The sequence below is a fragment of the Sciurus carolinensis genome, chromosome 16 (assembly GCF_902686445.1).
Source record: "Sciurus carolinensis chromosome 16, mSciCar1.2, whole genome shotgun sequence".
Taxonomy (NCBI): Eukaryota; Metazoa; Chordata; class Mammalia; order Rodentia; family Sciuridae; genus Sciurus; species Sciurus carolinensis.
In genome coordinates, this window is record NC_062228.1 from 10,975,615 (window position 1) to 11,211,028 (window position 235,414).

The following is a 235,414-nucleotide window of genomic DNA, read 5'->3' on the forward strand; positions in this document are numbered from 1 at the left end:
GACCTATGCAATTGCCCTATGTTCTTATAGGTGGCGCTGTAGAGAAGGGCAGAATCCCACCCACCCCAAAGGAGCAGGAGATTGCTCCAGTAGGGGGCGTAACCCGTGCGAGCCGTACGCAACGTCAAAGGCGGAGACAACCTTCGCCCCGCCCCTTCCATCTGGCGGCGCTCTGTGATTGGAAGGAGGAACTATCTCTTGGCCACGCCGTTGGGGTGGGGGGAAGAAGGCCTCGACCGAAGGTGACGCTGAGTCGGCTGAGGTGCGGCAAGCGAGGCCGTGCAGCACTTCGGACGCTCTCCCCACATCTTTCTGCGGTGAATGGCGGCGGGATGGAGCGCGAGGGGAGCGGCGGCAGCGGGGGCTCGGCCGGACTCTTGCAGCAGATCCTCAGCCTGAAGCTCGTGCCGCGGGTGGGCAACGGGACCCTGTGCCCCAACTCCACTTCTCTCTGCTCCTTCCCAGGTACGGCCCCGCCCCGCGCCTGCGCACTGTGCGTCCGGCCGGCGGGCTGCGACCTCCTCTCCCCGAGCGAGGTTCAGGCTCCCGCAGCCCCTTCTCCGGCCACGTCCTCGCAAGTCTTCGCACGTCCCCGGGGCCCTGTCACTCGGTGCCCGCGCGGGGACTGAGGTCGGAGGGAGCGGCCGCAGGTGGACCCGGAGACCGGAGGCCGGAGGCACTGATCTTGGCTCTGCAGTTTCGAACTCGCCCGCTTCAGAGTCGCGCCCGGCTGGTTGGCGGCGCGGAATGGCGCCTGGCCTGCTGTTGCAGGGACCTCGGCTCGGTTGTCCCGGCCTGACCGAGCAGCGGTCAGAACTCACCTCTCCTTTGTCTCTAGCCTGTAGCTCAGCCCCTTTCCAGGAGCCCGGCTGCTGATCGCTGGTACCCAGTCCAAACCCACCCCCTCCTCCAGTTTGTCTTCCTGGGAATCAGGTTCTGAAACCTGTTGCAGATTCTCCCACCCACGCTTTCTAGATCTTTGACAGTGGCTTTTTAACTCCTCTTACCCCCGCCTGAGCGTCTGCTAGTCCTGGGGGAAGGGGAGTTTCAAAGTTGTAATACAAAATAGATTTGTTAGTACTCAGAGAGGAGGAGGAATTACCTCCTTTCGGAAGATTAATAAAAACTTAGAGGAGAGGGCATAGTTACTTGTATTGAACCTTTAAAGGTCAGAAGACAGACCAGTGGCTATTGAAGGGGGAGTTGGAGGTTCTCCGACAAAGTTGACTGATATCTTGAGAGATAATCAGTGAGAGAACTGGACCTGACACAGTGCAAAGGGAAGGCGGATGGAGTTGCTGACTGCAGTCCTAAACAAAGCATCTGTGATTTCTCATCTACTGGGCAGCCACTGGCAGGCGCCATTCAGTTGACACCTGGGACTTGCTGCGTATCACCTGTCTAGCACTATTGCCTCACAGGTTGGTGAAGTAGCAAACATAATAATCTGTGTTGGGGCGAATGAAGATGTTAGTTTTTGTAATCATGTCTAAAGTGAGAATCTGGCAGCTCAAGTTGTTTCAAAAGGTATTAGAACCACAACTGACCCTGAAAACAAAAATAAACAACATTTTGGAGACCCTGTCCAAAAACTGAAATGTTCATACACTACTGTGACTAGGTTACTCTGTTTTTGTTTCCTTATTTTCTCCCCAACTTAACTTAGGAAATTTTCAAACCTTGTGAAAAATTGAAAGACTAGTATAGCAAATGCCCATATGCTTAGATTCAGTGATATATTCATACATCACTTAACTGGGGCTTGTTAAGCAGTTTTTTTTTTAAATTGAAAATCTTTTTTCCAAATTTTTTATTGGTGCATTATAGTTGTACATAATGGTGGGATTTATTGTTACATATTTGTACATGCACACAATATCACAATATAATTTGGCCATTCTCCAGTTTTTCTTTCATTAAGCAGTTTTGTGATTATCAGTGTACCTTACAAATCTAAATGGTTCAGTCTACTAGTTACTTAGGCTATATTATAATTTTATGAGACCACCATTATATATTTTGTCTGTCATTGACTGAAACATGGGGGTGCATGACTATTTTGAATTTTTCTGTAAATATATGTGCACACACATCATGTTTTAACTTTCTTTGGAGCTCTTTTAAATGAAGTTGCAGAAGTCATGGCAGTTTAGCATGTATCTTCTAAAACAAGGGCATTTTCTTTTATAGCTACAAAATTCCTGTCACTCTTAAGATATTTAACATTGATCAAATAATGTTATCTAATGTATAGGCCTTACTTAAATCTCCCCTCAATTGATCAAATGCCCCCCCCTTTTGGGGGGCATATGATCAAGGATCGCACATTGCATTTAGTTGTCATGTCTTTTTAGTCTCATTTAACTTAGTTCTTCTATTTTTATTTCAGTTTCTTGAAACTAATACTTTTGAACAATCTAAGCCAGTTGTTTTGTAGAGTGTCTACATTCTATGTTGATTTTTCCTCATGAATTGATTCAGATTAAACATTTTTGGTCAGAAGAGGTGATATTTTACACTTGCTTGTGCATCGTATCAGGTGATAATGTAAGTGTGTACCTTTATTGTTAATGGTAACTTTGATCATTTTCGAAGATGATGTCTGTCACATCTCTCCACCTAAGGATACCTTAATCCTTTCATAATTAAACATCATATGTGGGTGATACTTTGGAATGGAATGTCCTATCCAGTCTGTCTGGCTTTTAGTTCCCTTTAAGAAAAGATTGAGATAAGGGATCTGGGACAATAGTTATGTCATAGTAAAGAATCTGTTGCAGTGGAAATTGTTTTGCTCTCAGAAATGGTTCTGAAAATAATAAAGTGCAACATGTTCTTGAGTTTACCATTGCTGCTATGGATATGTGAGGGTATTGATTACAAGGGGTCATTCATTCAGCACAAATACATTTGGCCAAGTATGTATATGAAGCATAGCCCTTGACCTCAAGTTCGGTGATCAAAATGTGGTGGTAAGTGCATGTCCTCCCGGCTATGTCTCATCCTTAGCTGTTATGCTTGGTGTAATGGGTGCAAGAAGTTTGACCATGTTTGAGGTAGCAAACCCTGCTCACCATGAATGTCATTCAGTGTCCTGAATCTGGCATCCCTTCTATTTTGATCCAGAAAAATAGAAAAGGTTGCTTTGCAGTTTATGCCAGCTCATTATAGTAAAGTCATTGCTCTGAAATACTCTGTGGTTTATCTTTACCAGGAAATTTTGAATTGATTTTTTTTAACCCTCATTTCCAACTTAGGCTTTTAGATTTCTGCCTAACTCTTCTTATTCCTTCTTATTTGTTATCTTTTTTTTTTTTTTTTTTTTGATGGGGGCGGTACCAGGAATTGAACTCAGTGGCACATACGAGGCAATTGCTCTACCACTAAGCCACATCCCCATCCCTATTTTGTATTTTATCTAGAGACAGAGTCTCACTGAGTTGCTTAGCGCCTTGCCTTTGCTGAGGCTGGCTTTGCACTCTTGATCCTCCTGCCTCAGCCTTCTTACAGGCATGCCCCACTGTGCCTGGCTTTGTTGTCATTTTTAACAAATTTGAATACCAGGAAGGTAGATCTTGTGTCAGGAGTGGCATTCATCTTCTGAAGATAAGTTCACTAAATCAATGGCAAAGTGTATTTTGTGATAATAAACTGAAACCCAGCACTGTTTTGCTTTTGCTGCTGCTGGAATCAAGAATGGGTCACACCCAGAAAAAAAAAAAAAAAGGGTCACATTTGGACCTGTCATTTCTTCATTTATTCAACAAATGTTTTTTCAGTGTCTGTTGTGTGCCTGTTGTTTCCTGGGCACCATTTTTAGCCTTGGTGAACAAAACAAAGTCCCTTCCACTTAGAACTCTCATCCCAATGGGGAAAGAGAAAGAATGGAATGGAATAGCTAGTGGTGAGTGTGTGTGACAGGGGCATAGGAAGTGGCGGGCTGTGTATGTGTAAGGGGATGTGGAAAGCTTTACATCAGTGGAGCAGGAAGGCCTTGATGATGACATTGGAGCAGAGATCGGAAGGAAGCGAGGAAAACCGAAGTGTAGGCAAGGGGGCTCCAGAGTCAGAGGCTCCTTTCAGCTGGCGCTGTTCCCTTTTCTGACCTTATGTTCCAGGTCAAACAAGTAGGTGAAGTCAGCCAGTTTTTCTAAATGTGGGGTTCTGCGTAGACTAGGAGACATCCAGTGTGCCTGAGTGGAATGTGGGATAGGAAGAGAGGAGATGAGGTCAGATCCTGGAGGGCAGTCTTGGAGGACTTGAGTAGAGGAGGAAGAAGGGATGATCTGACTTGCTTTTTTGTCAGTGGGTTTTAGTATATTTCAGAGTTGTACAGCTATCACCACATTCAGTTTGAAAATATGTTCATCACCCCTATAAGAAACCTGACTCCAATAACAGTGACTGGCCTTGTGTGGAGAAAAGATGCAAGGTCACATCAGGACAAACAAGGTCTGACCAGACCTGGACCAAGAGAGGGGTGAGACAGGCCAGGGATAAGTGGGCCAGCTGGCAGTAGTGTCAGGAGAGAGGTGACAGACCACAGTGGGTGGTGGGAGTTTCAAAAGCAAGTTGTTGTTGTTAGGAAGGGAGGGGACAGACAGATCTCCTTGCAGGTAGATGGGATTTATCAAGAGATGGGTCTCCATTGGATAGTGGAGAGATGCAGGTTGCTGGGTGATGAACCTCCAGGCAGTTTGACTCCAGCATGGAGTTGGAGGGTCCAGTAGGACTCTCATCCCCAGGACCGATGTGGTGTACTTAGAACACTGACTTTAAACCAGGTGTGGTGGCTCATAATCTTCATTTGGTACTGGGTATTGAACCCAGGGACACTGTACTACTGAGCTACATCCCTAGCTCTTTAAAAAAAAAAAAAAAAAAAATGGTACTAGGAATTGAACCCAGGGGCACTTAACATCCCCAGCCCTTTTTAAATTTTTTTTATTTGGAGACATGGTCTTGCAAAATTGCTTGGGTCCTCTTAAGTTGCTAAAACTGTCTTTGAACTTGGAATTCTTCTGTCTTGGCCTTTGTGTCGCTGGGGTTGCAGGTGTACACCACCACACCTGGCAGGTTTGGCCCTCTTGCACTCTGTCCATCTCTCTTCCCCTCAGTCTGACACTTCTGCAATGTTATGACACAGCATGAATGCCCTTACCAGATGTGTCCCCCACCCCCTGTACTAGGATGTAGGGATGGAATGCAGGGGTGCTGTAGCACTGAACTGTAGCCACAGCCCTTTTTTTTTTTTTAGTTCTAGACAGACACAATACCTTTATTCATTTTATGTGGTACTGAGGATTGAACCCAGTGAGTCACACATATGAGGCAATCGCTCTACCACTGAGCCACAGTCCCAGCCCCCTTTTTTAAAATTTTGAGGTAGGGTCTCACTAAGTTGCTGAGACTGGCCTCAAATTTGCCATCCTCCTCTTCCCAAGTTGCTGGGATTATAGGCATGTACTACCACACTTGACTGTAAGATGTAGCTTCTCAGTCCTAAACTTCTCAGCTTCCAGAACCGTGAGCCAAAAAATTTCTGTTAGAGCAGTACAGAACAGACCAACATAGCTGCCAGGGTAAACAGAACTGAAGATAATGCACTTGATTTGAAGCAGTGAGCAAGGAATACTGTAAGATATGTAGACAAATATTTTTGACAGTGTATTGAGCCAGGGAGATGAAAGTGCTATATGGCAATCAATAAATAGCTATTAAATAGATGGAAAATTAAGGTGCAATAGATTAAAGGGAAATCACTTAGGTTTTAAAAAAGCTTTTTATAGATTTATATAGTTTGCCTTTGCAATTAGAGTCCTGAAATAATCCCATCCATCAAAAAAGTGCTTTTATAAACTGCACTACTCATCGAATAAAATCTTTTTTTACTACTTGAAGTGACTTAAGTGGCACTATATAAAATATGTAGACACTGAAGTAGCAGGTGGATGTGGCTCAGGGCTGTAGGGGTTCGGTATGCTTCCCCCCTCTGAAACTCAGGGAAGTGCCGACCTGCTATAACCTGTTTACAAATTGGCCTTTAAGCTTTTAGAGGAGTTGGAATGTGGGTTTTAGTGTAGTGGGTCTGCTTGGCAGGTGCCATGCTCCAGGGGAGGTGGGAATGGTGTCTTAGCTCATGCTGGTGTTAAGGACACAAATACCATAAATTGCTTAAACAGCAGACATTTGTTTTCTCAGTTCTGGAGGCTGAAAGTCTTGAGATGGGGTTGCCACCCTTGTCAGGTTCTGTTAGGCCTGCTTTCCTGGCTTGCAGGAGGCTGCCTTGTTGCTGTATCTTCACATGGCACGAGGGTCGGGGGAGGGAGAGAGAAAGAGAAAGGGAAAGAAAGAGATTAGGATCATCTCTCTTCTTAGAGATTGGAATCCCTCTTCTTACAATGTCACAATCCTATCAGATATTTATTTATTTAGTACTGGGGATTGAACCCTGGGACACTGAGCTACTATTTGTATTTCTGTATAATATTTACTTAATTTTTTAAGCTTGGGATGTGAGTATTAAATCACTTTATACTTCATATTTCATGATTTAAATGTGTTTTGTTTGTTTGTTTTTTGGTACCAGGGATTGAACCACTGAGCTACATCTCCAGCCCTATTTTTTTTTTTTTTGTATTTTATGTAGAGACAGGGTCTCACTGAGTTGTTTAGTACCTCAGGCTCCTACGCCACTGGGATTACAGGCATGTGCCACCATGCCCGGCTTTAAATGTGTTTTTAATAGAATTTGCAGAGCACTAAAATAGGCCTGTTATTTTTACAGGGTCGCCTTAAGTTGCTGAGGCTGGCAGAGATGCTGTTCCAGGGGAAATGGAAGTAGGACTTGATGGAGAAACCCTGCTGGGTTAGGCTGAGCACCTGTGGATAGCTTATGAGGATAGCTAGTGTGTTTTCTAAGGAGCCTGATACAAGTTTTTTGTTTCTGTTTTTTGGGATTTTTTTGGTACTGGGAATTGAACGCAGGGCACTTAACAACTGAGCCACATCCCCAGCCCTCTTTAAATATTTTGTTTAGAGACAATGTCTGACTGAGTTACCTAGGGCCTCACTAAGTTGCCTAAGTTGCTCCTGCCTTAACCTCCTGAGCTTTTGGGATTACAGGCATGTGTCACTGCATCCAGTTGGTGCAGTTTTTTTTTAATACGTAATTGGTAATCAACTATTTCGACGTGGGCTTCGAGTGTAGCTCACAGCTCAGTGGTAGAGTGTGTGCTTATCATTCATGAGGCCCTGGGTTCAATCCCCAGCCCCAAAAAAGGGTTGGGGGAGGGTGCCTGAATTTCAGTCATCTTAAGAGTGGATAGATGCTCTCCCTAGGAACCAGCTCTTCTAACCTGCCTTATCACTTACTTGCCATTTGTCTTCAAGACAAAACGTTTATATTTTCTGGTATTTATTTTTCAGCTTGAAGAGCTTTGGTATCCTGAAGGATGCAGTGGTGCACGCCTGTAATCCCAGTGACTTGGGAGGCTGAGGCAGAATGGTTGCAAGTTCAAAGCCAACTTCAGCCACTTAGTGAGACCCGTCACAGTACCCAAATAGTAATAATAGAACTGAGGTTGTGGCTTGGTGGTAGAGTGCTTGCCTAGAACGTGTGAGGCACTGGGTTCGATCCTAAGCACCACATAAAAAATAAATAAATGAAGGTGTAGTGTCCACCTACAACTAAAAAAAATGAAATACTAAAAAATAATAATAATGAAAAGAGCTGGATATGTGGCTCAGTGGTTAGGCATCCCTGGGTTCAGTTCCTGGTACAAAAAAATAAAGAGCTTTGCTACCCTAATAGCAGGCCATGGCTTGATATTTACTCATTGTCTTTAAGATGACTGTTGAATGAATATAATTGTATAGCTTTTCCATTTTAGAAGACTGGATAATTGAAGACGGGAAAGGGCAACAGGCATCGGCTGCATATCAGCCTATTCAGTTTTGGTATTTGGGTTTGTGCTTTGCATGGTTGAAAAATTATTTAGGTTTTTTTACGGATCTAGATGGTTTTTCAGTTTGAGGCTGGAAGTAGCTTGGCAGGGGTTGGTGAACCTTTTCTGTGAAGAGCTAGAAAGTAAATACTTGTAGGGATTGCAGGCCATGTGGTCTCTGTCCCTGTTATCCAGCTGTGTTAGTCAGCTTTTCATCACTGTGACCAAAATACCTGACAACTTAGAGGAGGAAAAGTTTATTTTAGCCGATGGTTCTAGAGCTATAGTTTGTGGCTGGCCAAGTCCTTTGCTCTGGGCCCAAGTGAGGCAGAAGTACATCATGGCTGAAGGGCCTGGCAGAGAAGCTGCTCAGCTCGGGCAGGGTCAGGAAGGGAGTGTGGGCACTGCAGGGAAGATGGACCCTTCCAGGTGCACCCCCAGTGACCACCTCCTCCAGCCACATGCCACCTTGCTATAGTTAATGCCCAGTCAGATCATTCAAGTTGGAATGGACTGATTCAGTTATAGCCCTCATAATCCTAACGTTTCACATCTGAACATTTCTACATTGATACCAGAGCTTTTGGGGGGAACCTCGTATCCAAACCATATCATCAGCTTTGCCCTTGAATGTGGAAGACTGTCATAGACAATGCTTAAATGAACAGAGGTGGGTTTAAAGAAGTTTTGATGTTTATAGTTTTTTAGTGGATTCAAATAAGTCCTTATGTACAGAAACAGGTGGTGGCCTGTGAGTGGTCATTTGCTGAACCTGCTAAAACCATCAGTATTTGGATATATGACTGATCAACCTATAGTGCAACTGAACAATTTTGAAAATGAAGTAACTGGGTACGACGAGGCCCATTTGTGGTGATTGCCTGGGAAGGTGAGTGATTCTCAGCCTGCCTTTCTTTTCCCTCACAGAGATGTGGTATGGTGTGTTCCTGTGGGCACTGGTGTCCTCCCTCTTCTTTCATGTCCCTGCTGGATTATTGGCCCTCTTCACCCTCAGACATCACAAATATGGTAGGTTCATGTCTGTAAGCATCCTGTTGATGGGCATCGTGGGACCAATTACTGCTGGAATCTTGACAAGTATGTCAGACTTAAAATACCAGTCAAAAACGTTTAATGTGATAAGTCAGTTAATATCAGGACTCATTTTAGAGACTTATCTGTGTAATAAGATAAGAATACTAAATACTAAATACTGAATACTAAAGAGGCTCTTTTAACCATAGGTCCTATTCCTTAGTGTACTGTGTTTTCTTACTCCTAAACATTCTTTGTTTGCCTAATCTTTGACTACCTGATTTGTGTTCTGGTTATTTCCTGCCCCCCTACCCCTTAGGACTTTCTCAAAAATAACTGAAGAAACATGGATATTTTATCCATCAGTTATTTTTAAACCTGCGCTTTCTTTTTGTTTTGTTCTTTGACTTTGGTTCATGTCACAGGACATAATTACAGGGACAAGAATAAGTTTAAATTATTTTTAAGCTCATACACAATAGCATATAGACATGTTTTATATAAATTGCAAACTATAAGCAAAATAAAAAATTATGATTTATGTTAATAAGCACTATGGTTTGCATTTTGGTGTTTTTTTAGGTATACATATAAACATAAATATATTCATAAAACATACAGAAACCTTTAATGATCCCACTAACTTGTCACTTTATTTTTATCCCTGTGAATTTAAACCTCAAGCTTTAAGCAGGAATTTCTATTGGTCTCTTTGACTTAAGGGTTTTTGTTTGTTTGTTGCTTTGCTTTTATTTTGTTTTGAGGCAGTGTGACCCAGTTTCTCGGTGTTGATGGCAACACCAGCTGCAGTTGTAGAGACCTCTGCTGCAGTTTCTACACTGGATTACTGGCCCAGGGACCAGTCTCAGTTTTCTTATCAGTAAAATAGGGATAATACTGCCAGGCATGGTGGCACACGCCTGGAATCCCAGTGACTGGGGAGGCTGTGGTAGGAGGATTGAAAGTTCAAAGCCAGCCTCAGCAACTTATTGAGACCATGTCATGGTACAAAAAATAATAAAAAGGGCTGGGAATGTGGCTTAATTGTTAAGTACCCCTGGGTTCAATCCCTGGTACCAAAAAATGAAAAAATAAAAATAAATAAATCCCACTTTAGGACCCAGTTCAAAGCTTCTTTCCACCCATCTCACTCTTTTGTGGAAGCCATGTTACAAAGAGGCCCAATGAGATGTGCTTTCAGAAATTAGTGATACTGAATACCAGTGGAGGTATCAAATGTTCAAGGCAACCAGCTTTTGGTTAATTATTCTTCATGTTCATATATGTTAATATGTTTTCATATCACATTTATGAAATGTGTAGATTTGTTTTTTTGTGGTGCTGGGAATCAAACCCATGACCTTGAGCAACACCTCCCACCCAAAGGTGAAAACATTTGATTGAGATACTTCATATTATCTTGAATTACTAAAAAACTGTTTCTGTCTTGTGTTCTCTAAATACCTTTAGAATAGGGACCACACCTTACAAGACAAAGAAATGTTCTGAAAATAAATACTTGAATGAGTAAACACTCTGTGACTAAGGAGAAAGTTGTTGGGAGCGTGTGAAGGGGTGCCATCTGGAAATGAGGATCTGTCCTTTACAAACTAATGAAATGTTGATTTTTCTTAGTATAATGCTGAGTCTCTATAGCAACTCAGGTGGATATCTGAGTAGAGACAGGTGTTTTTGATTTTTTGTTCTTAATTTCTAGGAAATTACAGTGACTAGTGTAGGAAAAGTTAATAGCATGAGACTAAAGCAGAACCCTTAAGTGTCTCTGCTTTTGTGCCCTTTAAGAACTTTGTGGCTTAGACTAGGTCCTTTTTTCTTCCTTTACCTCCCTACTACTCTTCCGCTTCTTGAAGGGAACCCTGAACATAACAAGGTGGAGCAGGGATTCCCTGTGGCCTGAACATTTCTTGCTCAGTCTCACTCAGAAGATTGTCATTTATTGCCAGGAATTTATTAGGTACCTCTTAAATGCTGGACATGGGGCTAATTGGCACTGGAATCAGGAGATGTTTTTGAGTTCACAGGTCATGAAGAAATTGCTGGCTTTGTGATCTTATTACTTCCAGATTATTCTACTCAGTAAATCTAGGGGACTGAGTTTTATGGAGTCCACATCTAAAATCACAGTTCAGTGATTTGCAAACCATGTAAAGAATATGTAACTAGAATAGTCTTGGAGACTGAGGCATGAGAATTACAAGTTTGAGGCCAACCTAGGCAACATAGTGAGACCTTGCCTTGAAAAAACAAACAACAATAAAACCTTGGGTGATCAGTGGAAATAGGGGAAACAAAACATTTCTATAGTAGTTAAATTTTAATGTAAAAAATTTGGAACATTCTACTTACAGTAGAATTTTAAGTGCTATATATCTTCATGATTTTGTTGACCTCATTTTTTTTTTTTTTTTCTTCAATGTACTTGAATTTTCAAACCAGGTGCAGCAATTGCTGGAGTTTACCGAGCAGCAGGGAAGGAGATGATACCATTTGAAGCCTTGACTTTGGGCACTGGACAGACATTCTGTGTAGTGGTGGTCTCCTTTTTACGGATTTTAGCTACTCTATAGCACACACCCTTATGCTGTGATATCCAACCCACATTTTCTAGAATCCTCAGAATACATGATGGAGGGTAGTGTTTTTTATTTCTTCAAGTGGAAGCAACTTGGTTCAACAGGAATGTGAAGAACATTTCAGATCTTTCTTCAGTTTGAAGCTCAGCAGTTGAAGATCTTTTTGAACTATCATTCTCAACCAAAACAAGTTTCTTGGCCTTCTTTTTTGTAGATTAAGTTTTACACACATACCTTTACCTAAGACAGGCCAGCTGTGCCTTTGGGTTGGCCTCCCTTACACTGGAATATCCCTTACTAAATTTGGTGAGAAAATACATATTTCGTGAATGTTGTATATTTCACAGAAACTGGGCAATATAGGTGTATTTCACATGAACAGTATGCTGCATTAAAATCTTAGTTAATCTAATCTTGATTAAAATTTGGCAAACTCTTCTTTCACTGTATCTTCATGACAGTAAAGCCAACTAAGTTTTGGCTGAGTATAGCTTTGATAGCAAATTTGGTGAAATATAGTAGGAAATAAATTGAAGTATAACTTAAGTAGTGGCTTTGGTTCCACTGTTAAAATAGATAACTGGTGAGAATGTGACATTTTATGTATTATTATCTTGACCTGATTTTTTAATATTTTGAGAGATGTGAGTTGGGTTTTTTTATTTGATCAAAAGAAGCTAGCTAATTGACTTTGACTTTTTTTTTTTTTTTTTTTTTTTTTTTAAGAGACAGGGTCTTGCTATGTGGGCTTGCTGGCCCCAAATGCCTGGGCTCAAGTAATCCTCCTGCCTGGGCTTCCTGAGAAGCTGGGGCTACAGGCATGCCCCATTACACCTGGCTGACACTTTAAAAAAAAAGAATTCCTATACTTATTCCTAATGCTTTTATTTTGACTAATTTTATTTAGTTTAATTAGAAATATATATACCTTTTTAAGCAGCTGAGTTGAAAATTTTAAGCAAGATTGTTTAGAATACTCTCCCGATGCTGAGACATGAATAAGATACTTAAAACATTCTGCTATAGATTTTATTAGCGACTGGGATTTATTGATGACTTCAGAAAATTATAGAAATACAGCTGAAGCTGGAGTTATTGATAATTGATTCTTTAGTCTTTTTTTTTTCTTTTGTGATGCTGGGGATTGAACCCAGGGCCTTGTGCATGCGAGGAAAGCACTCTACAAACTGAGCTATATCCCCAGCCCGATTCTTTAGTCTTGTGTGTTTACCTGGTGGTGGCTCTTCAGCCCACTTGTGCAGTATCAGCTCCCACTAAGTGCCTAAAGTTTGACTTTCAAATCTGTCCCCATTCTGCCCTTTATACTTTTATTCAAGAGAATTTATACCTTAAGGAGAATTAAATATCAGGTTTTATGAACTCAGTTTTAGCTATTTTAATTTTTATCTTGCTGTCTTTCTTTTTTATTAAAAGGCCTGAAAACTGTGACCTTCAAAAGGGAAAGGATTGCAAAAATTAAGTAACTTGATCCTTACCACCTAAACTGTTATATATAGATACAATCAATGTTGTTACCTGTTTTCAAAATAACTTCTGATAATTAACCCTGACTTTTTTTCTCTTTTTACATTTTTATTGGTGCATTATAGTTGTACATGTTGGGATTTGTTGCTACATATTTGTATGTGCACACAATATAACAATATAATTTGGCCAGTATCACTCCCCAGCACTTTCCCTCTCTCTATCCTTAACTTTGACATTTTTAAAAAAAGGAGAACTTTCATTATGAGATTAAGGCTAACAACTCATGAGGTCATATGCACATGAATCTATTCCATTTAAAACAAAATGCACTCTGGCTTCTGATTAGAAGTAGCCAGGAGGACATTTTGCCAGTGAAAGTTATAGAGAAAAATTATAAAGGAATTGCAAAATTAAATGGACATTTTCTTTTAACAAATTAGACCACTTGTCAAATTGAGTACAGCTAAATTTCCTTTCAAAATCCCCCACAAAAAACTCAAATCTAAGCTGGGCATGGTGGTACATGCCTGTAATCCCAGTGACTCAGGAGGCTGAGGCAGAAGGATCACAAGTTCAGGTCCTGTCCAGAGAACTTGGTGAGACTCTGTCTCAAAATAAGTGAAAAAGACTGGGGTGGTAGCTCAGTGGTAGAACACTCCTGGGTTCAGGCCTCAGTACTGCAAAAAAAGAAGCTCAAATCTTTCTTCCCACAAATATTTAAAAATTACAGTTTTCGGTTTAAGAAATCTGGGTATTATACCCCTTCTTATGGGAAATGGTTTTGATCATCTCTACTGAAGAATGCTTCTTTCTTGCCTAAAACATACTTTTGGATATGTCACAAACATGTGGGCCAGTAGTTGGGTCCTTCCCCCTGAAATCTCATTTTTGAGCATATTGATCCATGATTAAAATGTTAGTACTTTATTTTTTTAGAGCCAAGACAAAAATTTAGGCATTTTGAAAGCTATTTCCACCTGTTTCTTGTTTGATTATTACTCTTTAAAAACTTAAATATAAATTGTATCTTCAAATTGTTAAATGTTTCCTCCATCCCAGTATGTGAAGCATATTCTTGTGAATAAACATATAGATTGAGCTGTGTAGCTTGAAATGTTTTCAGGGAAAAACTTTTGAATGCTAAACAAAGAATGTATTCTACTTTGGTTTTCTCTTTTCCTCCCTTTTTCTTTCTCTCTTCCTTGTCACAAATACAGATTTATTTGCAGGTAGTTGCTCAGATGAAGAATGTTGGCATTTATGTTGAACATTTTACCTTATATAGTTTTTTGAGAATTTTTGCCAACAACTGACTTTCTTAGAGACACATGTAACCACCACTCCCCCAGCTGTGCTTCTACTGCCCCCACCCCTTTTTTAATGTGGGGAGGCAGCCCCCAACCATTAAAGCTGATTTCTTGATTCTTTAATAGGATTCTGGGGTAAAGGTATTTTGTGAACTTAAGTTGAAAACAAAAGTATAATGAATATTATGAGAAAGATCTTTCTCTGTGTTATTATTTTTTTTTTTTGCAGCAAGATACTAATTCTCATGAAATGTTTAAACTAACAAGAAACAGTTCTTGCAAATAATGAACTTTAAATCCATCTGTATGTCTTTTAAGTTTTCAGTGGTATGTTGACTTTTGATTCCAATGTCCTTCTGATTGCTCTGCTTTGTATAATGTTCTTACTACACTGCAGCACACACCGCCCATCCCCGAGGAACCATTTCCTGGAATGTGAAGCCCTGGTGCCATCAGTAATCAACATGCAGAACGTTTTGTGAACTTGCATTTCTTTTTGTACATTCTGTAAGGCTGGTTGTGACCAAAATCAGCATAACATTTTGTATTAGGTTATTTCACTTACTCTATGGTCAAAAGGATCAAATCTTTGTATGATAGAAAATTATTTAAATTTTATTTTTCTACTGACATTTCTAATTCAAGTGTAAATGTTTATCAATAAAGAATTACTTTAAATCCTGTGAGTTGGAACTGCATTTCTTTTTCAGTGGCTAATGAGTTTAATCTTTTGTAATAAAGTTGTGTGACTTTAGTTTTTGGTATTTTTAGTAACAGTATTTAACGTGTATGTTGAACTTTATAGTTCAACTTTTTACTAATTTATAAGAAAATTCTTGTTCAGAGGTGTGATTAAGCTGTATTTACATATGCATTTGATCCCTTAACTCCACATTGTGGGCCATGTATTACCATGTTTATTTGCATGATTCTCTGCTGAGATGGTTGAATATTGATAAAGTGTGTGAAAAATTAATAATTTCAATAGTAAGCCTACCTGAAGAGATTACTCCAGATTAGGCTAATTTAATGACCTTTGTGACATAATAAATCTCTTTCTGTTCTGCCATTTTCAGCAAGTTGGATTATCCAATTTGAGTAGTTGACCTCATAGTCATAAAATGACTGGCACAGTTGCTGACATTGTAGACATAGGTTGTCCGGCCGGGGACTGCCCATCCATTCTAACTCTTTTTTTATTGAGCTTTAACAGGCAATAGAATACAAAACCTTAAATGTATAACTTGATAACTTTTTACATATATATACTTAACATGACTACCACTCAGTTCAAGAGACAAGATGATTCCAACACCCAACAAAAGTGCAGAGCAGAGGATATGTACACAGTTTGACCAGAAGCCCCCAAGATTATGGGTATTCAGGACACAACAGGGGAGGAACTTTCAGTTTCCAAAGAACTACAGTGAGAAGCCAGGACAGTGGTATGTGGCTGTAATCTCAGTGATTTGGGCAAGTGGGGAAAGAGGGTTTTGAGTTCAAGGTTAGTGAGACCCAAGCTCACTAACAAAACTCAGTTGCAACTGCATATCCTGCAGTCAGACACGTAAGGTGTTGGAAAGGGTGTGGGGAAACTGTTTTGGAAAACAGCTTGGCAGTTCCTCAAAAGGTAAAGCTACATGACAATTCCTCTTCTAGGTGTTCCTAAGGAAATGAGCTTTGAAAATGTCATGTTAAGAGCCAGGTATGGTGGCACCTGCCTATAATCCCAGCAACTCAGGAGGCTGAGGCAGGATCACAGGTTCAAGGCCAGCTTCAGCAACTTTGTGAGGCTGTCAGTAACCTAGTGAGACCCTGTCTCAAAAAAAAAAAAAAAAAAAAAAAAAAAGTGCTTGGGATGTGGCTCAGTGGTTAAGCACCCTTGGCTGCAATCCCTGGTACCAAAAAGAGAAGGAAAGAAAAATGTCACAAAAGTCCACACATTGTATGATTCTATTACGTGGAATGTTCAGATACTGGTGGTGATCAGGCAAAACTGGGGGATGACTAATGAGTGCAGGGTTTCTTTTGGGGGTGGTAATTGCTTAAGGCTTTGAACATATATGAAAATCTTCTGAGTTGTACACTTTTTAAGCACATTTTTTTGATATCTGGATTATATCTCAATCAGGCTGGTTTTTAAAAAAGTTTGCTGGTATACAGCCACCTGTAGGTTCTCTACTCACAGCTACTTACCTACTCTATTCCCTGATTTAGATCACTCTAGGGGTGGATGACTTAGATCCAGCCTAGTCCAGAGTATCAGTGAGAAGCAACTTTCAGTTGAAAAAAACCCTCACATTTTACAGAGTGTGGAACAAATAGCACAGCAGTCATGGATGTCTCATCTGCATTTGCTTCTGATTACTGCATCCCATAATTGGATTATAATTAAAATGTTTCATGTGAAAAAGTAAAGATTATATATGGTTGTACTATAATATGGATCAACTTGAAAGATAGATCCATGTGGATGTCTGCATTCTAGAATACAGTGGGTTCTAGTTATTGACAGTAGTTACACTTATACTCTTGTCTAACACTACATTAGCAAGTACTGAACCACTGCTCTGGGGTTTTAGGCACCTATGAGCTTCTGGTCACAACGCTTTTATCAAATGATCAGTACATAACCTTGTTTTATGTGTGTTTCTGTCCAAAGACACCTTATTTAATACATCTATTTCTTGCAAATAATTATATGCAGTATTTCTTTACAATATAACAATCTCAATTACAGCATTTTGGTACAAAGTACTTTTGTGTACTGAAATTGTACTACTTTTTCATAGTCATACACATACAGTACATATACATGGTACAGAAAACAGTCTGACATACTGCACAGTTCTCACAGTAAACCCAGTACTGTGAACACATACTGTACAGTATAGTAATACAATAAAGTCCTGAAAAAGTTAAAAGATTATGCATTTAAGGTTTTAAAAAACATTAAAAGCTTACTGTTAATGGAGCTGCAGGATGTGGAGGGGCAGTACACAGTGTGTAAACCTCAACCTTGGCTTGCTCCATGAAAACCAAGGGAGAGTTTGGTGGAATTTATTCTGCAGAAGAGGAGGAGAATAGCATGTCGACATCTGGCAGTTCTACCTTAGGAGTTTGACTGTTGGCACTAGTTGAAGGGGTGGGCAGGTGTCCCTCCCCATCTGGCTTGAACAATTCCATCAGCTCTGTCTGCTTGGCTCTCTGCCTTATTTCTTTAAGTATCTCAGTATATGGGGCAAATGCAGTGGAGGCAAGGCGCTTAAATTTGAGGCTGCGATCAAGCATAGGGTCACACTCTTCCATGTCATTAAAAATTTTTTCCAAGGCAGAATTCCATTCTGATATTTTGGCTGCTGTGAGGGGGACAATTCTTGGAGTCTTGGGCTGACTCTCGTTGCCATCCTCATCATCGCTGACTCCGGTGCCTTGTTTAGCCATCTCATCCAGGTCTTCATTGGTGGGTTCTACTGCTTTCTCTGCCAAAATTTCTTCCACATCTTCTTCCTTCATATCCTCAAAGCCTTCTCCGCTTATTTGCTGCGCGATGTGCATTATGTTTCTCACACTGTTCTTTATATTTTCTGTAATACCTTCAAAACCTTCCAAATTTTCCACACAGTCTGGCCAAACTTTTTTCCAACAGTTATTGATAGAAGCTGGCTTGATGCTGTCCCAGGCTGTGCCAACATAATCAATAACGTTGTGTATAGTAACTGATCTCCAGTAATCCATCATGGTGGTTTCCTTGTTGGCCTTGAGTGTCTCCCAAGCTTTTGTATAAAGCTCCCTCGTATAATGTGCCTTGAAAGCTTTTATTATACCCTGATCGAGGGGTTGGATGAGAGATGTAGTGTTTGGAGGCATAAAAAGAACTTCTACGTTGGGATGTGCGTTTTCAATTTCTTCACGGCAGTGGACTGGGGCATTCTCCAAAATTAATAAAACCTTGAAAGCAAGGTTTCTGCCCTGGAGATAATGTTCAACTTCTGGAATGAAGCAATTGTGGAACCAATCAGACATCATCCACGCTTTTTTGTTCCACCTCCAATGGACTGGCATGTGGTTCACATTTTTCCCTTTAAGTGCTTGTGGATTTGGGGCTCTGTACACCATTAAGGGTTTGCACTTAAAGTCACCCTTGGCATTGGTGCACAATAGCAAGGTTGCATGGTCTTGGAAGGACTTAAAGCCAGGGGCTCTAGAGGCCATTTGTGTTATATAGGTTCGTTTGCCAACATCCTTATAAAACAAGCCCGTCTCATCGGCATTGAAAACCTGCTCTTTCACATAACCCTTTTCCTGTATAACACTTAGCAAGTATTTCTTAAATTCTTCCGCAGCTTCCTGATCCGCAGAACTTGCCTCTCCTGCGAGTTTAACATTTTTCACACCGTAGCGCCTTTTGAACCGCGCGAGCCAGCCGGCGCTCGCCGAGAAGGGCTTCACATTTCTCTGACCCTGGGTAACGTGACAGTAGATCTCTTTGGCTTTCAGTCTCACAACAATGCTGTCCATTATGCTTTTTTTGTCGGTCGTCATCTCAAGAATCCACAAATTAAGCCGCTTTTCCATCTTTTCCATAGCTTCGTCACGCACTATGGACGTCAACTTAGCGCTTTCTGGAGCGGCCTCACGTACAGACCGGCGAATTTCCTTTTCCTTTTTCTTGATGTACCGAATTGTTGATTCATTAACATTGAACTCACGGCCAACGGCACTGTAACTCATGCCCGAACGGAGCTTATCTAACACGCGTATTTTCTCCGTAAGGCACATCACAGCCTTCTTGCGCTTAGGAACGCGAGACAGCACTTCAGCAGTACGCTTGGGGGCCATTTTAAACAGCAAAGACCAACAAAAAGCACAAAAATGCAGGAAAAAGTGGCACCGGATAGACGGCGAAAAGGACTCTTGTTTACAGCAGGGAGAGTTGAGCCACGAAGGTGGAGCCTCTGCCTTGTTCAATCTCAGCTGGAAACTTAAACCTCCGCAGACTCCAAATGTTCATTCTGCGCATGCCCGGGAATAACCCAGAAAGCGCCCTTTATAGATTTGGGGGTTGCGGGAAAAAAATGCTTAGTGAGCAATCGAATTTGAAAATACAAAACCACAGATAATGACAGTCAACTGTATTTCCGTAGATATGTAATTTTATTTAATCACATTTACTCCATCAAGGCGGCGAGGTAGCATCGAAGACTACAAGTCCCAGCATGCACGTATTCTGGGCGGCCCGTACTCCGCAAAGGCCAGAGTGCCCGCCCAGAGGCATCGGCCGGAAGTGTCGTGTTTCGACCACGTGGCACTGTCTGCGCATGTGCAGAAGCTGCCGGGGTCGCCCTAGCTGCTGCCGCCGCCGCCGCCGCCGCCTCAGCGGCAGCTCTATGATCACTCCCTAGAGCTTTTCGGTTGGCGGCTGCTGCTGCAGTCCTGTGGGTTGCCTGGCCCCAAGAGGCAGTGACATGGAGGAATTCGACTCCGAAGACTTCTCCACCTCGGAGGAGGACGAGGACTACGTGCCGTCGGGTGAGCGATGCGACCTGAGGCGAGAGGCGGGTTGCCCCGCCCCGCGCCTCACGTGAGGCTCGCCTGGCCCTGCGGGCGTCGTCGGTGTCCGTGGGCTGCCTCGGTGTCGCGCGGTCTCGGGCGTCCCCGCCCTGGACACCCTTGTCCGCGGGCCAGGTGGGACCGAGGCGTGCGAGCCGGTGAGTTCCGTGCAGCCGCTCCGCGTGGGCCGACTTCGGCCGCCGCCCCCTCTGGGAGCGAGCGCGGGAAGCGGCACGTGAACACGGCCCTGGCGCTGGGGACGCGGTCGGTGCTCCCCGAAGGACACGCGGCTTCCGAAGTCCTCTGGACCGAGGTTGTTTTCATCCCGAGGGAATTGCTAGCTCCCTCCACGTCCAGGACAAATCTGTCCACCTTCTGTCTTCCCAAGGGATGTGGTTAGAAAGTTCACACGAGGACGCATTTTGCCACCTTGCAGTGCCTACCCGTTGCTCTCCTCTCAGAACTTTTTTTTTTTTTTTTTTTTAAGCGTCTCAAAGCGAATGGGGTCAAGATAAAATTAACCATCCAAAACTATCCCTGCCCCATCCTGCACTTTCCCCAGGCTTGTCCATCGCGTAAAAGTTGTCTGTACCCATATAATCCCTCAAGTGGTGAAAAAGCACCCTTCCATCCCCACCCCGCTCCCGTGTCCTTACTCTGTCAATCGGATCAACACGTTTTGTTGTCTTTGCGTAAAATGACCCTCTGATCTTTTGCTCGCCAATCTCACTGCTTTTTACCATCTGAGCTACCATTACCCTTCGCTAGGATTCTCCATATCTTACTAACTGGTTTCCCTGATTCCATTGTCTCCCCCAACATTAGTCTTATTCCAGCAGCCAGTTGTCAATTGAAAACTAGTTTCCACTTTAATCAAAGTTATGCATGCACATACTTAAACATAGGCAAGCATTTTAAAAAAAATTTCAGTTTTTTAGATGGACACAATATCTTTATTTATTTATTTGTTCGTTTGTTTTTAAATGTTCCTGAGGATCGAACCCAGGGCCTCACATGTGCACTCATAAGTGCTGTACCACTGAGCCACGACACCAGCCCCATAATCAAGCATTTTTTAAGAGGCTTGTTTTGAAAGCTAGCAGTTCCCATCACCCTCATCCTTATTCAGTCCTAGCCAAGAGAAACTGCTTTCCACTTTTTCAATTTGGAGTTTAAGTTTTCTTTTGACTTAACTCATCCATGGTGGGTCTCTTTTTTTTAATACTGACCTTGTTCCCCTGACCTTCAATCCCCAGCACACACACACTTTCATCTTTAAGTCCTCCACAGTTCCTCAGCCCACCATTGTTTCTGTCAGGGTTTGGTTAGACAGGTAGTATTCATTATTTACATTTTTCTAAGCCTGTGTAACATCTTGTTCACAGCTACACGGAGTGGTGTACTGTGATTACTTGCAGTGCACAAGTCTTTCCTAGAGTTAGTAATTACCTTTTTTGTTAGTTTTGTTGTTTAGCTGTCTTGTGTTCTTACCACTAATTTCACTCTGAACTTTTAGGCTTGTCTAAATCATTTCCCAAGATATCAAGATTCACTAGGTTTTCTTTTTTTATATATGTATGTATATATATTTAGTTGTTGATGGACCTTTATTTTGTTCATTTATTTATATGTGGTGCTGAGAATTGAACCCATTGCCTCACACATGCCAGGCAAGCGCTCTTCCACTGAGACACAACCCCAGCTCAGATTCATTAGGTTTTCACTTTCATCTTCTATAAGTCCATCTCTGCCCTTGCTGGTTTGGTTGCCTTCTATGACTGTGAAACCTAGGATGTCCATCATCACCTCTCTGAATGTTCTCTTTATCTCTCTTCTGTATTGGATTTCTTTTTTTTTTTTTTTTTTTCTTTTTATCTTGTGTTGTCTTTCTTGATGTTCCCCCAAAGTGAGACTAAATTCTCTAATTTCATGAGGAAGGATGCATGGCAGAAACATTTTTTAAGATCTCAAATGTCTAGGACTGGTGTTGTGAGTCAGTGGTAGAGGACTTGCCTACCACCTGTGAAGGACTGGGTTTGATCCTCAGCACCACATAGAAACATAAATAAAGATACTGTGTCCATCTACAACTAAAAAAAAATTTTTTTTTAAAAAATCTCAAATTTCTAAAAGTAACTATGCTACTGTCAGGCTTGACTGATGTAGAATTCGAGGTTGGAAATTATTTTCCACCAGAATTTTAAAAGTGTTGCTTCATTTCCTAGATTCTATGTTGCTTTTAAGAAGTCTATTTTTTTTCCCTCTGTTTTTAATTGAGGATCAAACCCTTAGCCTTGAGCATACTAGGCAAGCACTCTACCACTGAGTTACATCCAAAGTTGCCTCTTTTATTTCCTCTTTTTTTGTGGTGCTGGAGGGCAAGCATTCTGCCATTTAGCCACACTCCCAGTCTCCTAGCACCTTTTATTTTGAGATAGTCTTTGTTGCCCAGGCCTGCCGCAAGCCTCCCATGTAGTTGGGATTATGGTATATACCATCGTACTGGGCTTTTGCTCCCATTTTCTGATACATCATTGTGATATGCCTTGGTATGAGTCTGTTTTCAGTCACTGTGCTGGGCCTTCTAGGACTCCCTGCCCTTCCAGAAAATTTTTTGATGATTTCTCCTATTTTCTGTTTTATTTTTATGGAATCTTCATTTTTCATGTTAAGCCTTATGTCGGACCTACTGAACTTCTCTAATTTTTATCCTCTCCTTTTTTTCTGACCCACTGCCTTTGTTCTTCTCTTCCCGATGCTTTGGGAGTTTTCCCTTCCCCGAAACTTTGTAGTAAACAGTTCACACTACATCAATTATGGGAGCAACTCCAGTCTTCTTTTTGACAGCATTTACTTGTGTCTGCTTGCTGACCAGGGTACACAATTTATCAGGGTTGACATTTGGGCAGAAGCTCTGATTCCTCTTTAAGTGGGGATATTTGTTGAAGTTAATCCTGTGACAATGCACGCCACCATCTTTACCCTGGCTTCCTGGGTGCTTCTGGTGCTTGCTTATCTGGCCATGGTAATGGCTTACTTTGCCCCAGTTTACAGGTCTTCTTCAGTCTGAATGGCATGTCAGCTGCCGGGGCAAAAAAGCCTGAATAACTTTTTTGTTGTTGGAATATTCTTTTTTAATAGTTTTATGTTCTTGTTTCACGAGTGTAGTATTTTATCACTTTAAGGATATTAATAACACTGAAGCTTTTTGTTTTTAACTTACAGTAAAATTTACTCTTAATTTCACTGTTCTGTGATTTTTGGCAAATGTGTAGAATTGTGTAATTACTACCAGAATTAACAATTTCAAGCCTCTCAACCTCCCAAAATAGAAAAATCCCTTTGCTACTCTTAGGACAATGCTCCCTTACCCACAACCCCAGCCTCTGGCAACCAATTGCTGATCTATTTTTAGTCTGTATAGAGTTGCCTTTTTCAGAAAGTAATATAAATGGAAGCATAACTCTTACGGTTTGGATGTGAAGTGTCCCCCAAAAGCTCATGTGTGAGACAATGTAAGAAGGTTCAGAGGAGAAATGATTGGGTTATAGCCTTAACCTAATCAGTGAATTGATTCCTAACGGGGTGTGGTTGCAGGAAGTGGTTCGCTGGGGCCATGACTTTGGGGTATATATGTGTATCTGGCAAGTGAATTCTCCCTCTGCCTTCTGATCACCATGTGAACTGCTTCCCTCTGCCACACTCTTCCTCCGTGATATTCTGCCTCACCTTGAGCCCAAGGAATGGAGCCAGCCATCTGTGGAGTAAGACCTCTGAAACCATGAACCCTCAAATAAACTTTTCCTCCTTTAACATTGTTCTAGTCAGATCTTTTAGTCACAGCAATGAAAAAGCTGACTAAAAAAGCTTTATGTGCACGACTTCTCTTATTTAGCATGAAATATTTTTCGGTTCACAATGCTGTTGTGCACATCAGTAGTTTGTTTTTTCCATTGTTGAGTGGTAACCAGTGTGTGAATGTGCCACAGTTTATCCATTCCTCTGTTGAGGGACAGGGCTTGTTCTCAGTTTTGAATGTTTACTAAAAACCTGCGTGTTAAATATATATACATATATATATATGTATATATATGTATATGTGTGTGTATATATATATACATACATACATACATACATACATGGGTTTTCATTTCTCTTGGAATAAATCCCTAGGAATGGGATTGCTGGGGTTTATGGTAGTTGTACGTTTAACTTTAAAAGAAACTGCCAGACTTTTCCTTGTCATTCTCAGCAGTATGTAAGAGTTCCGATTGTTCTTCATCTCCACAGCACTTGGATTGTAAAGTTATTTTTGTTTTAATTTTAGCTAATTTTCTCATTTAATTTACATTTCCCTAATGATATTGACTGTCTTTTGAGTGCTTATTTGCTGTTATCTCTTATTTGGTCATACGTCTGTTCAAATCTTTTTAAAAAGTGTTTTTTTACTGTTCGGTTTTGGAGTTATTTGTATTCTGGATATAGTCCTTTGTTGGATATGTGTTTTAAAATATTATGTCTCAGTCTATGGTCTCTCTTTTCATTTACCTAATAGTGTTGTGTGCCACTATTTTTACTTTTTTTTTTTTTTTTTGGGGTCCTGAGGATTGAACCCAGAGCAAGCATCTCCTCAGCCCCTATTTTTACTTTTGATGAGGCCAAATTTGTCAAATTTTTTTGGAGGAGAGGATACTGCAGATTGAACCCAGGGGTGCTTTACCACTGAGCCACATCCTAGCTCCCTCGCCTTTTTTCATCTTGAGATAGGATCTCACTAAATTACTTAGGGCCTTGCTAAGTTGCTAAGGCTGGCCTCAGACTTGTGATCCTCTTGCCTCAGCCAACTGAATCTCTGGGATTACAGGCATGTGCCACCATGCCTGGACCGATTTGTCAAATTTTTTTGTGAATTGTGCTTTTGGTATCATACCTCAGAACTCTGCCTATCTCAAGATCACAAAAATGTTCTGTGCTTTTTTTCTGAAAGTTTCATAGTTTTACATTTTTTATATTACTCCTTTTCAGTCAGTTTTTGCATAAGGTATGAGTTATAGGTAATACCTAATTGACTCCCATATTTGTGACTTCTACATCAGGGTGATGGCAGTCTGATTCTTTGGAACAAGAGAGTATTCTGTGTGGCAACATATGTAATGCTTAGCTGGTTGTGGTGATTCCTGTTTGTAATCCCAGTTGACTCGGGAGGCTGAGGCAGGAGGATTACAAGTTTGAGGCCAACCTCAGCAATTTAGCAAGGCCCTAAACAACTCAGACCCTGTCTCAAAATAACAAAAAGGGCCAGGGATGTGGCACAGTGGTTAAAACCCCCCTTGGTTCAGTCCCCAGTATCAAACTGTGTATGTGTGTGTGTGTTAGTTACACTTTAAAAAAAAATTTTTTTTTTAAACATTACTTGATAACCCTTGCATAAATCACTACTATATTAGAGTTTGGGATATTTTCCTTATCCTATGATTTTTCTTTATTTATTAGTTTATTTTATTCTGTAAAGTATAACCTTCCCTCATAAACCAGAACAGGATAACTATTTCACTATTTTCTCTTAATTATAATTTTCAAAATAGTAATTTTATGTTATTGGTACCAGGAATTCGGACCAGGGGTGGTCAGTCACTGAGCCACATCCCCAGCCTATTTTCAATTTTTTTGTTTTGAGACAGGGTCTCACCAAGTTGTTAGGGCCTTGATAAGTTGCTGAGATTGGTCTCCAGCTTTCAGCCTCCCAAATTGCTGGTATTATAGGCATGCGCCTCTGAGCCTGGCTATCAGAGCAATTATTTATTTATTTATTTATTTATTTATTTATTTATTTTAGTACCAGGATTGAACCCAGGGGCGCTGAACCACTGAGCCACTGAGCCACATCCCCAGGGCAATTTTTTTTGTTTTTGTTTTTGTTTTTGTTTTTTTTAGTTGTAGATGGACACAATACTTTTATTTATTTTATGTGATTGCTGAGGATTGAACCCAATGCCTCACACGTGCGAGGCAAGCACTACATCACTAAGCCACAACCCCAGCCCCCTCAGCCCATTTTTTTTTTTTTTCCTGGTACTGGGGATCGAACTCAGGGCCTTGTGCTTGCAAGGCAAGCACTCTACCAGCTGAGCCATCTCCCCAGCCCTCAGCCCATTTTTTTAATATTTTATTTTGAAACAGGGTCTCAATGAGTTGCTTAGGGCCTCTCTAAATTGCTGAGGCTGGCTTTGAACTTGAGATTTTCCTGCCTCAGGCTCCTGAGTCACTGGGATTATAGGCGTGGGCCACCATGCCCAGCTGTTACCACAATTTAAAAATAATTTTTTTAATTTATTTTTTTAATATTTATTTTTATCTTAAAAATAAGTGATATGCTTGAAAGGGAAAAAAAAATCACCTGGGTGCTGTGGCACATACCTGTAATCCCAGCAGCTGGGGAGGTGGATCACAAGTTCAAGGCCAGCCTGAGCACCTTAACAAGACCGTCTCTCAAAATAAAATAATAAAAAGAGCTGAGGATATTGCTCAGTGGTGGAGCACTCAGTACCACAATCCCCAGTACTACAAAAAAAAAAAAAAAAAAAGGAAAATGTCAGTAGCCAGGCACAGTGGTACATGCCTTTAATCCCAGCTACTAGGGAGGCAGTCTGGGGGAATCTGAAGTTCAAGACCAGCCCCATCAATCTAGGAAGACCCTGTCTCAAAATAAAAGGAACTTAGGTGCTTCAGGACCTAGATTTAATCCCCAGTACTGCCAAAAAGAAGTGGAGGAACATCTATAAGGATATGTGGGAGAGGAGCACATGGGTTATAGATGGAATGAGTTTGAGTTGATAATTATTGAAGGTGGATAATAGGTACATGTGTCATGGGAGAAGAGATGTCTTGGGAGAAGGTTCTGAGGAGTTCCCAGAGGGGAGGGGGATCTCAGCTCGGGACCAGTGGGGTTCTTGGTATACGTCATGGAAAAGAATTTCAGCAGGAGCCATAGGAGGCATAGACAGGTTTATTTAGGAAAGTAGGTATGCATGTGTGCTGTCTGAGAGGGAGAAGCTCAAAATAGTAATTTTAACTGTGACCTGAAATGGTACAAATTATTTTTTCTGACTTAAAAAAATCATAAAGGGCTTACAGATTTTAATTGATTCACCTTTTACTCTCCTAACACTTATTCCTTTTTTGGGGGGTGGGGGGTTACTAGGGATTGAACTCAGGGGCACTCAACCACTAAGCCACATCCCCAGTCCTTTTTATTTTTTTATTTTTGGGACAGATTCTTGCTAAATTACTTAGGGCCATGCTAAATTGTGGAGGCTGGCCTAAAACTTGCTATCCTCCTGCCTCAGCCTTCCAGAGTTGCTGAGATTACAGGCATGTACCACTGCACTGAACTACTTCCTGGCTTTCTGACACAGCAAAAATGTCCTGGTTTCACCTTGTGCTTTCCTTGCTTCATACTTGAAATTAACTGCATTTTTATTCAGGAATTTCTTTTGTGGTGAATCAGATAAAAAAAATACAACTTGACACAGAACCACAGCTGGCGATGTGCTAAATCCTCCCTGGATTAAATCCCCGGTCCTCCCCCTGCAAAAAACAAACAAACAAAACAAAACAAAACCTACAGAGCAATAGTAAACTGCATGGTACTGGCATAAAAACAGGCACATAGACCACTGGTACAGAACAGAAGACACACAGACAAATCCACACAACTGCAATTAACTGATCCTTTACAAAAATGCCAAAAACATATATTGGAGAAAAGACAGCCTTTTTAACAAATGGTGCTGGGAAAACTGGTTATTCACATGTAGAAGAATGAAACTAGACCCTTATTTCTCTTTCTTTTTTTTTTTTTTTTTTTTGATAATGGAGATTAAACTCAGGGGCACTTGACCACTGAGCCACATCCCCAGCCCTATTTTGTATTTAGAAGGTCTCCATGAGTTGTTTAGCTCCTTGCCTTTGCTAAAGCTGGCTTTGAACTCAAGACCTTCCTGCCTCAGCTTTCTGAGCCACTGTTATTTCAGGCATGTGCCGCCACACCCAGCTAGACCCTTATTTCTTACCCTGCACAAAAATAAATTCAAGATGGATCAAAGACCTAGAAGTTGAACTAGAAACTATTCAACTCCTAGAAGAAAATGTAGGATCAATGCTCCAGCATATAACCATAGGGAACAACTTTCTCACTAGGACCTGTAAAACTCAGGAAATAATGCCAAGAGTTAATAAATAGATTATATCAGATCCAAAAGCTTCTGCACAGCAAATGAAATAATTAGGAATATGAAGAGAGAACCTAGAGAATCAAATTAAAAAGCTTCTGCACAGCAGATGAAACAATTAGGAATATGAAGAGAGAACCTAGAGGAAGGAATAAAATCTTTGCTACCTACTCTTCTGACAGGATTAATGTCAAGAATATATAAAGAACGCAAAAAAAACTGTATACCAAAAAATCAAATAACCCAATTAATATATGGGCAAGTGAATTAAACATACTTCTCAAAAGAAGAAATACAAATGGCCAACAAACATATGAAGAAATGTTCCTCATCATTAGCCATTAGGAAATGCAAATCAAAACTACACTGAGATTTCATCTCACACCAGCCAGAATGATAATCAGCAAGAATACAAATAATTAAGAGGTGCTGTAGAGGATGTGGGGAAAAAGTAATACTTTTATACTGTTGGTGGGACTCTAAATTAATAAAACCACTATGGAAATCAGTGTGGCGGCTCCTCAGAAGACTAGGCATGGAACCACCATATTATTCAGCTATACCACTCCTTGGTATTTATCCTGAAGAATTAAAGTTATCATACTACAGTGATACATGCATACCCATGTTTATAGCAGCACAATTCAACAGTTGTGCTGTGGAACCAGCCTAGGTGTTCATCAGTGAATGAATGCATTAAAAAAATATGGCATATACACAATGGAGTTTTATTGAGCCATAAAGAAAAATGAAATTACAGCATTTGCAGGAAAATGAATGAAACTAGAGACCATCATGTTCAGTGAAATAAGTCAAACTCAGAAGATCAAGAATCCTTTGTTTTCTCTCATATGTGGAAACTATGAGGAAAAAGGAAAAGTCAGGGTGGAGCCCATGAAAATCAAAGGAGATCAGTTGAGGAAAGGGACCAAGGGGTAGGAGCTTGGGAGGGAAGGCAAGCATTGTGGAGTGATATTGGCCTAATTATATTGTTATATAATATATAACATACATGTATATTATAAAACAAATATAACAACAAATTTATAACAACAAATTCCATCAATTGTTATGTACAACTGTAATGCACCAATAAAAAATGTGGGGAAAATAAGTAAAAATAAAATACAATTTGAACTTCTACTAGAGTGATATACATTCTGTGCCACTTCAGTGGACAGAGCTAGAAAGTATATATCCGAAAAAGGATTAGCATTTATGTAGGTATTTTAGTAGTATATCCTAGGGCTAAGTACATAAAAAACCTGTGCATTCTTCTTACTGGATGTATAGTATTTATTTGTTTCTTTCTACTGGGGTTTGAACCCAGGCTGTCCTACCACTGAACTGTTTCCCCAAGCCTTTTTATTTTTTATTTTCAGACAGGGTCTTGTCAAGTTGCTGAGACTGCTCTGGAACTTGTGATCCTCTTGACTCAGCCTCCTGAGTCACTGGGATTACAGGTATGCACCATTGTGTTTGTGTTGTTTTATTTCATTTCATTTCATTTTGTTTTGTTTTTCTTTTTTGAGGAAGGGTTCTCACTGTGCTGCTCAGACTGGTCTTGAACTCATGGACTATGACAGCCCTCCTACCTCAGCCTCCTGAGTGCTGTGCCTATAGGTGCAACACTGCACCCAGCCCTTCTGATCCTTTTTTATTACATACTGCAATGGAGTAGATAATCTATTACATATTTTGGGATATAATTCTGTGAGTGAGATTGCTGGATTGAAAGATAAATACATTTATCTATTTTTATTAGATGCTGCCAAATTCTCCTTCATAAGGTGTTTGTTAGAATTTGGCAGTACCGGGCTGGGGAGATAGCTCAGTCCGTAGAGTACTTGCCTTGCAAGCACAAGGCCCTGGGTTCGATCCCCAGCACCACACACACAAAAAAAGAATTTGGCAGTATCTAACAAAATTGCAGATCCTTGAGTTGCTGGTTACTGCATAGTCTTATTAACAGTATTTGCACAACAATAATATCTTTTTTTGGGGGGAGGGACTGGGGAGTTAATCCAGGGGCAGTCAACCACTGAGCCACATCCCCAGCCCTTTTGTGTGTTTTATTTAGAGACAGGGTCTCACTGAGTTGCTTAGGGCCTTGATAAATTGCTGAGACTGCCTTTGAACTCATGATCCTCTTGCTTCAGCCTCCCGAGCCACTGGGATTACAGGCATGTGCCACCATGCCCAGCAGTAATAATATCTCTTCACAGTATTTTGTACCGTTCTTTTTTTTCCTTGTCTTTCCAGTTCCCTCTCTCCCGTCCTGGGGATTCAACCCAGGGACTTGCAAATGTTCTATCACTGAGCTGCATCCCTGACCTTTTTATTCTTGAGACAGGGTCTCACTTAGATGCTAAGACTGGCCTCAAACTTGTGATCCTCCTGCTTCAGTCTCCCAAGTAGTTGGGATTAAAACATATACCAGCTTGTACCTAGCTTTTCTTACATAGTAAAAATGTGAACTATATACATAGAATTGAATTTAATATTCATGTATTCACCACCCAGTTTAAGAACTAGAATATTTGTTCCTTGGACACTCTTATGTACTCTTGATTTTCTTTATAGGCATATTGACTTCAAAAAGCTGAGTAGAAAGCATAATATAACTATGGAAAAGGCAGTACTCTGGAACTCTCGGTATTTAGTCATAGCATTTATGTTGGTCACTCAATACCCTTGAATTCTTAGAGTTTTTGTGCCATCACCCTTGCTTGGTATCCCCCAGTCCAGAAACTTTGAACTCCTTTTCGATAAAATCTTTAGACTTCTACTGGCAGGTGGAGGTGGTACAGGCCTATGGCTTAGAACTGTGGAGGACTAAAGTTTCTAACAGCTGCTTTACAACTTTTCCCCTGTTAGGAGGACTCACCTTCACCCCTGGTTCCAGAGGCAGCTGATGTTTTCAGTCCCTGTGCTCTTGAGGATTCTGCATTTTTTATCACTTTAGCCTTTTACTTTCTCCAGACCTGCAGGCAGATAGAAGTTGCTCTTCAGGTTTCAGAAAAATGGCTGTTGTCTTCTTGCCTATTCTTACCAGCATTGTAGGTTCTTTGAAAAATTCTTTGGCTGCCATGTGTTTATAGGGGTTTAAGGAAGCACAATTACATGTGTGTGTTCACACTGCTGGCTTAAACCTGAAGCTTGTTTCTCTCCTTGAGAAATTCTTTGACTGGTATTTGCTTGGTGTTGGGAATATCAAACTGGTTTCCCTTTTGGAATCCCTCATATTGAGGATGTGTATTTGTGTATATGTGTGTGTGAGAGAGAGAGAGAGATGCTCATTTTCTATATTTTCACATGCCTAGCTCCTTTTTAAAATCTGTACTATCTTTTCAGTTTTTTTAGTTTTTAAGAGTTTTGTTTTCTAAATTTAAAAACATCTTATTTCATGGACACTACCATTTCTCTTATTCTTTGAGGATATTAATTATAAAGGTTTAATGTCCTTCCACAGTAGGATGTATAAATGACTGTGGTGTAGTTATACAACAAAATACTGTTTAGGAATGGGAATATATAAACTACAAGTTGTGACAATAAGTTGACTCATAAGCATACTGTTGAATGAAAGACTTTAGATGAAAAAGTATATTGAGGCTTATTTTTGGTTATAGTTCAAAAAACAGGCAAAACTAACCTGTGGTGTTAAAAGTCAAGATAGTGGTTTCCTTTGGAGTAGGGGCAGTGACTGGTGACTGGAAGCAGACACAGGGACCTTCTGGGATGCTGGCCATGTTTTGTTCCTCATGCGGGGTCCTGGTTTACTATGGGTCATTTTGTTGAACTGTACATGGGATTCATGTCAGCTGTACATTGGATTCATTTCAGCTATACACTTAGTGTGTGCACTTCAAATAAAAGTTGAACCTCTGTGTAGGTTTGGTTTATTGACTGGCGTGCACAGTGTGGTCAGACTGGGCATTGAGGCAACACTTGTTCGGAATGCTGAATGTCCGTGTCTGAAGATGGAACATAGATGTGTTTGTTCTTTCTGCCATATTTAACCGAAAGTCTTTTAAGTTTCTTTGTAAACCTCATTTGTGGACAAGACAGGGTATCTTGGTTAATTTTGCACATCTAAGATGAGATGGAAACATGAGTTTCTTCTTCAAAAAGTAGTAGATTTAGAGTCTGCATTCAATTGTTCATTCACTTATTCATTGAGCAAATATTTACAAATCAAGACAAGCAGAGCCCGTGACTTCAACGAGCATACAGCCTAGCAGAAATTGTAAACCTTCAATATAAGGGGAATGAGATAGAGTGGGGAAATAAGGACTACTATGGAAACCGAGGGTAGGACAACTTAGTTGAGTCTCCAGGGCTCTGGAGGACTTCCCTAAGGAAATGATGTTTTAGGGGAAGAGTAAGGAAAAATGCTAGACTTTTTTTTTTTTTTTTTTTTTAATGAAAATATCTCATCTTGATATGAAAGTTCTTTTTCCTGTCTGTCTGACCACCCTGTTATGTAATTTCAGGTGGAGAGTATAGTGAAGATGATGTAAATGAATTAGTGAAGGAAGATGAAGTGGATGGTGAAGAGCAGACACAGAAAACGAAAGGGAAAAAGAGAAAGGCTCAGAGCATTCCGGCCAGGTGATGCTGCTCTCAAGTTCCTTAGAAATTAGGGGCTTCTCTACAGTCATCTGAATTGCTGAGATCAGTCTGATGACAGATTTCTTATTGCCAGGGTTTCTGACCCTTTTCTTTTTGAAGAAAACATTTGCTGATATTTTAGAAATAAATTCTTGGTCTCTGATAAGCTTAAAAAACTTGTTTATTTTTATTTATTTACTTGTTTTTTTGGTGTGTGTGCTATTGGGGATTGAACCCAGGGCTGTTCTACCATTGAGCTACATTCCCCAGCCCTTTTTACTATTTTATTTTGAGACATGTTCTTGCTAAGTTGCCTGGGCTGGCCTTGAACTTAAGATCCTTTCACCTTAGGCTCTTGAGTTGTTGGGATTACAGGAGTATATCACCATGTCTGGCAGAATTTTTAAGTTTTAATTAAACAAAAACCCTAATACATAAAATGTGTGCATGGCTAAAATGAAGCTATTAATGTATACCCTGTTCCTAACTTGGCATTGTGTCTTGAAGACTGCTACCAGAGATGTTCTGTCCTTGTAAAACATAGATGTATTTATCTTCTACCCTCTTTATTTTAAGAAAGAACAAGTGGTAGCACACTCTGCTTATTGTTTCTCACTGTCCTTGTTTCACAACTTAGAAGTGGTGCCATAGCAGTACATTTAAACATACACATTGTACAGACAGGCCTTACTTGTCTTGAGGATTCCCTTACTGAGGAACATTTAAATCATATCTAGCTTTTAGTTCAACAAACAAGACTGCAGTAAATGTTTTTTATACATGTCTTTGTATACATGTACACATATATCTGTAAGTCAGATTTGTAGATGTAGAATTGTTTGATCTAAGGTTATATGCAATTCAGTTTTTTTATTTTTAGCAAATTTTCTTTCATAAGCCTATACTGAATTACACTTTCATCAGAATTAGGAAAAATTTGATAGGTGATTTAACTCAGGGGCATCTTCTGTGGAAATCTTTTACCTTGTTACTGTTTTTGTCTTCCTGATCATTGAAGCAAAAAGCAGACTATAATTGATGAAAAGGAAAAAAGCAAAAAAGAATTTTAGATTTAGATGATTCACTTAAAGCCAAAGTAATATAAAAAGCAGTATGCTTCTATAAGTCTTGGGCCCAGTTCTTTTGTCTCTAATCCAGCTTTCATTTCTTCAGAAAGTAGAGCAAAACATTGATATATGTTTTTCCCTGAGAATTTCTGGAAGAAATAACACAATAGCTGGGTGCAGTGCCACAAACCTATAATCCCAGAGAGTTGGGAAGGCTGAGGCAAGGAGATTGCACATCCTAGGCCAGCCTCAGCAATTAAACGAGGCTCTAATCAATTTAGCAAGGCCCTAGGCAACTTAGTGAGAGCCTGTCTCCAAATTTTAAAAAAGGGCCACGGATGTGACTCATGACAAAGTGCCTCTTGGTTCAATCCCCAGTTCAAAAACAAAAACACTGTTTTGAACAAATTAATTCTTTGAGGTGATTTTGGGTTTTTGTTTTATTTTGTTTTTAAGTGTAAATAGCTGGTCCTGACTTAGAACACTATATATTGATTCTAAGTGATTGGGGAAAATGCTAACAGTAAGAACTCAATTCTTCTGTAAAATTTCAGTTAATCTTCCCTGTCCCCCCCCCCCCCCTTATGTTTACTAGTAGTCCCAGGCCTAAATTTTTTTTCAGGTATATAAGATTACATTTGGAATTGAGGAAGGTGTAACAAAACATTTGCTTTATCTGTCTTGTCTTGCTTTTCTTGGTGACTCTTGGTGATTAGGAAGAGAAAACAAAGTGGCCTCTTGTTAGAAGAGGAAGAAGATGCCAAGGCTGAATCTGGAGGAAGTAGCAGTGAGGAGGAAGATGAAACAGAAGAGCAGGAGAAAGGTATTGGGTCGGAGGATGCAAGGAAAAAGAAGGAGGACGAGCTCTGGGCCAGCTTCCTCAACGATGTGGGACCAAAACCAAAATTAGCCTCCAGTACACAGGCAAAGGTAAGGCTGGAGAGGAATGATATAACTGCATCTCCAGAAATAGCCTAGGGTACCCAGATGTTTTGTGGGTTATTTTTTTTTTTTTTTTTAATTTATAAACAGATTTGAATCTTAGAATAGAAAGGAGACTCTATCTTTTATAATAACTTTACTAAGTGGAAAGCAAAGCACTCTGTATTTTATGAAAATTAGCCTTTCTTAAAATGCAGATTCCTCAGAAAAACTGGGAATGGAACCACCTTATGACCCAGATATCCCACCCCTTACTGTTTTTCCAAAAGAACTAAAATTAGCATGCTGTAGCAATATAGCCACTTCAGTGTTTATAGCAGCACAATTCACAATAGCTAAATTATGAAATCAACCCAGATGTCTATCAATAGATGAATGAATTAAGAAATTATGGTACATACAAAGTAATTTTACTCAGCCTTAAAGAAGAATGAAATTATGTCATTTACTGGTTAATGTATGAAAATGGAGAACATCATGCTAAGTGAAATAAACCAGGCTCAGAAACTCAGAGATTGAATGTTTTCTTCCATATGTGAAACTAGAGTAAAATAAAGGAAAGGAGGAGGTAAGGATAGGATAACATATAGGGAAGATCAGTAGTATAGAAGAAGATCAAGAGGCAGAGTTAGAGGGACAGGAAAGGGGAGGCAGTGTAGAGTGAATTCTGAGAAAAATCATGTTATTTGCATATATAAATATACCACAGGGAATTTCCCCTTTATGTATGAGAAAAAAGGACCAATCAAAATAGATGAGCAAGCCGGATGAGGTGGCACAAGCCTGTGGTCCTAGTGGCTCAGGAGGCCGAGGCAGGAGGATCATGAGTTCAAAGCTAGCCTCAGCAAAGTGAGGTGCTAAGCAACTCAGTGAGACCCTGTCTCTAAATAAAATACAAAATAGGGGTGGGTATGTGGTCGGGTGCCCCTGAGTTTAATCCCCAGTACCCTCCCCAGACACCCCCCCCCAAAAAAAAAATAGGTGAGTACAAAGAAGTTTAGCAGAGTAGAGAAATGGGAAGCGATGCAGGGCTGGGGATGGGGGAGGATGAGAGGGAAAAGGGGAGATCATGAACAGAAATCAAATTCTATACATGTGATTTTTGTCAGAATGAATCCATCTACTATATGTAACTATAATGCTCTGTTAAACAAATATTAATAACTGTAGAAGGGTGAGATTAGAACAGAAAGTTGTCAAAAAACTAGCATAAGAACAAGCTACATGGTAGACTTATGGACAGTGTTTATTGGTGGACAGTGGGTTTATTTTTTTCAATTATAGTACATTAAAATTATGTAATGGACACAAACTTAAAACTTTAAAAATTGCTGGGCTGAGATGCCAGAGCCAATGAGAAGGCGCGATGTTGGCGGGATCTTAAGATGGACGCGGGGCAGCCGCTTCCTGACCGAAGAAAAGATGTGGAGCGGACTGCTGCCTCCTGGCCTGAATGAAAGTGATGTTGAATCGAATTCTGAAGACGAAGCCACACTGGAGAAGTCTGAACTTGACTTACAGGAATCTAAGGAGGATGAGGCTAATAGAGACACAGAAATCTCAAGTTTCCCCGCAGATGGACCAAAAACAGAAACAGAGGCCAATGTAGATGCATATGAAGAATGCCCTTCTGGAATTCCTTTAAATTTGTGGAATAAATTTCAAGAATTGTATAAAAAACATTCTGAACAGAAAACCTCAGCTTCACGATTCAGAGGGAAAAAGAAAACGCTCCAGAAAAGATAAATTGAAGAATGAAAAAGAATCTCATAGTGAACAGCCTTTAAATGAAACCCAATGGAAGGAGCTTACCCAATACTTCGGAGCCAATGATAGATTTGAACTGCCTGTTTAAAAGAAAAGGGTTGACAAGTCAGGTCTTGAAAAGCAGATAGACCAGGCTGTGGAGGAATGGGATGTGGAGAAGGCTGAAGAACTCAGCAACCAGCTTGCTACTCGAGAGCTTGGTGTAAAAATTGCCAAAGCAATCGCCTGTCACAAGTTTGTAAAAGCCAAAAAGGAGGCTGAAAACTCTCAGGCAGCCTGAAAAAAAGAAGAAACTTGCATGGGGATTTGAAGCAAAGAAGAGATGGGAAACCAAAAGCAACATGGGATATATGTAATTTGTCAGAGTTCTTCAAGATACTTGTAGACTTGTGTGCTCCATTTACTGAAAAGATTTTCCTACTTGGTTAAATATGTCAAGAAATTGATAGAAGTAGAAAAAATAAGCATAAAACTTTGGAGTTATTATCAATTCTTTTCAGCCTTTTTCTAAGGAGTTAATTCTATTGAAGTGAATGAAGTGAAGCATTTTGTTATTTGTGTAAGAAACCTAAGCATACATGCAAGAAAAGAAGTAGGATTTTATTTACTTATTTGTATAGACCTACAGTATAACATCAATTTTGCTTTTCACATGTTTGGTATAGCATAGCCTGTGAAGTCCTCGTACTTTCTTATCTGTTCTTGGCATAACTGCACTTTTTCTGGAATTATGTTTTTAAGATTAGCTTTTGTTTATAATGGATTAGTCATAATGCAAGTCATAAGTCTCAATTGATGCTGTCTTTGCAAATGACTTTAATTACCCTGATGTTATCAAAATAACTTTTTATTCTTTATTGGAGGCACTAGAGTTGATATTTTATAGTCACATTAAAAGCAATTAATTAATTTTTGCATACCTTCAGATTGGTTACAATGCAGAGGGGCCAGAATGTAATATTTGGAGGATGATTTAAATTCAACTCAGCTTAGAAATGTTTTCCTAAACATCTCTTGGCCTTGTCATTCTTTAAATTGGAAGATGGTTCTTGGAAAAGAAAGTGGTAAAATTACATTAAGCAGACAATTATAATTCAAGATAACCTAACTTTGAATTGTCTATTTTTCTTCTCTTCCCCATTTCTCCTTAAAAGATAGAATGAATGAATGAGGCTAAAGACAGGAATGGTCCCTCAGGAAGTAGTTTTCATTAGATGTGTGTTTCATAGGCCTAATGGGAAAGGGCTTCAAGAAATCCAGTGATAAGCTGGTAAGGAAGTCCATGGTTGGTGCTATGTTATAAATAGTAATAAAACTTTATTCATTTAAAATAAAAAAAAAAATTGCCCTGGCATCACATTTCAGCTGTTCCTCAAAAATAAATAAATAAATAAACCTTTTAATCAAATAAATTGCCAGTAAAGGAATCATTAACTGATTAGAGATGAAACATTAAGAATAACCATAAGCAGCATATTGAGATGACTCTTGTAGTTTTAGACTTTGATGAAACTGATTGCATTTCTTGCTTTTTTATGTAGAAAGGAGAGGAGGCTGAAAAGATGAATTCAAATAAATTGTTGGTCAAAGCAGAAGAGCTGGAGAAACCTAAAGAAACCGAAAAAGTAAAAATCACCAAGGTGTTTGATTTTGCTGGTGAAGAAGTAAGGTAAGAGAATCTTTACAGACTTTAAAAAGTATCCTTTTCTAAATGAGCAACTTTCTATGTGGTGTTAGACATTTTTTCTCATTCCATCCCATCTTAATATTTTGGAAAAGTTTATATTGCTACTTGCTCATTGCTGTGCTTTTTGACTTTGGATAAGTCATTCTCTTACTTTCCTTGACTATGAAATAGAAGCCACAGTGAGGCCTCTGAAATAAGATAAGAAATGAAAATGCTAAGAGAGAAATTTGGTTCCAGTATTGTTTCCTTACCTTAGTATTATTGTTTAAATTGGTTTATGAGGTTTGTTTACTGTACTTTAGAAAAATAGTAGAGGCTTAGTACCTTGACTAATTTAGCCTCCTGGCTGTTATAGGTTAAGAGCCACATGCCTGGAATTTTCTCTCATTTACTTAAATTTTTTATGTGAAAACAGCAAATCTTTAATTTTGAGCTAAATGAGGACAGATGAAATGCCAATAAGTAATTCTGTAGTTAGTCTCATTAATTATCCTTGACAGTAACAAATTAGGGGCTCTCTGAAAATAGACTTTTTCTTAAAATTATTATTATTATTTTACTTATTTATTATTATTTTTTTTGGTGGTGGTGCAAGAGATTAGCCACTGAGTCACATTTCCAGCCCTTATGTTTTGAGACAGGCTAAGTGCTGTCAAGGATTGCCTTGGCCCTTGAGTTGCCAAGATTACAAGCATGTGCCACTGTATCTGGGTTGAAATTATTCTTGAAAGTGATACCTGTTTTCTGACAATTACAGTCATCACTCATTATCCATGAGATTCGTTCCAGATCCTCCTGAGGATGCCAAAGACTGAAGATGCTCAAGTCTCTTATATAAAAATGGCATAGTCTTTGCATATAACCTAAGTACAACCTCCTGTATACATTAAATCATCTTCAAATTATTTATAATACCTAATACAATGTAAATGCCATGTTAGTAGTTGTTTAGGGAATAATGACAAGAAAAATATCTGTACATGTACTGATGCAGTTTTTTTCCCTCAGTGTTTTTTATCTATATTTGGTTGAGTCTACCAGATGTAGAACCCACTGATACAGAGGGCTGACTATATTTTATCCAGTGAAAGTACATTTTGGAAAATGGAATTTGGAATGAACTGTTTTACAAATAGTATGAAGCAAACTTTTTTATTGTTTTAAATTTTTTTCCTCCCATTTCCTTCTGAAAAATGTCACAGAAGTGTTACAAGAATGGTTCTATAATGCTCAGTCTCAGTGTAGTCTGATCCACCTTTGGCTAATGTTTTTGCCTCTCTTTTACTATATGGATTTGTATTTTTCTTTTTTACTTTATAGGAACCATCTGAGAATTATTTGTAGACGTTTTAGCATTTCATTCTTAGTACTTTAGCACATCTCCTAAAAACAAGGACATTCTCCTTTGTAACCTAGTGTAGCACTTACATCAGTGAATTTAACATTAGTTTACTCTCTTACGATTTAAAATGTTCATTCTGTTGCAGACCAATACTTTTGTAAAACACAATAAAAAGGAATTGCTAAAAAAAAAATTTAAGAAGATATATAAAATACAAGCCCAAATTTTTGATGATATTTAATACATAAAATTGCATTTCAATAACGTAGCCAAAATGAACCAAAGCAACCAGGTGTGTGGTAGTTCCTGCCTGCAGTCGCACTACTCAGGAGGTGAGGCAGGAGGATTGCAAGTTTCAGGCCAGCCTCAGTAATTTAGTGAGCCCGGTTTCAGAATGAAATAAAAAGGACTGGAGATGTTGCTCAGTGGTAGAGTGCTTACCTAGCACACACAAGGCATTGGGTTAAAACTCTACTACAAAAGGAAAAAAAAAAAAAACACTAAGTAAAATGGAAAGACTACAGACTGTTCATTGAAAGTGTGAGTGTACGTGATTAATACAGGCAAGAACTACTGTTGCACCTTTTATTATTCTGTATTTGAAATAAAATTTAAAAACTGAGAGTGAAATATCAGTTCTCAAACATCAGACAACATTATGAATAATGTTTAATATTTAAAGTTTCTATTGTGAGAAAAAATTCACTCTTTATAATTTATGTAATACAAGTTGGACTAATGACAGCACTATTCCTGCAGGAAATGTATATGTTAATTGTTTCTGGGCTCCTATGTTAATTGTTTCTGGGCTCCTCTCCTCTCCCCTTTTATTTTCTTCTTTACTTCTATACTTATTTTGTTTCTTACTTCTATACTGGGGGATTGAATCCAGGGCCTTGCACATGGTAGACAATTGTTGAATACTGAGCCACACATTCCAGCCTTTTTTTTTTTTTTTTTTCCCTTGGGGGGGCGGTGCTGGGGATCGAACCCAGGGCCTTGTGCTTACAAGGCAAGCACTCTACCAACTGAGCTATCTCCCCAACCCCATGCCATTTTTATTCTTTGTTTTGAGACAGGGCCTCAATAAATTTCTGAAGCTGGCTTTGAACTCCTGATCCTCCTGCCTCAGTAGTCACATGGATTACAGGCATGCAGCACTGTGCCTGGCTACTTTTTTATTTTATTGAGGCAGCTAATTTTACCCTGGCTGGCCTGGAAGTTGGGATCTTCCTGCCTTAACCTACTGAGCAGCTGGGATTACAGGTGTGCATCATTGTGTTTGGCTTTGTTTTGGTTTTCTTTTTTTTAATATATATATATTTTTATTAGTTGTTGATGAACCTTTATTTTATTTACTTATTTATATGCAGTACTGAGAATTGAACCCAGTGCCTCATACATGCTAGGCAAGCACTCTACCAGCGAACCACAACCCCAGCCTCTGGTTTTTGTTTTTTAAAAAGTATCACTCAGGGTTGGGGATGTAGCTCAGTGGTAAAGTACTGACCTAGCATGCTCGAGGTTCTAGGTTTGATCCCCACCACCACAAAATAATTACCTCTTACCCAATTCCAGTTGTCATAAAGAAACTCAGCATATTTTCTTGGGAATGGAAGTATATATTTTAAAGCCAATTCATTAAGTTCAGGAATTTTATTTTTACTTTTATGCAAAATGAAACTAGTGATAACTGTATTTTTCAAAGTTCATCTTTAATTCTTTATCAGTGGCTCTTTTTAATTATGTATTCCATCAAGTTAGAATTAAATTTAAGTTATGTTTTAGTGGGGGGAAAAAAGTCTAGAAGCATAAATTTTCTCTGCATGGATTTTTTTTTTTTTTTTTTTTTTGGTGAGGTTGGGGTACCAGGGATTGAACTCAGGGACACTTGACCAACTGAGCCACATCCCAGCCCTATTTTGTATTTTATTTAGAAACAGCCCTCACTGAATTGCTCGCTGCCTTGCTTTTTTCCTGAGGCTGGCTTTGAACTTGAGATCCTCCTGTCTCAGACTCCTGAGCCACTGGGATTACAGGTGTGCAGCACTCCACCCAGCTGCGTGGATATTCTTTTGATAGAAAATATAATTCAAAAAACATTCTATGAAACATGTCAATATGTAGACACTCATTTTTACCCTTATAATTTATTTGCTATTGAAAAGCATGATGAATTGCTTTCTTGCATAGAAGAACTAAGATAATTTAAAATGTCAAAGCTATTAGACAAATGGCTGAAACAAATTATATTAATTGGGTACCATCTGATTTTTTTCCTTTTCTTTTAAAAACACTAAGTTTACTTTGTAGTTGCTCATTCTCAACATAATTTTTCCTTTCCTAACCATTTTACTTCAGCATACAACAGTTTTCAAGTGATCAATACTAAGAGAATAATTTAAAAATTAAGTACACTACCCTTACATAATTCAGTTTTTACTACTGCACCACATATAGTGTCTTCATTTTTTGCTTTGTTTGTTTTTCTTTGGTAGCAAAATTTTTCTTGGTAATGGAACAGTGTGTTTATTTGTTCTTCCAATACAAACTCCTAATCCAGAGTTTTTTCCTCTCTTGAAATTGCAACATTAAAACATACTTTTACATACACTCCAAACCACATTTGTTGAGCTGGGCATGGTGATGCACACCTGTAATCCCAGCAGCTTGGGAGGCTGAGGCAGGAGGATCTCAAGTTCAAAGGCAGCCTGACCAACTTAGTGAGACCCTGTCTGAAACTGAAAAATAAAAAGGGCTGGTGATGTTTCCCAGTGGTTTAGTCCCTGGTACCAAAACAAACAAACCACCTCTGTTGAGAATGTGATCCTAGTTTTTTTATGCAGAATACTTTATATCACCCTCCTATTTAAATCACAGATATAATAAAGGAATTTTCATGTTAGCAGTAGCTGGCATTCTACAAGTTGTATTGAAAATAATACTTTGCTGATTTTATTAGGGTTTTTGGTATCATAAGTCTGAATACTTCAAGTATGTTGTCATTGGAAAGTTATACTTGAATCACCTTTGAAATGTATTGATTTTTCTAAGCAAACATCTTTGATACAGTTTTGTACTCATATCTAGACAATGGGTTTGTTTTTTAGTTTTAGCATACAAATGTGCTTCTTTTTCAAAAGGTAAATGTAACTATCCCTTTTTAGAAGGCCACAGTGCACTAATGTTATTACAAAAATTATATGTCTATTTCTATTGTTTTGTTTTTTTTTTAAGTGGAGTACTCCCTTTCAAAAATTCTTTTGATTTTGAACTTATTTCTTCATATTTTGTATAAATGCCTCTGAAGTTTGATAGATTCATTGCTCCATTAGCCAAAATCTCTCTGAAAAGAACTCACTATAATTTAGCACTGCATGATCAAAACCCAAATTCAATATATGAAGGATTATAGTGAAGCCAATATGATATTGATTGGTCTTCTGATATGCTACTGCTGCTGCATTAAGAAAAAGGAGTGTGATTTCTTTACAGAAACATTGAGCAAGACTTTGTTTTGTCATTAGTAAACTAGGAGTAAAAAGAATTCCAATTTTACTTTCTTAATTTAAATACTAATTTTAAACTGTAAGTTTTAAAAAATCACACTTTGTTAGTAAAATGTTTTTAAATGATTTTTTTGGGGTGGTTTCTGGGGATTGAACTCAGGCCAGTTGACTACTGAGCCGCATCCCCAGCCCTATTTTATAGTTTATTTAGAGACAGGGTCTCACTGAGTTGCTTAGCACCTCACTTTTGTTGAGGCTGGCTTTAAACTCATGATCCTCCTGCCTCAGCCTCCCAAGCTGCTGGGATTACAGGTGTGCCACACCATGCTTGGCCATAAATTCTTATATTTAACTAGATTTTTGGATTTCAGTTGACACAATAACTCTAAAATATCATATCCACTATAATATGGTTTTACTTTGGATAACTAATACACAGTGTATATTACAAGTGACTCAGTTCAGAAGTTTGATATTAACTAAATTAAATTTTGTTGAATGCAGTGACTACTGATCATGTCTTCAATATTGTGACATCAAATTGCTAAACAGGTTTCTAAGTACTCAAAATTTCTGTACCTATCTTGTCTTGTACCAGTAACAGGTGGTTTTTTGTTTTGTTTTTAATTTTTTTTCAATAAGAGGTAGTTTTGTAGTCCTTGCTTTAAGTAGCACTGTATACAATTTCATTCAGTCTTTAACCTGTTATCCCAGTGATATCCTTGCTAATTATATTTCTTATGCAGTCCAAGATTTAATCCAAGATTAAATACTGCATTTGGTCTTTTAGGAGTCAACCAGTCTGGCACGTAATCCCAGCTACTTGGGAGGCTGAAGGCCAGCTTGGGGAACATAGTGAGACCCTCCCTGTCTTAAACAGACAAAGAGTCTAGACCTTTTGTGTTGCAGAATGCCCCTCAGTTTGGAGTGCTGCAGTGTTTTCTCATGTTTAGTTTCAGATTAATTATGTTAGATAAAAACACTGCTAGCAATGCTTCTCATTTAGCAGGGAACCTAATATTGGTAGTGATAAGTTACCCAATTAAGGCAGTGTCTGTCAGAATTCTCCATTGTAATGCACCCTTTTCCTTTGTAGTTAATCATTTTGGGGGCTCATTAAATAATTATTGATGTGAATTAATGATATATTTTGCTCCCAGAAATCATACTGATGCTTTTGTGTTGTCCAGTAGTGGGTAGCAGAACACTGACAGTGTTCAAGGGTTTGGAAGTTCTATAAAAATAATATAGAAAGTGTACTAAGGTACCATTAGAAATATAGGTTTAAAAAATTTAGGGAAGTTAAGTCTGTCTTAGCTTGGATTATTTCCCTTGTGTCTTAGGGTACATAGAATACCTAAAGGAAGATTTATTTATAACATTCCACATGAAGAGTACAGAAAACTGTCAATAACTGTTGCTATGAGAAATCATTAAATTTTTGATCAAATTAAATTTTATGGGCTTGTTTATAAATTCGATGTTTATATACCACAAATGTCTTATTTCATTTTTGAAAGCCAGTGGATGGTAATTTTAAATTGGATGGTTATCATTGAGTCAGTTATTCCTACCATTTGCCAGAAGAGGTCAGTACCATGTTGCTATCAAAAAGAAAACAAGGGCCCTGTGCAGTTCCTGTAATCCCAGTGGCTCAGGAGGCAAGTTCAAAGCCAGCTTCAGTAAAAACGAGTCGCCAAGCAACTCAGTGAGCCCCTTTCTCTAAATAAAATACGAAATAGGACTGGGGATTAAATAATTATTGATGTAAATTAATGATATATTTTGCTTCCAGAAATCATATTGATGCTATTGTGTTGTCCAGTAGTGGGTAGCAGAACACTACTGACGGTGTTCAAGGGTTTGGAAGTCCTATAAAAATAATACAGAAAGTGTTACTAATGTACTATTAGAAATACAGGTTTAAAAAATTTAGGTGTCCCTGAGTGTCCCTGAATTCAATCCCACCCCCATGAAAAAAGAAAGAAAATAAGAATATGGAGGCACTTTTTTCCCATAAATTACATACTCTCACAAGCATGTGTTTATTCATATTTGAAAAGTAATGCATGCTTATTATTTTAAAAAATCATATGCTAAAGAAATATAAGACAGGGCAAGTGAAAGCCTTCTATAACTCCCAACCCCTAGAGAGAACAAAAACTGTTAATAGTTGGCAAGATTTTTTTAAAAGCTTAAATTGTTTATACTTAAGTTTAGGTGTTATAAGGAATCCTCTTGAGGGAACTTGGGAGATATGAATTTTAATTGACAACCCATATGCAGATTTGGTGTGTGGATTTGAGCATATCTTTTAATCTTTTGATGTCATTCTGCTTTTTCTTTTTTGTCTTTGTATCAAGTTAAGAGCATTACTACACCTTTAAGAAATGTGAGAAAAAGCTAGTGATGACTGGGAAGAATTTGTAAGTATAAGCATAAGGTAGTGTTAGTACAAAGCTAGTCTTTTAGTTTTTTTATAACTGGTTTAATTAAACTTTGGATTTTTGCTGTTTTGTTTTTCCCTACTTGAAAAATGTATGGTTTATTAACCTTGGGAAATGGGGAAAATAATACTTTTTTTCTTTCGCTATCAAATAACCATCTGAGCCAGTGAGCTCAGACTTTCCTAAATGATTCACCTTTTAGAAAAGACGAATCATGGAAAAATTTCTCCCCAAATAAAGACTTCAGAAAGTTCTGAGTAAATGAAAATGAAGTTAAAGTGGAATTTCTACTGAGAATATTTACATTAACTATTGCTAATAATAGGCTTTTTCCTGTCAGGGTTCCCTCTTGTGTATGAAATGGTCTATAACTTAAATATTCTAGTTGAAGTTTGTTTTGGTTTTTCTTTTTCTTTGTCTTTCTTTTTTTTTTTTTTTTTTTTGGGTGGGGGGGTGGAGCTGGGGATGGAACCCAGGTGTCATGCATGCAGGCAAGTGCTCTACCCCTGAGCCAAATCCCTAGCCCCTTGAAGATATTTTGATAGCCAAATCTATTATTGCTTATTAAAAATGGAGTTCTTCTAGGTATACTATCTGAAGAGTAATCTGGTATTAATGTCAATTATCAAAGACTTCAAGAAATATACCAGTTTATGTCACATGTTTTATAGTGAATATGGGTAAGATTTTGGCACTAAGATATAAAGAAAGGTATCTCCACAGGTTATATGTTCTTTATGCCTCCTCTCTGGCTCTCTATGTCATGTATTGTCATGACTTGATCTCATGGTTGGCTTTCATGCTGGACTATGAGTTCCTTAAGGACAGAAGCTATATCCTATATCTCTGTATGTTCAATATCTAACACAGTGCCAGGATCTAGTTGCTTTTCAAAAAAATGTGTACTTAGGTGACTGCTACAAAAAAGTCATGTCAGTCTTACAGTAAAACCAGAAAGCAACAAAACCAAAATGTGTTGCATAAATGCTGCTTTCCTTTCTCTGTAACTTGGGCCACTTGATCTTCATCTTTTCTTGCATCAGTATTCTAAAATTTTACAATGGTGTACCTTGATGTGGGTCTTTTAAATTTTGCTTTGTTAGGTGTTCTGTGGCTCTCCTCAGTACTGGGAATTAAACCCAGGGGTGCTCTATCACTGAGCCTGTATTTCCTGCTCTTATTATGTTTGATTTTGAGATAGGGTCTCACTAAGTTGCCAAGGTGTCCTGGAACTTGTATTTGTGATCCTTCTGCCTCAGCCTCCTTGAGTAGGTTGTATTATAGGTATACACCACTGAACTTGGCTTCTGTCTTTTTTTGTAGAATCTTATCCTTCACTTAAAGGAAATTTTCTTTTACTATTGATAACCTCCCAGTTTTCTCTTTTTTAAAAATTCATAATAGTGGAATTGATATAATGAGGTTAGACTAGGCCAAGCTTGGGTAACAAATGAACGGCACACCTCAGTAGCATAATGCAGTATAGTTTGTATTTATTTCTTTCTGGTAGACTCCACTGAGTTGGGTAGAACACTGCCCCCTGGAGCACATGGTGCTATAGTAAGGAAAGAATAAGTCGATTTTCACTTAATTCTCCTGTTTTCGGGATGGGCTTCAGTCCTTTCCTTTGTGAGTCTGGATCTTCTATGGTTTTTGTTTTTTCAAAGGGTAATAGGTCCTGTTGGCTTGAGAATGGAGGGCACTAGCCTGTGTTTTGAGTTGGAAAAGGGATCAGAGGCCTTGTTGCTCCTGATACAAACTTTCAAGTGGGTTCAACCTACTTCTCTCCTCCACCTTCTTTAAAATTCCTGTCATCTCAATTGAATGAGCTTTTGAGGGTGCTTTCACACAGATTGGCTTGCTTGTTTGGGACCATTCTGCATGACTGTCAGCCATCTGTTGCTAGAGTGATGCTGTGTGGCAGACCATCCCAGACTTAATGGTACACAACAGTAACCATCGTTTTCTTCCTCATGTGCCTCTGAATATGTGGTGTTTGGCCAATCTCATATTTGGCTCCAAACTCAACCATCATTTTGTGCCACTTGTATACAAGACAGTACTAAGTTCAGGAATGAGATGATTCTTAATAAGAACATTTGTCCTTGAAGGTGAATAAATAGAGACTTGTATTCCTTCAAGGTAGATTTATAGGATTTTCCTATCATTATTCTTGACCAGTCCTTTCCTGGATGAGTGATTGAACACTCATAATACAGTGACCATAATCTTGGTCACTCCTACTGATAGATTGGAATTGTAACACACTTCCTCACATGTTCCAAGCCAAGGAAGGCATTGGGTACTTCTTATCTGAAATTTTAGGCACCATAAGTATTCTTATTTGATCCTTTAGGACTCAGTTTTATTGAGGGCAGTTTTTTTCATATTTTAATCAGATAGGGTTCTTCCTCAGGCTTCATTCTCTCACTCCCAAATTAGTGCTGATATATCCTGTTTTAAGGGATTGTGTTAAATCTTTGGGTTGTTTTAGGTATAGAACAGAAAGGAGTCTTCTGCAGAACATTTCCAATTGTTTCTGTGCTATTGCTTTTCTTCTTAAAAACAAGAATTTTTCTCCCCAATATTCTATTCAGCTTTCACTGACCCTTGAGTCTGGGTGCTACTCTACACGTGAGGTTCACTATGAGGGTCTTTTTCAGCCTTCCTGTCAGTGACCACTGAGATTCATTGGTGACTCTGGAGTGTGCTTCATGCTGACAGCTGTAATGGAAGGATTTAAGGAGATAAAATTTTACATGCATTGTTGTTTCACTTGTTAACTTTAATTAGGGAAAATACCTTTATCTAGAATTGTTATAGAAAACTTTTATCTTAAAACTCAACAGCCAGAATTTATTAAAAGACCTACGGTGGATATGTTCCTAGTTTTCATTTATTTTCTTTTCTTAGATTTTGTTTCTCTCTCTTTATTCCCCTTGTAAATTTAATGTCTCTTTCCTTGGAACAGGGTGACTAAGGAAGTGGATGCTACATCTAAAGAAGCCAAATCCTTCTTCAAGCAAAATGAGAAAGAAAAACCACAGGCTAATGTCCCTTCAGCTGTGCCATCACTCCCTGCTGGGTCAGGGTGAGTACTCAAGTCTCAGTCCCAAGTGTACTTGACACTTTGGAAAAGCTGTTTTCCATGCAGGACCTGCCTTAACTGCAGCGCTCATGACTTCTTTCCTGAGACAGGGAATTATGCTGCCTTTGCTGAATTATTTACCAAGAAGGAAGAGGCAAAGGAAAATGAGACATAGCTCTCCTTTAATTCCAGCCTGAAAGAAACCCTGTTTTACAGTTTTGTGATCACAAAACTGAACATGTAAAGTTTATATTTAAAAATAATAAATTTTGAATGATAATATTAGCAGTTCATTAGAACTTTGAATGAAGATTTGAGTTGAGTATTTACTCCCATCCCTCGTAACTTCAAAGGAACACAGGTCAAGCCAGGCACAGTGCCATATACTTGTAGTCCCAGCTACTCAGGAGGCTTTGGCAGGAAGATTACTTGAATTCAGGGCAACATAGCAAGACCCCGCCTTAAAGAAAATGGTCAATCAAAGGTGACTTACACATAGTTTTCTTAACATATTGTTATGATTTTAATGTTTTCTTCCTTTGAGTTTTCCATGTAACTTGGATTGTTTTTAGCCGAAGACTAGAATTCTTGCTCTTTATAAGAAGTAAAGCGTCACAGTAGTAAGAGAATGGAAGCCTGCAGCCCCAGGGACTTCTTATAGACCGCATCCCATGCATGGTTGTGATCACCCAGCTGACTCCTACAGAAATTGTGTTCTTAATTCCCAGGTGTTTGGGGTAGAATAAGACTCTCTAAACTGGCTTCTTTGAAACTTAAGTTAGAAATTGTTACTTCTTCCTTCCCTCCATGAAAATACTTGTCTTTGGTCCAAATACTAAACTTTTATTTCTTCTATATTTAAAAATAATTGATTTTTCTATTAGATTGTGAGCCTTCTAGGGCAGGTCTTTCTCCTCTTTGCAGCCCTGACTCTAAACAACGCTGTTAGACTGACATACTCTCTTAGGATGTGTCTGCCCAGAAGCAGATTCTGAGACAAAGGTTTGCATGTGAGTCATTTATGTGAGAGATGATTCCAGGAAGTCCCAGAAAGGAGGTGAAAGGGAGAAAGCAGCTGGTTAAGGCTGAGTTCTCCAAACAGGTTGCTGCTAGTAGTGGCTGCAACTCAGCCCTACTGGGGAGCTTGGAGACTGTGAAGAAGAGTGAGAGGCCAAGAGGCTGGGATATTTACACTAGCTCTGGCCTGACATTGGCTCAGGACTGCTTCTGCATGTTCCGTGCCCTCAGTCCTCAGGCCATGAGCTGCTGCAGGTGCTTGGAGTAGGATGCTGCATGTGATTAATGTGGGGTGATGTGAGTGGCACTCCCTTCTCCACTCTGCTACATCCTCTTACGTCTGCTGTGTAATCTTTGTTACCTAAGTGTTCTGCACTGGAGCTCCCAGGTAGCAGAAATTAATGGTAGTTTCAGAGAAATTTCAGAAGGAAAAGGATTTCACTGCTTGCTGCCACAGTAGAAATGACACAAAAGCAGATGAAGGTGGCTATAGAAGAACAGAACTTTATGGAAATGTTAAGAATTCTCCAGACCTGGTCCTGTTGATGTTCTCTGAGTCAGATGCTTTCAAGCTGTGGTTTGCAGTCATTAATTAAAATATTGCTATATTTTGTTCTATAAAATTTTTTTTTAGTTATTGATGTGCTTATACTGGGTGACAAAGATAAACTGTTTTTATTGAGGGTCACGATACAAATAAAATAGGGATTTTTTTTTTATTGTAAACAAATGGGATACATGTTGTTTCTCTGTTTGTACATGGCGTAAAGGCATACCATTTGTGTAATCATAAATTTACATAGGGTAATGTTTGATTCATTCTGTTATTTTTCCCCTCCCCCCCCACCTCTCCCACCCCTCTTTTCCCTCTCTACAGTCCTTCCTTCCTCCATTCTTGTCCCCCTCCCTAACTCTAACCCTAACACTAACCCCTCCCACCCCCCTTATGTGTCATCATCCACTTATTAGCGATATCATTCGTCCTTTGGTTTTTTGAGATTGGCTTATCTCACTTAGCATGATATTCTCCAATTTCATCCATTTGCCTGCAAATGCCATAAATTTATCATTCTTTATGGCTGAGTAATATTCCATTATATATATATATATACCACAGTTTCTTTATCCATTCATCAATTGAAGGACATCTAGGTTGGTTCCACAATCTGGCTATTGTGAACTGAGCAGCCAAGAACATTGATGTGGCTGTATCTCTGTAGTATGCTGATTTTAAGTCCTTTGGGTATAGGCCAAGGAGTGGGATAGCTGGGTCAAATGGTGGTTCCATTCCAAGTTTTCTAAGGAATCTCCACACTGCTTTCCAGAGTGGCTGCACTAATTTGCAGCCCCACCAGCAATGTATGAGTGTACCTTTCTCCCCACATCCTCGCCAACACCTGTTGTTGCTTGTATTCTTGATAATCGCCATTCTAATTGGGGTGAGATGGAATCTTAGGGTGGTTTTGATTTTCATTTCTCTTATTACTAGAGATGTTGAACATTTTTCCATATGTTTGTTGATTACTTGTAGATCTTCTTCTGTGAAGTGTCTATTCATTTCCTTAGCTCATTTGTTGATTGGATTAAGAAAATAGGGATCTTTAGGCTGATGCAGTGTGTTTTTAGCTTTTTATTCATTGTGTTGTTTGAAGGGGTTCTCTTCAGGCCAGTGAGCTTTCAGGCTCCTTTTTTTTTTTTTTTTTTTTTTGCTATATTGTCACCAGAGGAGAGATTTCTAAAGAAAGGTCCAGGGAGTTCCAGGAGAGAAGGGGGACCTTGACTCAGGACCAGCTGCATTCTTGGCATATAAAACAAAGAATTTCAGCACCCATCTGCCAAAGGAACAGGGAGGTTTATTTAGGAAAACAAATACCTATTCAAGGGAGAATGGGGATAATCTCAAAAGAGATGCCTCTGGGTAAAGCAAGGAATACACATTTAAGGGAGAATGTAGGCTCTCTGGAAAAGAAGAGACAGCCTCAAACTTTGACTGCCATCCATAGTAAGGAATACATTCTACATTATGCCCTATTAAACCCATAAAAGTAGATTTGTAAAAAAGTAGAATAAAAATTTGGTGAGAGTGCTGGGGATTGAACCCAGGACCTCACACATGCTAGGCAAACCCCCTACCACTGAGCTACATCCCTGGCACCACCTCCTTTCTCTCTCTCTTTTTTTTTTAATTCTGAAACAAGGTCTTGCTGTATTGCCTAGGTTGGCCTCAAACTCTTGGACTCTAGCTACTGGTGTAGCTCAGTGGTAGAGCACTTACCTGTCATGCACAAGACCCTTGGTTTGATCCAGCACACAAAAAAACAACAAAAACTCTTGAACTCAAGCTGTCCTCCCACCTTGGCCTCCTGAATAGCTAGGACTATATAGATGTACACTGCTGTGCTTACCTTGTTGAAATTATATTTATGCTCACTACATATGATTCACTTTAATCTTCCATTTTCTATTATTGTGTTTAGTATGTGTCATTTTAAAAATGTTGTGACCCACTGAATTAATTTTGCAGTCTACTATGACCTGAATTTGGCACATGTTGCTCTAGGCTATATATAGGCTATATATATTAGCCTTCAGAAGACTTTTATGTTAGTTGCCCAGCTTGCATCTGCTATTATTAAACAGATGTTCTTGGACTTATTAAAAGTGTTGCTATGAAAATGACCTTTGAATATAACTATCAGATAAAAATAAAGACTATTTTTTTACATTGTATTTCTAGCATATTTTCAGCTAGCACAGTTTTTACTTTGGCTTCCTTGATACCTCTTCTTACAATAATCCCTATTGATGTTGTGAAATTCTACATGGAAACTATATGTCTGAGAAAGCACTCTGGTATAAGTATGAAGACAGCTAGGGGAGGGAGAAGTGGCAGCTTGACAGTAGGCTTGGATAAATTCTGAGTTGCTCACATGGAAATCTCTCGCTGTTTCTATACTCTTGCTGCCTTTCAAATATAAGAAATCTGCTGAGATGATACTGTATTAGATAGACCCAGCAAGAAACAGATGGCATCCTCAAATTCCAATACTTTGAGGAGAATTTAATAACTCACAAAGTAATGGAAAAACCACAGGATCAGGAATAGTGTGGTGTCCCTGGGACTAGTAATAATGAGACTTCATTGCTACCTACAGGCCCAAGGAGGCAAAAGGGGAACAGTCGATGGGTGGAAGACAGGGTTATGTGGAACTGGCTCGCCCCACAGGAGCTGAGATCTTCAGTTGGGCCATGGACCCTCCCAGGGAAAGGCAAGGGAACATATGTTCAGATGTCCTTTTCTTCTCTACCACCTGTCTCTTGTCAGGGTATTCATTGCCCATTGCACTTGTTAGAGGAAAAATTACTCTGAAGCTTATTAAAATAGTCAGGAAGACTTGATTGAGGACTTGATAGGTATCAAGATTAAGAGAGCTAAACTCTGATTATACAAAGATAGCAGAAAGGAGAGCCACTGGGTGGAAAAAGTACATCAAGGGTAGAGGGATTCTTGCTGAAGGCAGACATGAATTGTCAATGTAGGGGATTCTCTCTAAACTGACTTAGCAAGATTCCTCCTAAAACTGAACTCTGCAGGCCCATTAAGAACAGGCTTAATTGACAATAGGAGTGAGAGGAGTCTGGCTGTAGTTTGGTTAAGGAAGGTTGTGCATACAGGGTAGTTTCTGGGGTAGAGAGGAGAAGAGAGAGAGTCATAGAGGAAATCTGGTAATTCTAGCAAGAGCTATCCAGGGAAATATTTTTTAGTAGATGAAGGAACTGCTGACTCCTTTAGAAAGGGGGTTAAGTGAAATTTGACCAAAATCAATTTCTTTGAAAGCTGTAATGGAACATTACAGATTACAAGGTTATATCTGCCAAATGCCCGAGCAAAAGTCCTCAGAGTTGTACATGAAAAAGTCCTCAGAGTTGTACATGAAAATGGGGATACATTTAATTATGATACAGTGTGTCTTGAATTTCTGATAAATCCAGGATGACCTTCAAGGTTGGCCTGCTCATTTTTCTGAAATGCATATTGAAATGCTTTTATGATTGTATTTGTACTTGGAAAAGACACTGCCAGGAGGAGTCATTTGCTCTGGGATGTCAGAGTGAACTCATTTTGTCAGTGCAAACATTAGGATCTGCTGCAGAGCATGGGGAGGTTTTTTCAAGAAAGAATCTATAGGAGTAATCTAATATATTAAAAGAAAATAAATGCTGGGCACAGGGCACACACCCATAATCCCAGTGGCTTGGGATTCAAAGCCAGCCTCAGCAACTTAGGCCCTAAGCAACCTAGTGAGAAATAAAAAATATAAAGGACTGGGATGTAGCTCAGTGGTTAAGCATTCCTGAGTTTAATTCCTGGTACCAAAAAATAAATTAATAAGAAATTTAAATACACACACATGTATATTTCTTCACGTAGTAAAATATTTTTCCATAGACATTTTCACTTTGGGAGCTGCTTCACTTTATAGAAATTTTACAGCAGAAACACTTTGTTTATTTTCCTTTTCTCTAAACAGATTTAAGCAATACAGGAAGACCAGAACAGGAGAGTAAAACATCCTGTCCCACGTCTTTTGCGAGCAAATAAGAACAGATTCAGAAGAGCAAATGTTTGTAACTGGAAATGCATTTCCTCCACATGTTTAAAATAGCACACTGCTTAGACTATAAAAAGCCAAAGTTTATGCTTTGAGAATGGAGTAAACCCTCTTTTAATTAGAGGCTGGAATCAAACTACAAGAAGTACGTTGTCTGTGTTTGGTGGTAGAAAGCACAGTGCTTACTTGGTGTGACTCAGTTCCCATGGTCTTGTCATCCCAAGCTCGAGACCCACCTCTTCCCCTACACCTCCAGTCCTGACTACTGCTTCTTTAGCTACTTGCATTCAGCTTCTACCAGCATTTGCTGGTAACTGCCTGACCAGGTTTCAGCCCCTCATTTGCTACAGTTGCTTTCAACCCATCATTTATTACTTATCTATCCCATTAGTCTTCAAAATTATAATCACAATTGTAGGCATTGACTGAGGTTGTGGCTCAGTGGTAGAGCGCTTGCCTAGCATCCCAGAGGTCTGGGTTTGCTCCCACGCCATTCAGGGCTGCTATTTAGCTTCCTCCTTATAAATTGGGAATGACCTAGAGCAGTAAAATCTAAGGTTGAAAGACTTCATTTTCCCATGTGGTTTTCTCTTGTCTTCTTGGTCTCTTGAGCAAAGGAAAAGGACTTATTGTTGGAATTCAAACAACCTCATGAGTGGGGTCAATTTAAGCGGTGTTTATCCCAAGAGTGCAAAAAATTCTTCACAGTGCTACACTTGTGATCAAGACCCAGACTAAAGACTGAGACGATAGTAATGCCTGACCCAGTAGTCTGCCAGTATTCAGTATATTTAACCAGTTCCAGGAACCTTTCATTTATGCAACAGAGTCTTCTGTCTGAGCAGTTAGCTGATCTCTCCCACTCCCCTCAAATGAGTCAACATAAACTTTACTCGTGGCTTTAAGTTTTAAAATTTCTTGGTATATTGTCTTTTGCTACAGAATATTAACCATTTCACTTAAAGTAATAAAAATCAGACAACAATATTGGGAGGAATTCTAATGTTCAATTAGAATCTCTTGTTATGATGATCAAATAGATAACTAAATCTGTGATGATTGATTGCTTGTTTGATATGATTGATTGGTTGATTGCAGTGGTGGGAATCTAACCCAGGATGCTCGCCTCCTCCACAAGGGTTCTACTACTGAGCCACATTCTCAACCCAAGGGCCTCTTACTTGTAAAGGATTACTGTCATGTTGTTGGGAGCATGTTCAAAACTGGATCTAATTGTATTTCACACATTTTTACCAAGAGAGAAGAGGGGGCCCTAGATTATTCACAACAAATACATTTATATCAACAAGAACAATAGCAACAATAAAAAGAGCTACCTTCAGAATCTGACATCATTTCCTGGTTTGATCCTTTTGTGAGACTCCTGATCAGTTGGCTTGAGCCCATGTGTTTGGTGAATAGATCTACATGTGAGGTCATATGATGCAAGAGAATGATCATTCCCAGAGGAAATCTAACTTGCTTCAAAAGAGTAACCCTTATAAGTGAGGGCTTCTTGTTATTGTAATAATTAAGATAATTAGAGGAGCTGAGCATGGGGTGCACACCTGTAATTCCAGTGATTCAGGAGGCTGCAGCAGGAGGATTGAGAGTTCAAAGCCAGCCTCAGCAGCTTGGCAAGGCTTTAAGCAACTTAGTGAGATCCTGTCTCAAATCAGAAGGACTGGATATGTGGCTCAGTGACTAAGCACCCCTGGGTTCAGTTTCCGGTCCTTTCCCCCCACAAAAGGAGAGAGAAATAATTAGAGGAAGGTATAGAGATATTCAGCAGACATGGCCTGTGACAGTTTTTGAAATCTAGAAGTGATTTTATTTAAGAGAACAAATGATGTCTTGTCAATTTAATAATTTATGATAGGATATACTTTTTTCTTAAAAACAGCTTTATTGAGATATAATTCATGTATTATATAATTCACCCATTTAATTCATGCACATGGCATATCCATAGTGCTGTGCAACCATGATCATTTTTGACATTCCCAAAAGAAATCCCGATTCTCTTAGCAGTCACTCTTCATCCCCATTCCTGTCCCCATCCACACTCCCACCTCTCCCAGTCAACCACTGATCTACTCTCTGTGTCTAGATTTGCTTATTTGGACTTCTCGTATGAATGGAATCCTGTTGTATTTGCCCTTTTGAGTCTGGCTCTTTGACTTAGCATAATGCATTCAGGGTACATCCATCTTGTAACATTTATCTCCACTTCATTCTTTTTTATGTCTTTTTTATTCATACAGTGGAATGAATAATCTTTCATTATATGACTGTACTATGTTTAGTTTATCCTTTCACAAGTTGGTAGACATAGTGTGGTTTCTAGTTTGGGGCTGTTATGAATAAAGTTTCTGTGAACAGTCATGTACACATTTTTATGTGGTTATGTGCTTTTTACTTCTCTTGTGTGTGTAACTAGGAGTAGAATTACTAGGTTATGTGGTAACTTGGATAGCCTCTTGATTGAAGAACGAACTGTAAGGGAAAGTTCAAGAGCATGTCTTGCGGGAAGGTGCCTTTTTTTTTTTTTTTACTTTATTTAAATTTTTTTTTTTATTGTAAACAAATGGGATACATGTTGTTTCTCTGTTTGTACATGGCGTAAAGGCATACCATTTGTGTAATCATAAATTTACATAGGGTAATGTTGTTTGATTCATTCTGTTATTTTTTCCCTCCCCCCCACCCGTCCCACCCCTCTTTTCCCTCTATACAGTCCTTCCTTCCTCCATTCTTGCCCCCCTCCCTAACCCTAACTCTAACCCTAACACTAGTAAGGTGCCTTTTATACCTCAGTTTCTTGCACTGTCACATCTCTGAGCATATAGTTTTATATGTAAGCTCCAATTGTAGGAAAAAGAGACTGATGAAAAACTATGATATCCAGTAACACTGACTAGAAGAGAGAAAAAAGCAGTTTTCTCTGTAAGAGTTTATTGTAGAAGTAATAAGAGGAAAGTCTTGGTTTGTTTCCAAAATCAGCTTTAAGCTTCTTACTCTGAGATTTCCTAGTTGATGACACTTTTGGATTTTAGTTCAGTTGACTCACAACTGACCCTGTCCTGATTTTATTACTGTTTGTAAATAGATATCCTTGACCTTTTCCCTGAATTTTGAATTAAACTTTGTTATTTGTAGCGGATACAGTGCTGCCAGTAGGAGGTGTTCAGAAATGTGTGGTGATATATATATATGTATATGTATATATATATGTATATGTATATATATATATATATTTTTTTTTTTTTTAATGTCCTCGAGAAAGCCACTGGTACTTAGTGAATGGGGTTCACTAAGGATGTTAAGTGTCCCATGTTGCTTAGGATAGTTAATGTATTGAATAAATTTCCTTTCCCAAATTCCAGCAATATCCCTTTTGAAATACACTTTCAGGTGCCCCTGAAAGTGTTTACATAACCACTTTTCCTTCAGCTTCAGGGCTCTCATTCAGAACTGACAATTCATGAGCCAGATCTGTCCTACTTTGGGAGTTTTTTTTTTGGTGGGGGACTTTGTTTATTTTTTTATATGTATTGGGGATTGAACCTAGGGGTACTGTATCTCTGACTACATTCTCAGCTCTTTGTTTTTTATTTTGATACAGGTTCTCACTAAGTTGCCCAAGCTGATCACAAACTTGAGATCCTCCTGCCTTAATTTCCCAAGTCACTGGATTTTTGTTTTTATTTGGTCAGTATTTTAAAAGTTAACTTAAATGTCTGGACTTCTATCTTTTCTTGAGAAATGAGATATTCTACCACTGCCTTCCCCCTTTGCCGACTGAAAAAATGGGCCAGTATAAAATATCTTCAGTTCAGCCTTTCTCTGTCCTTACTCAGCAGTGTCATTTCTTAGTTCTTACAGGAAGCTGTTTCTCCCAAGTTTAGGGTAATGTTTCCTTTTAATGCCCATGTGAGTTTCCTTTTGGAAACAATTTGATTTCTAGGTCAGATATAGTATCTTCTCAGACTATAGTGTTGTGTTACTGAACTGGGGCTGGAGCTGAGAGGTAGAGCATTCTTAGCACGTGCAGGACCTTGGTGGTTTCAGTCTCCAGCACTAAAGAAAAAGAATTTCATCACCCTTTTTAAAAGAATAAATAACTCCTATTTGTTAACTGCTGAGTCACATTTAAGGCACAGAGTCACATTTAAGGCACAGTGCTAAGTTTTCCCTGCATTGATTCATTTAATCCACATAACACTGTTAAGAGGTAGGTAATAACTTCATGCCTATTTCACAAGTCAGTACACTGAGTCTTAGACTTAAAGGGACACTGTTAACTTGTTGGGGTTATGTAGTTGATAATTAACTGGTGCCAGGATTCTAGTCCAGATCCGTTTTGAGAACGAAGCCTGAGCTGTTACCACTGGACCATACAACTGCTTTCTTGCCCTCCTGTTTGGTCCTATTTGTTTGTTAAAAGAATCTCCTAGGTTTATAACTAATGAGGGAGTCTTTGAAGGCTAGTATGTATTTCCTTTGTAAGTCTTTTCTCCTTTAATCATGGGTTAACCAGGTTCTCTGTACTGTATTTCCATCTCATTTCTGCCTTGTGAAATTGAAGGAACTGGCACATTTCTAAGGTGAATTCCCATTGTGTTTGCATGTTGATACCTGACAACGGTCAACAATAACACTGTGGACGAGATGTGATCTGTCACCAGGGGAATAATGGACTGTTGCTTTTCCCGTATGATGGCCAACTCCTATTGATGTGTGAATCATGTGGGCAGCTTATGTGAGGGTTTTTCCAGGGGAACCAGATAAGATTCCTGGTCCAACTTGGGTTAAGATGTTCTTTTGGGAATGAGGCAAGGAGTTGATATTTAACATCTGGATCAGGAAATGAAGTTCCTGCCAGTGTGATCATCTAAGTGAGATTCCAAACACAGGAAAGCTTTTGAGACCAGAACTTTTTCATTTGTACTTACCAAGATGGGGTAATCTTTGACAATTTAGACTGGATACCTACAGCAAATACTGTAAATCTAGGAAGGGTTACTAATGGTTTTCAGGGTTGTCCAGAGTTGAACAAATTCTAGTGTTCTGAGAAAATCCTATAAGAAGATGAACTTTATTACTTTTTCTTTTGTTCTTTTTTCTTTAATATTTTTAGTTGTAGATGGACACAGTAACCTTTGTTTTGTATTTGTTTTTTTTTTTAATGTGGTGCTGGGGATCAAACCCAGTGCCTCACTAGGCAAGCACTCTACCCCTGAGCCACAACCCCCAATCCCTCCTTTGTTCTTATTCTTGAATTATAGTATGCCAACAGGTTTAAAAAAAAATGGTGTTTTTTTAAAAATTTTTATTTTTTTGTAGTTATAGATGGACAGCATGCTTTATTTTATATGTTTATTTTTATGCAGTGCTAAGGATTGAACGTGCCTCACACATGCTGGGCAAACACTCTGCCACTGAGCTACAGCCCCAGCCCCAAAAACCATGGTTTTAAGAGTGAGATTATCTGTATTATAAACTCATAAAACTATTTTTCTATATTTTCTTATACTTATGACTATGCCAGATTTCTCTTGGTGTGAAAAATGAGTCAGTTAAGTGCTTTTGGTGCTTCTCTGGTATGTAGGGGAAAGAATGGAAGAGGCACTTGGAAGTTATGACAGTCACAGTGTTTATTCAGTATGATAATAGAAATTGATTTAGGAACAAGGATGTGAAGACCCTCATTTAAGGAGAGAGTTGTGATGCTCCAGGAATGAAGAGAAAATTCTAGTTAACTTCATGTTATTTGTTGGTAGCTATTGCTAATGGGCACTAGTGGGCACTAGAGGGCGGAGTTCCCCCTTGAAAAGATAGCTCTCAGGAACCTGAAGCATCTGTGAGACTGACTGATGTATGAATATGGTATGTTTTTGTTTTCTGGTTAGGGTCAGTTCTTGGTATAAGATTTCTTTGTTCTATGCAGTTTCTAGATTTTTTATCAGAATTTGTTTTCTTTTCAACCCTACATTTGTGTTTGTTAGAAAGAGAAAGATGCTTTTTCTCTCTTTTTTTGTCCTTGAGATACAAAAGTGTTTTTCTTGCTTGTGGATTTACTTTTTAAATTACATATAAGAAAGTAAAAATGACCATACTGTCACCACTTAAATTTTTTCAGAAAAAAAGCTGTGAAAGTTCATTTCTGCCTGCTTAATTCTTTATTCCCAGCCCTAGAGGCTAATAGTTGGTAACTGCTTTATCGTTGTATGCAGATCCTTCCCTTGCCATTTTAACATATTGTATTGATACATACACTTAAGAAAAAATGGACTCGGTTTGTCTATATTGGTCTATAGTTTATATTTTTATCTAACAGGCACTCTTGGAGATCTTTCCAAGTTTAGTATAAATATCTTTTTTTTTTTTTTTTTCCTTTTTTTAACACCTACCTGGTACTCCATTTTGTGAACATACCATAATTTTGAGTAATCCTTGGTGAACATTTAGTTTTCCAAACTTTACAGTTAGGAATAATTCTGTAATAATCCTTGATCACATGTTTTTATGTTCTCATGCTGTTACTTTTGGTGTCAGTTTTAGAAGAGAGTTTGCTGGCCCATCAGATGTGTGCATTTTAAATTGTAACAGATGCTGCCAAAAGGCAATACCAGTTTGCTTGTATTACATGAGAGTGCCTATTTCCAATACCATCCTTAGCATCCATCAGGGTATTCTCCATAATCACTATATCAACCAAAACTTCATAACACGCTTATTTGAGTTATGGCTTAAAATTTCCCCTCCATTGAAAACCTCCTTTGAAAATAGACTTTTATTTCAAAAATTAAACTAATTCTACATTTTTGTGCATTTAAGTGTTTATAGAATGAATAAATTAGATTTGGGTAATATAGCTGTATCAAAGTAAATTAATTCTCAACTAAAAGTTCAGGTTTTTAAAAAAATCTGTATTTTACGAACACTGAAATTATGAACTACTTTAGGTACTGTGTAGTACTGATCCTTTAAAAATGCTTTGTGTTGAAAGTTACTATTTCCAAATTTTCTGTCAGTAAAAAATGTTCATTCTAAGCATGACAATCAGTGATTCATGTAATCTGACAAGGTTCTGATAAAGGAATCTTAAGACCATTTCATGGATGGCTATGATTATGTATGATTATACAGAAAGATTCATATTAGATAAATAATTTGGATTGGAGAATTTCTCTTATGGGAGAGACTGAGCAGCTGTGGTCTAATTATTTTGGTCAGGGATTGAAAATCAGACTGGTCTGAGATCTGTCACTTACTATATGCAGTTACTTAGTCCTGGATTCTTGCCAAAGTTGTTATTCAAGTGAACCTATGAGAAAATTCGACTGAAATAATTTGAAACTTTTAAAACTAGGCTAGTATTTCCATATCACTAAGAAAATGGCAGAGTCTAGGCAAGTCTTTATATTTATACTTAATAATCTGAATGTTTAAGCTCATTTTGAAAAATCTCAGCCTTTTGATAATTAGCCTTTGCTTGAACTTGAGTGTGGTACGGTGTCAGTGGCTTCTACTTTGAGGGTGAGCAGGAAAAGTCTGTGTTTTGCATTGACTTCTCCTTTGAGCTGAGAGTCTTTAGGTCCAGCTGCTTGAGCAATGGCATGCTGTAGGAGGTGGAAGCCAAAGGAGGAGTTTTCTCCAGTCAGATAGTGCATGACATAACTTGTTTGGATCAAAAGTAAGAACTGGTAAGATCCAAGGAGTACCATGTACAAATCGCTCTTGATCTTGGTTTCTTGTCTGGAGTGACTATCTTCAAAGGAAAGATTTGAGGAAAAGTTTCATTTAGAATGGTGTCTGCATCATTAGGCCTGCTTCCTAGCATGTTTCTGTGTTGTGCCCTGGCTTAATGAAATCCAGGTTTTTTACAACATTTCAGAAAGTCATCCCATTTTGTCCCATGTTGGGCCATTTTACTTAAGTTTCTCAGTGCTGGTATGGTGAATGAAGCCAGCTTTCCTGTTGGGGTATCTTGAGTCAGTTGTGTTTTACAGTATCATGCAGGCCTGAGCCAGGCAAAAGTTCAGCTATGTGAAGGTCTGGGATTAAGTTGTATTTCTCAGAAGCGGGTATGAATTTTCTTCTTCTAGGTGTCCTTTAAAGGAGCTGGAGTTGTAGCTCATTGGTAGAGTACATGAGCATCAGGCCCTGGGTTCAAATCACAACTCTGCAAAAAACAAAAAAAGAATCTAGATGTCCTAGTTATGTTGATTTCTTAGTTTGGACTTCCTGGCCCATTCATGTATTACAATTTTGAACTCCAAATCTGTGTGAGTTTTAAGCTCACAGTCTAATTCTCAGAAAAGGCTTTCCCAACCCCCACTACAACCTAAGCAAAGACAAGCTTTCTTGTTTGCTCCTTGAGCTGTTAGGTAAATTTTTTCCCTATTTTATCCTTTCATTGAGGATGCCTGGTTTCTGCTTTAGTTAAGATCTTAGTTCCACTTCTCTACTTTTTATAAAACCAAGGCCAATACTTATTGTGGCTAACGAAACCCAACCCCGGAAGTTATTAAAACTCTTCTCCCTTCCCCTTCACTCCCATCAGCTTATGTGCTACTACTGCGGTTTTCAGTTCCTTCTTTGAATCTAACACCTGGGGTTTTCCCTTTCTTTATTGCAAGTTTAGCTATACATTTTAAATATTTTTAGAATAGACGTTGTCTAGCATTCCTGGGTCTTTTTCTGGAAAATATTTAGATTATCTTAAATATCTCTCTTGCCTAAATTATGAGCTCTTTTACTTAAAGACAGAGATACTCTGGTTTGGGGTGTTTTTTGTTTGTTTATTCCATTTGTTTCCCAGCATCTAGTACAGAATTGTAGAGTAGTTTGTTGCATTTGATAAATTTGAAGTTAGTTAAAGGAAATATTTCTTTCTAATTGTGCACATAGGAAGGAATAGCCAGTATTTGATGACTTTTTTTTTTTTTTTTTTTTTTTTTTTTTTTTTAGTTGTAGATGGACACAATGTCTTTATTTATTTATGTGGTGCTGAAGATCAAACCCAGTGCCACGTGCATGGTGAGGCGAGCGCTCTACCACTGAGCCACAACCCCAGCCCTGCTTATCTTTCTTAAGCAATGTGAAGGGCTGCTTCTATTCAAGCCCTGGTGATTTTCGTCATTAAAATATTTTATAACTTAAATTTTTGTTGCTTTTCTTCTTTCTTTTGAGCTATATTTATATTGTCCCCTCTGTTGTTTTTCTCTGGTCTTTTTTTTTTTTTTGGTGGTTCTGGGGATCAAACCCAGGGCCCTCATGCGTGCTAGGCGAATGCCCCACCATTGAGCTACACGCCCAGCCCTAAGAATGTTTTTCTCTCTAAAACATGAATTTGCTTACTTGAAACTGCTTCATCCATATTTATCCATATTTATAACTTCTGTTTGGCCTCACTTTAATGTTTCTTTTGAAAATCTTTTCCTCTTATTGTGAACCTTTTTGTTTGTTTAGCATCTGACTCCTCTAGAAATCTTTAAGAAACCTCATAGATATCACTCTTGATGGGCAGCAGGAGGCTGAAATCAAAATCTCTGATTTCTCAGCTCCTTTGCATCTAGTTTTCAGTCATGGCCCTCAGCTTTAATATCACCTCAACCCAGGACTTTTAAGTCCAGGACTAGTGAGGTAGAGGGAACACTGAGAATCTTCCTTTGGGCTCTTGGGAGTTGCTGGCTGCCTAGGTTTGCAAATGATTTGGGTCATTGATTAGGCCTCTGAACTTGATTCTTAAATCCTCCTTGATTTTTTGAATAAACCAATACCTTTTTTTTTTTAATTAAACCTTTTATTTTGAGAGATCATTAACTAACATAGTCACAAAATAACAGAGAGATCCCTTGTACCCTTGACCTAGTTTTCCCCGAAGTTGCCATCTTATAATAGAATAATTGGGCTTTTGAGGTTGATACAGTCAAGGTACAGAATATTTCCATCTCCATTAGGATCCCTTATGTTTCAGTTTTATAGCTCCTTAATTCCCCTCCTTAATCTCTGGCAACCCCTAATCTAGAAATTTCCTTTTGGGGAGTTTTTAAATGACAGATCCTGTTCCCTTTATAGTTATAGGGCTCTTTAAATTATCTATTTCATAAAGGTGTGTTGTGGTAATTTGTGCGCTTTGTATAGGTTGTCACATTTTTGTGGGTAGAGTTCTATATAGTGTTCTCTTACTGTCCTTTTGATGTCTGTAAATGATATCCGGTTTCATTTCTGATACTAGTAATTTGTGTTCCCTCTTTTTGTCAGTCTGATAGAAGCTTGTTGGTTTTATTATGGTTTCAGAGAACTACCTCTTCATTTCATTAATTCCCCCCACCCTTTGTCTTCAGTTTCACTGACTTCTACTCCACCGTTATTATTTCCTTACTTTTTGCTTGCTTTGCATATAAAGGTTAAGCATCCCTTATCCAAAAACCTGAAATCCAAAATACTCCCAAAAGCATTGGTACTCAAAATGTTTCAAATTTTAGAGCATTTTGGATTTCAGAATTTTTAAATGGGGGATGCTCAGTTGGTGAACTCTATGCAAATATTCTAAAGTTTTTAAACAAAAAATATATTTTTTAAAAAATCTGAAACGCTTCTAGTCCCAGGCATTTTAGATCGGGACACTTGACCTATGTGTTGTTCTCCTTTCACTAGGTTCCTCAAGTGAGAGCTTAGATGTTGATTAGAGACTTCCTCTTTAACAGTATTTTGTACTGTAAATTTCCTTCTTACCCTGTTTCATCTGTGTTTCACAAATTTTGATATGTGCAATCTTATTTTATTCTACTCATTGGGTTTTTAAATTTCCCTTGAGACTTGTCTTTGGCACATGAGTTATTTAAAAGTATGTATCTTTATTTCTTAGTGTTTGGAAGTTTTTCTGTTGTCTTTCTGCTGTTGCTTTTTAGTTTGATTACATTATCATTGGGGAAACACACTCTTAAGATTTCGATTCTCTTTTGAATTTGTTTGCATTAGTCTTATGGTCCCAGGAGATGAGCTGTTTTGTATGTTTCAGTACACTTGCAAAGCCCAGTATCTCTTCTTATTTCTCCAATATCTTTTAAATAAATTCCCTTTCTGTCTAAATTAGCCATCTAAAAACTATAGTAGTCCTTTGCACTTAGTAGTATTTATTGTAGTAATTACTACTGAACTCTCAGTTGGTTTACCTGTTGGTTTCCCCACTACACTGTGAGCTTGAGGGCATAGATCTTATCTTTTCTCTGTTTGTCCAGCCTGGTATGTGGTAAATAACTTACAAGTATTTAAATGAATGAGTAAATCAATAGCTTTTATTAATGGTGATCGTGTTTAAAAAGTAATGGGTAAGGTTGAGGGTGTAGCTCAGTGACCTCTAGCATGTGCTCAGCATGCGCTTGGCCCTGTGTTTGTTACCAGCACCACACTTAGGAAAAAAAAAGTAATGGGTAAATTTGGACATGTTGATTTTTTTTTTCCTTTTCAGTTTTTAAGGTGCTCTGTTGATATTTAATTCTTAATCTTTTGCTTATGTGTATTCTCCTGTTGGTTGTAGTCTTAACAGCAGGATGGTTTGGGCTCCACAGCTTGTTACAGGAAGTAACTAAACCAGGAAACAGACTGTAATACCTTCTTATATGATTGGAATGACATTTTATTTCAGCTTAATCATGCCAGAGTTCAAGCATAGACTTGTGGAAAGTTTCTTACTCATTCCACAAGAACCCATTTTGCAATTCCTGCCATTTCCTTTATTTCAGGTTGACTTGTCCTCTCGTAGAAGTGTTGTTTTCACCACAGTGTATTTCACAATGCACATCCTTGTGGAGGGTGCAGAAGCCCTGCCATTTGCCTGGGAGCTCTGTTTCCTAGTCCGGAAACACATGGTATTCCCTCAGCTTTTCCTGCACTTAGCTGGGTTGCCTTCTGGATAACAGGAAAGTCCTTCATTTGTTTTCTCCCATTCAGCATTGGTTAAAATGTATTTAGGGGATTTTGATGTATGACATACCCCGTAGGCTGATTTGTTCAGGCTGTCACTGGTGACCACTAGTAGAGTTGCTAGGGTAGAGTAGACAGAATAGTTGTGAGGGATATTACAGGGACTTGAGCTGAACTTACTACCATTTGGCATGGTATTTCATTTATTACTAAGGTGATTTAGAGTGACTCCGTTTATTGCTTTAAGTAATTTTCTGTGACTTACTGGCTTCCTACCTAGGGAGGTGGAGGTGTAAACTGTTAACTTTTTTCAGTGGTTTCCCTGATTTTTAGTTCTGAGCATATAGAAGCTTTGTGTTTTTCCCCTAAAACTAAACTAACTAGATTGTTCTTAAACACAAGAGGCCTTTTCTCATTTTCTCTCCTACTCAGTTTCTTCTCTTTGCCATCATATCTTTTTTTTTCTTTTCTTTTCTTTTTTGGTTCCTAACCTGGTAACCTTGTTATAGATGTTCAGTGAAAATAACTGAAGAACGGGATGAGTTATTTTTTTTAAAAATCAGATTTCAAAGAGACAAGAATATAGCATCTTAATTGTAGTAAGTATTCTTTTGTCTCATTTATAAATGACAAACTATAGCAAAATATAGATACATGTGTGGACTCACATCAATATAGTGGTAGAAGAATGATGGAGAGCATTTTAATGATATTTCTCCAAGCTGCATTATTCTCTCAGTCTTTGTCTAGGTCATCATGTATCAAATAGCATCTATAAGTATCACTTGTTTGATTCCCAGAGCATTTGATTTTTTTTTTTTTTTTTTTTATGGTGCTGGTACCTAGGATTGAACCAAGCATTTGATTTTGATGAGAGGAGATAGATGAGTTATCATAGGGCCGTTAAGTGTTCAGTTCAGTGAGTTTTGACAGTTGTATATATCCATGTAGCTACCAGCCAAAGTAAGGTCTAGTATAGTGACATCACCCCAGAAAAGGATTTTCATTATGCTAGGTTAGTTTCACGTGTTCCAGAACTTCATGTTAATCAAATCATATATTGTTTAGCTTTTAGTGCCTGTTTTCTTTCACTCAACACATTTTACAGGTGCATCCATGTTGCTGTGTATATTAGTTCATTCCTTTTTATATTCTGTTGATGGGCCTATGCATTGTTTTTGAAGACATATGTTTTTATTTATTTTAAGTAAATAAATACTTAGGAATGGACTTGCTGAGTCACAGGGTAGATGAGCATTTAATGTTATCACAAACTGCTGAACAGATCTCCAATAGTATCGAACTGTTTCATTTTCCTGTCTCTGGTACCTAAGAATTCCACTTGGTGCATATCCTTGTCTGTGTATGGTGTTGTCAGGGTTTTTGTTTGTTGTTTGTTTTTTGTTTTTTAGTAAGTGTGAAAATGGTGTCTCCTGTGGTTTTAGTTTGCATTGCTCTGAAAACTAATAATGATGACATCTTTTCATGTGCTTATCTGTTCATTTATATGTAATCTTTTGCAAAATGTCTTGGTCTTACCCATTTTTATTGGGTTGTCATTCTCTTGTTGTCTTGTAGTTCTATCTATATATATTGTGGGCATGAGAGTACTTTGTCATACGTAAACGCTGTGAATTTTTGTCAGTTCCTATCTTACCTATTCTTTTATTTTATTTTTTTTGAAGTGTTTACATGAGCAAAATTTTTAATTTTGATGAAGTTTGTATCTCTTTCATGCTTGGCATATCCTAAGAAGTTTGCCTAATCTGAGGTTAAGAAGATTTTTTTTTTCTTTTTTTTTTTTTTTTTTTTCTTTTTCCTTAACTTTATGGGTTGGTTTCATATGTTTAGATTTGTAGTATATTTTTGGTTCTGGGAATTGAACCCAAGGGTGCTTTACCACTGAGCTACATCCCCAGCCCTTTTCATTTTACTCTTTTGAGACAGGGTCTGACTAAGTTGCTGAGGGTTTCGCAGCATTACTGAGGTTGGCCTTGAACTGGCAATCCTCCTGCCTCAGCCTCCCAAGTAACTTGGATTACAGGAATGTGTCACCATGCCCAGATTTAGTTTGATTATTTTAAGAATTATAAAAGCAATAACTGCCTGTTGTTTAAAAAATTTCAAACAACACAGAAAGGCATGGAAGACAAAATGATAGTTAATGGTTTGTTGTTTCTTTTTTAGACCTCCTTTGTTCAATATAGTAGTCACTAGCCCTGTGAGACTATTGAGCATTTTAAAGGAGGTTAGTCTGAACTTTGAGGTACAATAGTGTAAAGCACACTAAGGAGTGAAGAATGAATAAGAAAAAAATAATAAGCTATCAATTTTATGTCAGTTCCTTTATTGAAGCAACATTTTGGATTTATTGGGTTAAATAAAGGATTAAAAATATTTTCACTCCTATATTATTTAACATAATATTATAAATTTTTAAATCATATATATCGCTCCTGTATCCCTATTGTACAGATCTGTAGACCTTTCCTAAGCATTTAGGACTCTGTATATTGATGTCTATCTATGTGGAAGCCCCCTCCCCAATTAACAAAATCAGAGCTGTGGATGTAGTTCAGTGATAGAGCACTTGCCTAGCATATGTAGGGGCCCCCGGGTTCAATCCCCAGCACTGCTGTTGTTCCTATGGGAGGAAAGTCCTGTAAGAGAAAGCTATCAGTAAGCTTTAGCAAGAATGAATGAAATTATTTACATATACTTTGGCCAGTTTCATTGTGCTTGTGGAAGTGTTGCAGTAATTGTTATTTTCATAGCTGTGGCCTGGAAAATGTGCCTTCTTTTCACTTAGCACATGTAACTGGATAAACCCAGACCTCAAAGGAGCTTTTAGAAGGAGGGAAATTGGACAAGATAGAAGCAGCTGCTCCAAGAGAGGTGTGTCCAGCAAACTGTCATACTTCATCTTCAGGCCAGAGCTATTCAGTTCCTACACCAGGAATTAAGGCTGTGGTCTGATTGCATGCCTGGAAACTCCTTTAAATTAGCCAGATCATGAGCTTTTTTCTTTCTTACACAGTTGGTAGAGTTAATTTTCTTTTTCAGTTAGCGGTTTGTCTTTGGAACATTATAACTATAATGTTCCTTGCTGAAGCTTTTTTAATCCCCTCCCTGACACATGTTCTGGTTTATGTAGAATTCAAACAGGCATTCAAAGAGCGTGGGGGAGAGAGAGAGAGAGAGAGAGAGAGAGAGAGAGAGAGAGAGAGAGAGAGAGAGAATTCGTTCTTTTAAATGATTCTTTTATCTTATTTAATGGGTGACAGTGACATCAGAGAAAAAGTTAATACTTTCTCTTGTCAAAAGATGATGGTTAGCCAGGTACAGTGGTGCATGCCTGTAATGCCAGTAATTTGGAAGGCCGAGGCAGGAGGATCAAAAGTTCAAAGCCAACCTCAGCAACTTAGCAGGATCCTGTCTCAAAGTAAAAAATAAAAAGGACTGGGGGTGTGGCTCAATAGTTAAGTGACCCTGGGTGCAATCTGTGGTACCAGAAAAAAAAAGAAAAAGAAAAAGATGATGGTCTTATTTTTCTTCCATGAAACAAAGCTTAAAAGGAAAAATTAAATGAACTTTGCAAGTAGTTGAGAAAATAAACAGACTTCCAGACCTGAAACCCTGAATCCAGACACAAACTAGAGTACTCAGATTTTGTTGATTCTTCATGGAGAAGATATTTGATGCCCAGAGCTTCGTCTGTTTTTGTTTTTGATTTCTAGTATGGGTTGAGTCTGGAACCCATTTTGCAGGCAACCGTGCATTGCTTTCTTAGAAAACTGGAAAGTCCCACTGATTTGGATCCTTTGGCCACAGGTTGACATTTTACTGAGATTGATCAGCAGTCTTATAAATAATTGTGGGTGTGTTCCCACTGCTTAGTGTTATCATACATGAATAGATAAGAAAACCACATATACACCCAAATTTTGGTACTACTAGATTTTGTTGAGTTTTTCTTTTTGATTAATTTGGGCATGCTTAGCTCTTTTTCCAACTCTTCAGATTAAACCCTGCTAATGGTTATTATTTTGGGTCTCTTTTCTTTTACAGTAGAGGGAAGATGATCCCCTTGTAAATATTGCTGGCTTCTTAGAAGTAGGTAGAGTACATTTGTCTGTACTTTTGACTTGGGCAGACTTGCCTGATTCTTATTGTTGCTTTGCATGATTTCACCTGGTTGTAAAATCAGAATCATAATTCCTATTTCACACAACCTGTCCCCCCAATATTTGATTTTATAGAGATTATTTAGGTGTCTTGATTTGATTTGACATAAGTATTTTTTTTTTAATGTCCACAGTTTCATTTATTTAGGATATTAGTCTCAGTGGTAGAGTTTTTGCCTACCATGTGTGAGACCCTGGTTTGTATCCTTAACATCACCCCCCTGCCAAGAAAAAAGGATATTAGCTAGTGTTTGATAATTTTACAGAGAGTGAGGGAGATAATTATAAAGCTATATATTATTGTTTAAATTTGTAGCATGTCCTAGGGGACATTTACAGTGTCTAGAGATATTTGTGGTTGTCATAACCAGGGCAGGACAGGGAATGCAATTGGCCTTTTGGTTCTAAGAGTTTAAGATACTGCTAAATATCCTACAGTACAAAGGACAGCTCCCTACAACAAAGAGTTATCCCATTCGAAATGTCAGTAGTGACAGAGTTGAGAAACCTGTGTAAGCACTACAGTGAAGCCCATGAAACTATTTAGTGTGTTTTTTATCATTCTGGAATTGGCCTTTCTTGCCCTTGACACAGTATATATTCATATAGGACATGTTTGATAAATGAATAAACTAACAAAGAAAAGTAGGTCCTGTCTTAAATTTTGTAGCAGGTAGGTTCTTTTGCAAACGGATGTTGAATTTTGTTTAGTAAAATTCATGTACTGTTACAAGCCAAGTGACAATTAAAACTCTTAAGATGTATAAATAAAGTATTTACTATAATCTTTATATTAAAGGTGCACATAATAAAGCAACAAAAAATAGAAATAATTTTAAAGGAACCTTTCTCTCTCTCTCTCTTTCACACACACACACACACACACACACACACACACACACAACATATACACATTCATTGCAATTAAATTAATATTACCTGCTTAACAAATATAGGGAATATTGTTTGTCTTCATATCAGTTTTGAACAGGGGTCCCCCAATTCCAGTGCCTTTTTTTTAACAGGCCTGAACCCAAAGGTACTTTACCACTGAGCTATATCCCTGGTCCTTTTTTCAAATTATTTTTTTAATTTTGATACTGTGTCTCGCTAAGTTGCTAAATATGGCCTAGAACTTGGGATGTTCCTGCCTTAGCCTCGAAAGCATCTGATGTTACAGGCATGCACCACCACACCAATTCTAATACCTAATAGCCAGTTTTTGCCACATGGAAAGATTACCAGATTTTATGATTTTTTCAGGAGATATGTAGATTTGGACTTTATGTGAATTTGTATAAATTTTTTTCTGTTTTTTATAAGTGGGTCCAATGAAAACAGGCCACTTTAGAAACTTGGCCACTCTAGAAACTTGATCTGCTTCCTTAGCCTTGTCTCAAGGCTCTGAGTGATAGAGAATAGACTGGCCTTGATACCATTCTTTTTTAATGGACTTTGTAGATCTGGTAGGCACGTTTGTAGTATTGCTTTTTCTGTTTCATCAGAAGAAACAAGTCTGGGGACATGTGTCTCTAGCAATAGTCTGTGTTTAGATCATTGGAGAATAAGTAGGTTACCTGCTGCAAAGCCTTGACCCTAGCTGAATCTAGAGCAGAAGTTCATGTCTAATTAGAATTCTACAAAGCAGTATGTGCCTTGTGCTACTGTTATTATTCCACAAATTTTTAAAAAATATTCTCCTATGCCTAATGAAATCAGTCTAATTTTACCTTTAAAAACTATACTGAGGCACTGGATACAGTGGTGCAGGCTTGTAAGCCCAGTTGCTTGGGAGGTTGAGGCAAGAGGATCCCAAATTCAAGGCCAGCCTGGGCAACTTTAGCAAGACCCTATCTAAAAATAAAAAGGACTCGAGGATATGACTCAGTGGTCGATCACCCCTGGGTTCAATCTCTAGTACAAGGAAAACAGAGCGAAACAATAATCCCTTGATGTCAAATATTAATTCAGTATTCGTATTTCCTTAATGTATCATAAATTGATGTGGTTTTCCCCAACAAGTTCACTTTAGAAAGATGTAAATAAGGCCCACGAGTTACATATGACCAATAAACCTTTTAAGTCTCAGTTTACCATCCTCATGCTGCATCTTTCTCTTAACATTTTTTTTTTTAAACAGCATTTTTAAGGGATAATTTATTACACCCCTAAAATTCATCTAACATAAACCTGTAATAGCTTAATGACTTTTAGTAAATTTTAAAAATGTGTATCCTTCACACATAAATCAGTTTTAGAATATTTCCGTTCCCTGTAAAGTTCTTTCTTACCTACTTACAGTCAGTTTCTACTCTTATTTTTAGCACCAGACCACACTGATCTGCTTTCTGTCTCTATAGATTTGCCTTTTCTGGAAATTTCATTTAAGTGGAATCATACTATATTGTCTTTGAATGTTAGCTTCTTTTACTTTAATGTTTTTGAGTTCATCCATAGTATAGTACATATCAATACTCCATTCCTTTTTATAACATTCCTTTAGGCTGCAGACCTCCCTGGAGGTTGGGAGCCATGGTGGGCTCCCGTGGTCCATGGGTTTCCATGGGATGCGGCCAGGCTTCGTACTGCTGCTGCCATGGCCATGGGCAGAGTCGGCCAGGCAGGCTGGCATTAGACTAAAAAGATGTCCCTGTATGATGACCTTGGAATGGAGACCAGTGACTCAAAAACAGAAGGCTGGTCCAAAAATTTCAAACTTCTACAGTCTCAACTTCAGGTAAAGAAAGCAGCTCTCACTCAAGCAAAGAGCCAAAGGACAAAACAAAGTACAGTCTTTGCTCCAGTCATTTATCTAAAGCCAGGTGGCTCCTGAGAGAACTGGCAAATTGTGGACACACCATCACATGTAGCAGCTGGCCTGAAGGACCCTGTTCCTAGTGGGTTTTCTGCAGGAGAAGTTCTAATTCCCTTAGCTGATGAATATGATCCTATGTTTCCTAATGATTATGAGAAATTAGTGAAGCACCAAAGAGAGGAATGACGGAGGCAGCAGGAGCTGGAAAGACAGAAGGAAATAGAAGAAAGGGAAAAGAGACCTAAAGATAGACATGAAGCTCATGGGTTTTCAAGGCGACCATATCCAGATTCTGATGAGAATGAAGATTATGAGTGAGAGAGAAGGAAAAGAAGTATGGAAGGAGGTGCCGTTGCCCCACCCACTTCTCTTATAGAGAAAGACAAAGAGCTACCCTGAGATTTTCCTTATGAAGAGGACTCAAGACCTCGATCACAGTCTTCCAAAGCTGCTATCCCTCCCCCAGTGTATGAGGAACAGGATAGACTGAAATCTCCAACCAGGCCTAGCAACTCTTTCCTTGCTAACATGGGTGGCACAGTAGCACATGAGAACATGCAGAAGTGTGGCTTCCAGGAAGGCCAGGGTCTGGGAAGCAGGAGCAGGGACTGAGCACTATATTGTCAGTGGAGAAGACCAGCAAGTGAGGCGGCAGGATCATTATAGGTGATACCATGGAGAAGAGTGAGTTTCAGGATGCATCTGAGAAGTCACATTCAAATCCATTAACTGAAATACTTAAGTGTCCTACTAAAGTGCTTCTACTAAGGAACATGGTTGGTGCAGGAGAGGTAGATGAAGACTTGAAATCTGAAACCAAGGAAGAATGTGAAAAATATGGCAAAGTTGGAAAATGTGTAATACTTGAAATTCCTGGTGCCCCGATGATAAAGCAATATGAATATTTTTAGAATTTGAGAGAATTTAATTAGCAGTTAAAACTGTTGTTGATCTGAATTGGAGGTGTTTTGGTGGAAGGGTGTAAAAGAATGTTTCTACAGTTTGAACAAATTCAGGGTCTTGGATTTGGTGGAACAAGTTTGATTTCAAGAATTAACATCATCTCTAATGGTCCTTAAATGCGCTGCAGACTGAGCAAAGACTGAAAAAGGCAATGGCCTCTATGGCCGTTGAATACTGAAACTATTGAAAAGACTTCTAAGATATATGTTGATTGATTTCTTTTTTTATTTTGTGATTTTTTAAAAATATAGTATAAAAATCCTTTAAAAAAATTCCATTATATTGATATACCATATTTTATTTATTCGTTGATAGATAGTCATTGGTGTTATTTCTACTTTTGGCTGTTGTGAATGATGCTGCTGTGAACATCTGTGTACAGATTTTTTTATGGATATGTTTTTACTTCTTCAGGTTTGATAACAAGGAATGGAATTACTGGGCATATGGTAAATTTGTGTTTTTTAAAATTTGCCAGTTGTTTTTCAGAGTGACCTCACCATTTTACATATAGACCAGCAGTGCATGAGGGTTCCCATTTGTCTACTTTCTCACCAGCATCTTGTAGGGTCAGTCCTTTTGGTCTAGCAGGTTTGTAGGGGTACCTCTTTATATTTAACTTACGTTTCTCTAATGACTACTGATGTTGAGCATCTTTCCATGCCTTTTTTTTTTAAATTTATTTTAAGCTATTGACGGACCTTTATTTTATTCATTTATTTATATGTGGTGCTGAGAGTTGAACCCAGTGCCTCACATATGCTAGGCAAGCGCTCTACCACCGAGCTACAACCCCAGCCCTTCCATGCCTTTTCTAGCCATGTATATCTCTCCTTTGATGGGCTATAGGTTTTATACCTTCTGATCAAGTTAGGATTTCCCACCTTACTTTCCAGCTATTCTGACAGCCAGATTCAGTACTGTCTCCTTAAGTCATGAAGAAGCAGCTTTCAGCTTGAGTCCAGCCCCTGTGTACCACAGGAATTCATTCAGATCTCACAAAGTCAGTTCCCATCTCCCTAGAGCTGACCCCACTCGTCTTTCTGCCTACCTTTGGTTGCTCTCTGGTGCTTTCAAATAAGCCTGAGTTTTCTGTGTGTTAGCCAGAGTTTATAATTGTAATCTGTCTCGAGAGGATTCGTCAAAATTACCATGTTGTTCATTTAATAATACTTTTCTCTTATTCTACCATCATGGATATGTATTTAACCTTGCTATCCATCTTCAGATACTGCATCTAAGTTATCATTACTTTCTGATTTGTAGACTCTTTTTAAAGGCTTAGAGTAATTCCATGTATTAATACACTAAATATTTAAGGTGATATGGAAAAATAACTAGCCAGTCACCATGGCCAGGTAATCCACAACAGATCATAGCCACAAGTAAGTAACTTGGTTTCCTTCTCAGCACCCATCTATTTAAAACTCTCATGACCTATTCAGGAGACTGAGTCAAAAGGATTGAAAAGTTCAAGGACAGCCTGGGCAACTTAGTGAGACCCTGTCTCAAATTAAAATAAAATAAAACAAAAGACCTGGGGCTAGGGATATAGCTCAGTTGATAGAGTGCCTGTGTCGCATTCATAAGGCCCTGGGTTCAATCCCCAGCACCACACAAAAAAAAAAGGCCTGGAGACATGAAGTAAGTAAATAACCATACTCACCAATATCCACCAAAGCAATATAATAGGTGACCAGTATTTAGTAGGGTTAAAAAAATGAACAATTAACATATATTTATAAATGCTTAGATTCATGGTTCTCAAACTACTTTGTCTTGGGACTCTTTTGCATCCTTGAGAACTATTAAGAACTCCAGAGAGCTTTTGATACCTGTTGATATTACTGTATTAGAAATTAAAACTGAGAAACTTAAAACATTAACATATTTTCAAGTAACAGTAGTAAACTCACTACATGTTAACATAAATAGCATAATTTTGTGAAAAAATTAGTATATTTTCTAAAATGAAAAAGAAATTTGGTGAGAAGAGTGGCATTATCTTAGATTTTTAGAAATCTCATTGATATCTATCTTAATAGACTGTGCAGAACCAACAGCTGTATGATGTTTTAGAAGATAGCCAACACTCATAGCCACTTCACCTGGTCCCCTTGCTGTCAGCGATACTGTCATCAATCACAGGACTCTGGAAAACACTCCTGTATACTTGTGAGAGAATGTGAAAGAGAAGGGTAAATATTGTCTTAGTGTTGTCATGAAAATTGTTTTAACCTTTTCAACTCCCTGAAAAAAATCTCAGGTCTCTCAGGGATCCCTGAACCACACTTAGAGTACTGCAGGTTTAGTATATTTTTTGAAGAGTTCTCAAACAATTAAGCATAATACTTGTTTCAGGGGAAGGAGAATTTGGTAACTGAAAGAAAGGAGTGGACTGGTGTCTTATTTTCAAATACCTTTTAGAGCACTGGGTTCAATCCCCAGCACTGCAAAATAAATAAATGTGTGTGTGTATATGTGTGTGTGTGTGTGTGTGTGTGTGTATACACACGTATATTTAAATTTATATATTTTTGGTGGGGAAAAGAACATTGGAGTAACTTCTCCCATTTAAATTAGGTTTCCACTATCATTAACTCTCACTACCCTGTTTGCTTTCTTTTTTTTTTTTAGTTGTAAATAGACACAATACCTTTATTTCATTTATTTGTTTTTATGAGGTGCCGAGGATCGAACCCAATACCTCTTGGATGCTAGGCAAGCGTTCTGCCACTGAGCCCCCCGTTTGCTTTTATAGCACACAAAAGTTTTTTTTTCTTAGTTTGTAATTGCGTGGTTTTGTGTGTGTGTGTGTGTGTTTGTATTTCTTTCACTTCCTTTCTTCCCTCCTAGACTGTTAACTCTGTAGGGGCATAAGTCAAATCTATTTGTTCACTATTCTTAATTCAGGACTTAGTTCGTAATGGTTGGTTATAGTGGTTGAATGAGTAAGGATCTGTGGGAACTTGTACCAATTTCCCATTTGTTAATGCCCAGCGCAGTAGTTCTGGACAGTTGCCAGAAAAGATTGCTTGCCCAAACACCTTTTTTCATGGGTAAATGGTTCTGGCATTTGTTCGAGTTCCTTATAGGTTGTGTACTCGATGAGCAGTCAATGGTAATAAACAGTTTAGGAGGTCAGGTGTCACAAGAAGGAACCACAAAGTGGTTCTCTTATACTGACTTTCATACATGAGGTCTTTTTGCTATTTAAAAAATTTCCTGTTCATTCTTTGGTTCGTTGTATTTTTCTCTGGATAAACAAAATAAGCATTTTTCCCCCAGAAGACCTCACTGGTTTTGTTAAACCTGACTCCAGTGCCAGAATAAAGAGCATTGTACCAAACACTTCCTTGTGCCTGAATGAAGTTGGCCAAATGTGATTCTTTCAGTATTTCCAGTTCACACACCAATGGATCACAGAAGGCCAGTGGCTTCATTTCAGAGGAGATAATTTGCTTGCAAACTCAAAGCCATCCATTGCACCAAGATCTGCCCCTGCCATTGTTTGTTTGTTTGTTTGTTTGTTTTAATCTCAGCTGGAGCTCTTGCTGCAGCCATTAAATTCATTCAGAAGCTTCCTGCCTTTGCCTCACCATTTCCCTATAGAATTTTTGTTTAAAAAAAGAATTAGCACTTGTTTTATACAAAACAGGCAGAGGTTTTGTCTGGTAAGTAGGACAATTGCATAGTAAAGTAATACTTTTCTTTACACAAGTTTGCTTGTAAGTAAAGGAATGAAGAGAGAGTGTCTTTAAGATTGACTTTATTATTGTTCTGCATGTTTTCTTAAGCTATCGTGAGTGTATTTTCCAAACCCCAAATCAGCCTACCTTTTCTGACAGCATCTTTTTTATTTGGAAACTTATTTATCAGAAGGGTTTTATAGTAACTTTAGAAGTAAGTCAAATATACATCCACAAGAATGGGATCCTGATTAGAATAAGATATATTTCATGCTTGTATGATTATATCAAAATGGATTCTACTGTCAGGTATAACTAAAAAGAACCAATTTAAAAAATAATAAAATAAAAAAGAAACTGCCATAATGACTTCCAAAGTATCATGTACCATTTGGCCTTGTTATGGAAAATGAGAACTCCTCTTGTTCCACATTCCTGCTAACATTTGGTGTTGTCAGTGTTTTGGATTTTAGCTATTATAATAGCTTTATAGTAGTATCTCATTGTTTGATTTGCAGTTCTCTAATGAATATAATGGTGAATATCTTTATGTGCTTTTTTATCATTCATGTATCTTTTTTGGTGAAGTGTTGAGTTTTATGACTTACTTGTATAAATATTTTTTCCTGATCTGTGGCTTGCATTTCTCTCAACAGTATCTTTTGTAGAGTAGAAAATTTTAGTTTGAATAAAGTCTAAATGTTACCAAAAAACAAAAGTAAGTCAAATACAGTTATATATTTAGGAAGAAAACAGTTGGGTATATCTAGGAAAATCCAGGTTACTTTTCCTGAAAGACAGGAATTTGACTCTTCAAAAGAGGAATATGCTGCATTTTAAATTCCATTCTCCTAGTTTTTCACCGTAGTGTAGGTTCAGTACTCCTAGCCCTGCAGTCTGGTCCTTCCTCTGTACCCAGAATAGAATATTGCACCAGAGTCTGTAGGCCAACGTTGGTCTATTTGGAGATTAACTTTTTAGTATAAAGGGTTCTTTTTTTAGTATAAAGTGTTCTTTTGTCTGGTTCTTTTGCCTGTAGGACAGACAAGTACAAACTTGAGGTGACAGTACTGACCCAGAACTGTCCCATTCTAACCTCACCTAATTTGATTCATCCTACAGTGGAGGAACTAGCTGTTTTTGATGGTAGTGAAAGCACCTGGGAAGCCACTAACTTCATTGAAATTTTGGGTTTTCTGCATCTCCTACAAATATTTCCTACAGATCTGGGAATTATGGTCAAGATTGGCTCATTTGCTTGTTTTTCTTAGGCCATGCTTCCAGCACACTGCGAAATAGGACAAGGAAGAGAGCAAAGAAAAAACAAAAGTTCTGAGAACAAATACAAGGAAACCAGGGGAACCAAAGAGGAAACAGACCTTAAAAAATTCCAAAAGAAACCAGACAAGTAGAGAACATGTTCGTGTGTTCGGTTATTTTCTGCAGTGTATTTATGGAGAGTACAGGTGCCTTGGCAGTTCTATTGTGTATTGTAAAAAACAGATTTTTTAAAAAAATTCTCTTAACTTTTCAAAAGGTTATCCCTTCTTTAAGAAAAAAAAAATTTTTTTTTAATCTGACTGAACATTCTGTTTTAAAATTAGAGTATAGTTTTTTCTGGATCTCTTGTCCAAAGCAAAATCTGTGACATTGATAGCAATCTAATTCTGATTTTAGTATCTAGAACACATTAATAGTGACCTGAATCTGTGGCTTGAACCCATTATTTCACCTCTGAAAATCTGCATTACTGGGCAAGGGTCAGATATTGCTAATGTGTGCAGAGCCATGTTTATATGATGAAGCTGTAAGCCTCATCTTATAAACAGGGAATCCGGTTACCACAGCTAGGACAGTTTATGTTAAAAATATGCATGCAATAAATATTTGTTGGTTAATGAATGGATTTATAGGAAGAACACTTAGGAATGGGTGGGTATGTCCTAAAGGATAGCCAAAACGCATCTTACCATGCAAGGAATTAGATAACACTTCTAGAGAATGTGTAGACAATCACTATTTTTTCCTATTGCTCTTAAAAGATGTCTTGTGTGCATCTTCTTTTTTTCCCTGTAACATTTTTGTGGTTTGTTTAATGGCTGGTTAACTTGTCTACTGGAAATTAATGTGCTTAAATATTAAATGTGAACTGATATTTAATATAACTTGTTCTTTTAAACACTTTAAATATCTTTTTTGGGAGAGGGGGTACCAGGGATTGAACTCGGGGCACTAAAACCACTGAGCCACATCCCCAGCCCTGTTTTGTGTTTTATTTAGAGACAGGGTCTCACTGAGTTGCTTAGTGCCTTGACATTGCTGAGGCTGGCTTTGAACTCATAATCCTCCTATCTCAGCCTCCCAAGCCACTGGGATTACAGGCGTGTGCCACTGCATCCAACTAAATATTGTACAGTTAAAATATAAGTAACAGTTACTATAAAACACTGTTGTCTGGTTTTGGGGGTAATCTGGTGGTAGATTTTCAGTTTTCTTATTTTGAGCAGTTTTAGAAAAAAAGCTCTGTTCTGTTTGTCCTTATTTCATGTTCCCTTTGGAGGTTTTAGAGATGGAGGAAGAGGACTGCTATTCCTTTCCAATGTAGACAACCCATTTTAACCCTCTGGATATCACACAGTTCCTTTCAGTTAACCATAGTTATTTTTTTGATACTCAGCTTGTCACCATCTGGCTAATGGCATTGTCTTTGAGCTGACCTCTTTGTCCTTTCAGCACTGATTAAGACAGTCATAAAAGTATTAGTGCACACCTGTAGTCACAGCTACTCAGGAGGCTGAGGCAGGAGAAGTATAATTTCAAGGCCAGCCTCAGCAACTTAATGAGACCCTGTCTCAAAACTTGAAAAGGACTGGGGATATAATGCAGTGGTAAAGGACCCCTAGTTTCAATCCCCAGCATACTGGGAGAATTAAAAAGTATTCTTGCTTTCTGGCTATTGAAAATATCAGAATGGTCTCATTTATTTTTATTTAATTTTTATTTTGTTGCTGGTGATCGAACCCAAGGCCTCGCATGTGCTGAACAGTCTACCACTGAACTACATCCTTAGCCCACTCTTGATTGTTTCTTGCCGCTAGATATAAAGTCATCTCCCATCCAAGAAGTACTGGTTCCTTTTTGGTTTTTTTTTTTTTGTACCACGGATTAAACCCAGGGGTGCTTAACCACTGAGCCACATCCGCAGCCCTTTTTATATTTTATTTTGATATGGGGTCTTGCTAAGTTGCTATAGGGCCTCACTAAGTTGCTGAGACTGACTTTGAACTTGCTATCCTCCTGTCTCAACCTCCCAAGCTGCTGGGATTACAGGCATGGGCCACCATGCCCAGCAGCATCTTAATTTTGCTTTTATCATTCTCATCCTTTTCTTTATAGTGAGTTTTTTTTTTTAAAACACTTAACGGGAGTACCCCTAAATAGTCATTATGTAGGTTTGCTTGTTTTTAAACTTGAAATAATTGATATCTTACAATGTATGTTTTTCTGTGTTTTTTTTTTTTTTTTCATGTTGGGTTATTTTTAGATCCATGTTGATGCAGTTTTATTTCATTAGTATTTACTACTTTATTATATCTTTCTGAATGAATATATCACAATTTTTGTGTGCTCCTGTGTTATTTCTAGAGTTCCAACATTGGAAAAATACTACTGTGGACATGGTTGAGTGTTTCCTTGCATATATTTGTAAAGAGGTTCTCCAGGTCAAATTTTTGTGACTGCTAGTAAGAAATATAGTTTCATTATGACTGCATTATGCACACACATACTAACTACATACACAACTAAAACAAAATTTACTGAACTTAGATAGAATAAGGTAATATACAGTGCATAATGTATAATAAGGCAACCTGTCACATTGTATTCTATTCTGTTTCATTACATACTGACTGTAAAGCCAGAGGTATAGCTCAGTGGTTGAGCACTGGCCTGCCATGCTTGGGGCCCTGAGTTGAGTTCCCAGCACTATAGTACATACATACATGCATGCATACATACACACATACAGGCTATGACCCGCTAAATTGATTCAAGGCCATTGGATTACATTCAGCCATTTTAAAGAACTACTCTAAGAATGAATTTGCTGAGTCTAGAATATGTTTAAATGTTAACCTGAAGACATACTATCATTTTTGAAGTGGTTGAACCAGTCTAACAGCAGGTGAGTTCCTTTTGCACCAGTTCTTGCTGTCAGCAGACTTCACTGTCTCACGGGTGTAAAGTGGTATAACCTAAAGTTTTATATTTTGGGCTCCTAATATATAGAACCGTATGTGTATATACATGTATGTGCTAAAAATGAGTCACAGAGCTGAGATTAGGAGTTCATCAGAACAAAATAACAAAAAAAGCTGGAAGCAACTAATGTAAGAAAGACCATACGTCTACAAGAGTGAATGGGGTGCATATTTTCCCATCAGATGGCAAATTGTACCAGTTTTATTTAAATCTGAATGGACAGGATTATTTAGTAGTAACCTCAAGGCCTTGGTGCCACCTGGTAACTGGTAAGGGTTACGTGGACCCAGTTATATACAACATAATTTATCCATGCTAGTGATAATAGGTGAGTATATATAATTCTAGATGTGTAAACTAATCTTGAAAGAAAACTAGTTTATGCTTTCTTTATCTGCCAGTACCACAAAAAATTTTCAGCTCTCTTCTCCCTAGGGCTTCCCTTATTCATCTGATCCCAGGACTAGAATCACTTCCATTACTTTGACTCCAAGGAACTTACTCACTACCCAGCCATCTGATACCCGTTCAGAGCTTGAAACTTAATTAGGTGTTATATTCTCTTCTGAGACACTTTAGTTCTTCCCCCACCTTTTACCTCAGAGTCTACAAGACTGAAATTAAGCTGTATTGCAATATTAGGACCCTTGTGTTTACTTTCTGAAATGACATCCTTCCAGAAGCCATCTTTTATTTGATGTGAAGTATGTGCAGGTAAGTCACAAAACAGATATTCTACGCTTTATTGGCAAAGTAGAGATTTTGGGGGGTTTGTTTGTTGAGATGGGGTCTCTGTGTTGCCCAGGCTGGTCTCCATCTCCTGTACTTGGGGATTCTCCTGCCTTAGCCTCCCAAGTAGCAGGGACTATAGGCATGCATCCCCATGCCCAACCCTGGGAGATCAGAGTTGTAAAAGGTAGTGTAGATGATTCAGTGAGTTAGAAAACTTGTCTCTTAGCGGATCATTTTTGCTTTCTCTGGGGAGTAGCTGTTAGCAATGCAAATGTGAGTGTTGATATTACACAGTAAACAAAACATTGAAAACTATAGTTGCTACTGAAGAAACACTGGCACCCAGGGAAATCAACTTTCGTCAAATAGACAACCATATATATATACCTGTGGGGCCAGAGGTTATTACCTTTTTGTTCTGGAATTCAAACTTACTTTCAGTGGTCCTGAATGTGTCTTGAGATTTGCTTAAAGCTGTTACCCCTGGAAAAAAAGATAAGAGAATCCAATGGGAAGTCAACACTGTTGGTTAGTACCAGGTAGAGGTAGTGCCTGCTTGCAGGTTATAACTACACTAGAGTTTCAGGAAAGACTGGTTGGATGATTTGATAAATTCAAGACATGAGATTTTGGTGATGTGTCCCCCCCGAACTCCCAGTTATCTTCCCATCTCTAAGAGTCTTTTAGAAAAAATTCAGTGCATAGACTGACTAAAATCCAACAGTTAATCTACTTCACAGCATATTTGCCTCCACAGAGCTTTGCTATTTTGGAACATTGGTGTGAATTGTTCCGTTAATAAGAATGTGACTTTCTTCCTACTGGGGAAAAGAAGCTTATGTACACATTACTCTGTGTCAGCAGTTTTGGACCTTTTCATTCTCAGGGCATGTTTGCATTTTTCAAAATTATCAAGTGGGTTGTGACTATTGTTATTTATAGTATAAGTAATTAAGGAAAAGTATAGTATAAGTAATTTAAGATAAATAAAAGGTCATTTTTAATAACAATAATAAACCTATTACATGTTAACATAATAGAGCTGCATTTTTTATTAGAAAAGTAGCATGGTTTTCAGAATCTTTTAATATCTGACTTAATAGAAGATAGCTGTACTCTTAGATCTGCATCACCATTCAGTCTGTTTCGATGGTTTTGGTTGAATCATATGAAGAAAATCCAGTCTTGAACAGATATGTTATTGAATAAGGAAGGACTTTGTTTCCCCCACCCCTTTTCTTTTGCAGTACTTTTGTGGAACCCAAAACTGGAGACTGAGCTATGTCTCCAGTCCTTTTTCTTTTTTATTTTGAGATAAAGTCTTGCTAAGTTGCCAAGGCTGACCTTGAGCTTGCAATCCTCCTGCCTCAGCTGCCCCAATCCGCTGGGATTACAGGCACCGTTGTGCCAACAAGGAAGGAGTATTTTAATAACTGTTTTGATAACTTTGGATAGCCTTCTGTGATACTCCACCAAAATGTGAACAGTGGTAGTTTCTTAAAGTTTAGTTGTGATGTGAAATCTAAACCACATCAGTGAATTTTTTGTATTAATACATTAAATCCTTTGGTCCGCCTTTCACCTTGAATGATCTTTTTACCATTATCCACGAATTGTAACATCATGCATTAGTCATTTGGAACATACTTGTTTGCTGGATTATACAGATCTTCTGTTCCCTAATTTTGTTAGAGGATATCCGCAAGTCACAGTCATTAATAGCACAGCCAATCTCATCATAAGTCTTTAAGTCCTGGGAAATTGTCCAACTCACAGTCATCTATACAAATTTTCCAAAATTCTGAACCTCAAAATGTATCATACTCTCAGTTCTCCTTGAAGTGATAGACTTATTTCATTAATTTTTGAGTAATGAAAAAATGTCTGCCAGATAGCCAAGTATGAATGGCCTTAGTTATCTTCTGTTCTCTGAAGTAAAATTGTCATTCTGTTATCCAAGCAGATCCTTCAGCTTGCAGCTTGTGTACCCAAATGCTTTTCCAGGAGACCTCCAATCTTGGCAGAAGTGTTTTATGATTACTTCCGATTCTCACAAAAATAAATTGAAAAGATGTCTACTCAAAAATCAAGGTTTAATCACTTGTTTTATGTAGAAATATGTTATTTTATTAGAAATAAAATATATTATAGGCCTGAGGCCCACAGCACAGCAGTAGAGTACTCACCTAACATGTGAGGCCCTAAGTTCGATCCCCAGCAGCACCACACACACAATTTACATTACAAATGTATAAAGTATTTATTTTACTTAATACTAACCTTTCTTTTTTTTATGAAAATAAAGGTTTTATTTTAGAATGATTTTTATATTGAGTAATCTTAATAGGTGGTATCAGAAAAATTTCTGAAAATGATATGGAGAGTTCCCATATACTTTCACTCAGCTTCCCCTAATGTTAGTGTCTACCATAACCATGGTACATTCATCAAAATAGAGATTTAAAGCCGAGCTGATGACACACATCTGTAATCCCAGGAACTCAGGAGGCTGAGGCAGGAGGATCAAAAACTTAGTCAGCCTCAGCAACTCTGGCTTTGCTGGGTTCTGGGAATGTGACTCATTGGTGAAGTGCCCCTGAGTTCAATTCACAGTACAAAAAAAAAAAAAAAAGAAAGAAGAAAAAAGTAGAGATTAAGATTAGGACAGTACTGTTAACCAAACTCCATACTATTCGAATTTCCTCATTTTTTCTCAAGTGGCCTTTTGCTGTTCCAGGAACCGGTCCAGAAAACCCCATGGCTTATATGCAGAACATATTTATTTATTCAGTAGGCACTAGGGATTGAATCCAGGGCCCTGTACCACTGAGCTACATCCCCAGTCCTTTTTCTTCTTTAGTTTGAGATAGGATCTTGCTAAGTTGCCCAGGCTAGCCTTGAACTTGAGATCTTCCCATCTCTGCCTCTTGAATCCTGGGATAACAGGCCTGGCCCTGGCTTTTATTCTATTTTTTCAGCAAGTTTCAAGAGAGAATAATGGGGGCTGGGGTAGTGGCTCAGTGGTAGAGCACTTGCCTAGCATGCTTGAGGCACTGGGTTCAATTCTCAGCACTGCACATAATAAAATAAAGGTCCATTGACAACTAAAAAACAAAATATTTAAAAAAAGAGAGAATGGATCTTTTCTCTTGCTGCCTCTCTCCTGCTCACTTTCTTTCTTTCTCCTCCTCGCTTTTCACACTCTCTCTTGTGCGCACCCTTTTTCTTTTCCTCTCATTTCTCTCTTACCCTGCAGGGCGACACTCTGTTAGCTTAATAAACTCCCTTATGTGAAGAAAAAAAAGAGAGAGAGAGAGAGAGAATGGTTTAATGAATGCTTACCATGGCTACTTAATATGCATTATCTCTAATCCTAAAAAGAAGAGTTTTATCCACATTTTACACTTATGTTTAGACAGGTTTGTTAATTTGCCCAATTAAAAGAGACAGAGAAACCAGATTCACAGCATTTGCTTAACTCCAAACCTGAGCTCTTTCTGCTGCATCATGTTGCTTTTCCAAGGAGATGGAAGCAAAGACATGAGTACAGATGGCAGATAGGTTTCCTGACACCTGATCACATTGATCATGGCCATCACCTTGGAAGAGGAGGGACTACTGACATATTGCAAGATATTGGATGTCCCCCCGCCTATAGACCATCCTTTTAGCTTTGACTTTTTACTCTTTCTGTTTTCTAAGTGAGGGGCTTTTATTCCGTGTGGACTTCAAGTGTTCTTTTGAGAAATTACCTGAAGACCATGGTTCACATTTACCTTTTCTAATGTATTTGAGTATTCCCCCAGTGAAAACCTCTTAGTTCATCAAAGTAAGCAAGCTTATTTTTCTGGTAACTTTTTTTTTTTTTTTTTTTTTTTAATATTTCTTAATTGTCAATGGCTCTTTTTTATTTTATTTATTTATATGTGGTGCTGAGAATCAAACCCAGGGCCACACACAAGCCAGGCAAGTGCTCTTCTACTGAGCCACAACTCCAGTCCTCTGGTAACCTTTTAAGTTACCTGAAGAAAAATATTTTTTGTTATTATATTGATAATAAGGGAAGCATACTCATTTCATTGGAGACATAATTGCTTTAGTTAAGATGCATTCAAGTGGGTTATGATAATTTGGTGTAAATTCTTCTAACATAAAAAGTAATTACAACAGAAAGCATAAACATTCTACTTCAATTACAGATATTCTCTTCTGTTTCTAGAAAGAGAAATAGAATAAAAATTCAGTGAAATAATAAAAAGTTTTTATAAAACAAAAAACTCTTGAGTTATTTCTCTGAACATCATGGCCCCATTTTCCTCTTCTCTCCTTTCTTTCCTTCTGTTTTCTTTTTAATGTCCCCAACCCTATTTAAACTTTCATTTGAGACAGGATCTTGATAACTTGCCCAGGCTGACCTTAAATTTACAATCCTCCTGCTTTAGCCTCTTGAGTAACTGGGATTACAGCTGTGCACCACCATCCGTGGTTCCATTTATTTATTTTTCGTATTTCACCTGTACTCTTATTAATCTCCCTATATTATTTTAAAACAAGTTTCAGATACATAATTTTGCCTATAAATATTTCCAGTACTTTTTTTTTGGGGGGGGGGTTACTGGGGAGTGAACCCAAGGGTGCGGAGTCATATCCCTAGCCCTTTTTATTTTGAGACCAGAGTCTCACTAAGCTACTTAGGTCCTCAGCCTCCTGAGCCACTGGAATTACCTGCTCATGCCATGACACCCAACTTACATAACTTTAAAAAGTGTTTGCCCATAAATATTACAGTATGTATCTCTTTTAAAATATAATCATCGTTATCATTCTTGGAAAAAATTAACAGTGTTTCATAATTTTAGCAATTATTCAGTCACTGTTCAATTATCCAGTTTGTCTCATGTATTTGATTATTTAGTTTTGTTTGTTTTGGTATTGGAAATTGAACCCCAGGGGCACTCTATCACTGGACTATATCCCCATCCCTTTTTAATTTTTTAAATTTTGAGGCAGGGTCTAAACAGGTTGTCCTAAAGAGTTTCCCACATTCTTGATTTTACTAGTCACAGCCTCATGGTAAAGTTTAATATGTTCCTCTTCCTTTGTTTTTCCTGTAAATTAGCAGTTGGATCTAAGGACTTGATTAGATTCCAATTACATGTATATATGTATAATTTTTTTTTTATCAAAGCTGTTTTTGTTTTTTTGCAGTGCTTGGGGATTTCACCCAGGTCCTTCAGCATGCTGAGCAAGTGCTGTATGATAGAACTACACCCCAACCTTTTTTACTTTTGGTACTAGGGGTGGAACCCAGGGCTGCCAGGGCTGCTCTACCCACTGTACTATATCCTCAGTTCTTTTTTAAAATTATTATTATTTTAATTTGAGACAAGTTCTTGCTAGGTCACTGAGACTAACCTCCATCTTTTGTTCCTCCTGCCTCAGCCTCCCAAGTCACTGGAATTATAGTTATGTGCCACCATTCCCAGCACCCCGCCCTTTTTAAATTTTATTTGGAACAGGGTTCCCAAAGTTGCCCGTCCTGGCTTCCAGCTTGGGATCTCCTGCCTCAGCATCCCATCTTGAGTAGCTAGAATGACCAATACTGTATCTTTATATTAAAGATATAGAGTGATATTCTGTTGGGAGACACAAATGTCTGATTTCCTCTTTGTGTATGATGTCGGTAGCTACTAGATCCATTCATGATTACAAATGGTGGTGGTCTGATTATAATCATTGCTTCCTTAATTTTTAGTTCCGTACTTCAGTATATAAATCTCTTCCTCTTTTGTGTAGTTTCCAGTTCAAAGAGGAAAGATAAGTTCTTTTATTTACCTGTTTCTGAAATCATTTGGTTCACTAACATCCTCCAGTTTTAACTAATTAATATTTTTATTATAAATTCATGAATTTAAACATTTTGATATTATTTCAGTCCATTATAGTCATTATCTATATTGATTCTCAGATCGTTTTATCTTTGGCCAGTAAATAGTTCTTCAAATAAGTTCACAAGTCCTTTTGACACAGACCCTAGTAGTTTTTGATAGCTTCCATGTTATCAGGTACGATAGACTATTCCAAGCACATTTTGTACATTTTTCTGCCTCAGAGCTGGTATTAGTCATCTATCCCTGGAGCCCTGGTTCCTTTTAGCAGGAAATGGTTTAAAGATAGTCGGAATGAGGGTGCTTGTTGTTACTGAGTTGGTCGTTTTTTCCAGAGCTTTTCAGTACATAGGAGCAAAAAATTACATTTTGCTGTACTGTTACTTCCTTAATTCTAAAAGAATACAGTTACTTCCAAATCAAGCTTAGACCTCCCAGCTTATAATATAGTTTCTTCCTTTGTAAGCCAAGGACAACAGGAATGTTGGAATTTCACATAGATGCCTATTTACTTCATGATACACATCTTTCAGAATGACATTGTCAACACCATCACCCGTTGGGATTAGTACAAGTGGCTTAAGTTGGGGTGTTTTGTTTTTGTAGTTCTTTTTGTCCTTAGGGTATGTTTCACTAGAAATGTTTAGTTATGAATACTGTGTTCCAAAGTCGCTTTGCATAGTTTGTCTTTTTTTTTTTTTTTAAGCAGTGGCAATGTTAGATGCATATTAATTTTTTTATTTTTAGTGATTGCTTTTGTTCTGTTTAAATTTTTCTTGTGTCTATCTACACTTTCATAGGTTTACAGTAGTATAGCATATATAGCTTTCTCCACCTTGCTTATTTCTTCTTAATATATGGTAGATGTCACTTGATAATAGTACTTTAGAAAGTTCTTTTTTCCTAGGTACTGAGATTGGAACCCAGTGGCACTCTGCCACTAAGCCCCAGCATTTTTACATTTATATATATATATATATATATATATATTTTTTTTTTTTTTTTTTTTTTTTTTTTTTTTTTTTTTTGGTGCGGTGCTGGGAATTAAAACCCAGGGCCTGTGGCTTGTGAGGCAAGCACTCTATCAACTGAGCTACATCCCCAGCTCCTATATTTTATTTGAGACAAGGTATCCACTAAGTTGCTAAGGCTACCCTTGAACTCATGATCCTTCTGCCTCAACCTGCCCAATAGCTGGAATTACAGGCACACACCTCTGGGAATGTCTCTGTTCATTTTTTACATTCGAGGTATTTCATTGTATGAGCTAATAACTTATTCAGTAATTTTCTTTTATAAACATTTAGGTCCTTTCTAGTCTTGTTATTACAAAGATTCTTGCAGTGAAATGTCTTATGCTATGTGTTTGTGGTTTCTGGCAAGGCTTTCTACTTAAATTGGGGCCAGTAAAGGTCTGCAATAGTTTTAAGATAACAACAGAATTTACTTTAAGAGTTTGCAGTCCATAATTATTCATTAGGGAAATGCAGATCAAACCACAGCAAGATACTACTTCACACCCACTAGAATGGCTATATTAAAAAAAAAAAAAAAAGCCATCTGCATTTTCCCAAGGAAAGTAAAGCCATTTTTCAGGATGGCGAAGGTACATCTTATTGACCAACAGAATTTCTAAGTTTTCATTAGGCAGCAAAATACTGTCTCTGAGGAGAAGTAAGGTACAGGATTATTTCCAGAGTTTGGGTGGCTCCCCAGTCTCTTGCAGGAAGTGTTGACTTTTTTTTGGAGGGGTGGGGGATTGAGAGGAGTAGAGCTTTTTAGATCTATCCTGGAAAATAGAAGTATGCCCAGTGTAGATTATCTAAAAACTTAGTTTATTGTTGCTTCCTTCATCTTACCTGTCTACCTCGTACTGCATTCATTAGAGTTTACTTTACCCCTAGAGAACTTGAGTAAATTGACATTCCTGGTCCTTGGGCTGCTTCATTTACATTCACCTGCAGCTTTTATGTCAAAATCCAGGACACAGTCTCACCACCTTTCTTTTCTCTCTCTCCTCTCTCTCTCTTTCTCTCTCTCTCTTTCTCTCATATTTTTAGTTGTTGATGGACCTTTTATTTATATGCGGCGTGAGAATCAACCCAGTGCCTCACACACGCCAGGCAGGCGCTCTACCACTAGGCTACGACTCTAGCCCCTGCACCTTTCTACTCTTGACACTGGCCATGCACTAGTTAGCATGGAAGGTGAAGTCCTCGCAGGAGATGGATTTCGTGTGCTGAACTTGGCATTTGAGCCTTCACTCCATGTTGCTCACCCTTACCATCCAATTCCATGATTTTTAATGAACCATTCAGATTTCTTTTGGATAGAGGCCTGGGAGCTTTCAGACCTTATCTGTAAAAGATCTGGATTATTCCCTGCACAGCCTAGTTTTATCACTGATTACATGACCAGGTCTTAACAGCAGCTGGACACTGACTCAGGACCAAATAACAGGTCCCTTGAAAAGTGACAATTTTTCAAGATTTTAATGTTCACTCAATTATATTCTTGTAATCCAGCTTCCAAATTGGTATGCCTCAAACAGTAGGAAAACAAATTATTTGATTTCCTACCACCAAACTGTCACAGCTTTGGGGATTTTCTTTCTAAAATGGTGTTTCTCCTGTTGCTCCTAGCCGGGTGCCGTGGCACACACCTGTAATCCCAGCAGCTTGGGAGGCTGAGGCAGGAGGATCATAGGTTCAAAATCAGCCTCAGCAAAAGCGAGGTGCTAAGGCAACTCAGTGAGACCCTGTCTATAAATAAAATACAAATAGGGCTGGAATGTGGCTCAGAGGTCGAGTGCCCCTGAATTCAATTGCCAGGTACCCCTGCCCTCCAAAATAAAATAGCGTTGCTTCTGGGACTCTTCCTAAGACTCTTTAGTCCTTCTAAATGTTGTTGTTGAGTAGTCTTTCATTTTGTTTTCCTTTTTTCTTATGTGAACATACTGCTATAAAACAGCTGAACATGAGCTATAATGTGGTAGTTTGGTCATGAATTGAACCCTTATTTATAGTTTTTTCTCTATTGGATGTGTTACTTCTAAATTGAAGTGATTTGATTCCTGATTCCTTTTTTTTCTCTTGGGGTGAAACAGTATAATTAAAAAAAAAAAACAATTAACCTTTTAAAAATATACAGTTCAGGTGGCACTTAGTACATTCATAATGTTGCCCAGTCATAATTCTGATTCCTTTTATGTTGTGTATAACAAAGGAAAAAATATGCATAGGTTCCCAAAGCCTTGTCTGTGCCATAGGGAAAACTTTTCATGGCTTCAGAATTTGGTGTATTGCTTCTAACAGGTTATTCATAGCCCTTCAATTGCCTTTGGGGTTTAAGTAACCGATTTATTTCAGGCCTGTTGTTCTACTGTAATTGCCCTAATAAGAGCTATAAAATTGTGCTGCTTTAATTTCAGAATAAGAGGCAACTATTTTTCTACTAGAGATTTTTTGAAATGTCATAACTGAACTTTTTTTTTTTTAATTCCACATAAAATGCTGCATACTCATCTCTTGCCCAGGTACTCAGCTCTCAGATCATCTGTTGGATTATCTCCTGTTCTTTACCAAACTTTAAGATCAATCTTGGGCTGAGATTGTAGCTCAGTGGTGGAGCGCTTACCTAGCATGTGTGAGGCACTGGGTTCAATTCTCAGCACCACAAATAAAAAATAAAATAAAAAATCCATTGACAACTACAATATTTAAAATATATATGTATTATATATGTATAAATTAAAAGATAAATTTTTCCTGAGCCGATCTCACATTGATTACTGTGGTATATGGCAGGAAAGAGACTAAGGTTAATGTAAGGATATTGACCATTTTTGGTTCATCAAAACCTGCCTTTGAGTTTACTTACTTTGGTAGTGACGGCAGCTTAGTTTCTCTTTGGAAAAAGTTTTATCAAGTCATGAACTCCCTTAGTCTCCTGTGTGCTCTGGGCCTTGTGCCCCCCTAGTGACATGGGAATTGCCCAAGCTTTTTATCATACACGTATATTTTCTGTACAATTACTTTACATCGTGGAAAAGTTCCCTTAGTGTTTATTCCTTGTCTGCATGATGTGGAGCAGCTCCTTTTTTGCTGAAGAAAAATGGAGCCAACACAGTTAATGTGAGGGAATCATAGCCTGGCTCACCATTTGAGGGCTTCTTGGAGGTGAAATCCTCAACAAAGGAACTGCTGTTAGACAAGAGAATGTTCTTGCTGACTGATATTTTTAAATGCTTAGCATCATGTAATAGAGTCATTTTAGTTAAGGGACTTTTTTCCATTTTTCTGAGAGCCAAGCAAGTCTGTCTACTCCAAGAACATCCAGAAGTTGGTACTTGATGGGGTGTGTTCCCTGGTGCCCTCACCTTAAATCTGGTTGTTTTCTTCCTAGAGAAGCACACTAGCTTTACTGTGGAGACTGCTATTCTCATTGCAACAGGTCTGTAGAGTTGCCCAGGTTGGATTGAGCATGGTGCTGTTTCACATGAGGCATCTCAGCCTTGGCACCGACATTTGGCTGGATAGTTATCTGTCTTGTACATAACACTATTCACCAGCTTTGCTAACCTCTACCCACTAGATGCCCATAAGACCTCTTCATTTCTCATGTCAGGAACCAAAAATTTTTCCAGCCAATGCTAAATATGTCCTGAGGGCACAATTGCCAAGGGTGAGAATCACTGCCAGAGGCAGGATGAAGGTTCCTAACTCTTGACCCAGCCACCCAACCTCAAAATATTTTCTTTTCCCCAATAAGACCCTAGAGAAAGGATGCATGTTCTGCTCTAGTATGTAGATCAACACAGGTTTGTGGCATACAGGAGCCAGTTAGAACTTTTGGCTTTGGTGACCCCTGGTGATGGGAAGTGATGGGCACAGTGAAAATGGAGGTGCCATCAAGGACTGGTGACTATAGTGAGTGGCACTTTTTAAAAAACAATACATACATATTGTTCACAATAATTAGTAGCACTGTTGTGGGGCATGATGCACATGCCTGTAATCCCAGCAACTTGAGAGGCTGTGGCAGGAAGAGCACAAGTTTGAAGCCAGTCTCAACAACTTGGCATGACCCTGTCTCAAAATTAAATAAATAAAAGAAGGTGTAGCTCAGTGGTAGAGCACCCCTGGATTCAATCCCCATGTTGCAAACAGTTTTTTAAGAAAGAAAGTACCATTGTTATCTACATCTTAGAGTAAAAAGTAGGCTTTGATGTTAAGAGCATTGTTCAACCTCTAGCACAGCAGATGTCATGAGTAGATCCTGGCAATGGATTTTTGGCATTGTGCTAGCAATTTTTGGTGTGACCTGTGATACTCAGTCCCATGAGGTGCATAACATGGAATGTGTTTACTGTACAAATAGGAATTTTTTAAAATGCCACTGGAGTTTTAGACAGTGACAGACCGCAGAGACCCTTTTACAGGGGAAATGAAGTTCAAGAGGCTTGGGAGCAAAGCAGTCACAAGAGCTAGGTCTTTTGATTTCTCCAGCCAGTTATTCTTCCATGGAACCTCCTTGTCTCTGACCCACTTGAGAAGAACAATAAACTGAACCTGGAATAGAAGGCTTAGAAATGGGGACAAATGCAAAAGCAAAGAACGGAAAGGGAATTCAACAGCTTGGCCTCATTAAAAGTGTGCAGCTGGAGCTGTGGAAAGTGTGGGTATTGCTGGGTCAGGTCTTTTTTTCTTTTCCTTCCCCTGTACCCAGCCGAAACCTGCTATATGCAGAAAGGCCAAAGAAACATTCCCAAGGTGTAATTGCCACAGCAATGCCGAGTGCAACCGCTGAGTACCATCTACTCACTGAGAGGTTTACTTTGGAGTTGTGCTTTAAGCTCTCAGCCAATCCAGCCAATCTCTTACCTTGGAAACTACAGTCTTCTCTTGACTTTGTGGTCATTTCCCAGTCTCTGCAGTTTTCCTCACAGAAGATGCCAGAGGCAGTATTACAAAAGAAAGCCTTTTTGAACATGATAGCAAACCAGTTGGGTTTCCATAGAGTTGCTCATAACTTTGAATCCCAATTTGGGGTAGGTCCTGGTCAAGATCACAGCAGTACAGGTGGATGGGCAGGCAGTTACTGCTGAAACTTGGCTAATTACAACTATTAACGTTTACTTAAAAATTCTTTTAAAAACTGGGGGCCTTGTCAGTAAAGCCCAATAAGCTTACAGAGTGCTCTGGGAGTAGAAACCCCATGATTACCCATTATGCCTGTGGCCAAATGTAACATCAGCCTGAGAAAAGAATAGTCATCCTGAAAATATTTTCTTTCCTTCTAAGTCAGGAAACAGACTCACAATGGAGTCTACTTCTCCACTCTGCATTTTGAGATGTGCAGGAAACAACCAGCCATTACCAGCTGAGGTTTTCCTGCTGATAAATGAACCCCGAGGCCACAGTGACCTGTCCTGTTAATGAGTTTAATGAAGAATCTGATCCTTGCATTGACCCTGTTCTTAAAAGCTTTCTGTGGAGCTGAAACAACATTCTTCTAATTTATGAGTTAACTCTTTATTACTCAGCAAATGAAAACCGGAGGCAAGCAAAAGACCTGTAGCGGAGAAGTGTAGAGTTTACCATGGAGCCTCTATTTCTTAAATCTTTTGTTTGAACTTTAGTTTCATTTTAGAAAGAAATTTCATTCACATTTTTTCCTTATTGCAGAACCTTCATAAAACTGTTTTTTGTTCTGTTCTGTTTTATGATTTTTTGCAGTGCTAGGGATTGTGCATGAGCTAACACCCCCACCCAACTGGTTTTTTAATTAGATCCTTTCACCCTGAGGCAGTGACATTTATTGAAGGATTTCCCACCCATTACTCTGTCAAGAAACTGCTTATAGAGCAACATAAGTGGTTTGATTGTATTAAACATTTTAATGTGAGGAGAAAAAAAGGAGAAATCTTGTGTAAGTAAACATTGATTAACCAAGTATCTTATTAAAGGAGGCAAATCTTGTCTTTAGTTTACTTGAGAAAGACCCATCTCGTTTAAATCGGTTATATTTGAGAAACGAGAATTATTTCTTCTCTTAGTGACTGTTGATAATGTTCTACAGTTTGAAAGAGGATACAGGGCTATTGAATTCTCTCTGTTAAACAGTGTCATTTCCTAACTTTCCAATTCTAGAAATGTGATTTTGTCAGTCTACTTGATTGATTGATTCATGACGTCCTAAGGCTAGTGTTACATTGTTTTAGAAAACCCAAAAGCTTGTTAGTTAACTTAAATACTATTTCAGTAACTAGAGGAGTTTTTCATGTTGGGACCTGCCAAAACCAGTTCCTAGAAAATCATAAAAAGTAGCAGGAAATTTTGATGACCAAGCTGAGGAGATGAATTGATCATCTTAAAACAGTTTCTAAATATACCATTTGGAGATTTTTTAAGGAATCTTTGTTTCCACTCTAAGATATGTACATTTTGGCAGGTGAGAATTCTAACCACTCATTTTGGATACTTGGCATGAGTGGTTCGTATCTAGGATAACCTCTACCTGGTCAGTGCTAAATGACCCATCCTAAGATGGCTCGTGGTGACAAACTGAATACATGCCACCACACATATGCCCCAAATCCCAAAATAATGGGGAAAACAGTTTTTTAACAATGCTGGAAGTTTAAAAAAAAAAAAAAAAAAAATCCTAAGTAGTCTAGAAACCTGAGGAATTTCTAAAGGACAGAGGCAGCTGGAATCAGATTAAAGTTGGAAACCCTAAAGTTCAAAAGCCCTACACATCCTGCCCTTCCTGCTGTAGTGGAAATAGCATTTACACACAGATGATCTAAAGCCTGGTGTGACAAGTATGTAACTAAGAATTGTCAGACACTGGAGAGAATCCACTGTCATCAAAGAGAAGCACCACGCTCAAGAAAAACTGACATGGAAGATCCAGGGAAATAGAACATAAAAGAGACTTAGGAAATGCATTTATATCCTGAAAGAATAGAGTACTGCACTTGTAAAATAAGAACAGACTGTTGGGGGAAAGAGAATTTCAATTTCTGTATCCTAGAAGTAAAACATGATTAAAGGGGGCTGAATATATGATATGAGAATTGGGTGATACAGGGAGAAAAGATAACAAGTCTCAAAGAGAAGGGCCCAGGAACTATTGCGGTGCAAAGCAACCAACTCACGAGCGGTAACCATGAATCCTTGGCTCGTCTCTGCCTGCAAAGTAACATGAAGGGAGCGGAAGAACCGGCCATGAAGCTGTTCATCTCCTCCCTGGCTCCACCTCCAGTTCAGCCCCCTAGCTCCTGTCCCTCTATAAATAACACCTTAGACTAAGGCCTTGCTTTCACTCTCAAGACCACCTGTTACTCTCCTTTCTAGTGTGTAATACTTTCCTAAATAAATCTCAGTCTGTGCCTCAGACTGACGTGTCCTTAAATTCATTTCTGCAATGTGTTCAAGAACCCTGCTTATCCTGAGTTGAGGTTCCCCTCTGGGAACTCCTCAGACCTCCTACAGTGACAAATAGCAGCTAAAGGGAGTTAGCAGGAGGAACAAAGCCAAAGAATTTTCCTAGACTATTATATGATTAAAAGAGACAGACAGGGTGACCCAAAAAATAATAAATGAGGATCATTTCAGAAGTTCCATTGTCCATCCAGTGTGAGTGCTAGAAGAAGATAGGGAAAATGGAGGAGGAGGAAGCAAGTACCCAACAAGAATTGGAAGGACGTTTCTTAGGACAGAAGGAAAGCAAGAATTCTTGAGAATGAAAGTGCCCACTATGAGTTTGAGAGCTGGTGAATTTAGAAAGACTCACATTTTACACAATGGAAATTTTAGAATACTAAGGATGAGAAAAGTGTTAAAGGCTTCCAGAGAGAGAAAACAGCCCAACCTACCAGTAGCAAGAATGAGTCTGGCCTCAAAGGCTTGGCAACACCAGTGCAAGAAGACCACAAAACAACGTATGGTTCTGGGAGAAAAATAACAGGGCCCAAGAGTCCACACCCAGGTGAGCTACCCATCAGGTATTAACAGCAAATGAAGGTGTTTTCAGGTTTGTGAGAACTCAAGTTTCTCATTCATGATCTCAGTTTTATAGACTTGCTATGGTGATATTGTCCAGAAAAACAAAAAAGGGAACAAAAGAATTGATGAGTAAAAAAAACCAAACAGTGCATGAGGTCAGTAAGCACCCAGCACTTGAGAAGCTGTATGCTCCTGACGGCAGCGAGATCTCCTGACCACCAGAAGTCAGTCCTCCACTGTTCATCTTCACGAAGCTCACAGCCACACTGCTCTGATTGTGTCCTGAATCTACCCCTCCCTGGTCTCAAATCTCAATGACACTGAAACCTCCTGTGAACCTGATTCTGGTGGGGGTGAGAGGAAGAAACAGACAAGGGCAGGGGCAGCATCCCCTTGGTTTTTGTTTGTTTGTTTGTTTGTTTGTTTCCCTTACATGGGAGATCCTTATGTTAATTTCACTTTGATGATTTTTTTTAATCTCCTAATCATCTCCTAATTCTGTATTTTGGAGCAAGTCATCTATTTTTTGTTTTGGACTCAGCTCTGCTTATATCCTTGGCATTTTTACTCTTATTTGCAGAGCTTTAAGTCCAGACTCAAATGAAACTAAATAGGGCTGAGTTTGGTGGCACACACCGTAATTCCAGTGCCCTGGGAGACTGAGGGCAGGAGGATTGCAAGTTCAGGTCCAGCCTTGGCAATTTAGTGACACCCTGTCTCAAAATAAAAAGGGCTGGGAATATAGCTTAGTGGTAGAGGGCCCCTGGGTTCAATCCCTAGTACCAAAAAGGGAAGAAAGCAACTAAATATATGGAATTTATCACAAACACTTTTAGATCAGATTGGAAATCAGCTACTGAAGAATTTGCCTATGAACTGTCAGTGTTGTATTGTGGCATCTCTGGATGGACACTTAAAAACAAACTATTATCAACCAACATCACCCTATGTAAACGTATGATTACACAAATGGTATGCCTTTACTCTATGTACAAACAGAGAAAGAACATGTATCCCATTTGTTCACAATTAAAAAAAAAAAAAAAACAAAAAAACTGAAACTATTGGTTGCCTGGGAGAAAAATGGAGTGGCAAGGGAGTGAAAGGACTGGTAGGGAATTATTTTTCACTGGGTTCCTTTTTGATCATTTCAGATTTTCATCATGAACATAAACCAAGTAAGGTTTAAGTTATTTGCTCCATAAGGGCAAAGAGGCATAAGACAAGACATCTGACAAAATTCATACTTCGTGTTTTGGTTTTGGGTTTTTTTTGTTTGTTTGTTTTGTTTGTTTTTTTGGTACTGGGGATTGAACCCAGGGATGCTTTACCCTGGAACCACATCTCTAGTCCTTTTATTTTTTATTTTGAGATAGTGTCTTGCTAAGTTGCTGATTGTCTCCCCAGATTGCTGAGGTTGGCCTCCAACTTGTGATCCTCCTGTCTCAGCCTCCCAGTTGTTGGGATTAGAGGCATGAGCTGCCACATCCCGCTTATATTCTAGTAGTTCAAATATTTAATTGTAACTAAAGATACCAGAGGACATTTGAAGTCCAACCCAGGGCAGGCTACCACATTTATGAGCTGGCAAGGCCAACCCAAAACTAAGGATAGCTCAGAATAGTCATAGAATTAGGAGGATCCATAACCCACTGGATTAGTAATACCTGAACTGTTCCCCAGCCCCCATATATGATGCTCTGCACCCATCAATTGACTTACTGAATGGTTGTTTTTCTTTGTTTCTAAACTTTTCAATTTGGTAAGACTGAGATTGTGCTGGTTGAGTGTTCTCCCTTTTATTTCTTTGTAAGCCTTGTTTTGACAGTTTAACGCCAGTAGTGTAATGAGGCAAGGGACTTATGGAACCTCGAGTGGCCCTTCCCTGTCCTTCCCTCCACCACCCTCTGCACTTCCTCCTGCATTGGCTTCTGTTTGGCAGCATGGTGCACACTAGCCACCAGCAGCCTTTTTGTGGGGCTCCCATCCCAGGGAAGTGCACATGTTTTAGAATATTGGAGCTGGTAAAGTGATCTGGACAAGGTGGGATTACTGCAGCAGCTTTATCCTCCTTCTCATTCTCTTTCCTAGTCCTGTTCACCTTTCTGTTGTTTTAAAGGGTTTTCTTGGGATTAACTGCAGGAGACAAAAGAAACCAAACCTTTGCCCAGCAGCAGGGGGTCAGGAAGCTGCCCATCCTGAATGCATGTGAGCCGGCCTGCTGGTCCTTCCCAGGTGATCAGGAAGTAACTGATACTCTAGTACCTCTGTTCTACATAGGCTCTTGCAGAGCATTAATGATTAATAAAATTCTCCCAGAATTAAATTGGTTTCTGTGTCTAAGTCACTGAAGGAGAACAAGTGAAGGAGCGGTGGGGTGTGGGAGTGGCCCACCCACACAGCAGATGAATGAGGAGTGGGCATCTCCAAGCCTTGCTCCAACCACTGTACTTCCTTCTTTTTAATCAGCTTGTGGAGAGAGTGAGAGGAGGAATGGGCACAGGGTGCAGTATGAAAGGCATTAAGGATTTCCTTTCTTGTCCTTTCTTACTTCCGTCCTCACACTTAAAAACAAAACAAAAAGCCCCAGAACTTTCTGACTTGACAGTCTCAGCAGCAGACCAAAACCCCAAGTGTTACCAGCAGAGCACCTCAATTCCACATGACTGGTGGAACCTAAATTATGAGAGCTTACGACTTTGAAGAACTCTTTGGCAGGTTTTTTTTTGTGTGTGTGTAATTTAAACTTGCATCTACCTACTCTGACCCAGTAATTGTATTTCTAGATTTTCATCCAGAAGAAATGAAAACATGTCTACAAAAAGAACTTGATACAAGCACATTTTATTCATGATAGTTTAGAACTGCAAACAGCCTAGGTGTCCAGGGATAGGAGAAGGAATAACAAAGTGGCAGTAAGGAGGAACAGGCCATTGGTACACACCAGTGGATGCATGCTGCCTGGAATAAACCAGACACAACTCGTACTGTGTTATTCCATCCACAGAAAGTTCAAAACAGGGCAGATCTCTGATGATAGAAGTCAGAAAAAGTCTCTGCTGGGCGAGTGGGGAGCTGATTGGGAAGGGAACTTTCCAGGATGGAAATGTTCTATATTTTCACTACGAGTATGAGTTACACAGGGTGTGCATTTGCTAAAACTGACAGAAGATAAACCATATCTTTAATCTGTGTGCCTCACTATATATAAGTTTCAGTGCCAAAAAAAGCAGAGCAGGGTGGAGAGCCTGGGAAAGACTGAAGGGATTGCTCACCCTTCTCTTTTGCCATCAGTGTGCAAATGTGGGAGGGGTGGGGGCTGCATTGGGTCCCCACTGAAATGGGGCAGGTGCTAATGCAGGCTGTGTTGCTCCTTTGATTTTCCTTCTAAAAGCTCCTGGCCATTAATTCTTGATGCCTGCACACAGCAGGTGGAGCAGTGCCAAAGCAGAGGAGGCTAGTCCTAAATAGCTGTGGAATAAGTCCCATTGCCTATTGAAATAGTCCTGGTGAATAAGACCCACTTTGTGTGTGTGTGTGTGAGGGGGTGGTTTAATAACTGAAATTTGCTTTATTTTTTCATAAGGACTGGACTGTCTGCCTGAGAAGCAGCCTTCTGAATAATAGCAAAATTGTGCTTCTTGGACTCCGTGTACTTAGGGATGGACAGTGGAACTTGATGATTAGTAAACTGAGGGTCATTCTTATGACAGATATACACTCTTCATATTATAGTGAACAGAATAGAGAATCTTTTGAGAAATAAACAATAAAACCTTGTATATTAGGTGCTGGAAGAATGTTCTAGCTCTCATCCGTGACATCATTTTAGCTGGTTGGTTTCATTAGCTTTTCCAGTAGAGAAAGAGCAATAAGTTGAGTGATTTTTTTTTTTCCCCCTAATGAGGAATTCAAAATCAGATGTAGGGGCAGCGGGTGTAGCTCAGTGGTAGAGAGCTTGTCTGGCACCTGTGGGGTCCTGGGTTCAATTCCCAGTACTAAACAAACAAGCAGAAGTAGAAGATACACCACCCCATCCTGGCCTCACCTCTATCCTAATTTTTTTTTTTTTTTTGGTTACCATGGATGAATCCACGGGCACTTTACCTGAGTTATGCCTCTGGCCCCTTAATTTTTTGTTTTAGACAGGGTCTCACTAAGTTGCTAATGCTGGGACTCAAACTTGCAATCCTCCTGCTTAGCCTCCAAGTAGCTGGGATTATAGGTGTATACCACTGCCCCTGGCTACCTCTACCCTAAATCTATATATGCATGGTTTTTAAAAACTCACCTCATGCTGGCTTAACTTATTAAAACCCAAGTTTTCAGTTACATGAGTATTTCAACAAAATTGACACAGGTGTATTAAAATAGATTAGAAATTATAATCTGAAACATAATTACATTATTTATTAATATTATAACTATTTAACTTTTTATAGGTGATCTACATCTGGGACAATGGAACAAAAAAATGGGTTAATAACTAGGCCTAGTTGACCAAAATTGAATCTACAATTTTGCCTGAATTCTTGGACAGCCCCTTTAGCTTATCTCTAAGCCATAATGTTTGGATAATCACTTAAGTTGTGCTTCAACCAGAGAGGACATGAAGTTGCTCTAAAACAATGGCCCACAAACTTTAGTATGCCCCTGGTGATTTAGATTCTAGGACCCTGTTCCTAGAGAGTCTGATTCAGGGGGGGTCAGGGAAGGGCCCTGTAGTTTGCATTCTGTGTGTGTGTTTGTGTGTGTGTGTGTGTGTGTGTGTGTGTGTGTGTGAGTGTTAGCTACTAGGAATTGAATCCAGGGCCTCAAGCATGCAAGCTAGGTGAGTTCTCTACCACTGAGCTACATCCCCAGCCCAGAGTTGGCATTCTTAATAACCTCAGAGCTTTCCAAATCTTGTGGTTCTTAACAGTGAGAAACACTAGGAAATATTACAAGCAGGTGTTTGAGGGAGAAGCAGGAAAAAGGACTTTATTCTGGTATTTTATTTGTCAGGGACCAGAGCTCCCTAGGAACAGGAACTGTCTCTGGTGTCAGCATGACTACTGGCAGAGGATAGGCACATAGAGGTCATTTTAAATGAGTAAATGAATGAATTAGAACAAATGACATATGCCAAGTGTTATCAAATACAGCCCCATTCATGTACTTTGATATTATGGGAAGGATTACATGTGTTCAAGGCAAGAATTTTTTATGAGGAATAAACAGTAAGAAACATGCTAAAGGACAGTAGCAACAGAGTTTAAGCAGGACACATTCAAAACTAGGAAGGCCAAAAGACCAGTGGGCAGACTGAAGACTCCCAAGAAACCTTTACCTTCTCTCTTTTCTGGTAAAAGAAACGATAAGATTTATCAACTCAGCCAGGCCTGGTGGTGAACACCTGTAGTCCCAGCAACTTGGCAGTCTGAGACAAGAGGATTGCAAGTTCGAGGTCAGCCTTGCAACTTAGGGAGATCCTGTCTCAAAATAAAAAAGACTTGGAGATATAGCTCAGTGGATAAGTGCTCCTGGGTTCAATCCCCAGTACCCAAAAAAAAGGTAATTTTCTGGATTGGTTGCCAGTGAATTTTTTTTCAAATCTAAGCCATGCAGGCACATAGTTTGAAAAATCACAGTGTACCATGTGGTCAACCTGTCCCAATCCTGGGTCCTGCTTTCCAGAAATAATCACTTGATTAAAACTCTTTTAGCTATTTCTTTGTTGTTTTGTCCATATTTTAAAATAATGTGCTTAGTATACTGCTATTCCTTGCTTTATAAATTTTAGACACTTTACCAATGAGCTATATCCCCAGCTCTTTTTATTTTTTTATTTTGAGTTAAGGTCTTTCTCTGTTGCTGAGGCTGGCCTTGAACTTAAGATCCTCCTTCCTCAGCCTCTCACTGGAATTACAGGTGTGTGCCCCCACACCTAGCTAGACATCGTTTTTTAACTTCTTCTTCAATCTAGTTTTTAAGAAGCACCAACTTGGCCAGAAGTGTAGCTCAATTGTAGAGCACATTAGCATGCACAAGACCCTGAATTCAGTTCCCAGCACACACACACACACACAAGGAGGAAAAGCAACAGCAGTAGCACCAATTCCTATTTCACACAAGAAGAGTTGAACATTCTCCTACCAATCCCTGCCCCTTGGCTCCCAGTTCTCTTCCCATTCTTCTAGCTTAATACTGTTATGATGATCATTATGTTAATATTGTTCACTACCGAGCCAGGGTCAGTGGACGCTTACTTCCATTCATGTGTGTGAGTACGCCTTTTCTCTTGCTTGCTTGCAGTGCTGGGGCTTGGACCCAGGGCTGCCTCGCATGCCTGGCAGACACTGTACCACTGATCTACACCCCCAGTCCTACAAGACTTTTCTACTATATTCTGCATTCTACTGTATTTTATATTCCACTCCATTCTGTATTTTATTACATTCTGTAATCTGTCAGCTCCCTCTTTCCCCCTGCAAACCCCCCTCCAATTCACATCCTTTCTAGAGCCTTCCATTCTCCTGCTCGAATCTGGGGTCTTTGTTCTTTTGGCTTCTGTGCAACTGTTAGGCTGAGACTGCCTTTTCTCCCTCTTCATGGATCTCTCTTGTTTCTTGGAATCTATAACTTCCTCTTTCTAGATTTCTTCCCCCATTTCAATAAAGCTCATCCTCCAGTAATTTCCTGAGGAAAATGTTTATAGGAGGTAAATTTTTGAAAGCTTGCATGTACGGAAATGTCTGCTTTCTGCCTTCACATTTTATTAGTGCTTTTGCTGGGTACAGCACTGCACTGGGAAAGGATTCTCCTTCAGAATGGTGAGGGCTCTACTCTCAGACTTCCAGCTTCCAGCCTTGAGAAGCCTGAAGCCTTTGGAAGTCTTGAATCTGTGTGTGACCTCATTTCCCCCTCTCTGCGAAAGTGTGTAGAATTTTTTTTTTTTTTTTTTTTTAACGCTGAGGTTCTTAACAGGCACCACAATCCCTAGTAGTGAGAAACACCAGTTCCTTTTTGGTTCTCCTTCTAGCCAATAGTGGCTGCCTCGCCGGTTCTACGGTGCATAGGTGCATACAACTCTGAGAGCTGTCGGAGTCTGCGTAATTCTCTTGCCTTGCCATAGCAGGATATGACAGCTGGAGGGAGTGGCCGTCTTTTTCCTGCAGCTCTGCTTGCTGCCTGTGGCAAGTCTGTATACCTGAATAATTCTTTGTGGCAGATTCTGACAAGAAATTGTTCAGTTGACTGGGTTCTGAGTTAGCTAATTGCTCTAATTATATCCATCCAGTGTAGGATTTTAGCTTCCAGGCTGGATCCAGGCATTGCTCCTGGATAATGTAGCAGTGTGTAGGACTTTAAAAACTAGACCCCTGGGGCTGGTGGCTTAGCTCAGTGGCAGAGCACTTGCCTAGCGTGTGTGGGGTCCTGGGTTTCATCCCTAGCACAACAAAGGGAGCGGAGAGCTAGCCCCCCCAAAACCAAAAGCTGTGTTGCAGCCAGTGGCAAGGGGAAAAACTTCCCCTTATATGAGAAAGTCTTTTTGGCTGATTTCCTGACCTAGTTGTTACAGAGTTCCATTTTCACGTAAAATGAATCTCTCCTCTCCTCCCCTCCCTTCCGCTGTCTCCTCCCCTCCCCCTTTCTTCCTTCTCCTGTCTCCCTCTCTCCCCTTCCTGCATGTTATCATGAGAAAAGCCGGGGGGGGGGGGGGGGGGGGCCAGGGAGAGCTGAGGGACACAAAGATTTGCTCAACATTCCTCTTAATTCTATCTTTATTTGTATCTCAATTAAGATATTTTAACCCCTATATCTCAGATTACAGTTTATGACAAGACTGTCAGGCATTCAACAGGCCTTTAGGGCACCGTGCCCAGGCCAGCCTCGGACAAATGCCAGACTACTGACAGCCATTCAAGAATGTCTATCATCTGTTGTGGTAAACAAATGCTTTTCCTCTGCTTGTTTTAAAGTACTTAACTCCCCTTTAGGATCCTAGGTAAGGGTGGATAACAGCTGAGACACTAGCCAGTGCAGAGTTGTTACTTTAATAGGTTTATCACTGGGAATTTATTATGATAAACAAGGCTGACATCATTTTCTGAGATACCTACATTATGTTAATAAATATTTATTGACTCCCTACCAGGTACCAAGGCACTATGTGAGGTGTTGGGGACAAGAAGCATTGGTCATCTCCTTTGTGCCCAGCATTGTGCCAAATGCATTTGCACACATCACAAATGCTCTTATCTCTTTCTGGATTTCTCTATTCTGGCTTGTCCTTTTGGCAAAGTTCTTCTCATCCTTCCCATCTCAGACACTTCCCCTTTCTTTCCTACAGCCTTACTGGTTACTTGAGATTCAAAGAAATTAACTTACCCAGGGTAAAAATAAATAGTGATTAAGTGACAGGGACAAATTTCATGCTCACTGCAAAGCACTGTATGTGAGTACTTTCACAACAAAATAGCATTGTGATATCTGAGACTTTGCTGTACAATGTTCAAATAATCCAGTATGCTTCTCTAATTTCTGATTCTGATCCTGGTCCTTAACATAATTTAGATATGACAATGAACATAGAGAACAAATTAGGGAAGTTTGTTTCCTCTAGGAGGCTGCAGTAGAAACCATCTGGGAGTGTATTGCTTCTGAATACATACATGTGATCTTAACCTTATGGCTTCACAAACTTAACTGAGAGGTGGATCAGTGAAGACAGAAGGTAGATGAGTGGTTGCGTAGAGCTGGGAGGAATGGGAGTGATGAAGCACAAGGGGTTTGGTAGGGGTGACACAATTTTAAAATCAGGTTGTGACAATGGACAGACATATTAAAAACCATTATACATTTTAAATGGGTGAGTTCTTTTCTATATGACTCATATCTCAGTAAAGCTGTTAATAGTATTAGCCGAGAGCTGAGGATGTTGGGAGAGTGCTTGCCTAGCATTTGTGAGGGCCTTGGTTTGATCCCCAGTACTGCCAAAAAAAAAAAGTATTAGCTGAAAGAAGGGATGGGTTGATGATCAGCTTTTCCAGAATTCTTTCAGAGTACAAATAAATTTGAGTAGCTGATATTTGTGTTGTTTCCATTATCTTTATGCCTAGAAGAAATTGGTCTTGTGAGACTGAGGTCTTGTTTGAGTTTGGTTCTGGTTTAATTGTGAGGGCTCCACTTTTTTGTTGTATCGCTCAGATGACACTGACAGTGTCCCCCAGCTCTAAGCTTCCTTCCTGCATCCAAGAAGGATGAACGCACTCATGCAGTCCTCGCAGTTTCTAACTGAGCCTCTTGGGGAAGGACAGCACAAAGCCAGTGGTCCCCCAGAAAAGGGTGTTAGTCACAGACAGCCATCAGTCAGAGACCTCATTTTCTCAGCAGGGAGCATGATAACTAAGTTTCCCAGAGCACAAGGATGAATCTGAAAACTGAATAGCTTGCTCTTTTTTAGTTGATCAAACTTAGATTTTTTTTTTTAGTAGTTGTAGTAGTGTTCCCTCAGGCTGTGCCTGGCCTGGTCTGTTTCAACAGACCTTCACCTGCCAGTCAGCAATTGTCAGACACCTGTGTCGAGTTACCTTGGCCATGACCTATAGTCAGGTTTTACATTGTGTCTCATTATGGGTCATGGTCACAAAAGCATGTACTCTGGCAGGTCCCAGAATGCAAAGAAGTTGGATTTTTCCAAGAATTCATTATTCACTCAGAAATAGGATTGCATGACTGGAACCTTGGAGAACAATCTGTTTGTCTGAAAAAGCTGCTTTAGCAACCCCTAGCTGACAGACTAAGGAAAGAAACTCTACTTATCATTTTCTCTTGCTGTAGAGATGGGAATATTTTTTGGTGGTCAGTGATGCAGTGAGTAAAAACCTTGCATTTATTAAAGAGAAATGATGTTGTGGTTTACAGATGACCCAGCTGTGGCTTGCATCTATGAAAACCATTTCCTGCATGCAGTAAAAAGATAGTTTTCTGCTTTTGGTACCAAAGTACGTGGGAACAAATATTGCTTTGTTGAAATCCATTGCATTCCCATAGCAGGGTGACATCTTAGACTCCTCTTAAATAGCCCCTTCCTGTGGTCACCCTTGTGGAGACTTTTGCTTTCCAAGGGCTTTTTTCACCCTGACTTGTGAGAGTCGGTGTGATAAGGGGAAAGCTGCTGGTGCTGCATCTGGCTTTTTGAGGAGAGGCAGGAGCTGCCCCTGGAGGGAGAAGGGCAGGTAGGGTGAGCTCATTAAGTTGCCCATTGAGGTTAGCAGATTGGGACGTCAAGGAGACCAGAGACGCTACCCTGGCAACTGAGTAAGCAAGCAACATTGCAGATGCTGCCAAGAAAGGGATTTGGGGCGGGATCCCAGCAGGAGCACCAAGCGCTGAAAAATTACCTTCTTTACCACTTCATACTCATCAAATGAATGGACCATAAAGCACACTCCCTTCCAGACATATCTGAGGTGTCAGGAATCACAGCTGTGTCCACCATCCATATCCTTTTCATCTGAGATTTCCCTTGCTTATTTAGGAGCAGTGAGAAGTTTGGGAAGAAGGGGGAATGATTTTGCAAAACGTATGCTAGCCAGCTCATCTGAGTTTGATTTAAAGCCATGTGGTTAATGTGCCTACCCATTTCTAAAAAGGGGCAGACATGACCCGTTTTAAATGAGGTCTCTGTGATACAAGCCTAAAGGAATCATTTCTGGTCTGACTAAGAACACCCCCTTGTGACCTCAACCTGGGAGGTGCCCAGCATTTGAAATTTATTTATGTTGACATCCTCAGATTTTTTCCATGAGGAGACAGAGGCTTGCCTGGGAGAAAAAAGAAAGCTGAAAGTCAAAGAAAAAGCAGAACACTGAGGTTTGAGAAAGCATGCCAAGTCCCCCGTCAGCATTTAGCCGAACAACCCTTCTTTGGTTCACATTGATCTTCTGTGCTTGGTGCTTTGCTTCTCACATTGGTTAGTTGGAGAGATGTGCCATTTGCTCAGCAGTGTTGTCTTACTGAGAACGATGATGTGTGTATGCTTCCTGCCCTCACACCAGTGCAGGCCTGCACAGGCGTGGCACAGTGACAGCAGAAAGCCAGGCAGTGTTCTCCTTGAGAGGGGTCATTGCCTTTTAAATGCCAGTTCCTGGTTCCACTTTGGCTTCTCTGTGCTTGCAATTGGTTGGGAACCCACATGGAACCAGTGTCTGGAAAATGAGCTGTGTCTTCCTCACTTGAACTCACAATGTTTTATGTAAAGAAAAGTAGGGGCTGGGGAGATAGCTCAGTCGGTAGAGTGCTTGCCTTGTAAGCACAAGGCCATGGGTTCGATCCCCAGCACCCAAAAAAAAAAAAAAAGAAAAAAAAAAAGAAAAGTAATAGTTCGGGCTTTGTTAGAAACTGTGTTTAATAATTCCTTTAAGATTCTGCCTCAGAAATGTCAACAGTGTATTTGTGTTGGTCAGTTAAATTATTCTCCCAGTCGTATCTGATGGTACAAATTAAGGTAGTAGCAGTTCCCACCTTGGCAACAAAGCATCCCCACCCCAGGCACAGTCCTAGCTCCCAGTAAATTTCCTCCTTAGTGAGCCCACCAGCCTCTTCTACTCCCTTACTGTTGGGACATGGTGGCATGTCCCTGTTTCGCCATAAGCCCCCACTTGGGAATGACACAAGGAAGGAAAATGCTGGAGCACAGGCAGGAAGGGCTGTGGCATTATCTCTTTCCCGGGGAATGAGTGAAACTGCATTGGAATGGGACATAGGGGACGGGAAGTCAGAAGTCTCATCCCAAGAGGTCGGGACCTGGCCAGAGGGTTTTAACTTGCCAATAATTTCATGTCATTTAACCCTTTGCCTTTTCTGTAGTCACTGCTCTTTTACTTCTTCAAGACTTTCTCAAAGCTAGCACTTTATTATCTATCCTCTAGGGATTTTCTGTATATGTGTCCTTCAGATAGGATCCTTTACCATTCATTCACCCCTGTCTCTCCTTCCATGTGGCCAGGTCATGACAGAGCAAAGCACCAGAAATAAGACACCGTCAAAACTTCTGACTTCTGCGAGTATTACCCCACGAATTATACCTTGATTATAGTTAATGAGAGGGCAAATGTACCTTTCCAATGAGAATTCCTGCAGTCACCATAGCGGAGGACCACACTTAGCATTCCTGGTGTAGTCCAACCTGACACTGTGTGCCCCCTGGTGATGTTGCAGTGACAAGTACCCAGACTCATCTGCTTAGTATGCCCAGCAGAAATGTTTAACCTGAATCTGCTCACAGGAAGCAGTGAATCCACTGAGCAGCTTTCTGTAAGACAGTCAAAGTGGACTCTTCAAAACTGACAATGACACCAAAGGCCAAAAGGCAATGTACCGTGCTTGATTTAAAGATTAAAGAGGACTGGGGGTGTAGCTCAGTGGTAAAACACTTGCCTAGCATGTGCAAGGCCCTGGGTTCTATCCTCAGTACTGGGAAAAAAGATTAAAGAAACTTCCAAATGTGGTCTGTGGTGGGAGAGAATGAGAAACAACTGTCAAGGCCATTTTGAGCTGGTATCAAGGGAAATTCGAATGTAAACTTGGTTCCTAGATTGTATCATATCAATGTTAAATTTCTTGGCTATAATTAATATAAGGTGTTGAATGTATGTGGGAGAGCATCTTAGAAGATACATGCTAAAGTCTTTAGAGGTAAAGTGACATGGTGTCTGCAAATTCCTTAAAAATAACTCCACATTCCCCCTCCAGAAGTAAATATTTACAGAAAGAAAAGGCAGGGCTGGGTCTGTAGCTCAGTAGCACAGCACTTGCCTAGCATGTGTGGGGCACTGGGTTCAATCCTCAGCACCACATAAAAATGAAACAAATAAAATAAAGGCATGCTCTCCATCTACAACTACAAAATTTTTTTTAAAAAAGTTAAAAGGCATAAAAGTATCAACCAAATGTTAATACTTGGTGAATCTAAGTGAAGAGCATTCAGATAGTGGTGTCTCTATGCTTTCAATTTTTCTGTTGGTTTGACATTTTTCAAACTAGAAACTTGAGGGAAATTTCTCACTAGATCATATTGGAGTTCTTGGGTTTGGTACTAGGGATTGAACTCAGGGATTTTTTTGCAGGGAGGGGCGGGGGGTGCTGGGGATTGAACTCAGGGCCTTGTGCTTGTGAGGCAAGCACTCTAGCAACTGAGCTATATCCCCAACCCCAGAGATCCTTTACCACTGAGTATATCCCCAGTCCTACCTATGTTTAATTTATGCAGTACTGGGGAATTGGACCTAGGGATACCCTACCACTGAGCAAAACCCTTTAGAGACAGGGAGTCGTTGCCAAGGTTAGCATCAAACTTGGAATCTTCCTGCCTCAGCTTCCTAAATTGCTGTAATTACAGACATGCACCACCATTCCAAGCCATATTAGAGTTCTTATACCGAGTGACTTATTTTTCATAGCCCTGCCAATTATCTCCTTAAGATTTTAAAGCAAACAAAACAAGAGACAGCTAAGAGGCTGATTAACTCTGGTGCCCATTTCCATCATTATTATAAATTGGTATGCCAGAAGACCTTCCTTTAGACCAACTACATGATAGGCCAATTCTAAAATGCTTTGTGAATCTGGGAAATATTTTTGCTTTAAAAATAGTTTCTTTTATTTCCTTTTATTTCTCCTGAATAATAAAAGATGAACTGGACATATAAAGTCAGTACCTAGAGAAAGAGTAATTGTTTGTATTTTTCAAATAGCTTTATTGAAATATAATTCTCCATACCATGGCAGTTTACCCATATAAATTCTGTAGTTTTATTGAAGGATTTCCCCATCTATTACCCTGACAAGAAACTTTAGTATATTCACAGAGTTGTTCATCAGTCACCACAGTTTTAGAACCAGTATCTGGAAAATGAGCTGTGGTTTCCCAGTATAGTCTATAGTCTTTGCAATGGAGAATTTCATTTCTCCAGGAAGAAGTCTTACACCCCTAGCTACCACTCTCAGCTTCCCAGCCCTCCTATTCTCTGTCTGTCCTGCATCTGCTTCTGTCTATGGATTTGCCTGGTCTGGACATTGCATATAGATGGAATCATGTGATACATGGTCCTTTGTGACTGGCTTCTTTCCCTTAGCATGTTTTCACAGTTCATCCATGTTGTAGCATGTATTGGTTCCTTTTATTTTTATAGTCCATTAAGTAGCTTATCTTGTTGTCTTTGAAAATAATTACTGCATTCCTTTTCTTTCTATCCAGATAGACAACTGTAATTGTAAACATTTAGTCACTAGACTCATATGCATCTCATATGCTTTGGTTAGGGGCACTCAACAACTTGAACTTTCAACTTGAGGTTGAAATTTCTTTTTTGTAATTCCAGGGTATACATGCAAGAAAAAAAGACAGTTTGATGATATTTTGCTCTCTGAAGAACTGAGGCATGTTCCATCATCTAACCTCCCTCAGAAGCAGGAATGGGATGAGTGCTCAAATACTGTACCTTAAACGTTACATTCCTGACTGTTAGGGCCCATCCTTTTGCATCCTTAAGTGGCATTTCTCTGCATCACACATGTGAATCAAGCATTGCAGACACCTTACGTGTACCAAGAAAGGCAGGGAGATGGGGGCATCCATTCTTTCCTAACACTTAAGAAACTCAGGTTCTTTCCAAAAGGTCTGAACTAAGCAGATTAATAAACAGACAGCACATTACCCCTTGGGGCAGTGGACTGAAACCCACTGCATTGGCCATTTCAGTGGAATAAGTAGACCATAGAGTTCTCCTGTTCATAGAGAGAGGGACATAGCTGTCTTTTGGAGTATGGTGCTAGGAATGGTCCTGCCCAGCAGGTCAGTTAACTTGTTCCAGAGAAAAAGTCCATTCCAGTGTTTCTTGAGAACACCTAACCCCAATTAGCTCTCTCAAACTGAATGTCATTGATCATGACAGAAACCAGGAGACTGTGCGGTTGGAGCACCTCTGTTCTTTGGGGAAAACTGTTCATGTCTTCTTGGCTGTCGTGGATGAGGTTATCTTATCTAGCAAGAGCTCTTCATGTAAGGTCTGTCAGTTTGAGTATAGTGTTAAATCTTTTTGTTATGAAAAAAAAAATCATTTGGGTAAGTCCACTGTCAAATTCCAGGGACTTAGTTCATAAAAAATATAAGGGTCATGTACCACAGGCAAGAAAAGAATGAGTAGGACTTGCTTTCTGTGTTCAGGGAGTTTCAGGACAACCAGCAAAATAAGAATTCACCCCCTTGCTCACCACCACCAGTAATAGAAACTGGGGCGTGGAAGGATCTCCAGAGTTTTCTGTCCCCCGGCTGCATCAGACACAGTGGATAAGATAGTAGACTGAGTGTTAGAAGCACTGAGTGCTGCTCCAGTGTCTCCCACCATGAACTTGGGCAGGGTTCATTCCCTTTTTGGAGTACAGCTTATCTATACAAGAAGATTTGAATTAAACAGCCCTTTAGCTGCTCCCTCTGTTTTCTTGTTTATTTATTTGTTTTTGAGACAGCTAAATTGTCCAGACTAGCCTCAGTCCTGGGATCCTCCTGCCTCGGCCTCCCAAGTAACTGGGATTACAGGTGTGCATGCCCGGCCGCACCCTTTGTTGTCCCCCATAGTCTGTGGGTACAGTGTGTCTATATGTTACTCTTCTCCATTAGATTTTCTCCTCAAAACCAAAGTTAATACCATATATTTTTTATGTCCCCAGTTCCACGCACAGTGTCTGGTAGACTTAAGATCTCAGTTATCTCTTTTGGTTGAATACAATGAGTGAATGAATGACTCTTAAATTCCTTCCCAAACCAAAAATTCTTTGCAGTGTATGGTTGGGTGCCTGGGGTTGATTTTAAGGACCACGGGCAAAGATCATCCTACCTGTCCTCATAAGCCATTGGTGAACTCTGCCAGCCTCTCTGTGTGGGAGTTCACTTTCCCAGCTTCCTTCCAGTTCTTATGATGAACACAGGGCAGCAGCCTGGGGTGAGCAGACAGCAGTGTTCTCCATACAATGTGAATCCTAGGGTAAATCAGGTCCCAGTGCTGAGGGGCATGGAACAAAGCAGACAGGTTTCTATAGTGTTTTCTTGACAGACTTGACAAGATGGAGTTTGTCATTTAGTTATAGTGAAATTTGTTAAAATTACATTTCTTGGGCTAAAGAGAAGCAGAGTATTTTCTAGCAAATATGATTGTAAATTCAAAATCAAAAATGAAAAAGATGACCTGTCATTTTGCCTTCTGTGTTTCTTTTGCTCTTCTGAGTTAATGAGTCTATTTTAGAAGAGGTCTTTGTTGGGGTCTAGTATTGGGGCAGGTCCTTGAGCTAGTTGTGATGAGAAGGGCTTGTTGAATATAATTATGCTGATTGATCTGGTGGACACCTGAGCCAAATACAGCAGGAAGGAAAGCTTGGTCAGTCTCCTTCCACTAGTGTGAGCTACACTCAGCTCTGCTCTCTCGCAGCACAAAAGCTGGCTGATTAGAGAGAAGGTCATGCTCCATGTCTGTACATAGAATCTATGATAGCAAGGTCATTAGCAGAGTGATATTCAGGAGAAGGTGGTTAAGTGGTAGAAATGTCATTGTGACATAAGACATATCCTGGTAATATTTTGGTCATGTCTCTGTGTTATTCTGGGTGTAATCTATGAATGAGCAAAAGCATGGTGTTTCCTTGAACTTTGACTTGTAGGGCAGGTGAGCATTCTCTTGAATGAAGTAGCATTAGGGATGGTTTTTCAAGGCTGACTTTCTGTCAGTATCTGCCCTCTGGCTTAGGATCCAGCACAAAGAGAAATCAGTGGTTCTCCTGATCTGGAAATGCACTGGTACCTAGTAACAACAGAGAAATCCTTATCCCCAGGGGAGTCCTGACTTGCCCTTCCCAGCTGCCAAATGCCCAGAGGAAACCAGTGCTGACTTACTCTCTTCTGGGTAGCTGCATCCTCAGAGCTGGAGGCCCACTGAAGGGCCTCTGCCCAGAAACTGACTTACCTGCCCTGGGTTCCTGGAAGCCTGATAGATACACCCTAGTGGCAGAGATGGGGGCAGAGTCATGGCAGATCTGCCCTCCTGAGAGGTGAATTGATACCAGAATTATGCCCCTGAACCATACCTCAAGGTGGGAGAGTGATTAGGAGCACCCAGACACATGCAGGGACCCCACATGCCAGATTCTAGGAAGAAGCTGCCTGTGTCTTGGTGAGGATGAGCCTCCTGCATGTGTGGACTGCTGCTATCAATGCATTGTTCACTTTGTTTGGATGCAATTAAAGGCAGGTTATTTCACTTTAGAGACTAGCGAATTAGAGTGTCATAAACCACGTTAATGATTCAGTGAAGGTAGAACTGGAATCTTCCCCCAAAGCATAGTAGCACAAGTGACATTCTGCTGATATTTAGTGGTAAACAAAGTGCAAAGGGAGATTATGACTGTTTTCCTTTTCTGGAAACCCCCTCATTGCTATATGACCAAATATAATTTTTTCCTAGACCTCTCAAAGTGATTTGTCCAAAAAATGGCATAACCTGGGAATGCCATCAGAGGTATAGGCTGAGGGGTGAGAGTATACATAGCCTGGGTGCTGCTCACATAAAATGGGGAGCGTTGGAATGTTGAGAGTGGGTAGGAGAATAAAAGTGGACATTGGGGCTGGGGCTGTAGCCCACTGGCAGAGCGCTTGCCTGGCATGTGTGAGGCACTGGGTTCAATCCTTAGCACCACATAAAAATAAACAAAAGCATTCTGTCCATCTACAACTACAAAAAATATATATATTTATATTTTTAAAGTGGATATTATTTTTCTTAAAAATCCCCAATTTAGAAGTGCTCTTGAATACCTGTTATTCTACAGAAATCTGGTTCTTTCCCAACAATTTGTGATCCAGGGGACATTGTTAACTGTGTTAAACACCCACTGACTGCAGAACTATACCCATGTAGCATAGGGAGGTTTAGAGACACAGGAACTTAAATATCCACGGAGAAAGAGATTACACAAGGAAAATCATTTTTCTCCGAAATGTCTTAGATAGATTCCCCTCAAAGCCAAACTTCAGACAAGGATTTCGAGAACAGGGAGTTTATTTGGGAAGTGATGGTAGAAAGCAGGATTGAGGAGCAGGAAGACTACAACAAAGAAGAAAGAAAAGCCAATATAAGCTTGTGTTTTCAAGGCCATGGGGACGCACCCCCAGAACTTCAGAGAAGTATTCAACCTGCCAGAATTGGCCTGTGTGAGGTTAGGTGACTGGCCCATTTAACCATGTATCCAGCCAGCACTTGCAACTTGCGAGCAAAGGGTGGCACCCACCTATAATGCCAGTGACCCAGGAGGCTGAGGCAGGGGATCACAAGTTCAAGACCAGCCTGGGCAACTTAGTAAGACCCATCCTCAAAATAAAAAATATAAAGGACTAGGGATATAGCTCAGTGGTAAAGCACCCCTTGGTTCAGTCCCCAGTACCCTAAACAAAGAAACAAGCAGGCAGAGTAGAGGAGACCCTGTGGCCAGCAAAGTAAAGCCTCCAGGTGCGTGTGTTTGATGGGGTGTTGACAGTCTGAGCTTTCCCAGAACTATGCGATGCTGCTGCTGCTGCTGCTGAAATGAGAGCCCCCGAGTGCCTGCCGCAGAAAGTCAGCACCATCAGACGGAGAGAGCCAGGGAGCACAGGAAACGCCACCAGGGCATCTGACCCAGAGATCAGAGAGAACGCAGGGAAGGCTTCCAGGAAGAACTGGTTTCTAAGAGGGTAGAACTAGGTGGATGAAAGGAGGCAGGTAGAGGTGGACTGCAGGTTCAGGACTGTGAAGCATAGGTAACAAGGGCAGCTATGACAAGAAAAGATCAGGGCGACCTTTGCAAGTTAAGAAATTTAGACTTTATTGTAAGAGCGATACGGGGTCAGGGAAGAGATATAAGCAAAAAGACATGAGGATAAATTTTGAGTTTTAAGAAAATTTGTCCTACAGACAGCATTTCAATAGATGCCAGGTTAGAACCATTGAGGTGTGGGACAAAACAAAGCCAGGGAGACTAGTGAAGAGACCAAATTATCCAGGTGTAAGAGAGCCAGAGCAGTAGCAGTGAGGAAGAGGAAATTAAAAGATTTGAGACATTAAATTTCCATATCCCAGGGATGTTGCTCAGGGGTAGAGCATTTAACTAGCATGGGTGAGGCCTGGGTTTAATCCCCAGCACCACAAAAGGAAAGAGAGAGAGAGTTAGTTCTATATCCCCACTGTGCTCTGCTTGTGATAAAATTGTGTGTGTGTGTGTGTGTTGGTAGATTGTTATAGGGAATGAGTTATCTGGGAAATAAAAGTTTAGAAAACATGCTTCAAAGGCTCGTAAAGAGCAATTTGGAGTCATCTTAAGCAAAAATAAAATGGCTGTCAAAAATCTTTCAAGCAACTTTTTATCTTAGAGGCACAACAGCACAGTACACCATGTTGAGTCCAGAGAAACCTCACCTCACTTTCTCCTGGGTCTGCATTTTCTATTGGTTTGACCTTCGTTGTATCATTTAACCCTCTGAACTTTGTTTATTTGTCCAACTCAACACAAGAGTGGTGGTGCGGGCCTGTTCCAAGTTGATCTTAAGCTCAGCATTAGTGGGGCGTGACCACAGGGGAAGCTGACATCCTCTGGACCAGGGTTAATAGAATAAGAGCATTTAGGGCAGTTGTTTGACCTCAAAAGTCTTGTGTTTAGTGTGCACGCTGTCCTTTTGGCTCTCAACAGGGCACACGTGGGGTTTCATAATGCACTGGGGGGCTACTAGGTCATCTGGAAGATGATCCCCTTCTGGGCTCATGGTGTGCTGTCCCAGGCTATAGTGAGGGTCAGATGAGAGTGACTATGAAAGCACTTAGACCAAGCATTGTGACATTAGCTCATGGTCTTTAAATGTTTTAACTCTTGCATATCTACGTGTGGCAGAAATAACTTCCAGTTTCCTACCTGCTGGTAGATGACATGTTTTAGTTTCATAAAAAGACCAAAAGCTATGTTCCCTCTATAGTTCCTTCCCCTCGGAACCACGTCCTTTCAAAGTAGCTGCCTTCTGTTTTTCTTACTTTATCTCATACATGTAACATTGACTAGAAACATTTGACCTACAAGGCTTGAATTTGGGCATGTGGGGTTTCTCCCCAGCCCTTGATAGCATCACCAGCAACCAGAGCACGGGCTGTACGTTCCCTGCTTTCAGGATGAGAGATGTTCCCCACACTCCTGGGAAAAACCAGGCCCGACTCATAGGGTTGAAAGGCAGCTGATTTTAGAGCCCTTTTATGGTACTGTGACTTCTTGCTCATCGGTGCTGGGAACTGGTTCTTACTCTTGAAAGAGCCCCCTGGGGCTTCAGAGCACAAATGATGACAGTGACTCAGTGGCCAACATTTGTGGCACCTTGACCCTGTGCTGGGTGCTATTTTAGCCCTTTCCTTAGAAGATGCCGCAGCCCGTGAGTAAGCATTCACTTTGTCCCTTAGGAAACCAAGGCACATGCATTTAAATAACCAGCCTCTACTCCCTCAAGCAGAACTGGAATTTGGACCCTAGCATGTGACTCCAAGGCCTTGCTTGAGTCCCACCACTCTCCTCCCTCTTTGCAAGCAGAGACCTGCCACACCAAGTACACAGAGGTCTGAAGAGGTTGGGGTTTCCTATCTGCAGCACCTCAGAGCAGTCAGAGATATTAGGCAGGAAAAGCACATTAGAATTCTGCTCCACTTACAGTGTTCTTCACACTAAGAAGGAAATACCCTAGTGTGAACATGGATTCCGTTAAGATAAATGGCTCCAATCCAGGGAAACCTGTGCCAGCCAGAAAAACCTAATCAGAAGATCAGAGATTTTAGCTGGGTGCAATGGCACCAACCTGGGCGACTTAGACCCTGTTTCAAAATAACAAGTAAAAGACTGGAATAGAGCACCCTTGGGTTCAACCCCCAGTGCTATTAAAATAATTTTTTTAAAAAGAGAGCTCAGAGGGCTGGGGATATAGCTCAGTTAGTAGAATGCTTTTCTCACAAGCACAAGACCCTGGGTTCGATCCCCAGCACCACAAAAAAAAAAAGAGAGAGAGCTCAGAGTTTTTACATTTTTCATGTTTTCTCTTTTCTTAGGTTAAAAAGATCAAGTGGCATGAGCAGCCTTTTGGGGAAAATTGGATCCAAGAAGCAGAAAATGAGCACCCTTGAGAAGTCAAAATTGGACTGGGAAAGCTTCAAGGAGGAGGAAGGGATAGGAGAAGAACTCGCCATCCATAATCGAGGGAAAGAAGGGTAAGAAGGAGTAGATTGGATTCCTTTGACATCACAGAACTCTGGAATGAATCATTGCAGACATACTGCCCAGCTTCAGCAAGCAGGAGCTTTTCATGGTGAAGCAAAAAATGTGCTATGATTGTCAGTGACACTGTGTTAACGTGGGGCAGGTCCCGTCAGAAAGCCACAGGGTGAAAGGAAGAAGGGCGTGCGCGCAGCATTGCTCTGGGCCAGTCACGTCTGCCAGACTGAATTTTCTAAATTACAGCTCCAGTGAACTCTAAGTCACCTGGTTTATTCACGTGGTCAGATCTAGCTCATGATAGCAATATTGGCCTAATCTGAACTGTACAAATTAGGAATCTTAAGTTCAAATACTTCAAAAGCAGAGCCAACAGAGTACCTAGTGTTGTCTCATTATGTTGAGTTTTTTGTTTTGTTTTGTTTTGGTTTGGTTTTGGATTTTGTCATTGTGGCCCAGGGTAGGGCTTCACCCTCACTTGTATGATGCACTCCAGGCCATCGAGTGAACCCCTCCCTCTTCATTTTGGAATATGGAGAAGGTGTCTATGAACTGTGTGTTCAGTTGTAAAAGGGTCCGTTCCTTGTTACTTTTGTTTTCGTGATAATTGAATTTTAAAACAAGAAAGAAATTGGGTTCCACAAGTACCGGGACCTCAGGAAGAGATAAGGAACAGAGTTACAGAAGTGTGTCCTTTGCTCCAGGTCAACATTGCCCACCCCTAACAGTGAAAGAAAGTGTTGACTGGCCCCTCCTACTCAGGGTGCTCATCGGCCCCCACCCCTCACCAGTAAGATCTCTGGTTGCACAGGAAGTGCCTTGGAGGCTCAACTCCTTTACTGATAAAATCAGGGTAATGATACACCTCCACCATGTGGTTGTAAGGATCTCGTGAGATACCATATATAATACATAAATCCCTTTGTAGAGCACCTGTCACACACAAACCTGCATTAAGTACAAATTATTCAGACTAGTAATAACCTAGATTATAATTAAGACAGATGGGAGATTTTGTGGGGGAGCCATATTTCTAAAATAGACTTCAACATTATTTGAATGAATATTTGAATGAAAGCCAACCAATATGTTTTAAAATTAAAAGTGTAAATGACTTCGTAAGCATGTTCAGCTATCATATCCTGGTCAGTCTCTTTATGCGGAAAGCCTTAGTACAGAGGCAGAGGCACCAACGCTCTCTGGGGAAGGCCCTGGATAAAGTGAAGACAGGAGTTGGTGTTACGTCCTCAAGAGGGGCAGCTCTTGGAGAAGGTTGGAAAACTCTTGGAAAGGTTGTGCCCAAACCTTCCCCCTCTGGTTCAGCTCTAGTGACTCACAACTCCTGCCTGTTCACTTTTGCTCAGGAATCTTAAGCTACACTTCATTGATTATATGGGTTGGACAGTGTTCACTCTGCTCAAGCTAACAGAGGTCTTATAAAAGTAAGGAATGGTGCTATTAAAGATAAGGAAAGTTAATAAAATATAGGCTAGAAGAGAAAACAGGATTAAAAAGGACATCTGTCCAACGAGGACTTTTTCAGGCAATGGAAAAAAAATGTAAGTGAGTTAGGGAACAACTAATAGCATGCCACTCGTGTGCTCTGCTTTTCCCTCCTGTATCTGAGGCTCTTCGCCCCACCCCAACCCCCCACCACCTCTAGGTGATTCCACAGATCTGAGTGTATTTTTCCAGTGCAGTTCTGGTGACTTCTGTGCTCTGCCTCAGCTCTTCGTGCCTGCCTTCTTCAGTGCACCCCCCACACCTGCATTTCCTAACCTTCCTCAACTCCTGCAGGCAGAGTAAGGAAGCCTGACTCCCACTCCAGGGAGGGGACTACAACTCTGCGACTCACCTTAGCTAAGCATGAGAATCCCCCAAGAACACGTCCCAAAGTTCAGACAATAAAGCCTCCCCTGGATATAGCTGCTGTATTGCCTCTAGAATAGGCAGATCACAAATATCTGTATCTTTTAACCACTCTACAAGTGATTCTAATGCACAGCTGGAGTTCGCAATCACCAGACCACAGGATCAAAATAATAGAGCTAAGAGCCAGACAAGCAGTTGCTGGCTAAGCCTTCCCAACACACACACACAACTAGGGAGCCAACTCCAAAGTAGATAAAGTTGAGATATGGGAACAGTACGAGCATTGAAAGGATGGAGAGATGTTGACAAAATGTGCCTGTTGAGCCAGGCACAGTGGCACATACCTATAATCCCAGCTGCTTGGGAGCTTGAGGCAGGAAGATGCAAGTTTGAAGACAGCCTTGGCAACTTACCCAGATCTTGTCTCAATATAAAAAATAGAAAGATCTGGCATGTAGCTCAATGGTAGAGCACCCCAGGTTCAATCTCTAGTTCTGGAGGGGAAAATGTACATTTTTCTAGAATAAAATATATAATTTCTAGAGTAATGGATGGAGAAAAACTGAATGATTTTTTTAAGTCAATCAAAGAAGATATAAAAAGAGAGTACAGAACCAGGCCAGGGGTGGTGATGCATGCCTGGGATCCCAGCTACTTGGGAGGCTGATGCTGGAGGATTGCAAGTTCAAGCCTGGTCAACCCTATCTCAAAATAAAAAGGGCTGGGATATATTTCAGTGGTAGAGTATTTGCCTAGCATGTGGGAGGCCCTGGGTTCACTAGTACTGGAGAAAAAAAAAGAAAGAAAACTGGACACAGTGGCACACGCTTATAATCTAGCAGTTTGGGAGGCTGAGACAGGAGGATTACAAGTTCAGAGCCAGCCTCAACAAGTTAGTGAGGCCCTAAGCAACTTATTGAAACCCTGTCTCAAATAAAAAATAAAATGACTGAGAATGTGGTTCAGTGGCTAAGTGCCTCTGGTTTCAATCCCCAGTACCAAAAAAAGGAAGGAAGAAGGGAAGGAAGGGAAAAGAAAAGCAGGACAAAGAGGGATGCACATAATAGAATGGTAGATTTAAGACTAAATTTATTAATATTTTCATTAAATGTAAATAAACTTGGGCTGGGAATATAGCTCAGTTGGTAGAGTGCCTGCCTCGAAAGCACAAGGCGCCCTGGGTTCAATCCCCAGCACTACAAAAAAAAAAAGTAAATAAACTAAATCCTCTAGTTAAATGACAGATTAACAGATTAAATTTTTAAAATCAAGATCTCTAAAGAGATTTGTCCAAAATATAGTACGTAGTGATATTGAAAATTTAAAAATGAGGGAGAAGATAAATCATGCAAATACTAATCATAAGAAAGCTTATGTAGCCATAGTAATATTAGATAAAATAGATTTTAAGGTAAAAAACCCAGAAATAAAGGAGTTTCTTCATTCCATAAAAAGATCCAGTTCATCTGGGAGATATAACAGTTTGGAGTGCACCATTTGGCATTACCTCCTGAATTTCCACATAGTCATTCTCTATAATTCAGCAGTTCCATTCCTAACTTTTTTCCCAACAGAAAGTCAGTTATATATTCTCCAAAAGACACTATAAGTAAAGTGTGATCTCTTCACTCTGTGGGATGCTGTTCTGCAATGGGAATGGACATGGATGAATTACAATAACATAAAAGTGAAAAGAGCACATGCTTTATGGTTCCATTTATGTGATGGTCAAAAACAGGCAAAAGCAATATGTCCATTAGATCAGTTTGTGAAAGAAGCAAGTCACAGAAGAACACACACAATGCAATTCTGTTTTCATCAAATTCATAAAGAGGCACAACTACACTTTAATGCTGAAGAAACCAAAAAACTTGAAAGCAAGAAAATGAGGTCCCAAGTCCTACACAAGCTCATTACACCTGATTGGGCTAGAGGTGTGGAGTAGGAGTTGTGTAGGGGTCTCCTTGAGGCAGGCAGCCTTTTACCCCTTTACTCAGTGGCGACCACGTCAGCACTTGTTTTATAATGATTCATTTGCTTTGCTCTGTGTGGTGAGGGTGGGGTGTGCTGGGGACTAAACCCAGAGTCTTGGACATGCTAGGCAAGAGTTCTGCAGATGAGCTACATCCCTGGCCCCTTTTATTTTATTTTGAAATATATCTCACTAAATTGCCCACACTGGCATTGCTTCCGCCTCCTGAGTAGCTGGGATTATAGTCAAGCACGACCACACCCAACTGCCACACCTTCTGTTCTTGGGTTATATTTACAGTAAATAGATTTCAAATCTTGACCCTGCCACCCACCTGCCCCAGTTTCTTCATCAATAAAGTAGAAATTCTTTAATATGACTCTCAGGATTCTTGTGGGAATTAAATAAGTTGGGGAAATGCCTGGCCCCCTCTTTCCCTGGCCCCCCGTCCTCTGCTCAGATTTCTTTCTCCCACCTGCCATTATTGACCAAGACTCAGGCCTTACTGGAAATCTAGATGCTTTAATCCATTTAAATCTCTACCAGCTCTTCAGGAATACACAGCAGTAAGAAGCAGAGCTTTGGGACATCTCGTACTCTCCCTGGCTGGCTTTTGTCCCTTTGCTGAGCTTTTCAACTTGGGAATCTGGGCCCTGGGCAGCCACCTGTTCTCCCAGGGATGTTTACTAGTTCCAAGACTTGGCTACCATTTTCTGCTGATGGATTAAAAAGCATGGTATCCCCTCCCTTGACCATTCCACTGAGCTCTAGGCTTAGGTCTCAACTGGTAGGTTGACATCTCCATATGATGATGTTCAAGGCACACATCAACATCCAGAACCAAATACTTGTTCTCTCTCCATAAATGAACTCCCTTCCTCAGACTTCTCAGAAAAATGCCACCATTGTTGTCCAGCTGCTGTTAGAAGAAAACTTGGTCATCGTCCTTGATTTCTTCTTTCCATGACATCCAGCAAGTCTAGTTTGTGCCCCTGTCACAAAGTATTTTAGCCCATCTTTCTTTGTGCAGTCCCCCCTACCCAGAGTCAGCTAAAGATCCCTGCTCTGCCCTCTGCCTCTTCCTCTACCTTTTCATTCATTCTCCCCCAGCTGCTGAAGTGAGTGTTTAAAAGTAGAGACCATTTTCAACTCCCTGCAGAGAGCCCTTCAGTAGCATTTTCAATCCATGCCCAACCCCTTACCTTCGCCAGCCAGACCCTCCCTGAGCCTTTCCCTACCCACCTCTGTCCTCTTCTTCCCTGCTTGCTGGAACTAGGCCTTACTGCTAGCACTGTAGCACTAGTCCCCCAGAAGACTTGGGTTTGCCATCTGAGACTTTGGACACCACTCTAGAATAGCCTATACCCCCTCAGTCACATCATCCTCTTTGATCTTCTCCATTACACATATTGACTGATGCATGTTGTTTTTTATTCATCTTTAATAATGCTCCAGAGCAGAGTCTTATTCCCAACTCTGCAACAGCTCCCAGCCCAGAGCAGGTGCTGCACCATTGCAGTATGTAAATGCCTGTTCTGCTAGACAGTAAATAGCCATGACTTTGTTTGGCAACCTAATAGGATTAGCACTAGCCACCCAGAAAAGATGGGCATAATATATCATCAGTATGTCTCATCCAGGCACCATTTTCAGTCAGAAAAATTGGTTGAAATGCCTGTGCCAGAACCAGTTGTTTGCCCAGCAAGGAATTGCTGCTTTTCCTCTGAGCCCCAGCCCCTGGGCCCATGTAGCATTTCAGAATCAGTGTCAGCAGACCACTGGGTGTTGAACATGGCTTCCTCTAGGCCTCTGTACCTATCACACGAGTGTCCTGGTGGTGTGCAGCAGCAGCAGCTGAGCATCTGACAATGCCAAGGCAGAGGCCAGAAGGCTTAGGGAAAGGAACCGATGAATGCACAAAAAGAAGAAAAACACAGACTTGGTAGTGACTACTGCTATCTGTCCAATCAAATTGAAGGTCACAGAACTTGTGATTGGAGGCCAGGTGTCTGTGATTCTGAGTGGCATGAAGAAGGGACCAGTGAAAATAATATTCTTTCTCCAAAGAATCTATCTTTATGACCCCCAGGAGTCCCTCTTCTAGAACCAGTACAACCTCAAGGAGGTACAGAAATAAGCCATGGAAAAGAGACTGAATTAAAACCATTGCTTTGTGAGTCTGGCTCTCAGGATGTTTGCAAGTTAGATCCTGGGTTGTTGTGGACATGCCTGTGCAGTATTGGGCAGTTTGCTTTTCAGTTGCATTTCTCAGGGCAGAAAATTCTCATTACATCAGTCCTAGAGCTTTAGTTTAGGAACTGAAGTGTAACCCCTTTCATCCCTTGTTTGTGCCACCCTGAATGCTCACTTGGAGAACTGAATGCTGGCTCTGCTTGGAGCAACCTAATAATGATGCAGCCCTGCCAGGTGGCTCACACCTACCTCCCAGTGGCTCAGGAGACTGAGGCAGGAGGATCACAAGTTCAAGGCCATCTTGTGTAACTTAGCAAGATCCTGTCTCAATATAAAAAAGAAAAGGGCTGGAGATGTAATTCAGTGGCGAAGCACTTGTCTAACATGCATGAGGTCCTGGGTTCAATTATAATAATAATACCACCACAACCCTTGAATGTCCTCTATTACCTGCACCTGCTTCAGGTTGCCCTGCCCCTCCCCATGCTCCCTCTTCTCCTGACCAGTGTGCAGTCACAGGATGACCACATGACAGAGCTTTCAGAGATCATCTTACCATTGCCCCCCTCTCTGCCCACCCTCAATTCTCCCTGACCCCTTGAAGGGTGGGTTCCTGGACAGGAGATATTGACATCTTCCCTGGTAGCACTCCCTACCCGTCCATTTTCTATTCCTATTCCCATCTGTCTCTCGCTCCCTGTTATCCTGGATTTTAGGAAAATTGTGGCAGAAAAGTAATTTGGGTTAGAAGACCCAAAAGATGTCAGAGCCTGTTGAGTCTAACCTGGTTCTAAAAGGAAAAACTAGAATATCCCTTAGGTTCTTGATGCTGTTAACTTATTTTGTTAATGAAAATAAAGAGCTATCACTTCTTAAATGGGCCACAAAAGACAATAGCAGCAGGAAAGGACGATGCACTCCTACCCCAGGCTTCCCTGTGGACTGGGCTCAATCAGGCTGAGTTCCCAGGAGGACTGGGCATAGACCAGAAAAGCATTAAGACAGAAAATGAGCAGAAGCCGTGATTCTCATTGCATCGTCAGACAGAAGATCTGTTCTGGGACTGTGACCCACTTAAAATGCCTGAAAACTCTTGAGGCCCAGTTGAAATAGGCGAACACTCAGGTGGCTTTCCCAGGCAGCCCTTGTTCTTTCTGGAGCATTCGCTCTCTTGAGCTCTACTCGATGCCCAGGTTCTGAGACCCTTTACACGGCAGTCAAGTCAGAAATGGGAAGCAGGGCTGGGGATATAGCTCAGTTGGTAGAGTGCTTTCCTCACAAGCATAAGGCCCTGGGTTCAATCCCCAGCACTTGGGGGGGGCGGGGTGAGGGGGGCAAGAATCCTGGAGCGCAAAACAACTAGCATAGCTGTTTTTTCATTTTATTGTTTACAAAGCACATCTCAACATCTCAGTTTCATTGTTTTGTCAGAGATGTATTGTCCTTTTTGTTCCTGTTTTACCAAGAAGCAAAAATAAGGCTCAGAAAATTAAAGATCTTGCCCAAAAGTATACATAGTCAGCTATAGGAGCACCTTTTTTGTCTCTTGGCAATTGGGGAATCTGTGTCCAACAGAAGTTTTTGTTCATGGTCAGCTTTTGGCAGGAATCCAAGGCTGTTACAGATCCCGTTAGCAGCTGCTGATAGCTGTGAACAGGGGAATGAAGTCGCCTGCCTTGATGGCCTTTGTCTGGGTTACCCTTGAGAATTCAGTTGCGTCCTGCACATGTGCCCCTCACTGCTGTCTGAGGCCTTCTCTAAGCCTCAATTCTGCCTGCACCTGCCTGTTTCATGTCCACCCTGGGCTTTGCACTCAGTGGTCTCAAGGTCAGCTGGACCCAGCACAGCTTCCAGGAACCCTCAGTGAGCATCCTAATTTAAGTATCACTTCCTCTTTAAAGGAAAGTCAGGAAGGACCACAAATGCTCCAAGCCTCATACTTCCTCCTCCTTCCGCTTCCTGATCTCCTGGCAGATAGCCCTAGGAGCTCTCTCTTGAGATCCTCCCTCTGTTCCCCTTGCACCCACAGACAGTGGCAGCAGTGCAGTCTCTTGCTGAGAATCACCCCTCTGCAGATGGATGGCTCTTCCAGAGAGCAGTTAAAGCACCTTGCTGTCAAGACCCTGATTCCCCTATAACCTTATTCCCCCAGGCCTGTGGAGCAGGGATGATTGTTTGCAGCAGGAGGAGGACCTTGGTCTATTTTTGTTAGCAGCCACCTCCTATGTACCTTGGTGCTTTAGTGTTAGGTGGAAGTGTGTTGTTTAGTTGTATGTCCACTCTTCGCCACCCCAGCCTCTCTGTTTTCTTTATTTGAAGTCTACAGTTGGCTGGGCACACTCCTATAATCCCAGTGGCTCAGGAGGCTAAGGCAGGATTGCAAGCTCAAAGCCAGCCTCAGCAAAAGCAAGGTGCTAAGCAACTCAGTTGAGACCCTGCCTCTAAACAAAATACAAAATGGGCTGGGGGTGAGGCTCAATGGTCCAGTGCCCCTGAGTTCAGTCCCCAGTACTAAAAAAAAAGAAATCCAGTACACAGTATCTGCAGCTTTCCTCTCTACCAGAGAATCTGAAATTCAAATTTATCTGGACATCTTGTATTTTTACTTGCTAAATCTGACAACTCTGACCCCCCCAGGGCTTATGTCAAACTTAAGAGTGGCCCTGCCCTTGTGTTTCCAGCCATTATAGCCTTGTTGACGGTTTTGACATGGCACCAAAGTTCCTGATCTAGCCCAGGTGGTGGCTATTGGTTACTCATAGCACACATCCCAACTTTGGACCATCTGTTGTCTTCAAGAACCCTGATGGAAGCTGGCTTCTTAAAATGATGACTACCATACTAGCTACTTTTTTTTTTTGGTAGTGGGGATTGAACTCAGGGACACTTACCCACTGAGCTACATCCTCAGCCCTATTTTGTATTTTATTTAGAGGCAGAATCTCAACTGATTTGCTTAGTGCCTTGTGCCTCATTTTTGCTGAGGCTGGCTTTGAACTCATGATCCTCCTGTCTCAGCCTCCCGAGCCACTGGGATTATAGGCCTGTGCCACTGCGCCCGGCTCTAGCTACCATTATACTGAGTGTATGCCAAGCACATTGTGTATACTTTAGTTCTCACAGCAGCCCTTGAGAGTAGAGAGGATTTGTCTGTCTTATGTGTCCTGCCCAGAGTCACACAGCTAGTGGGTGACAGGAGTCACAGTCAGCTTCCTCTGGCCTCAGAGCCTGCAGTTTTTTGCCAGCCTTTGGTACTAGATGTGGGGTAGGTAGAATGGACCTCATTTCACAGGATCCTGTGAGGAGGGAAAATGAAGCCAGAACTCAGCAAAGGAGCACAGGTTCCTGAACCTGGTAACATTCTCAGATAAATGTAATAACCTTGTAGCGGCAGATGCACATTTTCCACGGTGCATCAAAAAGAAAAATTAGTGCAGAAATTCAATTATGTTTCCCGTTTTCAATGGCAATTTTTCTCTCTCAGTAGATTAATTAGCAGCAGAGATCTCCTCCCCCCAGGCAAATTGCAGCACACTTTATAGCAAGAAGGTGCATTAAAATGCAGCTGTGTGTCATTCAGCAGCCAGCCTCACCGGTGAGCCTCCCTCACAACCGGTGTTGGAGGACCAAGGGTGATCTGGGCCACTGACCTGATCTCAGATCAGAAACAGAGTGCCAGCCTTCTAAGGGGACCCTGTGTGTGGACTGCAGGTGAAGAGGCACTCAGTCTTGTTCCTTAGTGGAATATGGGGAAGGGCCTCTCCTGTTATCCTAGCAGAAGCAGTCTGGCCCCAAACCATGTGGAAGATGCCAAGGAGAGCAGAGGATGACAGGAAGGAAAGAGCTAAATGCAGTTAAATAACTTCTGAAGGGTGTGCTCTATAAACCTCAGCTTGCTTTACCCACTTGCTTTATTCAATAGCTCTTAGGACATTTTCTATTCTATTTCTTTCATTTTCAAATGGTATCTTTATGTATTTTGAGATACACAAAATGTGTGTAGCTTTCTCTCACCCACCAAACCAACACATCGCCAAGACTGAGAAATCTGGAATCGCCTGTCACTGAAAAAAATTGAGGTTCATTCCTCACTTAGCATTGCCCAGCTAGGTTTGCACTAAACTGGTGTTATTTCTTCTTGCTTTAAAGTCTGTTACAAAGGTGTGGTGTTTCCCTGCTTCAGAGCCTCTAGTGTACTTTCCCATTGATAAGTTTTTGCTTTGTCCTTTCCTTTTTATTTTCATTCGTGTCTGAACCAGAATCATCCTCTCGTATAGACCAAATAGAGTAGTTTGGATGTCAGTGACAGTCTAGGCACCAGCTGGGCTCGTCTGCATGTCATTGCTGTACAGCTGGTTTACCCCTGGGGGTCAGAACCACACAGAGGAGTCACTTTCTCCTTCTGGATTCTGCTGACAAACATTTTTTTCATTTTCTAGGTACATTGAACGGAAAGCTTTTCTAGACCGAGTGGACCACAGGCAGTTTGAAATTGAACGGGATCTCAGACTGAGCAAAATGAAACCTTGATGTTCTGGGAGAATCCATAAGCAGCTTAATCCTGTTGACAATGTGAGCTTTTTGTGCATCTGTGAAACGTTTCCAGTTTTCCTCATCCACTATTTCCCAGCAAGGTCTTTTTCTACTTTGAGGTTCTGTTTATGTATCTTGATCTCATGTGGTTTCATTCATTTTACTTTTAAGTTTGTCGTTAAATAAATAAATAAAAATCAGTCCTCTGTGAGGCTGGGGAAGATGAAGAAGTTGCTCATCTTCCCTGTGCTGTGCTGCAAAGTCCAGACTGGGCCCAGCCAGCATATCCCAGGCATGCTGGGCGGGCAGAGCTCTGGCCAGCCATGGTGGAGAGAAGACCGGCCTGCGTGTAGATTTTTCTGGGGCCAGGAGGATCACTGGGGTGGGGGAATGCCAAGTCCCTGGGCATTCATTCTTGCTTCTGCTCAGGTTTCCCTCCTGATCTTTCTCTATTCTGAATGCAATTCCTACTGACGTTGTGTCAGGCCGAGAGTTATATTATTGCTGAATTGGGTTTTTCCCTTCATCCTTTTTTCCTCTTCCCAAAGAAAAGTCAACTTAGATGTGTTCTTATCTGAATAATTCTTTAATTTTTGGTTTGTCAGAGAATATTCTAAAGGCCAGGCACTGTGGCACACACCTGTAATCCAGCAGCCGGTAGGCCGAGGCAGGAGGATCACAAGTTCAAGGCCAGCCTTAACAACTTAGTAAGACCCTTAGCAACGAGTGAGACCCTGCCTCAAAATAAAAAAAAATTTTAAAAAAGGACTGGGGATATAGTTCAGTGGTAAATCACCCCAGGGTTCAATCTCCAGTACCAAAAAGAAAGAAAGAAAGAAAGAAAAAGAGTATTCTAAAGAACTCTTTCTTTTTAACACTGAAAAAAAATTGAAATTTTGAACTTCCTGCTTAGCATAAGACATTATCTAGAGAGCAGCAAGGAAGAGATTAACAATCTTTGGTGAAGAGAGAAGAGGGGATATCAATCATTCATGGTAATAAATCTTTAAACCCCACAACCACTGCTGGGACCTGGGAGTGGGTGATGGTGGGGTTCCAAGTTTTCTAAGCCTCAGTTTTTTGGTGTGAGTCATACCAGTGCCTCAGGCTTGAAGGAAGTGAGATGAGTATTAGATCACAGCAGGTTCCCACATCCAGGCTGCTAATGTGTGGTCAGTATTCGTGACAACCAAGACCTGATTGTCAACCCTGGATGGTTAGGGTGTTGGAATCTTATTATTCAGAAAGGTAGTTTATAAGCTACATTCGAACACACTGTTCACATCCACTGTCATAACAGGTTTTAGAAATGGTAATAGAAGCTGGGTGTGGTGGCTCATGCCTGTAATCCCAGTGGCTCGTGAGGCTGAGGCAGGAAGATCTTGAGTTCAAAGCCAGCCTCAGCAAAAGCAGGACACTAAGCAACTCAGTGAGACCCTGTCTATAAATAAAATACAAAAAAGGGCTAAGGATGTGGCTCAGTGGGTAAGTACCCCTGAGTTCAATTCCTTGTACCACCCAGCCCCCGCTCCAAAAAAGAAGTAAATGATAATAGAACATTTCAGGCCAGGATGGCCAGGATTAGAACTTGTCTGGTCTGCTGTGGCCTTGCAGTAGGACACAGGAATAACACAGGAAAGTCCTTTAGCCTAAGCCCAGCCAACATTTTGACTAGTGTAGGGCCTCCAGCCTGCAGCAGCTACCAGCCCAGGTTCAAGGTGAAATCCTGCCATGTGGTACTGTTTGGCACGTCACCCATCTCCTCGCCTCTTGGATGACTGTTACCCTAGCTGGCATCTGGAGTCCGCGAGCCTCCAGCATGCCATTTCATACAGTCCTTCAGCTGGCATATCCAGTGTGTCAGTTCACTCCTCTGTTTGAAAATGATCTGGAATCCTATGAAATAAGTGGTGCTGAACTCAGGGAAAGTTAGGGTTTTTCCTTTAGGCAAACTCTCACCTTTGAAGTCTGAGAGATCAGGACGAAAGCCCAGGAGCATGTGTTCTCTACACACGTGCTCTTCTCACTTTCCACCTGGAGAACAAAGGCCCTTAGTCAGTGAGAATCACAGCTGTGTACCTGGTCCCTGTCTGTCTCATTCAGGATCTAGTCCTCGCACAGGCTTCTCCATCTGTGCCCTGTCACAAATCTGCAGAAAGGTGGGTTTCTTTCTTCTGTCCCTTGAATGGGTGCATCTTTCCTCAGCAGGTTTGCTGCACACATATGACTCCCTGCAGTGTCCCTTGACTGGTGGTGAGTCTTTGGAAAAGCCCCTGGAGTCTGTCCCCTTTTGACAGAATCTGGCCACTTGTCAGGGCATGCGTAGCTGTTTGCCCCATTCCGCCACAGATCCCTCCCTCCTTGTGTCCCTCACTGTCATGTCTTGAACTGACATTTGCCTTCGCTCCAGCCATCTCCATCCAGACCTACATGTACCTGTTTAAAGCCTCCAGTACTGACTGCACTTCATGTCACTAAGGAAGCACTTCCCTGTGCACATACAGATGCTTGTACACGTGTGTCATCCCTCAGTGGGACTTCAGAGCCTCAAAACAGACCTCCATGTATGTTTCACTGGCCGTAGCTGGTCATCACACCATCCTGGCTGTAGGGGTGGCTGGAAAAGGGAGTGTTCAGCATTTCCACGTTCTGTCTCAGAAGTCAGGCTGGGAGGGAGGAAGTGAGGACTAGGTGGTAGGTTGGCCAACCAGTGTACCTGGCACACTCTACCTTTGTCTTAAACCAACAGCCCTTTCTCCATTTATTCTTTAAAATTGTCCTAGAGGAGTTTGGTGGGGGGGGTAGAGACAAAACAAGATGGGCAGTGTGTGGTAGTTATTGAAGCTAGGAGAGGAGTGTATTTGGTCTATGATGCTATTCTTTTTTTTGGGGGGGGGTGTTCCTGGGGATTAAACTCAGGGATACCACTGAGCCACATCCCCAGCCCTATTTTGTATTTTATTTAGAGACAGGGTCTCACTGAGTTGTTTAGCACCTTGCTTTTGCTGAGGCTGACTTTGAACTCACAATCCTTGTCTCAGCCCCCTAAGCCACTGGGATTACAGGAGTGTGCTGCTGCACCAGCCCATTATGCTGTTCTTGACCTTTATATATGTTGAACTTTTCAAAATAAACCATTTTTAGCTGGGCATGGTGGCACATCACTATAATCCCAGCTATTTGAAAGGCTAAGGCAGGATGACCACAAGGTCAAGGCCAGCATGGGCAACTTAATGAGACCCTGTCTCAGAATAAAAAATAAAAGCTTAAAAAAGTGAGTTGGGAATGTAGCTCAGTGGTAGAGTGCTTACCGAGCATGTGTGAGCTTCTGTTTGATCCCCAGTGAATGGATATATACATACATATATACATGCATAACAAAATAAACCATTTTTTAAAATTGTCCACAAGAAGCAGAATTGAACTCTGTATGTAGAAAGACTTTAAAGTACTCCATGCTAGGTCAGGCAAGTAAGTGCAGCTTCCAGATCCCCACCTCCCGCCCTGCAGACCTGTAAGCAGTAGGAATGTAGTGGAAGGGACCTGTGGCTGAGGAAGGGGATCCTTCTCTGTACCTGTTCAACAACTTGGAAACCAAACTGTGCAAATTCTATATTGTCTTATCTTCCCAGAACCCTCTCCTTAACCCCTGCTCCTTAATGTGGTAGATCAAGTTCAAGGGACAGGAACTGGCCAGCAAGGCAGGCTCATTAAGCTAGACATCAGCAGCTGTTCTCTAAATGAATAGCTGTTTCCTGTAGGTGACTCCAGGCCCAGAATCAGGAGTTTTCTCAGCCTGCCTGGCCACCTACTTTGTGGGCTGAGTGCTGTGGTAGCAGAATGAGCACCCATAGCAGCGAGTGTCCAGGCAGGGAACTAAGCAGGTGGGCATCTGTGGGAGTGTCTAAAGCAGGCATGGGCTGTCTTTGGACCTTCTGATCATCCATGCTCCTGCCTGAGCCTGTTGATGCCTTTGGTGGTAGCTGCTCAGCCAACTGTTCCCACCTCTTCCTACCTCATTCTCAAAGGTCTGAGCCACCTCAGCAAATGCCTGGATTTCCTCAGTGGGCCACTGAGACTAGACTGGGTAGAGTGGCTGACTAAAGTGTGTTGATCTTCAATCAAGAATCACCTTTTCAGGGCTGGGGTTGTGGCTTAGTGGTAGAGTGCTTACCTGGCATGTGTGAGGCCCTGGATTCGATCCTAAGCACTGCATATAAATAAATAAATTAAATAAAGTTTCATTGACCACTAAAAAAAAAAAGGAATCACCTTTTCAGGCCAGGCATGGTGATGCAAGCCTGTAATCCCAGCAGCTCAGGAGGCTGAGACAAGACAAGACTGGCCAGCAAGGCAGGCTCATTAAGCTGGACATCAGCAGCTGTTGTCTAATGAATAGCTGTTTTTTGTAGGTGACTCCAGGCCCAGAACCAGGAATTTTCTCAGCCTGCCTGGCCACCTACTTTGTGGACTGAGTGCTGTTCAAAGCCAACCTCAGCAATAGTGAGGCACTAAGCAACTCAGCCCCTGTCTCTAAATAAAATACAAAATAGGGTAGGGGATGTGGCTCAGTGGTCAAGCGTCCATGAGTTCAATCCCCAGCACTAACCAAAAAAAATATATATATATATCACCTTTTCAGGCTGGGGATATAGAGCTCTTGCCTGAGGCCCTAGGTCCAATCCCCAGAACCACAAAAGAAAACAAGAAAGAAGAGAATCGCCTTTTCACAGGGCACAGTGGCACACACATGTAATCCCATCAACTCAGGAGACTGAGGCAGGAGAATCACAAGTTCAAGGCCAGCCTGGGCAACTTAGCAAGATCCTCTCTGCAGTTTTTAAAATAAATAAAAAGAGCCGGCTGGCACTGTTGCTCAGTGGTAGAGCCTGACTGTGCAAGGCCTTGTGTTCTATCCTCAGCGGGTTTTAAAAAAGGGGTGGGGTGCTGGGGATATAGCTCAGTTAGTAGAATGCTTGCCTAGCATGCACAAGGCCCTGGGTTAAATCCCCAGCACCACCAAAAAAAAAAAAAAAAACCTTCCTTGGTCTGGAGTGTGGCTCAGTGGTAGAGCACTTGCCTAGCATGCATAACGCTCTGAGTTTGACTGTGGCTGTATTCCCAGTACACACTTAAAAGAATTTTGTCTAGCTCTTCACATCCACATTCAGAGAATACTACCCCAGAGGAAATGATGTCCCTTTATCCAGGAGTTAGGAATTGTCAAGGAAATGTTTGCAGGAAGTGGGAAGTGAAAAGAATAAGTCAGTGCTCAGGGACAGCTTGACAGCCTTCTGCCAGGTCCAGTGTTTGGCCCTTGCTATGGTCTGAGCAACCCATGGGGCCCATCCAAGGACACTTTTCAGTTGATACTATAGAGTCCACAGACTCCCAGGGGCTGGGAGTTTCCTGGCCTATCCCTGACCATCAGCCCTTCATCTTCTCCATGACTCAGATGGATGTCAGATTTCCAGGGCACCTGTGCCTTCTTGTTACCAAAAAAAAAAAAAAAACTGCCTAAAACAGTGAAAGCCAAAGAATAAAACAAGAGTCTGTGTTCTGCTCCCCTATTTCCTGCAGAACACAGTGCTCTAATTAGGATCTGTGCACAGAGACTCAAGGGGCTAAAGGGGACACATTAGCAACCAACCTGAAGTGAGCAGTACACGGCCAGAGCTAGTAGGGAACAACAGGACTAAGGGCCCTGGCAGGCCGCCTGGGGACTGCATGACACAGTAGATTAGCTGAGCCACAGGAGGTCGTGGAGAACCCCTGGAGGGGAGTGGAGCAAAGCTGCTTCTGTGCCCAGCCAGCGACCAGTAGGACCAGGTGAAGGGCTCCCAGGAGCCGCGCTGCCTCAGTGCACCAGCAGGACAGGCATATGATTGGTGTGGCAAGATGCAGTGTATGGTGTGAGGAGGTGTGTGGTTTGGGTGGTTGAGGCCCTCCAGAGTGCAGCCTTCGGCCTTTTGGTATGCCACTCCCCAGAGCTGGATGTGCTCGGGCATGTTGGCAAGTGAACAGGTGAACAAACAGGAGGTGGTATGAGGATGGTGGGCTTTGGGGAAGAGCCAGAAGCTCCTAGTGTCACCAGCAGATGATCCGTGCTCCCACAGGTGGTGCTTCCTCTCAGGCTGTCAGAGCCCCTCCATTTTCCAGAGGAGGAAATTTGCCTGAGGTCATCAGAGAACCAGCCAGCAGTCACATGTGCAGGGCACCATGTGGAAGGGCAGGACGACCAGCCTCTTGGCACCTGCTGGCTTCCCACCACCATGTTGGGGAAATCCTGCTGGGAAGGAAAGACTCCAGTGCCAGGGGCAGAGGACGGACGCACAGATGCTTACAATTGAAAGGAATGACAGCTGGCACACCTAAGACAAAACCGAGGACACACTGGCCAGTGTCCAGTCTGAGGAGGAGGCCTGCTGCTGAGCAGGACACCTAGAGGTGGCTTCAGCAGCCTGGGGGTAAAGTGTCACATCCAGACTGCACCATGATCAAGCTGTGCTGACCAGCATAGGGAGTGTTGCCTTCTTCACTTGGGGATGTTAACCTGGTTCTAGGTGGTGAGGAGAGGAGGAATGGGGCCCCAGAGGACAGCAGCCACTTAGTGTGTGGGCTGCTCCTACAGCACCACCTCCCCTGGTTCCCACCTCAGCCTTCTCTGCAAAGTCTTTTTCAGTCTGCTTTTTCCCACGGCTTCCCAGAGTAACTTAGATCAGAAGTACTGCCGGATGCCATCTTTGTACACAGGTAAATTGATCCTGTCAAGGCAACCAGGATGTGGGAATTGAGCAGAGTTCTTCCGGGTGCCCTGCAGCAGCCCAGACCACACAGCCTGTCCTTCACATTTGCTTCTCCAGGGCCCACAGCAAATTCTAGTTGTTTGAGACCTCAGAAATGGATGGACTGTGTGGGTCTGTGTGCATGTATGGTACAAGATGGACTTGTTAGGCTGAGGAACAAACCTAGGAGAGCCCCGGGTTGGCTCCGACACGAGCTGGTGCCCTGCCAGATCTTCCTAGCTCTGTATCCAGCAAACTCCCTTGACCTCTCTGAGTCTCAGATTGTGCACATTCATAAAGTTGCTGAAAGGACTAGGGGGTAGCTCAGTGGTAGGATGCCTGCCCAGAATGCACAAGACCCTGGGTTTGATCTGCCTCACCCCAAAAAACATAGGTTGTGAATAATTTATTAATACAATTATCCTATTCTGCCCACCTCAACATTTTATGAAGTGCTATACACTTCCCAGTTGCTAAGTTACTATAATTTTGCACCTGTTTTCTCATTCTGCAAGAAAGCCAATCTTATAGGAGTATAAATTAGTAGTACTTTGAAGAGCACTTTGGCAGTGCCTAATAAATCTGGAGCTGTTCCCAGCAACATGGCAGTTCTCCTTGGTTTACATCTGAGAGACGCTCCAGCATGTGCACAAAGAGGCAGACTATTGGTAATGATAAAACCCCTGGAAACCAATGTAGCTGAGGAAGACTTTCTCCTCTGCCCTCAGGGTCTCCAGCTGGGACTAAGAAATTAAACCTACAGAAGACGATTTATCAGGAGGAAAGCACACAAGCTTTAAGTATTTTTTTTTTTTTTTTTTTTTTTTTTTACATGTACAGGAGTCCTCAAAAGAAAAAGAGAAGGTAGGGGCTATGGTTGTGGCTCAGTGGTGGGACGCTCACCTAGCACATGAAAGGTGCTGGGTTCCATCCTCAGCACCACATCTAAATAAATAAAATAAAGGTATTGTGTCCACCTACAAGTTAAAAAATATATTAAAAGAAAGAAAAATAGCAAGCAGTAGGAGCTGAAGGCTTATACACTGAGTCGGGGGCTGAAGATGTAGCTTCGTGATAGAGCACTTGCCTAGAGTGCAGGAAGCCCTGGGTTAATCCCCAGCAACATACAAAATGTATTTTATTTGGTGGGGAGTGTGATACACACGGGGCTGTGCAAAGAGTGTTAAATTGTAAAAATGTGAGAAGGCACAAGGGCTAGGGTAGTGACTAGGAGGGTAAGTTTTAGTGTAATAAGGTTTGTTTTTACAGATTTTTCTCTGCCTTTGACTTCCTGTCCTTGGTGATAAGAATATCTCTTTCCTTCTGAAATCGGGAGGACACATTAACATGCGAATTTCATCTTCTTGAAAGAACAGGAAGGATGATCAGAGTGTCCTTCTGGCATCCACTGTCCTTCAAGTGCCTTTAACTCGAAAGAGTAGATGAAAACAGGTGTGGTCTGTTCTGCACTTCACCACCCAGTGCCCACCAGGAAAATGATCAGTTGTGAAAATAAGACACTTGATGGCAGCAGCAGATTCGACAGCAGAATGAACGAGCTGAGCCACATGTGTTGTTATACCACATGGTGTATTGGCAGTTTTTGGAAAGCACCACTTGCATCACAAAGACACAAAGCTGGCCTCTGCTAATGTTGCTTATTCTCACCATTTCTAGCCCAGTTGTCTGCATCTGGCTTAAGGACACACATGGATGCAAAAAGCAAAATGAAAAAGACCCAAGTACCATCTCAGTTACATAGGTTTCAAACATGCAAATACAGAGGCAGTGGTGGCCCAACAAATGTGCAAAATGCCACAGAAGTGTACTTTTTTAGATGGTTACTTTGGTGCTGGGGATGTAGCCCAGTAGTAGAGCACTTGCCTAGCATGCAGTGACCCTGGATTCAATCCCCAGCACCACAAAAAGTAAAGAAAATGGTTAGTTTTATGATGTGTGAATCTCACCTCAATTTAAAAAATTTTTAAAAACTTGCAAAAATATATGTTGATTGGTTCCTAACATGTATGTTGACACCTAGTGATAACACTATGCTGAGCAGGTAGGCTCCTGTGAGACAGGAAAGGCCCTACCATGAGAGGAAGATGAGAAAGGAGCTTCATCTACAGTTGTGGGTTATGGCTTAAATTGGGAGGGAGGGACACAGGTATTTCTTACATTATTCATATGTCTATTTATCTGACACATTTTAGTATTTGACCTCAGTCGCCTCTCCAGAGATTCAAGGATGGAAGTGTTACCATGGTGATGCTGGGTGTCCAAGAGCTTTTTCTGCATCCCATTCTGGGTTTACAGGCATTCCTGAGTGAATCTCTATGTAGGTTCTAGAATATTTCCCAGGAGAAAAGACACACAGGTGACCTGTCAGGTGCCCCTTTTGCCCCTTTCAAAAGCAAGTTCAGGGTGGCTGGGGAAACTGAGGGGACTGGACCAGGCTACAATACCCCTTCCAGCACAGCTGTGTGATGGGATTGTTCCTGGCAGCCAGTGGTAAAGCCTGCCTTTAGCCTTCCCTTACACAGCCCCAGCAGATGCAAAGAAACAGGACAAGCACAGACCACATGTTAGGTGCTGTATGAGCTTGAAATCTGAAGACACCAAAACGAATTACAGTCAATATCTCAATTTTCTGGCAGAAGTTAGGGAATGGTCTCTGTTCAAAGTGCCCAGTATCCTGAGCTCACCCAGGAACTTTGGGCCACACTGAGCACTGGAGGCTACAGTGGATGCCTTCTCTGGAGGTGTGGCCAAATCTGAGGACATGAAGAAACCTGACTGGGCTAAGCCTCCTGTCTTGGGTCCTCTGTGGGGAGGGCAAGAAGCTATCCTCTGAACAGCCCCTTCTAGTCTCTTCTCCACTGAACATGTGTGCATTAAAACCTGGCCCCCAAGAGCTTGAGGCACCCTGACTGGCCAATAGAAGACATTATTAAGCTCTTTGGGGGTCTGAGAGTGTGCTCTTGCAGAATCCTCTTTACCTGTGTCTCTAGCAGGTACATAGTTGTTCTACAGTTCTGCCATTGAGCTCCATTATCAGATCTTTAAGGTTCAGGGTCCTGAGATTCGGGGAAGGGAACCTGTTCATATCCCAATTACACCCCTCCCAACCCTCTTGTACTCAGTCTGAATGTGGGCACTCTTGTGCCAGCTACAAATAAGTGGGCTAGATACAGGAGAATAAGCATTGCAGAGGCCTGTTTTGTCTTTGCAATGCAGGCAGTATTTTCTAAAAAGTTGCCAATATATCATGTGATATAGTAAAAAAAAAAAAAAAAACCTAATATTTGGCTATCATGTTCTCAGCACAGAGCTCCTAAAACTCTTGGAATTTACTGTCTTTGTATGCTATTGAAGGACCATGTCCTAGCATGGGCAAGCCCATATGATTAGGGTTGGAATTTTCAGTAACACCCTGACCTCCCAGGAAGGAGAGGTGGGGTGCAGAGATCAAGTTCAATCTCCAGTGGCCAAGATTGAATCAATTATACCCACATAATGAAACCTCCATAAAAACTCCCAAACAATAGGGTTCTGGGATATTGGTGAATGCATCCACTTGCCAGGACAGTGTTACATCCTGAAGTCCACAGGGACAGACTCAGGACCCTTCCAGATCTCCCCTTGGAACTGGGTACTTCTTCCCATGGCTATTTATTTGCATCCTTTATAATAAGCTGTATTATTGAGAATAGCACTTTCCTGAACCTGTGAGTTGTTCCAGCAAATCATCAGACCTGATAGGGGGAAGGGGTTATAGGAACTCTCAAATTTGTAGTCAGCCAGGCTGAAGTATGGGTAGCCTGGGCACTGCATCTGTGGCTGGTATGTGAAATGAAGGCAGTCTTGTGGCACCAAGCCCTTATCCTGTGGGACATGCACTAATTCTGGATAACCAGTGTCAGAATTGAACTGGATATCCAGTTGGTATTGGAGAACCAGTTGGTGTTGAGCAACACCATAAACCTCACTCTGTCTCACTCTTGGGGCCAAACAGCTGCCACAGGCAAATGGGGGCCAGTGTAATATGTTGAAAGATATCCACATCAGACACCCAGATTCTAACCCCAGCTCTGCTGACCAGCTGGTGTCCTCAGGCACATGGCTTGGCCCTCTACCTCCCCCATCACATCTCTGCATCTGTAAAATTAAGGGGTAGATTAAATAATCACCGGGACTTAACACTAGGAATCCTTTTGTTTGTTTTTGAGACATCGGTATTCCTATATTGCCCAGGCTAGCCCTGAACGCCTGTACTCAAGCAGTCCTGCTCCAGCCTCCCAAGTAATTGGGATTGCGAACACACCTCCGCACCTTTTTTTTTTTTTTTTTTTTTTTTTGGTACTGGGGTTTGAACTCAGGGGCATTTAACCATTGAGCCACATCCCCAGCCTGTTTTATTTTTTGAGACAGGATCTTGCTAGTTGCTGAGGATGGTTTTGAACTTGCAGTCCTCCTGCCTCGACCCTCTGAGCAACTGGACTTTATAGACGTGCACCACCTCACCCAGCTTCAGTCTACATTTGTAACAAGCAGCCAGATAATTCTTAGGTACTCCAGTGTTTGAGAACTACAGTTTATGACCTCCCTGCCTGTAAAAAAAAAACGGAAAAATTTAAGCCTCCAGTCATGTATTTGGGAAAATTACATCTTCCTTTATCCTTGCCACTCCAAAAAATTCAAATTCCTAAATTCCTGCTGTACCAGCAAAACCATGAGTATGCCAGCCCAGGTTCCCTCCCTGTGTCTGCTGAGACTCACCTGCAGGAACTCCTCCTTTCCAAAGTCATTAGAATTCCAGCAAGGAGCTCAGCTCCTGACAAGAAGTAGCTGAATCAAGCCCAGGAAGCAAGTGAGAAATTCAAGCACCAAAATCCACCCAAGTGGACTGGGGTTGTGGCTCAGTGGCAGAGCACTTGCCTAACACGTGTGAGGCACTAGGTTTGATCCTCAGCACCACACAAAAATAAAAGTAAATAAAATAAAGTTCCATTGACAACTAAAAAATGTTTTAAAAAAATCCACCCAAGTCCCACAAACACAGCTAAAGGGGCAATACTCTGCTGCCTCTGGAAACAGATGGTGTGACCCTTGAGCACACACAGTGTCACACCAGCTTAGCCAAAGTTTGCAGTGCGTCCACTCAATTGCCCTGCAGCTCAGAGAAGACCCAGGCACCAGACTGCAGCACTCTTGTCAAAACAAGCCCTGCCCGAGGCCAGGTCTCCAGTTGCTCTCCAGCACAGCCATGCAAGGCCCTCCCAAGCTCTAGTTTAACCTGCTCTGGGCTTTTCTCCTTCCCCCACCCCCCAAAGTCCTCTTAGTTACTCTGATTATAGAAGGAATCTGTTCATTACTTGAAATTTTGAAGCCCGTTCCTGGAGGTAGAGCTGAGTGCATGCTTAGCGTTCTTGAAGTCCTGGGTTCGATCTCCAGCACCCCTACCCCACAAAAAAAAAAAAAAAAGAAATTTTGAAAACAGAAAAACAAAATGTAAATTGGTGATCTTGTTAGAGAAAAATCACTCTATACACTTGAGGATACTTTCAGCCTTTTTTCATACCTTTTCTTAACATAATTGGGATTATACTGTAGCCGTGTGATTCAATACACAAACCACTAACCACATGTGACTACTTAAATTTAGGTTTTTAATTCATTAAAATTAAAGCAGCAGTTCTTCATTTGCACAGCCAGGGATTTCAAGCGCTTAGAAGTCACATGCCTGTGGCTTTGGTATTGAACTATGAAGGTATAGAACATTTCCATCAGGGCGGAACTGTGAACCTGATGTTTTGTGTTCATTTTCTTTTTCTTTTTCTTTTTCTCTTCTCTTCTCTTCTCTTCTCTTCTCTTCTCTTCTCTTCTCTTCTCTTCTCTTCTCTTCTCTTCTCTCTCTTCTCTTCCTTTCTTTCCCTCAGTGCTGGGAGTCTGCATGCTAGGCCATTACTCTACCACTAAACTACACCAGCCCTACCTTTGTTATGCTATGAGCATTTCCCCATTTGCTCAGACCTTCTTTGAGGACATGATTTTTTTTTTCTTCCTTTTTTTTGGTTTTGAGGGCGGTACCAGAGGTTGAACTCAGAGGCACTCGCACTGAGCCACATCCCCAGCCCTATTTTGTGTTTTATTTAGAGACAGGGTCTCACTGAGTTGCTTAGCACCTTGCCGTTGCTGAGGCTGGCTTTGAACTGGCGATCCTCCCGTCTCAGCCTCCCAACCTGCTGGGATTATAGGCATGCACCACCACGCCTGGCTCTTTCCTTTTTTTTTTTTTTTTATGATATTGAGGATTGAATCCAGAGGTGCTACACCTCTGAACTATATCCTCAATCATTTTTACTTTGGGATTTGAAAATAATATTGGTAAGTCACATAGTCTGGTCTCTTAAACTGGCAATCCTACTGTCTCAGCCTCCCAAACAATTGGGATTACAGGTGTACACCACCATACCCAGCTAAGGACATCATTTTTAAGGTTTGCATACTATAATTTATTTTACCAATTTCCCACCATTGATCATTTAGGTGACCCACATCTTGTTATTACAAACTGCAGTGTGGAAGTGCCTTGCTTTTAGATCTTTAACTGCATCCCTGATTATTTCTAGATTACTTGTACATTAGGGCTGGAGTTGTGTCAGGGAAAGCGACATTTTCAAGGGCTTGAACTAGAATGCTCTCTCCCTGAAAGGTCTCTGTCTCCAACAGGGCAAGTGTACCCTTCGTCGCTTATTTCAACCCTCTGAGAAGAAAAGCCCTTTCTGCCTGTTTCTGTGTAGACAGCCAGTGCTTTGAGCAAGACCTACCTGAACTAGGAGAAAGTTTATCCAAGGAGCAGATGGGACTGGACAGTTTTGAGTTCCAGAACCTAGTGCTGCACCAGCCCAGTGGACAGGGCAGTTACTCCCCAGTGACCCTTGACTTATCACAAGCCTGATTTTGTGGCACATTGCCCAGGTCACACCCCAGAAAAATGTTTGAACCAGCCCTCCCCATACTATTTTTCTGCCCAAAGAGGTCCCCTTGATCTTCCAGCTCTGTTCCAGGGCTGCCTCCCAGGAAATCTCTGCCAATCCCAGCAGGCCAGGAGAGAAGAGCCTGTAACTCCCATTTCTCCACTGGAGTCTATCTCCATGTATCTGGGCCTTAGCCTGGTGTTCACTCGGAGGTCACTCTGACCCGGCAGAATGCTCTCAGTGAGCATCACTCCATGCCATTCAGCCGTTTCTAGAATCTCCTACCAGGCCTTGCTTTGGTCAAACACTGAGTTATATGAAGGGTGTTGCCTAAAGAACTTTCTCACGTGCAGCCAAGAGACCAACCCTTGCATCAACCTCCAGCATCCTTGTTGGTCCCTCTCCACTCAGAAGACAGGATAGGGGCTGGGGATATAGCTCAGTTGGTAGAGTGCTTGCCTTGCAAGCACAAGGCCCTGGGTTCAAACCCTAGCACCGCAAAAAAAAAAAAAAAAAAAAAAAAAAAAAAAAGAAAAAGAAAAGAAAAAAGAAGACAGAATAGCCTTCTGAGAAGCAGAAAGCTCCAGGCCAGGCGGGGAGGCGTGAGAATGGAGAGGCTGAGGCGCACAGCAACTCCTGCAGCACCAGTGTTTAGCCGAGTGCGTTCAGAGAGCCCTGTGCCCCATCCACCAGTCCCAGTGCTTCCCAGTAAAATGTCACGGTGCATTTGAACCAAGGTCACTGCACCACATGCCCTTAGGGATGCCATCCACACAGAAGGGATGGTGCTCCCTGCAGCTGTGGGAGGCCTTGCTAAGCCTTATGCACCCCCATCGTAGAAATGGGGGAAAGAACATGTTTTGAGAGTTTTAAGAACAATACTGAAGTTCACACGGTAGGACCAGAACCCAGGCCAGCCTTTCACCCTACCCTGCCACTGGAGGTCAGAGGTGGCAGGGAGCCTGCAGTTCTTACCACAGTGCAGACCTCACCCCCTACAGTGAGTTCCTTCCTGTTTTCAAAAAGACCAGTCTCACTCCCAGAAAGCATAAGTATTTTCCCAGTGCACCCCCTACTCCCACCCTGGGGCAGATCCTTGACCTTGGGCAACATCAGAGTTGCTGCCCAGGATGCCTGGTGATCTGTCCTTGCTGAGAATGTGAAACTGTGACTCTGGGGACTTGCACTGGTGACCCCAATGTGGCAGCCACTCTTTTCAGGCTCTTTAATAATTTAGAGAATGTATACTACCCAACCGGTTGGCTGCATTTCTGGATTCAGAAATACAATGCCCTGGGGAATTTTTCCAGTGGAGAGTGAAATTCCACTTGTCACAGATACTAAGGGTAAGAAGCCTGTTCCTTGAAGGGGCTCTGGTTGCTGGGTGTTTACCAGTGTCCTAGAAGGCCAGCAGCCAGCCCCCTAGGAGCCAAGGCGGAAGCCTGGGGGTCTCCCCAACTCAGTTGTCTGGAGAGGAGAGTCCCTTCTGCCTCTTGCCTGGTTGGGGTGAAGGGGCTGCATGGATTGACCTGTGATTCACACTGCTGCTCATGACTCCATAGCTCCCTACCCAGCCTCCCTCAGTGTCTACCCCTGGGGAAGCCCTTTGTACCAGGCCCCAGAATGTCTTTGGGAACCTTTTTCTAAGACGGCTTGCTGTTCCTAGAACTTAGTGATCGTATTTTCCCTGAAAAATTCCTTGTGGGGGCAAAAGGGCAGGGTACCAGGGATTAAACCCAATAGCACTTAACCACTGAGCCACATCCCCAGCCTTTTTATTTTTTATTTTGATACAGGGTCTCACTAAGTTGCTTAGGGGCTCACTAAATTGGTGAGGGTGGTCTAGAACTCACAATCTTCCTGCCTCAGTTTCCCAAGCCACAGAGATTACAACAGTGCGCCACCACACCCAGCCCAACCCTTTTTAAATTTTATATTGAGACAGCCTCTTGCTAAATTGCCTAGGCTGGCCTCAAACTTTTGATCCTCCTGCCTCAGCCTCCCAAGTAACTAGGATTACAGTCCTGTACCAAAATTACACTTGATAGGTGGGTATGTGCCTGTAGTTCACCTACTTGGGAGGCTGAGGCAGGAGGAGCCCTTGAGCCCAGGAGTTCAAGACCAGCCTGGGCAATAGAGGGAGATCCCTCTCAAAAATAAATAAATACACTTGAAAAATGTGATTTTGAGTGAAATAAGCTAGACACAAAAAGACAAATCATGTATGATTGCACATATCCATATGAGGTACCTAGAATAGACAAATTCTCAGAGCAGAGTGGAGAATGGTGGTTGCCAAGAGCTAAGGGGAGGAGAGAGTTATTGTTTAATGAGTTCAGAGTTTAAGATGATGAAAATGTTCTGGAAATGGTGAGCATAGCATCGTGGATATATTTAGTCTCCTGAAGTGTGCACCTCACAATGGTTTAAATGGCTACTTTTATGTGACGCCTACTTTACCACAATCTAAATTCACAGTGAATAATTGGACAAGTAATAAATGATTTCAAGAAAAATTAGAAAATGAGCCAGGTGTGATAGCACATATCTGTAATCCTAGTAACTTGAGAGGCTGAGGTAGGAGGATTGCAAGGCCAGCCTCAGCAACTAAGTGACCTCCATCTCAAAAAGGACTGGGATGTGGCTTAGTGGTAAAGTATCCCTAAATTCAATCCCCAGTAACACCGCCCCCCAAAAAAAATTAGTCTGTGAAATTCTAATCCATGAACATTGAGAAGAGGTTCCACTTCTGAACCAGTACAAGAGACCCTCCCTGAATATCACACAATGGTGGGAAAAATCCCACCCCTACCTCCAACATAAGCAGAGCCAATATCCTGTTCTATTCTTCTATTTTCCCAATGCACATATGTGACATAAATATACATGTGAATTTTTATGAAAATAGGGTGCCTATTATTTGGAGTCCTCTGTTTTCTCTCTTCACAGCACACGATAAATGTATTTTCATGTTATTCTATATGGTAGAGTCCTGTGATTTGTTCAGCTGATGCCCGTTACTGTACATGTAAGTTGTTCCCAAGGTTTCCCAATCAAGGAAATCCTGTAGCGTCCTTGCATGCATTTCTTTGGCTCCTGTGAGTGCATTTTTAGGATAAATTCCTAGAAATTAGGGGTCAGAAGATCCATACACATCATCCTGTCTGCACACTGCAGCCTCACATCATTTCTGGCTGTTCCCATGAACAGTGAGATGTGCTGCATAAACTAAGCAAAAGGATTCCTATACTGGCCAAATCACTATGGTAAACATTCAGCTGTGATGCCCAGTGGGGGGCTATGGTGTGAGCAGGGAGCTCTCCCCTATTCCACTCAGGCTGCCAGCAGTTATTTGCATCTTAGCCACAGGCAGGGTGTGGTTTGCAACTGGAGGACAAGAGCTGTGTCTCTGAGTGGGATTCAGGTGAGATACTGGGACTTGGTCCTACTCCAAGGAGTAAGGGTGTGATGCCCAAACCTCCCTGTGGTCAGCTAATATATCCCCCGAATATATCCTTATCCTAATCCCTGAAATCAATGACTGTTACTTTACAAGGCAAAAGATGCTTTGCAAGTGTGATTAGACTAAGGGTTTTGAGATGGAGACAATTTCCTGGATTGTCCAGGTGGGTTCAGTGGAATCGCAAGGGTCCTATAAGAGGGAAGCAGGATGGTCTAAGTTAGAGAAGGAGGTTTGATGACTGGAAGCAGATGTCAGAGTGGTGTTGGGGCAGGAGCATGGGTGGCCACTAGAAACTGAAAATAGCAAAGAAAGGGATATTTTTCTGTGGAGCCTCCAAAAGGAATACAGTCTAGGCAACCCATTTTAAGCTTCTGACCTCCAGAAATGTAATAGTAAAAATTTTGTTATGTTAAGCCTCTAGGTTTGTGATAATTTGTTACAGCAGCAAGAAGAAACTAGTATAGCATCATCCCCAGGTCTTGAAAGCCTTCGTCTAAGGGACAGTAATCTCTCTGTGCCCCCAGCAGCCCACTGTCCTGAACATCAACCTTCCCTGCCAGGTGCTCTCCAGGCAAGATATACCCCAAGATTCTATGATGGGGAAAAACAAGGGGGTAGCCATACCCCAGCCCCCAGGGCCCACCCTTGCCCAGATTGTGAAATCACTCAAGGATGCTGAAAATTGGACCTGCTTAATGTCCTAGGGTAAGTGTGAGGTGGTACCGGGACCAAACCCCAATGTCCAGCCTGGCTGACTGATAGGTTCCCTAGCCACTTCACTAAGCTGAGCCTTTCTTTCTGTGCCAGTCTGATTTACCTTCTTGGGGAGAGGGAGTCATTCATTCTTTTTTTTTTTTTTTTTTTTTTTTTTTTTAATACCAAGAATTGAACCCAGGGGCATTTAATTACTGAGCCACATCCCCAGTCCTTTTTTATACTTTATTTAGAGTCAGGGTCTCGCTAGATTGCTGAGGCTGTCTTTGAACTTGCCCTCCTCCTACCTCAGCCTCCTGAACCCTTAGGATTACAGGTATGTGGGATTCCAGGCAGGCCACTGCACCCAACTAGAAGTCATTCATTCTTGGTACTCCTCCCATCTGTCAACGTAGTGTTACTACAGAGTGGTGGGGCTTGATTCTCATGTGGAAAACTAGGCTTAGGGTGGGTACTTCCTGTTCTGCCCACACCAGAGCCTTCAGCCACCCCCTTCCTGAAGTTTCCCTTGACGCCTCCCAAGAACAAACACAGTTCTTAGCCCTCCGTAGATAATCTCTGTCATTTAATAAGCAAAGATTCTGGGTTGGGGATGTAGCTCAAGTGGTAGAGGATTGCCTAGCATGTGTGAGCCCCTAGGTTTGAACCCAGCAGGGGAGGGAAAGCAAGGAATCTATATTTGGTCTAGTGCCCCCCCCACACTTTACCTGCATCAGTGCATCATTCGATTGAATTCTCCCAACCACCCAGCATAGTCTCCCATTTCACAAATGAGGAAACAGCCCCAGGTCGGTTAACTCGCAAAGGTCATTCAGCTGCAAGCAACAGAACAAGATACAAACTAGGTGGTCTGACTCCAGAGCCCAGAGTTACCTGAAGTTGACCTGCAGAAACATTTTCTTTGACTCTGTCATTTTGAAATCCAGAGAAACAATCGGGGTTTTGAGATTCTCTTGAAAAATCTGATTCACCAACTGAAAGAGCTCCCAGTGACCCTAGGAGGAACAATTTGAGCAAGGAAATACATGTGGTAGCATTGGATTATACATGTATAGCACTGGATTATTGTCCAATGTATAAAATAAATATTCATGGGTCCACATGATATAGATAAATGATTGAATAAATAAATACATGCATGAGAAGAGGCAATTCTCCCAAGCAGGAGAATTCCAGATCACTTAAATATCTATTCTGTGCCCAAGGAGGTGGAGCATAACTCCCCACTCCTTAGGAGTGAGCTGTGCACCGTGGTTTCCTTCCAAGGAGCAAAGTGTGGGAAGGGAAAAGAGCTCAACAGTGGAGGACTCTGACAAGCACCCACTCTACCAGGTGATGAGCCATGTTGCTAGTGTGCACCTTTGATGTGACGTGACAAGAGCAACTACTTCTGTGATCCTCCTCCTAAAAACCTATAACCCCAGTGTAATCATGAGGAAAATATCAGACAAGTCCCAATCGAGGAACATTCAACAAACTTCCTGGCTAATAAACTCAAAATTGTCAAGGACATCAAAAACAAGGAAAAGCCTGAGAAGCACACATCTGGAGAAACCAAGGAGATATGAATGAGAACTAAATGTGATATGGGACCCTAGATGGGAACCTAGAAGAGGAAAAGGACAGTAGGGAAATATAAGGAGATCTGAGTAAAGTGTGGACTTGGGTTATGAAGCATGTGTCAGTATTTGTTCATTCACGGTGACGAGGTACCATGTAAGATGGTTACACAGTGCCTGGGAAGGGCTTCAAAAGACTGCATTCTCCTGTTAGAGGCTCCTGGGTCAGAGTAACCTGCCGGGGCAGGGATGGGGAGGGAGAAGAAGCTACTCTCAGCCCTCAGGCTCTGTAGACCCGGCAAGGCCCAGGGGACAGGCGTCTGGACAGCTGGGTGTGAAGTTTGTCTCTGCCCTGATTTATATGGCCAAAAGTTTTTATCCAAATTTCTTTTCCTTAGTGCCAGGAGCAACAATAAACCCTTCCTCCCTGGGGTGGGGAGTGGGTACCCTCGGTAAGAGGGCTCTGGTTGCCCTCAAGGACTCTCTCCAGTCACTGGCGCCTACTTGGGCAGCCCAGCTGTTGCATCTACTCTGAACTGCTGGTAGTCAGGCCTCAGAGGCTGTTCCCCAAAGGACTAAGTGAGTCATCCTGGGATGGCTTCGCCTGCAGGACCAGATGAGGGAAGGGTAGCCACTGCCTTTAGAGACACAGGATAGTGTCCCGGAAGGAGTTCTTCTGACTCCCTGTCCCCACACCCAACATCCTGATCCTGCCTCAGAGCAAAAGACAGATCTGCCGGGGTCCTGTTGCCCAGCACTAAGGGATGAGTTAGCAATGCTGCCCAGAGGCATCTGGAGGCAGACTAGTGGGTTTTGAGGACCACCCCAGCTTTAGCCCTCCTTTGGATCCCCATTTCCTCATGTGGAAGGGTTTTCTCCACTGCTCACCCTGTTTTGGCCTGGGCACCTAAATTTGGGGAGAAGGGAGAGAGGACAGTAAGCGAGGCGACAAGGCAGAGCAACCACATAGGAGAAGTGGAAGGGAGGTGGAGCCTGAGAGAGTGAGGGTGGGGACCAGGGTGACTGGCGGAGGGGGCTTCCAAGACAGCGGGAGTGTGTGGCCAAGAGCCCAGGCGCCAGGCTGAGCTGCTGCTCTCAACTCAGGAGCCCTCGTGCCAGCTGGATGCGGTCGGGTGGGCACGGGCAGGGCCATGTGCCAAACACACACAGAGCACCCTTTGAGGAGGTGGCAGCTGTCAGCCCAGACGCCCCCACACACACACTTGCTGTGGCCCCGCCTGCCCCCTCCAGCAATGCCCTGCTGAGTACTGGGCTGGAGACACTGAGATGCTCCACTGGGAACCCTTACTCCAGGGATGAAGGGGGCAATCTTGTTCAATCGGAGCAGAAAGGGACACCTCTTCAGTCCTACAGCTAGGATCTGGGTATGGTGGCAGGTCTTGATGTCCCCTTTCTCAGACATCTTGTATTCTCCTCATTGCTGGTGCCACCATTAGGACTCTCTCAGAACCATCCTGGTGAGGAGACCAATGCTGCCCCACCCCTCGAGGAAGAAGGCTGAAAGCTTTCTAAACTCCAAGAGATGATCTGCTAATGGGGAATATAGAGATCTGGAGTGCTGGAGCCAGCCCTGGGGAAGTCAGCACCCCCATTTCTGCTTCCTCCATTCAATCACCTTGGGCCTCTTGCCATGGCACAGCTGGTAGACCAAAGAGCCTGTTCAGATCCACAGTACACCCACAGAGATATTTCCTAGGGGGCCAGAGCTCTCTGTCCACAACCCAGATCCCCCATGAGCCAACGATGCCGCCAACTAGCCTTGTGGAACTGGTTGTCTCTCCTCCCCAGGGTGGGCAGCAGGGCTCACCTCCAGGACCTGCCTCTGGCTAGTCCCCCCCATCTGATCCCCATTTGGTCTTGGTCCTCGCCCTCCCAAAGCAACAGCAGCTACTACCCTGGGTCTAGCCTTGGCCTGGAAGTCCACCTACTCACAAGCAGGAACAGGCTGTATGTGGTGGGTAGCAGAATAGACCCCTGATTCTTTCTGCCTTATGGTAGCTGAGGGATCTAAGCCTCAGTCTATTAAGAATAACGTGGAAGCAGCAAGACCGGGAACTAGCATGGGAGTGGAAGGATGGGGATGAACATATATATGCCCGCTGCCTGCAGATGCATGTTTCCACCATGTCAGGGGTGGAACGGCTGAAGAAATTGGGGGTGTTTAACCGGGGAAAGGAAGGCTCAGGTTCATTTATTGTAGTCTTCCAGCTTCTGAAAGGCTGGCCCACCGCTCAGGGATGACTGTGGGTGGGCCCATGGGTGGGGGTTACCAGGAGACGGGATCCTCCCTGAAAACCAGTCCAGATCTGCCTGGTGGACCCACGGATAAGCCAGTCAGCTCCCGGGGAGTCAGGAGCTCCCCTTCCCTGGGAACGTGGCCAGAGGAGCCCTGGACGGCGCCGCGGGGGGTACCAGGGATCCCTGGATTCCCTCTCCTCTGGGGGAAGACAAAAGGGTTGTAAGCCCTGCTCCGCTGACCTGCTATCGCCGTTAGCCGGGCAGAGCCCCTACCCTGTCTGTGCCCGGACACCGGCACTGGGAGCCCGGCCAGCGCCACGGGATAGGCGCCCAGCACCTGGGATGTGCCGTGGGCGGAGGTTCTGGCCTCGAGGAGAGGATGGGCGGACATGAGATGATGCGTCTGGAGGCGACCTTCCAACGATGGATAAGGTGTGGACGCCAAGCCGCCGAGCCGCGTTGGGCCGACAGAAAAACGCCGGGGTCCGGGGTCCTCGCCTTTAACGCGGCCCGCGGCGCAGCAGCAGGGAGGGGGCGGGGCGGGGCGGGCGGCGCATGCGCGGCGTGGGCTGGAGCCGCCGGACCGTCCGGCCGCCGGGAGCGCGCAGGAGCCCGCGGGCAGCCTCCAGAGAGCCGGGACCCCGCGCCGGGGACTGTGAGCGGCGCGGGCGGACCCGAGCCCCCCGCCTGCCGGCGCCGCTGCCCGCTGGGCCCCGGCAGCGGCGGCCAAGATGTCTGTGCCGGTGAGTACCGATGCCGCCCGGGACCCCGGGTCCGCCGCCCCCCGGCCCGCTGTCTCCCGCCCGGCCTGCAACCTCGCGCCGCCGGCTGAGGCCTAATGCTGCGGGACAGCCAGTCTGGAGGTCGCTCCATCTGGTCTTCCTCGCGCAGGGGTCGGGCGACAGGTTGGGGGCGTCTCCCCCACGCCCTCCTCGGTCCTTCTTTTCATCCTCTTTTCATGAGAGACAGGTCGGTCTGGGCTGTCTCCCCAGGGAGTTCCCCAGGACGGCTGGGTCGGTAGGGGTCTTCGTTGCCCCCACTGGGACACCTGGGCCAGGCGGGAGTCCGTACTGTCCCGCTGGAATCCTCACCTGGATGGCCAGTCCTAGAAGGGAGGGATCTTTGTCAGTCCCCCGAACCCAAGTCCAGGTCCGGCTTGGGTGAGGGGTGGGGAGGTCTGTGCTGTCCCCTAGAAAACTCCCTTGGATAGCTGCCCATTGTGCTTCTGGGTCCCCACCAGGATGGCCAGGCCTGGGTCAGGGTCTGTCCTGTCCCCAGAGACAGGCCACTCTCAGGATAGGTTGGTCTGATGGGAACCATGCAGGGACACTGACTGATCCACTTACTTTCCGGGAAGTTTGTTCCCTGGCTGAACCTCTGGGGCCCTGAGGCCAGCAGCTTCCTCCCTTCTATCTATGGGGCTTCTCTGCCTGATATCCCCTCTTCCTTGCCCAGCAGGTGGCTTTGGGCAACCCCTAGACCATAGTTCTGCATTCCACACATGGGACAGCATACCTGGACATCTGGGTCACCTCCTGAGAATGGCAATCTGGGATTCTGGCTGTTGGGTGAGCAGGCCTCCCATACAGGCCCCAGCCCACTTTACAGATGGACATACTGAGGTGGGAATCTGCACTCTGCTTCATGCCAGAGGGGGCACCATCTGCCTGGAAGAGCTGTGGCCTCCAGCCATTGTTTCTCTGCTGACTCAGGGGCTTTTCCCTCTGACAGGAAGAGGCAGTGAGCCAGAGCCCTGCCCAGCCTGGCCTTGTTTCTGGAATTGCTCCTCACCTGGGGGACCCTATCCTTTCAGTGAAGCAGACAGTCGGGGCTTTCTGGCAGAGCAAGTGGCCTCTTAATTAACTATTATAGAGTGTATGGAGATTACTGGAGGAGGCTGTGTAAATGCAAAGCATTGTTATTATGGAATTAAAGATCTCAGTTCCTGCCCGCCTCCAGAAGCAGTAATGCAGAGTTACAGATGAAAAATTAGGGCTTCCAGGCCAAGCTGATGTGAACCCCCACCCCATCTGTTCCAGTTCAGAGTATAATTGCCTCATCTCCAGAAAGAAAAGGTAGAAACTGCCTGCCCAGCCCCTTCTCTTTTCTGCTCTTGTTTCCTGCAAAGCTTTGGATCTTCCTGGGCCTAGAGCATTAGGGCACTGACTAGCCTTGCCTCTGTTTAGAAAAATAAAGTGGACTCCCACCCCTGAGCCTGCTGAAGGGTCAGGGTCTCCAGAGCAGTTGTAAACAGGAATGTCACTCTGGTCACATCAGAGCCTGGTCAGGCCTGATGGTGCATTTGATTTGGTTTTCCATAGTCAGTGCGGAGCTCTGGATGTGAAATCTGGAATTGCATGCAGACCCCTTGTCTTATGGGACTTTGAGCAGCTGTCATCAGCTCTGCCTTGGGTGCCCCATTTGTAAATGGAGAGAATGGCAGGTTGGGTGGGACTTGGACAGATAGGTATAATTGTGGAGAACTGCAATCGAGGTCAGCTGGTCTGTCCCCAGTATGGCTAGCTCCCAGTCACTCCCCACCCTCTTGCTTATAGTCATAGCCCTCGTGCATTCTGCAGAGGGTGACTGAGCTGTCAGATCACCTAGGTGTCTCCTAGGACCTTGGGTCGTGTGTGAGGTAGTAAGGCAGTAAGGCTAGGAGAAGTTCATTTTTGGAGAAGATTGTTTTCATGTGCTGGGAAGGCCCTATGGAGGCTTCCAGAATATGCTTCCTGCTCAAGCCCTGCTCTTGGATCCCAGAGTGGTAACTGCCCATGTGGTGCTCAGGGACACGTTTGGGTTTTAAGCATACCCGCTCATTTGGGCAATCTTTTTCTGGATAGGGCTGACGCAGGCACTTTGACCCACAGAAATTACAAGATACTTCAGAATGGGATGGGAGGTGATGACAGGGAGAGAAGACATTGGGATGTGCCAGTTTGAGCTGGGTGTGACTCCCTGGGTATTTAAGCAGGGCATATGCTAAGAACCTCACTTGCCATTTAACTCCTATGGAGTCTAGGGCTGGGAAGGGGAAGGTACCACGGTGTTCCTGGCTCCTTGCTAAGTGCTCCTAACTCTGGCGGGAGCCAAAATTAGTGCTCAGGCAGTGCCTGGATACTCCTTTCCTGGTTGTTCTCTGATATCTGCTTTCCTCTTGAGCATGGCTGTCCAGTGTCCTGGGCAGTGCCTCCCAGTTGGCATTTCACACTTCCTGTGATGAAATGGGTAGTGCCCCTCCCACCCCTCCTATACTCCTTTATCAAGGGATGGGTCTTTTCAAGGGGTGCAGATGCTGACCTGTGTGGAACATGTTCTGTGTTCCAGGCATGGGCTGGGCCCCCCAGGCTCAGGGAGGACCAATGTCTTGCCAGGGTCCCATGACCAGCAAGAAGTGGAATCAGGGTGGGAGCCAACTGGAATTAGGCAGGCTCCAAAGCCATAAAGTGACCATCATCCTGCATGGCCTCTCTAATTGTAGAGGCTAGAGCCTGTTGAGCTGTTGACAAGACCAGGGCTGCTAAGAGTCCGACACTGCTTGTGGCCTTCCAGGCATGAGTTTCTGTAACTCCTTTAGTGCCCCTGGGAAGCAGGCAGCTTGCCCAGTGCTGTGTATCGGGGTTGGTCTAGTCCTGACCAGCCCAGCAGTGACCAGGGCTTGGTATCTGGTTGAACTGCTGCCAGTATTAGAGGGGGTGACCTCTGTGCCTGGCTCTGTACCAGCAGGTGCTGTGAGTGGGAGGGCTGGCCAAGGGCCAGGAGGGCCTGCGCTGGGCCAGCTGAGGCCACGTAGAAAGGGCTCAATAGGATAAGGTGGGAAGAGGCAGTGTCCAAGACCAGAGTCTTCAGCTCAGTCCCCAGAGCCCTTCTATACCCTCTCCTGCCACTGGCTTGGCTCTGCCTGTTCCTCTCTGCAGAAACTGATCCCAGCCCTGTCCTCCTCACCACGTTGCTCCTGCTCAGCCATGCAGCAACACCCCTGGGAAGCACTCCTAGTCCCTGTTTGTGATTGTGCATTTATTGGTGAGGTCATTCGGTTGCTGTCAGGCTGCTTCACAGGACTGCAGGCATCATCAGTAGCAGGATCCACAGCCACCTGGCTCCTTATTCTCTGCTCACAGCTCCAGCTTGCCCCTGACCGCCTGCTGAGGGGATGGAACCCCACCAGCAGGTGGCTTCATTGTTGTGCAGAACTTAGTGTCTCAGCCTCTGTCCTGGGAGACTTGGGGGCCAAAAGGGATCCTAGAGAGTCTGCTTCAGAGAGGAGTGGTTGGGTGGGTCAAGGGTGAGGACTTTAGAACATAGCAAGGCCCTAAGCAACTCATTGAGGCCCTGTCTCTAAGTAAAATAAAATAAAACAAAAAATTTTAAAAAGGGATGTGGCTTAGTGGTTAAATACCTCTGGGTTCAATCCCTAGTACAAAAAAAAAAAAAAAAAAAAGAAGAAGAAGAAGAAGAAGAACAATAACAACAACAACAAGCCGTGCTGGTTCTGTGCCTTAAATGAGAACCTTGATGCGCCTTAGTTCATCATCCGTGTGGTGGGGATGTCAACAGCACTGAGCTTCAGGGTCTAGGAAGAACTTGGTGAGGGATGCACAACTCTTGTTAGTGAAAGTCTGCCGGGAGTGTCACCTGCTGGTGCTGCTGTCTGCTGGTGCTCTGATTGAGGACCCTCTCCTGACTCCTGCACAACAGGTCAGGGTGGGGAGGGTTCCCAGGCGGTCTGCTTCATGCCCCCATCATTCTATGTCATTTGCCTGGTCTACTTCCAGTGGCCCTTTCTTTGTGGTTGGTGTGGTTCCAAGACCTTAGTGGTGAATGACATTTGCCTCTTCCCCTGCCCTGGCACAGCAAGCAGCCAGAATCACAGGGCTTCACTCATGCTAAGCAAGCTTCTACTACCAAGCCACATTTCCCAGCCCTAGACCCCTCCCTCTAAAGCCTTGAGTGGTCAGGTTGTTGTTATCACTCCGCCCACAGATTAACACACAGGCGTTGATAGGGCCACTAGCTGGCCCACTGTGTCCCAGGCCCGGTGGATACTGGTACTCCCTGAGTAGGGCAAAGTGGAAGGCAGTAGAAGCCACTGGGGTGGTGCAGACCTGTCCTCATCATGATCTACAGTAGCCTGGCTCAGCACAGGGCAGGCAGGGCTCCACCCCATCCCATATTCACAGTACCTTAAAGAGTGGGCTCAAGGCTGTGACTGTGAGCACCTGCAGTAGGGCAGGGTGACCTTTGCAGACCTTCCATTTCCCTCCCTGGGCATGAGGTTGTCCTCCCTATGGTCCACTGTCCCCCTCCTGCCCCAGGCTTATCTTCAGCTCCCAGCCCTGGACTTGGTTGCCTAACAGCTGTTGCTTGCTTTCATTGCATCCTGGCCAAACCCCATTGTTGCTTTGTCTTCCTCTTAGTCACTGTTTTCTGTGGCATTGTCCCCCTCTCTCTAAGAAGCTGAGCTGGGGCAGGCTAGGGACCTCAGTAGAGGTGCTGAAGGATGCCTTCTTTGGCATCAGAGATGGTCACAAGTTGCAGCTCTAAAGTTAATCTCCTTTCTAGGAGGGATTAGAGGCTGAGGGGGCTTTTCAGTAATTTTAATTTATTATTTAGTCCCTGCCAAATTCCAAGAAAGATTTGAAGCAGATTATAATGAAAGACACAAATAGTCTGGAATCATCAAAAGAACCAAAACTATGTAATGTATGGGGAAGGAGGAAAGATTATTCCAGAAGGTCTAGGCTAAGTAGGCATAGAAATTTAATTTGAAGTTCCCTGACAGCCAGGGAAAAAAGAGTTTAGGATTGCAATACCTAATTAAAAAAAAAATTTTTTTTAAATTATAGATGAATATAATACCTTTATTTTACAACCCCAGCCCCTAATTTTTTCTTTTGAATTCTAAAATAATATATAATGCCATGTATTTTTCTTCTCTGCTTCCCCCCCCCCCTCAATAATCTTCATTCTTTTTTCTTTTTTGGTGGTGCTGGGGATTGAACCCAGGGCCTTGTGCATGCAAGGCCAGCACTCTACCAACTGAGCTATATCCCCAGCCTTCTTCTTTGCTTTTTTAAACAAATAAGCTGAGACTCTTATTGAGGTATGTAGTTGAATGAATTTTGACTAATGTAGACTTTCATGTAACCAGTAATGAAATCAAGATAATGAATGTCTCCATCACTTCAGAAAGTTCTCAAAAGCCCCTTTGCAGTCAAATGTCCCCAACCCCATAAAGTCGCCACCGTTCTGATTTCTATCACTGCCTTAAATTTGCCTATTCTTCACCCCACCCCCAGGATTGAACCCAGGGATGCTCCACTATTGAGCTACATCTCAGCCTTTTTGATTTTTTCTTTTAAGACAGGGTCTTGCTGAGTGCTGAGGCTGACCTCAAACTTGCCATCCTCCTGCCTCAGCCTCTCAAGTTGCTGGGATTACAGGTGTGTGCCAGCATGCCTGACATGTTTGCCTATTTTTGAACTCTATACATAAGTGGGAACATGTAGTAGGTACTCTTTTGAATCTGGCTTCTTTATTCAGCTTGATGGTTTTGAGATTTTCATCCACGTGGCCAGTATCAATAGTTTGCTCTGTTTTGTTGCTGAGAAGTGTTTCACTTATGAATATGTCACAGTGCATTGATCTACTCCCTTGCTGATGGATGACTGTTGCTATCTTTAAGTACCAGTACACAGTACTGGTACTGTGTATCTTTAAGTACCAGTACACTGGCAGAGGTTGGCTTAATATCCTGTTTCAGTGTTTTATAACATCTGATATCCAGTCATATAGCCTTGAAGCATGCCCTAAGAGTTATCTGGGACCCCAAATCCTGGATCTTCCAGAGTAACATGCTTGCTTAGAAAGGTGCGTGATGATACTGCTCTCAGTTCACAACACTCTCCAGTTGTCTCCACTCCCTGGTTACCTGGCAGGTTAACTTTAGCCGGCCACCCTGAAGTCCTGACTGGGAGAACTTCAAAGAGAACAGGAGGAGGGAGAGAATGCAGCCTGTCCTGGGAGCTGACTGCACCCCTCCTTTCCTCCTTAGCCCCTTTGGCCCACTGCCAAGATACCCTGCTACTTAGACACTCTGGGATGCCCTGCTTCAACTGTGGGAGCCCCAAGCCCAGCAGAAGCAGCCAAGCCACTCTTTGGGTGCCTAGAGTGTCTCTTCACACTGAAGGAAGGAGTAGGCTTGCCTGTGCTATTTTTTACCAGTCTTTACTGTTATTTTTTTTTTTTTCTGCATAATGAGCCTTAGCAAAAAAGATTCACACATCTGCTCAAATGCCACCTCCTCAGAGGGGCCCCAAGCACCTTGTGTAAAACATCCCCTCCCCATCATTCTGCTGTCCGCTTTGTTCTCCCGCAGAGTCCTTGTTATCACAAATATGTGTGGTTACCTGTGCCTGCCCTGCACCACCGTGTGTTCCCTGAGGATGGGACTGTTCATGCGGTAGCATTCTAGTATGGCACCCGGCGTGCAGTGGATGCTCAGCCTGTGATTGCGAATGAGGGATAGACCCCATAAACAGCACCCTCCCAGAGTTCTAGGGGAGACCCTGCTCACCCCCAGCATTGGCTGGTGGATTTGGGGGCAACCAAGCTCCAAGGAAGGATTTTTGCCCCTGAGTCTCAATTGAGGTTTGGGGGAAGAAGGAGGAATCACAGAGCACCTGAGAAGGGTATTCTTTTCAGGGGATGGGGAGAGCGGGGAGGTCTTGGGGAACAGACCTGGCAGGGAACACTTGTGCACGTGGTATGGTCCAGGGAAGGTGTGCCCATCGGGTGGGACTGGACGTGTGACAGTGCAGGGTATCGATGTGCTGCTGGCTGCTTGCCACCGGGGTGCTACCCGCGATGTGCAGCCTGTGCATGCCATCATTCACAGGGTCTGGGATAGGCACCGCTGCTGTCAGGGACTGCATTTAACAGATGTGCAGACCGAGCCTCTGAGAGGTGCAGTGACTTACTGAAGGTCCCACAGCCAGCTGGAGTCATTGTCTGCTCTTGTCCTTACAGACTAAAGCTAAGCAAAAGCTTGGGCCTGTATCTCCTGGGTCAAATGGAGCCTTCTCTGTGGGGTAGTAATGGGTTCAGGTGGGATGACTGCTTTACTGTCCTAGGAAAGAAAGCATTGCTTTCCGGGTGGTTGCTGTAGCTCTGCCTTCTTTGTATCCACTCTTACTGTACTTCCATCCCAGAGCCCCAAGTCCCCTCCTGTGAACCTGCTGGTCCCTTGCCCTGCTAACCCCAGCCCAATGGCAGGCAATATTGTTCTGCCCCTCTGTGGGTATCTGTGGGTATGGGCACAGTGTTTGATGGAAGCAGTGGGGTGGGCAGCAGATGGCATGTGAAGTCACCCTGCTCTGCCTGATCTGCTGGGGCTGGTTGCCATGGGAAAGGCAAGAGCAGATGGCCAGGCTGGGGAGGCCTCTTGACCACACCCTGTCCCTGCCCACCCAGCCTGTCAGACAGAGGAGCAAGGCAGCTACCAGCAGCTGAGCTTTCTCTGAGGACAGGGACCTGCCCCACCCCTGTGCCCCTCCTTCTGCCTTGTTCCTCTTCCCCAACACCCTTTTGTCTGCCAGCTTTTACTCTGCAGGCAGCGTTGAGAGGCTGCCTTTGCCATGGATTGTGAATTAGGGCCACAGGAGCCAGAACTCAGTCAGTAGGGAGGGCAGCACATAGGCCCCAGCCTTCTCATGCCACACATGTAGGGGCAGCTGTGGCAGCACCCTGTTGGAGGGGAGAGGGAAATGGGAGGTGGGAAAGGAAGGTGTAGATGAGAAAGGGAAATGGCCAGGCATGGTGGTGCATGCCTATAATCCCAGCCACTCAGGAGGCTGAGGCAAGAGGATCACAAATACGTGGCCAGTCTAGGCAATGTAGTGAGACCCTGACTCAAAATAAAATAAAAAGGGCTGGGTATGTATCTCAGTGGTAGAGTACCCCTGGGTTTAATCCCGAGTACTGAAAAAAAAAAGAGAGAGAGAGAGAGAGACAGAAAGGGGGACATAGACCACCATAGTGATCACTCGGGGTGGGGCACAGAGCCTCTGGGCAATGTTTGGCTGCCATACTGACTCTCTGAGGGTAGGGTCCCCTCGGCACAGCCCCCCTGAGACAGACACCTCCCTGTGGGTGCCTCTGCTACCTTTAAATTTTCACATTAGAAAAACAAGGAAAATAACTGGGAGACTTTTGCCACCCTTCTGGAAGGGAGAAGCAGGAGCTGCATTGGTGGGGTGGGAGGCACTGGATTTGCTGGGATCCAGGCCTGGGGCTGGGGTGTGATGAGGCCTGAGTCAGGGATCCCCCGTCCCTGGATTATGTCTCTTCTGGTGTCTCTGCCTGATGTCCTATGCTTTGGTCCTACACCTGCATCCAGGTTTCGGGACGGTCCTGAGGGACTCTGAAGGGCAGGACTGGACAGAAGGGATTTAGCTCCAGGCTGTTGGGGCCACTCACGTTCCACGGTTACCACTGTAATGACAAATGAAATATCCCATTGGTCACTCTAACTTTGGAAAACAGAGGGGTGGGAAAGCTCTTTATGACTGACAGCTCCAACACCCACGCTAAGAACGCATACTCTACCCTGTCTGGGGCCACTAGGGGTGCTTTTCTGTGGGGCACGCCTGGACTGCTGTGCAGCAGCATGTATAAGCTCTGCCACTTCTTGGCCATGTGAGCTGGTGAGGCACTGCCCTTTGAGCCTCTGGGTAGTGGTAGTTCCATCCTGGTCCCCATGGCAGCAGCAAGGACTCTGCTCTTGTGCCATCTCACCTCTTCTCTGTGCCATCTACAGGGTCCCTATATCCTCTCCCAGGTTTGTACTTGCCACTCTCAGTGGCCAACCCAGGGGGAAGACAGCAACTCCTGGCTCTCCAGAGACACCATTTCTTCCGGTTCCTGTGACTTTTAGCACTGAACCTCCAGCCTCAGGAAATCCTTTCCTGCTGCTGTTCCCAGAGCTGGCCATTAGCTGCCCCGGCCAGCCCACCTCCTGCTGCTGGGAAGACCAAGGCTTCAGAAAGGGAAGGGGCTATGCACCATCGTATGTGCAAGTCATTTTAGGCCCGTTCTCACTTCACTTGGTTAGAAGCATTTTCCTGCATTTTAGTCTTTGAAAGCGGCCCTCTCTATAGCAGCATATCTTCCTTGAGGGGTGTGGTTTGTCTAGCCATCCCCTAGAGTTGGACATTTACACTGTACGCCTCCCATTCTTGCTGGTGTAAATGGTGCAGTGGACATTGTTGGACATCAAGCAAGAGTAGTTTTTTGGTGCAGTGGGTCTGTACTGAAGGTAAGACCAGAAACCCCAGAGCATGAACCCTGTCCTGGACTCTTTTCTCCACTTAGGATCCAGCATGAGCAGCAGCTCCCTTCCCAGTGACCCTTTAGTGACAAGTGAGAACCAGGGTCCTCATGTGCTGGGTCCACCAGGTTCCCTGCACAAATGATGATTCCAGGCCCCAGGTTTTGATCTCCCTGCAACCCCTGAACTCACCTTCAGGAGAGTGTTGGCACTGGCACCTGGCCATGCTCCCACCATTGCCCTCCCTTCCGCAGCTCCTCCTCAGCTGGGGCTCCTTTCCGCCAGTCCCACTGTCCACATACCTGTGTGTGCCTACACACACACATTGGGCATGACTTGACCATCCTCCTATTCGAGAGACTAGGGCAGACAGAATCATCCACACCAACCTTCCCACCAGGACCCATCTAGTCAACAGATATTTAATGTACCCTCTTTGCCAATGGGGCTAAACTTCAGTGGGGTGGGGGAGGTGTTGGCCCCCAATGCAGAGTGCAGTTTTGTTGGGGACAGGTGCTTAGATCTCAGCTACCTATCCTTTGGGAGACTCAGTGTGCCTGGAGTCTGGCTCCAACCCTGGAGTGCTCCTGTCCCTAGGTTCCCTTCCTGCTGCAGGATAATTGGTGTGCTGAAGTCTAGCAGCCCCAACATTCCCCTTCCCTGGCTGCCTGCTCTCTCCCTTTTATGCCTGGGAATATGTGGCATGAGGCCAGTGCCTGTAAACTGAGTCTCACTCCTGTCACCTGTAAAATGGGACCAATGGTAAAGCAGTCTATGGGGGATTGTTGTGGGCTTTGGCATAGGGCCAGCACAGAGACTGTGCTGGGCATGTGGGGGTGCATCCCTGTCAGTGCTCCTTGGCAGCCTGGGAGGCCAGACTGGGTGGGGTGAGGTTCTGTTTCCCGTATACCATACACCCCAGCCAGAGCCTGCCTAGTAGATGTCCACCCCTACCACTAGTCTTGGAAGGGGCATCCCTCCCTATTACTCTCCCTCCCGCCAAACAGTGGGACGACGATCTTGGGGCCTTGTTCCAAAGCGGAAATACCATTCTAGGAGGCACAGGCTGGGAGGGGGGAGTTTAAGTAGAAAAGGAGCAGATTTTTGAAATGCCTGTGCCTGAGCCCAGTTCCCCTCCCCCTGCCTCCCCGCCCACACCAGCAACCCCACCCCCAATGCCACTTTAATCCAGCTCCAGAGAGAGAGGAGTGTCTCCCATTCCCAAGGTCCCAGCCAGGCACCTCCTCTTTGTGTCTCCCTTCCTAACCAGCTAGAATGGAGTAGTGACCAGCCCCTTTGAGGGTCAGGCTTTTATATACCTGCCCATTCCTGCAGAGACCTTCAGCCTGCAGGCTACCAGCAGGATGCCGCCTGGCAGTGAGGCCTGGTCCCTGCCCCTGCCTTCAGAGATAGACACAGGGGACAAGCTGAGGACTCCCTCCAGCCTCCAACACAGACTTCTTTCGTGGTGCAGCTGGTTTAGACCACTCCTGGGAGTCCGATGTGCCAGCCACTCACTTCAGGCTAAGGAGTTGGTAGTTGGATAGGGATAGGGTGTAGGAGGGGCAGAGGCACAGTGCCTGGGGTCCCAAAAGAGGGGATGCTCTAGGCTGTGCTCTTGAGCTCTGGCTCCTTTTCTGTGGGGAAATGAACCGTGTTGAAGGTAACAGTGGGAGGGGGCAGTCTTGGGGAGGGCAGGGTGTAGGCTAGTTACCCCCTCCTCTCCAGAACTCCCGTCACTGCATCACTGCTCCTTACCTACCCCCGTGCTCTGAGTTCCGGCCAGTGGTTCTGGACAGTGGTTCCGGACAGAGAAGGCTGGGAGAAGTGCAGATGCCCCACTTTTCAGGAGGGATGGGACCTGGGAACCTGTTTCAGCCAGCTCTTCAGAGGACTTGTGAGCAGCCTTACTGTACAGTTCTCTACCATTTTACAGATGACAAGGAACCCAGGATGCAGAGGGCCTGCTTGAAATGCACATCTGGCTAGGGACTGTTGGCTGAACCTGGGTACCTGGAGGGGCTGCAGTGGCTCTGCCCTGGGCTTGTGTGTCTATCACAGGCCATGCCAGGGAGTTCTCTGCTGGGTGAACCAGGTCTACCCTGTTCCTTCCAGGAGGTTCTTGATAGAGTGCACATGTTCTGTGAGTTCCTTACCGTGACTGTTGAGGGTTCTGGCTGGCCTGGAGCAATTTCCATCCTGATCTCCCTGGGGAGCACTGCACATCCCTGGACTGAGCTCAGGGACTCTTGTATACTGTTTGCTGTGTGGGGTGACAGTCACTGACCTGTAACCTACCAAGGGGGCATTTAGGAAAGCCAAGGCTCTCTCCAGTGTTACCATGGTGGTTTTAATTCCCACGGCACACGTGCATGTGCAACATACACACACACACACACACACACACACACGTTGCAGAAACAGACGAGTTGGAGCAGGTTTCGGGAGGGTACTAGGCACAGGTTTTAGGCCTGGCCAGGACTAACTCAAGAATGGAGGGGACAGGTCTCCTAGGGCAGACTTGAGAAGCTAGTATGGGAGTGCTGCTCCAGGGAATCTGGGTTCAGGTCAGTGGAGAAGGGTGGGAGATGGCAAGCATCTAGTTCCTGAGTTCCTTGTTCCTGTGGCCAGGAGCGCATGGGGTTGGGGGTGGGTAGGACAGAATGAGCCTTGGCTGTGGTCCCTTCGGGCTTCAGGGGGCCAGCCTGAGTCCCCGAAGGTCCAGGAATGCAGGGGGAGGGGCAGTACGGACTATAAAAAACGTCAGGTCAGGCCAGAGCTCGCCAACCTCCCTCCTTTGAGTCTTCATTTCCTGGGGTCCTTACACAGTCTGCCTGCCCAAGGTCGTGTCGTGATTATTATTTTTCTGCAGGCTGGGGCATGCTCCCTCCCCATAACATCTATTCAGCTCTGAGACGGATAATCTGATAATACGCGTGGAATGTCCAGAGTTTGGTGGGTGGGAAAGACAAAAATCGACTTGAGGCCAGTGCCTGGAGTGAGCGAGGAGGGGACTGCAGCGCACCTAGTGCGCTGGAGAGGGCAATCCCAGCAGTCTTCCGAGAAGCGGAGGCTGTTTAGGTAGACAGACCTTCAAGCAACGCATTTTCTCCCGCTGTGGGGGGCGGGGACCTGTATTTGGAGAGAAAGGGATATGATATCATTTGTAGTAGGTTTGAAACCTGGCCCCGGACTAGGTCCTTGAGTCGGTGGAAGGGGACTGTCCCTTTGGGCAGGCTCCTGTCCGCGCGCTCCCGCGACCCCCTGCGCGCCTGAGTCCCGGGGGCAGGCGGCTCATTTGCATGGGAGCCTCAGCCGCCAATGGGCGCGCGTGGCCGGGCATGCCGGGAGCCGGGCTGGGCTGGCCAGGCGGCGGCGGCGGGCGGAGCTAGGTGGGACCGGCTCTGGGCGGCGGAGGCGGTGGCTGAGGCTGCCGGACCGGGGTCCGGGCCGGGGCGGCTGCGGCGAGCTTAGAACCCCGAGTACGCGAGGCCCGGATTGCTCGGTGTGCGCTCCCTAGGGGAGCCGAGGCCTCTGGCCGGCGGGACACCATGAACTACCTGGTGAGTGCGGCAGACCCGGCCCGGGGTCTGCTCCCGGCCGTGGGGCGGGGTCCGCGCGCAAGGATGGGCTTTGCGAACCGGCTTCCTGGCGGCTGCCCCGCTCGCACCCGGGCGGGAAGGGGTTAAACGAGTGGCATTTCCTGCTGGACCTGCGGGTCCTGGGAGCCGCTGGCCGCTGGATACTCAGCGGGTGCGCAACCCGACCCGGGTCCGCGGTCCCGGACCTATTCCTGTTCTGGCCGGGTGCTAGGAGGCAGGCACTGCGGAGGAGCCCAGAGCCAGTGGGCCTTGGGGCCAGATGCAAGGGCTGGGCGCAGGGGCCGCTGGCCCGCAGGAAAGTTCCTGGATCCGGGAAAGTTGCTGGCGGACGGCCCGCTCTCCCCCTGCCGGTGACTGCCTGCTGTGTGACCTTGGGCCTCTGCGCCCAGCCTCTGAGCCTGTTTCCGCGACCGTGAGGAGGGTCGGAGGTCCCTTGAGGTCGTGCAGTCGCACTTCCAGGCGGGGTGGTGTTTCGTCTGTCGGTCTTTTGGAGCGGGGCTGTGGGTCGCTCGTAGCCTCAGGATTGAGGGCCGGACGAGCAAGTGCGTGGCGTCGTCTGGAAGTCGGCGCAGCCAGAGCTCCTGTCTCGGGCCGGTTAATGATTCACCCCAGCCCGCCGGCGCTGGATTCCGGGAACGGGGGCGGTGCGCCTGGGCCTTTATCTGCCGGGTTTGCCAGACGGTTGTGGGAGCCGGATCCCTAGCGGAGGGAGTCCAGCGCCGCACCTCGGAGATTCACGACAGGGGGCTCGTGCCGAGTTGCGAAGTAGACAGCGGGGCTTTGGGATCCACGTTGGGGAGTCCCTTGGCTCGACAGCCCACAGAGCTGGGGTGTCAGCTTTTGCTTACGGAGCCCCGGCGTCCCCAGCGTCTGCGGGGAGCCGGGGTAGAGGTGAGGCTGCCGCTCAGGTGTTGGAAGCTTGGGATTCTTTGCCCCTCACTGCAGCGTTGAGGGTTCGGGGAAGCAGAGATTTACGCAGTAGTACGAGCCGGCCGGTTAGGGCCTGGCGGTGGGGTGTTTGGGTTGAGAATTCTAGACTGGGAGCAGCAGCTCCCTTTCCCGTCCACGAGGCTCCCATATAGGTGTTAAGAGCATTTGGTTTCCTTTCTCTACACCACTCCTGTGAGGCAGTCCTAGGGTTTGCTGTGGCTTTGGTCACCTTCACGCAAAGAGCAGACATATCCTTTCCGATTTCAACCGGTGAGGTTTCCTATAGTCCTGGGCTAGATGAACACCCTCCTTTCACCAGGTGGAGAGCGGGTTGATGGGGGCAGAGAATGACAGGTCAGAAGTGCAGGTGTGGGTGCTCGGAGGAGCAGGGGCCAGGTGCAGGTGGAGTCTGTAGGGAAGGGAGCCCTTGGGGAGGAGCTGCTGGCACACCCTCCTGGCATTAGCAACCACCACCTTCTTGCTTTGGGCATAGAAGGAGCCCAGTGGGAGCTGGGTGGAGTCAGGGCAGGGCAGTCCCAGGTTCTGCCAGGAAAATCACCTTTGGTTGGAAGGGAGGAGGACTGGAGCCTCTGGACACTATTGGTTGTGCTGAGCAGGAGGGTGAGCACTCTGGGCTGGTATCTCCCTAGGTCTAGCAAATGGAATGAAGTAAGGGCAGTGCCATTAAGACCTCTTGTCTCCCTGGGAAAGGCCCCTGGACAGCTGCTCCCACCCCACACCAGTTATATGGATGGTGCAGAGGTGGAGACTGAGGCAGAGAAAAGACATTCAGAACCTGCTTCAATGTGCTGCACCATGTGCACCTCCACTCCCTGTACCAGGATAGGGGGAGCTCTGATCCTTGAGGCAGCTGCTGTTGGGGCTGCCAACTTGGTGGGGTCCCTCTGACTGCAAGTCTGTGTGGTTGTGGCCCCTTGCTGGCAGCACCCATTGTTTTCTTTTCCCCTGGACCTGGACATTTCCCTCCCCTGCCCTCCTGGAGGTGTCCTAAAACAGGACAGGCAATATTACAGTCAGACTTGAAGTGTGGGGAGCAGGATTGTGTGGTGGGGATTGTTCTCCAGCAAAGACACTTTATAATTCTGCCTTCTTCATGGCCCATAGTGCCCAGATAAGGGTCTGCAGGGTGGTCTCACTCCAAGGGAGTAGGACTCTGCCCTCCATCTGTCTCTTTAATACTGGGGAGAGACCCTGCCTTACTGCCCTCTTTCCCACCTCTAAGTGAGGAATGGGGCAAAGGATGGGGTCTGGGGTGGGAGCAGTTCCCAGGGTGGAAGCACGAGGCCCCATCCCTACAATGCACCCCAGAAATCAGGGATTTGGTATGTTTTTTAAGCTGTAGAACCCTACTTTTTTGTGTTCTCTCCTCTGTCCCTGTTCAGGCAGATGGTGCTGTGTTAGGGACCTCTGAAAGCTGTCACTTAGGCCTGGAGAATGGCAGAACTCTGTGAGGCTTTAGACATAAAAATGGAGAAACCAAGGCCTTGTACAAAGTGAAGTTCTTGCTGTGCCTTCTGTCTGTGGCCCCAGATCCCTCCATGATGATAAATCTGGGATTGAGGATTTACCCATATTCGGGGCCCAGTGCTGTGCCTGAAGTAAAGGGTCAGCCTTGTACTTAAACTGTCTGCTGAGATTCCTTAACACAAAAGTGAACTCCAGCCAGAATCTCACAAGTCTTCCATCAGGGCCCAGGGAAGGACAGTAGTGGACAGTCCCTACCTTTCAGGGTGTGTTAGGGGCTGCAGATGCTGCTTCCTGCAGCAGGAAGGCCCTCTTCTTGCCACCTCTCCTCTGTCAGCTTCCCAAGGACAGTGCCTGTTGCTTCTTGGCAGGAGTTGGGGCAGGGACGTGCTTCTGGACCATAGCTGGCCCTGGATACAAAGTTTTTTGTGATTGCTGCTACAGCCAAGGCCAGCCTGTGCTTATAAAGGGGAGCTCCTGGCATGCGCACCTGACAGGTGCCTCATCATTTCTTCTTTCTACTTCCTCTGGTTCCTGAGTGTCAGGCGTGGGACCCAGGACCCCCACACTGCCTCTTCTGTCCTAAGGCCTCACACACTCCTGAGTCAGGCAGGGTAAAGCCTTGGCTTCCCTTGAAATAGGTCCTGAACGTGGAACTTGCTCACAAGCCCCAGGCTTCTCCCACACTTTTGCTCCCTGCCAGGTGAGTACCAAGGACTTGAGCCAAGGACTCTGGCTGATCAAATTGTCCATGACAGTGTTAGGGGAGGATGCTGCTAAGGCTAGCTGGTCCTAGAATTTCTCCTGGGCAAGGAAGGGAAGAGGTGCTCTCCCTTCAAGCCCCCTTGGAGCCTGGACAGGATGACTGGGTGATCAGGACTCAGTCCAGTGGGTCTGTGACTGCTTACCCCCTGAGGCGGATCCCCAGAAGAGGGGTTTGAGTTCTACTGCCAATCATCTTCATGCTTGTCCAGCCTGTATCCATTGGCCACTGGAGACTCTTTGGAACAAGCAAAGAATATACCAGAAATAAACATGGCCCACATTTGCAGTGGTTCTAGGTATGAAGTAAGCCAGTGTTAACTGAGTGCCTGCTCTGTGTGATGCTCTGTGCTTGGGGTGGGTGAGTGAGTGAGTGCATGTGGTGGGGACAAAGCAGGTGAGAAAGGCTTCTGAAATTTCTGTTCCTGGATTCCATGAACCTAAGCCTTACCCTAGAAATTCCCCAGCTTCACTTTATCTCACAACCCCAGATCTGCCTTTGCTACTTCCTGACTCTGACCCTGGGCAAGTCAGGTACCCATTCTGAGCCTGTTTCCCCATCCGTAAGATAGGGATGATCCTAATATTTCCTAGGGTCACTTTGAGGGTTAAATGAGATGGTCACTATGAATGAAAGAACTCTGTCTCTGCCTTGGGTAAGTGTATTGTCTTTTTGTTTTCATCAGGAGCCTATCCGTTGTGTCACTGCTGGCCATTTGCTTGTCTGCTCCTGTTGGCTCCCACCTTGGGCTGGCTTGTGGGTGCTAAGAACATATGTGCTGGGCTGCAGTTGTGGCTCAATGGTGAAGCACTTGCCTAGCATGTGTGAGGCACTGGGTTCGATTCTCAGCACCACATAAAAATAAATAAAATAAAGGTATTGTGTCCATCTACAACTGAACAAAATTTTTTAAAAAAAGAGCATATTTACTGGTATAGGTCAGACGTGGAGAGCTACGGTCCTTTGGTACCGCAGCATCCTTCACAGTCGGCCTAGGCTGGGCCTGCCAGAGGGCTCCTTGGAGAAGAAACCTTAGTGTCTTCTCCCTTCAGCACTCCCAGCCTCCAGCTTGCACCTCCCCAAGAGCTGGAGTTTAGAAATATCTCCAGCGCTTCCAGGACTCCTGCAGGCAGTGGGCAGAGCCCAGGAGACTGAACACCCATCATATAATTGTGTTTCTCCCTCTGCTGCTCTGTGTCTGAGGGCTGATCGGCCTGGATGGATCTGATGCCCCGATGCCACTGGGACACAATGAGGGCCATTCTCAGTCAAACCAGCCTTGGGGGAGCCCTGTCAGCTCCCACGTGCAACATCCAGGATGTTGTTTGGAGTGGATCCTGCTGAGAAGTGCTGGCATTGGGCTGGGGGTTTTCCTTGGCCCCACCCACTCAGCAGACACTTGGTGTGGCACATCCTATGCCAGACCCAGTGTGTGTGCACCCAAGGTTCCACTGAAGAAGATAGACGTCCCTCCTTGTGCCAGAGTCAGGGGTCATGAATTAAGCAGTGACAACACATGTTTGTCAGTACCTTGAGGTGAGAGGAAGGGAGTTGGGTGCTTCCTGAGAGTCATGGGAGCCTTCCTAGAGGAGTAGTAGGATGCAGAGGCAGGAATGAGGTGGCCAGAGGTGGGCAAGTCAGGTAGCAGCCTCCATGGTGGCTTTGACACAGATGGCTGACAGCATCTGCCTGGACTTGCACTTGTGCTCTTGCTGTGCACACCTCAAAGGTCCCAGTTGAGCTGCTGGTGAGAATGGAGTGGAAGCACCTGATGGGCCTGGCATGAGCCGTGTGCAGTGAGGGAGCCCGAGAAAGTGGGCTCGGGAGGCCGACTCCTCTGATTTGGGTCATGACACAGGTTCCCTGTGATTTCCCACAGACGGTTCCAGGAGAGCAGACAGGGAGGTTGGGAGCATGTCCAGAGGAGGAATGCCCTAGTGGTGTGGACTTTGCCCACACAGGCTTACTGGCTGTAGCACTGTTTGGATGACATTTATTGTGCCATCCATTCTTCATCCCATGGGATCCTGCTGTGTGATCAGCCCCTGCCTACCTGTCACCCCAGGGACAGCGTGTCTCCTTCCACCCTCACCCCTGCATCAGCACCTTGCCTCATGCTTGTCCTCTGCCTTCATGCTTTTCTGTGGTGTGAGTCACTAGTAACGTCTCTTCTTCAGGAAGGTCATCTCTGTCTGTCTCTCTCTCTGGTGTACTGGTGTGAGAACCTAGGCCTCGGGTGTGCCTGGCAAGCAGTCTACCACTGAGTTACTCCTCAGCCATGGCGAATTACGATTTGATGTCTTTCTGTCCCATTTTAGTGTAAGCCCTGTGCTGACAGGGGCTCGTTGAGCTGCACAGGCGCTGGGAGCTTGGGCAAGAGCAGGAGCCAGGTGAATCTTTCGTTAAGCAAAAGAACGATACTGGGGTAGATGTAGCTCAGTGCTTACAGTGCTGCCTAGCCCGAATGAGGCCCTGGGTTCTATCTCTAGCACCACCAAAAAAGAACAATCCAGTGAAGCTAGGTTGTCATCTTAGCAGAGAGAGGAGGATCTGGGGCAAAGGGACATTCCTAAGGTCACACAACAGTGGGAGGGAAAGATGGGTCTAGGTCTGGGGCTTAACCCCTCTCAGTGATTTTAGAGTGAAGGAAGGAGCAGTATGGCCTCTAAGAGCAGTTGGGGAGGCCAGAGGCCAAAAGGGCAGGTGCTTGGCCAGTTGGAGCAGTTGGTAGGTTGAGAATCAGTAGTGCCCACGACCCAAGCAAGGCTGTGGAGAAGCCGAACGGGGAACTCTGGGTTGGAGCACACCAGCTGATGCAGGTGAAGGAGCTCCTGGTGCCAGGCACTCTGTGCCACATTCGCAGCCCACGAGGTGCTTCCCAGCCTGGCTCTGGCTGCCCAACACTCCCCAGCTGCAATGCACTTGGCCTGAGCAGTGAGCTCCTGCTGAGAAGTGGATACTGGCGGCCCTGGGAGGCCAGAGGCACCAGGAGCTCACCTGGGCCATGCCAGTTCTCTCCCTCCCTTGTCCCTCACTGAACCTTGCCCTCGGTCCTCCCTGTCTTTGCTCCTTCCCAGCCTGCCTGGTGGAACCTCTCTGTCAGACTTCCCTGGGCTGCCCTCCTGAGAGGTGAGGGACCTCCGACGGGCAGTCCCCTCTGCCTGCACCCCCCACCCCCTGCCTTGACTGGAGGGGAATTTTCCTGTGACTCACCCTGCTGGCACTTCCTGTGGTCACCAGGGCAGGGGCTGGGGGACCTGGCCAGGCGGCTCTATGTTCTGGGGTCACTGGGGGAGGGTGTCCCAAGTGTCCCGCCTCCTGACGGGATGTGATTCCTGGAGGCAGGCTGTAGACCATATTTGGGAAATTTGCTTCTTACTGGCAGCCTGGGGATGGGGGCAAGGAGCCCTGGTGGGCTGGAGGGTAGGTCTTTCCCCTGCTGCTCCTGCTGGGGCTTTCTTTGGTCTGTTACAGCTGCCTTTGTCCCATCCTGCCTCGGAGCTTAGGAGGTGATCCTCTGTTTTCTTTTCAGGATATGTATATCTTTTCAACCCCAAGGTAAGAACTACTTACTAAATAAAAATCAAAAAATTCTGCAAAACAGTAAGAGAAAGTATTCCCCCATTGTCTTAAACATTACCAGTGGTATTCTGACCCTCTAATGCATTTTCAGTTCCCTTGTAATTGGGGCATGAGTAGGGTTTCCCTAACTTGAGCATTTCCAGGGCTCTGCCTTGGTGGTGCTGAGGTGAATGGCCTGGACTCTGTCCTCCCTGGGCTGCCTGCAGGGTCTGGCTTCTCCCTTGGACCTCGCTCCTCTTGCCTCCTGATTCCCTCACCTTTGGCCCTGTCTTAGGTTGGAGGCTTTGAAGCTGCCTTGGAGAAATGAATTCTGAGCTACTGGGGCAAGAGAGTGGTGTGGCCAGGAAGGTCTGTTGCTGGGGCCTGAAGCACCCACTGCCTGCCAGGGCCTCTCCCCCGGGTGCTGTTGTCCTCTTCCTCATGGTGATCCTCTTCCTTCTGCTGAGTATGGTGGACCAGGAGACCAGGCAGTTGGAGCTCAGACAGGTCTCAGTTGCTGATAAGGAGGGAGGAGGGTACCCTCCTTTCCCCAGACTTACTGCTCTGCTGTAGGGCCAGGAACCCCACTGCTACTTCCTGACCCCCAGGCCTGTGGCCCTTCCTGCCACCTGGAACTCCAGCTCATCTTTGATTGCTTGGAGGTGGAGTCCACAGGACAATGGGGAAGGAGACACAGCAAGTGAGTGGCCAGAGCCTGGTCGCATTTCCATGTCAAGTTGAGACCTGGCTGTGCATCTTTAGACCAGAGTGGAGGCCAGACTGCAGGGAGGGCCACCAGAGCCCAGAGGGAACCATCTGGCCTCCCTCAGTGCTCAGCCCTCCCTGGTGGGGTCTCTCTGCCACCTGTCAGGGGGCTGACATCCTAGGACCTTCTCTGGGACCCAGCTTCCCCTTGTGTGAGGCCTGGGGCTCCTGCTGAGCACACAGTTCTCTGGTGTCTGAGGAGGCCATAGAAACCCCAGCTTCATCTTGTCCAGACACTTGCTGCCCTCCTGCTCTCTGTGCTGTCTCTGGGTCTAGCCTGAGCCTGGTAGCTGGGTGAGGAAGGTGTGGCAGGAGGACCACATGAGTAGTGGTGGAAGACTGCAGGGCCTGCCTGCCAGACTCTTGTGTCTCCAGTGCCTGCCTGCTCCCTGTTTGCCTGCACGTGGTCCTCCTGCCTCTAGCCACATGGCCTGTCCAAGCCTCACACAGGCTGCTAGGCCTGCGTCCCTGCGCCAGGAGGTTCTGCCAGCTGTAACAGGACCCTAGCAGGGCCCACTTGTGGGGTGGTTGTGCGAATCAACGAGAGAGCGTCACTACAGCAGGGTGTTGCTGCTCTTCCTTGGCACTCTCGTCCATGCAAGGAGCCTTCTTTGTTTTATTTTCACTGTTTGTCCCTCATGCTTGTCTCATTCCTCTCCTTCTCTCATAAGTACCCACGTTAGCTAATGTAATATTCTGGGATCTGTCCCTGGGTTACTTGTCTTTGAAATATATAGAATGTTGTTCTAGACGTTCATAGTATTTAGAGGAAGGGCTCTGGACCATCAGCCTTCTGTTTCCTAAGCCAAGAAATATCAACCAGGTGGCCCTGTGCAGTGATGGGCAAGCACCTGGCTACTGGGTATTCCTGAGGTTGGTGGAGTGGATGAGCTCCTTCCAGCACCATCCCTGTAGGGACACTTCTCCAAATAGTAGGACACCTGGTGGACCACATAGTTAGATTGCAGATAGGACCTAATTTGTACCTCTCTACTTGCTGGAATTCTAAGCATCCTTCAGCAGTCCTTGACCATTCAGTTTCCCCTTGGGGAACTCTTCATGTTTGTGGTGTTTTCTGTGGGTGATGCTTGTCTTTTCCTTGTCAAATGTAGAAAACTCCTTCAAATTCATGATTAATCTCTTTTATTCACTATAGAGTCAGACCTTTCACAGTTAGGTCTTCTCTCTCTCTCACTTTTTTTTTTTTTTTTTTCCCCCAATATCAAGGATTGAACCCAGAGGCACTTTACCAATGATCTACATTCCCATTCCGTATTTATTTAGACAGGGTCTAACAAAGTTGCCAGTCTTCCCAACTTGCTGGGAATATAAGCATGCACCACAACCCCCAGCTACAGTTAGGTTTTTAATGGACTTTATCTGTAACGTGTGGTAGTGTCCATGTTGAGCATTCACACAGTGATTGAGTTTCCTGCTGTCACCTGTGATGCCTTTGCCCCATTGCTTTGTGATCCCTGTGCCTGCTCCCAAGCCCACTTGGAGTTGCGCACATTGGAAAGGGGGTGCCCATGTACCCTTCATTTTCAGAATTGACCTTATTCATGGACCTGTATTCCTCTGTTTCATTCTAGGAGAATTTTTTCCCCCTTTGGTCAAATTTCTTAAAACACAAATTCAGGCATGATGATACATTCCTGTAATCCCAGCTGCTTGGGAGGCTGAGGTGGAAGGATGGCAAGTTAGCAAGACCCTGTCTCAAAATAAAATAAGAGGGCTGGGACTCAGTAGTAGAGCACTTGCCTAGGATGTGGGAAGCCCTGGGTTCAATACCCAGTACCACCATAAACAAATAAGAAAAACCCTATTTGCATTTTTATTATAATCATAGTGTAATTTGCTTTCTTCCCCCCTTATCCTGGGAACATCCTCTAGTAGATACTGGGAACTTCAGGTAGCACTGAACCCTCTGTATACTATGTTTTTTCCTATACATACAATATCTCTAATAAAGTTTCACATAAATTAGGCAAGTAAGACATTAACATAATAACAGAACAATTATAAAAATAAAAATTACATGAATGTGTTTTCTCTGTTTCTCAAAATATCTTATTGTACTTCCATCTTTTCACATAAAGGAAGCATTTTTCTTTGACATGTCCAAATTGCCAGCATGGGTATTTTTGCACTTTGGAGCCATTGTTAAGTAAAATAAGGGTTACTGGAACCTAAGTCCTCCGTACCATGAGAGTGAGTCTGATAACCAAGACAGCTGCTAAGTGACCAAGAGCGAGTCACACAGGCAGCACAGGTACCCTGGGCAAAGGAGTGATTTGTGTCCCAAGCAGGATGGTGTGAGATTTCTTCATGCTCCTCAGAACTGTGCACTTACGGATTGATTATTTCTGGAATCATTCAGTTTTTGGACTGCAATTGCCCAGGATAACTAAGTGAAACTACAGAAAGCAAAACCGAGGATAAGGTGGATCACTGTCCTAAGAAAACTTGGGCAAGTGAACTTTTTACAGTGTTAGTCATTTGTGAACTTGATAGATGTTTCCCTTCACTTTAAGTTTTGTATCGAGTGCTTTGATAGAACTTAAACGTTTTTTCCCTCTGCAGTCTTGGGCAGTGTTGCTTAATTAGTTCCTGAATAACTTCTAGCCTTAGTTGTTTTTGTTTTGGTACTGGTGATTGAACCCAGCAGCCTTCTACCACTGAGCCACATCCCCCGCCCTTTTTTATTTTTTTATTTTGAGATAGAGTCTCACTAAATTGCTGAGGGCCTGAGTTGCTGAGGCTGGCCTCAAACTTGCCATCCTCCTGCCTCAGCTTCTCAAGTCACTGGGATTATAGGCATGTGCCACCACGCCTGACTGGGTCGATAGTTCTTACGTCGTCTTTGCTATGGCTTTTCTCAGCAGTATCTGTTCTGGATTGTGGGCTCTTACGTGGATGATCACACAGTGTGCAGATGGTGACCATGTTGTCCCTGTGTGATGTGTGCACACCTCCCCCCACCCCCTATCATTTTTTTCCTCTTGGTGAATTGAACTGACCAGGGCAGCAGGACTCTGGGCTCTGGGACTAGAGCACAGAGAGCATCGTATTTTCTTCTCAGTCTTAAGGGAAGGTGTTTGAAGTTTCTGCATTAATTACTGGTTTTTTGGTTGCTGATTTTTTTTTTTTTTTTTTTTTTATGAGATGGAAATTTTATCTCATTTCTTCAGTGCTTTTAACCTGGAGAAGCTGTGATTCTTGTGTCTCCTGGGATAATCCTTCTGTCTCATAACCCTGTACCATGATTATCATCACGGCTGCCCTACCTGGTGTGGTGAGGCTGGCGTTGGTGCAGAAGTGGCTTTCAGGAGCATCTTCAATGCCATCTCAGGTGTTGATGTTGGTTGCTGTACTTGGCTTTGGGGGCCCTCCAGTTCAGTGGAAAGACATGTTGGGGTCAGCTAAACCTTTTTGCTGGGGGACAGGTGGGGACAGTGGGGGGAAAGGCCCCAGAATATTTTTAGATCCAGCTGTTGTTGTTTTACAGAACCAAAGCCAGTTGCCTCCCTAATCCCAGAGGAATGGGAGCTGGAGGAATCCCTGTACCCATCTTTCTACCTTCATGTCCACCTATGTCCTCTCTTCCCAGAACGTGCTGGCCAAAGCCCTTTATGACAACGTGGCTGAGTCCCCGGATGAGCTCTCCTTCCGCAAGGGTGACATCATGACAGTGCTGGAGCGGGACACACAGGGCCTGGATGGTTGGTGGCTCTGCTCGCTGCATGGGCGTCAGGGCATCGTGCCTGGGAACCGCCTCAAGATCCTGGTGGGCATGTACGACAAGAAGCCGGCAGGGCCTGGCCCTGGCCCACCTACCACCCCAGCCCAGCCCCAGCCTGGCCTCTCACAGGGCCTCCATGCCGCGGCACCCCCAGCTTCCCAGTACACCCCCATGCTCCCTGCTGCATACCAGCCCCAGCCCGACAGCGTCTACCTGGTACCCACACCCAGCAAGACTCAGCAAGGCCTCTACCAATCCCCTGGGCCCAGCCCACAGTTCCAGTCACCCCCAGCCAAGCAGGCGTCCACATCCTCTAAGCAGACACCCCATCACCCGTTTTCCAGCCCCGCTACAGACCTTTACCAGGTGCCCCCAGGACCTGGAAGTCCTGCCCAGGACATTTACCAGGTGCCACCTTCTGCTGGCATAGGGCATGACATCTACCAGGTTCCCCCATCCATGGATACCCGCAGCTGGGATGGGACGAAGCCACCTGCAAAGGTAAGGCCATCCTGGCACAGCTTGCAGCACAGTGAGGTTTTAGTGCACAGGCCCTGGTTCCTGGGTACAGGAGGGCCCAGCCACCTCATGTTCCTGCACTACAGCAGTGGTTCTGAATTTGGTCTGAGGTCAAGGGGGAGGTTTTGGGGAATATATTCATTCATCTGGTGCATATGGGCATGAACAGGGAGGCAGTAAGCTGACCTTGGAGGATGAGGAGATCTTCAACAGGCCCTTTCAAGTGAGAGGACGTTAGCCTTAGGAAGTCTCCTGTAACAGGCCTGGAGTGTCCTGCATTCCAGGTGGGCAGGTAGGGCTTGGCAGGTGAAGCAAGAGCATCAGGGACCTCCTCTGGTCCATATCAGAGCATAGTGGGCCAGGAACTGGGGCAGGGAACCCAGAAAGAGAGGGTGTGAGGTTTGGGGTGGCACTTGAAGGGGAGAACGGAGGACATCGTGTTTGTTGGGAGAGCGTACCTTGAACAACAGGGACAGTTATTTTCTTCTTCCATAAACCACATCTGGAGGCAAGCAGGTGGGAACTGATGTGGTGCTGCTTGACTCCAGTCATTACCTCCACTTTCTGGCCAGTAGGAAAAGAAGGAAAGGGCAAAGGAGGCTGCTCCCTCTCTGGTGATCCTTCCTAGAGATTATTATGTGCTTCTGACCTTGTTGACCTGTGCTCCCCTGGCTGCACGAGAGCTGGCCATGTGCTGCACATCTTGCTGGTAGGGGCTCTCCTAAGGGAGGAGGGCTGGAGGGCTCCTGGAGGACCCTCAGCAATCTCTGGTCCCAGTGGCCTTCTAGACCCTGATGAGGGAGAGAGATGCAACTGTGCTCAGGGGCTCCTGTGAGTCTTCGGGATTTGTGTGTCAGCCCCTAAATGAGAGCCAGATACTCCAGCTCCACAGTGGGCCATGACTCTCGGCTCCTGGCTGTGTGCTTGGCACCCTCATCTTTCCCTGCCTGCGTGCCCTCATGTCTCCCACAAGTCCATCTGCCTGTGAAGGAGATAGATCTAAAGTGGAGGCCTAGAGCCCCTGGCTGCCTCTGGCTGAGTCAGGAGCAACTTTTTCTCACTTTCACTTAACCTGTGTCTTCCTGTGCCAGAGCCCCTTCAGGAGTTAGGGAATAAGAGTCTCCTGGACCCAGGAATAGAGGGGGTATCTTCCAGACTTGGAGGGTAGAGTTCCCTTGGCCAACTCGCCTGGTTTCCTCCATTACATTCAACCAGGAGGACCCAGATGCCCAGACCACACTAACAGGGAAGCACCCTAACAGTCAGGCACATACCCTGGAGGCCCAGGGTGGGAACAACCACCTGGTGATGGGCATAGTGGTCCTTAGAAGCAGCCCAGGCTCAGCCAGGTCAGCTTCCTTGATCCCAACCCTGCTTCGTGTCTTGACCATGTCTAGTTCAGAGCTACCTGTATCTGGAGAGACGATAACCAAGTGAACACAGCTGTGGCACTGAGCTTCTGTCCTCAGAACTGCCCAGGGCTGAGGGGATGACCTCGTTGGTAGTAGCCGGGTCACGAGCCTTCAGGTAGTGTTGTCCCACTCCTCCCCGTAGAGTGGTCTGGCACCAGGAAACCTGATGGGTTATGGACAGACAGAGGATGGGATTCTATGGATACTGGCCCTCAAACCTAACTACCAGGGCCCTGGGTCCCTGGCTTCCTCTTCTTGACCTACCTGCTCCTTCAGCCATCTGGCCAGAGGCAGGTAGGCAACCAGAAGCCTGCCATGCTAGACTGGTATAGCCCAAAGTGGGACTGTTCCCAAGCTCACTCTGGGAGGGACAGGGAGCAGTGTCTGGCCAGTGAGCCTCATGATACACCATGACTCATCTTGTGCACATGTGTGCACACCCCATATCATGTACAAATGCACGCCTGGTCCGTACTGCACACCCCCCCAAGCAGACCTCGCTTCTCTCCTTCCCTCCTTTTTGTAGTAAAGCATGTGCTGACACAGCTGAGACTGTGACAGGCAGCAGAGGCCCTGTGGGCTAGGAAGCAGCAGCTCTGACACTGTTGCAGGGCTTCACTTGGCTGACCCCCTCTCTGCCCAGACTTGTGTCCCAGGCACACTGACCTGGCTGGTGGTCCAGGAAGGGAGTCCTGTGCCTTGGACCCAGTTGCCTTCTCCAAGAAGCCTCATCACGGGCTGGGGAGATAGCTCAGTGGGCTGGGGAGATAGTTCAGTGGGCTGGGGAGATAGCTCAGTCGGTAAAGTGCTTGCCTTGCAAGCACAAGGCCCTGGGTTCGATCCCCAGCACCGCCAAAAAAAAAAAAAGAAGCCTCATCACTCCTGACCTGGGCAGCCTTCATTACATCTGCTTTTATTTTTTGATCACGAAAATGATGCTTGTTTGCTGTGGAAAATGTATAATTTATGAGAAAGTCTAGAGATGAAGTTCCCCAATCAAGAGGTAATCACTGGGAAATTTTGGCATATTTTGTCTAGCATATTCCCTATTTGTCTTTCACAGATTCGTACATATTCTTTTGCATTTTGAAGTTGTAAATCCAACACTAGATATCAAAAGCATTTTATTAGTTGTTAAGATTTTTCCCTTGTTGCTGCTTTCCCTAGAGGTGGGTCCTAGGTGTTCTGATTGCTTGCATTTTTATTATAGACAGTATGGCGATAAACATCTTCATGTGTCCATCTGTGTCCTCATTTCAGTCCTGCCTTTTTAAGCCTTAGAGCTTCCTCCTTGGGTTGGGGAAAACAGATTCTTGGTTTCAGGGTCATGGTCAGCTGGTCTGAGGAGGAAGGGCCCTGGCACCCAGGAAGCCAAGAGGGCAAGTAACAAGGCTGGGCCAGAAGGGATCAGACCCTTGGAGAAATGTCCGTCTGGTGCATGGCTGGGAAAGGGAGGTCGGGGCCACCCCAGGGCCCCGGGAAGCTGAGGGCAGGGGCTCTGCACATGTAGGCGGGGCCCCCAAGGGGAATACATCTGTGGGAGACCACTCTGAGGGAGCTCCTTTGGGTCAGCGGTGCCAGACATGGGGGACATTGTACCTACCTGGATTTTGCCCTCCTCACCTGCGGAGCTTTGTCTCCTCTCAGGCATACTGAGCCCTCGGGCCACAGGTGCCTAGAGCTGGGGAGGGGAGGGGATTGTGCTGCAGTGCTGTAAGACCTGGCCCACAGGTGTGTCCTAGTCTGCAGGAAGGGTAGGTGACAGTGCCTGACCCTGTAGTGCTCCATTCCCAGAGGAGGAAAATGAGACTCCTAGACATGGGGCAGGGCGGATGCATCAGGGAGTGGCCATTGTCCATTTCTCAGAAAGGGGAGACCAGCAGCCAAGCTGCCAGAGGTGGTCAGTGCATGGGGCAGAATGCACAATGAGGGAAGTGGGAGGGGATCTTCTTGTCCCTGTTCCTACCACCTGCCACTTGATGTCCCACCCTGGTCCATCCAGGTCAGGGCTGCTCTGGAAGTTTCATTCCCTGACCAGCTGGCATGTTTTTGAGTTCGTTTACTTATCCCGTAGACAACTGATTGTGAGGGAGGGGAGGGTTGGGAGGACAGCAGGCTCCTGCCCTGCCTGGCCTCTGTGTGCATGCGTGTGTCCCGTGCTGCATGCTGTTTGCTCTGCAGTGTGGGAGGAAGTCTATGTGATGCACAGGGAGCATGTGGATCTTGAGGTGGTGCCTGTATCTCCATCTCTTCCTCCCAGGCTCCAGCCGTGTCCCTTGCCCCCCAGAGGTCTTCATGTCCTGCTAATGGGGCCTCAGGTGCAGAGCTGGGTGGCCTGTGATTAGCGAGGATCAGCAGTTCTTTGGGGATTTCATTTCCCTAATGAGCTTTTCCCTGCTGGCTGCTGGCTTCCTCTATTTTTCTAACAGGGAAAAGAAAAAAAAAAAAAACAAAAAAAAAAAAAACCTGCAACAACATAAGAAACACTTGCTGGCCTGTATGGCTGCAGCAGTCACTCAGCTTGGCAGCAGAAGTGGCAGGCCACCCTTAGCCCTGAATCTGGGGTCTGGCCACCAGAGCCCTTTGGTCTGTGCTCCCAGCCCTCATCTGCATGAGGGCAGAGGGGCACTCATGGGGCCTGCCAGGGCAGGGAGGTACTTACCACTCTTCCAGGCACCAAAGGCGCTTCACCTGCAGCCCAGAGGGCTTGCTTTTCCCAGGAGGCTGTGGGGCCTGGAGAAGCCTTGCCTCCAGGCCTGGCCAACCTGCCACGTCCCTCCCGCCTACTCTGCCTGCCCCGTTGTTGGCAGGTTCCAGCTACTAAAAATAGCTCTGGAGGAGACTCAAGTCTGGGACTGGAGGAGGGAGATGAGTCTAGAGAGGCAGCCACAGCTCCACCCCCAGACACTGGGACTGGGGGGAACACCCCATGGTGGACCAGCAACTGTGCACACACTCTGTGCACTGGACTGCACACACCCCTTGGTGGACCCAGCAACAGCCTGCCCAACTCTCCTGCCAGAGGCAGCCCAGAAGCCCGGCTGGCTGAGTATTCCCGCCCAGCTCCGCTGTGCTGCCCAGGAGACTCTGCCAGGCCAGGACTCTGGTGCCTGTGCTTGGGTGGGAGGGGCGGGGGGGTTGGCACATGCCTGCTGGGGGGCCTGGGCAGGGCTCTAGGGGCATTGAGCCTGAGGGGGAGGGCCTGAGTCAACCCTGTCCCAGACGTCCCCTTTGATTAGGGAACAAAAGATCCTTCTGTGGAGAGAGCTAAACAGGGAGCCCCGCGGGGGAGACGGCCTGAGCCTGGTTGGAGAATCAGCAGGGAAGGAGGCTGCCAGGCACACCCCTGCCCCTTCCAGGGTGGGTACGTTGTGAGGGCAGTGTGGCTCTGGACAGCACTGCAAGTGTCCCAAGTCGACCCGCAGGCCCCTGCCCCTCCACCCCAGCACCCCATTACCCAGTGCAGGGCTCTGCTGCTGGGCTGACTGGCACAGACCTGGGGGCAGGGTCAGAGTTGGGGAGGGAAGGTTTGGCCTCCTCCGGCCAGCAGCTCCTACTGAGGCCTTACCCTTTCAGATGGGTAGGGTCACTCTGTCGGTGTCGGGGCAAGGGAGGGGGTCTTGTTCTAGTTGTGATTCCCCCCAAATACCTGACCTCCCAAATCAGCCCTGTCCATCTGCCCAAGAACTGGCCCTGAGGTTGCTGTCAGGAGTCTCCCCAAGATGTGTTGTAGGGGACGAGGGAAAAGGACGTGCTGCTCTGCCAGGCCTCCAGCTCCTGGGAGACCCTGGGCCCTGACTGTTGGACATCTCCTTCAGGCCACTCCCCTGGGCCCAGCCTGGTTACCTGCACCTGCAACTGCCAGGTCGTTTGGTCGGCGAGTTCCCTTGCTAAGCAGGCTGGGAGGTGTCGGAAGGACTTGGAAGGCCTTGTGTAAGGTCTCTTCTCCTGCAGGGCTGGGGTCCCAGTCCAGGGTGGCCCCTTGTCCCTCTGGCAGTGCACTCTGAAGCCAGGGCCTGAGCCCTTCACCCTGCCTGTGGCCTCCCACCCACCTTACATGTAACCTCTCTGAAACCTTCTGGCTGTCCAGCTGCAAGAGAACCAGAGGGGTCTAAACAAAATGAGGGGCCTAGTTATCATACCCCAAGTTCTGCATTCCACTGCAGAAAGGTCAGAGGATGAGAACCAGTGCCCCAAACCTGCCTGGCAGGGGTCTCCGCAAGGACTTGTGGGTGGATTGTGAAAGCTGGCTGCGGGGACCAGTGGTGAAGTCGGCTCTTTGTCCTCAGGTGGTGGTGCCCACCCGAGTTGGGCAGGGATACGTATACGAGGCCTCCCAGCTGGAGCAGGATGAGTATGATATCCCGCGCCACCTGCTGGCCCCAGGACCCCAGGACATCTACGACGTACCCCCTGTTCGGGGTATGCTTCCCAGCCAGTATGGCCAGGAGGTAGGTGTCGGGGATCAAGGATGGGAGAGGTCAGAGATGGCAAGCCTGTGCTGCTGCCTGGCACCTTCCTTGAGGAATTGGATTTTCTCAGCCCCAGCTAGGCATGCACAGTCCGGTGTCCTGGGGTGGTGGGCCCACAGGGTTTCTAGTCTTCCCATTAAACCCAGGTGGCCCTGGCACTTGTATCATTGTACCTTTTTTCCTACCACCAGGTATATGACACACCCCCCATGGCTGTCAAGGGTCCTAATGGCCGAGACCCAGTGCTGGATGTATATGATGTGCCCCCCAGTGTGGAGAAGGGCCTGCTACCATCAAATCACCATGCGGTGAGCAGTCTGAATGCTGGGACCTCAGGCCTGGCGGGGCTGTGCGGGTGTGAGCCCATGCACTACCTGGGATGGGGACCCACGTCTGCGGACCCTAGCTTAGCCCCTCACTTGATCTAGAACGGATGTGGAACTGAGCTTCTGAGCCTCAGCTTTGTCATCTGGAAAATGGTCCATTGTTGGACCTTCTCAAAAGGTTCTTGAGAAATACCAGTAAGATAACCATAGAATTTGTCATCTGAACCAGGGCACTTTTGAGAGTGAAAATGGGACTGATAATTACATAGGACTGTCCTGGGCCAAGCCCAGTATAACCCATATGAAGCTCAACCAAGTACCTGCCACCGAGCAGAAGGTTCCCTGGTGGTGGTGAAGGTGGAGGTGGTGATGAAAGAGGTGGCTGTGGCGGAGGTGATAGGGATGGCAGTGGCAGCGTGAGACTAACTTACCCTGAGTGTCCACAGTTGCACAGTTACTTCAACGAGTACACCTGATCCTTACAACAAACCCAGGAGGGGGTACCGCAGGGGGTGAGCAGATGGGCGCAGAGCAGTGGAGTCATGTGGCTTCAGAGTAGACTCCTCAGCCGTAGCTCTTCCGGCTGACAGGCGTGAGCTGGGCTGGGTGTGGCTGGGGTGGGAGGATGGGAAGACCGCCTTGACCATCTCTTGGTCCCCCAGGTGTATGACATTCCTCCCTCGGTGAGCAAGGATGTGCCTGATGGTCCACTGATGCGCGAGGAGACCTATGATGTGCCCCCTGCCTTTGCCAAGGCCAAGCCCTTTGACCCAGCTCGCCACCCGCTAATCCTTGCTGCACCTCCCCCGGACTCCCCGCCAGCTGAGGATGTGTATGATGTACCACCCCCCGCGCCTGACCTCTATGACGTGCCCCCTGGCCTGAGGAGGCCTGGTCCCGGCACGCTCTACGATGTGCCTCGTGACCGGGCGCTTCCTCCCGAGGTGGCCGATAGCAGCGTGGTTGACGATGGCGTGTATTCTGTGCCCCCGCCCGCTGAGCGAGAGGCTCCAGCTGACGGCAAGCGCCTGTCGGCCTCCAGCACAGGCAGCACGCGCAGCAGCCAGTCAGCGTCCTCCTTGGAGGTGGCGGTGCCAGGCCGGGAGCCCCTGGAGCTAGAGTTCGCAGTGGAGTCCTTGGCACGGTTGCAGCAGGGCGTGAGTGCCACCGTGGCCCACCTTCTGGACCTGGTGGGCAGTGCTGGTGGGGCTGGAGGCTGGCGTAGCACCCCTGAGCCTCCGGAGCCACCAGTGCAGGACTTACGGGCTGCAGTGGCTGCTGTCCAGGGGGCTGTCCTTGAGCTACTGGAGTTTGCTCGCAGTGCCGTGAGCAACGCTGCCCACACTTCTGACCGCACCTTGCATGCCAAGCTTAGTCGGCAGCTGCAGAAAATGGAGGATGTGTACCAGACTTTGGTGGCACATGGTCCGGTGCTTGACAGTGGCCGGGGAGGCCCAGGGTTTACTCTTGAAGATCTGGACCGCCTGGTGGCCTGCTCCCGGGCTGTACCTGAGGATGCCAAGCAGCTGGCCTCCTTCTTGCATGGCAATGCCTCACTGCTCTTCAGACGGACCAAGGCCACCGCCCCAGGACCTGAGGGGGGCGGCCCCCTGCATCCCAATCCCACTGACAAGGCCAGCAGCATCCAGTCACGGCCCCTGCCCTCACCCCCAAAGTTTACCTCCCAGGACTCTCCAGACGGGCAGTACGAGAACAGCGAGGGGGGCTGGATGGAGGATTATGACTACGTCCACCTGCAGGTGGGTGTTCACCCTACTCGGTCCTTGGGTTTCACTCTGCCACCTTTTTTTCAAGGATTCTGACCCCACCCCAACCCCCAGCACACACACACATGGTTCTTGTCATATGGAGATTTTGGCTCCAGTCTTGGTCACTGGTGAGTGCCGGTACCTAGTGTGGCTGTCCGTGGATCCTGTAGCACCTGAGCTGCAAGATTGAGTCTCTCACAACTTGGGGCTGGACTTCTGTGGTGATCCCAGCAGAGGTGGCTGCAAGCAGACTTGGAGGTGTGGGGAAGTAGGAACAGTAGGAATGTGGGGTAGGACCAGGCCTCTGAGGTTGGGTCCCCAAGCAGGCACCTTTGTGCCAGCTGAGAAGTCCTGGTGAGGAGCATTCCAGAATGAGGGTCTGCAGGTGCCAAAGCCCAACAGCAACACCTGGCAGGCAGCCAGTGGCCAGGGATCAGATGACCAGGCCTTGTAGGCCAAGGGGAGAGGATTGGATTTGATTGCTGCTGTGGGAACTAGGTCAGGGAGGATGGCCATGGCCACATGGGTGAGTCAACATGGGTGTGCAGGGGCTTCACCTGTGCCCAGCCCCTTCCTGCAAGGGATGCCTGCCTGGGCTGCTTCCTCAGAAAGCTGCCTTCCTAGTCTGCGCGCACGTGCAGCGCCACCTGGTGGTGCCCCAGAAGACACTTCTCAGCCCAGGCCTTGTCTCCCCCTCCAGGGGAAGGAAGAGTTTGAGAAGACCCAGAAGGAGCTGCTGGAGAAGGGCAACATCATGCGACAGGGAAAGGGCCAGCTGGAACTGCAGCAGGTGAGGCCCCTAGCCAAGGCCATCCCAGACCCCCGCTTTGCCTGGTGAAGCCCTGGCATGTTTAGTCCCTAACTTGTCCCAGCATGGTCATTTCCTCTCCAGTCCCTCCTGAGGTGGACCCTGCCCCCACCCTCTACCTCAGCCAGTAGCGGTCTAGCCTCAGGACCATCTCTGTCTAAATTTTGACTTGGTTTGTTAATACTGAGTTCTGTCCTGTCCTGTCCTATCTAAGGCAGGGTCTCGCTTTGTTGCCCAGAAACTCCTGGGCTCAGCCTACTGATTAAGTGGGACTTAGGTGCACGCCTGACAATCTGATTTATTTTAAAGTGCTTATTAAAGAGCTGGGGGTATAGCTCTGTAGAGCTTTGTCTACCATACCAGAGGCCTTGGGTTCCACCCAGTATTGTAGTCATTCAATCAACAGAGTTAAGGTATTGTTAGAGTAATGGTCGTGGACACTGTAGAGGGCCCAAAGTAGTGTGAAAGAGCAGAATACAAACCTGGCAGGGAGAGGTGGTCACGGGAGCTAGGTCCAGCTGGTTTTCATCCCAGTTCCTTCCTGTACCTGCTAGAGAAGAGACTTTTGAACAGTTAGACTCAGCGTTTCTCACCAGCTACCCCCACCCCCACAGCATTAAACACTTCATAAATTCTTTTTTTTAAACATGCATGTATATATTATATATTTTTAAAATTTTTTCATACATATATATAGGATGTCATTCTACCATCCTTCCCATCCCTACCGCCCCACCCCTCCCCCACACTCCCCTCTGCATAATCCAAAGTTCCTTCATTCTTCCTTCCCCACCCTCCACTATGGATCAGCATCGGCTTATCAGAGAAAACTTTCTGCCTTTGGTTTTTTGGGATTGGCTTATTTCAGTTAGCATGATATTCCCTAGTTCCATCCATTTACCTGCAAATGCCATAATTTCATTCTTCTGTTGTGTGTATGTACCACGTTTTCTTTATCCATTCATCTGTTGAAGGGCATTTAGGTTGGTTCCATAGTTTATCTATTGTGAATTGAGCTGCTATAAACATTGATGTGGCTATGTCACTGTAGCATGCTGATGCTGGTTTTAAGTCCTTTGGGTATAAAATGAGGAGTGGGATAGCTGGGTCAAATGGTGGTTCCATTCCAAGTTTTCTTAGGAATCTCCATACTGCTTTTCAAAGTACTTGTACCAATCTGCAGTCCTACCAGCAATGTATGAGTGTACCTTTTCCCCCACATCCTCACCAACACTTACTGTTGCTTGTATTCTTGATAATTGCCATTTCTGACTAGAGTAAGATGAAATCTTAGAGTAGTTTCAATTTGCATTTCTCTAATTGCAAAAGAAGAACATTTTTTCATGTTTGTCAATCAATTGTATTTCTTCTTTTGTGAAGTGACTGTTCAGTTCCTTAGTCCATTTATTGATTGGGTTATTTGTTTTTTTGGTGTTAAGTTTTTTGAATTCTTTATATATCCTGGAGATTAGTTCTCTATCTGAGGTTGATGTGGTAAAGATATTTTTCCCCCATAAATTCGTTTTGAAGGCCACATAACATCTATTGTTAACTGTTTACAGTGTACCAAAATTACCTTATTTAAATAACAGTGCTTTGTTTATCTGCAGTTTTGATATTTTCAGTCACCTCCTAGGGTAGGAAAGGGGTGACTTAAAAATACTAAGGGGATTTAACTCTAATTGTGAACATAATTAAAAGAGTTAAAATATAGATTAGCACAAAATAAAGACAATGACATTACCCATCAAGGTTCCCTAAGCCCTGGCCACATGGCCTTTCCCACTGTCCACTGGGGCATGTAGTGGTGTGGGAAACAAATGAGTGGAGTGTGAAATGATTGAGAAGTGCTTGGCACGTGGAAGACACTTGGAAGAGGAACATTAATAATCGAAACCAGCCGGGCGTGGTGGTGCACACCTGTAACCCCAGCGGCTCAGGAGGATCACAAGTTCAAAGCCAGCCTCAGCAAAAGTGAGGTGCTAAGCAACTCAGTGAGACCCTGTCTCTAAATAAATTACAAAATAGGACTGGGAATGTGGCTCAGTGGTCAAGTGCCCCTGAGTTTAATCCCTGTCCCCCCCACACCCCCCCCCAAAAAAAATTGAAACCAAATACATACATATATGTCATAGATTTATAATTTTTAAAAATATGGATATCTACATTTAAAGAAAAATTTTTAGTTGTAGATGGACACAATACCTTTATTTATTTTAAAAAAAATTTAGTTATTGATGGACCTTTATTTTTATTTATTTATATATGGGGCTGAGAATAGAACCCATTGCCTCACACGTGCCAGGCCACAACTCCACTAAGCCATAACCCCGGCCCACAGTACCTTTATGTTATTTATTTTTTGCAATGTGGCGCTGAGGACTGAACCCAGTGCCTCACGTGTGCCAGGCAAGTGCTCTGCCACTGAGCCACAACCCCAGCCCCTGGAATCTACATTGTTCTAAGAAATACACCTACTTTATCCTTCCTCTGCTTGTGCATCGTGGGCTCCCCCCACCAGTACTAGGGATTGAAACCAAGGGTGCTGTACCACTGAGTTACAGCCCCAGCCCACTTTTAAAACTGTTACTTGAGGCAGTCTGAGTTGCCAGGGCTGGCCTTGAACCTGCTGCCTCAGCTTCTCAGGTAACTGGGAGCAGGCCTGCGCCCCGCTCCCAGCCTCCAGCGTGTGTCGACTTCTGACCCTGTCCCCAGACACTTGGGTTGCCCCAGTTTTGTGAGCAGTGTTGTCGAGGGCCTCACCTTTGCCCGCTCCTCCACCTCCCCAGCTGAAGCAGTTTGAGTGGTTTTGTGGACAGTGTTGTCGAGGGCCTCACCTCTGCCTGCTCCTCCACCTCCCCAGCTGAAGCAGTTCGAGCGCCTGGAGCAGGAGGTGTCACGCCCCATAGACCACGACCTGGCCAACTGGACCCCGGCCCAGCCCTTGGCCCCAGGACGTGCAGGTGGCCCGGGGCCCTCAGACCGACAGCTGCTGCTCTTCTACCTGGAGCAGTGCGAGGCCAACCTGAGCACGCTGACGGATGCGGTGGAAGCCTTCTTCACTGCCGTGGCCACCAACCAGCCACCCAAGATCTTCGTGGCACACAGCAAGTTCGTCATCCTCAGTGCCCACAAGCTGGTGTTTATTGGGGACACGCTGTCACGGCAGGCCAAGGCAGCTGACGTGCGCAGCCAGGTGACCCACTACAGCAACCTGCTGTGTGATCTTCTGCGTGGCATTGTGGCCACCACCAAGGCTGCTGCCCTACAGTACCCGTCCCCCTCTGCTGCCCAGGACATGGTGGACAGGGTCAAGGAGTTGGGCCATAGCACCCAGCAGTTCCGCCGGGTCTTAGGCCAGCTAGCCACTGCCTGAGAGCAGGTGACAGGGGTGTGGAGGTAGGGGAGGGGGCAGCAATGGCCTGAGCTACCCTGGGCAGCTGTCCTGAGAGTTGGTGCCCCACAGGCTTGGGGACAGGGAAACCCAGCTCCACCTCAGGCCCAGTGCCCTCTACTGTCCAGGGATTTGTACATATTTATGACAGGGCAGGTGGTGCCATGGTACCACAGAGGAGCCAGGGCCCAGGAGCCAGCTGGTGCTGTCCCTGAGAGAGCTGCGGGCCTAGGAGGTGGCCACAGAGGGCAGGGTGGAGGCCCATGCACCCCAGCCCCCAGGGCTTCCCGTGGCTCGTGTCCAACCCTGTCCCCAGACCGGGCAAGTGCAGCAGTGGCGTATTCCCTCTCTGCGGGAGAAAACCCGAAAGAACTATTTTTCATTATTGATTTTCCAATCATTTGACTAATAGTCTACATTTAATAAAATTTTGAAAATGAAAAGCAACTGTCTAAGGAGTGTGAGGGACAAGCCTGTGGCTGGGAAGGCAGCAGGTCCTGAGCTCGGATACTGAGGAGTGTCAATGGTGGGTTTAAGGGAAGTGATGTAAGAGGGACAAGACTGGGTGGCCTCTCCTGTGGGGAGTGAAGGAAAAGTGGATCCCTTTAGAAGAAAACCAGGGCCCTAGGAAGTAGGGCTGGGCTTGGGCCTGGGCCTGGGAGATGAAGCCTCAGGCACTGGACGGGATGGGGATAGGGCTGGCCACCGCCTGCCACTGGATACGGGCCCCGAGGCCCAAAGTCCCAGCATGAGCACAGCCCACTAAGGTGGCCGCTGTGGTTCCCTGGCATATTGTGGAGACCACTCCAGAGAGCACGTGTCCACACACCAGCAGCCAACACCTGCTGCCAGAGAGCTCCAGGAGGTCCCCTGGACCAAGGACCCTGCTGCAGGGCATGGATTGTGCCCCAAGAAATTAATTTTCACAGAATTTATCCAAAACTGTGTTCTTACAAGGAAACTCATTCAGTTTGTGGGATCCCAAAGTGTATTATTTGAATCACACATGAACTTGGCCTCCACGTTGGGAAGGTAGAGGCCCAGAGCAGGCCCTTGCTCTCCCCAAGCTTCCACCAGCAGCCTGTGGACCACATGGGGGCTCGAGGGTGTGCCAGGTGCTCCTGCTGCTGCCCCCAGCTCTGGCCATTCCTCATGAGAGTTTGGCCCTGTCTGTGCAGAAGCAGGTATGGCTGGGTCATCTCCCAACCTACTTAGTTCATTTTTTTTTTTAAGTTGTCGATGGACCTTTATTTAATTTATTTATATACGATGCTGAGGCTCAAACCCAGGGCCTCACACATGCCAGGCAAGCGTTCTATCACTGACCCACAACTCCAGCCCCCGGCTTAGCTCTTGACCGCAGAGAGGGGCTGCGTATATCCAGCAGCCCCCAGCAAATCAGGTTGGGGCAGCAGAGGTGCAGGCATCTGCTCCCGACAGGGTTCGAGGGAGGATTATGCAGATGCTGGGGCAGGAGGAGGCTTGGTTAGCTTCCTGCACCTCAGAACCAGGGCATGAGCACAGTGGCAGGGGACACGCAGCTGAGGTGGAGGTGGAGCAGGTGCCGCTGCCCCAGGACACGATGCCCACCAGGGTCCAGGCTCCATTCTTCTGGCAGACCAGAGGGCCTCCAGAGTCACCCTGGAGGAGAGACAGGACTTGACTCCAAGCCCGACAGGGGCGCCTGGCCCGGTGGAATCCAGGGAGCGGGCAGAGAAATGGCAATGGTGGGCCAGAGCATGCCCATGCTGCCCAGGTCTGGGCTTGGTGGCAGTCCAGTCCAGCTCCGCCTCTGCGCCTGGAGGGGCCCGGCCTCCCCTAAGCCTGGCCATTGTCTCAAACCAGCTGGCTCATCCAGGTCACAGCCCGTGAGGGGACTGGATTCCCACGGGAGCACAGCACCAGGCCCGGCCTCTCTTAGCATCAGTCGGGCTTTCTCGTGGGCACTGGGGAGGGGGAGGTTAAGCAGAGCAGGGCAGAGGGGAGCGGGCAGCCCGGGCCTCTGGGGAGAGAGGGAGCTGTGGCCCTCCTGGCCCGGCCAGGTCTGGGCCCTGTTAGGAGCGGGCAGCACGGAGTGGCCGTACCATGCAGGAGGAGACGCCGCTGGCTCCAGCGCAGATCATCACATCGGTGATCTTGCTGCCCCAGGACTTCTTGCAGTCTTCAGTGGACACCAGGGGCAGGGCCGCCTGCTGCAGCTTGTCAGGGGTCTTGTTGGCTGCAGAGGCAGGGGGGGCAGGGGTAGGGACCCTCAGCCCCACTGGGCCCCAGGGGTGGTGTGGGGACCAGGAAATGTCCTGATCCTTAAAAGCCGCTGTGGGCACAGTGCCTGTCAGATCCCACCCAGGCAGAGCTTCAACAGAGCCGTGCAGACTAGTCCTGCCCTGCCCACCACTGGGCACCGTAGCCCTGCAGCTGCCGGGACAGGCAGTGTGAGGACCCTTACGTTCTTCCCATGGAAGGGGTGAACTTTCTCTGATTGAGACTTCAGGGGACCAGGTAGCACCTCCCTCCTCCCTTTCCTGGCTGATTCTGTCAGTGAAAGGCCAGAACCATGGGCCCAGCAGGGTTGGGCCTAGGCCTGGAAGGGAGAACCAGGCACTCTGGAGGAAGAAATCAGGCCAGGGCCACTCTCCCAGGGTACTGGACCAGAACTGGCCACTGGGCTCCCAGTCACGATGTCAGGGCACTGTACTCCCTGCCTGACCCTGCAGGGGGCCACACAGGCCTGCGTGTGCTTGGCGTTTGCTTCAGGCTCAGTCATTATTAACTCTCATTTTCATTTCATGTTTGGTGGATTTTTAATTCAGAGGATTTGAAAGAAATGGAATGATTTATGTCTGTGTCGCAATTCACAAGTGTTCTTAGAATTTTGACCAAAATCCAAATGGCATCTCATCTTCCTAAAAAGCCCCTGCAGGAACACAGCCTGTTCTCGGTGTTCCTCCAGCTACTATGGCCCCCAGGAGCCCACAAGAAGCTGGCCTGGGACTGGGCGGGCAGGCAGGAAGCCTCGGCGGGGTGATGCCGAGGAGGACAGCACACAGGTCACCCAGGGTGTGCTCAGACACTGCTGGGACCAAAGTGGGGGCTGGGTGGACCTCCGAGTGGAGGCCGGGGAGAATTCTGGGGGACACTAGACTGGGAGACAGAGCAGGCTCAGATGGAGCCGGTGGAATGGGAGCGGGAGTGGGGCAGATGGGCGCTGTGCAGACCCATGGAGAACAACACGTTCAATCTTTTTATTTTCAGTTTTTTCAGCGCTGCACAAGGGAGTGTAGCTCCGCAGTAGAGCACTTGCCCAGCATCCCCAAGGTCCTGGGTTCAAGCCCCCGCACCGCCAAAAAACAAACGAGACCAACGAGCAAAACTTACTCCTGTGTTGTAGTGCTGGGGACGAGCCCAGGCCCTGCGCGTGCCAGGCGGGCGCTCCAGCCCCGAGCCTCGTCCCAGCCTCGCAAGTGCTTCCTAGGCAGGAGCACCTGGCCGCACCTGTGCAGGGGTCCCATTACTTGGGAAAGAGTAGACATGACAGCAGGGGAGGGGTGCCGGGGGGCCTTGGAGGGCTGGGGCATGGCCGGGGGCGTTGCCCACTGGGAGCTCTCGCCTCCCTGACTCCTGGAGCCTGCTGTGGCCCTGCCGTGGCCACGCCCGTCCATCTCCTGACTACCTCAGTCACCTCAGCTCTTGACTCCTATTCAGAGCCCAGTCAGACACCCTGGCCACCATGTGGTGTCCCTTCCTGGAGAGAGGAGGCACAGGCTGCAGGAGGGCCGCCACAGGAGCCTCGAGGGTTAGGAATTGTTCGCAGTGGGCTGAGCCCAGCTGGGCCCTGATCTCATGGGGCCTCGGGGATGCCGCTCTCGTTCCGGGGCACAGCTTCCTGTTGGCACAGAAGACAGCACTGGCTCCCAGACTCCCCCTGCTGCCATCAAGGTGGCCCGCATGCGGGTCCTGGGACGTGGAGTGGGCTCGGGGGTGGCTGGGTTAGAGGAGGTTTCTCCAGGACCCTTTTGGGTGCAGTGCTTGGTTGAGGTTGGAAGGGATGAGGGTCCTCTGACACTGGGGACCCCAGTTTCTGGAGCTTGAGTCTTACCTGACCCCACAGTGGGCCACGGTGACCACCCCGTTCTTGCTGAGGGAGCCCCTGCAGAAGTGGAAGCCAGTGCTGTTCTGAGGAGGAAGAAGATGAGGGTCGCTACTCTCACCTGGGGCTGCACCCCAGGGTGACCCCCACATGCCCAGAATGCCCTCTCACTTCAGGGACACCTGCCAAGGCCAGGAGCTGGGGGCAGCATCCTCCCTATTGATGGTGGTGGATAGGTCACTCAGCACAGGGCGGAGGGGGCTCTGAAGCCTGGAGGGCAGGGATAGGGCAACCCATCCAGTGGTGTCCCAGCAGGCCAGGGTGAAGACCCGGCACTTCCAGGCCTCTCTGGCACCCAAGATTCTGGGCATCTGGAGTTGGGGCTCAGAGTTGGGAAGCTGGGTTTGGAGACCCCCACAGTGGGCAGCTATTCTGACCTGCTGTGCACCCCAAGGGGAATACCCATCCCCTCTGAGCTCAGGGCTCTGGGACGCAGGGGCTGGGATAGCCTGCCCTGAGTCTGCAGCAGGAATGGGTTGGGTGCCTGGAGAATCAAACCCGGGGCTGCCCACATCTGACAGGGCTGAACCCGAGGAGGCTCACGGAGGGGTGACTGGGAAGGCAGGGTGGCAGAATCCTCAGGGCCAGAAGACCGATGTAGAAGATGAACAAACCAGGTGACCCCAAGCTTCCGGTGTGGGTGACTGAGTGGATGATGAAAGCAAGACGAGAGGGGACCCAGATATGTCCACTTGAGTTTGAGGTTCCCAGCATAGCTGAGACTCAGGAGAGCCAAGCAGCAGTGCCCAGGAGGCTGAGGAGTGGCCAGAGGAGTGGACAGGCAGCAGGCAGGGTGTGCAGAGCAGGGCACATCTGGCCCCCGGGGAGCGGGGTCCCACAGAGGCAGTGCTCAGTGGTACAGGGCTTGCACCCCACTGCCCGGTCTCTGCTTCTGGGCATTTGTGACCCGGGGCTTCCAGGCTGCCTGGGCCTCCCACTCACCAGCTGCTGCCAGCAGGGAGCTAAGGATCCAGCCAGAGGCAGGTGATCGTGTGTGGCTGGGGGCCATTATATTTCCTGAGCCAGCCCATCGCAGCTGGCCTCGCCATCCCTCCTTATCACGAGTCCTTGGGCTGATAAGGCCACCTGGCTCTAGCAGGGGCCTGGGAAAGAGGCAGCCCTGCAGGGGCCATCATGGGAAGAGTCCCCAGAACCACAGGTGTGTGGGCCAGCCGCGGGCTCCCCGTGGGAGGGTCTGAGCGTGCTGACAGGCAAGGGCCCCACTGCCCGGAGGGCATGAGGGAGAGGGGAAGGCCAAGGTGGACCCAGGCCCCTCTCGGTCAGCCCACTTTTCTTTTTTTTTCTTTTCTTTTCTTTTCTTTTCTTTAACCACTCAGCCATATCCCTAGCCCTTTTTATTTTTTTATTTTTATTTTTCTGGGTACTTGGGATTGAACTCAGGGGCACTCGACCACAGAGTCACATCCCCAGCCCTTTCGTGTATGTTATTTAGAGACAGGGTCTCACTGAGTTGCTGAGTGCCTCGCTGAGGCTGGCTTTGAACTCACAATCCTCCTGCGTCAGCCTCCCAAGTCACTGGGATTACAGGCGTGTGCCACTGCCCCCGGCTGGCTTGCTTTCTCTCTCTCTCTCTCTCTTTCTCTCTTTCTTTCTTTCTTTTTTTTTTTTTTTGGTGCGGGAACTGAACCCCGTGGTGCTCTATCTGAGTAACACCCCCAGACCTTTTTCTTTCTTCTTTTTGGACAGGGTTGCACTAAGTTGCCTGGGCTGGGTTCAAACTCACAATCCTCCTGCCTCAGCCTCCTGAGTTGCTGGAATTCCAGGTGTGTGCCACCTCATCTGGCTTCCATCATCCCTCTTTTCACCCCCATTTCATCTGCCTGTGTCCTTCCTGGCCACCCTGTGGGAAACTGAAGCCCAAATGAAGAAGACTAAAGAGGGACCTTTTAAAAACCCTGGTCTGACCCAGCCCAGTCCAACCCAGTTCAGGACCAAGTTCAGGAGAAAAGGGAAGATTTGGAGTCCCCAGAAGGAGACAGACAGCACTGATGTGGCTCTCCATGCTTTTGAGTCTTTGTGGGGAGCACAGTGAGAGGAAGCTGGGGTGGGTCTGTGGGTTCAGATGACCGTCAGGATCTGCTACAGCCAGGACATGAGCTCGGTGACATGGCATACATGCTAGGACTGGAGGTGGGGCAGGCACTGCTGCTTCAAGACATGGCGCCCACCAGGTTCCATCCTCTGGCAGAGCAGCCCCCCGGCAAGTCACATTGCAGGGGAGGGAGAAGGGCTTCAATCAGACAGCCCAGGCAGCCTGGCCCAGGGGCCTCTGGACTTATTCCTAGAGCCCAGTCCTGGGCCTGACACCTGTAGACGTTCAGCACATGCTCACTGGGTGGACTGTGGAAGACTTCAGCAGATCCTTGGGTGGTTTGGACCCCTGGAATCTTGGTCACCCCCCGGGTGAGGTCCCAAAATAGAAGCTCAATAAAGCTGGTTTCACTAACATAGGAAGTGTAGGTGGGGGTGGCTATAAGGCCACTGTGAGCAAGCAAGGCTGCCTGAGCCCTTCTGGAGCCCTCTGGGTCACCATGTCCCGCCGTCCGGGCCGCACACTGCATGACTAGGGAGTGCCACTTGCATTGATACCAATGGACTTTTGCGATTCGAAGGCCTTGAGAGTAGAGCCCTTGCCTGGAGCCCTCTGCTGAAGTCATGAGTGATCAGCCAGGGTCCTGCCCACTCAGTCTGTCCCTGCAGAGAGGGGGAGGTCCTGCAGAAACGCCCGTTAGTATTTCTGTTTCCTCTCTCCCTGCTCAAGGCCTGTTTGCAGGAGCCCACGCAGGGTGGGAGAGGAGAGGGCGTGGGAAGAGCCAGGAGGCTGGACTGTGTGGGAGACCATCTTGCATGGCAGCCGTGGTTTGCTGCTGAGGACTCTGCAGTTGGCATTTGACAGGAGAGGCAAGGTCACCACGGCAGCCTGTGCACAGTGCTGCAGTCTGGAGAGGAGGATGGGTGGTCAGCACCACAGGCCACAGCACTCACCTCCCAAGCCAGACTGGCTGGTCACACAACTGGTCTTGCCCAGCGGTGGTGACGCACTGTGTCCCAGCCGGGAAGTCGTCGTCCGCGTTGGGCAGGCACACAGCGGACACCGTCCGGGAGAAGCGGGCAGGTGTGGCCAGCTTCAGCAGGGTGATGTCATTGCGGACAGTCAGCAAGCTGAACTTGGGGTTCTTGAAAACCTGTGGGTGAGGACCAGGCCAGCTGAGGCCCTGGGAGCTCTCGGGGTCGGCAGCTTTCCAGGAGACAGCCTCTTTCCTGGTGGCCCTTCAGGACAGCAGACCCACGGGGCGAAAAGAAGAAGCCGAGGCCAGCCCGGCCCACCGCTTCCCTCCCGTGCCAGCCGCTGCCCCTGGGCTGGGCCCCCGGCCGCCCCGCAGGCCCGCGTACCTTTGCGATCTTGAGGACCTGGATGTTCTCCTCATCGGAGCCCTGGTCAAACTCCCCAGCCACCACCAGGTCAGAGGTCCTGGGCAATGGGACATGGAGGGCTGAGGACGGGGAACGGCCCGCTCCCTGCCCCACCCTGGCTGAGCTGGCAGCAGAACCCGGGGCTGCCCGGCCCTCACTTGACTCCGCAGTGGGCGGCGGTGACCACCCAGTCCTCGCTGATGAGGGAGCCCCCGCAGAAGTGGAAGCCGGTTTTGTCCTGGGAAGGGAGAAGATGAGGGTCACTACTCCTGCCTGGGCTGTACCCCCAGCGTGGCCAGCACCTCAGAGTGTCCCCCACATGCCCAGAATGTCCCCCTCACCTGCAGGGACACCTGCCAGGGCCAGGAGCCAGGGACAGCATCCTCCTCATTGACGCTCCTGGACAGGCCACTCAGTGTGCCTGGAACTGGGGACTAGGGCAAGCTGAGGGAGAGGCCAGGTTGAGGCTGAGGCCTTAGGTCCTACCTCCTTTCACCTTACCCGTCCCAGCTTCCTGGACCCAGCCTGACACCCTGTCCCTCCCCTGAGAAGTCGGCCCTGATCCTCCCACCTCAGTCCTGGTGTTTCCCAGGTGCAACTCTGTGTGACTTGTGCTGGGCACGGGAGGCAGAGGACTCAGACTCCCAAGCTCCCTGTCAGTGGAGCAAGCCAGACAGGAGGAGTGATGGGAGGGGAGAGGACCAGGGAGCCAGGTCTGTGTTTCAACCTGGGCCCATTTTTGCCTGGCTTGGTGGAAGTCAGTGTCCCCACCAGTAAAGCAAGATCACACAGCTGCCAAGCTCAGAGGGTTGTTATACATGTGACAAAGGTCTGGGTGTAGCTCGGTGGTAGAGTGCCCCCACCTGGGTTCCACCCCAGACCCAAAAGAAAAAAAAGTAGCCTGAAGTAGCAGCAGGCAAAGGGGCTTGCTTGGCTCTTGGCGCGTGGTAGGTGCTCAGTGAATGGAATTTAAAAGGGTACGTTTCAAAAGGGTTATGAAGGGGCCACCAGAGCCCCATACTCATTGCTGACTGCTCAGAAAAGCTTTTGTCCCTCCACACCAGTCCTCCCTGTCCCCTGCACAAGGTTCAGGCCTCAGGACGGCCTTAGGAAGGTCTCCCTCCTCTGGGGGCCTCAGGCTGACTGCAAGGGGACGGGAGCGGGGCTTCTCAGCGGCCATCGTCTGAGGTAGCATCTGGGACCGTGAGCAACGATGTGGTCTGGTCTAATCCTCCCATGTCTCCACTGTAGAGCTGGGGCTAGTGAGGCTCAGAGCGGGTGGGACACACCCTGACTCCCAACTCTGCCTGGCTCAACTGGGGGCAGGACTGGGGGCCAAGAGGACCCAGCCCTCCTGTCAGCATGGTACTTACCAAGGGCAGCAGGTGGGCATAGCAGACGGGAGCCATGGTGCTACAGTTAAAGAGATGTAGCGCGCCTGTCTAGGGCTGCCTTATATCCCTGAGTGCCAGGTTGTTATCTGAGTCCTTGAGGTGATAATCCCTTCCCTGGGTGTCTGCCCCAGTGGGAGGATGTGCCAGAACAGGGCTGGCAGGGGTGCCCAGGATGGCAGCAGCTGCAGGCCACAGTGGAGCATGGGGCCAAGGGCCAGGGGCCAAGACGGGGCTGGACAGGGGCCTCTGACCCACGGTCTTCCTCCTCCAGCCCTGCTGCCTGAGGCTGAGTGCAGAAGCCCACCATACGAGCCCCAGCTTCATTTCCTGTGGTCTGGAGGATCTTGCACAAATAACTGAGTCTGTTTGTCCTTCAAATACCCTTGCTAGTGTGGTCAAGAGGGGAGGGGTTTGGGGACCAGGCTTTTGCCCCCTAATGTGGAACAGAGGAGTGGATGACGCACCTGGTCTTGAGAATGATCAAGAAGGCTCAATGAGGGCTCTCCTGGAAATCTATGGTGGTCACTTGGGCTGAGTGGCTCAGAGGGACAAGCTGCCCATTTACTCTGTGCAAGTTCTCCTCCTTCAGGAGCCAGAGTGCACAGGATCCTGGAGTTGGGCATGTGGCAACTTAGGGCACGACTGAGCCTGTGGACCAGCCAGGGTGCTGGGCCATCAGCTACCCCACAATGGAGACTGATGGAGACTGGACTCCAGGCGTGGAGCCAGGGGTGGGGGCAGCAGGTAGACTTGGCTACTGGTTTGGTTCACAGGGTGGGGTCCTTTCCCAGAAATTGAAAAAATGGGGAGGAGGGAGAAATTTGGGGTTAAAGCTGCCAGGTGCAGGGCAAGCCCCCCAAAAGGCGCAAGAAATGACATCCCATGACTGATATTACCACCGCATTGACGACCACAACAGAACACAGGTTTTGGTGTCAAAAGCTGTGGAGCCTCGGGCAAGTTACCCTTTCTGGTTCCTTTCTACAACGTGATAGGGCCCCGTGTGACAGAGGACATGCTCCCTGTTGAGAGCAGAGGGACCAGGCATGAGTCCATGCTGATCAGTCCTTTGTCTTTCTTGAGCCAACTGCCTGCCCACGCCCTTGGCTCATGTTAGAAGACCGGTAAGGCATGGCCAGGTGAGGCAGGTGGGAAAGCAGGAGGTGAACAGGATTGTCGCCTGGCCTGTAAGAAGCAGCTCACCCTATTAGCCAGGCTGGCCAGGCCTCTCCTGGAGTAAAACAAGGAAATGAATCACAAATCCCTGCCGTTAGCAGGTACATGGGAGGGTGGGATCTTGAGGGAAAAGGCAATTAAAAATAAATAAGTCCAATATGTGAGGCCACGTGCTAAAAAGTTATTTCATCTTTTCTTTAATGATAAACAAAGGCCGAGTCCTTTAGGACACTCTGAAGGGACACTTATTTAATCGTCTAGGAGTTTTCAGGGTGACCAAAAGACATCCCTGGCGAAGGTGCTGTCACGCAGAGGGAACAGCAGGGGCCGCGCCTGGGGGCCAGGAAGGGTGACAAGGGCTAGAAGAGCCCAGGGGCCAGCAGCCGGGGTGCAGTGGCCAAGGGGGCGGCCTAGGAAGGGCCTGGCGAGGCCACCGACCGTCTGCCCCAAGGGCCCCGCAGGTGGGGAGGGGACGCGTGGCCCCTCCCGCGGGCCCCCCAGCTGAGCGGCGGGCCGGCGACGCAGGTGCGGGACTCCGGCGGGGGGACCCGCGCCGGCCGCCCGGCGCTCGCGACCCCGACCCCACCCGGGAGGAAGGAGGCCCCCCGGGAGTCGGAGGTCCCGCGCCCTCGGCTCTGTCGCCTTGCTCCGCTCGGGCCGGGAGCGCAGATGCGCCGGGCGTCGCGCACCCGGTGCCGGGGCCGCCTCGGAAGCTGGCCCGGGCGGCCTAGTGCGCGCACTGCGGTCAGGGGCCCGGCGCCTGCATGGCCGAGCCCACGGCCGGTTTTGGGGATCGGCCTCGCGCCCCTGTTGGCGGCGGAGACGGCGAAGGTGCCATCACGTGCGCTTCGCCGGGTCAAGCGGTGTCCGCAGCGCCCCGTTCCTTTACCAGCAGGACCAGCTTTGCCCGCTTCTGAGGGTCGCCCTCGCGGGATCCCCGCCCCTTTGGAAGGGCGGAGAACTCGGGGACCGAAGGCGCGGGATTCGAGGCTCCCCACGAGCCAGCAGGCGGCCCGCAGCCCCGCGCTCCCCGCTCCGGGTTCGGCCCGGGCCAGGTGAGGCCGAGGAAAGTGCACTTCCATCCCTGGGCAACCAGGCCCCACCGCGGCCTCTGGGGACCAGCAGCTCCCCCTGCCGCTCGGACGCCCAGCTCCTGGCCTCCCCAGGGCGTGTGTTCCCGAGTGAACTCCATCTCCCGACAGCTTCCAACAGGAATGGTCTCTGCTCCTCCACACCAGCTAGACGACCGGATGGCTAGTGTCAACTAGGGACCCCAAAAACTGTGGATCAGAGCCTCCCCTGGGGCAGCAGCTCTGCCTTGATGTTGCCTAACGAGGGACCCTCTGGCACCAGTCAATGGATGACTGATGGATTTTTAGCCTCTGGAGTTTGTAATCAGCAGTATTTTCCTGGGTTCCCTTTCCCCTAGTATTCCTCACACCGCACTCCCCCTCTGACTTGGAGCTCTGCCTCTTCGCACAGGCTCCTGGAGCCCACCCATCTCTGCCCCTGCAAACCCCGGAGAAGGCATTCCCATGCCTGTGGGTCAAGTTCACCAGCCCCAGGAATTTCAGGAAGCCCTGCTCAGTCTGCACTGCTGCCCCTCACACGTGGCCTCTAGTAAGCAAGGCTGGGAGAAGTTCACTTCGGAGGAGGCTCTCAGGAGATCCTTGTTCACATGGGAATGACATCCCCAGGCAGGGCTCCCCAAGGTATCTTGAGTTTGGGGGAAGCGCTTTGTGAAAATAGGAGGTCCCAATCCAGGGCACAGCCGAGCCCAGCTGCTTCCTGGGATTTGGCCTTGAGTGGGTGCTGCGCTGGAGAAACAGGCCTGCCCAGCGCTGGGGCATTGGAGGGGACTCTGGGGCACTAGGCATGGGTCCTTCAGTACTGACACTTCTAAGACTGTGGCATCTTCCAAGACACTGGAACCTGGACATCTAGAGTCCATCCTCTGTTGATGAAGGAGCCACTCCTTTCAGGTCCTGCCTCTGAGGGGTCATAGCCCAACTGTCCTTTCCATTGAAAAATAATTATAGAGACCCAACCCTGAGAGTGTCTTCTGACCACACACGAAGTGGGAGCACATGACTCCATCAAATACCCAGGGCTGCATGGGGCGCATTGCCCTTCCCAAAGCGCCTTCAGTGGGGACTTGAAAGTCTGATGTCATCCTGCTGCAAGTCAGAAGTCAAGGAGTGCAAATTGCTCACTGTCAGGCGCCTATCATCTGCTACTTGCCTGCCTCTCGCCTGTCCATCACCTGCCTTATACCTATCCATCACCCAACGCACGAGGTTCACCTCCCGATCCTCCAACAATAGTCAGCAAACTGATCACTGACCACCAGTGGAGCACCAGCTGCCTGCTGTTGCCTGAAGTTCACTGTTACAGTACCTGCAGGTTTGATTATACGTGGCTGTCGCCATTTTGAGACAACAGCCAGGCCCTATAGGACCCCTGGCCAGACTGACTGAGCCCCATCTCCAGGATCTCTCAGCCCGACCCATCACTCCCTGCCTCTGGGGCCCTCACATCAACTGACTGCTCCCTGCTGCCAGGACCCCAAGACCAACTGACTGCGCCCTATCACCGGGACCCCAGACCTACTGATTGCACCCGGCCTCCAGGATCCCACAACCACACCAAACACACCGGGCCTCCAGGACCCCTGCCTGACCAACCGCATCCCGCCTCCAGGACCTCCAGCTGACCACGTCCACACCCTGAGCTGCAGCTCCCCATTTGCCAACACATTTGGAAGCCAGAGCGGCCATCTTGGATAATCCTGGAAGCCATAGCTCCGATCTTTAGGTGGGGCAAATCCCATCCTGAGACGCCTGCTGGAGGCTTGAAGCTCATTGTCAGGTACCTCTCATGCATCAGGCTACTGAACACTGGGAGGTTTCATTACTATATAACTGTTATATGGTAGATTTTCTTTCTTTTCCTTATTGAAAAATTTTAAGTTTTTATTTCTTTACTTTTCTTGCTCTCTTTTCCTTTTGTTTATCTGTTCCCTCAGAGTCTCTTTCTCCCTTTTTGCATGCTAACATCCAATTTCTTTTGACTACACTCTCACCCTTTCTATTATCTAGAACTTCTGTATATTCTTTTCTTATCCCATTAACAGCCACATTCTACATCCCTCTGCATCCTCTTTGTCCTCCATCAGAAACTGAAGACCTTATTGCAAATCTGTTTGTTTTACTGAAGATAATATTTGAACTCATTCTGTTTATTATGACAATTTTGTTATTGTCCTCATAGGGGCTATTTGGTCTAGGATTGCATAGTGTCTGAATTGGGCACTGCTAATATTGATCTCCCCTTAAAGAAAAGGTTTTGGAAACTTATAGGGCCACTATATGCCTATAGGGGGAAATCTGCAATACCCCAGATCTGCACTGCTAGAGGGGAAGATACATGAACAACATGAAGAAACAAGGGAAGAAAATGATCCAAACAAATCTAGATTCTATATTAATAGACTCCAATGACAGTATGGTAGAAGAAATGTCAGAAAAGGATTTCAGATTATACATGATTAAGATGATTCATGAAGCAAAGGATGAGATAAGAGATCAAATGCAGACAATGAATGATAATACCAATAAGCTGAAAGAGCAACTGCAGGAAGCAAAAGATCATTTCAACAAAGAGATAGAGATTCTCAAAAAAAACCAAAGGGAAATCCTTGAAATGAAGGAAACAATAAACCAAGTTAAAAACTCAATGGAAAGCATCACCAAAAGACTAGACCACTTGGAAGACAGAAACTCAGACAATGAAGACAAAATATTGAATCTTGAAAATAAAGTTGCCCAAACAGAGAAGATGGTAAGAAATCATGAACAGAATCTCCAAGAACTATGGGACATCACAAAAAGACCAAATTTAAGAATTATTGGGATTGAGGAAGACACAGAGATACAAACCAAAGGAATGAACAACCTTTTCAATGAAATAATATCAGAAAATTTCCCAAACCTGAAGAATGAAATGGAAAATCAGATACAAGAGGCTTACAGAACACCAAATGCACAAAATCACAACAGATCCACACCAAGGCACATTATAATGAAAATGCCTAACATTCAAAATAAAGATAGGATTTTGAAGGCCACAAGAGAAAAGCATCAGATTACATATAGGGGGAGACCAATACGGATAGCAGCCGACTTCTCAACCCAGACCCTAAAAGCTAGAAGGGCCTGGAACAACACATTTCAAGCTCTGAAATAACATGGTTTCCAACCAAGAATCCTATACCCAGCAAAACTAACCTTCAGATTTGAAGAGGAAATAAAATCTTTCCATGATAAACAAAAGTTAAGAGAATTTACAAATAGAAAGCCTGCACTACAGAATGTTCTCAACAAAATATTCCATGAGGAGGAAATGAAAACCAACAATGTAGGTCGGCAAAGGGAGGAACTACCTTAGAGAAAAACCACTCAAAGGAGAAACCAAGCCAAGTTAAAAACCAAAAATAAGCCCAAATGACTGGAAATACAAATCATTTCTCAATAATAACCCTGAATGTTAATGGCCTAAACTCATCAATCAAAAGACATAGACTGGCAGAATGGATTAAAAAGAAAGACCCAACAATATGCTGCCTGCAAGAGACTCATCTCATAGAAAAAGACATCCACAGACTTTTAAAGGTGAAAGGATGGGAAAAAACCTACCATGCACATGGACTCAGTAAAAAAGTGGAGGTTTCCATCCTTATATCAGATAAAGTGGACTTCAAGCCAAAGTTAGTCAGAAGGGATAAAGAAGGACATTTCATACTGCTTAAGGAAACCATAAATCAGGAAGACATAACGATTGTAAATATTTATGCCCCAAACAATGGTGCATCCCTGTACATCAAATAAATCCTTCTCAATTTCAGGAATCACATAGACCACAACACAATAATTCTGGGTGACTTTAACGCACTGCTGTCACCACTAGATAGATTTTCCAAACAAAAACCAACCAAAGAAACCATAGAACTCAATAACACAATCAATAACCTAGATTTAATAGACATATATAGAGTATTCCATCCATCAACGAGCGGATTCACTTTCTTCTCAGCAGCACATGGTACCTTCTCGAAAATAGACCATATGTTATGCCACAAAGCAGCCCTTAGGAAATGCAAAAAAATAGATATTGCCTTGTGTTCTATCAGATCATAATGGACTGAGTGTAGAAATAAATGACAAAATAAAAAACAGAAATTACTCCAACACCTGGAGACTAAATAATATGCTATTGAATGAAATATGGATAACAGAAAACATCAGCGAGGAGATAAAAAAATTCTTAGAGGTCAATGAGAATGATGATACAACATATAAAAATCTCTGGGACACTATGAAAGCGGTACTAAGAGGAAAATTCATTGCATGGAGCGCATTCCAGAAAAGAATGAGAAGTCAACAACTAAATGATCTAACATTACAACTCAAAGCCCTAGAAAAAGAAGAACAGAATAACAGCAAAAGTAGTAGAAGACAGGAAATAATTAAAATCAGAGCTGAAATCAATGAAATTGAAACAAAAGAAACAATTCAAAAAATTGACAAAACAAAAAGTTGGTTCTTTGAAAAAGTAAACAAAATAGACAAACCCTTAGCCACACTAACAAAGAGGAGAGAGAAAACTCAAATTACTAAAATTTGTGATGAAAAAGGAAATATCACAACAGACACGAGTGAGATACATAACATAATGGGAAGCTACTTCGAAAATCTGTATTCCAACAAAATAGAAACTACTGAAGACATTGACAAATATCTAGAGACGTATGCTCCTCCCAAACTGAACCAGGAGGACATACACAATTTAAACAGATCAATATCAAGCAATGAAATAGAAGAAGCCAGTAAAAACCTACCATCCAAAAAAAGCCCAGGACCAGACGGATTCTCAGCCGAGTTCTACAAGACCTTCAAAGAAGAACTCATTCCAATACTTTTCAAAGTATTCCAGGAAATAGAAAAGGAGGGTACCCTACCAAACTCATTCTATGAAGCTAATATCACCCTCATATCCAAAACAGGAAAAGACACATCAAGGAAAGAAAATTTTAGACCAATATCCTTGATGAATATAGATGCAAAGATCCTTAACAAAATATTGGCAAACCGTATCCAAAAACATATTCAGAAAATCATGCACCACGATCAAGTAGGGTTCATCCCTGGAATGCAAGGATGGTTTAACATCTGCAAATCAATAAATGTAATCCATCATGTCAATAGACTTAAGGATAAGAATCATATGGTTATATCAATTGACGCAGAAAAAGCGTTCGACAAAATACAAAAGCCCTTCATGCTCAAAACACTAGAAAAAATAGGGATAGTAGGAACATACCTGAACATTGTAAAGGCTATTTATGCTAAGCCCACGGCCAACATCATTCTTAATGGAGGAAAACTGAAACCATTTCCTTTAAAAATGGGAACAAGACAGGGATGTCCTCTTTCACCACTTCTATTCAACATTGTCCTCGAAACTCTAGCCAGAGCAATTAGACAGACTAAAGAAATTAAAGGGATACAAATAGGAAAAGAGGAACTTAAGCTATCACTATTTGCTGATGACATGATTCTATATTTAGAGGATCCAAAAAACTCCTCCAGAAAACTTCTAGACCTCATCAATGAATTCAGCAAAATAGCAGGCTATAAAATCAACACGCATAAATCTAAAGCATTTTCATATGCAAGCGATGAAACATCTGAAAGGGAAATGAGGAAAACTACTCCATTTGCAATAGCCTCAAAAAAAATAAAATACTTGGAATCAATCTAACAAAAGAGTTAAAAGATCTCTACAATGAAAACTACAAAACATTGAAGAAAGAAATTGAGGAAGACCTTAGAAGATGGAAAGATCTCCCATGTTCTTGGATAGGCAGAATTAATATTGTCAAAATGGCCATACTACCAAAAGTGCTATACAGATTCAATGCAATTTCAATTAAAATCCCAATGACATACTTTACAGAAATAGAACAAGCAATCATGAAGTTCATCTGGAGGAATAAGAAACCAGGAATAGCTAAAGCAATCCTTAGCAGGAAGAATGAAATGGGGTATCGCAATACCAGAACTTCAACTATACTACAAAGCAATAGTAACAAAAATGGCATGGTATTGGCACCAAAATAGACAGGTAGATCAATGGTATAGAATAGAGGACACGGACACAAACCCAAATAAATAGTTTTCTCATACTAGACAAAGGGGCCAAAAATATGCAATGGAGAAAAGATAGCCTCTTCAACAAATGGTGCTGGGAAAACTGGAAATCCATATGCAACAGGATGAAATTGAACCCCTATCTCTCACCCTGCACAAAAATCAACTCAAAATGGATCAAGGACCTTGAAATCAGACCAGAGACCCTGCATCTTATAGAAGAAAAAGTAGGTCCAAATCTTCAACATGTCGGCTTAGGATCAGACTTCCTTAACAGGACTCCCATAGCACAAGAAATAAAAGCAAGAATCAATAACTGGGATTGATTCAAACTAAAAAGCTTTCTCTCAGCAAAGGAAACTATCAGCAATGCGAAGAGAGAGCCTACAGAGTGGGAGAATATCTTTGCCACTCATACTTCAGATAGAGCACTACTTTCCAGAATATATAAAGAACTCAAAAAACTCTACACAAAGAAATACAAATAACCCAATCAACAAATGGGCTAAGGAAATGAACAGACACTTCACAGAAGAAGATCTACAAGCAATCAACAAACATATGAAAAAATGTTCACCATCTTTAGTAATAAGAGAAATGTAAATCAAAACTACACTAAGATTCCATCTCACCCCAATTAGAATGGCGATTATCAAGAATACAAGCAACAATAGGTGTTGGAGAGGATGCGGGGAAAAGGTACACTCATACATTGCTGGTGGGGCTGCAAATTAGTGCAGCCACTCTGGAAAGCAGTGTGGAGATTCCTTAGAAAGCTTGGAATGGAACCACCATTTGACCCAGTTATCCCACTCCTTGGCCTATACCCAAAGGACTTAAAATCAGCATACTACAGAGATACAGCCACATCAATGTTCATAGCTGCTCAATTCACAATAGCTGGATTGTGGAACCAACCTAGATGTCCTTCAATTGATGAATGGATAAAGAAACTGTGATATATATATATATATAATATATATATATATATACACACACACACAATGGAATATTACTCAGCTATAAAGAATAATAATAAAATTATGGCATTTGCAGGCAAATGGATGAAATTGGAGAATATCATGCTAAGTGAGATAAACCAATCTCAAAAAACCAAAGGACGAATGATCTCACTGATAAGCGGATGATGACACATAATGGGATGTGTGAGGGGGGCAAGAATGGAGGAAGGAGGGACTGTATAGAGGGAAAAGAGGGGTGGTAGGGGTGGAGAAGGAAAAAATAACAGAATGAATCAAACATCATTACCTTATGTAAATGGATGATTACGCAAATGGTATGTGGTTACTCCATGTAGAAACAGAAACGAGATGTATCCCATTTGTTTACAATAAAAATAAATAAAAAAAAAGAAAAGAAAAGAAAAGAAAAATAATTATAGCTGGGCACAGTGGTGCAGGCCTGTAATTCCCACGGCTCGGGAGGCTGAGGCAGGAGGATCATGAATTCAAAACCAGCCTCAGCAACCACTAGGTGCTAAGCAATTCAGTGAGACCTTCAGTGAGTCTCTAAATAAAATTCAAAATAGGGCTGGGGCTGGGGCTCACTGGTTGAATGTCCTGAGTTCAATTCCTGGTACCAAAAAACTAAATAAATAATTGTATTGGGTTATTTATAGAGGGCGAAGCCACAGATCTTAAGTAACACCACAAGCAAGGCACAAGCCTGGTTGTTATTCAAACCACCATCATACATGGAAGTAAGATGAGGTGGCGGCTGGGCTGTCTGCAGCCTCGGGACCCCTTGCTGTGGGTCAAGACAGCACAACACTCACACTTCTAGTTTGGATCCCCAAAAACTCACTCAAGTCTCTTCTCCCTCCCTTGCTCTGGAGCCTTCCCAGGACAGCAGCTCCCTGTTCCCAAGTCCGCAGTGAGGGTAGCTCTCACAGTTGGCTGAAGGTCCAGGGACTTTGGGCTGCTTGCAGCCTGCTGTCTGGAAAAGTCCCTGGGAAGGAATATAAACGTCTGGGCCATCTACTTGGAATGCGTGGGAGGAAAACCCCCCAAAATGTTCATACTTCAATAAAAACCCAGGCCTGGGACTGATGTATGCTGAAAGCCAGGGCTGACCTGCCCCACGCCTGGGCGGCCCCGCAGGTGGCGAGGATGTAGAAAAGCCTGGTTACCAGTTAGGCAAGAGCTGCTGGACGGTGACCCACACAGACAGGGGCCAGGGCCTGCAGGACCCTCATGGCCTGGCTCCATCTCAGCCAGAGCCTGGACATCGTGACTGGCCTCCGGGACTGGCACACGACTCTGAAACTGAATCATAGGTCCAGACAAAGAAGACCTCAAACCGAAGCAAGTTCAGATCAACTCTAGGCTTCACCTCGGCCAGTGACACTGTCCTGCTCACTTGGCCCAGTTTCTGCCACAGCGACACGGCCCTGAAGACCCGGTTCACTTACCGTGGCTTTCTGTCAACCGCCTGGACAGGGGGTCGTCGCAGTGCTCTCTGCGGCAGCCACGCTTCCTCTCTGTCGTCCTTCCTCTGTTAATTATGTCACCGTGCTTCCGTCCCTTTGGTTCAGTGTCCACGTTGGTGGCCCGCATCTCCGCCCCACGTGTGTCTCGGCACTCAGGACAGTGCCCACCTGCGAGAGTAAAGGGACCCGTGCAGGGTGCTGAGTTCACCGGGCCCCCTTCCCGCCCACGCACGCCACGCGCCTGTCCCTTCTCACTGATGTGTGGCCGCGAAGGTTCCGGCGCTCGTGGTGTGGAGTCTAGGTTCTGTTCTACAAGAAGCCAGAGCTTACGCAAGGACATTTCTTCAATGGCAGATTACCCCAGAAGAGGGAGGCTGAGCACGGGGGCAGACACCGGATGGCCTGTGGTCCAGGGCCATTCCTCCCACTCCCCTCCACGCGGGACTGTGGTGGGACCGTGTGCAGGGGACCCTAGGGAACTCCGAATGCCCTGCATCCTCTTGCTTCTAGATGAGCGTTCCTGTTGAAGCTCTTCACCGGGGACCTAGAGCCCATGTTCATGGCCCTGCGCCGGCAGCTGGGGAAATTCTGAGGACCTTCCGGCCGCCCAGTCAGGCTTCTTTTTTTTTTCTTCTTCTTCTTTTTTATTATTATTATTTTTGTTTTTACAGCCGCATTTTGATTCATTGTACACAGATGGGGTACACCTTTTCACTTGTGTGGTTGTGCACCACGTAGATGCACACCGTTCGTGTGATCATGCATGTGCACAGGGAGAGTGGTGCTGTCTGTCCCTTCTACTGTCCTTCCGTCCCCACCCCTCCCCCCATTTTCCTCTGCACCCCCGCCACCCCCCCTTCATATATCGTCGTCCACTTATCAGAGGAAACATTCGGCTTCTTTGAACCCTGAGGTGGGATTGCGTTTCATTAGGAGCTGGGAGGCCCCCAGTGGCATTGGGAGTGACAGAGCCCCTGCTCTGCCTCCTGGCAAAGGCTGCCTGAGCTGGGCTCTGAGGGGCCTGGGCTTCTGCCTGGCGGTGCCCGGTCTTGCCGAGGCTTGCAGGTGGCTGTGGGACAGGGCAGCTGTCCTTTTCCCACGGTGTTCCAGGATAAGAGCCAGGCCCGGAGTGAGAAAGGCTGGGCCCCCACTTATCACCCAAGGACCCTGGAAAACAAGAAGGGGGGTTCCCAGGACGCCCTGGCAGGGCAGGGCCAGCGGAACTGGCTTGAGATCCTCCGCGACATAAAAGGGGCTCAGAGCAGGCAGACCCCAGTTCCCTCACTGAGCGCCATGGCCTTCCTTTGGCTTCTCTCCTGCTTTGCCCTCCTGGGGACTGCCTTTGGTGAGTGTTGGCACTCGGGCCTGGGAGGAGGCCAGGGAGAAGGTTCCTGAGCCCCTTGTGGGCCCTGCAGCCAGGACCCGTCAGAGGAACCAGAGGGGTGCTGTCCTGAGCTAGGACTGAGCCATTCCCTGTCCCCATGGGCAGGGCATAGGCAACCTGCAGGGAGGAAAGCAGTCTTTCTGGAACTTTCTGAGCCCTCCCAATCTGCTCCAGTAGGGCAGAAGTCAAGCCTGCCCCCAGCTGAGGTCTGCGGCCCAGAAGCCGTGGGCAGGGTGAGGGCTGCAGACCCCCTCTGCGTCCACACAGCATTTGGAGTTACCATGCTGGGCACTTGCTGACTTGCTGAGCATTATGTTTTCTTTCTTTTTTGGGGGTGCTGGGGATCGAACCCAGGGCCTTGTGCTTACAAGGCAAGCACTCTACCAACTGAGCTATCTCCCCAGCCCCGAGCATTATGTTTTCTATTGAAGAAGAAAAGAAATATTAAAAGGAAAATGACATTCATGCATCTACTGTCAGGATTTAGCAATTCTTATATTTTTATAGTTTTGCTTCAGGAATGACATTTTCTTTTAAAAAAACTTTTTTGGGAAGGTTTTTGGTTTTCTGTTAATGCTGCCCTTAAACTGCTAGGCTCAAAGCCATCCTCCTGCCTTGACCTTCCAAGTGGCTGGGATTATATAGCTGTGCCCCACTTAGTTTAGCACCCTGCTAAGATGTTTTTATTTATTTGTTTGTTTGTTTTATTGGAGACGGAACCCAGGGTCGCTCTACCACTGAGCTACATCCCCAGCCTTTTTATTTTTTCAGTCAGGATCTTGTTAAGTTGCTGAGGCTGACCTCCAACTTTCAATTCTTCTACCTCAGCCTCCTGAGTAGCCGGGAATGAAATCTTCTGCCCCCAACAATCTAACAGCACAGCTTTGACCTGGGAAGCTGCATGGTTGTCCTCCCCATGTAACAGCTGAGGAGACTGAGCTGGAATGCAGCCTTGTCTGCTCTAAGCCAGGGGAGAAGGGGAACCTAGAGGCGGAGCCCGGGCAGTCCCAGGGCCCAGCCTGTTTTGTCCTTCTGACAGGGCAGGTCTGGGAGGGGACAGCCATGTCCATCTGCATCCAGGGAAGGATGACTGGGATTGGCAGGCTGTGCCCGCAGGTTGGAGGGAAGCTAGGGGAGTTTCCCGGAGGAGGTGGCACTGTCTCTGCGGGGTCCTGAGCTAGACCAGGGAACTGAAGTAGAAATCAGGATTCTGCAACAGGGCAGCTCAGGCCAGGTTGGGTCCCAGCTAAAGCCCTTCTTCACCTGGCTCCCTATGGCCCCCTCAGGCTGCGGGGTACCAGCCATCCACCCTGTGCTGAGTGGCCTGTCCAGGATCGTCAATGGGGAGGATGCTGTCCCTGGCTCCTGGCCCTGGCAGGTGTCCCTGCAGGTGAGGGGGACATTCTGGGCATGTGGGGGACACTCTGAGGTGCTGGCCACATTGGAGTAGTGACCCTCATCTTCTCCCTTCCCAGGACAAAACCGGCTTCCACTTCTGCGGGGGCTCCCTCATCAGCGAGGACTGGGTGGTCACCGCCGCCCACTGCGGAGTCAAGTGAGGGCCGGGCAGCCCCGGGTTCTGCTGCCAGCTCAGCCAGGGTGGGGCAGGGAGCGGGCCGTTCCCCGTCCTCAGCCCTCCATGTCCCATTGCCCAGGACCTCTGACCTGGTGGTGGCTGGGGAGTTTGACCAGGGCTCCGATGAGGAGAACATCCAGGTCCTCAAGATCGCAAAGGTACGCGGGCCTGCGGGGCGGCCGGGGGCCCAGCCCAGGGGCAGCGGCTGGCACGGGAGGGAAGCGGTGGGCCGGGCTGGCCTCGGCTTCTTCTTTTCGCCCCGTGGGTCTGCTGTCCTGAAGGGCCACCAGGAAAGAGGCTGTCTCCTGGAAAGCTGCCGACCCCGAGAGCTCCCAGGGCCTCAGCTGGCCTGGTCCTCACCCACAGGTTTTCAAGAACCCCAAGTTCAGCTTGCTGACTGTCCGCAATGACATCACCCTGCTGAAGCTGGCCACGCCTGCCCGCTTCTCCCGGACGGTGTCCGCTGTGTGCCTGCCCAACGCGGACGACGACTTCCCCGCTGGGACACAGTGCGTCACCACCGGCTGGGGCAAGACCAAGTACAATGGTGAGTGTGCCGTGGCCTTTGGGCAGCAAGGCCGTCCCCGGTCCTGGGGCCACCTGACCAGTGGGAGTCTCCAGGTGGGACTTATCTGGCTCTTTTTTGTCTAAATCCTGACATTCATAAATCTTCCATTCCTTTAAAATCTATTAAAAATCTATAAAATGTCCAAATGAGTTAAAAATTTAAAATCTACCAACTGCAAATAAAAGTGAAGGCTAATAGGCTGATAGCGACAAGCTTGAGCAGAAAGCCCTTGAAGTCAACCCCAGCGCAAGTAGGGAGGCCTCACAGGCCTTCACGGGACCCACACGTGGCGGGTGAGTGTGTGCGTCCTTCCTGGCTCAGGCAGGGAGGGTCCAGTACCACTAGGAGCTCAATGCCCAGGTCTGGTCCGGCTCACCCTGGCTCACCTCCCGAAGCCTCTTCTATGCTCATGGCTTGATTTCTTCCTCCAGAGTCCCCAGTGCTGCTACCAGACAGAAGCAGCTGGAAGGGGAGGAGGGTCGTGCTTCTTGGTCCCTCTCTGAGAGTGGCTATTGCTGGTGTCCCCATCTGAGGAAGCCTACCCCTTCCCTGGGAGGAAGAAGGGTCCCTCATGCTGCCTGCCCACAGTGGCTGCAGGGCTGAGGCCCCCAGTGCTGGGCAGGGCTGGCATCTGACAGGCACTGTGCCCACAGCGGCTTTTAAGGATCAGGACATTTCCTGGTCCCCACACCACCCCTGGGGCCCAGTGGGGCTGAGGGTCTCTACCCCTTCCCCCCCCGCCTCTGCAGCCAACAAGACCCCTGACAAGCTGCAGCAGGCGGCCCTGCCCCTGGTGTCCACTGAAGACTGCAAGAAGTCCTGGGGCAGCAAGATCACCGATGTGATGATCTGCGCTGGAGCCAGTGGCGTCTCCTCCTGCATGGTACGGCCACTCCGTGCTGCCCGCTCCTAACAGGGCCCAGACCTGGCCAGGCCAGGAGGGCCACAGCTCCCTCTCTCCCCAGAGGCCCGGGCTGCCCGCTCCCCTCTGCCCTGCTCTGCTTAACCTCCCCCTCCCCAGTGCCCACGAGAAGGCCCGACTGATGCTAAGAGAGGCCGGGCCTGGTGCTGTGCTCCCGTGGGAATCCAGTCCCCTCACGGGCTGTGACCTGGATGAGCCAGCTGGTTTGAGACAATGGCCAGGCTTAGAGGGGAGGCCGGGCCCCTCCAGGCGCAGAGGCGGAGCTGGACTGGACTGCCACCAAGCCCAGACCTGGGCAGCATGGGCATGCTCTGTGCCCACCATTGCCATTTCTCTACCTGATCCCTGGATTCCACCGGGCCAGGCGCCCCTGTTGGGCTTGGAGTCAAGTCCTGTCTCTCCTCCAGGGTGACTCTGGAGGCCCTCTGGTCTGCCAGAAGAATGGAGCCTGGACCCTGGTGGGCATCGTGTCCTGGGGCAGCGGCACCTGCTCCACCTCCACCCCTGCCGTGTATGCCCGCGTCACTGCGCTCATGCCCTGGGTTCAGGAGATCCTGGCGGCCAACTGAGCCGCGGCTCCTGCTGCTCCCGCTCCAATGATCCCCAATAAATTGATCTATTCAGAAACAGTGACGACATGTGTCTCTCTGTGGCCCAGGGGACGTGGGGATGGAGCATTCCTGTCCCCTACCCAGGCTGCAGGTGCCCTGGCAACCCCCCCTTCTCCGGCTGCTGAGGTCTATATCTCCTCCCCGCTCAGGACTCCACTCCAGGTCAGAATTCAAGTCCTGCCTCCTGGAGCAGCTTGACCCATGGAGCTTTCTGGAAGGCGGCAGTCCTTCGTCAGGCTGTGTCGTCCACAGCCCAGAGGGGTGGGCGCTGGGACCAAGGCAGCCTTCCCGTGGAGCCTTCTGCCTCTGTCCCTGGCCTCCCCTACCCGGGGTCTGAGTGTGTGCAGCCGCTTCTGTTTCAGACCCCAGCTCCAGCACACGCTGCACACACCCTGCCCGCGGGGACAGCTCTGGGTGTTGGCACTACCCTCCTGCGGGTGTGAGCACCCTCAGCTCAGTCCCTGTGGGGGGCTGCAGCAGCGCTGGCGCCTTCCTCAGGCAGTGTCAGGACGGGCTGGCTCTCTGTGAGGTCAGCCAGCTGTGAAGCCCAAGGCCTGCACCCGCCCACCCTTTAAAGAGACGCAGACTGGCCGTGTCCCTTGTCGACATTTCTCCTCACTTCTAGGAAGATACCTCCCCAGTCTGTCATTTAAGTCCCAGTGATACGACTCACATAGAACACCCGGGGCCAGTTCTTACTGTTCCCTCTACCGTGTGTGTGTGTGTGTGTGTGTGTGTGTGTGTGTGTGTGTGTATGTTGCTGGGAACTGAACCCAGGGCCTCACACAGGCTAGGTAAGCACCCTACCATGGAGCTGTATGTAAGACATGGAAAGTGACAAACCCCAAAATAGTGCGGCCTGGGAAGAGGGAGTGCGGAAGCAGGCCAAACACTGGCAACACTGATCCTTCCCCAGGACATTCCTCCCCGGCAACAAAGACGATCCTGGGAAGGAGCCATCCATCAAGCCCCAAGTGGCAGTCTCTGGGAGGAAGCCAAAACATTGATCCTTCCCCAAATAAATCCTTTCCCAGTGACAGTACAGTGGGACCCCGAAGGGAAAGAGATAAGCACTGAATGCTGACCCCAGACCCTCCATTCTTCCCCACATAAAAACACTGCCCAGTAAGAACATATTTCAGATTCTCACAAGCTGTTTCCTCAGTGCCCGAACTGACTCTCTCTGTCAATAGTTAGGTCACCTAACTGTATAAACACAGGCTCCGCCTTTGGCCAGTGGCTCATTTCCTGTCAGGAAAGTGTGTCCACCAGAGGCGTGACTCCACTGCTGAATACGGGCTGTGCTGACCTATGAAGTTCGCACCCGGCTCGGTCATTTTATGCTCACACTATATATGTAGTCTTTTCAAACAGTTTGAGACATGGTCTCGCTAAGTTGCCCAGGAGGCCTTAAACTTGTGATTCTCCTGCCTCGAAGTAGCTGGTATTTCAGGTGTGTACCACCACACCTGGCTCTTTATGAAATTTTTAGGCTTTTTTTCCTCTTTGTCATTTTTTGTTGTTGTTGTTGGGGGCTTGGGGATTGAACCCAGGGTATTCTGTCACTAAGCCACATCCCCAGTCTTTTTTATTTTTTATTTTGAGACAGGGTCTCCCTAAGTTGCTTGGGGCCTCGCTAAGTTGCTGAGGCTGGCTTTGAACTTGTGATCGTCCTGCCTCAGCCTCCTGAGCCACTGGGATTACAGGAGCGTGCCACCAGGTTCAGTGTGTCCTTTACCAGTTTTTAAGATAGTGATTTTGTTCCCCATCGTCCTCCAACAGTGATCCAACCGGTTTTGTTTTTGTGTTTTTCAATCATGAACTTATGGATCCAACATGTTTGAGGATGGTGATCCACCTAATTACTGTCCTTACTGAAGCTCACGTGGTCCCACCTTTGACCAGTGGGACCTTCTCCAGCAGCTCTCCGGAAATTTGACTCCGTCCACAGGGTCCTTAACTGCTGCCTCACTCTGACAAGGCACCGCAGCTCTGGTCAGTGCCTGCAGGTCTTACTGTTCCTTTTTAAAAGGGTTTTTATGGTTTTTCTTTAGATGCTTTTAAGACTGTAGATTTGGTTTCAGCAGTTTTACCATGATTTGGGGGTTTTGTTCAACTTATCCTGCTTGGGGTTCCTGGAGACTCTTGAAATCATGGATCAAAAAACAGCTTTGGAAATTTCTCAGCTGTCATCTTTCCAAATATTGCTTTCGCCCCTTCCCTCCGTCTTCAGGAACTATAGTCGTACATATCGTAACAGACCGAGTCATGGCCACCCAAAGAGGTCACACCTGCTGTCTCAGGAGGAAAAAGGGCCTTTGCACACGTGAACACGTTAGGAGTCCCCATGTGGGAAGTGATTCCTGGATTATCCAAGTGGGTCCTGATTCCAACTTACAAGTGTCCTGAGAGCAGCAGGAGACTCTGCAGAGTAACAGGGGACGTGAAGGTGAAGCGGAGATTGGCGTGATGCCAGAAGCCAGAGGCCAGAGGTGGGAGTGTTGCCCTGTGACACCTTGATTTCAGCACTGTGGGATCTGTGATGGACTTCCAGCCCCCAGAACTATAAAGGATGAATTTCTGTTGTTTGAAGACTCTCGGTTTGAGGCTATTTTTTACAACAATCTCAGGAAACTAACAAACCTTTGTTAGACTTCTCTCTCCCTCTCCCAAGTGACTCTTTTGTTCTGTTTTGTATTTTCTTTATTCCAGATTGGATTTTTTCCCCATTGTACTAATTTTTTCTTCACCTGTTAACCTTATTCATTCAGTTATTAGTGTTACTGAAGCTTTCTATTTTAGAATTTCTTTTTGAGTCTTCTAAAACACTTCTGAGTTCTCTGCTAGAATCTCAGTCTTATCTTCCTTTTTGTTAAACATATGGAGTCATTTTGAAGTCCGTGGCTCTTAATTCCATTATCCACATGTCCTATGGGTCTGCTTCCTCGTTATTCCCTTGGGGTTGGCACATGTTTGGCTGTCTCCACATGTTGAGCTACTTTTTAAAAATCGAGTTCTGGATGCTATACGATAAAATTTCTCGAGATGATTTGAGACTGTGATTTCATCTGCCTTCACAGAGACCTCCTACGCTTCTGGAAAACCGTGAGGGGCACTAGCATCTTCAGATCACCTTTACCTCATCAGGATTCAGGTGATTCAAAATAGGACATTTCCTTCTAGGGCTTCAGAACCCTGAAGTTCATTTTCATTTCTGCAGGGCTGGGGATGGAACTCAGGACCTTGGCACGCCAGGTTCTGCTACTGAGTTGTGCTCTAGCCCTTCGCCACTGAGGGTGATGTTCTCTGTGTGGGTGTGGATTTATTTATTTGTTTTGGTATCAGGGATTGAACTCAGGGGCACTAACCACTGAGCAACACCCCTAGCCCTTTTTACTTTTTATTTAGAGACAGGGTCTTTTGCTGAGGCTGACTTTGAACTTGTGATCCTCCTGCCTCAGCCTCCCAAGCCACTTGGATTACAAACATATGCCACCGTGTCTGGTTTATTTTCTTTTTTAATAAGTGCCCTTTATCATGTTAAGGAAGTTCCCTTCTATTCCTGCTTTTCTAAATACTTTTTTTTTAATCATGAAATGATGTTGGATTTTTTCCAAGTTATTTTCTGCATCAATTGAGATGATCATGTGATCCCCCCCGCCCCCCGCACATTCTATTTACGTGGTATATTACATTGATTGATTTTCTCATGTTGAATCACCCTTGCATGCTTGGGACAAATTCCTCTTGGTCATAGTGTATAATCTTTTCAATTTATTTTTGGATTCGGTTTGCTGGTGTTTTATTGAAGATTTCTGCATTCATATTTATGAGGGATGTTGGCCTGTAACTTTTCTTTCTTGTGATGTTTTATCAGGCTTTGGTATTGGGATAATGCTGGCTTGCTAATTTCTTTGTGTTTATTCATTTGTGATTTTTAACACATTTTAATTTGGATATTCAGCTCATTCATTTTCAGCCTTTTTTTCTTTCCTAATATATTTCTGGCTGTGCTGCTTGATGCCATCCTTAAATTTTGAAATGTATTCTATGCTATTTTTATTTCTATTATGATTTCATTTTTCATTCCTGAATTGCTTTGTAGCATGCTGTCTTCAGCTTTCGTGTGTACTTTATTGAAGAATAACAAAGGTGTGCAGCTCAGAAGTGTGTGGTCAATGACTTTTCACAACGTGAACAACGTTTACCTTGCAGTCAGGTCCAGAAATAAGCCAGAAGCCCTTGTGTGCCCTCTGCTGCCTGCAGCTCCCACCCCTAAGGTAATCGCTGTGCTCACTTCTAATGCCACAGTTCAGTTTTGACAGCTTTGGAACTTGATATAAATGGAATCACCCTTGAGTTTTTTCAACCAAAATTTTTCATCTTCAATCTGAGGAATTTATCTCCATTTATCTTCAACTGGAGAATAACTTTTTTTTTTTTTTTTTTTTTTTTTTTTTTTGGCACTGGGGTTTGATCCTAGAGGCCATGCTACCCCTGAGCTACATCCCCAGCCCTTTTAAAGATTATTTTTCATTTTGAGACAGGGTCTCACTAAGTTGCTCAAACCTGTGATCCTCCTGCTTCAGCCTCCTGGCTGGTATTATGGCAGGTATTAGGCAGGTGCCACCATGTCCTGAAGGAACATAACACATGGGATCAACAGTAGAATTAATACAGTTCATGAATTAATAGATTATAAGGTTAATTAACTCTCCCAGAAGAAGCAGAAGGAGAAACAAAAAGTCTGGTGTGGTGGCACAAGCTTGTAATCCCAGCAATTTGGGAAGCTGAGGCAGGAGGATTCCAAGTTCCAGGAGAGCCTTGGCAATTTAGCGAAGACTCTGTTTCAAAATAAAATAAAAATTTTAAGAGGGCTGGGGATGTAGCTCAGGAGTAGAATGCCCCAGGGTTCAAACCCCAGTAACTCAAAACAAAACCAAACAAAATCACTTACGTTTCTTACTTCAATCACTAGTTTCATGCCTGTTGTTTTTACTGGGTTTTTCATTTAGTGGTGTGTGGCTCAGGATTGAGTCCAGGGCCTGGTACATCCTAAGTAAGTGCTCTGCCCCGGAGCTCAACCTCCAGCCCTGTGGTTCGTTCACTCTTTCTTTCTTTCTTTCTTTCTTCCTTCCTTCCTTCCTTCCTTCCTTCCTTCCTTCCTTCCTTCCTTCCTTCCTTCCTCCCTCCCTCCCTTCCTCCCTCCCTTCCTTCCTTCCTTCCTTCCTTTCTTCTTTCTTTTCTTTTTCTTTTTTTGGTGCCAGGGATTGAACCCAGGGGTGCTTAACCACTGAGCAACCTCCCCATCCCTTTTCATTTTTTACTTTGAGATTTTGAGACAGGGTCTTGCTAAGTTGCTTAGGGCCTTGTTAAATTGATGAGGTTGGCCTTGAACCTCAGCCTCCCAAGCTACTGGGGTTATAGGTGTGAGCTGCCAAGTCTGACCTGGTTTCTTTTTCATACTTGAAATCACTAACATTTTATCTTGTGTAGTATTTACTGTGCCTGCTTTAAATGTTGGTTCATTTCCCCCCTCCTCTGTTTCTAATGGAATCTGTAATCCCAATTTGTGGATTTTCCTTTGAAGTAGCTGAGCTTCTCAGACATCTTGTTATTTTACTTATTCCCATAGGATCTTTGGAAAGAGGTCAAAATCCCTAGCAGCATCAGTCCCTTCGGTGAAGCAGTGGGAAGGTGTGGGTGAGCCTGAGTTTGGAGACCCCAAGGCACCAGAAAGTCATTAGCCACTCCTTATCCCACAAAGAAGCTTCTTCAGGCTGCATTTTGTGCTTACAGGATGGGGCCAAGGAGATGGTCTTCCAGTTCTCCTGGCTCCTCACCTGCACGTGGACCCCTGGACTGCTGTCAGAGGCAGGCCTGGGACAGCACCCCCTGCCACGAGGCGCCGGAGCCGGGGAGGAGCAGGGCAACTTTCTCACGGCTCATTTCCTGTTCTGTCCTCCCACAGCTCAGCCAAGAGCCTCCTGCCCCTGGCCTCGGCCCCGAGCACCACCCCAGGTCTTTCTCCCGTGGTCCTCTGTGACTCCCTCCAGAGTCCCTTCAAGGCCGTGCTCATGGAGACAGCCAGCCCTCTACACAAGCACGGACCTGGGCTCTGTTCTGCGTTTCCCTTTCAGTGTTTGTCCAAATATCTTTCTCTGTAGCACAGTAGATGTTCGGATGGTGGGATGCAGAAGCTAAGGTTAGGTGCACAATTTAACTACTAAGGACATGAAAAGAGTCGGTCCCTGAGCTTGATTTGGAGAATGAACATGTGAAAGGAGAAAAGCAAAAGGAGAAAGAAAAGGCTGGACAGAGAAGTAGAAATTGGAATAAAATATTTAAAATATTAAGGGGTCCAGGGATTGGGAACTGGAGCATAATTCCATGGTAGAGTGCTTGCCTGGCATGCATGAAGCTCTGGGTTCCATCCCCAGCACTGCCAAAGGAAAAAAACAAAAAAGTTCAGTGTTTTAGGGAAACATCCAGCTCAGAGGGAAAGAACTACTCTTAAACACAGGGAACAAAGGACATATATTTTATCAAAAACATTTAGATACAAATGAATGCGAGGTGTGATTAATATAAAAGAGGAGTCGCAAAACACAAATGGAGTTACTTTTTCACTTACTAGTAGAATCTTCCCCTCAACCAATCTGGGTGAACCCTCTGGGAATGGGGGGAAATGACAGTCCTGGGATAAGGTTGCCCCCCGGTGGTCAATATGAAAACTGCAAACCAGGTTTGCTTCTCTCTCTTCTAACCCAGAGCTGTGCTTTCCTAAAAAAACACAAAACCATAGGTGAATTAATTTCAATAATATATTTACCCAATATATACAAGCATTCATCATTGCAACATGTAATCAATATTTAAGAATTATTAATGATATATTTTACATTATTTTTCTTATGCAGTCTTTGAAATCCAGTATGTAATTTGCGTTTACAACATGTCTCCATGAGGAAGTTTTTTGTCAGAAATACTTGATCTATGTTTAAATCTTTTTTAATATTTAAATCTTGATAAGATTTGCAGTTGAAAAAGTAGACTAATCTACCAAAATCATTCCAAATAGACCTAAATTTTTCCAATTAGGAATTAAACTGAAAAGCACAGTTAAGCGAAAAGTTATGAGGGTAATCAGGAGTCTCACTTGATTTAATCTCAGATTTCAAAGAGACCCATCCTTGATCCAAGGGCCTTGTCCTGATTGGTCAGTGGGGTGTTTAAAGGCCCAGTCTTTTCATTTGGGACATTGCTGCGGCTCAGCTCTCCCTCTCCTCCTGCAGCTTCCCTTCCTCAGGTATGGATCCCAGCAGGCTCCCTGATGAACTTCCTTCGCTCTCCTCTTGGTCTCAGAGGCTGCGTCCTGGGGAGCTCCTGCTGTGGCTGCAGGTGCTGGGAGTGGCAGCCGAAGGCAGATGCTAGGGTTGTTGACCACCCGTGACCACACGCCAGCACTGAGGACCCCCTCGCCGTTGGTGGGTGAGCACAGGTAGCCTGAACTACCTGCTCTTCTGGTGGAAGAGAATCCATTAGTGGGTTCCACGTAACAGGAGCCTGAGGAAGACGCGGCACAGAATAACTCTAAAGATGGCCAAATCCAGCCATTGTTGGGGAACACAAAAAGACTCTAGAAAGAGAAAAAAGCGGAGTGATTAATAGGCAATCATAACCATGTATGACAGCCTGGAGCCTCCTTGGGAGGACAGAAGGAGGCTTTTATCTCCAGCAGCTGCAGATAAAGCTGAGGACGAGGTTTGGGATGGGATGGGTTTGTGAGAACAGTCACACACATAAGAGGCTTACCTCAGCGGAGATGGGTGGGCTCTGCGCAGGGCATGTGTGAAGCTGACGTCTGGGGCGATGCACCCCATGTCTTGAAGTGAGTCCCTGATCCCTGAGTGGGTGGAGGTGCGTCCTCTTCCTTGGAAGGTGACCCACAGCCTTCGCTGCAGAAGACACCCAGCCCCAGTCTGCCCCACCTCTGCTGCTGGACGCGATAGGGTTGGGAAGGGAGGAGAGGGACTATTGCCAGAGGGAGATGCAGGACCAGTCAACAAGTACTGATGGCGGTGAGGGGTGGATGATTTGAACCCGGGGCGGAGAGTTCTGGGTCACAGGGCAGGCCCTTAAACTGCATGAGGGAGAGTTCACTCATTTGGAAGCATTACTTCAGGACATCGGATTTAACACCCTGCCCAGCATCTCAGGGGATGGTGCCCATGTGCTGCTGAGAAGCTCCTAGAGGCATGGACAAAGCAATGGAGCACACTAAGGTAGAAATGCCAGGATTACTGCAGGTGGTGGAAGAGGCGTTCATAGGCTCAGTGGTGGGCATGGTGGAGTGGCTGGACCATTCTGATGGACAGGCAGGAAGGAATGTGCTGGTGAGGGACACCTGCGTGGACAAGGTGGTGGTGGGAGATGCTGCTGCAGACCAGGGTGCAGATGGCGAAACCGCTGCTGGGAGCCTGCGCTCGTGGGCCAGTGGATACAATTACCATAATGAGTGCGTGAGGCAGGCAAGGTGGAATTCGGCGGGTGCTTAGGAGCTTGGCAACACTGGGGCTGGAGGGAGGGATGAGAGCACCACTCAACCCTACAATCAAAAGAAACCACGGACAGAGGATCCGCAGGCAAGGTTGCCTCAAAATAAAAACCTGGCTTTTTGTGACACCCCAAATTTATCTAGGGCCTCCTCAGATGCCACCTCCTGCATGTGCCATGGGGAACGGTCTTCCCTTCTGTTAGAAATGAATGACACTCCATTGCTCTCACCTGCATACTCGAGGGGACCCAAACCAGATGGCAGACTTAGGAGCAGGAGCTGCTGTTCCTGTACAGCAGTGGACTTGATCACAGTGGGGTCTCGAGGCACAGGGGGCGCCCAACCAAATACAGCTAATAATGCAAATTCCCAGACCTAGGGATTCAGAAATAATGTTTGGATGAACCTTCCAGGTGATTCCGAGGCAAGCTCAAGTCTGAGTCTCTAGTCAAGTACAAACAGTGTTGTTCATATTTTCTGTGTTGAATTTTTGTGTAGTTGCATCAATTGCTTAGAGGGTTTTAAAGTCTCCAACTCTTGTGGTTTTGCCTTTCCATTTTGACTTCATCTACATCGACGCTTTATTATCAGGCACGTGCTCACTTGCGTCTCCCCGAATCCACCCCTTATTGTGATTACGCTTTAATTCTGGTAATAGGTCTTGAAGTCCTCTTTGCCTGAGTGAATTGTATTGCCTGGCTTAATGTTTCTGGGTTGCGTGGAACGTTTTCCCCACTCACTTCCCATTCATCTGTCTCTACATTTAAAACGTGACTCTTGCAGTGCATATGGTTTGTCTTTTTATTTGGCAGTTTTATGTGATTCAGTTTGGGTTTGTAGTGGTTGTGGCACTTTTTTGTTTTGTTTTGTTTTGTTTTTTAGGCTGAGTCTGGCTCTTTATTAAAGAATAACAAGAGTTTAAATTTTTTAAACATGGCCTAACAGTTCAATAGTCTTTTCTCCCCCAGCTCATACTTGACCCCCATGCACACGCACACACAACTGACCTCTGAAACATGGCCTGGCTCAATGAGTATGGGCATAACCTTTCCAGTTTTAGACACTGAGAAGACTGAAAAGACAGGGAAATGTCGGGTACTGTAACTCACAGGTTCTAAAGGAAAAATGTCAACTCCAAAAACCTATAAACAACTGAGGCGGATAGGGAAGACGCTAAGGCACTGAGAAAGATGCTGTCATGGTGACCACTTCTATTTGAGAAAATAGCTCAGTTCTTGTTTAAAGCCATACTTTTGTAGCAAAGTCAAAAGAAGACAAGGACCAAGTCTTAATTCTTAGTATAATATAGACAACAACAAACTCACTAGGTAATCTTGAACTTTATACTTTTGGTAGAAAAGGAAATCTTTAAAGGAAAAATTTCATGTTGGAACCAACAGGATAGAATTGGGCAAACCAGCTAAACCACTTTATTTTAAACTAGTGAGAGAATAATGTGGAATCAACAGGAAAGCCCTTGTAAGATAAGAGATCACACCATATGAAAAACTGGCTTCTGAACATCCTTATTGTGGTTCCCACCCTTTGGGTCTACATAGTAAATCATTTATCCACCCCTCACCCCAAACAGGAAGGTAATTGTGACTATTCATCAAACGGTTGGGAACTCAGGTCCATCTAGTATGAATGAATAAACAAGCTAAGGGTCTGGAGTAAACTACAGCATCTAAGAACTACTAAGATCTAGGTTCCAGGTTCATCTGCAACTGCAAACTCACTATAACAAGGACACCAATTCCACAGAATCATCAGATTTTAATTGACTGTTTTGTGTGCACAAAACTCACTTAACTGAGACTACTAGCATGTTTTTAGCACTTTTTTCATTTGGGGATTTCAATTTTCTACTGTCAGACTAAAAGTAATTAGGGTTTCTATACAGTCATACTGTTTATAAACTTCAAAATGCGAATCAAACACTGCATTAAGACAAGATTCCAGTTTTAACTAAATCCCACTTTCCAGCTAATAACCAGTATTTATTGTTTTTTATCTGCCAAGCGCTATCCTAAGTCTTTTTTTAACTTTCACAATTCTATAGACTAATGTCTTCATTAAATGAGAGAGACTTGATTCAAGTTAATTTGTTCAAGATCGCGGAGCTACTGGGACAGTCAGAATGTAGATGCTTTGTGCACTGGTCTTAATCACTGTGCTGTAGCCTCTCAAATCAGACACACGCTAGACCCCAGCACATAACAGACGTGCAGGATTCCTTCTATGTCCCTTCCTCCATTTTTCAGATCTTTAAGTCTTCCTACTGTTACCCTACTTTCTAACTCATTTCTTCAGTATTGGTTCCTGCCTTCAAAATGCCCTCGCCCCCATTTTAAAACCGAAACGACCCTACCACAGCACTGTTCTCTAATCTGTGTTGCTACACCCAACCAAGGCAGGCCACGTCATCCAACACAATTCCCTCAACTTGCGTCAGCTCGTACCACTCCCAATAGCCTCTGCTGCCTCATGGTCACAAGCCCTTTTTCTAACTGCACACTCTAGTCTGCATCACAAACTTACGCTAAATTTCACGCAAACTCATGGTATTTTTGTTCTGCACCTTTGGGACTTAAAACACCCACCTGCACTACTTTGTATAAACTTCATAGAAGAGAAGAAACCCTATTCCCATGCCGCCATTGACTTTCGCACTCAGACTGATCGTGCACATATATTCAACAATAGTTTCACGCAGAATGCTAAGAGCAATTTTCTTCATGTTTTATGGATGCGTGAAACATACAGACTTTCTATTAATATTCATACCCATAGTACATCCAAATTTAACTCCTAAATAGATACATTTTACTTAGCATTTAAAGGCTTAATGGCAAAGATCAGGAGAAGAGAGTATGTAACTTTATTTTACATAACTGGCTGAAAAATAAATTTGAGAGATAGTAAATAAAATTTAATAAGGTCATATAGGCCCTGAAGGACGTGGTGCCTGATTTGGAGTGGGTAATCGCTGTGTCCAAATGATCGCCTATGTGGAACTTCTGCGACTGCCAGGTCGTGGAATCGTCAGTTCCCCTTCACCACCAGACGTGGTGCTGCCAATCTTAACTCAATAGTCAGGTCTTTTAAGATCCATAAAAACAATTGCAAAATTGAAGTGTCTTCCCTTCTTTCTAGTTGCTGGGTAGACTTCTTTCAGTTCTTTCAAAGGTGCAGCCATCCAAGTATAAATCTGCAGCTTGCCGGAGGGTACGATCCCTCGGGAGGATTCATCCATTTGGTGGTGGCGGCCTCTGTGGGTGGTGAAGACCCGCAACAGCAGCAGGCAGGTGGCTTCTCTGGCTCTTTCTTAATCTCCTCCTGGGTACCTTGATTCCACTGCCATCTTCCTCCTAGCGCCTGCAAGACGCTCACCCTGACCTCCCACCCCCACAGTGAGCATGAGCACCAAGTCCTTGTTTTAGTTTTGAGGTGGGGTCTTGCTTTGCGGTGAGCTCAAGGGATCCTCCTACTTCAGTAGGTAGAACTACAGGTGTGGACCCCCATGCCCAGCTGACAGGGTTCAATTTTAGATCTGTCACTTCTCATTTTCTAATTGTTCATGTCCTCCTGTTTGTCTTTCTTGCTGCCTTCTAGGCTAAAAATGTTTAGGGCTGCCAGGCACTTGTGGTGCCTGCCTATAATCCCAGCAACTTGGGAGGCTGAGGTAGAAGAATTACAAGTTTGAGGCCAGCCTCAACAACTTAATGAGGCCCTGAGCAACTCAGTGAGACTCTGTCTCAAAAAAAAATAATAATAATAATTTAAAAAGGGTTGGGGTCCCTGGTAGCAAAAAAAAAAGAAAAAAAAAGTTTAGAGTTGGGGATGTAGTTCAGTGGAGGCCCTGGTTTTGAACCCCAGCACTGCCCCAAAAAAACATTTTTAAGAGTTCTACTAATTTGTGCTGGCGATATAGCCCATCACATAGAGAGCCTGCCTCCCATGCTCCAGACCAGGGTTTGAGACCCCAGCACTGTTAGATTAAGAGTTCCACTAATTTGCCAGGCATGGTGGCACACACCTGTAATCCCAATGACTCAAGAAGCTAAGACAGGAGGATTATAAATTCAAGGCCAGTCTCAGCAACTTAGCAAGGCCCTAAGCAACATAGTGAGACCCTGTCTCAAAATAAAAAATAAAAAGGACAGGGGATATAGCTTAGTGGTAGAGCACCCCTGAGTTCAATCCCCAGTACTCCCCCCACCAAAAAGAGTTCCACTAATTTATCTACTAGAATTCTAGGTATGCCTCTTTCTATTTTTTGGTGGTTGCTCAATTACGACCTTAGCTTTTTATATTTTTGGAGTTGGTATTGTATCTCTTTGTGTACCATGAGATTCTTTAACCTCTATAAAAAGAACAGTGAGTTTACTTCATGGGTCACCTGACTACTAGCTGAGATAATGCACCCAAAGCAAAGAGCAGGACAGCAGTTCCCACTCTCCATCTGGGTGCCAGTGCTGTGGTTGTTATGGACACGTGGTTATAGTAGTTACTGGCATTGGACTTCCTGAGACCACAGGAGAGACCATCACTGAGCATCTTCAGCCCCTCCCACTTCAGTCCTGTTTTTCTACCTGCTGCTGACCCAACAAGCTACCTGATTGGTGAGAGTTGTTCTCACTGGGGCACCCCTCAACCGCCCTTCCGTGCCCAGGACTAGCCATTCTGTGTCCACTCTTCTGGCTTCTCCTGTACCTAGTGCAGCCAACCAGGTGGCCACAGCAGTCCAGCTCTGGCCCTGGTCTGCTGTGTGTGTGTCACAGACAGCTTGCCTTTACTGTCAACAGCACTGGCTGCAGGCCTCCTGTTCCCTTCAGCGCATGCTCCTCGTGTGGAGGGACATCCACATGTGCCTCTGCAAGTCAAGGGGCAAGCTTTGCTCAGATCTTGGCCCTCTCCCCCTCCCTGCAGGCCCTGCTGTTCCCCTGAGAAGCAGCAGCCTGTTCAAACCCCAATGCTGCCCTGTGCTCCTCACCTCAGGGATGGCCCTGTCATGGGAGAAGAGATGCCTCCAGAGAAGGGGCCAAGAAGTTCCTAGAGGAGACAGGATCTCATCTAGGGACCAGCAGGGTTCTTGGCATATAGGATGGAAAAGAATTTCAGTAGGAGCCAGACAGAGGCACAGACAGAGGTTTTTAGGAAGGTAGATATACATTCAAGGGAGAATGCAGTGTCTCCAGAGTGAGAAGCAGCCCTGACTTGGGCTGGGGGTCCCATATAGAAGGGCTGTATCGGGGCCTGGACTGGAGATGGGTCCAAGGCGGAGCTGCACATTTTCATGCCGTTTTCCCTGAACTTGCATGTTCCCCTAGTTTTACAAGGGCATGGGCCAAGGGCATGCTGCTCAAGATTTACAACTGTGTTTTCTACATCTCAGTGGCTTGTGGGTATTTCCTCGGATTCAGAATTTCTCTTTATCCTAAGTCCCTATCTCAGGACTAGGCTTCCATCTGCCTCCCACCAAGTCCCCCACCTCGAGGGCCCATGTCTTTGCAAGTTTTATACCTCCTGCCTAAGGTGCCCTCACCTCACTTGACTAGTCCTTGGGTTGACCAGCAGCAGAATGATGCCAACTAGGTGCATCCAGACCAGCTTCACCTTATAAAGTCATAAACCAGTGTGAACAAATTAAAATATTTGAGCACTTTGGTTATAAAACAGGTATCTATGGAAATGACCTGGGCATGGTGGTGCCCAGCTACTTGGGAGTCTAAGGCAAGAAGCAGGCTGGAACACAGGAAACTGGGACAACCTGGATGAGCTATTGAGACTTGTCTCCGAAACAAAACAAAAAGCCCACTATGAAAATGGAAAGAAAATGTCCAAAATTTAAAAATCAGAATAAGAACAGGTCAGAGACCCAAGTGTAGTGGGCAGACGGTGCAGTCAAACAGGAGGAATGCTGAACCTGGAAATACCTTCTACTCGCTGGGTTTTGTGCAAACTGCCTTCTCTTGGGATGCTGCCTCCAAAGTTTGTGCAAGGCTTAAGTGACATACAGTCAAATCCTGACATATGCCATGCTACAAGAACTGTCTTTGCCAAGTTACATCTAAAACCACTTTGTTTATGGGAATTACAAGGCACCGTTTTACTTAAGAGCTCTTATTTTTCTTGGCTAAGAATGAATCCAGGGCCTCACACATGCTAGGCAAGCACTCTACCGCTGAGTAACACTCCAGCCTGCAAGGCATTTTTTTTTAAAGTGACAGCCAGGCATGGCGGCACATGACTATAATCCCAGCTACTTGGGAGGCTGGGGCAGAAAGATTGCAAGCCTGAGCAGCTTAGTGAGAGACTGTCCAAAAAATTAAATTTTAAAAAGGACTGGGAATGTAACTCAAATGTAAAATGCTCCTGTGTTCAATCCCAAGTACTGCATGCATGCACACACGTGCATACACACACACACACACACACACACACACACACACACACACCCCTCCATCTGGATTTTTTAGGGCCTTGAGAAAAAATAACTCAGGAAGACAGTTGCCCCCAAGGTCACCTCTGTAGTCTTAGTTGGGAGTGTCAGGTTGTCTCAAAACATCTGTAATTTGCTAATTTATAGCAATAACAGCCTGACACTTCCTGCTCTGTTTCCATTTTTTTTTTTAATACTCTTGTATGAAAGGATCCCTCTGTGAACAATGAATGTGAAATATGTGCTCTTTGCTCACATAGTCTTGAGTATACACTACAGCTATAAAGGCAGAACCAGACAGCCACTTGGTAACTAAGAGACCCCGCCTGACGTCACACTTCGTGGGCTGATACTAATTACATAACTGCTGCCATTTTAATGGACTTGTGGTGTTTAAGGGTGAACGAGCTTAGTTTAGGCACTAAGAATGGTAATTACTGTTGACTCAGAAGAACTCATCCTAGGAGGGGTGTTTCAGATACAAATGACCCCTGTGAGGATGAGAAAGAATGTAGGTGGAAACAGGGCCCAAAATTGTCCTCAAACAATAACAGATGTATTTAGAAATATGGGAGAATATCACTATTAAATATGGAAAATGAAAAAAAAAAAAAAAAACCCAAAGGAAAGTCATACATTAATAGTTTTCCCAGAGCATTCTTTCCAATGACAGAACAATCCCTAGAAAGGAAGTCAAAGTATTGATCCTTTCCAAATAAATCCTTTCCCAGTGACAGTGTAACAGTCCCCTGAAGGGAAGGAGGTAAGCACTGAATGCTAACCCCAGACCCTCCATTCTTTTCCAAGTAAAAATATTACCCAGTAAAGAACAAATTTTCAAATTCTCACAAACCCGTTTTTTGGGGCCCAAATTTATATGCTCACTGGACCACCCCTCAAAAAAAACCCTATATAAACCCAGTCCCTTTCTTTGTTCAGTAGCTCATTTTCCACCAGGAAAGTGGGTCCATCGAAGCCATTGCATCCCTGCATCCCCCGTTCCTGTGTGAAACTTCCCTCCTGAATAAACAGCTGAGATCATTCATGAGGTTTGAATCCTGCTCGGTCTTTCTGTGCTAACAATCACTAAGAGTCAAAAGAGCTCATGGGGAGATCCAAGATGGCAGACTAGAGGGCGACTGCATCTCCCGAGGCTCCAGAACTCAGGATTCAAGAAGGGGAGGTATTGAGAGACTCGGTCCAACATAGAGCCGCGGGGTGAGTCTCCTCCCACTGGGTGAAGCTCGGCCTGGGCGGCAGGCCCGAACAGTGGGCAGCTTCTTGGAGCAGGGCAGGACAATGAGAGACTTCCCGAGCAGCCTGGCTCCCTCCGGTAGCAGGCAGGGTCCACAGCCAGCTTCTTGGAGCAGACCCACCCAGTGAGAGCTTTTCCACACAGAGCCAACCCCAAGCCCCGGACCCAGCGGCAGGCCCCAGCCCGCAGGCGGCTTCTGGGACCAAGGCAGGACAGCGAGAGGCTTTCCCCGAGCAGCCTGGCTCCGGCGGTGGCAGGCCCTGTCTACAGCCAATTTCTCGGAGCAGGCCGCCCAGTGAGAGGATTTCCACCCAGAACCAGCCCCCAGCCCTGGACCCAGTAGCAGGCTAGGGGCAGCCTTCTTCGGAAGCACTGCATTATCAAGTTCCTCCAAGATTTCAGGCTACTGAAGGCTGGGAGGTGATACACTGGAAATCTACAGGGACACTATAAGCCAATAGAGGAAATCCGCAATATCTCAGAGTCCCACTGATATCTGACCAATATGAGAAAACAAGGGAAGAAAATGTCCCAAACAAACCTAGATACTATATCAATAAAACCCAATGACAGCACAGCAGAAGAAATGTCAGAAAGGGAGTTCAGAATGTACATAATTAAAACAATCAGGGAAGCAAACGAGGAGATGAAAGAGCAAATGCAGGCATTGAAGGAAGTGATGAAAGAGCAAATGCAGGCATTAAATGATCGCACCAATCAACAGTTAAAAGAGCAAATACAGGAAGCAAAAGATCATTTCAATAAAGAGTTAGAGATACTGAAAAAAAACAAACAAACAGAAATCCTTGAAATGAAGGAAACAATAAACCAAGTTAAAAACTCCATAGAAAGCATAACCAATAGGATGGAACACCTAGAAGACAAAACCTCAGACATTGAAGACAAAATATTTAATTTTGAAAACAAAGTTGACCAAACAGAGAAGATGTAAGAAATCATGACAGAATCTACAAGAATTATGAGATATCATGAAAAGGCCATTTAAGAATTATTGGGATTGAGGAAGGCTTAGAGAAACAAACCAAAGGAATAAACAATCTAGTCAATGAAATAATATCAGAAAATTTCCCAAATCTGAAGAATGAAATGGAAAACCAGGTACAAGAGGCTTATAGGACTCCAAATATACAAAATTACAACACACCCACACCAAGGCACATTATTATGAAAATACCTAACATACAAAATAAAGACAGAATTTTAAAGGCTGCGAGAGAAAAGAATCAAATTACATTCAGGGGGAAACAGGAATATCAGCAGATTTTTCAATCCAGACCCTAAAAGCTAGAAGGGCCTGGAACAACATTTACCAAGCCCTGAAAGAAAATGGATGCCAACCAAGAATCTTATACACACCAAAACTTACTTTCAGATTTGACAATGAAATAAAATCCTTCCATGATTAAAAAAAAGCTAAAAGAATTTACAAAAAGAAAGCCGGCATTACAGAACATTCTCAGCAAAATATTCCATGAGGAAGAGATGAAAAACAATGATGCAAATCAGCAACGGGGGGAACTAGCCCAAAGGAATAGCCAAATAAAGGAAAAACGAAATCATGTCAAAAAACAAAAATGAGTCAAATGACTAGGAATACAAATCATACCTCAATAATAACCCCGAATGTTAATGGCCTGAACTCATCAATCAAAAGACATAGACTGGCAGATTGGATTAAAAAGAAAAATCCAACAATATGCTGTCTGCAAGAGACTCATCTCATAGAAAGAGATACCCATAGACTAAAGGTGAAAGGATGGGAAAAAACATACCACGCACATGGACTCAGCAAAAAAGCTGGAGTATCCATCCTCATTTCAGATAATGTGGACTTCAAGCCAAAACTAGTCAGAAGGGATAAAGAAGGACATTACATACTGCTTAAGGGAAGCATAAATCAGCAAGACATAACAATCATAAACATCTATGCCCCGAACATTGGCTCATCCATGTACATCAAACAAATCCTTCTCAATTCCAGAAATCAAATAGACCACAACACAATAATACTAGGCGATTTTAACACACCTCTCTCACCACTGGATAGATCTTCCAAACAAAAATTGAATAAAGAAACCATAGATCTCAATAACACAATCAACAATTTAGACTTAATGGACATATATAGAATATACCATCCAACAAAGAGCGAATACACTTTCTTCTCAGCAGCACATGGATCCTTCTCTAAAATAGACCATATTTTATGCCACAAAGCCACTGTTAGCAAATACAAGAAGATAGAGATACTACCTTGTATTCTATCAGATCATAATGGATTGAAATTAGAAATAAATGACAGAATAAAAAAACAGAAATTTCTCCAACACCTGGAGATTAAATAATACACTATTATATGATGAATGGATAACAGAAGACATCAGGAGGGAAATTAAAAAATTCTTAGAGGTAAATGAGAACAAAGAAACATCATATCAAAATCTCTGGGACACTATGAAAGCAGTACTTAGAGGAAGATTTATTTCATGGAGCGCATTCAATAAAAGAAGAAAAATCAACAAATAAATGACTTAACACTACAGCTCAAAGCCCTAGAAAAAGAAGAGCAGACCAATACCAAAAGTAGTAGAAGACAGGAAATAGTTAAAATCAGAGCTGAAATCAATGAAATTGAAACAAAAGAAACAATCGAAAAAATTAACAAAATAAAGAGTTGGTTCTTTGAAAAAATAAACAAAATTGATAAACCCTTAGCCACACTAATAAAGAGAAAGAGAAAACTCAAATTACTAAAATTCGGAATGAACAAGGAAATATCACTACAGACACAAGTGAAATACAAAACATAATTAGAAGCTATTTTGAAAATCTGTACTCCAACAAAACAGAAAAACTCGAAGACATCAACAAGTTTCTAGAGACATATGGATCAGGAGGACATACACAACTTAAATAAATCAATTTCAAGCAATGAAATAGAAGAAGTCATCAAAAGCCTACCAACAAAGAAAAGTCCGGGACCAGATGGGTTCTCAGCCGAGTTCTACAAAACCTTTAAAGAAGAGCTCATTCCAATACTCCTCAAAATATTCCATGAAATAGAAGAGGAGGGAACCCTCCCAAACTCATTCTATGAAGCCAATATCACCCTGATACCTAAATCAGACAGAGACACACCGAGAAAATAAAATTTCAGACCAATATCCTTAATGAACATCAACGTAAAAATTCTCAACAAAATTTTAGCAAATTGCATACAAAAATATATTAAAAAGATAGTGCACCACGATTAAGTGGGTTTTATCCCAGGGATGCAAGGTTGGTTCAACATCCAGAAATCAATAAATGTCATTCACCATATCAACAGACTTAAAGTTAAGAATCACATGATTATTTCGATAGATGCAGAAAAAGCATTCAATAAAATACAGCATCCCTTCATGCTCAAAACACTAGAAAAAAATAGGGATAGTGGGAACATTCCTTAATATTGTAAAGGCCATCTACGCTAAGCCCATGGTCAATATCATTCTAAATGGTGAAAAACTGAAAGCATTCCCCCTAAAAACTGGAACAAGACAGGGATGCTCTCTCTCACCACTTCTATTCAACATTGTCCTTGAAATTGTAGCCAGAGCAATTAGACAGACCAAAGAAATTAAAGGGATACGAATAGGAAAAGAAGAACTTAAACTATCCCTGTTCACTGATGACATGATTATATATTTAGAGGAACCCAGAAATTCCACCAGAAAACTTTTAGAACTCATAAGTTAATTCAGTAAAGTAGCAGGTTACAAGATCAATGCTCATAAATCCAATGCATTTTTATACATAAGTGATGAATCTTCAGAAAGAGAAGTTAGGAAAACTACCCCATTCACAATAGCCTCGAAAAAAATACTTGGGAATCAATCTCACAAAAGAGGTGAAAGACCTCTACAATGAGAACTACAGAACACTAAAGAAAGAAATTAAAGAAAATGTTAGAAGATGGAAGATCTCCCATGTTCTTGGAGAGGCAGAATTAATATTGTCAAAATGGCCATACTACCAAAAGTGCTATACAGATTCAATGCAATTCCAATTAAAATCCCAATGATGTACCTTACAGAAATAGAGCAAGCAATCATGAAATTCATCTGGAAGAATAAGAAACCCAGACTACCTAAAGTAATCCTTACCAGGAAGAGCAAAGCAGGGGGTATCGCAATACCAGATCTTCAACTATACTACAGAGCAATAGTAACAAAAACGGCATGGTATTAGTACCAAAATAGACAGGTAGATCAATGGTACAGAATAGAGGACATGGACACAAACCCAAATAAATACAATTTTCTCATACTAGACAAAGGGGCCAAAAATATGCAATGGAGAAAAGATAGCCTCTTCAACAAATGGTGCTGGGAAAACTGGAAATCCATATGCAACAGAATGAAACTAAACCCCTAACTCTCACCCTGCACAAAACTCAACTCAAAATGGATCATGGACCTTGGAATCAGACCAGAGACCCTGCATCTTATAGAAGAAAAAGTTGGTCCAAATCTTCAACATGTCGGCTTAGGATCAGACTTCCTTAACAGGACTCCCATAGCACAAGAAATAAAAGCAAGAATCAACAACTGGGATAGATTCAAACTAAATATCTGTCTCTCAGCAAAGGAAACTATCAGCAATGTGAAGAGAGAGCCTACAGAGTGGGAGAATATCTTTGCCACTCATACTTCAGATAGAGCACTACTTTCCAGAATATATAAAGAACTCAAAAAATTCTACACAAAGAATACAAATAACCCAATCAACAAATGGGCTAAGGAAATGAACAGACACTTCACAGAAGAAGATCTACAAGCAATCAACAGATATATGAAAAAATGTTCACCATCTTTATTAATAAGAGAAATTCAAATCAAAACTACCCTAAGATTCCATTTCATCCCAATTAGAATAACGATTATCAAGAACACAAGCAACAATAGTTGTTGGTGAGGATGTGGGGAAAAAGGTACACTCATACATTGCTGGTGGGGCTGCAAATTAGTGCAGCCACTCTGGAAAGCAG

General features: G+C 44.6%; 6 protein-coding genes and 3 pseudogenes across 13 annotated transcripts; 6 read left to right on the forward strand and 3 right to left on the reverse strand.

The window, feature by feature from the left end:
• The first annotated feature begins 202 nt into the window (after positions 1-202).
• Tmem170a (transmembrane protein 170A) lies at positions 203-12,291 on the forward strand. 4 transcript variants are annotated; one of them, XM_047529556.1, is made up of 3 exons: positions 203-465; positions 8,874-8,975; positions 11,439-12,291. In XM_047529556.1, exons 1-3 carry the CDS (start codon positions 333-335, stop codon positions 11,567-11,569), a joined length of 366 nt encoding a protein of 121 aa, XP_047385512.1. In that variant the 5' UTR covers positions 203-332; the 3' UTR covers positions 11,570-12,291. The 4 variants fall into 4 exon arrangements, with proteins under 4 accessions (XP_047385512.1, XP_047385511.1, XP_047385513.1 ...); XM_047529555.1 differs by having other exon boundaries at positions 205-465; positions 8,874-9,044; XM_047529557.1 differs by lacking the exon at positions 203-465 and adding an exon at positions 475-1,421 and having other exon boundaries at positions 8,874-9,044.
• Positions 12,292-17,430: 5,139 nt separating this feature from the next.
• Positions 17,431-19,212, reverse strand: LOC124967032 (tigger transposable element-derived protein 1). Its single transcript, XM_047528980.1, has one exon. The coding sequence runs from the start codon at positions 19,210-19,212 to the stop codon at positions 17,431-17,433; it is 1,782 nt and encodes a 593-aa protein (XP_047384936.1).
• Positions 19,213-19,690: 478 nt separating this feature from the next.
• Positions 19,691-129,829, forward strand: Cfdp1 (craniofacial development protein 1). The gene is made up of 7 exons (XM_047528591.1): positions 19,691-19,902; positions 32,651-32,768; positions 34,552-34,765; positions 38,086-38,213; positions 48,501-48,620; positions 118,870-119,028; positions 129,509-129,829. Exons 1-7 carry the CDS (start codon positions 19,839-19,841, stop codon positions 129,597-129,599), a joined length of 894 nt encoding a protein of 297 aa, XP_047384547.1. The 5' UTR covers positions 19,691-19,838; the 3' UTR covers positions 129,600-129,829.
• Positions 36,187-36,979, forward strand: LOC124966845 (protein FAM204A-like; annotated as a pseudogene).
• On the forward strand, positions 73,013-74,227 carry LOC124966842 (splicing factor 45-like; annotated as a pseudogene).
• Positions 129,830-151,945: 22,116 nt separating the features above from the next.
• Bcar1 (BCAR1 scaffold protein, Cas family member) lies at positions 151,946-189,687 on the forward strand. Of its 5 annotated transcripts, XM_047529298.1 has the most exons (8): positions 165,536-165,641; positions 168,348-168,409; positions 176,406-177,038; positions 182,758-182,919; positions 183,132-183,248; positions 183,929-185,026; positions 185,736-185,825; positions 188,707-189,687. In XM_047529298.1, the coding sequence occupies exons 1-8, from the start codon at positions 165,551-165,553 to the stop codon at positions 189,217-189,219; spliced, it is 2,766 nt and encodes a 921-aa protein (XP_047385254.1). In that variant the 5' UTR covers positions 165,536-165,550; the 3' UTR covers positions 189,220-189,687. The 5 variants fall into 5 exon arrangements, with proteins under 5 accessions (XP_047385257.1, XP_047385256.1, XP_047385254.1 ...); XM_047529301.1 differs by lacking the exons at positions 165,536-165,641; positions 168,348-168,409 and adding an exon at positions 151,946-152,105; XM_047529300.1 differs by lacking the exons at positions 165,536-165,641; positions 168,348-168,409 and adding an exon at positions 164,748-165,252.
• A 948-nt stretch (positions 189,688-190,635) lies between these two features.
• Positions 190,636-198,228, reverse strand: LOC124967034 (chymotrypsinogen B-like). Its single transcript, XM_047528981.1, has 9 exons — positions 198,193-198,228; positions 197,161-197,253; positions 196,978-197,057; positions 196,799-196,877; positions 196,435-196,590; positions 194,808-194,817; positions 192,290-192,307; positions 191,322-191,455; positions 190,636-190,878 (listed from the first exon to the last, which is right to left on the reverse strand). Exons 1-9 carry the CDS (start codon positions 198,226-198,228, stop codon positions 190,636-190,638), a joined length of 849 nt encoding a protein of 282 aa, XP_047384937.1.
• An 11,968-nt stretch (positions 198,229-210,196) lies between these two features.
• Ctrb2 (chymotrypsinogen B2) lies at positions 210,197-214,095 on the forward strand. Its single transcript, XM_047529532.1, has 7 exons — positions 210,197-210,391; positions 211,717-211,820; positions 211,906-211,985; positions 212,086-212,164; positions 212,373-212,553; positions 213,324-213,457; positions 213,904-214,095. The coding sequence occupies exons 1-7, from the start codon at positions 210,340-210,342 to the stop codon at positions 214,063-214,065; spliced, it is 792 nt and encodes a 263-aa protein (XP_047385488.1). The 5' UTR covers positions 210,197-210,339; the 3' UTR covers positions 214,066-214,095.
• Positions 214,096-225,596: 11,501 nt separating this feature from the next.
• On the reverse strand, positions 225,597-226,085 carry LOC124967491 (histone deacetylase complex subunit SAP18-like; annotated as a pseudogene).
• Between the last annotated feature and the right edge of the window lie 9,329 nt (positions 226,086-235,414).

What these genes read in the sequence shown, in the direction of transcription:
- Tmem170a (XM_047529555.1), top strand. Translation starts at nt 333, where the DNA reads ATGGAGCGCGAGGGGAGCGGCGGCAGCGGGGGCTCGGCCGGACTCTTG. An exon ending in TTCTCTCTGCTCCTTCCCAG is followed by an intron (nt 466 to 8,873) that starts GTACGGCCCCGC and finishes TTTCCCTCACAG; the next exon opens with AGATGTGGTATGGTGTGTTC. An exon ending in TACTGCTGGAATCTTGACAA is followed by an intron (nt 9,045 to 11,438) that starts GTATGTCAGACT and finishes TTTTCAAACCAG; the next exon opens with GTGCAGCAATTGCTGGAGTT.
- LOC124967032 (XM_047528980.1), bottom strand. Translation starts at nt 19,212, where the DNA reads ATGGCCCCCAAGCGTACTGCTGAAGTGCTGTCTCGCGTTCCTAAGCGC.
- Cfdp1 (XM_047528591.1), top strand. Translation starts at nt 19,839, where the DNA reads ATGGAGGAATTCGACTCCGAAGACTTCTCCACCTCGGAGGAGGACGAG. An exon ending in GCTCAGAGCATTCCGGCCAG is followed by an intron (nt 32,769 to 34,551) that starts GTGATGCTGCTC and finishes CTTGGTGATTAG; the next exon opens with GAAGAGAAAACAAAGTGGCC. An exon ending in CCTCCAGTACACAGGCAAAG is followed by an intron (nt 34,766 to 38,085) that starts GTAAGGCTGGAG and finishes TTTTTTATGTAG; the next exon opens with AAAGGAGAGGAGGCTGAAAA.
- Bcar1 (XM_047529298.1), top strand. Translation starts at nt 165,551, where the DNA reads ATGCAAGGGCTGGGCGCAGGGGCCGCTGGCCCGCAGGAAAGTTCCTGG. An exon ending in GGCCCGCTCTCCCCCTGCCG is followed by an intron (nt 165,642 to 168,347) that starts GTGACTGCCTGC and finishes CCCTTGAAATAG; the next exon opens with GTCCTGAACGTGGAACTTGC. An exon ending in ATGACTACGTCCACCTGCAG is followed by an intron (nt 185,027 to 185,735) that starts GTGGGTGTTCAC and finishes CTCCCCCTCCAG; the next exon opens with GGGAAGGAAGAGTTTGAGAA.
- LOC124967034 (XM_047528981.1), bottom strand. Translation starts at nt 198,228, where the DNA reads ATGGCTCCCGTCTGCTATGCCCACCTGCTGCCCTTG. An exon ending in ATGCCCACCTGCTGCCCTTG is followed by an intron (nt 197,254 to 198,192) that starts GTAAGTACCATG and finishes AGCTTGCCCTAG; the next exon opens with TCCCCAGTTCCAGGCACACT. An exon ending in GCCGCCCACTGCGGAGTCAA is followed by an intron (nt 196,878 to 196,977) that starts GTGAGGGCCGGG and finishes CCCATTGCCCAG; the next exon opens with GACCTCTGACCTGGTGGTGG.
- Ctrb2 (XM_047529532.1), top strand. Translation starts at nt 210,340, where the DNA reads ATGGCCTTCCTTTGGCTTCTCTCCTGCTTTGCCCTCCTGGGGACTGCC. An exon ending in CCTGGCAGGTGTCCCTGCAG is followed by an intron (nt 211,821 to 211,905) that starts GTGAGGGGGACA and finishes CTCCCTTCCCAG; the next exon opens with GACAAAACCGGCTTCCACTT. An exon ending in AGGTCCTCAAGATCGCAAAG is followed by an intron (nt 212,165 to 212,372) that starts GTACGCGGGCCT and finishes CCTCACCCACAG; the next exon opens with GTTTTCAAGAACCCCAAGTT.